This window comes from Candoia aspera, chromosome 2, assembly GCF_035149785.1.
Source record: "Candoia aspera isolate rCanAsp1 chromosome 2, rCanAsp1.hap2, whole genome shotgun sequence".
Classification (NCBI taxonomy): domain Eukaryota; kingdom Metazoa; phylum Chordata; class Lepidosauria; order Squamata; family Boidae; genus Candoia; species Candoia aspera.
The window spans coordinates 106,468,916-106,727,668 of record NC_086154.1 but is presented as its reverse complement, the minus strand read 5'-3'; the positions used below and the strand labels follow the sequence as shown (position 1 = coordinate 106,727,668).

The window sequence follows — 258,753 nt, the reverse complement described above, 5'->3', positions numbered from 1 at the left end:
ATGAGATTAGATACATAGGCAAAGTGTTTGATTTGATATAGCAGCTCATCAGGAGTTTAGTGAGGTACTGTGGTTAGGGTGGAACTGTGAAAGAAAGAAGACAGGACTACAAATTCAGTGATGGTTTTGAAAGAACACAGAGCAGTATTTCGTGAATATCGTTCCTTTCTAGTGTGTTATAAATTGTCCTTGGTTTCCCAGAGCTAATGCTCACCTCCTAGTATCTTCTTCTGGATTGATCAATATTCCTGGGCCCTCTAAATGTTTTATGGCTGAGCTAACAGGTTTTATTATTTCTCAAATCCCTTGGAAGGTAAACACAGAGGGGAGTTTTCCCTTTATTACACTTGTCCTGACCAGCACCATATTTTCTTCTACAAGATCAGATCTTAAGCAATGTTACATTGGCCCAATCTGATAGCACCTGGAATTCTGGGGAAGTATGCTAGTTGACTATTGATAGAATCCTGGTGTATAGCTTCCGATATTTCTGCTTAAATTACCAAGTACGCAAGGTGACTAAAAGCTGAAACAGAAACTCTGTTGTTTACTCCCTAAGCTAAAATGTATACAGTACACATTTTATAATTATCTTAAAGCAATTAGTCATCATTTGAAGCAAGGGGCATTTGGCCGTCAAAGCACAAATCCTTTTTACACATGTGCAATGCACATGACCCACCTTAAAAGGGGGTGGGGCTTTGATCATCCGGTCATGCCTGCCATTTTGATGCTGTTGACCCACCCTACCCCACAGACGCCCTGCAAGTGTAATTCCAGATAGAGGAAGCATATGGGTTCTAGTGAAAAGACACTGTGCAGCTATTCTCTCTGTCCCTCTTTAACCCACTGTCTGTTGGAAGAAGGAGAAGAAGAGGAGATGTTGAAATACAGTAGAAGTGTCAAGGGACCATACTAAGCATTCTTTTCTCCTTGGTGTCTTAAATGCACTTGGAAACTGGAGAGCAAACCTAGTTTCACAGTTTAGCATTCATGTTGCCTAGTAACTAAGGGGAGCCCAAGAAGGCTGCTTTTTGACTTGATCTTTTCTGCAGTGTAAAGTCAACCAGACAGTACATATTGTGCAGAGCACATTGCCTATCTTTTCCAACGCTAAGAGCTCATTTTATTTATTATTTTCTTGCTGTGAAACTGGTGTGATTGCTGAACCAGCAAAAATAGCCAAGTTCTTAACTGACTGAATTCAATCTGCTTATTAAGTTGGTTTTCCTTTTCAAATTTTAGAAAGCTTTTGTGAGCTATAGCTTACTTCATCAAATGCATGGAGTCCTTTTTAATAAAACGTGCTGGTCTGAAAAAGCGCCACCAGACTCCTCCTGCTTTTTGGTGCCATAGACTAGCATGGCTCTCCCCTGCAGTGACTTCTAACAGGGAAACCCAAAGGTTGCAGATGGAAGACAATGGCAGGAGCCCATGAAAATACATGAATGGGACAGGGAGAATGCCTAGTAAAGCTTTGTCTGGAAGCATCTCAAATTTCTTTATTTTAAATTCCACTCTGCAAGGAAATTTGACAAAATCCTCTAGGAAAATAAATTAGAGTTTGATACAAGTATGGGGATATAAGTATATGCAAACCAGGAGTAGTATGCAAGGGTTTTTGTTGTCCTCAGACATTTCTTTGTAGTATGCCCAAATGATGTACCAACAAAGATTTTGACACCTAGCTAGTTTCTAGAAGCCTCATTTTGTTCTTTGACAGTCCTAACTCAGTGGATCCATTTCCCTCCTTGTAATTCTGAATGGAGCCATCCCTTCTGCAAAGGAAGAAGATCACGTTTATCTAAGCACTAGACAACCTTCCCCCGGAAGTGAGGTTGGCCTCCTCTCTTCTGGACTTCAGGAAATGGCTGAAGACCTGGTTTTGTCACCATGCCTGGAGTGGGGAGAGGAAGAGCCACTCTTGGGGTTGGTTGGTTCCCTAGTCCTGCTGGAACCGGTCCGGTCTGGTCCCCTTTGGGTGGAATTAGATCTGCCATCACTTGGATTTTATTATATTTTCTATGTATATTTACTGATATTATTCTGATTTTACTGAATTTTATACTGTTTTATTGTGAACCGCCCAGGGTCCCCCGAGTGGGGGAGATGGGCGGTAATAAAAATATGACAAACAAATAAATAAAAGTTCCTGGGTCCGTGGCACCTTACTTAAATGCTGTACATTGCAGGAAATCATGAGAACAGGCTCAGAGTATCCTGACAACACCTGGCCATCTGAGACCCAAAGCCATTGCTGTCTGGCATCAAGATCCTGGGCAAATGCTGTGGTACAATTGTCCTTGCATTGACTGACTGCAGCCTCGTTCGGTTTTCATGCTAAATTCTCCTGTCTTCCTTAGGGATGCCAGCTGCCAGAAGGTGTCATTCATGGAGCTGGCTGATAAAACCAGGAACGAGTTTTGCTGAAATGATGACAATAACAGTAGCAATCCATGACACAGACAGTTGCTAAAAAAACAAAAAAGATAGATTATGGGCTGAAGTTTCATAGACATCTGATTGCTCCTAATCCAATAAGGGTGACTTAGGGGAAATAACACTACAGAGGGATTTGGCCTTTTGGTTCGCAGCTCTTAGTTACAATCCTTTAATCATTTTAGCTGTTTTCCTACACCAATTAAAATATGCCAAGCATTCTATAGCCTCTGCTTTGTAGTTTCTTCCCGCAGCTTATTCTGGCACTCCATTTATTCAATGTATTCATTTGACAAGTGGGCCTTCTTGTCAACCAGTAGAATAACAGCCAGGAGCACCAGCAGTTGAGTCCACGGGATCTTGCTGCTTTTGTCAGCCCCTTTTGTACTTGTGTTGTGAAGGCACACAACACCAAAAAAGGTCAGTGCCATGACAAGACAATGCAAACCTGCTTCCTTCAATTCAGTGAAAACAGTAAGATTCTGTGAACACCTGGGCATAGAAGGAGACAGAGAAGGAGAAGGAGAAGGAGAAGGAGAAGGAGAAGGAGAAGGAGAAGGAGAAGGAGAAGGAGAAGAAACAACATACAGCATATAGAAGAGAGTACAACTCCCATCATCTTCAAACAATGCCACACTTTCCTGTCTTGCCACCAGAGAGCCATTGTATGTGTCCCAGTGCTTAGAATCTCAGTATAGGTAAAGATCTGGCATGCTCAATTTTAGGAGGGAGAAAGAGAAGCGCTTTTCATTAAAAGAAACCCCATAGTTCATAAGGTACATATTGCTGCATTCATATATCCAATCTCTCCAGAAATTATACAGGTAGTCCTCAGTTAACAACCATTCGTTTAGTGATGGTTCGGACTTTCAAGTGTTGAAGAAAACTACTTACGACTGGTTCTCACACTTATGACCATAGCAGTGTCTCTGCAGTCATGTGATCACAATTTGGGTGCTTGGCAACCAGTTCACATTTATGGCCATCCTGTGGTCACGTGATCACCACTTTTGACCTTCCCAGATGGCTTCTGGCAAGCAAAATCAATTGGGGAACTGAGTGATTCACTTAATGATCTCATGGTTCGCTTAACGCCTACATTGATTCGCTTAATGACTGATACAAAAAAGGTTGTAAAATTGGGTTGGATTTGCTTAATGACTGCTTCACTTAGCAACCAAATATATTGGGCAGCAGTGACACAGGAAAATGTTGGAAACAGGTGACACCTCCCTCCCCCTCCCCCGCACAATTCTTGCTATCTTTACAAATTCCTAATACAGGGGATGTAGCCAATGTTAAGAAAAAATGCAGATGGGTGAAAGGCAAAGACACTTTCCTTTAAATTCCAGAATTGGGCAAAGCATAGCACAGGAATCACTTTCTTTACCTTCCTATATCCCTCCTCTTTATAACACACTGATACAGGTGTTTATACATTTTTTAAACCAAATACGACAATACAAACAAAGGTGAGGAAATCCTAAAAACAATGGCAGAGGAGAATGAGTGGTCACATGGCTGAGCAGTGAAGAATTGTACTTGCCCCAAGGAGGATAGTGCTCAGAACTAGGCACTGAACAAAAATGTTGAGGCATGTGAGCAGGAAGAAGTTTCCACAATGCATGCTCGTAATCAGGCAAAGGTCAGTCTTTAACTGGACTTCCTCTGAAAGACAATCTTTTCAGTGATGGTAGAAAGAAAGATCCAGGGATGCTGAGGATATATTGGAATGACAGTGGAAAAGCAGGGAGGTAAATTCAAGGGTAAAGGAACAAAAAGGAAGCAAATATGGAGATAAGAGTTGTGCTTTTCTGAAACTTACGATGGTCATGAGGAAAACAAAGAAAAATGAGAAGAAACTTTTCATTTTAGAGCTACAATAATGTACAAGTAACAAAATGAACAAAGTTATAGGAATATAAAATTTCCATAACACCAGGAAGAATGCATGCATCATGACATGTATCCCTAATATGATCCAAAGTCACATTAACAGCCCCAAACAAAAGGGCTAGTTAGTATGACTTCAGCTACTTTCCAACTCCGGAGTTCCTTCTCCAGGAACCGGGTGATTGTAACCAATCTGTATTAAACGCTAAACCTCTGAATGCATGCAACAATTTTCATTGTTGTTGTACTAACCTCATTTGAAGGTCATAGGAAACTAATTTCACATTGTTTAATGCAACCCTCCATTGATTTACCAGAATGGGACATTCTAGCTTATTATTTCAAAGAACACACAACAGTATTAATTTTACCAGCTTCCCTCAGTGAAAAAGTATCATTGGCTTAGGAGCTGCAGATAATTCCCTGAGAATCTCTGTCCACCGTGGAACTTCAGAAGCAGCAGTTGCATCCAAACAAACGAAACCAAGTAACAAGTGATTTGTTTACTACCAAGAAACGCTCGAAGGTAAATCAAACTTGTTTTTTTAAAAATTCTGCAAGTTTTAAAAACAGTTTCCTTTTGGTTATATTACAAGACTTTATTTTAAAAAAAGATTTAGAAGCTTTTATTAAACTGAGATTATCCCCCCAAATAAGATTTTCATTTATAAAGGGGTCAAAGTTAAATCTACAGCCTAAAATTTTCATATATGACTTGCAGCATTCAGTGCTGGTATTGAAAGCGATCCCTGCAGATAGTGATCCCAATTCTTGCTAGGATCTCAATAGGATTAGACAAAAATTCTCAAGGTGAGCTCAAAAAAGAACTCAATTTTGGCATTAAAAAAAATTCCAGACAGTTAATGAAAGTAGGATATGAGCCTAGTGATAAATCTCAGTCTGTTAAGTTAAATCTGCCTTTCTTGTATGTATGCAACAGAAACTTCACGAAATACCTTATCAATTTATTTAAAATAATCTAATAGAATGCATGTGAGAGGATCTCTCAAAATATAAATCAACCTCAAGTCATACTCATCTTAATCACATGTAACTTACCCCAAATACCTAAGGGAGTGTATATATTTATATGCATAATTTGTGTCCTGGCTCCTTGAACAGGCTCTGGGCAGCTCCATTTGGGCTATAAACATACAAGAACAATAAATTATATAATGCTCAATCATTAAAGATGATGTAGAAAAGAAAAAAAAAATAAAATTGCCCTGCTCAAATATTAGAACCCCCAATCCTTAGTGGATTAGCCAGGTTTTCATTGATTTCCAAAACACTAAAAGATTGAAGTCATCTGGATCTTGGGAGTAGCATGTTCACAGATGGTCTGTGACCAAGAATCCTGGACTCCCATCTCCTTCACCTCTTGAGGAGAGGATAGTTGAACCATCCCTACTCATGGTGATCAAACATGGTGGGTGAGTTTTATCTGGAGGAGATGGTCCTCTAGGTAGCTTTTGTAGGTCGGAACCAGCAACTTGGTAGCTAATGTCACACCCACAATATGTCTGTTAACACTGTTCAAGCACTCTCACCCACCAGCATGTGGGCTGTTACATTTTATACCAAGAGAAGTTTCTTGGTAGGCTTGAATGGCTAAGACAGCCCTATTTTACACCACCGGTCAAGATTGGTTTTCATCTGATTATCAAAACAGGGATAAGCTCAAATTTACCAATTGAAAAGGACTCCTAGAAATCCTTTTGCCAAATAAAGGAGTCAAAACATAACCTAAACTCCATACTTCTTCAAATCATTACTTTGACCCAGTGCCAAAGCATCAAGCTTAATTTACTCCAGTTTATAGAATAACCAGACAGGATCCCAATCTCAGATATTAATGAAATAACATTAGAAACAGAAGTTTCTAGTCTATTTATAAATCATAAAAGATCACCAACATACAATAAAACATTATCCTTTGGCCCTCTATCAACATTCCACTGATATTTTTAGAATTTCTTATTATACGGCCAAGAGGTTCTAAAGCCATATTTAAAAGAAAAGGAGAAATAGGACATCCTTGATGTGTACCTCGACATAAATTTACCCAAGAAGGCATACCATTAATAATCACTGTGTGATTTAGGAGCAGAATAAATTATTATGCTCAGAGTTGCAATATTTTTCTCAAGCCATGCCATGCTTGATATGCGAACATTAAAAATGAACTTTAAAGACATTTGAGAGTAGCAGATACCTGCATTTGCTTAGCTGCTCTCCATACAATGGCTCTGGCATGGTTGGCTATCTTTATACATATAAATAGAAACCTGCCATCCTGGTTAGTTTCCTATACAGATGGGAAACTAAGGTTGAGCAAGAAGAATAGCAAAATGATGTTGGAAGGAACCACAGTATTGTGTGAATTGCTCACCATCTTGTACTGATGCAATATACTTCTGGCTGTATATTATGAATGGAAAAGCATGGTTAGATGGTTCTCTGGGCTGGGTGATCTGGAATAACTAGATGATAAATCAACGATGCTTAATAACTAAGCATGGAATTGGTGGCATCTCTTTCTACAGCAGGCATTCTGTATCAGTCACTGTGAGAACAAAGATGCTAGATACATGCTACATGGAGTCCTACTTTCCTTCATGCTCACAGGCTCAAGAGTTTGGTAGAAGCATGCCCCAAAGAGGAAAGTAAAAAACAGGAATTATATACTCAGCCCTCTGTTGATACAGCTGTCCAGACACAGAGCCTGTGGGCTAATACAGAACATTGCTGATTACTAAGGCATGATTGTGTCCTAGAAATAAGGTCTCTTGACAGCTCTGCAATCCACTTCTCTCCCAGTTGCTCAGCATCCTGGTGGCCAAGCCAGGGGAGAAATTGCGATAGCACGTCAGTAGCACTTAGTGTAATGGCAGATCTGGCATGGCTGTTCCTAACTTGGAAAATTAGCTCCCAGTCAAACTGCATTAAATAAGCAATGAAAGATAAGGAAGAAGAGAGGAGGAGGAGGAGGCTGCAGTTACAGTCATCTCTGCTTGCTCTCTAGGACCAGGGCAGTCTTTGCAATAAATAAGTAGAACAATCACAAGAGACAAACTGATAAGGGAAGCCAGATCTCTCTCAGGTGAATGATTTTTTCCTTTATTAAAGAAGAGGATAGTTCCAGGGGATAAAGGACAACCCTTTATTCAGAGGCCTGCCAGCCACACAATTTTTTATAGACCAGGAGAGCTTCTAATTTATGGTTTGGCTCTGTTATCAGCTTTGTTGCAGTCTGGTGTCTGGTAATGAGCTCTTGTAGGTTATTCTTTACGTGCCTAATCAACAGAAAACAGAAGAACTCTGAGTGAGAACTCATGCATTACTGCTAAGTGGAGAGCTACAAGAGCTGGATGGTCTCCAAGGGACCAGTGGAAGGACTCCTCAATTGCTTAACTCTTCTGCCAGGGGTTGCCCATTTGAAATGGGCTTTCATTAGGCTTACAACAGTGAGACTGTTCTGATCACCATGGTGGGTGAAGAAAGACATCGTCTTATTCAATCCCTTAAACATCTCAGTGCTTTTCAGTGCTATCAAGCTTCTGGATTGCCTGACAGCGCTGGTTCTTGGCCCATTGTATTCAGAGTTTGTAATTCATTCTGTCCAGAAATTGTTACTGTAACAGTTTATATTAAACATGACAGCCTATGCAGAACCCTATGAGGTTCCATGTTCTCCATTCTGCCTAACTTTTGACCTAAATATTCAGAGCATTAGAGTGAGATGACATGCACAGGAAGAGTTGTGCAGTGCAGCAGCAAATTTCTTTCTCTCTCTTTCTTCTCCCATTCTTCATGTAGCCATTCCTGATGGCCACCACTGGTTCATTGCTGTTCAGCTTGATCTGGTTTCCAAGCCAGGGGTCAGTTAGAGATTTGGGCCATACAGGAGAGAACCTGATTTGAAAGAAGCAGACAATCCAGGTGCTCAAAGCAGAATGGCCCTAGAACAGTGGTCCCCAAACTTTTTGGCACCAGGGACCGGTTTTGTGGAAGACAATTTTTCCACAGACTGGGGGTGGGGGATGGTTTCGGGGTGATTCAAATGCATTACATTTATTGTGCACTTTATTTCTATTATTATTACATTGTAATATATAATGAAATAATTATACAACTCACCATAATGCAGAATCAGTGGGAGCCCTGAGCATGTTTTCCTGCAACTAGATGGTCCCATCTGGGGGTGATGGGAGACAGTGACACCAGAAGTGTGTTGCTTATGTCCAGTCTACTCCGTAATCTCGTTTTGGTTGCTATCACTGCAGAAAACCCTGCTTCACAAAGATGGGATGTTGGAAATGGAAGCAGGCTTTTCAGTGCTTTTGTGGCAATCTCAGGATATTCCACCTTGAGTTTAATCCAGAACGTATGGAGATTTGAAGTTGTCTCAAACATACTTTTAAGGCCACCGTCCTTTGCGATCTCAAGCAGTTGATCCTCTTCTAGCGCAGACAAAGTCGATTCACCTGGCTTATTCACAAATGGGTCGTGGATCCATTCCTTCCCAGTTCGGGGGTCTTTTGTGGTTGGGAAATAATGCTCAAACTCTTTTGAAAGCTGAGATAGGTGATCATGCACCAGCTGGGAGAAAGAAGGCCCTGGTTCATTCTCTTTCAAAATCTCTGCTAATGTTTGAAACATGTCAAAAATCCCAATGTTCACTTGTCACCCCCATAATTCCAGTTTGGTTTTGAATGCAGCCAATTTATCTGCCATCTTGAACACAGTTGTTGTTCTCCCCTGAAGTGACAGATAGAGTTCATTGAGCAGGTTGAATATGTCACACAAGTAAGCAAGTTTTGAGACCCATTCTGTGTCAGTGAATTGTGCTGCCAGTGGGGACTGTTTTTCTAAAAGAAATCTCTGGAGCAGCTCTTGTAACTCAAAAACTCTGGCCAGTGATCTACCTTTAGAAAGCCACCTCACTTCTGTGTATAAGAGAAGACGTGTGTGCTCTGCGTCCATCTCCTCACAGAACTGTGCGAACAGACATGAGTTAAGGGCATGTACTTTAATGTGGTTGATAATTTTAATCACATCCTGCAAAATGTTGTTAAGTCCAGGTGACATTTTTCGGCTAGCCAGCATTTCTCTATGGTAGACTCACATTCAGAAGCGACCTCCTTGACCCAAGTAGTGAAACCAGAAAGCCATCCAGTCATGGCAGCCGCTCTGTCCGTGCATATACCGACACAAAATGACCAATTCAGTTTTCCTGATATGTAATCGTTCAAAGACTTGAATAGTTCTGCAGCTGTGGTGTTGGTTGGCAGCAAAAGTGCACATAACATCCTCATGTACATCCTCCTGAAAAATATATCGCACAAAAACAAGCATTGTTGCCTTGTTGACAACATTGGTAGACTCATCAACCTGGATTGCGTACCACGGTGACTCATTAATCCTCTCTAACAATTGTGCCTCAATATCCTCTGCTATTTCATCAATTCGTCTAGTTATGGTGCTAGCCGAAAGAGGAACACGTGCCACCTTTTGAACTGCAGCCTCTCCTAAAAGTTCACGGCAAATGTCCTTAGCAGCAGGCAAGATCAACTCTTCACCAACAGTAAAGGGCTTCTTAGCTTTAGCAATGCGGTTAGCCACTAAGAATGATGCTCTCAGCGCAGGCACATTTGATGAAGTGGTGGCCTTCAATAATTGCTTCGGTTCTTTGTGTTCACGTTTTTTTCTTTTGAAAAACTCCAAAGGCTTGTCTTTTAATCCAGGGTGCTTGGTCTCCATATGGCGAAGCAGTTCTGAAGGTTTCATGGCTTCGTTGGATAGCCAGTTGCCACATATTATACAAGGTGGGCTTGGAGAATGTGAATCACCTATTGCAATGAACCAGTAATTTAAGTAGGACTGTTGGTATTTTCTTTTAAATGCAGCTTTTCTTTTGTTGGCACTTAGAGTCTTCTGCTGTCTCATCATTGGGTCTTTCCCCCTTTTCAAAGAAGCTCTTCAGCGACGTTTGTTTTTTACTCATTTTGGCTAGGGGTAGCTTGTGGGCTTACCAAAGCTGTGACTGAGACAAGTGTGCAGTGCGGGAAAGAGGCGCGGACGGAAGTGGTAAATAAAATGATGGGCGGGCCACGCGCAGACTAAAGTAAGTGTCGGATTCTGACTTCTCATGAGGAGCACGCAACCTAGATCCCTCACATGTGCAGTTTACAGTCGTGTTCATGCTCCTATGAGAATGTCCTGTTCTGAACTGTGACTCAACACAACACGGAAGGTGAAGTAATAACCTTTAAGTGAGATACAAGCTCAGTGGTTAGTTGCTGGTTGGCACATGGCAGGCTTGGCACAAAACTCAGGATGGTGGTAAGCAGGGTAATGGCTTGGCTTGGCAAGGTCACCCTGGCGAAGGCAAGGCTTGGTAGATTTCACACTGGATCCAAGCAAGGCTTGGCAAGATTCACTTGCCAAAGACAAGACTTGGCAGGATTCGCACTGGGAACTGCAAGGCTTGACACAGAGTACTTGCGTGCTTGCCAGCACGGTTGAAGAGCAGAGTCCTTTCCAGAAAGCCAGCAAAGTCAATGCAGACCCAGCCACAGAATTCCTTGGATTCACAAGGCACACATCAGGCACTAGGACCAGCACGGAAACCAGCAAGTTCAGGCTCCAGCCTGGTAACCCTTGGAGGCTTTGGCAGCAGCGCAGCAGCAATGGAGGCAGCAGTGGAGAATGGAGGAGGCATAGGAAGGTAGGCCTTAGTGGAGGATGGGTCAGCAGGGCAGGGCTGGAAGCGGCTGAGGGCAGGGAAGGCGCAGGCAGGCAGGCTTGTCTGGTGGTCTGGCTGTGCAAGGCTTGGAAGGTCTTCCCAGTTCTGGATCCTAAGAGGTGAGGTCTGGAAGTTGAGCCTGAAGAACGGTTGCCCCCAACAACACGTTCCTCTTTTTCCTGACCTTTTATTCTTTTTTCTTCACACCGTTTGGAGATAACAGCCAATGGGCTTGCTTTCTTTTTGGCGCTCTTTCTAACTGTCAAGCTGGGCTCTGTTGCAACTTTTCTGCCATTGCTGCAGAGCTCAGCACTGTTCCCGCCGTTGCTGCAAAACTCAGACTGCATTCTGACAGAGAATCTAATGCTGCCACTGATCTGACAGGAGGCGGAGCTCAGGCGGAAATGCGAGCGATGGGGAGCAGCTGTAAATACAGATGAAGCTTCACTCGCTCGCCCACCGCTCACCTCCTGCTGTGCGGCCCGGTTCCTAACAGGCCACGGACCAGTACCAGTCCGTGGCCTGGGGGTTGGGGACCCCTGCCCTAGAAGACAGTGCTGAGGGATTGAAGAGGAAGGAGCATACCCATACCACCCTAAAGTGGCCAGGAGCTGTCACCCAATAGGGGTTATTTAACTGCCACACCATCAGATTGTATGCTAGCAAAACCTGTGTTGGGCTGAAGGGGAGATTTTGTAACCAGCACAGCTAAGATCATCTTAAAGCAGGCTCAGATAAGGACTGGGGATCACATGAGGGTAATGAGGCCACATTAGAAAAAAGAAGTTGTTGGGGCCTGTTTGTGTTGCAGTTAGCTGCAAGCGAGAAAGGCTTTTTATCTTCATCTTTGCTGGTGGAATCTCTAGTACTCCCCTCCAGATTGAGTCTTGCTATTCTTGTACATCTGCTGAAAATGGTCTATTTGCAAGGTCTAGCTTTCAAAATACAGTCGGACCAAAGTTATATTAACTAGAAATTATCTGCTTACTTTCTTGTAATGCAGTTTCTGACTTCTCACTGATTTAATTTAATTTAATTTATTCAATTTAGGCACCACCAGACTCCAGAATGACTGTAGGCAGTGTACAATAAAACCAAACAAAATAGAAAATACAATATAATAACAAAGGAATAGGAAAGGGAATAAAGAACAAGAACAGATGCCGAGTTTCTTGAATCATTTAATATCTCTTTGGAATTAAAAATTGGATTGTGCCTTAAACTACTGGGTTAATATGAAAAATCTAAGTTCTGGCTCTCTATTTTCCCACAAATACTGTAATATAGGGTTGGAAGAAATTAAGATCTCTCCCTGCCCACCATATTGTCTCCTCCCAGAACACTGTCTTCCTGCAATATTGCCTTCTCCTTGAGTAAGGTAAAAGGTTACAAAATAGAATGGGTTCATACAAAGAGGATGCCAGAGTTTAAAATATGACTGGAAACCCCAACTGTTTAAGCAAAAGATTCCCTTCAGACTTAATCAGAGACCTTGTAAGACAAAAGGTTGCCCATTCAAGAATTTAGCAGAGCCCATCCAGGCAGGGCCGCAACTAGGGTCTGTGTCACCCGGGGCAAACATGGATTCCATGCCCATTTTGGTGCCCCCCCAGTGCTCATTTTGGCACCCCCCCCAGCGCAGTGCCCGGGGCACATGCCCCACTTGCCCACCCCCCCACCCCAGTTGCAGCCCTGCATCCAGGTGAACATTTTCCCCCAGCCAAACAGATCTCCATAATCCAATCACAAAAGATTCCTTCCAAGGTGGACAGTCCAGGCTAGTAGACGAAGCCACAGCCCCGCAGGGAACCTGGACTATCAGACCAGGAGACACCAACAGCAGGGGGCCTGGCCCCAGAGCACCTCCTCTCTGAACTCCGATAAACTGCACTTTTCTCCGAAGTTCCTAGAGGTCGGGAACACTTTTACATAACAACAGCCAAGCTCTCCTATATAAAGGGCTTGTGGGGGAAATACAAGTGTGGCCACCTCCAACCAGCAGACTCTGTACATGCTCTTGGAAAATAAAGTCATCTCTGTTCAAGCAATTGCCTAAGAACTTTCATTCCTGGCTCGGAGCAGACCTGGTAAGATTTCCTTCCAATGATAGTTCTAAGATCTCATGTGTTTTCTCTATTTTCCCACAAATACTGTAATATAGTTCTAAAATCTCAGCTTCAGGAAAATAATGTACATGGAAATGTATAAATGGATTCATGTAACAATAAGACCAAGAACACTTCTTGTCTCTTGTGCCCTGCAACAGAATGGTCCCTTTTATCACACTTTCTCTGCTTCCCTAGAGGAATAAAAATACAATTGTAAATATGGTATCAGTAACCATTTCTTTCCTTTCATGATATTCAAAGACAGTTTCCAGAAGCAGCCAAAAACATAAGATCCAGAGGGGCATTGCTGGCCCACCATCTACCTTTGAGTGAAACCTGCTGGTCAGAAAAAGTGCTACCGAACTCCTTTTGATCATTGTGACTAGCTGAGACTCTTCCTGAGCCAGTTGGATAACTCAGCAGTTATTCACATCTGGGTTACATCCACTTCAGTTATTCCAATGTGTTCTCTGTGGAGCCAACCTTGAAAAATGTCCAGAAGTTGTGTAAGCTAACATGTAAGCCTCATGGCACTGTATTGAAAAATCTGCCTTGCACCAGTTAGCTCCTGGGACCAATTTAGGATGTTGGCATTAATCCTAAACCTCAAAACAGTTTAGGACCTGACTGTCTAATGGACTGCATCTCCCACAAGAGACCTATCCAGAAGTTAGGGAGAGCCATTTCTGAAGATTGTCCCACTAGCAGAGGTTTGCTCACACATCAGACATACAGATTTTCCTGTGTTGTTCCTAGATTATGGAATTAAGTCCCTCAGAATTTGTTTTGGGCCCCTGCTACCTCAGTGTTTAGAAAATCTGATAAGATGCATTTCTTTCACTAGGCTTTTAACAGTCTATCAAATTTAGTATTGATTTTAATTTCTGTTTTTACATTTTAGATGTTGCTTTTTATTTTGCTTACATTTTTGTCAGCCTCCTTGAGTAAAGCTGGGCATAAATCAAAGGAACAGCTAATGCCAAGAAAAAACCTAATTACTGCCAATAAAATATTTCTCCTTCTCTCCCTGGACCAATGAGCAATATGTTAGGGTGCCCAATTCAAGCAAAGAAAAAAACCCATGCATCTTGTTTATCCTTGATGTGAGATGTGAGAAAAAGAGTAATGTAATAACTGTTTCCTATTTGCATATGCAAAATACAGTATATAGAGAAATAAGATTCTTAACCCACTTTTATTACACTGGGATTTCTGCAGTGAGGGCCATTATAACAATGGACACGCGATAACATTGGCTGCAGCTCTGGGATTTCCTACCTTTCTGAACATGTCTGATTGATTGATTGATTGATTGATTATGTGCCATCAAGTCAGCCTCACTCTTAGCAACCACATACATAGATTTTCTCCATGACAATCTGTCCCTAACCTGGTCTCTCAAGTCTTCCAATGGTGCAGCCATTGCCATGTAACAGAGTCCACCTACCTTGCTACTGGCCATCCTCCTCTTCTCTTTCCTACCACCTTTCCCAGCATTAGAGCCTTCTCCAGAGAGCAAAGTCTTTGTATAATGTCCCTGAAATAGGATAATTTGAGCCTAGTCATTTGTGCCTTGGCCTTGAAACATACAGAGGGATGTATGGAAAGGGTAACTCTTTCCCACTTCTTTCAATGTGATGTCTTTTTCTTTTTCTCTTTCTCTTCCTTTTTTTTTTTTTGTGCTTCAGGTAGACATCCTAACAGTAGCTGGAATGAAGCAATGGAAAGCATCTTCTAAAAATTGCTTATATTTGAAAAAGGTTACCCTGAGGAAACTTATGGAGTTGCATAAGCAAGCCTGTTCCCCCTCCCCAACCCTGCCCCTTGGTATTTCTTTCCTTTAATCTGGATCAGCCCCCTCAATTATACATACACATTGTTCTCTCACTCTCTGGGTTGTGTATTTGTGGAGAATTGCCCATGTTCTCCTCTGTGGTGTGGCAGCTATTTTATGGTACCCTCCCTTGACTATTTTAAAGATTTTGTTAGATTTATAAACCAGCTTTCCTTCAGGTGCTCAGGGCAGCCCCATAGCATTCCCACCTTCCAGTTTTTCCAATGGAGGTTGGGCTGAGGGAGCATGACTACCCAGGGAGCTTTCATGGCTGTGGATTTGAACCTGGGTCTCCCTGACACTACGTCCAGCAGCAAATGCATAAAAGCAGCCTGAAGCCTATGCAGCAACTTTCACTCAGACAAGGTTATGCTCTTCCAGCTCTCATTTTCGGTCCTTGCACTTCCTTTACAGCAAATGTGTGAATTATTTATTTTAAAAAGTCTTCTGGATGGGATGCCCTTTTGGACATGTTTCCCACAAAAATGCTCATATCATACCATTATAAAAGACTATTTTAAATCAAAGCGTTATCTATAAACAGCTCATGATGTAGAAACAGAGGCTGTTTGGAAGAATAATCATAGCTCTTCTAGCATAGTTTCAATAGCAGGATTTCCAGTAACAAGAGCAGAGATATGCCACAGAGATGACCTTTTCTTACAGCTCACTTAGAAACTGTCCACATGAATGATTCATTGAGCTGTTGCATTGCTGGGATGATGCATGGCCTGCTGCAAGAAAGACACCATGGTGATGGTGCTGGAAGTTACAAATTGCTAGTGTGGATAGCCTCTTAATGTCGATTCACACATTACATAGTCTATAAAAAGAGCATACTCTGGCAATATCTATGCCACCATGAGTTCTACAAAATAAAGGCAGGATATTAATCTAATGATATAATAACAACAACAACAACAATTATTATTATTAAACTATATAATACATGGAACGATAATGCAAGTTTTGCCAAATGTGCTCTTGCGAAGGAACTGCTGCCATTAGTGGCATTTCAGCATGATTATGCCTGGGACAAGAGAGACAGGTGTCCACAGAGAAGTGTCAAAGGCCCTGGAACTGAGAAACAGGATGACTATCCTAAATGCTTAGGAGGCCTAGCAAGATGCTCACAGGCTTCCTGCTCTGCATTCACTGTCAGCCCTTCCTCGAGCATGGAAGGAGCAATCGTGGCCTTGAAACATGTGCAGGCAAGTATGGAGAGCATAACTCCTTCCCATTTTGTTCAGTGCAAGCTCTGTTTCTTGGCTTGAGGTGGGCATCTTATGAGAAGGAGTCACTGCATTGAAGTCCTGTTCACTGCGGAGATACAGACTAACTTTCCCTTAAAAGAATGTATTTCTGAGGACCAGCTAACCTATATCCACTACTCTTTTGGAATCTCAGGCAAAGTACAAATGCATTATTATGTTTCACACATTGGTTGTCTTTCCCTCCCTTGCCCAACCTGAGAGGAATCAATTATTCTATTCATTATCTTATTTTATTTTATTTAAAAAAATTGTATGACCATCTATCTTAAACACAACTCTGGGCGGCTCACAACAATAAAACCCAATAACTATAAAATCATAAACCATAAATCCATAAAATCAAAAAACAAAAACCTGGCGCCTCAGTCACCCCTGTAATGGTATGTGGGAAAGACCTTGGGAGACGGGGCGAAGAGATGCTGCAGGGAACAGTCTTATAAGAGAGGGCATAGCCTGCAGCTACATAGTGGGTGGAGAAGAGGCTCAGAAGGGACCCTCCCTACGGTTTCTCAGGCTGTAAAGGAGATGGGGGGAGACTTGCACTTTCAGACTTGCAAGATTCTGTTAATGTAGCCTTACAGCAAAGTAGAATTAGCTCATCTGGTTGTGTTTCCTGTCTGGTCTACCTGGGAAGGCTGACATCCCCTTGGGATGTTCCACAACCAGCTCCAGATATCCTCATTTGGATATCCCCAGTTAGGATGGGGAATGAAAGAAACAAGCGGGTTCTGCTTACTCATACTAGGTTGGCTGAATTTAGGAAATTCATTCCACTGCACTGAAAACTTGGTGATGCTTAATGGGCCCATGAGGGTCAGTTCTGGAAGACTCCATGTGTTTCTGTGTGTTTGTATGCAAGGGTTTTTCTCCCTTCATTGTGGAGGTGGGATAGATGGCCTTGAGATTCCTTCTAACTAAACAATTTTATTATTCAAAATGCAAATTAAGCAACTAGAACAAAGAGAGACTGCTAGAATATTTGAGGCTTCTTTAATTACCCACCCTGAATTTCACAAGGCTCTTCCTATTAGCCAGGCAAGTAGAACATTCTGATATTATTCTTCCTTTAGTTCTGCCCCTCCCCTCAATTCAGTTATAGGTTTTACGGATCCAAAGTACTCAGTGGCTCTGTCTGAAGCATCAGTATGTTTTGTTGTTTGGCCTAAGCTCTTCAATAAGGTACAGTTTTCCAGTTCAAGGGTGGAAAAGACTATTGAATATGCTAGGAGGTGCAGAGGGCACCGTGGTTGTGCTAGCTCAGAAGGGAGGTTAATCTCAGAAGGGAGCAAAATTAAGTCTTGTGCATCCCTGGCAGCTGAGAGGCAGACAAGCCTTTACAATATCCAGCCTCTTCTAGTCTCTCTCTCTCTCTCTTTCTCCCCTCCTCTCCCCCCCCCCCCCCAGTAGGCTGGGATTTGATTTCAGAGACAGCATTCAGCGGATTGGTCCAGACCTTTCTTCTCTCTCCTACATTTTGCCCATCCCTGAACATTCTCTCCAGCACAGATTGGGGGAGGTTGGAGACTTTCTCTCTCTCTCTCTCTCTGTTGTGTCTGTGGCAGGAAGGAGTGTAAATAAAGGGAAAACAAGTGGGGAGACTGTGAACACAGTTGCAGTTCTCCTAGTAACTAGACTAAGTTGGTGAGAAGCGTGGAAGTGACTTGCAAGGCAACAGTGGAAAACAACACTGTTCCCTGGAGCCAGCTTACCTAAAGACCAGGCAGGCTTTGCTTTTGTTTGTGTTTGGGGCTTGAGAGTTTTGCCTCCACCTGCCTGCAAGTTCCAGAGAAGCATGTCTCTGGCAGTGAAGAAGAGCCAAGTGCGCCTGGTGTTTCTGGGGGCAGCGGGGGTCGGCAAGACATCCCTCATCCGGCGATTCCTGCAGAACACATTTGAGCCAAAGCATCGCCGGACAGTAGAGGAGCTGCACAGCAAGGAGTATGAGGTTAGTGGGATTACCTTCAAGGTGGAGATCCTGGACACGAGTGGTAGTTACTCTTTCCCAGCAATGCGCAAGCTCTCCATCCAGAACAGTGATGCTTTTGCATTGGTCTATGCTGTTGATGATGCGGAGTCCTTTGAGCGTGTGAAGACTTTACGTGAGGAGATCCTTGAGCTGAAAGAGGATAAATTCCCACCGATTGTAGTAGTGGGCAATAAGGCTGAAGCTGGTGGGCTTAGACAAGTGTTGCCTGAAGATGTTCTCTCCTTGGTGGAGCTTGACTGGAACAACCGTTTCCTGGAGGCATCTGCTAAGGAAAATGAGAATGTGATGGAAGTTTTCAGGGAGCTGCTTCAGCAAGCCAACCTGCCCAGCCAGCTGAGCCCTGCCGTGCGGAGAAGACGTGAGACTTTCTCCAGCGAAGCCCCACTGAGGCCCCCCATGAACAAAGCTAATAGTTGCACCGTCTGTTGAACTATGTGAGAATGACAGCATCAAGATGATTTTTTTTGTTTTGCAAAACCCAGTCAATACCAGTATCATTGGGACATTTTAATTTCTGCAAACAGTGTCATACCTCTAAATCCAATGTGATCTCCTCACCAAATTAAGGTTGTAATTTGTAAAGTGGAAGAGACACTTCTTTTGTGTCACAGAGTTCTATGACTAGCTAGACTTGGCTAGATTGAATGAGGGAAGATGGGTCAGTTGGCTAATGAAACAATAATGGAGATCAGCGAGGTATATAGCATGAACTGCAAAGGCGAACATCTGAGGAACCTCTTAAGGAACATTTCATTTTGGGGACATCTCCTTATGGTTTGTATTTTATAGTGGCTGAGTAGACTTTGCTTAAAGAGGAGGAAGGGAGACAATTTCATGTTTATTGAACAGCAGATGTGAGTGTGTGTTGCTTCCTAGACTACAGTGTTTTTATTTCTAATATTTGCATGGATGTGTCCTTGCACTGATTATGTTTACACTGAGCTAACCCATTTTGGTGGCACCTCTGCCTCTACACTGTAGAAAGAGAGATGCATCACCCACTGGGTCGGTTGGCCTGAATGTGATGTGGATTTTTTTAAAAGAACTTTTCAAAGCTTGTATCCAATAAAAAAAAAAGTCAAAACCTGCCAGTAACTCTGCCAGACTCAGACTGTACTTGTATTCTTTCCGTAAGAGGGGTAACTAGAAGAGGTACATGTCACCAGTTCTTGCACTTATTTCCACATTTTGCTTTGTGCTTTTCTTCTCATATGTTTGTAGGTCATTCACTCTGCTGAGCTTGTGTATGTTTCTAGGCCCTTAGGATTTCTGGGACAGATGCAAGATTGAGAGGTTGCCTCTTAAGAGACGTCGACTTCAGTATTTCCTTATCTATGCCCTTGTGGGCATGGACTCTGGATTCTCTCATTCTCTCAGCTGGATTTCTGCAGAATGGGTGTGGTAATGAATTCTCTTGCTGCTTAGGAAGATATGAAAGAAATATTGTGCGTTATTCAATACATTACATTTATTTGCCAGAATAAAAGTCCCATTGGCATCAGGGGAGCACCTTTGTGGCTGATGTGCTTAGGATTTCAGTTCACATAAGCTGTTTAATAAGAAGCAGAATTTTACAACAATAGGAACTAGATAAATCTGCTCTGTGTCCTGTCACAGCAGAAAGAAATAGTCCATATATGATGAAGAAATGATATTTCACACCATAAAACGAAGCTAGAAATACAGTAAGCTGATACTAAACACAATTACAGTCAGAAGAAAGGAGAGGGTTGTAGCTGGCAACCATAAGGTGTTTTAGTAATTGCCTCTTCATAAATTAAGCCAGAGTAGTGGACTACCCATTGAACTATGACATTTGTGTTTTTTTAAGCATTTAAAGTCAAAGCAATGTTCCTACTTCTGGCTGCTCTCCCTCTGGTATTTCAATTCCCAATTCTTTTTACTAGCTGCGGGTCTAGCAGATGAGTCTCTTGTTCTCTCACACAGCCAGTCAAGAACGTAAGCATAAACTCTCTTCTGGGTTATTGGTCCACTACTCAATACAGTAGGGAAGCAGTCCAGCTCCTCAACTGTCCACTGAGTTGGCTCAATGTTCCTGTACATTTCTGGCCTTGAGGAAATGAAACATGGTAAGAGACTTCCTTCATGGCTGGCTCCTAGTGAAGGAATAATTATGTTAAAAAGATAAGATAATGGGTGGCTCAAGGTTTCCTCCAACTTCACAGATTAATACCTGTATCCTGATTGGTTGTGGGGAACTGTTGAAGATCATACATGGGAATCAACAGTGCATTCCTCAGGACAGCCTGTCTCGCTACTGGTATGGTTGCAGAGAGAATGTGTTCTGAATCTGTCATGCAGAAGCAGCACAAGGTTCCCCCAGAAGAGGGAGATCTACAGATGGGGTGGGGAGCACAAGAGCATGCGCAATACAGCCTTCCATTAGAATGAACTCTGGAGACTAACTTCCCTTATAGAATGACCAAGGTTGGCCATGTCTTAGGAATGAGAATTCAGATGAGTACAACAGAGCTATGATTGGCCTACCCTGATTGCCCAAAGAGAAGGTCCATCCCAGCAAAAGTAGTGCACATTTACATTTAATTTCCACTAATTTCTCTTCTGTCAAAATCAATGGGAACTAAGTCAGTTTCTCTCTCTCTCTCTCTCTCTCTCTCTCTCTCTTTCACATAAAGGAGAAAGATAAAAAAAGATCGCAATAAAAACCATTACCATTTAGCAAGAATTAATTTTTATATACAATAGTTGGATGGCACTGAAGAGGTCCTCCTACTCCTTTTTTGCACTTTTAAAATATATTACAGGCAGGGGGGTCTGTGGCCCCTAGATGCTTAGCACAACAACTCCCAACGATCTGAGCATAACCAATGATGAGGGGTGGTAGCTTCTGCAGTTCAGCAACTTTGGAACCATAGATTATTTGCCCCTAATGTACATTAGCTCTGCAGAAGGCTTCTAAACAGTCCCTATCTCTACCCAATGCCAGTCTAAAAGAGCTGCTTGATTCTGCTTCACCTACAAGTTGATCCAGCATAACTAGAGCATGATTTAGACATTGCAACTGAGAGGTGCACTTCCTCTGTCATGATTTTGAAAGAGGCACTAGCCATTCATCTTCCTGCATTATTGGAACGGATAGCCATTTCAGGCTATGTACCAAAAAAAAAAAACTTTACTTATGGACACCAAAACCTAGCACATGGAATTAGTAGCAGTGGGTGCATCTGTACAGTCCTGGTTTCACCCTTTAAACCCTTGGAACCATTTTTACCTCACTCTGCAACTGTCCTTGCTAATACCATCCTTGTAACATTCAGTGTGCCCAACAAGCCAATTGGGGTTCTGTCTATCTGACCAATGGGACATGCAAATATTGGCTGCCAACTGGTGCCTCAACTCCTGTCCTTTGATTGCCTTCCCCATCAAAGGTTAACTCTAATGGTTAACAAATTTAAAAAGTGTAGGGAGGTGGTGCCCTGGGACTGCTGGGGCACATTCATGCCATGATTAGGCACCCTAAGAGTTTGTGCACTGTTTTAATGTTTTACACTAAAGCTTCTCAGGTTCCTGTTCAGAAGGCAAGAGAATCTAGAAGGAAAGCAACATATACTGTAGTCCAGGGTTTCTCAACCAGGGTTCTCTGGAACCTGAGGGTTCCGCGAGAGGTCACTAGGGGTTCCCTGGGAGATCACAATTTATATAGAAAATTATTTCAAATTCAGGAAACTTCACATTAAAGAGGTCAGTTTCATTCTTTATTTTTAGTTTAAGAACACTGTTAATACATATATACAGGCCTAGACATGAAAGAAATATAATAATTTTGTAACTTCTGGCCCATATTTGAGCCTGAATGTGCAGGGGTTCCCCGAGGCCTGAAAAATATTTCAAGGGTTCTTTCAGGATCAGAAAGTTGAAAAAGGCTGATATAGTCAATATTTCCAATATAAGTCTACATCACTCTCCCCCCTGCAAAGTTAAAAGGTGAATGTGGATTTGAATTTGTGTGGATCTTTTGTGCAGTCTCATGTAACAGAATGAGAATCTGTATATGAGGGTCATGCCGTGATTTAGCTGTCATCCTCCAAAGGTGCTTTGAAGTATGTAGGAGCAGAATATTTCTGTCTTCTGTTGTTTAACACAGCCATGTCTTTTCCTGTATTGAGCCTAAAGATGCAGCTGCTTTAAGGAATTGCAGGCAGGTGCCTTGTTCCCACCCCATGAATGCCAAAGCCCCTTTTTTAGAATCAAGATGAAGTGCTACAGCCTTACTGTGCATGCACATTTAAGGTACTGATACTTTTCTTGGCATATGGATGGGAATCTTTTGTAAACATACCACTGGTTTCTTCCTCCTGGCCTTCAGAGATTTCTGGGCAACTATAACAGTGTGATTACCATTTCCATTCTTGACCCCCAGATCACAGCAGCCTAGTGGATCCATCATCCACTTTGCTTCTGGCTCAGCGATGGGGAACAAGGAAGTGCAGCAGGAATTGCATCATGAATCATGGCTTTTTTTTTTAATCTGTTCAATCTTGTCCAATTCACAAAGCCAGCTGGGTGACCCTGGGCCAGTCCCTCTCTCTCAGCCCTAGAAAGGAGGCAATGGCAAACCACTTCTGAAAACTGCAGGGACTTGTCCAGGCAGTTGCCAAAAATTGGACATGATTGATGGCTATCTTAGCCACTACAAAACTCGAGCACTCCATAGCTTTTTCCATGGTAATGTAGTTTTATGAAGGGATGCACAGGGAACCTGGGGCAACTAGAAATGTATCTATTAGCCAAAGAATCTTAATTTTGTTGGTATTTAATTCCTCAAGTTTCGCAAGTGCAGTTATACATTAACGACTGCAATAATTTTCACTATGGCTGTAAGTAATCCTGATTGCATCTCCCTTGTAAATTACCAAAGGAAAAGATGTGTGCAAACACACAGAGGCTTAAGTAGGTCAGAAAATGACAACTATGTTCAAAATTGTTGCCTGCACAGTTTTGAACTCAAATCAACTGCTCCCTCTAGTGGCTTTATCTGAAGTTATTGGTCATCATACAACCAATAATGCAAATGTTTGTAAATCGTCTTGCATGCATATTATATCTCCAACTAGTGCAGATCTGTGGACAGTGTGAAACTGATACACATCTCTCCTGTACAATGCTCAGACAATATATCTGTTTGTTAGAATGAAGGGCCAGTTTGCATTTTAGATTTAGGCATGGATACTCTAGAGCAGGGGTGCCCAACCTTTTGGCTTCCCTGGGCCACACTGAGTGAAGAGGAATTGTCTTGGGCCACACATAAAATACATAATATAGTTAATGTATATAAGTAATAAAGCTTCATTTTAAAAAATATTTTTATTATAAAATTTAAAAATAGAGGGCAACATAAAACTAGTGGGATATTTGACCTTGTTTTCATGAAACTAATGCATCAATGTCTGGTTCGATGAAAGTGGTTGCAATTCTCAATGAGTTCTCAAGGTGCTCGTCAGAAATTTTAATTCTAATTTTATTCTTTGCGTGCTTCATCCTTGGGGCCACATTACTAGCTGTTCAGGGCCATACACGGCCCGTAGGCTGTGGGTTGGACACACTTGCTCTAGAGCATACAATATATACATTGTTTGCAAATCTTGAATGTTGCTGACATCTAAAATTTAGGATTTGTCTCTTTAAAAGTAACAACTGTGGAAGGATCAGAACTCTGCTTGCAGCTAAGACTGTTTGATGTCCAGCTGCAAGGCTATTTCCCGACTAGGGACTTATGGCATCTTCTAGGGCATGCTGGCTGGGGAATTCTGGGAGTTGAAGTCCATACATCTTAAAGTTGCCACGGTTGAGAAACACTGGTCTAGGATCACCCAACCACCATTGCACTGCTATTAAATAGGGAGAACATCAGTACCAAAGAATCAGGGCTTTGATTGTGGTAACAACTCCATCATGACTTTTTTTGATCCTCTGCATGTACTTCTGTACTAAGGTTAATTCATCTGGGTGGGTTAAGTCTGTGTTTGTAATATTTGAGAAGGGCTGGAGCAGAGAAAGGAAGACTTGAACTTCCTGCATTTACAAGGACATATTTCTGGTCCTACAGAATCTACTCTTTCAGGCTTCCAGCTTCTGGAAGAGAAACTAAAAATGAACACTGAATCATAGACCCATGGCACTGTTTGTCCCTCATAAGTTGTGATTGGAAAACTTTGGTAATATCATTCACCCTGAGTAGCATCCTAACAGTGATGAAGTTAAACCGCCCTCTGTTGAGGAGTTTTCATATGGATTCTTACACCAAACAGAGGGTGGGATTGATGACCTGAGTGATCTTTCCTAGCTCTATGCTTCCATTATTGTAAAATAGTTTTTGTAAATCTCACTGCCATGGCAGTTATTCCCCATCCTATACATCTGCATTTGAATTCTGTTTCTTAAGTGAAGAATTTTGCACTTTCTCCTTTAAACTTCATTACACCATTTTCTACCATTTTCTTAACCTAGGAAGTTTGTTTTGAATTTTATTTCAAAATTCTAAGAGGTATTAGCTGCCCCACCCAACTTGGTGTCATATGCAGATTTGATAAGCCTTTGCTCTACTGTCTCCTCTAAGCCATTGATACAAATGTTAGAATAGAGGCCCAAGGCCGAGCTCTCTGGCACCACGCTTGATGTCTTCCTTTGGTTTAATGAGGATATTTCGCAACCCCATCTCATTTAAATAAATATTACATAAATACATAAATTAACAATAAATCAATAGACATTATTTAAATAAGCTTAGTGTGCTGGGGCTGAACTAGGCCAGATTCATAAATTGAGGACTTTCTAACTGGATCTTTTATCCTTTCAACATACTTTTGAGACAACAGATAGTATGCAATAAATTATTCTTCTCATTGCTGAAGTCCTATTTTCATAGTCAACCAAGTCGCTTTTAAATGAATATTGGAGAGAAGGGAGAACTAATGATACACCTCTGACATTCTGAGTTTAACCCAGAGTGTCATAATTATTTGGAAGTACCATCTGAGTCATTGAATGACAATTTTCACATTTTTTTCAAAAGGTATACTGCCTTTGATGAAATATTTACCAAATTTGGGGTTTCTATATCACTGTGTATTGTGTTTCAATAATCCTATTGAAGTTGGAGGTCCAAACATTTCCTAAATTCATGGAGAATTTTAAAAAAATGACCTGGAAACTTCAGTCAGTACAAGTGAGTACTGATTAGGTTATAGTCAGCTGAGACTACAACCATATATTTACTTTGGATGAAACAACTAAGGGACTTTTAAAAAGTGTCTAATAGGTTTGTGAGATGGAGGAAACTAGATTTACATAGATATTATAATTGGCCATGATTGCTTAAAGTGTTGAACCCATATTTAAACAATGATAGCTTAGTTTCCTACTTTAAATATGTCTATTTGGTAACTGCAAGTTAAAGGCAATGAACATGAAATATTAAAAAGATTAACTTTTTTTCCAGCAACCCTTTTGTACAGCAACCACATCCAAACTGTTTGATGTCATCTGGTAGTCATCCCGATTTTTCAGCTCAGTTCTGGTAGCCCTAGAGTTTTATTCAGTTATATGTTCTGAGACTTCCCTGTGCTCTCCTCCTCCCTGTACAGTGATTCTTACTTAACCCTTGCTGAACCCCTAGGCCCAATCCTCATCACTGTTAAAAGGGCAGGGGAGTGGGGTGACCTCACAACTGCAGTCCCTGTTGTCCTCTTGCTGGCTGAGAACTTCCTCCAGACCAGCACTGGGGAAAGGAGAAGCAGCTGGGCTAAAGGAGAATCAGGCTCAGCAGCGAACCTCCACTAGTGAGAGATTTCCAGAGGGACAATACGGACCCTGTTGCTACCTGTCTGGTGTCTCAAAATGGAATTGATATGAAGGATTTAGCTATACATGACTTTTATTTAATTTTTATCCCGCCCTTAAAGCCACAAATGGACCCCAATTTTGTAAATTAACAATCTTGGTTAAGCACATGTTTAGAGTCCTAATTATGATACGTATGGTGGTGGTGATGAGTATGCAGTTTGACAATAGCTAATCCTCCTTGTGAGAGTCAGTCACTGCCAGCTCCCTTCCCACAGAAAGGAAGCCAGATAGCAAGGCCAAGTCTTGACTCTTCCCACCTCTTGACCAAAGAGCAGCAGAAACTGGCATGCTGGAGGAAGCCAAGTATCCGAAAGCAGAGCTGTGGGGGCTACCTGGCCTCTGCCTTTGTACCCTCCCTCCAATGTAAAAAAACAGCTGCTTTGAGACTGGAAGGAGATGCTCCTTAATCATCAGAATCATCTGCTGGAGCTTTTGTATGTAAGAGATGGAGAATCATACCTGGCTCATGAGACTTCATTGGAAAATGAAAGCCAAAACAAAAAAACAAAACAACACTACAACATTTGAGAGATGGTAACTCATGCCTTATCTTACAAATTCCTGCAATTTGCTCTCTGGGCACCTGCCCTTGCAGACACCAAAGCTCCAATGGGCACAGAACACAGCTACCTAGCTACTGTCCGATATTAATCGGTTCACAGAGTAACAACCTATTTTGTGGGGATGATACTTCTTGTCAGCAGGCTTCCAGACATAATTCAAGAATGCTGGTAATCCACCTAACTTGTTACCTTTAGGACTGACTGTTCTAGGTGGAATCTGCCTGCCCTCTGCAGTCTAGGTAGGATGGATGATACAGATACCTACTCCCAGGAGATCAAGGAGGCAGCATCCCCCCCCCCTTAACTGTGGAATTCTCTGCCCTCCAAGGTCAGGAAGGCTCCCACCATTTTGTCATTTAAGGTGAAGAGTCCTTTGTCACTGGTCTTTCAAAATGGAGAGTCCTTAGTAGTTGACATCAGTGGAAAATATTTAATTTTTTTTGTGTTTAATATTGTAAGCTGCTAGAGTCTAGGGAGTAGGTGGTATACAAGCTGGTGTAATGCATACATACATTCCAATACGAAAAGTGCAATTTCTTTCCAATCCATCTATTATTAACAGAAAGGAATCAGTGTTGAAAATACATACATCACATCGTAAGAGTAAGGAATATAACCCTGACTGGTTAATTATGTAGTATTCAAGAACATATTATTTGGTGAACTAAAACATGAGAATATCTGCCAGCTTTCCTGAGGTCCAGGAAAGTACTATATCTGGCAGTGTTCCCCAAAAGGCCTTTTGCCACTTGTCCTGGTGGGTGTGATCAATTAAAAAAAAAAGACACATTTCCTAAGTCCTAAGGACTTTCCTAAGGACATTTCATTCTATTTCTTCTAGTCACACAGGACACACATCACCTTTGCCATTTTTTCTGGGATCGTGTACGTGTTTTCAAACAAAGCATGAGGCTGAAGCTATTTCTCTTTTTATTTTCTGAAAAGGCCAATGGAACTCATTTGGAAGCCCAAAGGCAATCTTGTAAATAAAGCTGGTGCTTGAACTTGGTGCTTTGTTTTATGACTGAAAATACATTAAGGAAAACTGAGTCGGGTTGGGCGTGGGTCCTGCTGTGCCAAAGTAAGTGTCCATAGGCTCATTTAAGGTGAACAGTTGTGAAAATCAATACATTAGTATCCAATTTCTTTTTTTAAATGTATGGACCTCTCTCAAAAGTCCAAGCTATTATGATTACTACAGGGAAAATCCTAAAAATGAGATTTTATATGGTCCTGTTGCCCCATCTGAGCGCCCTCCTGGTCAATCTGCTGAGTAGAGCAAAACTGTTTCTGGATTTGTTTTAAAATACTTATCCCAGTATTTATACTAATCCTGTTGTGGAACGTACATACTGAATACAGTACTGTACACATAATGATTTTAAAAAATGGGTACTTCACTATTTCAGGCTAGATAAAAATGTAAGTAGTCTGAGTTAGCTTAAAAAGTAAACATGGCTTTGGAGTTATTGCCCAGCAAACCTGATTTACATGTTGAATTTCTTACTGTGGCCAAGAAAAACCTTAGTGTCTTACAAACCCTTTCCTTTCTGAAAGCTGTATAAAAGAAGTTTATGTTGATGAAACTGAGTGTCACAAGAAAAAAACCAAAGCTCCTATGAAAACTCAAATGTAACGAGAAAAAAAAAAACGTCCAGGAGGCATTGATATACCTAAACCATGAACAATATTTTGTTTGGAAACTTCCCAGTTCTAGATATGGAAACATTAAACTTTGTTCTCAAGAGGTGCTGAAGCAAAAGGAATACTAGCCAGAAGTATGATAATATGTTTGTAAAGTATATACTTCGAATTATGAGCAGTGATAAAAGTTTTTCACAATATGTCAAAGACAAAAAAGAGAAAAAAAGAAAAAAAGGGGGAAACAGCATTTAACAAAAAATACAATTACTTTACAACTTTTTCATATAAAAATCCATTCCTATCTTATATTGTCAACAGATGTGAAATTGAGAAGGCAACTAGCAAACATAAATAACAATACTAAGCAATCACAAGCAGTGAGTCAACAATCTGTAAATTAAAGCATACACACACTGAAGGTGACATTTTAATCACTTCGGATATTTGCTGGTTGAACAATTAACAGGTAATGGATGGGGCAAGCCTTAGAAACGCTAGGAGATTATCTGTTAACAGTCATCTCTGTACACAAGAAAATACACATGCCTTCTTAACAGCCAAGAAAAATTGCAATTTATTAAGTTTCAAAGAATCTTCGTACTCTTGAAAGCAACTTCTGGTGCATGTTTTTAACAATCACATTCTATGAGGAGAAATAACATTAAAAGCCACAAACTTTTAAAAACTTTTCATCTCAGAGTTACAGACATCTTGAATTCAAAATTAAAGGCAAAACATTAAAATAAAATAAAAAATAAAAATTCAACAGGAATTATTTTAAAAATGTCCATCTCCAATTTTAAATGATTGAGAGTTCTTTTTCTACAAGTCATTACTAAACTTTAGCATGGAAAATTGTATTGACCATTTCAATCCGCACATAGGCACATATGTATTTTATATATAAATATAATGTGTGTCTGTGTGTGTTAAAAGAGAGATATATACACAATACATATGTAGAGTGCGTGTAATGAGAATGAGATGCAATCACTCTGAGAAAAGGGTATTCAGCTAAATACACTACGAAAACTTGAGAAAACACAAGTCTGGAACCCAATCTGTGCATAGTTCATGATCCTCTAAAAAACCAGCTTTTGTTGATTTGCAATTTTGCAGGACCCTTTTTAATTCGACAAAACCATTAAAAAGCTAACCTTTAACAAAACAAAACAAAATGTAATGCACGAGTTTCCTGATCTAAGCAGTCAGGGAGCACAATGTTCATATAATTTTTAAAAACATACTCAAAGGGTATGTTATTCCATTGTCTTTCTTCCTTTCAAAACAATCAAAAACATTGATCATTTTTAAACATAAAGCAATTTTTAATATATAAAGCACTCTTCAAACATCTATTTCTTTTGAGTCCATTATTTGGTAAATATGTAACTGCTACACATTAGATTAGGTATTTTTCTTCTTGTCTTTTTTTATTTTTATTTATTTTTTTTAATAATATCTTCAGTGCTAGGAGTTGGGTTTAAAAAATACATGAAATGGTGTGGAGTTGCTCCTCGGGAAACCCGGCTTTCCTGAGACATCTTCCACCATGTGCAAGATAGTGATCACAATATTTTTCGCCACTCTGACGAAGATGAGGAAAAAAAAAAAAAGAGTACACAGCAATGGCCAAAGAAAAGGATCAACAACAACAGTAACAACAACAGTAACAACAACAAACACTGTTCAATCCCAGAGCTCTGAAGTAGCATATCTTCATTCTGAAAATAGGTTTCTTTATGATGGAAGTCTTTTTTTTTCTTTTTTTTAATTCCTTTTTTTATTTTAAAGTTTGAAGGAGGAAAAAAAAAGGGTTTGTAAACAGGTGGGAGCTGAAATCGTAGGCTCCTCCAAAAGCAGTCAAAACCTATGTCCAAGTGCTTGTTTCTGTTCCGGCTTGCAGGGAACCATCCACTCTTTACAAGTATTTATGGCCACAGTTCAACAAGAGTTTTTTTCCTTTTTTTTTTTTTAACTTTATATTCCGAATGGGAAAAAAAATGGTGCAATACTCCGGTAATTATTTTCTTGCATTAGTCCACAATAAAAAGCTGCTAAAGGTAGATATACATATTATTCTCCAGAGATACACACTGTAAGTTTTTAAAATGCGGTAAGAGTCCTTGAGTAAACATTTACACGTGAATTGTCGCCAGCCCCTCCTATCAGTTTTTTTTTTAATTTTTATTTTTTAAAAAAAACAAGTAGGATTAGCTACAAGAAGGGCTGTGGACACTCAGTGCAAAGTTAGAAGCTAATAACAATTAAACATTTGACCAATAAGCAAATTAAAAGCATATACTGAAAAAGAAGAAAAGAAAAAAGGTCACACAATTTGTTAAGTTTTACACCCGGCACACATACACATCCATACATTCACACATCAGTTCAACTTTTCCCCAATGCATACACGTAAGAAAGAACAAAAAAAAAAAAAATCCTAGAGCCTGTTCTTTTGTTTTCTGATGCCAACCTGGAAGTGTAATAATAGAAAGTGTTCACATTTTGTTATTGGCCTGCTAGATTCAAGTATAATTGCGTGCTTGATATGTTAATCTTTCTTTCTTTCTTTCTTTCTTTCTCTTTTTTAAAAAAATCCTTTGAACTATTTGGGGGGAGAATTAAAAAAATGACACAAAAAGTAATGAAACAAGTGTAATGTGCATAGGCAAGACCCACGGGAGTAGTGGACCTGGATATTCCACCCCACCCCTCAATCCAAGTCATCCAGCCAAGGGGGCTAAGATTTGTTCCCCAACATTGCTGACAGGCTGGTCGGATGCCACCCCCACTGATTACTGGATCCGCCTCTGGTAATGTGCATAATTATCACAGGCTCATTTTAAATAGGCTTTCTCACCTCCCCTTTATCCCTCCCCCCCAAACTTCCCCAAGTTGATAAAATAACCCTTTCCAGCCCAAATTCTGAAAAGTGCCCTTCATGATAGAACTAGTCTAAGCAGCTTGTATACGTCTTTAAAAACACCATACAAACATAAAAATAAAATTAAAAAGCTGTTGGAAAAAAACCCACACAAAATCTATCATTAGCACATGACACTGACCAAAGGGAGCCCATACTGTTATGCGAACAGTTCACAAGGACTCCGGCAGAGTTTCATAGTCGAGATTAGACAGAGGTACTAAAAAAGGGGCTGCCAGTCTGATCTATTAAAGCTGGATCCTTCGTGATGCCCTGGACTGGAAAGGGTTACTGTTACTTTTTTTTTTCCTTTAGTGCTGATGATTGTTACTTCCATTTTGTTTTTCTGGTGTCCTAGATGGACTCCCCGCTGAGAAGGTCCCCTGGGAGCAGTGTATTCAAAGGCGTTGGGCTTCCGATAACCCTGCCGTCATCGGTGCTGGGGGGACCCCAAAGGCTGCTTGAATACTGAGGGACCCCACCCCAGAGCAGATCGCTGCTCCCTTTCCCACCAAGGCAGGGGGTATTCCAGTGGCCTGCATCATTGCGCACCATTCCATGAGAACTGCTTGTGGAGCCCAAACGTGTCTGAGTGGTTCCAGTGTTGGACTGCCAACTGGAAGTGGGGGGCAGTGGCTGGCCTTGTGCTAAAAAACGGTTCACTTCCTCTTCTCCAGCAAACTCAGCCAAGATGGTGGTGTTCCCCAAAACGCACCTGAAAACAGAGAAGAAAACTCAGTGGGAAACTGCTGAGGCACACTTTCCAGGACCCACACGTTTATTCTGACTCCAATATATGCATTCCCTTAAATGTCAAATATTATTCAAGAGCTAGATGGTTCATTATGAAATAGTGCAAATATTGCAGTGGCAAACCTGACTAGGCGGCTTTGAATTTAATATGGGAGGTAACCTTGCAGACATCTAAATTGATACCTGAGAATGAGAGAGAAGTCTTAAGTGGAAACAATCTTAGTTTAGTCTTTTTTTATAGGATTCTAAGGGTGACTGGTCACATCATGCCCTGTCCCTCTATACTTCATCCTTCTTTGTTTACTATTCAAACCTCCTTTTCTTCTCTAAGGCAATCCTTAAGTATATCACAAGCCAAGTAAACACCCCATCCTTTAAAAACAGTACCAAATAAAATGACATACATATGCAGAGACTTCTGAGCCTTTGCTGCTTCTTCCTTGGAACTGTATCGGACCACAGCATTCCCTTGAGTCAGGTTTAGGTGGAATGTAATAAGAGGACCATGTTGCAAGCATAGAGTACGCAGTGTAGAGCCATCAATCTAGTTGGGGAAAGCAAAAAAAATATGTGAGGGATTTCTCCCCTCTGCCCAGTGGCATTACTTTGACAAAGGGAGGGTAACTCTTTAGTAAAAGAGTCAAAACTGTATCTTGAAAAACATAAATAAAACACTGTAGATTCCTCTCAGGGATTTGGTGTATTGATGAAACAACCCCTCCATCTTCCTCTCTCCCTGCCTGAACAGGCACAATTGAGCTATTTCTGGAGCTTCCCTTCAGGGACAGGCTACTCTGTTCAAGCTGTGTCTCTTGTAGATTAGAACCCTACCTCTCCTCGTTGGTGAGAGCCTCCAGAGAAGTGATGAATGCATCTTTGAGGGATGGAGTGGTACCACCAGCCTTGAAATAGGCATTGGTGTGCTTCCTGTTCAAGAAGCCACCATTTGACCCAGATAGTTTGGAAATCTATCAACAATTCCCAAAATTCCTTTTATTGTGAAGGTTGTTGAGAAGGCGGTAGGGCTGCAGTTGCAGAGAAGAAACAGATTATCTGGACCTTTTTAGTTGAGTTTCAGGCTAGGGTATTGTCCTGAGAACACACTGATTGCTCTTGTCGATGATCTGTGGAGGACCAGGATTGTGTGACATTCCTCATCCTCTTTGATCTCTCAACTGTGTTCAATACCACTGATCATGGTATTGTTCTGGACCATTTCTGGTAGTTGGGAGTGGGAAGCAAGTGTTACAGTAGATCTCCTCCTTTCCCTGGAGCCAGTTCTAGTTGTTGGTGGTGGAAGGGAAGAGTTCAGGACAGAAGGTGCTACACTGTTGGGACCTGTAGGACTCAACTTTCTTTCCCCTACCCTTTTACAGGTGCATGAAGCCACTGTGAGAGATCATCTATTGACATGGGGTCAGGTAGCACCAGTACACTGATGATATTCATTTGTTTATTAAGGCAGTGGACTGAATAAGAGATTTGGTCAAAGTGCTGTTCCAGGTCCAAGAGTTAGGGTCTGGATGGGGAGGAACATAGTCTCCGTCCACAAGGCAGTCTGACTAGGAGTTCAGAGGCCATCTGAGTCTGGGAATATTCCATTTTTAGTTCTAGACAGAACTGAGCTCCCCATTTTTAACTGGTTCATAAGTTGAGGAACTTTCTATATTCATTGTTCTTGCTCAATAAGCAAGTGGCAGCTGTGGCCAACAGGGCCTTTGCGCAACTCCATCTTGTGTACCAGTTTTTACTGGAAAACAGACTGCATGGGGCTGCCCTTGAAGTGCAGATGGCCCCATGCAGTAGGTGTTTATTTGGGAGAGGGTTTTTGTAGCACGTCAGGATGTTGATTGTTAATATTATTTCTGAAAAACAATATTATAGTTTTGGTACCATAACTGAACTATACATTTGGCTTTGAGCAGTCTAAAATTTGAAACTGACTGATGGATCTCTCCTTTCAAGCTAAAAAACTCAAAAGGTTCACAAAATGTGAACCTTTTATTTATATTTATATTTATGATTGTGTTCCACATGACTTATGATCACATAACTTAAGACATTAATGAGGTTAGGATTGAATAACACAGTACAACTTTTTGCATGCACAGTACTGAGAAACTATGTTGCCTGACTGCCATTCTTGCAATTAAAAAGAAAAAAGACCTGGTTTTGCCAGCAGGCTTGGAATGGAAGGGGGAACAGCTGTACTTGGGGATGGCTAGCGCCCTAGAGTGACTTCTGATGGACCTGTTATACTCACGGTCTGATAAAGAACTCTTGTCCATCTTGATTCCATCACATTCTTACTTTTATTGTATTTATAACTGTTTTGGTTTTTAATTCTATTTTATTGTAAACCGCCCAGAGTCCCTCCTTGGGAGGGAGATGGGCAGTGATAAAATTTGATTGATAGATAGATAGATAGATAAAATGTCAAGTAAGCCAATCCTACAACTTGCTGCTTTAGAAATAAAATGCTGAAAATAGAAAGCTTCAATAGTTAAGCTATCAAAATTTCATAAAACACACCAAGAGCAGCAGGGTCTAAGGATTTACAAGTCCAGTGCTGAGTACTTTTTATGGTTCTTCCCCTAACGTATGGTAAGTTTTATTTACCTGGGGAGTGAGGTTGCGGAGAACTAGCCAGCTACTTGTTCTTCCTGAGCTGTCAGTACTCCAGGCTGAGCCTATAACAGAACAAAGAAAACATTAGGGTACAACTGAAGAAAGAGAGCAGAACATACAAGACACAAACCCGAGGAATACGTTTTCTAGAAGGACTTTTAACAAGAAATTTATTTTGATCAGAAGATTTAGCAAATGTCTGCTAGCCTTCCTTTCTGAGAGATGCAAAAGACTAGGATGACTCTGCACCACTTAAAAATGCAGAACAGATGCATGAGTAAAGGTTCTTGGATTTTATGTTTCAGTTAGTTATGCACAGCTGAAAAGGCTCATAGGGAAAAAAAACGAACATTATTCATTTATCTGGCTACTAAACTTTTCTTTTGTGCTTAATTAACCCACAGATTAAAACTTTAGAAGAAATTCCAGATCAAGTACAAATATTTAAATTGTAGTTAGTGGTTGGGAAACAAAAGGAAGAAAGAGGGAAGATCTTTCATCAGAAAGGCTTTATCTTTTCTTTTGTTATGCCTTTTAAAAAGAATTTGTATGTACTAGTCATTTTTTGCTCTACCTCATTTCTTTTCTTACTTTCTGTTGTATTTTAAATTTTTTACAGTAATATATATTTTAAAAAGAAAAATATAAAAGAAAAAAGAAAAAAACACAGATAAACTGAAAGTTGTACAATGATAGACACAGACAAATCAAAGATTTTAGAACTAAAAGGATGAGGGCAATTTCTTTTTCAGCCTTGGCTTGATTCTGGTAAGGATAAGATACACTGCTTCATTTTTCAACTGCTTCAATTACAAAAAAGGCATTTCTTAAGTAAGGTAGGTTACTATACTTAACCCACAGCTAGAAATCCTGCTATTAATCCAGCAAAGAAAGCTCATTAAAAACCAAATATTTTATTTATTTATTTATTCATTCATTCATTCATTCATTCATTCATTCATAGCATTCAAATATGTTATATTTGAAAATGGGGTGCTTAGGGCTAACAGTTCAGGGTTGTAAAATTGTAGTTGACTACTAGACAGCAGCAAAGAGATCCAGAAAATTCTAGAAGATTTTGCAAGCTAAATTTGGTAACTGTATGAGTATTAGATATCCATTTCTACACGGATACAATAATAAATATTGTAACTGAAATTGTCAGTTCCTCCTCTCCTCTCCCTATGTCTAATTCCTCACCGAGTTCTCCTTTGTCTTTCATGCATCTCTACTGCCTTGACACTGCTGTTTTATGTGCATTTTAATTGGGAATCTCTCTAACTTCCAACTCAGATGTTTTAGTACCAAACTGGTACAGGAAATATTGACACCTCCCACTCCCAGTTGCAAAGTGACCAGAAATGCACCTTGGTTTCTACCATTAAATACAGTAGAGCATTATGAACAGAATAGAATAGAATAGAATCAGTTTGATGGTACATAATCTGATCCTTAAACTGTGTCTAGATACCAGCTTCCACTGTGGAACATAACAAAAAGGAGAAGTGCCAACTATTGTATAAGCTTCATGAAGATGACATCACATCACTTCCTTTCCTTCCCTCTGTACTTTTGCTATTAAGTGTGAGAACTGTAAGATGCCCCAGGGGAAGAACCTGTCCTAACTCTGGAATGTTCTTGTGATGTTTACTACTGTTGCTGCTACCTTTTGTAAGCAATAGTAATCCATGGGCATCTGCCAGGGGAGGGGGGAAGAACCAGGGCAGTTTTACTCCAACACGAACAAGCTGCTAACATTACATTCTGAGGTTTGAAAGGACCTCTCTTAGCTGCCTATGTTAAAATTTAAGAAGTAACAATATTTGAAAAATTATGCTTTATGTTTATGCTTCACAAAGAGAACCAATGCATAACTTAGGTTTTCCCAATATGATGCTCTACAGATATGTTGGATCAAACTCACAGAATTTCCAGTCAGAAATTCTGGGGATTTTAAAATGGTGGATCTGAAGGGTAGCCATGGAAAAACTGATATAAATTTTACTCTCCTACACCAGAGGGATAGAGAGCTGAACGGTAAATCAATATTTGGCTGGAACAATTAACCTTTTGATTAATTTGTAGGGAGTTACCAAATATCCATTTGCATGGTTAGTGTTACAAACTACAACATTTTAGATTTTTCTTGTATATATTGATTGTAAACTTAATCTTATGAGCACCAATATTTGAACAGAAAAAAAAATGGAACTGTTTACACTAATATCCCATGCTTGGACACCTCTGAAGTTTGTAGAAATACACTAAACTGAGGACGGGGGAAACACCCGTTCCAACAGTCCATTGAGAGTGATATAGGCTGATGGATGTGAGGATAACAAGAAATTGAGTAAAAGCAGAACAGAATGTGGAAGAGGGAATGACAGCATGTTTTAACTGGCTGTAACCTACAACAAAAGTACTGCGTTTCAGTATAGATCAAATTTGTTTATATTTCTGATAGTGCAACTCAAGCCATATTAAAAAAAAAAAACCTTGTCACCCCATGGGTGGTATGTGTCTTCCTCAACCTTGGGTCTTCTACCAGAGGCCTGGGAGTCTGAGGGTTCTGCACAGTATCTCAGCTGTTCCTAGCATTGCACTCTTCTGGACAGAGAGCTCTGATGTTGCTCCTGGGATCTGTTGGAGCCACTCTCCCAGCTTAGGAGTCACAGCCCCGAGTGCCTCTACCACCACTGGGCCAATTTGGCCTTCACTTTCCACATCCTCTCTAGTTCCTCCTTCAGGCCCTGGTATTTCTCCAGCTTCTCATACTCCTTCTTCCTGATGTTGCTGTCACTTGGCACCGCTACATCTATCACCACCGCTGTCTTCTGGTCCTTGTCTACTACCACCACGATGTCTGGTTGATTGACCAGTACCTGCCTGTCTGTCTGGATCTGGAAGTCCCACAGGATCTTAGCCCTGTCATTCTCCACAACTTTCTATGGAATCTCCCATCTGGACTTTTGTGGGTCTAGCCCATACGCTGTGCAGATGTTCCTGTACACAATGCCAGCTACTGGGTTGTGCCGTTCAGTGTATGCTGTTCCTGCCTGCATCTTGCATCCTGCCACTGTGTGTTGGACTGTCTCTGAGGCCTCTCTGCACAGTTTGCACCTCAGGTCCTGTCTACTGTGGTAGACCCCTGCTTCTATGGATCTGGTGCTTAGCTCCTGTTTTTGTGCTGCTATGATCAGTGCCCCAGTGCTGTCTTTTAGTCCAGCCCTTTCCAGCTACTGGTGTGTGTGTGTGTATATGTATATTTGTGTGTGTGTGTGTGTAGTAGTGTGAGTGTAGTACAATCTATATAGAATTGTAGAACAAATGAAATAATTCAGAATCTAAACAGAAGGGAGATGCATCTGAACTGAGTGACTGACACTGACAATGTTGCACTGTCAGCCCTTAGAGGCAGACCAAACTTGGGAACCAAAGTTATGAATATTAAAATTACTTTTATTATAGGGTTACAGTAACAGAATCTTGCAAGTCTGAAAGCACCTCCCCCCACCCTGCCTTTATCTACATGAGAACTAGGGAGGGTCAAGTCTGAGATGCTTTCTCAAATTACATTTCTGCTTTGGACTCAAATTTCTTTTATCTGGCCATTGTCTTGGTTGCAGCTCTTCTTCCTGTTCCTCAAGGTATTCTCACAGCCCATTACATGCACTGACTTTTTTAGGTCAAGATTTTCTACATAAAAAAGCCTAAACCCAAAGCAAAGATATATTGTATTTATTTAGCCAATAAAGTTAAAGAGTTGGACTGCCCCAGGTTCTAATTCACGCTTAGCTATGGAGGTTCATTGGGTGTCTTTAGATTAGTTACCACTTTTAGCCCAAACAGGGTTGATGCTGTGGAGCAAAACTGGATCAGAAAGTCTTATATATGTTGCTTAAGCTCTTGAAGGAAAGGCAGATATCATTTATGCAGTTAAGTCAAAAGAAAAAAAAAGAAAGAAGGAAATCAGGAATACCAGAGGAGTAAGAACTGGTCCAACCCAATGGGCTGGCACCCCAGGTAGATGATGGCTTGGTGTTTGTTAAGCCTGGAGGTGGCCTTGTAGGAGCTGTAGTGTTCCTGGGTACCTTCCAGAGTTCATGCGACAAAGAGGCTTGTGTGTGAGATATTGGGCCAGAAGACCATGTTGATTTGATGTCTGACAATTTACCTGTAATAGAGAAATGCAATTTGTTTATTTGTCAGAATGTAGAATTTGGGACAATCTGGGATCCCCAGGTTTCTGCTCTCCCATATATAAACATGGTGAATTTCAAACGAACAGTGATCGATACATTGCTGATCTTTACTAGTTTTTTTTGCTAAAGCTTTTCAGTTTTCTGCTGTATAAGTCTTATTAATCCACCAAAGATTCCCTGAATGGTTTCCAATGAAGATGCTATAAGGTATGAAATTCATCTAGCATCATGACTTCAGAATAAATCCAATTATTTACCAGTTTCAAGCATATAATATCATTTTACTCTCCCAGCCACCAACAGAAAAGGAAAGAAGTTCCTCATTTTCATGAATTATACAGAAGCTATTTTGTGATCCACAAAGATCTTTGGGAAAGATTAGCAAGGGGCTGCAAATTTCAGTTAACAGCAGTGTATGTCTCAGAATCAACAACTGGCTCGATTCCCTTAGCCACTGAAGTGTAGAGGCCTAGAAAAACGAAAGTATATTCTACAAGGCTAATCCCTGAATTATAAGAACTATAATAAGACTAAAGGTATACTGGATGAGAGGTAGATTAGAGCCCCTTCAGCTCCAGATACGATCTGTAGGCAAACTCCCTTTCTCCTCCCACCACGTTTTGTCCCTTTTTTCCCCTTCTCCTGTTTCCAAAGAGGCGGCCCAGGTATAGACATGTGAACCCATTGCTAACAATTACTTCTAGAATAATGCTGGGCAAACTTTTGGTGACTTAATATCGGGGATTGCACTTAGTATTTTGAGTAGCTGTAGACATGTGGAAGCAAAGAGGATTGATCCAGGAGTTTTCCATTTTTTTCTTTGCATTTTTCTGTCTCTATCTTTAATTTTAAAACTACTTTAGTGCTAACATTGTGTTTTTTATTTCCCATCTCAACAAGGCAGAAAACAATGCTACCAGTTTTTGACAACTATGATCAAATGTGGCTTTAGGGATGCCAAAAAAAAAAAAATGTTCAGGGAGCTGCATGAGCTCTATGGTCTGTTTGCCTTCCACTACCTTAGAGGCTCTCTAACTACTTTTAAATGATCTGGAAAATGCATCAGGCCACAGCCTAATAATACTTTAAACTTCTTCTCCCTGTTAAAAGAATGGGAAAGTGAAGATGAAGGATTGCATGCAAAACTGGAGGAAGCTAGATGAGGACTCTTCAACTTGTTTTATTTATTATTTTCATTTATCCATAAACTACCACAGGAAATGAAGAAGAGTGTCCCTCAAAGCTTTCTCACTAGACAGTCCTTATGACACAAAATTTATTCCTGTAATCATGACTTTCTGACTAATTTTTATCATCACTATCACAAATGTGCTAACATTTATGCAATTTTAATTTCTACATCAAATGATAAATCTACAGTGAAACATCTGAAAGATGATTAAGGCAACAAAATAATATATTCAAACATCAATCATATGAATAAACCACACTTGGATGTCAGTAAATAAAAATATAGCAGAACAGATTATCATTGAAATATTCCCAAAGTCTATAAAGGAAGGTGGTTGATACAGCCTAAAACTGCAATCCTAAATACACTTTCTAATAGATATCTACTGAACTGTGCTATAAGCATTAAGTTTAAATAAAAAGAACACTCCCACTGTATGCCACCATCTAAGTATGGCGTCTCCCATTATTTGTCTCAGTTGTTATCCTTTATGTGAAGTATAAAGCTGTAGCTTGTATGAACTAGGTTGCTGCCGAGATGCAGAGTTATTTCTCCATTTCCGGAAATATCAATTCTTTGCATAAAAACAATAAATCTCAAAAAGTCAACCTTAGGATCTGAATCAAGTTCCATGCAGAAGAGAAAAAAAAGCCATACCAAAGGAAAGTGCATACCAGGTAAAATAAATGGCAACTCTTTATTTTGAAATCTTTTGAATTGAACGTTCAGTAGAACTTTCAAATTTTATCTTTTAACTGCCAATTTAATTAAATTAAGAAATCTACTCTAACTGGAATAAAAGATTAAAATGAGTTTTCAGATATTTATGGAAGTGGTTACAGATAATCTCAATCAGTGAGGATAACTGTAAAGGCTCATGTGGTGGAGAGGAGGAAACAGATCTATATGTTGCTGGCTATGGAGAAGGTGTTCCACCTTCTTCTTCTATGATAAGATAAAATCTAATCCTTTTAGGTAATTTAGTCTACAAACCAAAATAAAACAGTATCATGACAACAGATTGCAATTCTGAAGGATTGATGAGACGTTAATTACCTTACTTTTAGCCAGTCAACCAATTAAAAAGGCATACTACATAATTATACTACTGATGGCTTTGGATGGCTCCCAGAAATCATGTTTATTTTAATTCTACTTCTAATCCATTAATTATTCTTACTTTTTAATTCTGGGTTCCATCCTGGAAACTGGGGAAAGCCCATCACCTCAGTGGCAAATTATCTATGACTAGCAGAAGTAGACTGAAAGATAGCTCAGATGCACAAATACAACAAACTCCTCAAGAGTTGCTGCTGAGGAAGAAATAGCCAGCATATTCTTTCAGTGACAGTGTCTGTTTATTTATTTATTTATCAAATTTCTCTGCCACCCATCTTGTACATGACGACTCTGGGCGGCAGAGAAATTTGATGCATAAATAAATAATCTGGGTGTTGGGTCCAATATTATCTGATATGCAATATGCATTGAGGTAGAAGAGGCAGGTACATTTTTTCCACTGAGTAAATAAAACACACACCATTTATACATGTTTTTTCATTTGCTCTTTCCAACCCCACCCGTGGATACCTGTGAGTGCATGATGAGGACCACAGCTGGCATTTTTGCCTTGAATCAGGCAATACATTTGGCAGAAGATGAACAAGATTGTTTGTTAATAAATCAGACTATCTATTGTGTGGCAAGATATTTTATGTGTACTATGGAACATTCTAGTTTTACACAAAAAATATACATTACGATGCCACATGATAAATGTTGGTCTGTATTGTTCTTCCCACAATGTAGGTGAATCATATTTTTCTTACTGTTGGGTATATGATGCTTGTTTTAAGCTGTTTTTAGTCTTTATATGCCACCTAGAGTTCCTTGGTGATTGAGGTGGCTATAAATAAACAAAATGTGATAAAAAGCATGAAGAGCACTATGTTAGAGTTTAGAGATTGACAAAAACGCACACAATAAAGTGTGTTGCTGCTTTCAAGTACATTTCTCCCATGCCCTCCTCCTGAGTCTCTGAATTCCCACTTGCACTAATGGTCTAGGAATAAGACGGCTGCCAGCATCCTGAAAACTGTTAGGTGAGCACAGAAGCTATAGACATTCAGCCTTACACAAATTGATCATGACCACCTTGATTACTTCTACTCTCTTCAAGACATAGTTGAGAAAGGGAGGGAGAAAGGGCATGGAAGGGCAAAAAGCACTGTCCCTTTGGATTAAGTCATTCTCCCAAGATAAGCTGCTCAATGTCAGACAGACTGTGTTCTTTACTGCATAACTTCTGTTGCTAACTGCATGCATACTGGGCGCATGAAGAAAAAATTTGTGTCCTGAAATTAGTTCAACAGAAATTAGCACTATACTGAATATCTGTTTCTCATACTGAGTCAGTGCACATCCTGGTATTGCCAGTCTCATGTATCCCCATTACACATTCACTATTGCTAAATTCCTATGACAGTTATTTGAATAAGGGAGCCCAGTATGCAAAAGAAGCACACCTGTAGTACCATCATTACTGCAAGAACAGAGGCCTTGTCAAAACCTCCTCTCCCAGGGGCCTCTAAGGAGAAAGGCCATTGGTCATACCTGCAATGCTGCTGAAAGAGCTACTGTAGCCGGAGGCACTAAGTGGCCAGGCACTCGATGAAGGCAGCGTGGCATTCTGAGATGATGTTGGGGATGACCCTGCAGAACCAGCAAAGAAGCAACTAAGAAAGATGGGCAGAATGGTGTCTACGATAGCTTATGCAATTCTCACACCATCACATGCAAACAGAAACCATGCAAGGGAAGATGCTAGCCCAGCCCTGCCTTTGAAGTCTAGCCATGAAATGTTATAGAAAGCATGACTGGTGCAGTGAACTCACTCTAAAAGGACAACACAGTGACAAAGATGATGGTGTTCATGCAGAAATATATACCCCTTAACTGTTCTTAACTCTGTCATATTCAAGGTAATGACATTCACTGCCATTGTATCCACAAGTTATGAATTGCATATGAAAAATATGAAAATGCAGCTATGTTAATTATGATGAGTCTGCCTTGCATTCTATGCTAGGCATTTTCAAAAGAAAATGTGCATCTCTGCCCCATTTGCCTTTAAGAATCCCTGCAACAGCCATCATTGATCAATCTCGTCCCTTCAACAGTCCTGCAAGTTTGCTGAAATGTGTGTTCTAGCAAGCTTTGCTACATCAATGGAGATACTCAATATTATACCATACCACAGGATACATTTATCATTGCTGCATTATGCAAGGAGACACTGAAAACCAAATATCAGATTCTATGCAGTAGACTTGAAAACCATCCACCTTTAAGATGATCACACTGCTATAAACCATCTGGAATTCTAAATACGTTGTCATGCTTGTTTAAGAAAGTGACACAAATTATTTCAGAATGCATACATGTGTCTTGGCAGAAGATGTAAACATGATTCTTATACCCATGTCTTCTGCCTAACATGTGCACTTCAAGAAATAAACTTTAGTATAAAATCATTCCAAGTAATCCAATCTAGTAATGCACAATTTTCTTGTAACTTTAGAACAAAAACATCTATTCTAATGAATCAATGAAGGAAATGTAACTCCCGCATTTCAAGAAGTTTGCACATCACAAAATACATTCAAAGATCAGTGCTGAAATGACCGTGTCTGATTTAGAGGGTGTGAAGAAATCCTTTGTTTGAGATACACCGTCTGCTTATGACATATTACTATGAAATTTGTGATTATTGTAGATTACAAGTATATTCAATCTTGAACTCATCCTCAAACTTTGATCATGCATGCAGTGTTTGTTATATGCATTCTAATTAAGTTTTAATGGCTTTTTAACTTTAACACTTGATGTCTTGAGCATTCTGTTATATGGAAAGGTGGAGTATAAATTAATAAAAAAAAATACATTTTTCCAATGAAAACAGATGGCATGATTCAAATACTCTGTGAAAGCAGCATCTATAAGCATAGGATGCTATTACGGTTCAGTAGAAACTTGTTTTATTCCCACTCCCCACTAAAATATTGAAAACTGCACAGACCATGATGGAACATTAAAATGAAACATTTCTGTATTCTTCCAATATTCCCATCCATGCTACCAACTCTAAGCATAAGTAATTTGTACTACGTTGCATAGAGAAAGTGAGCTACAGACATAGCGCCATTCTCCTGATGTATCACGCTTCTTAGAAGGAGGAAGCTGTCTTTTGCATACCAGTGCCATAGAAGATGTAAATGGATAATATTCAAATTATATAAAATCAGAAAATAAAAAGTAAAAACCTAGATTTCATTTCAATTATAACGTAAATAAAATTTATACAATTTTATGTAAAGTTTTTTGTTAACAGAATATCCAGATTTTAGGTATATAATGATGCACAAACAGCCTGAATGAAAAAAAAATGTAAATGTATATTTTGAGTGTCCATTTGACTGAACATGCATTTTGACATAGTAAACACACAGAAACCTGCTTGCAAATCTTGTCCAGAGTATCCCTGACACTCTACTGTGCAAGCTTTCTGCACCAAGAAGTATGGCTTGAAGAGGCCTTCTACAGTACTCCTTTTCACTGGAAAATAAAAGTAACTGTGCAGCTGAGACCATATGAATATCCTCTTTAGGCCTTCCACATCAACAAAACAAGGCTAAAAAAGAAGAAATCAACCCCCCATACTCTAAAAATCTTGAGTATAGGTCCTCTGGTGGCTCCCGTGCTTTTAGGAATCTATAAGGGAAGTAATCAACCTGTTAATATGATCTCTATTTGTGATAGTGAATCTAGCTTTCCATATTTTCCCTGAGAGAAAATTTGGATCGATAAAAAATAACAGAAAGGATAACACAGTTGCTCTTGTTTGCTGAAAGTATTGGAAATAGGATGTCCTCAAACATTAAAAGTGTGTATTACATTTTATACATATTTTTGCACAGTAATAAAAGGACATTAAAGATGAAGCTACTTCAGCTTCCCTCAGTATGCAACTTGGCCTGTTATTAAGAAACCCTTGAACTTTACAACAAAATATGACTTCAGTGATGGTAGGACAGAAAGGCTTTTTCTAAGTGTCTTAAATCCTAGACAAGCTCATAGCAGTCTTTTTAAATTGCCTGGCATCAAATTATATATGCTTTGTAAATCATAGAGCCTAAAATAATGCCCCCTAATATTGATAGATCATTGGTCTATCTGGCATAGTTTTGTTGATACTGGCTGGGAATGGCTTTCCATGATTTAATCTTGTCTTCTGTATGAAAATGTGAGAAAGAAACCAGTGGTTGGCAAAGCTTTTGTAATATCAGTCAAATATCCCTATACAAGACTTTGGTTTTTATTTTGCTTCAGGAAAAAAAATAGCTTTTTCTTTGCAGAATTCATAAGAACAATAAGGTAAAATACTAAAGGATTCCAACAGTCAAGCAAAATGCTGATTTCCTTTTCTTTTTAAATTAAGAGTTTAATAAAAGGCCTTGGGTGAGATAGAAGGTGAGATACAAATCCAAATCAGAATGGAAGAAGTTTAATAGCTTCCTCCCATATCTTCTTCCTGATAAAAATATTTCCCTAGCCTTTATAAGGTTTCTCTGCTCCATTAGCGGAGACAAGCGGAGACAAACGTGAAGACAGCACAGAGGATTAATAGAGATAATCTAAAGCTACACAGTTAATATTTCTTCTATCATTCCATTCAGCAAACCATTAAACAATTTAAAAGGCGGCAGATGCTCTGACTGTGGATCTCAATAGAGACCTATTTGCAGATTTGGACCCCGGTAAGCTACAATTCAATAGACCCCAAACAGCCCATACAACTCGGCAACAGTTCCATCATAGATCTTTGAATTCAGGGTGAGGAAGAACAAAACGTATCTTATTACATATTGCATGTCTAATGTGTAGATCTGCTTCTATACTCACTTCCACATTGGACAGATGGATCAGGAGTGTGTAAACTTGTTCAGGCAAAAGGACAACCTGGTCTTTGAATGGTATGCTAGGGTCATCTTTCAAAAAGTGGTTGGGACTAAGGACAAATTAGGTGAGAATAACAGTTAATATATTCTCACAGGTTTATATTTATTTCCTTTTTCTAGCACATTAAAAATTATGCTTCAGGGCATCTCTGGAGGGACTCTGGGAGCTGTACACAAGGCTTGGGGAAATGTATGTACATTGATTACTTCTGATTTTCCCCTAAAAGGTTGGGAAAGTGCTAAAAATCATGCATTTTTCAAATTCCCTCAATCAGCCAACAGGCAGGCAGAAAAACATAATTTAAGCCCATTGTGCAGGCAGTGTTAGAAGCAAGGAAAAGAAAAGTATCACAGGACATAATGAAAGGAAAAGCATCAGATATTTACAAATACATGCACCTTAATTATTCATCAAGAATCTCAAATCCAACTCCTCTGTATCATGTCCACAAAATTCACACGTATTTCATATAACAAACATTTTAATTTCTAGCTTATTTTCCTTAAAGTGTTGAGCTGGCCAAAGACTTGAAGATTTAACTTCAACAAAAAATTCTTTCTGGCAGCATTCCATCTCACAAATACAATATGATTTTCAACGTATAAAATAAGGCTAGAGCTTCTACTCCCGTTGTGGCCCCTGCAGGTCACCAATGCACATAGATTTTAAGGGCAATCCTGCTCCTCAGTCACTCTTAAATATAGCAACACATTTTACAAGAAGGGAGATGAATAATTCATGTCACAACACAACCGCACACTCCTAGAAGTACTGCAGATTTAAATTAGGCAGCAAAGTTCTCTGCAAAATAAAGCAGCTACCCTTAGCTTTTGTTTCTCCTTGCCCTCCCGCCCACCCCCACTCCCTGGACATTATCACTGACACCCCTCCCAGCCTCTGGCAGTCTTCTTATGTTCAGAAGAAGGAAGGGAATGATATTTAGTTCCTCTTCCTGGGCAGAGGAAGATGATTCCTTCCTTTGCATGAAGGTAGGGAGGGAAGATAATTAATTTCCATCTTCTGAACAAAAGGAGAAATGGGTTCTCTTTCAAAGCCAGCACACATTGGATGCTATCTAACACTGTTCTACAGGATCTAGTTTGAACATACAATATGGCCTAATACTATCATCTTTGAAACTTTCATTTTAAAAGAACATTTTATATAGCCTTTATATTATAATTCTGGGATTGAAGAGTCTATTTTCTCTCAATGAAAATTATCTTGGTTATTGAAGTAACGAGGTAATTGCAGAATATTAGCTTGCATCTGAAAGTATGGTTCTATGGCTATACCATGCAGGAGCAGATAGTGAGATAAATCCTCACTAGGCCCAAGGACAACAGAGCAACTTCTAGAGAAAAGAAGTATAAATGAGTTATATATATATATTTTTACAGGCTGAAATCTCCAGAGAGGAATAAAGAAGCCTGTCAATCAGACCCCTTAAATTTAAAAGAAACAAGGTGTCAGGTATTTCAATATGAGCAAGTCCTAGAAAGTACAGAAATATTCTATCTCAACTTTTAAATGTACAAGATTGAAGATCAAACTAGACATGGCACGAGGCTATAACATCTTTCTCCAATTTCTTCTTTTCAAATAATAATTAAAAAGTACTTCAGCACTAGGAGGCTGTGAAATTAAGCAGAGAAGATGGAGCTTAAGACCTATACCTAAGTGTATCTTCTTTTCTAAAGAAAGAAGCAGTCAGGGAGAATTTTGAGTGTAAAACCTACCCCTTCCAAAAAAACAAAAACAAAACAAAACAACAACAAAAACCAGTTACCGAAGGAAGGCCTTTAATCCCACTATTTCACCGATTAATATTTAGGCATCAAAGCTATTTTGGGGTTTAACCAACTGAAGATGCACACCACTGTATAACTTGGCAATTCTGAGCCTGAACATAGTCTAGCATGTACTGTAAAAACACAGATGTTAGAAGAGAAGCAATAAATGCAATCAGACAAATGACTGTGACGGTACCTCCACTCTTGAGTAAATAGCGATTGACATCCTGTATGGTGGTATTAATTGTAGGACCTGTAGGAACACTTCCAGGGGTAACATCAGGATCATTTTCAGGGTCAATGTTTTGTAATCCTTTCCATGGTACTCCAGGATGAAATTCTGCTTGGCAAAACAAAATGAAATCAACATTTCACTTCTCAAGAGTCACAAAAAATAGAGACCTATGGAAATTCTCATATGTGGAAGTTTTGGTGGGTGGATTTTGCTATATATTTCAGAGCTAGTTCATTGCTGTTCATTGTTATATCACTGGGATTTCTGCCATTCTATATGCTTTGTCCAACAAAATTATCAGATAATAGTTAAAGTGCTTAGATAAAACTACAAACGGACATTTCTCAGTGGATCCTGAATGAGAAAACAATGAGGAAGTCGAACATAGAAAGTAAACCAGTGTATTTTGAATGTTAGGTGAGGTAATGCATATCTTTGCCCTTAAAAACACAGTACATACTACACTGGGTTCTCAACAACAGTGCATTTCAGGACAAAGGACCCGATGATATAAATGAGTTAGGAAAAGTTATACTTAAATTCCCTTCACAGACTCTTTGATCCAAAAGTTGACTGTTTCCAAGAAAACTGGGAAAACGACATGTGGTGTATATATAGCAGGCATGATGCTGGAGAATTCTGGGGGTGGCTGAAATAGGCTGAGCTGGACTAATACGTTATAACTATTGGAGTACTGAAGAGACTGCCCTAGCTCAGGACAATTTCCTTAAGTTACTTCCAAGCCACAATTGTACAATACTTATTGGAGATTACCTGGTGGCCAGTTGATGCTGGAGCCATTGGAGATTTTATCACTATCAGATTTGGCACGTGACCAGCTATGAGGAACAGCTACAGGAGGACTGGCGGGTGATTCACTATTCTGAATCAGATCATACCGGCCATAAGAATCATCAATGGAGGACTTTCCTGGAGGGCCAATACTCAGGCCTCCAGGGATAGCACCTGGAAATGGAAGATGTACAGGCAAGAGACCATAAGCGTATTAACAAAATTAAATTATTTCCTATTGCATCTCACTATCAAAAATAAATGAAGCTACATTTCAGTCACAAAAGTCAGCATGATTCTGAGCACTTAATGGGAAGACAGAAGATTAAACTAGGAAGGGCCAGAAGTTACTACAAAAGGTTCATGCAATTAAAACCAGAAATCTTTCTAGACTTTTCTAGGATACAAATCTGTTAAGGACAATGGGATTTATTTCAAAGTAAGTAAAGGTAAAAAAAATTGCTATTGATAGAAGTGCTATTTAAAATAAAGAAGATCTGAATGAAGATTATAACACACACACACACTATTTTAAGTGAATATCAGTTAAGGGATTTTGCTAATGACTCAACCTATAAATAACACTGGTATTTTTTAAAAAGAGTACAGTAGTAACCAAGTTTCAGAAATGTGACTTTGGAACAAAACAAGAGACCAAATACATATTTCAGTACTTAGGTTGAAATATATGATTCTGAATGTCGTACATTATTTTAAGTATAGTTCTAGACACAGTTGCTGTAATCTGCATTCAATTTACATTAATGTTGGAAGCATGTTTGATAGTTATCTTGTGCTCTCCAGGATATATTTGGGAACTGTTCATTTAAGTGAAAAAAATAAACCTTCTATGAGTATTTCAAAATATTCCTCAGAAATTCTGAGGAAATTAAATTTAATTTTCTAACCATGCTAATCTAGGCATGATTACAAAATCTTACTGAGTTCAATAGGCTTATTCTCAGGAAAAAATATTAGTATCTTAAAAAACTAACAAAATACAGTTATTTATAGGAATACTGTATACATTTTATTTTAATATTCTGTTTTGCTCCATTCCACTTTTTATTCTGCAAAAGTATTCTGCCAAAGAGTATATACAAAAAGAGGTCAGTGACAAATGAGCTCCATGTTATTTATAAAGGATATGCATTACCATGCTTGCTAGGGTTCTGGTCAAGTGGAGAAGCAGCACTGGAAAGATTATCCATTGAATTGGGGTGTGTCCACTGAGGAAGGCGAGATTGGGACTGAGAAGTATCCTTCACTGACAAACCACCAGGAATGTCCATACTGTTTACATTCATGTTTGGGTTCAATCCAGCTAAAAGGAAGTGGATAAACCATCAGGCTTTCTTAATTTTTGGTATTTAATGGCACTTTACATTTCAGGTCGTAAGCTAACATTGTATGTCTACTGATAAGGTGGAGAGGAGAGGAGAGGAAAAAGAGCACTAGGAATAGGAGAGAAAATCAAGTATCTTCTTAGTTAATGAAGGGAACTAAAAATTCTAAAAATTCAGCATATGGAGGTAAAAGGATTCTTTTCTTTTGCTGGGATGGAGTCTACTTTCTATCATTCTGAGATTCTAAATTTTAATTCTACAAGAAAACTCTCTCCAGGTGTTACAGGAACAAGAGAGTAATACTTCTGAAGAGATAGAGCTGTAAGAGTTAGAGGATTTATGGGCTTTGCACATCTACTCCTTCATCAACTTTGCAGATGTTGAAAAAAACAAGTGACAAAATGAAGAACTCCAAAGGTTAATGGCCAGGGTGATTTCCACTTTTTAGAATTATTCCACTACGTAGGATCAAATCACTTGCACAGCAGCATTAGCAAATTCCATGTCAGCCAGAGACTCCAGAGAAATATTAAGTATAGTATCATAGTACGTCAAATGCCACTAAGAGGTCCACTAAATTCACTTCTTCCAAGCTGTTTTAATTCCATAATCAAATCTGAAGCCAGATAGAAAAAGATCCAAATATGGTACAACTAGCAGAGGTCTTTTGAAAATAGATGTACTGAAATATTTGCATGGTGATTTTTACCTGAAAATATGATAATGTTCTCTGTCTTTAAATCATGTAAATCCAGTTGTCATGCAAAACTGGAAATTACCCAATTTAACTTAGATGAAATTGGTGGTTATGAATAATAAGCAAAATGGTTGCAACAATTGCAGACAAGTGATGCATATTTATTTTCTGACAGTAAGGAAGAGAGTATTTACCTGGCAAGCTTTGAATAGTATAGACAAAACTTGGGTGAAAGAATAGTTTTAAATAAGGAATGGTGCTTTTTTTTAAGATGCTAAGTACCACCAAACAATTTTTCATGATGACTTGAGTTGCCACAAAAGAAAATAAATTAAAAATCAATTTTAAAATGGCTGAAATGTCACAAGATCGTGGAATATTGCAAGATTTCAATATTCTTACCCTGAAATCTCATAGGATATTGAGCTAGAAATCTCATGAAATTTGATGATTATGCAAGGTTTGGGCCCTTTTAAAAAAATAAATTGTTTAAGGAGATGGTAACACTTAGCTGACCTTAGCTGTTAACTCACCCTAGTCAGTACTTAGATTGGAAATCAGTAGAGAATTCTGGATCTACTGTATATGCTAGACTGGGAAGTTTAAAAAAAAAAAAAAATCTTCCCCCAAGAAGACAATGTCACTTTCATAATGCTGCCAAGAAAATAGCATGGATGCAATCCCCAGGAGTTGAACTCAACTGCAGCATGTCTTTATTTTTTATTTTTATCATCATAAAAGTGGTTCCCTGTGACAGGAACATCAAGAAGAAGAAACTAAAGGAAGACAGAATCAAAGAATGAAAAAATTCACTTATCCATGAGCAGGCAATCTGATAACTTTTCGATATTCTGGACTGCAATTCTCATAATCTTTTGCCACTGTCTATATGGGCTGGGACTGATGGAGGTCAAAATCCAGAAAAAAATAGAGGGCACCAGGATATCCATTCATAATATTTTCCAAATAGAAAGTTTTGTGCTTGCTGACACCTAGTGTTGTAAATAGGAATTGTCTACATTTTACTCTTCTATTGGCAGGGAAGGAAAAACATAGATGCTACATCTGGTAGTGTAGGATAAGGCGAAAGGGCTTGGGGACCTTTACTAGCAACAATTACAGGGAGAGGAAATTATTAAATGTTTAAATTATCAGCAGTAAGTCCTTTACAAAAACCGTACCTACCAAGGGGATAAGGAGCAAAGGTGTTCGGTGAAGACTGTTGCTCTTTGGTCTGCAGGTCAGATAGGCCAGGAGCCTGGGGATGGGGTGAAAAGTTATCCATGGCTGATTTGCCTGCAGAGGGGTGCAAAGATAGGTGTGGAGGGGGTGGCTGCTGCTTCATAAGCAGGGCCTGGGCCAGCTGGCGCTGGTGCTGCTGAATTTGCTGCTGCATGTTATTGATTGTACGTGCAACCTACAAAATAACAACAATAATAATTTTAAAAATAGCATACAGCCCAAAGGATTATGACTTTTGGACTATGAGCCAAAGAGCTGTCAAGAACTCATTGGTGAAACTTCAGATGTATCATGCATAGACTAGAGAAATGGAAATCTGCCACAATAATTTCTGATTTATTCCTGGATAAAACTATGCAGCACAGAATGTTTACTTTATAAATAATCATTGTTATATAACATACAAGATTCTTTAGTGATAGTACATCTGGAATTGAGTTAAACCTACTTGCTGCTCCTGTTGTCTGATGGGTCCGGAAACATTACGCTGAGCCTGTAACACCTGCTGCTGGATTTGTAAACGTTGGTATGCCTGAAAGATAGAAAGACAGGAATCATATGGTCACTAAACGAAGAGACCCAATGCTTACTATGCATTAATCAGGGTTTGAATAGATTTACTACTTTTGCATTCTGCCATTCCACTGAATGGTGCTCCAAAATTCTTGAAATTGCTAACTGCATTGAGTAGACTCAGAGAAAACATGGCTGCAATCAGTATTTGGCCAGTTAAAACTGAGAATAAGGTATTAAACAGACAATGAGAAAAAGGGTAAGAAAAAAAGTATCATCACCTGAACATGATACTTCAAAAAGTACAAATGAGAAGTGATAGGCCTCTCCATCCAGTTCATAGCTCCCCTCTTGCTTATCTTGATTGCAGAACTATGTTTGGAAAAATCCCCTAGTGATGCCAATATCGGATTTCTAAATGTAAAATTCTCATGGATTTACAGAAGATCACATTTTGATGGGGGAGGGAAGAGTAGCAAAATTATAAAAAAAATATATTTAAAAAAGAAACCCTTCTAGAGATGCTACTGGAGAGGCTTTTAAGACCACCTGCTGTACTGGGGTGGAAGACAATTTGTAGGGGGCAGGCAGCTGAGGAAGGAAGCATGACTTTAGTCCTGTCCATCACTTGAATACAATGCTTGGAAGATTTCCCATGGATCTAAGTTTCCATTCTGTTCTGAAAAGAGCAGTCAAGCTAAAAGGCTTTTGTAACTACTAAGAACAAGAACTTTATCATGGATCACCTGCACTGACAGAATTAAGACACACGTTTTCTCCATTAATTAAAAAAGGATTCATAATATAAACATCCATTGTATGTATAATATCCATGCCAAAGTGATTGCAAGTCTTTAATCTACCTATAAACTAAATGAATGCTTGAACCATTCAAACAATAGTTCTGATGGGAAAAATATGCCTGTCTTGAAGCATTTCCTTTTTTAATTGCTCAAGAAGATCAGAGTAGCAGTGGAATAATTTTATTGGGTATGATGACCCTCTGTTGTCTATAGTGACCTAATTTTGCTTAAACAGACCTAAAGATGATAATATTATTTTAAAACATTTGTTAACCATCTTTAGATTTCAGGAAAAACGTACCATTGTCTTTGTTGTGACATATACTGAAGACAACTTTTAATTTAATTTGATAAATACCCTTGATTCTGGGCACCATTTACCTTTTCCTTTCTCTGTGTTTTTGTCTACTATGGCTTTATTTAGAATTTAGAATACAGATGATTGACTTCAGGTTTGCATGGTTCCCAGGATCATTCCTCATGATTTTTGCCTAATGCAACTTTTATTCTGGTGCTTCATTGCATTTCAGGATAATCTTTCCTTGATCCACTTTGATGACTTATTCACAGAAATCCTTTTGCCTTAAGAAAGTTTTATCATTTAAGAAACTACCTGAGTCCAAAGTCTGGTTCTATAAGTGATCTTGTTTTGAGCCGCAACCTCCCTTAGGACAATTTTTGATGCCTTGTGGGAATTACATCCTCTACGTGGATTTCCGGCTGTGATGGGGGAGTGGATTATAGACGATATGAGAAATTGGCAGTTAAGATCTCAAGACAATTATAGCTAAAGATCCATTTTAAAATCTACTTTTAAACTAAATGGTTGTGGCGCTGGCTTACTCTCTGTCCAGTCTCCATCACCGCCAAAGCCATTTGCTTGACTTTCTCTAGGAATACATATCTGGGGTATTGCTGCATTTCAAAACCTGCATCCAAAATCTAGAAGTGGCAGATGTACAACATAGCTTTTTACTGCTCTATGACAAGACTGAAAACAAAACCTTTCTGTTTTCTCTTTCCCTGGAACAGTTAAAGCATAAGGGTCCCTCTTTGCAAAAGGTCAGGTAATCGCAGACTTTTCGGCTAGTCTTCCTCCCCTTTTTTCAAAATTTATCAGTTGGGTCCTCACATTCAACCATTATTTTTACCCAAGGCTTCCCCACCCCCGGCTCCCTTCATTATCTGGCAATTATTCCCTCCCTTTCCATCTTTTAAATCAGGATTATTAGAATTTCAATGCCAGTCTACCAATCAGGCAACAGGAATTCTTTATTTTTATTTATTTGATTTATATCCCAACTTTGTAATTTAGAAAGTATGAGCTTGACTGAGAACTGAGTTCTATGAACCCACGAAAAAGTATACTAATCTGCATTGTGTATACCACACCTTAAAAAAAAATCCTTGTTCCAATGTGTGTTTGTATCTAAATGGAGGATGCCCAGCAGAATATATGGCGATTAACAACAAGACCCACTGCAAACATAACATTTAGCACTAAACCTGTTTATTTCTTGCTGGGCATCCCTGAAATTAATTGCTGTAATTTCGGTTATGATGTGAAACTAACAATGAAAATGCAGTTAGTTTGTGAACTAAATCCTGTCCCTGAGTTGTTCATGTAAGATACTGGGAAGATTTATTGGTTTCCTGCCTTAGTTATATTTCCTAACTAACTTCAAACCATAGAGTCACATTCTGATTTGTGGCTAAGTATTAACCATACTTTAAATATTTAGATCACAAAGCTCTAAGTGCTCACAAAAGAGATGAACACAATATATTTTATATTCAGAATTGCATGTTTCCCTAAATTAATTCAAGAGCATGGCTTAGATTCAGCTCTTGCAAAAGAGTACATTAAATTCTACACTAATATCTTAACATTTGGACCAATGTGACTTAGGATAACATAGCTTCTGTGCTCTGAATCACATTAAAAAAAATAAAAGACAGGTTGATCATATAAATGATTTAAATAATGCTCAATTATAGTTACTTTGAGAAGAAATCATATATAACTCTTACTAATGATTAACACATAGTAGATAAAATTATAGGAATCAAGTTTTGGTAAAGAGAAAGGCAACAGAAATATGGTGAACATTCTGAGAAACACTAGTGGTACGAGAGGATGGTTTTGTGATGCTTTTATGCATATGACTCCGAAGTTAAAGAGCAGAAAAATCTGGTAATAATCAGCAAAAATATGAGTCTGAAAGTGTCCAAAACAAGAAAGGAAGGCAACTGTCTTTATTAACTGCATATAGTTTCCTTGGGCTTTTCAACTTACCAGCTGCAGCTGATAGAGCTGGTTCAACATCGTCATATGCTGAGGATTAATTGGCGAGGTTAATAGTGCAGGATTGAGACCAATGTTTTTTGCTGCAAACTGCAAAAGCTGTGCTTGAACCTGGAGGCAAAACAAAACAGTTTATTACTATAATTTGCACAACTGCTGTACTCCCTTACCAGAATTTAAGCAAAATGCTCTAAGAAAATGGCTTGTGGCCTGATTTTCTGTGATTCCTTTCTGTTTATTTTTGATAAATAAATAAATAACCAAGGAACTGATGGTGACTGCTATGTATCCTTCATGAGAATTGTACTGTTAGCTTTTCAGAGTCACGCAGCTGAGATAAGCAATCTTAGATATGTATAAAGAAATAAATGGTCATATTATGTAACATGGATACACACAATATAAGCATTCAAGTCACAATTATTTTTCACATAGTATGCAGGGACAGATAAAACTCTATTTTTCTGTGCATTTGGCTATTCATAATGCCTTCCACAGAAATATGTGGCTGATGTGTGGAAATAAATAAATGTTAGTACACTTGCTGTGTATCATAAATTTAGGCTTTTCTTTCTTATGATTTCTACTTAATATGCATTGGGCATGGTATAGAAATAGCCATTGCTAGGAATATAACAAATCTTTGCAAAACTGAAGAACAAGGAAAAGCAAGCTGCATCCTGATTGCTTCAGGGATTATCAGTTGATTTAAGTGCTAGTAGTTAATGCCACCTGGATTTCTATACCCCTGGCTATCAACAGAGAAATTCTGCCAGTTCTCATTCAATTTAAAAAAGAGCTTTCAAAATTTCTTTTGAAGAAGAAAATAATTTTGAAGAAATTTTCCTGAGTGATGCGATGTTTCCAAGGTGGCCAAGAGTTGTGCATGATTGTCTTGCCCTTCACTGTACCACCCTTTCTCCAGTGGTCTGCAGCTCCCATTAAATCCCAAGAGAAGGCATCATGAAGGAAATCTTCTCCTGAGGCCTTTTCAGTAATGGTTCTACTGTCACTGCTAGCAGGGAGTTCTGCCCATTAGAAATCACTGCAGAACTTCTCTTTCCCCTAGTAATCAACCACCCAATTTCTTCTCCACAAATTTAGCAGTGGCTTTTGATCAGCCATTTGCGTCCAGCTCTGCTGCCAATAGTGCTACTGATCTCCATCTAACCTGAGGGGAGAGAAACTGAGGCACTTGAGCACGAAGACTAGGCTGGGATGAGTTAAGAGGTTGCACTGGCGGTTGCTGCGGCTGTTGCATGGTCCTGGCTTGTGCTGCTCCGCTATTGCCAAACACACCCAGATTGCCACTCGGTATCTGCAGAATGACAAAATCAACATCTTTCAGAAGGGCATTTTACTTTGTGACAATTATTTGAACTGCTCTAGGTGTTACTGGACAAGAGACCTCCTGTAAAAATTAGCAGCTATTTCAATCAATGCTTCAGTGAAGTGTTATATTAAACATTGGGTAATGTCAGTAAGTAGGTATCAATACACTTATGTCAGTTCCAATGGATCTCTCTATGAATATGTCGAACTATCCAAAAGATTAAGTATATGAAACTTATATGTAACCAGCCATATGTGGGCACCTCCCTCTCTGGTGAGGTACCTGGAAGGAATGGCTACCTCAAAACTTCTAATTTGCAAATGCTATTAGAAGACAGCAACAACATGGTCACAACAGCCCAACCACATGGGGGAGAACTGCTAATAGAAATTGTTTAAATATACAGTAGAACCTTATATTTAAATCTGCCTTACAAAATCAGAAAATCATAACCAACATGCAGATACTTATGTACGTATATCTATTTCCTTTTGATTCACTATACAGTGTAACATGCACTGTAGTATAGTTTTTTGATTTTACTGTTATTTGATATGCAAGCTTATTCTATTCATTTAGTGTCAACAATATTTAAAAATAGGTTTTCATGTTCTGTGGCTACATCAATGCTTTTCATTTTACCCTAGCTGCTGGCAAGCTATGTGATGTTTAGAACAGTTACTATTTCTGATTTGAAACAGTAATGTGCTGAGTTACAACTTCAGATCTCTCCCAAGCTAAATGATAATCTCTGTATCTTTTGACTGCTTTACTGCCTAATTAGTAAAAAGCAAAGCTTTCCTGTCTAATTTACTGGTCAGTGGTGTCTTCCACTTGATTTATTATGGGTCCAAAATTGAGAAAACAAAAGTCTTCTGCCTCATTTGAGAGAACTGGAAAACAACTTGCTGAGCTGGCAGTAGATAGCTGATAGCCTTGGCTGAATTTAGTCAATTCATTCTAGTGAATATTTCAGGGGGGAGGTGTGTGCTTTGGTTTTTATACTCTTTAATTTTTTAAAATATTTCTATTTCTAGTTTTTTTGGGGGGTACATTTTTCAGAATGTCAGACTTTTTTTTCCTTTGGCATACTGAAATATTAGTGGGCATGTGTGTTTATATATACATATAGAGAGACAGGCTGTATTTCAGTCCAACGTCACGGTTAGTTTCATGAAACATAAAAGGCCTTAGATATCCCTCCAAAAGGAGGTTAGTGTTTCCAAATTGGGAACTTAAAATCTGAAGTTACTTTTTATAAGAAACTCTTTCTCTTCTACAAGAGAAGGGTCTCCTATCAAAGGGATGGGTTGAGAAAACAAAAGTCTTCATTCATTTATTAATGGGTTGGTCATAATCTGCTACCAGGATAATAATGTTGATTAACAAGTAGTTAAAGGTTTTGATGAAACAATAAATAAGTGATCCAGAGATTTTTGTAAATATTAGTGATTGTTTTAATAAAGATACTGTGCTTTTTAATTAACATAGTCCTTTCCAGATATAGATGTTTTTATTATTTTTATACTTGTGATTAAGACAATTATGGCTGGAGATTTTAATTAAGTTTTAATTTAATTAAGTTGTACACAGAGAGTATTACAAATTTAAATTCCATAGTTAAATCTCCTGGATTACTTTCAAATGGTAAGGTATGAAGCACTGTATGGGTGGTAGAAGCAAAGATGGTTTGCAAAGACAGAATGGCACATAAATAATGACACTGGTGTATGCTTCCTTTTCTTTTGTGGTGCCTTTAATTTCTTCAGCTGACTATTTTTTACTACTTTTCTATTGTTCTATGTAACATTGCTTACCTCGAATGGCAATGTCAGATAGGTATGTATGCATGCAAATGTATGTATACAGATCAGCTTGTTGCCAATCAAGTTTTTAAACCATTTGAGTTATTGAGAGAGGAATCTGGATTACCTAAACTGTGAAATGGTATATTGGTTATATACAGTCATTTTCAATTAAAATATTTCTTGATTTCACAATTCGGTTGAGGTATATCAGCAGTGTCTAGAATTATTGAATTACTGTCACTACTGCAATGTATTTTGAATTTTTCTAAATCTACAACATTTTTATAAACGAATAAAAATATTAGTAGGATAGATATTAGATATTTGCAAGAACTCTGGTATATAAAGTTGGAATATCTTGATTAACATATCAGTAGCTAAAGGTGTTAAAGATTATTAAGTTTGTTTCTTACGATCTTAAGTCTAGATTTATTCAGCAACAAAAAATTCTTTCACATTTCTTGTACTCTGCAGAGGATGTTTTAAATTTTTTTTAAAAAAAGGTTTACTTTTCAATGTAGGAAAGACAGTGCCACCTCACGTTTACAATCTTGGATCATCATTATATGTGTGTTTTCTGTTTATAAACAGTTTCTCGGTCAACACAATGGAAAGACAAATCAAAATTATCCTGCGTGCTTAAGCTTTAACAATGTGTTTAAAAACTGGGGTTAACTACTTTTTTGTTTTTGCGGTTTCCTTTTTCTCATTTGTGTTGGTTATTGTGGGTTTTGTTCTTTTTTATTTCTGTTTTGTTTTTTATTTCCTCCTTTTTGTAAATTAAAGCAATACAAGTAAAATAAATAAAAAGAGCAATGTTTCCCACACCCTAGCCCTTATAGGTTTAGACAGACAGATATTTCATTCTGAGAACTTTTGTTTGTTTTTAGTTTTAGTACATGGAAGTGGTACTAAGTTACCACATTTCTTTTATTACTACCCAAAGTTGCTAAGATTTCAGAATGATTTTTAGTATGGTGACAATGATTCTATGATTCTACAGTGGAAATGTTTCAGAATCATTCCTCTTATGATTCTTTTTATCTAAAGATTTCTACCTTACTCTTCTTTCAGAGTACAGAATGTCTAAAAAAGTTAGAACATGAATATATACAATAGACAAATTAAATGGAATGAGAAGTCAGTGCTACATTGCATACTGCAACACAACAGTATAAAAGGACTGATAAAATAAGACAGTCTTCATAACCTCCATGGAAGCTACTATGGATAGAATCAACTAAGTGTTCCTTAGAAGACTATGCCAAAAACTTGGTACCACACCAGAGAAGGCTCTGCCTTTTATACCTGCCTGCCACACTGCTAATGATGAGACAAATCTGCAGGTTCTTCTTTTTCAAGGTATTTTCAAGTTAGTAGTATTCCACTGGATGGCTAAATTCCTTCCTTGCTAACCCTAATTCTGTGCAAAAAGGAGTCAATTACTTGGCCCACACAGAAAGTCAAGGTGAACATACTCCAAGGCATCTTCCTTGTACATACTTTTTTTAATTGTGTCATGTTTAAGACTAGCAAGAGATACCTAAGATAGAGAAGGGAAAACATGTACTATTAGTGGAAACCTCAAACCTCTTAAGGGATCTGCTGCTTTCAAACCTGCTGCTTATTGTTTTAAGCTGTTGTTGGTTTTGCTTGTTTTCTTTCTATGTTACGTTTTACTCTTATCTTTACTATCTCAGTGTTGTGTAAATTGCCTTGTGTACTTGTGGGTACTCGCCTGTAACATCTTGTGTAGGAAGTTAGTTGTTAACAAAAATAAAAACATAAGGGAAGTCCTTAACATGTTTCATTTTCTTAGGAAGGCTTTCTCATACTTTTAGGGTTTTAAATGAGCAGAACTGGTAACTGGGCCTGGAAATAATCCAGCCCAGGACAGTGTATATGAAAATAAAAAGCTATCGCTTTATCACCATCTTTGAGCACTAAGGCAACTTGATGCCTTACATGATGGCTTATTGAGCTACAATCAAACTACATGGAAGGTTCAAAAATTGCCTAATCCTGCTCTAGATATCAGCTCACTATGTGGTTTTTAGTCTGACTCAAATTAATAAATTAGCAATTATTAAATGCACAAGAATCAGTGCACAAACTGGCATAATGCAGTAAGCAAGGGGTTCCCAATGTGGTGCCTATGGGCATCATTGTGCCCGCAGAACCTCACTGGGCATAATGCTGCGGTCTCCATTCCCCCCCCCCCAACAGTCTTAAAATATTTATCAAATTAAACAAAAAGCAAGTAGGGAAACAGGAAAGAGGCATGCTGCAGAGCAAAACGTCAGCCTACCAGGGGCATTCTTAGAAAATAAAAATAATTGGTAGATAACTGGAAAAAAAGTGGTGTGTGGTAGGACTTCACAGAGACTATCCTGCAGGCTTAGAGGTGGTGCAGTAGGAAATGAATGGGGGAAGACGGAGAATGTGTGTGTACACGTGTGCTCATGTATATGTGTGCCTCTTCAAAATCAACAGTCTGCATGCTGAAAAAGTGGCATTTTGTTTTGCAGGGAGATATATGTAATTGACTTTGGGGGTTCAGCTTCCATCTCAGCCTTGCAGAGGAGATCCTGAATGAATTTTTTCTGCTTTTAAGCCTCAAAAACAGGCAAGAAAATAAATTCAAAAGAGTGTTGTTGATGTTTTGGGGTATCAGCCCTCACCTCTGCCCCATTTTCAGTTCTTGGGAAATTTATCCTTTTTTTAGCCTCACCAGATGACCTTTGGAAAATTATATGTTTTGGGATTTACCATATACACCAAGGCAAATTATTTATGAAAGTACTTATAATACCTTCTCAAAATTCCAAATGTGCCCACTTGCCTAACAAAGCTGAAGACCCCTTAAACAATAGTGTTAATGGAAATACTCAATTTCTGCTCTGAGAACTGATTTCACACCCACGATTGGCAGCACAACCAACTCTACTGACTGGATGAACTGAAAATAGAAACTGGTCTAATCCTAACTACTGACCACATACTGTGGTCAAGAAAGTTTGCTTTGGGGGCAGAATAATGTAAAAACCCTAACACAGTAAAACAGTAAATGATAATCAGCTGAAAAGGAGGAAAGAAGAAATCTAAGAGAAGGATTACAGGTTGGGAGAAGTGTGATCAGCATAATGACAGGAAAGAGTAACACTATCCAGATATGCTGTGGTAAAGCAGCAGGGAAGGAAAGAAACAGAAGCAATGGCTGAGAAGTTGTGAGGAGAAGCAGCAGCAGTAAGACAACGGCATACTGTTCTCTAGCTAAAGACCTCTGTTTATCTCCTGTAGTAATGACTGTCCCTTGAAAAAGGCTTAGATGCCAAAATAGATTTTCTACTAAGACATATTTACTTACATTTGAAAAAAGGATATTGAAAATGGAAATAGGAAAAAAAAACATATTCCTTTTACTAAGCAACCGACTTTCACACAGTTGTCACTGAAAAGGTACCTTACCTGTCTAGAAGAATTCAAGTTTTGCATGCCCAGCCCTGAGGCAATCCCACCCAGGGTCTGATTAGGGAGTGCACTGTTTGAAAGGGGGAGCTTCAGGCTTGGTGAAGGCAAAAATGGTGAAGTAGTGGGCTCTTCCACTAGGCCGCCATCCTGATTGAAAAAAGAAAGGGTGAGCTGTGTGCAGTGTCCAGGTAGAGACAGTGCACAAAACAGTTTCCCATGGAAATATAAGTGGAACATGGATGAATAAAAGATCAAAATATTGTTTAAAAAGGCATGAGGAATACATAATGAAAAGTATGGAGTGGAAGGAAGAAGAAAAAGAGAAATAGAATTAAGATACTGTTTGTCATTACTTTTTGCTTTGCATTTTGTAAATGTATACTTGTAAATATATAATCATTCTCAAATATGAAAAGCAACAAACTCTTCTTGAAACACTTTTAAAATGGGAATATTACATGGCAAACACTTATGTGCCTCATTTGGAACAACAGCATGCCCCGCCCCTGCCAAAAAAGAGATTACTACTTCTATTTTCAATTTCTACTTTCATATCAACTTAACTTTCTTTGCTAATAGTTTACAATTTTTTAAAACTACCCCAAAGACATATAGTACTTTTGAAAAATTGAACACTGCATTTTTGGAGCATTATTATTTTGGAACATAGTCACTTTTGTGACATGAAGGAAAACTGCAGATTGCCAAAACTTCAGTGAGCTCTTTTACTTAGCCTCTGGCAATATGCATAAGCATCTGTAGTTTAGGTAAATTCTAAACTGCAAAAAAGCTGTTAGGAAAATACATTCTATTAGTGCTGTATACTTTCTGTTGCTCACTATGTGAATGATTAAGACTTTAAAAAATATCTATTAGCACAGTACTGAAAGCATTGTAAAACAGTACAATTTTTGCTTCTTAAGTCAGTTAGTAGTTTAAAAAATGGGGAAGAAGACAAGGAGATGGTTATGACAATTCATCTCAAAGCAGGGTGCCTTAATCTAAATACCATATTTGAGAGCAATAGGGTTCTTGGATGAATTGTCAATTACAGTCTAAAACATAAACACAATTATACAGATCTTAGTGTTCAGGTGAGAGGACTGAACATAAATATTTAGGCTTAATATTGGTACATAATTCTCCAGGTAACTTTCTCCACAGCAAGCTTGTCTTAACAAAAAACAAGATATAATTGTATTTCCAACAATGACAGATTTCTTAAGAAGCTGAAGCAATTGATACTAAGTTTTAAGAAGATTTATTTCAGTTCCAATGACATAGATAATATTTCTGATCCTTCTAGGAACAACCAAGAATACTTCTATTCCTCTCCTTTCCACTGCTACAGACAAGCCTCTACATTCAAACTGACAACTGCTTTGTGCAGGACCGCAAGGCAGGCTTGATGACTACTGTACAGTATGAAGTTGAAAAGGCCAACTATCCCTCCATAATAGAAGAAGCTGATTTCCATTTGGGTTTGTAGAGAGAGTACAAATCATAGTTTGCTGGTTTGAAGTGTTAAGCTATGATCTGCCTCAAAATTAAGGAAACCATATTCAAGAAGAAGGAGGAGCGATGGAAGGGACTTCGAAAGGAGCTTCTTCTTTCTAGCCAGGTTTGCCTGCAAGATCCCAATTTCTCTTTAGGTATAGTGACTGTAAGTTAGCCTTCCTCATCTTTTTATTCTTCAGATGTACAGGGACTACAATTACTTATCTTTCAAGCAAATATGGCTATTAGACATGCTGGCTACAATTCAGGGAATCACAGTTCCAAAACATTTCAGAGGGCATCACGCTGGGAAGACTGCTATAGGGATTGCACAATATTTGCATCCATCCCAAAAGCAAGTATGCAGCAATTATACCTGGAATATGACATAAATGGAGGCTGAATAAATGTTTGTGTGGTAGGCCTTTGAAAACCTCAGTGCCACTGACTGGGACACAAATGACTCCTATTAGTTTGAACTAGACATGGAAGCAAACAAGGAAACAACGTAGTTATTTTACAATTAGGGGAAAATGGCTCTATCAAAATCAACTAGTTAAAATCCTGGCAGTCACATTTAGAACCAGTAGAATTCTGGTTCTGCTCCCAAGGCCAAAATGTCATATAACAGATTATAGTAGTTCAACATGGAATTTACGAGCACAGATTATTGTGATTTAAAAATAAACATATGAATAAGAGCAAATTTTGGATGAGTGCTCCTTACTCTCCTTTTCTTCTAAAATGTACCAGAGATTATCGATTACTTCCGCATTCTAAAAACTCTGACTACTTTAAATTTCATTCATATACACATGCCAGCATTATAAAGAAAAGACCCTGTCTTATCTCAACTATTTCTGAATATTGCAGGTTCTGATTAGTTCTTCTGGTTTGGTACAATAGAGAAGCTGGTGGGAAACAGAATGCACTAACCCAAAGCTTCTAGCAACTGTTACATGTAAGAAAAACTATGACTTAAGAGTTAAGGCTGAGGATCCATTTATGTAAGTGCTGTGAAGCACCTCATATAAAAAGAAAAAGTACAGGTAGTCCCTGCTTAACAACCATTCATATACCGACTGTTCGAAGTTACAACAGTGCTGAAAAAAGTGACTTACGACCAGTCCTCACACTTACGATAATTGCAGCATCCCTATGGTCACTTGATCGCTATTTGGGAGCTTGGCAACTGTCATGCATTTACAATGGTCGCAGCATCCCATGATCACGATTGCCATTTGTGACCTTCCCAGCCAGCTTCTGACAAGCAAAGTTAATGGGGAAGCTGGCAGGAGGTTGCAAGTTGTGGTCATGTGATGTCTCACTTAACAACCATGGCTGATTCACTTAATGACTGCAACTGGGACTGTCGTTGCTAAGCGAGGTGGTCAACATGATGTTTCGCTTAATGACCACTTCACTTAGTGACAGAGTTGCCAGTCCCAATTAGGGTCGTTAAACAAGGCACCTGTAATGCCTTGAAAGAAGTGGCAATGTATCCCTCCCTCAAGAAACCATCACTCAACCCAGCAATTTTAGACAACTATCAACTGGTCCTCAACCTTGTTGAGAAGGTGGCTAGATTACAGTTACAGTGAGTCCTGAATGAAATGGATTATCTGGACCTTTTTCAGTTAGGATTCAAGCCAAGATGTGAAACCAAAACCATACTGGCCACTATATATTGATGACTTTTGGTGGGACAGGGATGGAGAGAATGTGATATCCTGGTCCTGCTGGACCTCTCAGCAACTTCCAAATTTTTATTGTAAACTGCCCAGAGTCCCTCCTTGGGGGGAGATGGGTGGTGATAAATTTGTTAGATAGATAGACAGACAGACAGACAGACAGACAGACAGACAGAGACAGACAGACAGACAGACATCATATCACTGGCCATGGTATCCTCCTAGATCAACTACAAGGATTGGGAGTGGGGTGTACTGCCCTTTAATGGTTCTCTTTTCTGAGTGACTGTTTTCAATTGGTAGTGATGGGTGGGGAGAGGTTAAGCAAGTGAAACTCTGTTATGGGGGTGCCACAGGCTCCGTCTTCTCTCCTCTATTGTTTAACATCTACATGAAGTCACTGGAAGAGGTAACCCACTAGCCCAGGATGACTATCATCAATATACTGATGATACCCAGCATATCTGGGTACCATGCTGATGATATCCAGGCTATTATGGTCTGGATGAAGACTGAATCCAATCAAGATAAGAGTGACCATGGTGTATGGTTAAGGTGCTGGTCTAGGACTGGGGACAGCCAGGTTCTAGTCTACTCTCAGCTACTCCCATCCAGACTGTCAAGCGCATGCGTAGCACTGAGGAATTGTTCAGCCATTCAAAGAGACACAGATCGGGACCGCCTTAACCCTTGGGGGTTATATGTCTGGGTTTTTCCCACGCTTCTTCAGTTTGTTAGGATTCCTGTTAAGCACTAGTAATAAATATTAGAGACCAGTTCCTTGTCTCAGTGTGTTTCCTGGTTGTTAGGACAGACTACAACTGAATACTGAGTCAAAGCCCTGCTTCTGTGGAGCCACACATTTTTTTCCTGATGTCTAAATATCCTCTTAACCAAGGAAATATTATACAACTTAAAGCCTGAAGCCTGGTAGAAAAAAAATCTTAAACTTGCTCTGCACTTTGCAAACAAAAGCAGCTTCAGGAATACATGTGCTTCATCAACTTACTAAAAACAATGTTTTTACAGCTAACCTGCATTATCTTCTCACTGTTCACTCAGATTATTAACTGTCAGGAAATACCCTATGTTCCTAAAGCAGGGGAAGCAATGTTCTGTGCCAAGCAAATATAAAAGATCTCTGACATTCTAAATAAATCCTGCTAATGGTTCTCTCCTCCACTCTGCCCCCCAGAAGCTCCCAGAAGCCTCAAAATTTCTTTATTATCATCCAAACTGATGTTTAGTTACTGCTGGAAAGCCCTGAGGGAGGACACTAGTCATATCCTCAAGGCCTTTCAGCTCAACATGCTTAACATTCTGCAAGAATATCCATCATGCTCCACAAACTGCAGGTTGCATGACAGTAACAGGTTCAAAGATTTCTTCCCCTCTGCTCATGAGCTCTTTGCAATCCTGTCTTGAGTCTCAAATGAAAATTGTATTCAATGTCCTATATTTTTGCTAATCATGAGTGTTCTACTTTGTAAACCAAAGCTTCTACTTACATCCAACGTATCATGGAATGCTGCTGAGAAAGCTCTAAACTTCAACATACAATCTCTTTGATATATGCCAGTGTAAATATGGGCAGCAAAGTTTTAATTGTACAATATTTACTGAATTCAGAAAATTGGTTAAAAGTGCAAGTCTCAACTGCTCTGGGCACTAAAATTCCCTATTTCCTGGGGAAAAAAATTCTGTAAAAACTGAGTGGTAGACAAAACCCTGAAAGAATTTAGCACATTTGACTTTTTTATTTTGTTTTTATCAACTTCTGATAAGAACTGATGTGAAATACAAACTTGGCCACATACTGGAGAAATTTAATTCAATAATTTGGTTACAGATCTTTCTATGCATATACCTATCAACTACATACCTATTAAAAATCTATACTATTAAAAGGACCCAAAGCCCAACTAGTATCAAAGTAATTTGTTCAAAGCAAGCTAGGGAACACACACATGTGTGCACACACACATACACACACACACCCTATGCAGGAAAGGGGAAAGATTCTTTAACTTAGTAGCCAGATAAACATGACTATATGCATCATCTACAGTAAAAAGACCTTTCATGCAATGTATTTATGTAGTAATTCCAGGGGAAAAGGTATGCTTTTTGCACCATAACAGTTAAATCCTATGTTAATGGGATAAAATTAACATGGAATAAAGACTGAAAGGAAAATCAGTAGCATCAATAATATTACTTGTTGTATTTATCACTCTTAAAGGACAAAGTTGAGTGATATTTCATACTGAATAATAAATGCTCTGCAGAAAATCTGTTCTTTCACAGACCAAGCAGTAAGTACAAACTCTTTCAGAAAGAGGTCATGATTTTTATATTATTTTTATGCCTCAATTACAATTTCCTAAGATTAAAACATTTTTTTCCTGTTTTTAGGAACTGCTATTCCTGGATTTTGGTCTCTCTGAAATAATGTAAGTTACCATGATCAGAGAGAGAATTTTGATGTATTCAATGCAGCAAGACATCCAGATCAATTATTTGGAGAAGCTTAAAAGCAATTTATTTTTTTCTTTATATATTTTATTAATCACATTTATATGGCTGCCCATCTCACAAAAAATGATTCTGGGTGACGTACAACAATCAATAAAACAACAAACACATGCAAATACAAATACATAAAAAATAGTCATTATAAAAATAAAAAGTCATTATGGTAGACTCTCAGTTTAACCAGAACTCAACTCTCAAGCAACCGGCAAAAAAAATTGAATAAATAATACTTTAAATAAAGTTTAATAGTAACTCTCAAGCAACCAGAAACTACATTTATCTGGCATCTACCAATCCCCATGGATGCCAGATAACTGAGAGTCTACTGTATTAAGAATAAAAATATTATCAAAAATTAAAATATACAAACAAATATACAAAGAGTAAAAAGATTAACCATAGGAGGTCTCTGGTTCCCTGGGACCCCCAGGCCTGGTGATATAACCAGGTTTTGAGGGACTTCTGGAACAAGAGCAGGGATAGAAAAGGCCTGTCTCCTGGGACCCGCCAAGTCTGGAGGATGGTACCCACAACATGTCTTCTCTGTCAGATCTAATGGGATAGGCTGATGGAGAACAGCAGTCCCTTAAACAACCTGGCCCCATGCCATGAAGGTCTTTAAAGGTTAAAACTAGCACCTTGAACTGGACCTGGAAGCAAACTGGCAGCCAATGCAGCTTGTGGAGCACACGTACTTGCCTGTGCCACTGCATTCTGCACCAGTTGAAGCTTCTGGATTCTCTTCAAGGGCAGCCTTGAAGGTAGAGCGCATTACAGTAGTCCAATCTGGAGGTGACTAGGGCATGAGTGACTGTGAGCAGAGCCTCCTGATCCAGGAATGGGTGCAACTGGCGTACAACATGAAGCTGTGCAAAAGCCCTCCCAGCCATGACTCTTTGAGCAGGAGTTATGAGTCTAGGAGGACCCCCAGACTGCGTACTGGATTTGTCTGGGGCAGTGCCACCCCATCCAGCACCAAAGATGGCACAGTCCTAGAACCAGCAGGCCCCAAAACCTAAAGCCGCTCACTCTTGCTAGGGTTCAGCTGAAGCCTGTTGTTCCCCATCCAGACCTTCACAAACTCCAGGCACCCACAACATCACTTAATTCCCCAGGAGCAGAGATGTATAGTTGGGTATCATCAGCATACTAATGATATCCCACCCCATGGCGACGGATGAGCTCACCCAGCAGCCTCATGTAGATGTTGAATAGGAGAAGGGAGAGAACCGAACGCTGCAGCAACCCCGCAGACGGCCCCTAGACCTCTCTTCTCTTGTTTCATCATCCTCAACTCCTCTGTAAACCAAACGATCTGATCCACACGTGCCTCAGCCACCCCCTTATTCCAAGCAGCAACCAAGGCATTGGATGGACCATGCAGCAGACCAACAGGAACAACCACAGCTCCCTCTGAAACCCATCCAGGTCTATCAGTTGCCAGGGGCAGACCAATCTAATGCGTCCAGCCTCCCTGCAGTAGATAGTGGCACTAGAGAATCCCATAGAAATCAGGGCGTGATTTGACCATGACAAGGGAGACACCAAGAATTCTCCCAAATTCAGATTACATAGCCACTGCTCCAACAGGAACACCAGATCTGGAGTGTGACCACTGTCCTGTGTCAGGCTCTGAATGACCTGGGTCATCACAGTAGCCATGAACTCCTGAGCCACCTTAGACCCCACTCCCAGAGAAGGCAGATTGAAGTGCCCCAGAACCTGAAGTCTGGGGAACTCTACTGCCAGCCCAGAAATGGAGTCAAGGAACTCCATTTGAGTGGAGTCTTCATGTCACAATACTTGGTGACATGAAGAGGCTTAAACTGGAGATAGACCACCAATATATATATGCAGTGTATAAATAATTATGAACTGAATATATGAACATTCAAAATACATTTATATATATAAATGTATTTTGAATGTTCATATATTCAGTTCACAATTATTTATACACTGCATATGGTACTCCAAAGAGTGACATAAATCCAAAAGACTATTCTCTACTCTAAAGGAGCCTAGAATTTAAAATATAGATAGAGAAGAAAAGATCATCTGATTGTTTTAACTTGCTGAATCATGTATGACCCTCCTAATTAAGGCACTCTGTTGATTCCTGCAATCTTACTACAGCAAGTTAAAGAGTTTGGAGAATGAGATTAACCAACAGGGGATAAGTAAAGAGAACAGAACAACACCGTCTCCCTTTATTTTTTTTCTTCTTGGTTAATGAAACTTTTAACAGTTGTTATCATTTTCCAGTAATGGGTTGTTGTTTTTTTAACCCCAGAATGCTGCACCTACCTTGTCAAGGAAGTTGGGGCGGTCCATGGAAGACTCTTTGGAGATCGGTGGTGGGCGGCAGCCAAGGGGTTTGGTGACCATTCCATTGTAGTCAGCTACTCCCATTCCACGCTTGTCCATTTCCACCTTCTTTTCCAGCAGAGCACCTGTAAATGGTAAAGCAAACATGAAAATGTCACAAGAAAATTAGAAAACTTTACTCAAGTCAAGATAAAATTACTTATACTGCTTTTACTGCACTTTACTTATTAATATGTTTTAAAACTTGAAATTTAAAATAAATGCTCTCTTTTAAAGCACTGAATTAGTATAGATTTATAACCTACCCAATTCTGTCATAAAATTATTTTAAAGTTATGCAGTTTATTTCATTGAAACAAAACAACCCTCATCCATATTTATACCATTTACAGAAATACTTACTCATGGCCTGATCTAGATTCATACTGTTACTCTTTAAGGCTTCTTCTGCTGGCTCTCTCTGCAAAAGTAAGAAAATGTGTTTATTCCTAACTTCCTAAGAACACTTTACAAGCACCTCAAGTATACCTCAAGTATACTCTGCTTCTTATGTTAAGAGGTCATAATAACTGATATTTCAACAGTAAATATTCAGAAAGCACCAAGTTTGCAACTGAATCAAGGGGGAAAAGTGTGGCCTTTGGTCAAGCAGCAACTTAATGTGCTGGAACCAGCAGCTGAAGCTTTTCACAGCATAGAGATCTGTATTAGTGATCACCTGCCAAGATCTGCAGATCAAGTTATGTCTAGATGTGCAAGGTTTGGAGATGATGAAAAACTGGAAAATTTAAAATATCAATTTTAGGTTCAACCACCATTTGGAATAGGAAATGGAACTGGTCCTGGCTTTAAATTTTAGTCTGCTATGGAAAAGATATGTAATATCCAGTAAGTCCCCCAATCCTCTTTCAGTTTCAATCCCCACCTATAAACTGGAAATAATTGTCTAGGCTTGTTGGGCAATCATATCCCACAACTTCTGTCATGGATTCCATATACAGTAGAGTCTCAGTTAACTGGAACTCAAGCAGCTGGCACTCTCAAGCAACCGGCAAAAAAATGAAGAAATAATACATTAAATAAAAATTTAAATAAAATCAATTTTTAGTGGAAAGGTAAGTTTAAACTTGGCCTGCCGTGCCATGCTGATCTGATCCCCTTCCAGCAGAAAGGCAAGCCCAAACCTGCTGCGCCACGCTGACCACCCCCAGCAGAATGGCAAGTTCAAACCAGGCGCTCTGCTCCACACCGCACTGCCCTGAACTCCCCCAGAAGAAAGGCAAGTCCAAACCCAGCACTGCACCATGCTGCACTGCACCAACCCAACCCCCCACCCCAGCAGAAAGGCAAGTTCAAACCCACCTTTTTAAAGGTAAGCCCAAACCCACCCCTCCACTAGAAAGGGACCAGATTGGTGCAGTGCGCCAAGCCCAATCCCACCCCTCTGCCAGAAAGGGATCAGCTGATCCCTCTCTAGCAGAAAGGCAAGTCCAAACTTGGCACGCCTATTTTTAATAGTAACCCTCAAGCAACTGGAAACTACATTTATCCGGCATCTACCAATCCCCATGGGTGCCGGTTAGCCGAGATTCTACTGTAGTAGGAAAGCATCTCAGGTACCTCTGAAGCGGCCAAAGCATCTGGCCCATACCGAGCCACAAAAAAATGCTTAAGTTGAAAATTCTGCCACTTTTCTGAACTAGGAAGACCAATTTCAATTAGTAATTGGGAAAAATCTTTAATATAATCATTATACAATAATTGATTTAAAGTTACTATCCCAGCTTCTGCCCATACTTTCCAATAACATTTTACCTATTTTTAAAGTAGAATTTTTCCAAAGGCTTAAATATTCATAAGTCTCATTATCAAATCCCAACCTGTGCCCCAATATGGCCCAAAGATTTCTCATAACCTACACTCCTGGAAATAACCATATTTTCTAATACATGTTGTTCCAAGAACTTGCCATGACTGCAAGAGGAATAAATAATAACTTGTAATAAAATATAAGCCCAATTATATTTTTCAAATCAGATAAATTAAAGCTACCTTCCTCAAATGGTAATTTCAATTTAGCTAATGGAAACCTTGGTGGACTACTATCCCAAATAAATTTCCTAAGTAGCCTGTCAACCTGAAGAAAGTATTTATTTGGTATTAACATTATGATGCCTCTAAAGACATAAATAAAGCAACAATATTCATTTTAATAATATTAATTTTACCCCACAAGCATAAGTGGATTTTATCTCATCTACTTATATCCAGTTCATTTTTTTCTAAAAGTTTCAACATATTTATTTCCATGTCATGTATCTAGGAACATTTTGAGGAATGTAAAGATATTTAATATAATATATGGAAATCACAAACTCCAACTTTTTATACAACTGTATTGAGATGTTAGAGTCTAAGGGAAGTAAGCAAGATTTACCCTAGTTAATCTTATAGCTAGAGAACTTTCTGAAATACTGTACTACCTTTATAAAATTAGGCAAAAATAGTAGAGTACTTATCCAAATATCATATAAAATTATTTGAACTCAGACCCTGCTAAAATAATACCTTCAATGTCCAAAGATAGCCTTACAATATTAGCTAAAGGTTCAAGAATCAAATTAAATAGCAAGGGTGAAAGTGTGTAGCCTGCTGAGTGCTATATTGGAACTCAAAGGAATCTGAAATAATTTGATTTATTACTCCAGTGCAGGGTTCCAAAAAATTAACTTCAATCCAATCACCAAAATCCCTTGGAAAACCGTATCTAATCATCACTTGTTTTAAAAATGTAATCTAAACCAAATCAAAGGCTTTTTCTGCATCTAAAGATACTAGTATAGCACAGTCAAAAGATTGACATCAGATTCATCAAAAAAATTTATTTAGAGTAAACTGGAACACCTAAAGGATGGACATTAGTTTTTCTTTGTTGAAGATATAAAAAATTTAAGGGTTCATTGAACATATGATACTTTTCTGAAATAGTATTTTAATGTATATAAATAGATATTTGGGGAAACCTTTAAATGTTAAATATGTTAATGTGATGTTGAATTATTCACCAAAGCTTTGAAATCTGACTATAAGGAATTATGACTATACAGTACATGTGGGTTGTCTAAGAATAATAATGAGAAATTGGAAAAGTAACATTTTTCCAGATGTTAGATTGGTTTTTGGAAATGAGTAACTTATCCATTCTGGAAAAGGCAATATTTCCACCAAAGAATGAAGCAATATGCTCTTCTTCAGCATAGATTTTATGATATTTTAAGTAATATTTTGTATCTGATTATACTATAGTATTATATATTTTCAGTAAACCAGTGACTATCTATAACTTTAATATATAGACCTTTTTCATTTGTTTGGTTTTTTATTATTTTTAACTTTAAGGATTGTTTATTTTAATTTTGTTATTACAGAGTTTCTCTGTATTTTGTACTCTTCTAAAATAAACAATGCTAATTAAAAAGACAAAAATCATTTGCAATAAAAACAGTAAAATCTTGCATACAATAGTGGCAAATAAGTAAATAAGGAGCGTTATTCTAATACAAATGGACAGGAGAGTTGCACCATACTTTTAAAAAATTACAGATACACTCATGGTAATTGAGAAAGGGAAAACTTTAATAATAGAAACCTCTTTCTAACAATTAAGCTACACCTTTCCTTAATTTGATAATAGTTTTTTTCTGTAAAGTATTCATTTAATTAACAATAGTCACTAAAGTCGCATTTTAAAGTTAACATTTATTTGAATAATATGGATTGCCACTTATAAAAAATTGCAGTGTTAATTTTCAAGAATTTTGTCATCCCTTATCTCCTACAACCAAATGGAATGGCTTAGGAAAACTTCTGGGGAAGAATTAATTTTTTTTCCTGCACCTTTCCTTTTTCTTTTTCTTCTTTTCTTTTTTAATTTGCATTAGTTTTTATTGTAGTAAATTGTAATCTTTAATAAAATTAGTATTAAAAAAAGAAAATGTGCAACTTAACATTAAAATGCAAAACTGATGAATCCTTTCTGTTTTGTAACCAGTTACTAATCTACATTAAGACTTCCTCAGGCATTCCATAACTATGGTATCAAAAAAATAACCTCAGGAGTCTTTAATCTGGGAGTTTTTTTACAACATCTTTTGAAAGTAAAATACATCTATTGGCTCATCCCATTCCTCTTTGTTGACACCCTGGAAGAATTTGCAGAGGTTGATAAGACTTAGTTTTGTAGAAGGACATTGATTCTTTATTAGCAAGTCACCATCTTCTATATGCTAAATAATTTTACTTTTTAACCAGCTTTCTGCCATTTTCCCAAAACAGAAATTATGGTTAATAGCCTGTAATCCCAGGCACCTGCAAGATTGACTGCTTTCATAAATATGACAAAAGCAGCACTGTGATACAAACTCAGCCTCTTTCATATGTGCAACACTACTTCATATAGAAAAAAGGGGCAGAGCTTGTTTTGATGCTGCTTTTGAAATTATGCCCCTCCCTGCCCACCCACCTCCGGTTGCTATTGCCTGTAACCTCCTAGATCTCCTCTGAATCTTTTTTGAAAATTGAAAAGCTACCTTTCTATCCTCTCACTCAGAGTCTGATCTGGATGACATGTTACATTTTTGCTTAGAAGATAATCAGTTTCACATTTAGAATATGTTGAAATATGAATAAAACTTACTGGGAAGCCCATGTCTGTAAGCTGTTTTATCAGACGATTCATGATCCAGGCCTCATCTTGTTTACTAGATGTCTTCATGCCCTAGGAAAATTAAAAGTAATTAAAAAAACCAAATTCTAAACATACATACTCAGAAAGCTATTGAGTTTAATGGACCTTACTCTAGCACTGATCTATCTAGCCTGCAAATCTGGACAACCATTAGATGGCAGAAAAGAGATACAGAAAACTCTTGAGCTTTTTGCAGCCTCAATGGTAGCCCCACCTTACTCCCTAGGAAACAGATACAGGACTGCAGCCTAAATCTATTTTTCCTTAAATTATCATCAAGTATACATAAAGCCAAGTTTGTATATGGTCATTATGATATAGTATTTTGAATATAGAGTAGTTTGGACATGGCAGTAAACAGAAACTGCAATGAATTTTGGATCTACCACCAAGTTCCTCTCTTCTACTCCTACAGTATATATCAGAAAAGGAGACTAAAGTAGATGCTTTTTACTTAATCTGAGGTCTCTATTATAACCAATCTCTGCCTGATAACAACTTTTGGAGGCTTGTAGGCAGTTGTAAGAACTCTGGGGTCTTGGGTTTAAACTGTAATTAATGAACTAATCATGCAATAAACTATGGTTTGATCCTAATGTTTAAATTAACTAGCATTTAAACTAAAATTCTTCAGCTGGACATATGGAGACAATGTGGTTCCTTTAAAGCTGAAGGCAGAAACTTACTATTGGTAGTTAAATAGAAAAGTAGAGGATGGAATTTGCAAAAGCAAGGCTTGATGCACTTTGTGTGTCTCACATGAAGCTTTGGGCTTTAAATTTTAGTATTTTAAAATTCATTTTATTTATTTAATATATTCAGTTATCCTGAAGCAATGTACAAAACTACAGAATAACGATTAAAGTCCAAAAACACTACAAAGTTATTACAAAAATATTAGAAAGTAGGGGAGTTGGAGGAAGAGGAAAAAAAATGTTTCATGGATTTGGGGAAAAAAAGTGGCATTCTATGTAAATATTTAAATTGTCACTTTGTTATATTCAGAGCTGACTCATTATGGTGGGGCATAATATTATGTATGTAAATATGTGCATAATCTATGATTAACTAAATAAATTACAGTCCCTCCAAAATTTCAATCTTATTTTTGTTTGTTATGCAAAATCAGAGATGCCCAACATCTTAGTAAGACTTTCAGTGTTCACAAGTTATGGACACCTAAATTGTGTCTGTATATATGTTAATTCAAGATCAGAGTACAAAATTATAAATTACTAATATTTCTGGAATAATCTTCACACAGGGTTAATTAATTCCTATTTTATTAGGTTCATGGGCCACGCCAACCACAAACAACTCTCCTACATATACCAAGATGTAATACAACAGTGAGACTTCCCTTTAGAGCTAGATGATAATTTCAGTATTTATGCTCATCCAAACGGGCAAACTATATTCACAACTGATATGACCTGCAATAATGGCAAAAGTGTATTCAAGATAGAAAGCAAAGAGAGTGTCCACCAAGATGCTGGCTATTATCTATAAAGCCCTTAATAGTTTGGAACCACTCAGAGTCCCTCTTTGTGGGGAAGATGGGCTGTAGTACAAATTTGAGAAAGAGAGAGAGGGAGGGGAAGGAAGGAATCCTTGCTAGCTTTGGGACCTTCTGTTCCAGGTAGAATCTGTCCATCAAATAGGCAAGGCCAAAAGGGCATGCTGCAGATCCTCTTCTCCTAAGGTGTGAAGGGGATGGGACTCTGGAGGCAGATCTTTTCTGTTGTAGTCCCCTTACTCTGGAACTCTTGTCCATTGAGGTTAGAATGGAGGGTGAGACCACAGACAACCGTTTCAGTGGTTTGATTCTTTTGTATTGATTATTGTTCTATGGTTTTAATAAAGGTTTATGGTTCTACAAAATATATCTGCTTAGAATCACTTGATGAGGTAGCTTACAAATAACTATATAAATAAAATAATAAACAAATCTCTTTGAAGCAGTAATTATATACACTTCTCATTTTAAAACATCATAAGAGAAACAGCATTTTAGGAAGCAACTGGTGAATTAATGTTACATTTTTCTTTCAGGACATCTCAAACAGACTAGAATGTGCCCTGCAAATATGTCATCAAGAATGATTTTGTTCCAGATACAGAGTACAACACAGACAGTTGTTCCAGGCAGAAGTGGTTTTGTGTGGAGGTGATTTGGGGGGGGAGGGGAGGCAGTGAGTGGGGGAGAGTGGGAAAAAGGGAAGGCTGAAGGATTTCCATGGCAATTTGGTACGTGAAGACACCAGGTGAAGCTGAAGGGAGGCAGGGAACATCAGGCATGAGGGCCAGCAAGACATGCCATGCTAGGACAGAGGTGGCTGAGGAGCAGCAGGGAGGGAGAGTAAAGGAAAGGTCTGGGAAGTTGAGGGGGAGCAGGTTGGTGTACAGGCAGTCCTTGCTTAATGCCTACTCATTCAGCAACTGTTCAAAATTATGATAGCACTGAATGAGTAGTACTTATAACCGGTCCTCAAAGTTCTGGCTATCACAGCATCCCCGCAATCATATAATCACAAACTGAGTGCTCAGTGACTGGCTTGCAATTATGACATTGTGGCGTCCTGTGGCCATGTGATTGCCATTTGCAACCTTCCTTGCTGGCTTCTGACAAGCAAAGTCAGTGGAGAAGCTGGCAGAAGGACGCAAATGGCAACCATGTGACATTGTGCTTAACGATGGTACGGGATTCGCTTAATGATGGCAACTGGATGTGCTGGAACTGCTGTTTCTAAGTGGTGCGCTCACGTGATGTCACACTTTGACTGCATCACTTAGTGACGGAACGCCCAGTCCCAATTACCACTGTTAACTGAAGACTACCTGTATAGAGCCATGAGGAGAAGAAAAAACAATGGGACAATGTGGACAAATCTTGCCATTCTTGCCACATAAAACCACTCTGGAATTCCTCCAAGTTTTGCTTTGGCCCAAACTCAAAACCCACAAAGCAGCTGGGTAGAACTTCTGGAATGCCATGGTTTTGGGTTCAAAACACAATGTATTTTCTGTATCATGCATATGCTTCCTCTGCCCACAAATGGCTATTGTGTGTTCAGATAGTGTTAATTGTCTCTAGTGCCTATTCTTTTTTCCAATTTGTTCATCTAGTGGAGTATCCACCAATAAAGTGGAGGTCATTTAACAGCTACTTTGTAATAGTGAAATCAGCCTCTTATTCCATAAGATTATTGAACCATTGACAAGTGTAGTTACTAAAATCAAAAGCTGAATTCCACAATGGCATGGAGCCTGCATGAATGTCCCCCTCTCCATTTTAAACATACTCACGTTAGGGGACAATACCTGCATTGGGTTTAATACAGAATTAAAGCATAACATTCTCCTTAGAACAACGAGCAGGGACAATATCTAATAGGGAACTCATAGGGCAGGGATGTCTTTGTCTCATCTTGTAGATCTGTTCTTTGCAGTTGGTGTGGGACCCTGGATAAAGATACGTTTGGTTTAAGAGGTTTTTGACAGGTATTACATGCACAGCTACATATGCTCTGAATCACATTTGCCCTTCAAATCTGGATCTCTGCACAGCCTTAATATCTAATTCATCATTTTGTAATCATGATCTGTAATATTTTGGAAAAACTGTGTTGTAAAAATCTGTATTACCTTTGCCATGGCAGCTTTTGCATGGAAAGGAAAATACTTCAATTTAGTCAGGTGTTGTATGTGAGCAGATAATACTTAATGCAAAAACCCAAACCCTATCTCTTCAGTTTTGTTGTGTATTGGTTTTGTTAGGCACATCTGCTTCTGAGTATCAGGCCCATACAATAACAACAACAACAGCAACAACAACAACTGGAAATAATGGCTATTACTCTTCCATAGAATAATAAAGTATGCTGGTCTGTAACAATAACAACAATTGATTTGAGTTATTCAATAAAGAAAGCAGTACCATTGCTTAAATCATTTGACTATCCAAATTACTGGTATTTATAAACCAAACTCTTTCAGTCCTACCTTCTGAAGTCCTTTCTTTGGGGCATTCCCCCAGGAGCTGCAAGAGGAATTGCTCTCTTGTGAAGCAGTATTATTCCACATATCTCCTTCTTCATCTTCCCACTGACTTGTACTGAGATTTACTTCATCTCCACCACTGCCCCAGCCTTCTTGCATAGAAGATTTAGAAGCTATGGAAAAAATTGAGGAATTAAGGAAGCTTTCCTATTCTCTTAAATCTACCTATCTGTAATCATGACAACACTATATTTTATTTACTAGTATAATAAAAGTGGAGAGCTTACAGATGAATCAACAAAAAGGACAGTAATTCTAGATGCTGATAAGTCTTTCATCTTCCACAACATAAAAGAATACCCATTTAAATTGAAAAAGACATACAAAAGCAGGACTATTTTTAATTCCACCTTAGCAAGCCAATCAATGAATTACACATTTTACCTGGTTTGCACAGTGCTGGGGCAGCAGTTGGTGCGCTCACTCTTCCATATGTCCCTGCTGACTCAGCAGCATTATCTCCCCACCCTGTACCACTGCTAGGGGGCTTCCCCCAGGCTGAAGTGCCATTATCAACTGCAGCAGAAGGGGAGGAAGGTTCTCCCCATGAAGCTTCAGGCTTTGCATGGACAGCAGGCATCTCTCCCCAGCCTGCTGAAATCAGAAATTTGAAAAACCACATTGAGAACAAAACACAGAATTGTCAAGGTCACATGTTTAATAATGTTATTTAAAAATTATGGACAACTTGTAAACATGAAGCAAGTTCAGATAACATTTAATTAGTCACGTAAGACAGTGATTTGTTTTGTTTTTCCTGAAAGAAGAATCAAGAATCACTGCACTACAGTAAGAATCTTTTGCTAAATGATCTTTTTCCATCCAAATATTTTCAAAATTTACAAATGCTAGTTATAAAAAATATTAACCTCATGATAAGGAAGCATCTACTCATTCATTTGGATGACTGATATCACAAGCATTCCCCATTCCATTCAAAGTAAAACTCTAAAATTCACCCTGAGAAAACTGTGCTGGCTTCATCCGTAACTACTTTTAAAAGGGCTTTAAAAATATACATGTTCTCTCTGGTTTTTAATTAAAATGTTTTTTAATGCTATGTGCTACACTTAGATATTTAATGTACATTTTAAAGCTGTTAAGTTTAACACACTTTTATGATTTAATACCAAATTTTAATGTTTTAAAGATCACTTTAGAACATCTTCGAAAAATACAGTAAATAACCTTCTTTTTACATATTAGATGAGAGAAGGGTGGTATGCACAAGTCCAAAGTTCATGCAGGTAACATTTAACATAACTGAGATTATGCTTTGTCTGAATCAGGCTGAAATATACTTACTATTTTAGTAAAGCCTGGATAAAGAACATCTACCTCAGTACCAAAGGTTGGAAGTATTGTTCTAGTTTTAACATTCTGCAAAATGAATGTATTATTGCTGCACATGCAGGTAACATTAACCGGTGTGAATGGGTGTGTGCAGGCAGCAGAGAACCTGTAGCTCTCCAGATGCTGTTGAATAAGGAGGCCACCAGATGTGCATTCCTCACATCTGGTGGCCTTTGCCTCGGCAGCAACTCTGCAGTATGGTTACTACTGCTGTCTATGGTTGTATAGGATTATAAAGAATGCTGTCTAAACATTATTCTCGGTTGTTATGCATGGTGGAGCTTTAGAGTTTGAAACAGCCACCATCATATTTTAATTCAAACAGAAAGCAGCTTGTAAGCTAACTAGGTGGTGCAATCTTTATGAGCAACCCTCTTTTCTATTCTTCACACTATGGATGATTTCCATAAGAACTTACCATCATGGGGGCGGTGGGGAATACTACAAAGTCAAATATTATTGCTGCTGTTTACCAATGCCTTGTTATAATGCAGTAGGTCTCTTTGAGGAAAATACATTATATATCATTCTCCTAACTACTGGCCAGTAGCACAGGAAAAAATCATTTTTAACTTTTAACACCTAAGCTGACTATTTTGAATAAGTCAGTTTAACAGTTATTGTGTATTAAGGAAGCAGGTTTAATTTTACTGCTATTTTGGTGGAGCATTTCAAACATCTCATATTCAAACATACAAAAAGGCAAGTTATAGCTGGGCTATCTAAAGAATGAAGTCTCTTAAATAGTGTATATCCCAAAACTAGGGTAGTGGAAGGAGTTTCTTCAAGACCTTTGTCCAAATCCCTGTTTAGCCACCAGTTGGGCACGTTTGGACAAGTCCTTATCCAAGAACAAGGGAGTGACCTCAGAGGCTTACCACAAGGATAATACAGTCTCCATAACACTTCGTAGGTTAAAATTGTTGCTAAGCTGTTGTTGCTAAAACAACAAAAAACCAGAACCTGGTTAACAGTTTATTTGTGGCCATATGGCTATGATGCATCAGGTGGCCTGGTTTCTCTTTTTCTTTTTCCTTTTTTGTACAGAAGCAGAAAGGTTTTGAAAAGTTGAGGGAAAGACCTGAAAAGCAAGGGAACAGGGAACAGCGGGCTTACGGGGAAAAATCCAGAAAAGAACTAATGAGAAAACTGGTAGCAGAATGGATATAGATAGGAGAGTTTCATAAAGTAGGAGCTCAGAAATAAGGAACACTGATATTCACATATGGATTTGAGGTTGCTCCTAACAGGACTTTATGTTAAAAGCCTTCACTAATTTTTGATAATATAATCATACCTTGGTGTAATTATATTACCGTACAGGAAAGTAAGTACAATTAAATATTATGAAGGAAGCTACTATATAGATAGTAAATACTATGTAAATAGACAGACTTTATTGTAGTCACTGACCAGAATTTTGCAAGTTAACAAAATAATTAAAATAATTAGTTTCTATTTCAAATAAAATCAAATTATTCCTATTTCAAAGAAAGTAACATACATTTTTAACTAGGTTGTCATGGTGAACAGCGCATTCTAGTTTTACAGATAGTGTAACAAAATCTAGTCACATTCAAGGCAATAAAATGGCACAAGTCTGATAAAAGGAACTGTACATAAAGTAAATTATAATTGCCAAATATACTTTGCCAAATAGGGAGCTATAAAGTGGGACCTTACAGAAGGAAAAATATGAAAGGCCACAAGCTTTGAATTCAATGGATTCTTTTCCATAAGGGCACAGTCTTAGTTTGTAAGGGATTTTTAAAAAATATTTCCCTTTAAGAACAGCTGCTGGGAAGATATTGAAATATGCTAATATGTATTATTTTAAAAGCTTTCAGCTTCTCCATGTTTAACACCAACCTCAACACTATAATAACATGGGAACATATATTCATCTGTTAAGTAAAAAGATCAGTTTCCGAGGGTTCTCTTTAAATTCAATAATTATTAAAAACAATCAATCTGTAAGCTATAAATCATCACTAAATGCACTGTGTATTGAGCCACATATTATGTAAATTATTATTCACAACAAGGGAGTTCATGCCATGCCAAATTAGTTATAATTATATGACAACAATAACATGCATTAAGACACTCATAGTTTGTAAAGTTCTCCAAAGATCAAACTGAGTGCAAAAAAATGCAATCATAATGATGGTTAGTAAGAAAAATCTTAAATAATAAGTTGGGTGTTACTGAAATTTGATTCCTGGAAAAAAATCCAAATTCTATGGTGTTTTAAGAATAGCTATGCATATTTGCATTATTAACATATGGATACAAAACACTTCAACCAAGCAAAGCATGACATTAGTAAAATTATCTAAACCAACAGAATTAGGCATTCAGGTCTCTTCACAGGCACAATATGGAAAATGACAGCTCTCTACTGGAAAGATTACACACACAAATTATTCAGATAAAGTAAATCAAAGCTGATTTATTTTATCTGGATAATTTTTGTATGTAATCTTTCAAATTAAACTGATTCATATAGCAAGGCATTCCTGCTGGTCCAAAATAAGAACCATTACGTAACAGTGATTTGAATTTGCTTCAAACCTTCAGGTTGACTTAGCTTTAAAAGGTTACACTTGACTGGTTGATGATATGATAGGACAGCATTCTTTATTTAATTGTATTTAAAAAGGTGATTAGTAATTTATTCATGGAGACTAGTTTCCTAAACTAGCTATATATTCTCAAATGAACTAGGACAAGCCAAACAGTGCATTCATACAACAGCAACCTAACAAGAAAATCAGTATTACAGATAGTTGCCTAATATTAATAGAATGCAGGATCTATTAAACATCAATTCCTGCTCTTGGAGCCATATGATTAATATAGTTCATATTTATTTGATCATTCCAGGTATGTATTATATCTGACTTATAAGAGGGTTACTAGACATAGAATAAAGTAAGTAATACCTAGTATTCTTAACAAAGAGAACCCTACCCTACTGGGGTTTAATAGTACTAGTTTGTTTTAGAATTTCAAGGAAAAACTGATCAACTACTTTCTCAAATAAAGGTGAGGAATGTTTTTTTATCCCGCCTTTATTATTTTTTTATAAATAACTCAAGGGAGTGAACTTACCTAATACGCCTTCCTCCTCCTATTTTCCCCACAACAACAACCCTGTGAGGTGAGTTGGACTGAGAGAGTGTGACTGGCCCAAGGTCACCCAGCAGCCTATCATGCCTAAGGCAGGACTAGAACTCACAGTCTCCTGGTTTCTAGCCCAGCACCTTAACCACTAGACCAAACTGGCTCTATCTTCTTTCAAAGACATAATATATATTTAAATACAGTCCCAAGGATTCTCATAATTAAATCCTATCTCCATTACTACAGTTTTTAGTTCTCCATTCAAAATGATACTAAATGATCCTCACTGACTAAACCATCCACCCAGCCTGATGCACACTCTATCAGAAATGTGTTGTAGAAAAGTATAAGCCCTGTCCCTTCACCATGCCAATAATCACCAGTATGACCTATGGCATATCAGTTATTCCTCCTATACAGAGGCCCCCACAATAATCCTTTCCTGAAGACAACTGCACAATTGTCACATGGGACACCTTCTGCACAGTGAAAGAGAGGGAATTTTATATAATGAACTACTGGTGTTTGGTTAATATTTATAAAAATAATAAAGGTGGGATAGAAAATAAGTAAATAAATACATTTAGTGAGACTAATCTGAAATGTTATGTTATCCCAATGATAAATGAACTGGTGTCTGATGATCCTTGAAAATTTCAGCATTCCTTTTTTTAGCACCAAGTACCGCATACAGTCTGAGGAACATTCATTCATCCAACTAGACAATGGACTATGGAAAGTGGTAGAATACTGCTCCTGTTCATCAATGTTGCTTTTGCTGTAGTGGCAAGTAGAGCCCTCATAGGGTTCCTTAATCACTCTAGGAGTCTTTTTTTAGACTAAGACATAGTAAATATAGTGCCCTTAAGTGTATTTATCTGTTGCCACTTTGATGTAACAGTGGCAAATACTGCGTCAGGACTGTTGAACAGATGATGAAGGAAATTCGGAAAGCACTTGAAGGACTGCTGATGCTGTATCAAAAACTGATTCTACAAGTCACTGGAGGGACAGGAGACAGTCTGCATCAAGCACCACAGTGTATTCTGATACCTCTGTAGCTATAAAGAAAAGCCTACAGATACGACTATGGGTGACTATGATGATTTTGGGTTTCTTTTTGCCCTTAGAGAAAAGGGTTATTTCTCTAAGGGCAAAGCAAAGGAAATTACTGTAGCACCCAGTATTCCACAACAGGAAATAATCTAAGAACATTTACTACCTCGGCTTCTACATTGTCTGTCTTTTATATACTACCTTGATCAAGTATTTTATTTTTCCATATTTTTTATCGGAAACACATTTTTGCTTTTTTCCTACACTTTGATGTTGTATTTTGATTCTGTATGTTATTTTATTTGCCTCTGAGCTACCCAACAAATACAAAGCTTTATCAATTCATAGAGGTTCTAATGAGCAAAATATACCAAAAAAAAAAAGAACACCTAACTTTGTAATCCACCAGCCAAAAGGATCTGGCAGAAAAGATCTCCTTCTGTTGTCCTTATAGGCCTGCAAGTACTGTTTGTGGTTGGGGCATATTTGGATAAATGCATGCAGTTGCTCCTAATCTGCTCTCAGCTGCTTAAGCACATATGTAGCTTATTGGCTTAATTCTTATTCCTTTGATTAAACTATTTATTTGCTTATTTAATATTATTTATACCCACTTTTCTGCTGATATTCCATGGACACATTTTTATTTTATTCCAAAATATTAGGTGTTTCATATAATTATAGAAATACAAGCTTAAAATTCTCTAAGCTTGATTCTCTTACTCTAAACAGAATACAATACTGGCAGCTGCCTATACTCCAGTTCTACTTGAGTAAGATAATAGTTATTTAAAACTCAAAAGTTCTAATAAGTGGACAAAATATTTGCTATCACATCTAATCAAAACCTATTCAATCATTCCTAAATATATGGTATCCCATATTTATGAGAAATGGGTAATTCCTATTTGCAGTGGATGAAATGTCCTGGAAAACTGTTTTCTTCAAATATTTGTGCCATTTTCACTGAAGAGAAACAAAGAAAATGACACAAATACACTTAAACTAAAACTAAGTAACAAAGAGTGTTCAGTATGAGTTGCAATCTTCCTGTAGGGGTCAAAAAAGCTAATACTTGGAGAGAAGAAGAAAGGATTTGGAAGTTTTCAGACATTTCATTATGATGTAATAACCTGTATCAATGCTTTTTTTGCTATTGTTTATTTAATGTGAATGCTTTCCAATATTGTCATACAAAAATCTCTTTATTAAAGCTAATGAATAAAAAAAGTTGACTCCAACAACTAAGCAGACTTTAGGTTAGCAACAACTATAGAAATATATCTTTGGCAAAAAACACTCAGATGTAGTACCTGATATCAGATGTAGTATCTGATAATGAAAGTCAAAGACTGGTCAACACACAGGTCATATGAGAAAAGAGAACTGAGAAAAGACTGAAAATATGGCTTAAGTTATGAAGACAGTATTTTAGGATCAGTTATGTGAAGTGCTAATGGACTCACTATTATGTTCACATTGAATGCTAGCCAATTACACTTAATTGTCAATCTATGGTCCCGAACACATTTACTTGGTTATATACATTCTAAAGTTATGGAATCAGTAGCATCTCTACCCAATACGATTTCATAATCTGACCTTTCTTTGCACCTTTTCCACTTTTTCTTTTAGAACAAGGAATTAATAATGCTATTCTTTTAAATGAAAGATGTTCCATAGATTCATTTTATTGCGTATTGTTTCCATTTTTTACCCTCCTGCTGATCACTTAAATCTATGTAATTATGTTGCTTTCCTAATTCAGGTGACAATCCAATACACACTTTCCTGAAATTAAGCCTTACTGAATTTAGAATTTTATTTCGAGCAGCTACGCATAGGACTGTATTATCAGCCTTTCATGCCTGCTTGATTGATGCACTTTAAATTTGGATGGAAAACAAATCAGACATTTTTGTGCAAGCAACAAATTGGAAACCACATTTATACCTTATACTTTCATTTTAAATATGAACATATATTTAAGGGGGAGTACATAAGTTAACAATAACAAGTATTATCAACATTAGCTTCATGCTAAAAAATCAAAATCTGTATCCTACCTGGACCAAGCAGAGGGGACCGGTTTGACTGGGCACTTGTCTGGTGCGGTGGCTGAGGTTCAGCCATGTTTGCGTTGATAGTGGTGGTGGTGGTGGTGGCTGTGGTACTGCTCTGGATTACAGGATTGTTTCTATCCCACATATTTACAGTCTTGTTATTATTGTAATTTGGGTCACCCCAAGCTGAGGTACCATCATCAATCTCCATCTTGCGCCGAATGGAAGGTGGAGAGGGCTCTTCCCACCCGGTTGCTTCACTGCTATCTTTCTGTTTGGCTGGCACTGGTCCACCAACCCATCCTGATCCAGTCTGTTTAACAGAAGCAGCTCCTCCCCAATTACTCACATTGTTGTCCTGGGATTTAGAAGCCCAATTTTGTTGGGGACCGGATTTTAAAGATTCACCCCAGCTTGTACCTGTATTAGCTTTGCTATTTGTGCCATTTCCCCATCCACTGGTCCCAGAACGTGTAGTGTCATTCCAACCAGACCCTGATCTGTTGTCAGCATCCCATCCAGAACCATTCTTTTTCCCATCTCCCAAATGTCCAGGGATAGATGAGGCATCAACCCAATCTCCACCACCTGAAGTCCAGCCTGGATTTGATTTCTGTCCATCTCCCCAGTTTTGAGATTTAGGTTTCTGAGATTCCCCCCAAGTAGGCGACTTGTCCTCCTGATTTGTGGTCCCACTCCAAGTGTGGCCACTTTTGGCAGCAGCAACATTATTGACAGCAGTTGAATTTGTTAGCTCTCCCCATCCCCCAGGGCCATTTGGCCCTTTGTTATTGTTATCACCCCAACCTGTATTAGCTGGAACGGATGCAGGTGGAGAGCTGACCCACCCAGATACTGAAGAGGTATTTGTACTGTTCATGATGGACCCATCATTCTTGCCCCCTGCATTTGAAGGCTGAGTAGCTGCACAACCCCAGGCTTCAGTTCCATTGTCATTCTTTCGTTCAGACCTTGGAGATTCTTCAAATTCCCAGGCAGTGTTTTGTTTTACAGGCGTCTGTCCCCATCCAGTGTTGGAAAGAACCCTTGGGTCAAGGTCACTCCTTGGCAGTTGGACTTGTCCTTGGTCTATCATTCCCTTGTCTCTTCTTCGACACTCTCCAGGGCCTTCTCTTCCAGTACTGCCTTCATTCTGACTTCCATTGCTATCATTACTTCCTTCACTACCTGTGTTGCCAGTTGCCGCAGCTTTGGCCCAAGAGTTTATTTGATCGTTGCCCTGCTGCATGGCAGGATTCTGGCTGGTAACACTTGAACTATCCCACCCTGTTGATCCTTTCCCACTGATGTCATTACTGGAATGCTGGTTTGGGGGTTTGCTCCATTCACCATTAATACCATTACTAGTGCTGCGGTTTGGATGTCCCCAAGCACCAGAATGCATATTACCAACGCTATTGTTGCCATTGCCCCTGCCCCATGCTAAGACTCCAGGACTGGCAGGATCCCATGCATTTGTTCCATTCCCTTCCTTTTGCACAGCACTGCTGGATCCATTTTGCTTAGCACTTAATGCTGAGTTCACAGTGTCTCCATTCCCCTGACTGAACCCAGAATTGCTGTTTCCTGTGGCAGGATTACTTGGGGATATCCCCCACACTGAATTGCCCATTCCTTCACCACTACCCCCACTGACTTGAGAAACTGATGTCCCATTAGCACCAGGAAGGCTTTGCAAATGGGGTGGGATGATGGCCCCCATGCCAACAGCCATGCCCCAGTTTGGCAGTCCATTTGTCTGCATTGCATTGATAGGGTTTGGTGAAGAGTTCATGGGGTTAGTGTTATTTGGTCCATCAGTGTTAAGGTTCTGAGGTTGTACGCTGAAAGACACATTCTGAGAAGTGGACGTTTGTGGTTCTGTGCTCTCTTGTGGCAACAAGTTTCCCCAAGCACCTAAGGTGCCTGCTGGGTTCCCATTCTGGTTGCCCATGTTCTGACCTATGGCACTGACTGGACTGCAAATACTGGAAGGGTTGCCTGCTCCCACAGTTCCTTCATGTCCAAGTACAGGCCAGGCAGCTGGATTGGCATTGGGGTTAAGGTTAAGATTAATGCCAGCATTTGAGTTGGAAGCACCCCAGCAATTCTGACTTCTACCATCTCCAATCATGTTGTCCATCTTTCCATCCCCACCACTGGCAGAGCAGTGAGCTAAGCCAGAGTTGGAATTGGTGGCAACACCCCACACTCTGGTTGAGTTTCCATTACCATTTGCTCCCCCAGCTCCAAGGGCACTCTGGTTAGAAGTGCTTTGGATGAGTGCTCCATTGGTGCCATTATTGCCATTGGGTTTCTTTGTATGTCCAGTGAAGTTGCCTTGGGCACTCCCTGTAGCCATGCTACTATTCTCAGAGCCACAGTTGGAGGCAGAGTCAGTGTCTGTAGTACATTCTGAGGCAGACTCAGTCTCAGTTCCTGTAATGGAAGGCCACGCTTCCTTGTCAGTCCTGTCTATTATCACTTTATCCCAGCCGCAACTGGCTTCACTTCGGAAAGTGGGCTGCTGTCCCCAGTGAGTATTCTCATAGTGGTCTCCCAATCCACTGTGGCCAAGGTCTGAAAAATTAAACATTATGCAAATTAATCTGTTGACAATGACAGAATTCACAAGTATGGCTTATTACAATATTTGCACACATATTTCTATTTCTAAAGCCTGTCATACAGTTGTATATCTGAAAAACAACAAAGCCTATGTGATGGGGTGAAGGATATGCATTAGAAGGGTGAAATATAGATTTTTATATAAATATAGTGTTCTAAGGTATAGTAATGCACTAAAAATTCCAAGCTATGATAAAATAACTCCTCTCTAGGCTAATACATCCAGGTTTTAGATACATTCAGTACTTCTATTTCTCTTATGAGACTGCACTAATAAAACCAAGTTTCTTAAGCTATACTGTGGGGCATACAAGCTCATACATTTTTCTATTAAGCTACAGAAAGTTAAAGGTAAATTAGTTTTATTCAAAACCAACAATAATGCAACGAATTTATGAAGACAACCAATTCATTATAAGACCATATAAGGTAGTTTAATTTTTAGAAAGTTTATTCTTTTATCACAGACATTTAGGTGGAGTCCTTGGTGCTCTCTGAGCTTGGTTGTTTGCTTGCAGATGTTTCATTACCTGACTAGGGAATATCATCAGTGCTCATTTAGGTCTTGAGCTTGAAAATTTACATTTAGGTCTTGAACTTGGAAATAGAAACAAATAGACCCAAAAATTACAATGTTACTTTCAGGGTTTTTTAAATACTAAAATTAAAAAGATAGAAGAATTAATTGTTTCACTGAAAATTAAGTCTTTGATATAATGCTTAGTACTCCTTACATATAAATGACATTCCAATGTGGGCAGTGGGGTCAATATAATCCTGAACCATGAGGGAAAAGAGGGCAAGGGGTCTTCTTACCTATGTCCTAGTCTTGCAAAGCACAGTGCTCGCTTTTGAGATTAGGAAAAGCAAGGGAAATAACACAACTGCTTGCAAGGCGGTTCAGGGTGAGGCTTTTCATGTATGTATACAGGAAATTTTAAATATTAAAAAAATTAGCTATTTGTAATAAAGACCACTAATATTTTGTTCTGCAATGTGAATTACTATTAAAAATAAACTGCATTTTGTGTAGTTGTCACAGATTATTTGGGACTTTAATGAGAAAAATATCAAACCAAGAGAGTAAAATTGATATTTAAGCCTTCTATAAACAACCGGTAATTTTTATTTTTTTTAAAAAATAACTTGAATCTTTAGGATGGAAGTGACAAAATTATTTCTAAATGAGGATTCATCAAAATAAAAATTTAGCAGTAAAATGTTGTTTATATTGAACAGTTAAAGATGCTTTTAACAGTTAAACTCACCATTTGGTTTCTTATTTATTTAAAAGATCAGTTAAAGCATGTTAGAAGGCAACATTCTAAAGCAGAATGAAAACAAAACCTTATAGATAATAATGTGGATATTCAGGATGAAGAAAAAAAAGTTTTTTAAAATACATAAAGGGACTCCTTTAGACTGTCAAAGTCTGTTCATTATTAAGAGGCACCTCCAATTTCTACAGCACTTATAACCTGTGGGTCAAACACTTTTTCAAAGGTGAAGTATTTATCTCTGTGTTCTGAGTTTTTAACTATAAACATTTAAGTGGGAATTGCAAGTTTGTCCAACATGAATGACTGTTTAAATGCTTAAACTCTAAGACTGTGCCAGAAAAACTAATGCAGATATGAAGGAGTTAAGGGAAAAACCCAAAATAAAACAGCTTCATTTACAGACAGAATCCAATACTAAGTCACACAAGTGGAAAAACCTAATTTTCTTTTCTTTTTTTCTTTCTGTCACGGTAGGCAACGAAGTATGCTCCCTCTGAACCTTTAATGCATTCAGAAAAAGAGCTGAGCAGCATAAAAGAGAACATTCTTCATTATTAGATAATGAGTACTCTGTGAAATACTAACACTCCAAAACCAAACAGCAGTAGATAATGACAAATAATAACTTCATTTTTCTGCCCAGCGCAGCATATCTTTAGCGAGCAGCTCTTTCTCTGAGGACGCCATTTTATCAAACCTGAAAGGCAGCCAAAAGCTTAGGACGCTGTGCTGCTGCTGCCTCTAAAACATTATGTAATAAACTGATTTAACAGAAGCAGATGCTATGTGCCCCCCTCCCTTTTTTTCCTCTTGTTGCTCTAAAGGGGCCAACGAGTAATAAAATACCTGAGGAAAGGTGACGCCCAACCATCCTAGGAGACGCTACATTGTGTATAGAGCTGCCTCCCCTTCTGCATCTAGGTTCGCCTGGGCTCTGAGCTTCAATATGTCGGCTGTGTTGAGAGTGAGCCTCATCCTGTAGAGCTGCCAAGAAAACCGCTCAGTGCAAGTGTGCACCCAGACAACCTGCAAGCTTGCTCAGGCCTTAGCTCTGCTAGCTTTGGAAATGCTCCTTCTATGCAGGGAAACTCTTCTACTTTCCCCCCTCCTCCCCTCCCCTCCCCCAGCCTATAGCCCCCTTAACTCTGGGTAAGGCATCAACAGATGAGGACTTTAAAGCTTGATTATCTAATTGTAGCTGACATTAAACCGATCTTGCTTCCTCCTTAAATTCTTTCAACTGTCACAAAACATTTTCAGTTCGAGACCTAGCCACAATTAGCACGGTGGCTGCTTTTCTTCTGGTTTTGAAAGTCAGCCAAAAGAACAGTCGCATATTGCTGATTGGCTACATGCAAACACATTCCTGCCTTCTTTGTATTTCCACCCTCCTCTTCCCCCTGAAAAAAAAAAGTGCTATATACTTGGTATACTAGCACTAGCAACGATTTCCCCCACCCTTCCTAACATTTTTCCCACAGGTGCAGGGTTCGCTTTTTCGGATCAACCTGATGTTGATACTTGACATTGAACCAGGTAATCCCACAAGTGCTTAATTGTTTCGCTGCTTTTATCGAGAATGTAGAAAGCATGCAAGTGCATTAGCAACCACAGCTTTGTCTGTGAACATGAGGAATTGTAACTACATGCCCCAGAATTACAAAACAAGCAGCAGTGCTTTTTCCCTTCGATATTTCCATCTGTTTTACTGTGGAGGTGCAAGTATTTGATTTCTAATTGAGTCTTTTTAATAGTGTTTCTCATCTTTTACTGAGCACTGTGTGGTTTTTATGTGAATGATGGTACCAACAGCTGATCCAAAACAGGACATTTTCAAATTTATAAGATACAGAATAATCATCACCGTTGCGTTATTGACTCGAAAGGAAGGTAGCCCTGAATCCTTCTCCTTAAGAACAGGAAGAAAAAAAAAACCCTTCTATCCCATTCATATCTCAGACCCTCCAATTTTAAAGATAATTTGAAGGAAGAATTGGGTATATATTTATATATTTATTATATTTGTTCTAGTACAGTCCAGGTATTCCAGAAGTAATTCAGGTATAATTACTCTAAAGATAAACTACAAATGAACCCTAAATTTCATTCATTAGCTCCTAAAATGTATAATTAGGATAAAGATATGTATATTGCACTAAGCACATGTAGGTACACATTTAACTTTCTGCAAAACTCAGCTATGACTTTTTCCTTGTTTTTAAAGCAAATTATCACTACCATCAGAAGTTACCAGCAGTGAGACACTACAATTAAAACTACACAAACATTATTGAGAAGAGAGAAGTGCAACTGAACAAGTAGGATTCTAAATATTAACAGTAAATATTATTCTGCATAATATAAGAACAAAAATAAAAATATTCTGAAACTTGCTTGTTAAATACATTTAAGTAACTTTTGTACATATGATGAATAATCTTATGTACAAAAGTTTAAAAAAGAGAGATTATGTATCATGATATCCCTTTGAATATACAGGTTGAAATGCCAGAACTGCCATCGCTAAGCAGCAGTCACATGATGTTGTGCTTTACGATCACATTGCTTAGTGATGCAAATTCTGGTCCCAATTACCGTTGTTAAGCAAGGACTACCTGTATAGCTCTATCATGAATTTCTCAGTAGTTACATCTGTTTTTTCCTGGTACCAAGGATTAATGGATTTAGTTTTAATGTTTTATTCAGACCTCTTTATTACTTCATTTTTCTTATTTCTATATTCTACATTTCATGCATTTGAACCAATAATATATATAGTCCAATATGTTTTCTTCTCTGAGGTAAAATAAACAAACTAGATAAACTTATGTATAACACAGAGAAAAACTCCAATAAAAAAGGAAAAGATAAGCAAATATTAAACAGTATTGAAGTATTTATGTTGTCATTCCCAACAAAGCAAGGGTTGGCAAGGTAAATATCTTATTGTCAAGTCAATTTAATTCTGTGTATTAAACAAACATTTGACTTCCATTACAAAAGTTTCCCATGTTGAGTTTTTGTTGGCAGCAATGCTAGGGGGATGTGAGAATATCTCTCACACCATATTTATACCTGGATTCTCATTTCTAGATTGAATTGTACAGTAGATTGTTGCTGGTGGGATATTTTTTTAAAAATATTTTAAAAGGTATTTTAAATATTAACCATGTTATTTCAATTATTCTAACCAGTAAGGAGAAGAAAGAACAGCTATGGCCTATATCCAGCCACTGTTGGAAGAAACCCAAGCACCTGTATACCATTTTATGAAAATCCCTTTTGGATTTTCTGAATGCTTGCATTACTTTGCCACAGAACATCAGAACTTCATATGGGTCCTACTAATTCATAAAGGGAGTTTGAGAGAAAGTTGATAACTATTTTATTTCATAAAGTCATCAAACATGCTATTTATGTGTGTATTTGTACGATTAATTAACTGCCCCAAAGGATCCCAAAGAATTCTGAGTTGCATACAAAATACTGTATGTATTTATATTTATTCAATTTATATAGCCGCCCATCTCACGTACAGTACATGACTCTGGGCAGCTTACAGAGTTAAAAAAAACAAACAAAAATAACTACAACAACAACAAAAACCATTAAAACATATTAAAACAATAAAAACTATTAAAACCATTAAAAAACCAATAATCTGTGGGTGATAAAGACATGTGATAAAGAGATTTATGGGGGAATGCGTAAGGGGTCTGGTAGCACATCTTCCGACCAACAAACTCCATGAAAAGGCATAAACTTCTGTGAGCTGTAGCTCACGTCATCAGATGCTGCAGGAGGAGAGCTGTATTAGTCTATCATGGCAAGCTCACCAAAGCTTATGCTTTTTCATAAAATATGTCAGCTGGAAAAAAATGCCACCAGAATCTGGATTTTTTTTCATCAGATGCGGTACTTAATAAGGTAATGTCACATAATAATCATAATATTGTAAAACCCAACTATTCTGAAACCAATAACTGTATACAATCAACCTCCAAAGACCTTCTGAAAGAACTTATTCTTCAGAGCACCACAAAAACAGAGGCCACCCTCTCCTTGGGGGACAAACTGTTCTACAGGAGGGAACTCCTCACAGAGAATGCCTACTGTTGAGCCCCTTTCCATCAAGAACTGTGAAGCTAATAAGACCCCAAGTTGCAGGCCTCATCTCTCTGGAGAGCACACTCCTGTTGAGAGTCAAACGTGGTACTGTCCTGAAATCAGCAGACTTCTGAGTTAACTACTGTCCTGCTTGGGTTGATACTGAGCTTGTTACTCTCCTACCAGTCCATGATAGCCTCAAGACTCCAGATAAGGACTTCTACTACATCTATCATTTAACCTGGGGTGGAGATATATAGCTAGGCATCATTAATTTATCTGTGTGAAAAAGTACTCATGCCCTTAGATTCAGTAACTGATTTTATCACCTTTAGCTGCAAAAACACTTCCTGTAATTAGTTATCAGTCCTTCACATTGCTGTGTAGGGACTTCGTCATGTAACGTTTGAGAGTTCTCTAGCATCATGAACTACTCTTTTTCAGGTCTGCCACAATATTTCTATAGAACTTGGCCACTCCAAAACAGTGAAATTCTTTTTTCATCCATTCTCTTGTAGACTTAATATATTTGAGAACTTTATCTTGCTGCATGATATACTTGCACTTCAGCTAATAAGCAGATTTATTATTTATTATATCAATGTATATAGTTGTGCATCTTGCAATTGCAACTCTGAACATAGCATGTTATTACTGTGTAAGCAGATGGCACTAATATTCTCATAACATTTTCTAATACAAAGCAGAATTCATGTTTTGTTCAACAACGGCATGTGGTGTCCTGTTCAGACTATGAGGCGGCCAGACAGGATTATTATCAAAACTACTCTTTATTAAGACAACTATTTACAACAATAAGACCATGTGATAAATGAGATAAGACTGTTTCCGATCAAGACCACCCAGGCAACAACGGAAGAACAGGCAAGATTGCAGGATCACACTGTGGCAGAACCACAGGGCAGGATTCACTGACCGAAGTTGTGGGACTGGATGATTCTAGGAAATGTGGCAAGACGAACTGAAGGTGCGAGTCCGCAATCTGGAACACCAACCAAACTGGGCTGGCATGTGGAGGCTAGGGTAGACCAAACCTGAACCACTGGACAAAGCTTAGCTCTGGAGGCTAGGCTGGGCTGGACTAGAGACTCAAGGCAAGGCTGGAACCCTGAAGCCAGAATTGTCTGGGCTAGAGATTACAAACAAGATGGAGAACTAGAAGTAGGCCTGGACTGGACTAGAAATCCAGGACTAGGCTGAGAGCTTGGAGCATGACTGGACTGGACTGGAGATCCTGGGCTAGGCTGGACGCTTGGTGCCCAACTAGACTGGACTGGAGATCCTGTGCAAGGCTGGAAGCTCAGAGCACAATGAAACTGGACTGGAAATCCTGGGCAAGACTGGAATCTTGGAGCATGATTAGGCTGGACTGGAGATCCTGGATTAGGCTGAGAGCTAGGAACAAGACTGGGAATGCTCTTGGAATGCGCTGAATGGTGGTGGCGAGGTCCGGAACGGGACACGAGGCTGAGACTGCAAGAATCGGCAGGAAGATGATCTTCTATGGCAGCTTGCGCAGCGGGTAGGTCCTCAACAATAGCATGTCTGCCTTTTATGCTGAACCTTCGCGCGCCTGTTCCCATCTCAGCCAATCAGGCTACCTTCTCCTTCACACGCTTTTCTGCATGTTTTTCGCATGCGCTGATTGGAGGATTCAAATCCTCCTCCGAAGACTGGCCAATCAGCTGCTGTAACTTCTCCCGCACTGCTGAGTCACTTCTGGGTTTTACTTTCCTGGTTTCTGCCTGGTAAGTTTCTGTTACCCCTTCTGACTCAGAATGAGTTTCGTTTTCTGAGTCAGAAGCCAGCTGAAACCTCACATGTGGTCTAGGTTCTGAGGCAGCAAAGCATCCCGAAACTATGACATTACCATTTCTATGCTTAATAACTAGTTTCTACCACACCAAATTCTATAGCCTGAAAAGTTCCAATTTTGACTCATCTGTCAATATAACATTCTTCCAGAAGTCTAGACAGTCATTCAAGTGCTTTTTGGCAAATTTGAGATGAACATCACTGTTCTTTTTAGTCAGCTATAGCATTCTCCTTGCTACTGTCTCATGAATCCTATTTTTACCAAGTGCTTCTCTGATTACAGTATCATGAGCACTGACTTTAGTTAAGGCAAGAGAGGTCACTGAATGTTGTTCTGGGGTCCTCTGTGATTACTGCATGATTTTATGCTGTAGTCTTGAAGCAATTGTTTGGAGTGTGGAGTGGGGCTTTGTTTAATAAGACAGAACAACAGAGAAAGAAAAACAATGAAGTAAAAAAAAGAAAAACAATAAAATAACATATCTGTAAGAGCTTCTTATATATGTACACACATACATACATGAATGATTATGCCAGTTGGCTACCTGAATTTTTAAATAAAGGTAGATGGAAATTTTACACACATTAAAAAAGAATGACCCTATTTCATTGTAATTGTTCAGTATGAAGTTATTTTTACAAGATGGCTATCCTTGGGAAGATTTACAATTGTTCCAAATCTTTTTCATTTTAAGGGTATATCTCTGATTTGACCAGTAGAACCCCACACATCCCCACAACACAGAGAGCTTTTTTCATAAAGAAATCAGACAGCTCAACTGCCCCCCTTAAGAACTCCGACTTCTCAACAAAAAGCCTCCCATATATAATAACCCCTTCTTTTCCATAATGTTCCAACAGCAATTCAATTCCACTTATGGCTTGCAATTTGATCTGTCGCTTTAATTTCTTCTACTCGACTATCCAATCTTCATCCAGCATTTCGGCAGAAGCTCCAATCTCACTATTAGAAGAAACATTTCTAAGCTCTGTTAAGCTCTTCAATTTCTTCCACAACATCCCCAACCAGATGACACATTTTAAGCCTCATGTTTTCCACAATGTCCTGAATATCTTTCATAAAAGCTTGGCAGGACTCAGGAAACATCTGTTTAAAGTCTCAGTGAAAGTCGGAAACAGTCTGATTAAAACCCTCCATGTCTCACACAACAGATTATGGTGCCCCCTAGGTAGTTAACCAGCAAAAGTGGGAGATAATAGAAAAATTCTGAAACGTTACATAAGTGAAAGTATGATAACAGACAGTTCCCCAAGGAAAGTAGCAACAGAAAGCTGAAAGTTCAAAACAGCAGATTCAACATGTAGGAAAATGCTAAAATATTCAAATTTAGTACAAAAATAATAGCAGGGAGACCATTACATATTCTCAACCGTCCTTAGTATTTGGATGGGAAGCAAAATCCAAAACTTAAAAAGAATTTTTTTAAAAGAAATTAATCACAGAAATAACAATAGGCACCAAGCGAACGTGTTTCTCCTTGCTGTAGAAAGCCTCTCTTAGGGTACATAAACTTAAAAGAAAAATAAATTGGGTGATTTAGAAATGGGGAGGCTGGTCTTTAAGGCTACAGAGTGGCTTGGAAATGGTGACGCCCCAGACTCCCAGCTGCTCTTACCAGTTGATTGGGAATGCTGTTTGCGATTTTCTGGCTGCAAGCAGCCTTCCTGAGGACAGATGGGGTAATACCGAGTGTTTTCCTCTCTCCAGAAAAACACTCCTGGGCTTCAGGAAAAACCTGCCTGAGCCTGAAAATTGCCGTGCTGTCAGTTCTAATTGTGGAGCCCACGAGCACAGCTGTTCAGGCCGCCATGTTCCCACCGGAAGCCCGTAAGACAATATTCAGTGGCACACATATCCAAAAATCCAGAAAACCCAAAATGGAATGAATATTTTATTACCAATTTTTATACGCCAACTACTCTTCCAGTTCTATATACTATACATATATTTTGATTATGATTTATTCAATTTGTATGGCTGCCTTTTTTATCTAAGTGACTCTGGGAGGCTTACAACAGGTAGAATAAAATAGAATATTCTTTCTGTATTCCAAAGGAAAAAAAAATACAGATGTGCCACTTAAAAATATAGCAAAGCAACTCTAAAATATATTAAGGATTTCAAGTCATGTTTCTAGTTTTGCACCCAAACTCACCATCAAGAATCAGAAGGAAATGGGGACAATGATTAATGTAACAACACTCCTCTTATTCTGAAACTATGACACTACTTCTGCATGTTCGAACATAAAAAGTGTACTGTGATTTATGCCAGGTTTTTCAAACTGCGTTCCATGGAACCCTATGGTTCTGGAAGAAATTGATGGGGGTTCTATGAGAGACTAAGGGAGATAAGATTCACTTAAATGCAGCCAATCTTCTATCACTAGAGCTTTACCTCTTGATCAGAGCTTCTAGGATTATATTAAAAAATGGTTCCAAGGCCTGCAAAAGTTTGAAACCCCCTAATTTATACTGTTACGCTGACATTTTTAAAGGACCTCAACACAGCTTTGCATATAAATGTTTTAGAAAAGACTGTAATGTGATGATAGCCTCCAAATGTGATGGATTATAATGCGTTTGGAAGACACCAGATCAAAGAAGGTGATTATGCCACCAATATGACTGAGATCACACATAATATAAATAAGCATGGCCACTGCTAAGTTCTTCAGACATAGTAAGCCAAGAATCTCCAATATTTCATAAATATTTCTTGTATTATTACAAGTAGCAACGGTAAGAACAGACCATGGAACAACAGACGGGTTTAAGATTGGGAAAGGAGTACGGCAGGGCTGTATACTCTCACCCTACCTATTCAACTTATACGCAGAACACATCATGCGACATGCTGGGCTTGAGGAATCCAAGGCTGGAGTTAAAATCACTGGAGAAAACATTAACAATCTCAGATATGCAGATGATACCACTTTGATGGCTGAAAGCGAAGAGGAACTGAGGAGCCTTATGATGAAGGTGAAAGAAGAAAGTGCAAAAGCTGGCTTGCAGCTAAACCTCAAAAAAACCAAGGTTATGGCAACCAGCTTGATTGATAACTGGCAAATAGAGGGAGAAAATGTAGAAGCAGTGAAAGACTTCGTATTTCTAGGTGTGAAGATTACTGCAGATGCTGACTGCAATCAGGAAATCAGAAGACGTTTAATCCTTGGGAGAAGAGCAATGACAAATCTCGATAAAATAGTCAAGAGCAGAGACATCACACTGACAACAAAGGTCCGCATAGTTAAAGCAATGGTGTTCCCAGTAGTAACATATGGCTGCGAGAGCTGGACCATAAGGAAGGCTGAGAGAAGGAAGATAGATGCTTTTGAACTGTGGGGTTGGAGGAAAATTCTGAGAGTGCCTTGGACTGCAAGAAGATCAAACCAATCCATCCTCCAGGAAATAAAGCCTGCTCACTTGAGGGAATGATATTAAAGGCAAAACTGAAATCCTTTGGCCACATAATGAGAAGACAGGACACCCTGGAGAAGATGCTGTTGCTAGGGACAATGGAAGGCAAAAGGAAGAGGGGCCGACCAAGGGCAAGATGGATAGATGATATTCTAGAGGTGACGGACTTCTCCCTGGGGGAGCTGGGGGTGTTGACGACCGACAGGAAGCTCTGGTGTGGGCTGGTCCATGAAGTCACGAAGAGTCAGAAGTGACTGAACGAATAAACAACAAAAATTATTACACCCTATTGCTCAGGTTTTGAATATACTCTAAAATTGTATTTCTGCTCAGAGAGTAATCTATTTCTCTGGAAATGTCATTTATAATGCTAAACTTGGTTTGCTTTACAGTCATTCCCAACAGGAGACAGCTGTTATATCATATACTTCTTGAAAGAAGATTAAGACTTCAAGTGGACATAAGGAGCAGAAAGAGCAGGTCAACTTCCAACCCTGCTAAAACCGATTAGCTGAGCTATAAATATATAGAAATTCCTTTGTGAGAAGCGAAGACTGCCAATTACGTATCATAGTTTTCATAACCTCTCAAAGCTCAAAAATGCAAAATTTAATCAATTACCCAAAGTGAGTTCTTCTTCCATTACCAATGGAATGCCGTTTCAATGCACTGCAATTATTATATATTAAGGTCACATTTTTCACTTCATTTTTCACTTTTTAACATTCATGAGTTTAATTTTTGAAGCTAGTTTAATTCACTTTTGATTTCATAGTTGTTCATTCTGAGGAATATAGTAATAACTGAATTTTTATCTCAGCAAGAGACTGCAATAACACTTCAAGAACAAAATCAGTTAAGTGAAGTAATAGTATTTTTCATTTGTAGTACAATTGGTGTGTTAGGCAATAACAAAGCATACTTTGAACAATATAATATACACACTTGCATAAGATTTATTCTGTGATGAAAATTAGTTTACACTGAAAATTAGGCTCCTAACTATTAGGGGTAACGTCCTGTAATTGGTATTGCACGTGACAAGATTAAGAGATGTTAATGCATTTATTATAATCAACAGAATTTGGTAAATCAGATACCTGTGGTGTGGTGTGCTCTAGAGAAGCAACTACAACTTCTAGAATCCCTAGCCAAAATGACCAGGAATTCTGGGAGTTAATGTGTAGCATCAATAGAGGCAACCAGGATAAGGATTCTTATTATATTCTTTTTGCCTTCTCAGTGAATTGGCAGCTAAACTGTACTCTAAGGGATATCTCATGTTTTGTGTTTAAATATCTCTGAGACAAAAGACTACTGCAATTACAGATATTATCATCCTGAAGAAGTTGAACTCAGATGAACTTTATAGTCCGGGTTAATTTTTAGACTAGCCTTCCTCAGCTAATGCCCTCAGATATTTTGGGACTGAAACTCCCAGAATTCCTGGGTTTGCAGTTCCAACACATCTGGAGAGCTCCACATTGAGGAAATCTAAATCTAAATATGATATGATTTGGATATTTGACTTTATTTATTCATTTATTCAATAAATTTATTCACCATCCATCTCCCCCTCCCCCTTTTATATCTATACTACATTAGTGCAAGATGAAAAGTAACACTCATAATGTTCTGAATGCAATCACTGAAGCACAGCTGAGCTGCCTAGAAGGATGACCACATGTGAATTGTGTTTAAACTATTCTAAGTACTTTACTGGAAGAATGGAGTATAGTAGCATAATGTTACTATAACATAATCATACATAATGCACATAAATGCACATATTTCATTAAAAATAAATATACATACATGTTTTATGTATTAGTTAACAGGTTTGGGGGCTCCTCCTGGACTTGTGGCTTCTGCTTAAAGAGCAGGTGGCAGCCATGGCCAGGAGGGCCTTTGCACAGCTTCGTGTTCTGCACCACTTGTGTCCATTCCTAAATCAGGGGCCCCTACTCATGGTCACCTCCCAACTTGACTACTGCTCTATATGAGGCTGTCCTTGAAGAGTATTCAGAAGCTTCAGCAAAATGCAGTGACGCAGGCAGTTATGGGTGCCAATCACTCAGCACATGTGATGCCTCTGGTTTGTGAGCTGCACTGGCTACCAGTATGCTTCCAGGTACAATTCAAGGTGCTGATGGTCACCTTTAAAGTCCTTCATAGCTTGGGGCCAGGTTACTTATAGGACCATCTCTCCCCAGTAGCATGTACCCATCCTGTTACATCTGGCAGGAGAGGCATGCTCTGGGTCCCTGTCAGGCCCAGCCCAAGAACGACGAAGAACCAGTCCATTCAAACTCCAGTTCTTTATTTGCTCACACGATATAGACAGAATCTTGCCAGACTAAAGCTACTCTACCTAACCTAAGGGGAAATAACCTGGGAGACTCTACAGGGGGGCTATCCTGAACCTCTCTGTTTCCCCACCATTGCCTCCCGGACTGTGCCTCCTCTTATCTCCTCCACTTCCTTGTAATGTGCTCCCTCCTTCCTAGAACCAGCGGCACTGCCGAAATCCACCACAGTCCCTTCTACAAGAAAGAGTGCCATCTAGTGGGACCCAGGAAGAGAAATTTTTCGGCCATGACACTGGCTCTTTGGAACATCACTCCCTGCAAGATCAGACTTGACCCGACCCTACTGGCCATTTGCAAGGCATTAAAAATTTGGCTCTGCTTTCAAGCCTGGGGCCCTGATAGTGTAGGTGAGACTGTTTCTTGGCTATATATATGTTTCTTGGCTATATGTAGGTGAGCCGGTTTCTTGGCTGATAGTGTAGATGAGCCTGTTTCTTGGTTTTTATATTGTACCTTAATTATTTTATTATTCATGTGGTTTAATGATTTACTGGAAGAATAAAAGGCCACTTCCATTGCCTCTTCTGCTCTATCCTCTTTCATTTAACTGTACATCCCGTACTGGCATTCTTTTTCCTTCTCTACTTACATATTTAAATTTCAGAAGCATCAGCACTTACAAATCTATGCGAGGCTCTCCGCCAACAACTGATTTCATCATAAAGACATGTAACCTCTTTGATACACAACCAAGAGACTAAGATCATTTGGTTTTAAAATTAAGTGGTATCTGCTTTAGAATCCAATTCAGAACTCAGATGGCAGGTTTATTTTTGCATCTAATAAAGTTTTGTTTTGCTGACTGTAAAGTTGCCTACCTTGAATTGTCAGAGTTAAAAGATCTAAATAAAGAAAAATACACAATATATTGTGATAATTGAACTATTATTCTAAACCGACATTAATATAGATGAACCCTAGCTCATGTACAACTCCAGCTGACCCACTCTGTGAGGAAAATCTTATGGTCAGAATAAAGCATATGATATAGGGGGGCAACAACAGTTAAAAACAGCTGTTTGACACAGCTGTTGTAAACAATACATTTGACACTGTCTTGCTAAATACTATATTCCATGCACACTGAAACCAGAATGTACTCTCTATGTCAGAACTGTCAAATTCAAAGGGCAAAAATAAAGAAGTTAATGTTAAGAATATAATAAATGTTTGACATTCCACATACCCAGCAAAGACTATTCTGTCAACCTTAGACTGCCTAGCCAGGAAACAAATGAACAATACCAGGAAAACAAGGAAGTACAGATATAAAATCAAAGAACTTGAAAAATGGCTTAAACATCACTTACAGTACAATAAAGAATGGAATACCATGTGTGATCTCTCTCTCTCTCAGAGACAGAGAGGGGAAGAGGAAGAGGAAGAGGAAGAAGAGGAAGAGGAACAGCAGTAGTAGCAGCAGCTACTTTTCAAACTGACTTTTCTCTTACTGCTTGAAATCTTAAGACACATGAAAATCAGACCCAAGGAACCTGAAAAATATTTTTTTAGAAAAAGTAGAGTTCAGCCTTGGAGCACATGAAATCCATGATTTTCCTCTCACCATTGCAGGACATTGATGCCACCCTTCTTATGCTAGGGAAGCAAATGGGCTTTCAGGACTGGTATGTTTCAGCCATGACGATTTTAAAAATGGGATGGTTTATTAATCAACACCCATCAATAAAACTAAGCATTGATTAAAAAAAACACCCTGTGTATTTCAATTGATTTTTGGATAAAATGTCTGAAAGGATTTCAAGATTCCCTAAGCCTGGATGCATTCTTGAGTGGCTGGATTTCCAAGTTCATTCAGCATTTGATCTCATATTTTATTTTAGATTATTCATTAAAAATGTGAATAAAGCCAAAAAGAGCACATTAAGGAATATTCAATTAGCGTGCCAACAATGTACCATACACATTGCAGTCCCTACAACAGTACTGGCTTGCTGAAGACTTTCCCCTGCCCTAGGAAATACTTGTTTATTAGCAGTTAAGACTTCATCTAAGTGCCTGTGGTAAAATAGCAAGGGAATGCGTTTACACATAAAGCCAGAATTTTTAAAAGCATGCTTTGTTGAATAAGCCACAGTAGCCTTATTTGTACATAATGGCAAACCATAATGAGTAGCCACATATTCTCAGTCATGTATTATATTAAGCCCCAAACCAAACAAACTACAATATGGTTTAGTATTCTTATGAACCAGGACAACATACTGTGTAAGTGTGAGGATTCAGTCCAGTAAAATGATGTTAGACGACAGAACTGTAAGAACCACTTCCAGTTCCCGTTAACCTTTTGCTGTTAGCTGTTTTGAATGCTTTTTTGGCAGAACAGACAACTTCTTAGGCCAAGATGCTGTAACTCATGAATGTAAGAACAGCCCTTTAGATCAGACAAAAGTCTATCAAATCTCTTATAATTTCACACAATGTCCAACCAAATGCTTCTGGAAAGCCTACAAGCAAGCATGAAGGAAATAGCCTTTCCTGACTATTGTCTGCTAGTAACAGGCACTGAAGGATACAACATTATGAACAAGACTATTCTATTAGAAATCAAGATTATTAACCAGTAGCCTGTAATTGTCCTACACTCTAAGATCTTGCCTAAATCCCTTTTAAAGCCTTACAAAGTCCACAGCTTCAACAATTCTGCAGCTGAAAAACTCCATAAATTAATTTTGGAATATATAGCATTCCCCTTCTCCCCAGCAACTCTTGAAGAGGAAATTTAAAACAGCACTTTAACTTTCAACCTAAAAACTAATTTGAAAGCATGGCAATATTACTACTCTCCCTCTATGAGCTGAACCAAGTGGCTGTTATCCTTGTTTGTTCTGAATGTTGTTTCATATGATAGAAGATGGTTTCTCCTTTCACTTACTTACTCCAAATAAGTCTTGCGTTCAACATTGCCTGATCAGCTTCAGTAGACTTTTCAGCTCTTCTTTTCTCAGGCTATTCTTAGGAAGGAATATACTCTGAGATCTACAAGTAATTCCACTCTTCTATGATATAAGCTGGACTAAAGCCCATGAACTCTCACAGGAGCAGTTCATCCTGATACAATATCACATAATGCATTTAGAGTATGCATAGTAGCCAACTCATGGTCTGACATTTCTTAAAGCAACAACTGCTAAAATCCTAGCTTACTTTAAATAGCTAATTTATTTATTTATTTATTTTTCAAATTTCTATCGCCGCCCATCTTCCCCAAAAAGGGGGACTCTGGGCGGTTTACAATAAAATTGACAATTAAAACTATAAAACACAAAAATTACAATACAAACAACCAAATATAAATAGAAAATAAAATAGATATAAAATCCAAGTAACGATAAGATCTCATTCAATGGGGAGGGCTCTACGGCGCCAGCCACCCCAGGAAAAACTATTGCCCTTCCCATCCCAGGTGAGGTGGCAGAACAAGGTCTTTAAATTCTTCCAAAAGGCTGGAGCGAAGGGGCTTGCCTCACTTCTGGAGGCAAAATGTTCCACTGTGGAGAAGGCCTGCCTCCTGGACCATGCCAAGTGGAATTTCCTTACAGATGGGGTCTGTAGCATGCCCTCTCTGCATGACCAGGTGGGATGAGTTGATGTTATGGGGATGAGACGGTCCCTCAGGTAACCTGGCCCCATGCCATGTAGGGCTTTAAAGGTCATAACCAACACCTTGAATTGGACCCAGAAGCAAACTGGCACCCAGTGCAGCTCACGCAGCAGTGGTGTCATATGTGCCGATCTTGGGGTACCAATAACTGCCTGTGCGGCCACTTTCTGGACCAGCTGAAGCTTTCGGATACTCTTCAAGGGTAGCCCCATGTAGAGAGCATTGCAATAGTCTTATGTGGGAGATGACCAGGGCATGAGTGACTGTCTGGAGGGCATCTTGATCCGGGAAAGGGTGTAACTGGCGCACAACATGAAGTTGTGCAAAGGTCCTCCTGGCCACGACTGCCACCTGCTCTTCAAGCAGGAGTTGCGAGTCCAGGAGGACCCCAAGTTACACACCAGGTCTGTCTGGGGCAGTGCAACCCCATCCAGAACTAAAAATGACAGTTTCCCAGATACCGAGGAGCCATTAATCCACAGCCACTCCGTCTTGCCAGGGTTTAGCTGAAGCCTGTTGTTCCCCATTCATACCCCTACAGCCCCCAGGCACCGAGAGAAGGCAGTCTCTTACCTCACCCGGGATGGAGATGTATAGTTGAGTATCATCAGCATACTGATGATACCTCATCCCATTGTGATGGATGATCTCACCCAGTGGTTTCATGTAGATGTTGAAAAGGAGCAGAGAGAGAACCGAGCCCTGTGGCACCCCACAAAGGAGGTGCTGAGGGTCGGATCTCTCACTCCCTATCACCACCAATTGGGACCGGCCCTGGAGGAAGGAGGTGAACTAGCGCAAAACCGCCGCCCACCCCCAACTCCAAGCTGCCCCAAAAGGATACCATGGTCAATGGTATTGAAAGCCACTGAGAGGTCAAGAAGAGCCAGATGGATGCACTGCCACTATCCTGCTCCCGCCAGAGGTCATCCATTAAGTGCGACCAATGCCATTTCCATCCCATAACCGGGCCTGAAACCTGACTGAAAGGGGTCCAGATAATCTGTTTCATCCAGAATCCTCTGGAGTTATAACGCCACCACTTTCTCAACCACCTTCCCCAAAAAGAGAAGGTAGGAGACAGGATGAAAATTGTCCAATACAGTAGGGTCCTAATTACACTCAGATTTTGAGAAGCTAATCTGCAAGCATTAGCAATATTCTCTATAAGTTAACTTTTTTGGTTTTAAACCTCTGGATATAGAATGATTCAGTTTTGAAAAAAATACGTTAAGACACCACTATACAAATTATTCAGCATTAAGTCTATATTCTTCAGCAAAGGATCGTTACCTTGTCGTGGTGCTGGAGCTTGAGCACCTCAATGATGCCATGAGCTAAACCGTGAAGGGCCACCCAAGACGGGAAGGTCATGACAGAGAGGTCAGACTAAATGCGATCCCTGGGGAAGGTAATGGCAACCCACCTCAGTATTCTTGCCGTGAAAACTAAATGGATCAGTACAACCAGAGATATGTCGGTATACCATCGGAAGATGAGACCCCCAGGTCGGAAGATGGTCAAAATGCTACTGGGGAGGAACAGAGGATGAGCTCAACTAGCCCCAGACATGATGACGCAGCTAGCTCAAAGCCGAAAGGACGGCTAGCGGCCGACGGTGCTGGTGGTGAACGGCGAATCCGATGTTCTAAGGATCAACACACCATCGGAACCTGGAATGTAAGATCTATGAGCCAGGGCAAATTGGATGTGGTTATTGGTGAGATGACAAGATTAAAGATAGACATTCTGGGCGTCAGTGAACTGAAATGGATTGGAATGGGCCACTTCACATCAAATGACCACCAGATCTACTACTGCGGACAAGAGGACCACAGAAGAAATGGAGTAGCCTTCATAATTAATAGTAAAGTGGCTAAAGCAGTGCTTGGATACAACCCAAAAAACGACAGAATGATCTCAATTCGAATTCAGGGCAAGCCATCTAACATCACAGTGATCCAAATATACGCCCCAACCACAAATGCTGAAGAAGCTGAAGTAGAGCAGTTCTATGAGGATCTGCAGCACCTACTGGACAACACGCCTAAAAGAGATGTTATTTTCATCACAGGAGACTGGAATGCTAAGGTGGGCAGTCAAATGACACCTGGAATTACAGGTAAGTATGGCCTGGGAGAACAAAACGAAGCAGGACACAGGCTGATAGAATTTTGCCAAGACAATTCACTCTGCATAACAAACACTCTCTTCCAACAACCTAAGAGACGGCTTTATACATGGACTTCACCAGATGGACAACACCGAAATCAGATTGATTACATCCTTTGCAGCCAAAGGTGGCGGACATCTGTACAGTCAGTAAAAACAAGGCCTGGAGCTGACTGTAGTTCAGATCACGAACGTCTTCTTGCACAATTTAGGATCAGACTAAAGAGATTAGGGAAGACCCACAGATCAGCTAGATATGAGCTCACTAATATTCCTAAGGAATATGCAGTGGAGGTGAAGAATAGATTTAAGGGACTGGACTTAGTAGATAGGGTCCCGGAAGAACTCTGGACAGAAGTTGGCAGCATTGTTCAGGAGGCGGCAACAAAATACATCCCAAAGAAAGAGAAAACCAAGAAGGCAAAATGGCTGTCTGCTGAGACACTAGAAGTAGCCCAGGAAAGAAGGAAAGCAAAAGGCAACAGTGATAGGGGGAGATATGCCCAATTAAATGCAAAATTCCAGAGGTTAGCCAGAAGAGATAAGGAATTATTTTTAAACAAGCAATGCGTGGAAGTGGAAGAAGACAATAGAATAGGAAGGACAAGAGACCTCTTCCAGAAAATTAGAAACATTGGAGGTAAATTCCAGGCAAAAATGGATATGATCAAAAACAAAGATGGCAAGGACCTAACAGAAGAAGAAGAGATCAAGAAAAGGTGGCAAGAATATACAGAAAACCTGTATAGGAAGGATAACAATATCGGGGATAGCTTTGACAGTGTGGTCGGTGAGCTAGAGCCAGACATCCTGAAGAGTGAGGTTGAGTGGGCCTTAAGAAGCATTGCTAATAACAAGGCAACAGGAGACGACGGCATCCCAGCTGAACTGTTCAAAATCTTGCAAGATGATGCTGTCAAGGTAATGCATGCTATATGCCAGCAAATTTGGAAAACACAAGAATGGCCATCAGACTGGAAAAAATCAACTTATATCCCCATACCAAAAAAGGGAAACACTAAAGAATGTTCAAACTATCGAACAGTGGCACTCATTTCACATGCCAGTAAGGTAATGCTCAAGATCCTGCAAGGTAGAATTCAGCAGTTCATGGAGCGAGAATTGCCAGATGTACAAGCTGGGTTTAGAAAAGGCAGAGGAACTAGAGACCAAATTGCCAATATCCGCTGGATAATGGAAAAAGCCAGGGAGTTTCAGAAAAACATCTATTTCTGTTTTATTGACTATTCTAAAGCCTTTGACTGTGTGGACCATAACAAATTATGGCAAGTTCTTAGTGGAATGGGGATACCAAGTCATCTCGTATGCCTCCTGAAGAATCTGTATAACGACCAAGTAGCAACAGTAAGAACAGACCACGGAACAACAGACTGGTTTAAGATTGGGAAAGGAGTACGGCAGGGCTGTATACTCTCACCCTACCTATTCAACTTGTATGCAGAACACATCATGCGACAAGCTGGCCTTGAGGAATCCAAGGCTGGAGTTAAAATCTCTGGAAGAAACATTAACAATCTCAGATATGCAGATGATACCACTTTGATGGCTGAAAGTGAAGAGGAACTGAGGAGCCTTATGATGAAGGTGAAAGAAGAAAGTGCAAAAGCTGGTTTGCAGCTAAACCTCAAAAAAACCAAGATTATGGCAACCAGCTTGATTGATAACTGGCAAATAGAGGGAGAAAATGTAGAAGCAGTGAAAGACTTTGTATTCCTAGGTGCAAAGATTACTGCAGATGCTGACTGCAGTCAGGAAATCAGAAGACGCTTAATCCTGGGGAGAAGAGCAATGACAAATCTCGATAAAATAGTTAAGAGCAGAGACATCACACTGACAACAAAGGCCCGCATAGTTAAAGCAATGGTGTTCCCAGTAGTAACATATGGCTGCGAGAGCTGGACCATAAGGAAGGCTGAGCGAAGGAAGATCGATGCTTTTGAACTGTGGTGTTGGAGGAAAATTCTGAGAGTGCCTTGGACTGCAAGAAGATCCAACCAGTCCATCCTCCAGGAAATAAAGTCAGACTGCTCACTTGAGGGAATGATATTAAAGGCAAAACTGAAATACTTTGGCCACATAATGAGAAGACAGGACACCCTGGAGAAGATATTGATGCTAGGGAGAGTGGAAGGCAAAAGGAAGAGGGGCCGACCAAGGGCAAGATGGATGGATGATATTCTAGAGGTGACGGACTCGTCCCTGGGGGAGCTGGGGGTGTTGACGACCGACAGGAAGCTCTGGCGTGGGCTGGTCCATGAAGTCACGAAGAGTCGGAAGCGACTAAACGAATAAACAACAACAAAGTCTATATTCCTCATATTCCTCTCTCCCTTTGTTTGTTTGTGTGTGTGTGTTTGTATAAATGGATGGATGGATATATAATTTATGAAGTCTGCATAAGCTGCAGCAGCATTTCTCAAGCAGTATATCGTGGATACACACACACACACACAATTTGTATCATAAAAATTGATACAAATTGATACATACGTATTTCACTGTGAACAGTCACATTTTGATTTCAAGCTCAGAACAAAACTCTATGAACATGGGAGGTTTGCTTTGATTTCAAAACACTCGAAACAAAGTTTTTAGAGTCTACTTTGATAACATACTTGTTAAAATGTATCCTTTTGTACTGTGATGTCTGTAACAGGTTTCAACTTTGGTTTTGTTTCTGTCTCTTCCACAGAGCTTAACTCAAAGAATTACACAAAAAAAGTCTTCTAATAGATTATGGCAACAAGAGGCCCATTGCTGAAAACCTGACGAAGGATTCCAACAAATCTCCTGTTTATTAAGCTACCAACATTACATTACTTTTATTCAGGTCTTGTCTCTATACTGTTCACCTATACTTTCCAGGTGAAACTGTTTCTGTACCAGAGAACAATGTGTCTTCCTTTCTATGTGGCCACTGTGTTTAAATCAGAAAACCCCCATTCTGAGTTAAATATCAACTATTTAGCTGAGCACCTGAACAAATGTCCTGCCTACAACACATTTCTTTCCACCTGTATCACTCACCTGTTGGGATCTGAGTCTTACTGGGGTGGTGATGTCCACCTACTCCTGGCTGTGGAGGAGGACTTGTTCCTACTTGTCCGGTGCCTTGCGCTGGGCTCGTGCTGATCAGAGTTCCAGCAGGCAGAGGCTGGCCTCTTTTTAAGAGCTGCTTCTGTTCTTGTTGGCGGAAGCGTGGAGGCACCTCACGAGGCAGGTATCGGGATGCAGCTGGCTGCTGCCCATTGGCAGATGCACGCTTGCCATTATTATTGTTGGTGATAGTGCTGGTGGAAGTACTGGTACTGGTACCGGCAGGTTGGGGCTGGCTTAAACTGGTCTTAATAGGTTCTGGCACTAGGAAAATAAAAAGTGAAGAAAATATTAAGAGGAAGAATTAAATATAATTCTTCTTAAATGCACCACACTTGAAGTTAAAATTCATCAACGTGCTCTTTGCTGGAATAAGCAAGTGAAGTAATCAAGCATGTAACACTTATGGAGCAAGGTTTATGCTACATAAACATTGTATGTTTTAGACATGGTAATCTTATATTGACTGAAAATTTAAAAAAAAAAAACATTTCTGGACATCTCAGTGATTTCTAAAACTTTGTACTATCGATTAAAATTGTTTTTCCCCATGTCTTCAGGTATATGCTACAATAAGATGATCTTTTTCTGTCTTCTGGTATCAAAAGCATAAGTGTCTTCTGGTATCAAAAGCATCAAAACCTTGGTAATGTTTCAACAGCAATACCCCCCTACTTTGGGTAGTTATCAGTTCAGTCTCAGATTTGAACAAGGTATCATAAAGCACTGTGAAGTTTCAAGGGCATAGGAAGAAGTTGCCAGTGAGACTATAGCTGCTGAGGTAAGAAACAGAGAAATGTGTCAGTTTTTCCACTCTTTATTTCTTTTTGCTCCATTTTTAAGGAAGCAATTTTCCATAATAATCATATAATGAATAAGTTTAAAAAAGTGTGAATGTCAAAGTGCAGTTGCATTTTGGTTTATATATTCCCCTGGTAGGTCCACATTAGGTAAATTCACATCGAAATGTGAAATGAACAATTTTCTTCCCTATTCTTATTTACTGTATGTCCTTAAAATAAAAGAGCCCGCTAACTTTAGTTAGCTCCAAAATTACAAAAAATCAATGAAGTTTTTTCACTATTGCTATTATATGCTTCATCTTGTTAAAATCACATTTTACTACATAAAATTACATGATACATTTATTCACAAAAGTTTTAATACCTTCTTTACAGTTCAGCAATTTAGAAAGGAATTTTAGAGCAATATAAATCAGTTATTAAAATGTACTAAGTAAGAGAGAAGTAAGTAAAAGTAAGTCATCTCAAAAGAAAAACTCTACCTGAATACCCAATATTTACTTGCCCTCAAAGCTTTCATATGAGTAACCCTGTTTTCACTGTGCATTCTTAAGGCAAGCAGCAACTGAACCCGCTTTCCATAGTCAGGACACCAAAACAACAAATACTATTTTATATACCCACCAACCTCATTTCTGTAGGTAAAGAACAGCAGAACAGGCCTTTAAACGTTGACCAGAGGAAAAGGCCATGCACATGTGAAACCAGACAGTCCTTAAGATATCCCAGCCTTGCATTGTTTAGAGCTCTTAAAGGTCAAGCTAGTACTCTGATTCGGAACTGGAAACATATCAGTAATTAACATAACGGCATCATGCCAGGGTTATATGCTCAGTGCACTGAGATGTAGTTACAAGTCTTGCTTTGAGACTGTCAGACAACTGATGTTTCTGATCACTTTTAAAGGCAGAGCCATGTGGAGGACACTAAATACTCCAAATGTTACCAGGCATAATGAAAGATAACACAGTACAGCAGTAAAAAATATCTTTAAAATCAGCAAATTATGACCCTAGTACACACAACGCTAAGTCAAAACCGTAACCAAGACTACCGGCAAATTCATATAATCCTACTATTTTCTTAACAAATTACAATGAAGATTTAATTTTGCCTTTCAGAAATACCTCAATCTCTCATTGTGGAAATCAGCCACTTATACTTAGGTGGAAGCAGAGATGCCAATCTTCTTTTCCCTGCTACTCTGAACTACTGCAGAATAAAAATTAGCTCAAATATTCTACAAAATTCACACCAACCCTTGCGCTTTACATTCTTTTCAACTTCATTTGTAAAACTCAAATCACTGTGAATTACATATGCAGTATATTTAATACAAACCAGGAATGCATATGCTAGGAATACTGATGAAACACTGATTTTGTTTAAATCTCTGCAGCTGCTCAAAACTAGAAACCTTTCCTGAATTTTTAACTGGAATAAAACGAGAGCCTGATCCCCACTGAGGTAACATGATCCAAGAACAATGCACTATCAAACAGAACAAAGATTCTATTAATACATTTGGTTTCTTTACCATAACCTGCTAAGTCAAAATATATAAAAATAGATGAAATCACACAGAAATTAATGGGGCAGTACAACATCATTCGCTATACCCACAACTGTGAAATTGAACAACTGATGCAGAACATTTTGCTGCAAGACTTAAACTTCTGAAAAGTTTTTAAAACATTCTTATTAAAGCTGTAGAAACATAGACTGTAAGGGTGAGAAGGAACCTTAGAGATCATCTTGTCAACCCCATGTCCAATGCAGGAATCCACTACAACAGCATGCTAGACAGACGGCGATCTGTCTAAACACTTTTAGCAAAATAGATTCTATCGCCTTCTAAGGCAATAGAAGAATAAAAGCAGAATATGGGTATTTTCTAAAAGCAGTTGAAGATGGGGAGAGTGTTCATGGAGATTACTTATTTATTACACTTCCAAAGAAAACCATTTGGTCTCATTTAAATAGAAAGGTTTAGGACATCTTCATATGATTGTTATCTGATTAATCTACTCACATCTGAGGCGTATTTTTACCTGGGTTGAAGTTTCTTTATAAATTGGTCAGTCAGACACTGAGGGAGCTGCCCTTCCATCTGCATTTACTTGCAAACCAAGTTAATTTTATAAAGTATTTTTCCTTCAACATATTCTATATTCTGATAGAATTTAAATTTTGAAATAGGAATTTTTTTTCAGGGTTTCAGCTATTTCCACATGATGAGCATATCCAACTGTTGTATGGCAATTATGCATTAAAGCAAAACATGATTAACATTAAAAGCTCCTGAGCCTTTCATTCCAAACAAAACAAATTATTACCGTATACAATCCTCAGATTACAATCTTCTCTTCTGTGAAAGTCAGTTGTTCACCGGAGACAGCACTGCTTTAGGTTTTCAAATGTAAGATACTGCAGGTACTCATTTTACCTAAAGTAAAACATTACAAAGCTATCTAGGTGGTGTTTTGGGACAGGAAATCAAAATTATAGCAGAATTAATTCTGAAGCGAAATTTGTGTCATCATGCTTCAGACCTATTTTCTTATTTATATCAGCCATGCGTGCACATCCTAGTCCACACACAAACACACACACAGGAGTGGCTAGATAGCATAGTAGTTAGAGTGCAGCCCTTTGAAATGGGAGACTGGAGTTCGAATCCTGGCTGGTACCTATATTACCAGTAGGGGTCCTTGGGCAAAGACCCCCTAATGCTTCACCTGCCTACCTCATATATGAGAGTGACACATACTAAGAGAGTCATGCCAGCTCGGACGTCACCTGGATTAATGACGTCCATGTCAGATGTTGGGGAACCAGGACAATCTGACGATAAGTGGGCTACTGGAACAAACCATACATGGACGAGACAAGAGAACCTGGAACTGATGGAATGCTACTACAACAGCAGACCTAATGAGAGGGGATGTATGAAACGCACGAGGGAACTATGGATGGACAGAAGACCTGCATCCACACTAACTGAGAAACAGCCACTGTAGTTACCCAACGCTTCAACAAAGTGAAGAGGGAGCTGCTCTCACAACTTGAGATAGACCAACTATGCATTATATCCTGGACTCAAGAAACCCGGAAGAACAACTGGAGGTGCAGCAAACTCCTGAAGCTGGAATGTCACTGCCACCCCCTCCATTACAGAGCACAACAGCTGGTATGAGGCAAAAGATCATGGATAAACTAGCTACAGTCAACTCTCAAGACTAATTACCAAGGCTCAGTGGAGAAATACCATCAGACAGTATGCTAGAAGTTGCCACCAGGGCCCTCATGACAATTCCTACTACCACCATAACTCAAACCAATGAACTGGTATACGCTACAGCTGCTCTAATCCTGGAGATGCTTGGCTACACAATCAAGAACAACAACACCTCCCCCCACCCCAGAAAATGAGGTTGGAGGCCAAAATCAAGGCAACTTGGAGAGAAGTTAGTTAGCTGGTGGAACTACAGAAAGGTATGGAGATTAACGATAAGACTCAGCTATTAAAAAAATACAAGGACCTCATTCCATCTGAAGCCCTGGAGACTGCTAAACAAAGGCTCACGGTACTGACTACCAGGCTAAGGAGATACACTAGAGAAGCAGAGGCCTCAAAGGTAAATGCCCTGTTCTCCAAAGGACCAGCCAAGGTGTACTCCCAATTGCAGTGCAACAGTGCAGTAACAGCAGAAACTGAACAGTACTGGAAGAACATATGGGAGAAAGAGAAGACATATAACACCAGTGCAAAGTGGCTGCAGGACCTGAGACCAGACCACAGAAATCTCCCAGAGCAGGAACCAGTCACCATCACAGTAGCAGACATCCAACAGCGGGTCAAGAACATGAAGAGCTGGACAGCACCTGGCCTAGACATGATCCACACCTACTGGCTACAGTGACGAACAGCAGTGCATGAACGCCTAGCAGCACAGATGAACCAGCTGCTAGCAGCAGGCTCCCACCCAGACTAGCTAAAGTAAGGAAAGAAAGACCCTCACAAGGAACAGCACCGTCCAGCTACTGGCCAATAGCCTGCCTCCCCACACATGGAAAATCCTATCAGGCATCATAGCCACCAAGCTGTAGGACCATATGGGCCAGTCCATGAGTACACCTCAGAAGGGCATTGAGAACAACACCAAAGGGTCAAAAAACCAGTTGCTCATAGATAGAGGAGTCACCTGAGACTCAAGGTCTAGACCAGGGTTTCTCAACCAGGGTTCTGTGGAACCCTAGGGTACTGTGAGAGGTCACTAGGGGTTCCCTGGGAGATCATGATTTCTTTAAAAAATTATTTCAAATTCAGGCAACTTCACATTAAAGAGGTCAGTTTCATTCTTTATTTTTATTTAAGAACACTGTTAATGCATATATACCAGCCTACACATGAAACAAATATAGTAATTTTGTTACTTCTGGCCTATATTTGAGCCTGAATGTACAGGGTTTCCCCTAGGCCTGAAAAATATTTCAAGGTTTCCTACAGGGTCAAAAGGCTGAGAAAGGCTGGTCTAGAAAGACCAATCTGAGCACAGCCAGGACAGACCACAGGAAAGCCTATGACTCAATGCCACACACATGGATCTGTGAATGCCTGGCGCTATACAAAGTTAACAGGACACTAAGGACTTTCCTCAAAACTCAATGGGACTGTGGAAGACAACACTGAAAGTCAACTCAAGACAGCTCTCACAAGTGGCCATCAAGTGTGGCATATACCAAAGTGATGCACTGTCCCCGCTGTTCTGCATAGGCTTGAACCTGCTCAGCAAGATAATCACAAGGACTGGATAAGGATACAAGTTCAAGAGTGGAACTACCATCAACCACCTCCTCTACAGGGATGACATCAGGCTGTATGCTAAGAGCGAACAAGACATCGACTCGCTGATCCACCTGACACGGATCTACAGTGAGGACACTGGGATGTCATTCGGACTGGAGAAGTGTGGCTGGATGGTAGTAAAGAGAGGGAAGGTAGTTAAGACTGATGGGGTGGAACTACCAGCAGGCCACATAGACCAGCTACAAGTACCTTGGTATCCCACAGTCACTTGGGAACCACGATGAGGAGGCAAGGAAGACAGCGACATCCAAGTGCCACCAAAGGATAAGACAAGTCTTGGAAAGCCAGCTCAATGGGAAGAACAAGATCCACGCCATCAACATGTATGCTCTGCCAGTCATCAGATACCCTGACAGTATAGTGAGCTGGCCAAAGGAGGACATGGAGGCTGCAGATGTGAAGACTCAGAAGCTCCTCACAATGTATGGAGGTTTTCACCCCAAGTTCAACACCCAGAGACTGTACACCAGCTGGAAAGAGAATGGGTGGGGTCTGGTGAGTGTCAAAGCCCCTGTCCTGGACAAAACCCAGAGCATCCAGGAGTACTTCAGTAAGATGGCACCCAAAGATGAGCTGCTCAGGGAATGCCTGAGACAGCAGAAGACACAGGAGGAAGATCAAAAAGAGGAAGTGCCGTAGCAAGACAAGACCCTGCATGGGATGTACCATCAACAGATAACTGAGGTGGCTGACACTGGGAAATCCTACCAGTGGCTGGAAAAGGCTGGACTAAAAGACAGCACTGAGGCACTGATCATAGCAGCACAAGAACAGGAGCTAAGCACCAGATCCATAGAAGCAGGAGTCTACCACACTAGTCAGGACCTGAGGTGCAGACTGTGCAGAGAGGCCTCGGAGACAGTCCAACACACAGTGGCAGGATGTAAGATGCAGGCAGGAACAGCATACACTGAACTGCACAACTGCTGTGTACAGGAGCATCTGCATAGTGTATGGGCTAGACCCTACCAAGTCCAGATGGGAGATTCCACAGAAGGTCATGGAGAATAACAGGGCTACGATCTTGTGGGACTTCCAGATTCAGATGGACAGGCAGGTACTGGCCAATCAACCAGGTATCGTGGTAGTAGACAAGGGTCAGAAGATAGTAGTGGTGATAGATGTAGCGGTGCAAGTGACAGCAGCATCAGGAAGGGTGGGTGACTTTGGGCCAGTCACTCTCTCTCAGCCCAACTCACCTCACAGGGTTGTTGTTGTGGGGAAAATAGGAGGAGGAAGGAGCATTAGGTTCCCCGCCTTGAGTTATTTATAAAAATAATAAAGGAGGGATAAAAAAAGAAAAGAAGAAGGAATATGAGAAGCAGAGAAGTATCACGGCCTGAAAGAGGAACTAGAGAGGATGTGGAAAGTGAAGCCCAAAGTAGTCCCAGTGGTGGTAGGAGCACTTGGGGTTGTGACTCCTAAGCTGGGAGAGTGGCTCCAACAGATGCCAGGAGCAACATCAGAGCTATCTGTCCAGAAGAGTGCAATGCTAGGAACAGCTAAGATACTGCACAGGACTCTCAAGGTCTCAGGCCTCTGGATGAGGCCCCGAGGTTGAGAAAGGCATAAGAAGGGAAATACAAATAACTAAATCCTGCCCTCAAGATGTCTATCAAATATGTCATACATACTAATCTTACTGGAAGTAATAAGGCCAAACTCACATGGGTTTGCACCAGCTTCTACCACAGAGCAACTGAAGGTCTAGAAGGGAAGAAGTGCTATGCGAACAATACCACCAACCGCTCCAATGCTTCTGGCAGTTATCAGAATGGCTTAAAAGGCAGGAGTTTTTCTCAAAGAAAAAGCATGAGGATTCTTGCTAGGAAATTTCAAATACTGGCCAAAGATAGACACTGTAGTTGTTGCCACTTGAGAGCCCTGAAAGAGAAGGTATCAAAATCTCTCTACTACTTAAATAGAAAAGCATACCAACAATAGAAAAAGAAAACATGACTGGTTCAAGAAATAACTCAGATGTGGCAAAGGGCCAATTGCAATTATTTTAAAAATGTGTTTTGTATAGGGGCAATCTGGAAAAGCTAAATATCAGATGAACAACAGAACTGAAGATTAGATGGCAAAAAAATTATAGGGCCAATATCAAAAGCATAAAGTTCCTTCAGTAGGTAAACAGAAATTTTGCCAAAATAAATGCTTGTCATTTTTCTAGAAATAATTGCCATCTGTTTTTATGATATAAGTAATAAAAGAAACAGCCTTAAAAATTATTATACTATCAGAGTAGACAAAACTGTCTTTTACCTCATCTGCTCAAACAGCATTTAAAAGCCAGCTGGTTTCAAAGGGTCAATTCTGACATTATGCTAAAGTATGTTTAGTGTTACATGAATGAGCCTACACAAGCTTCAGACTCACACTTCCCTGGTATCCTCTTTCTTCTCTGATGCATCTGCAAAAGATCAGAAGCATCTATTTTTTGTTTTCATTGGACTCATCAAAGCTTTCCATCAAGCTCTCAAGCAACTAGTGAACCATACACCAATGTTCAATTAAAAAAAATAGGTCAAATGTAATTTAAATCAAGCTGACTTCCTCTAAACATATACATAACTTGTTCTTGCTGCTGCAGCATCAAAAACAAAGCGCTATGTGCAAGTCAAAGGCTTGTTCATACAACAATAAACTGCAGCTTTACATTTAAAGGAGAACAAAATCTCCCTTTCAAAGTGTTTCAACTAAACATGCCACCATTTTCAAATGTAGCTTGAGCTATATTCAGTGCTTAAATAGAAATCCTTTGCAGAAGGAACAGATGGGAACCACAGCTAAGCAACTGCTCTTTCCAATGCCTTTTCACAATTTTTATCTGGCCAGTGGTTTTTGCCCCCCCCCCCCCCGTTTTATTTCTCTTTGTTTTTCTTTCTGCTGACTCCAATGGGATTGAAATGAACTAAATATGCTTGTAAATCATTCAGCATAGACCATATTTATTCCTTTGTTCCATTACTATCTCAGGGAAATGGGAAAGTTTTGATCCACAGCCTCTTTAGAAATAGCCATGGAAAGTCGCAACCAAGTCAGAAGAGACCCGTGACACCAGTGGTTTTCTCCCAATGGAGACTTCTCTCTTTGGCCCAGGGAAGGGAAATCCAAAATTACAAGGATTACAGTCATATCTGAATGAAGCAGTAGAAGTCTGCTTTTTCAAATCCGATATATTGTTATTAAGTACATCTTGCTGCCCATGATGGACTGATACTCGAGCTGACCTTTAAGAAGTTTATAATGTCCACTATGATTTAAATTAACTGCAGTCTCTTGAGAAATGAATTTCAAGATAGCTTTTTACTGGAATATTGTGGTTAGGGAAGAAAGAGCTTTGATTCATTAACAGATTCTGCAGAGCAGTTTTTCTTATTTCCATCAGCCATTTTGTTTTCTGGTGCTACTTACCTCTAAAGATCAGAATCATGCAAGCAATAGTATTCCCTGGGACACTCTATGGAAGCAAAAGTTGGACTTTGAAGAAGCAAGATAGGAAGAACATTGATGCTTTTCAACTTTGGTGTTGGAGAAGACTCCTGAAAATACCGTGGACACACAAGAAAACAAAAAATGGATCACTGAACAAATCAACCCAGAGTTCTCAGCACAAATGACCAAGCTTAAATTATCTGACATGTTATGCAAAAATCTCTGGCTTAATTGGTTGGATGAACGATTTGTTTGTTTTTTGGCTGTCCAGAGTTTTCTTAGGAGTATTCTCCAACACCAAAGTTCAGAAGCGTCAATGCTCTTTTTATCCTTCTTCTTCAAAATCCAACTTTCGCTTCCCTAAAGTATCAGAGGGAATACCGCTGCTGGTGCTATTCTGATCTTTGTAGGTATGGACAAACCACAGCATTTGAATATCTTTTCCAAGGCCTTCATGGCTGCTTTATCAAGTGCTAATCTGAGGCATATTTCTTGACCACTTGTTCCTTTACTATTGATGGTTGATAGCAGAAGCTATCTACCACTTAATTGACAATTCTAATGCTGGTTATTGTAGTTGTCGTTAGTTTGCTCTTGTTTACATTTAATTTTAAATCCCATTTTTTTCACTGTGCTCCTTGGTTTTTATTGCTAGAACTTGCAGATCCTTTACATTTTCAGCTATCAGAGTAGCGTCATCAGCACAGTGCAGGTTATTGATGTTTCTTCCTCCAGTTTTAAAACCATGCTCATCTTCTTCCAATCCAGCTTCCCTTAATATAAGTTCAGCATATACATTGCTAAAAGGAAATACTTCTCCATGAAGCATTTATGTAAACTGAGGGACCTGCTAATAGAAGATACAGTACAATTATTGTCAATAACTTGGACAACTTTTGGAGGTTATAGTTATCAATGACTGTTATTTAGAATGGATATATCCAGCAACTTGCTTCTGATTGCCAGGTGCTAAAGTATATAAATGGGTGGCTGCCATTGCTCTGACATCTGCTTGTCTGTTTCCCAAAGGGATTTGTGGAACCCTGCAGGAACAGAAGGGAATTTTTTTGTCCAGGTCTTTGGTCTGATCCAATATGGCTGATAGCAATCAAGCTAAAGTACCTTTCCCTCTTAAACAATAGGAAGCCCAAGCTGACATTCAGCTAAAGTAGTTACCAACACATATTTTAAACCCATATCTTATGAATATAGATAACTGAACTTCTCTGCTTTTGTACTATTTTTGTCTCTTGTACAATATTGTACCAGGCTGTGTCTGACTAAAGAAAAGATTCCACACCCTTATTAATACTGATATATCACAAATTAAACCTACATTTCAATCTCAAGACAAAAACAGCCTATCTTCTTATCAACCTTATAAAGGTACAACGATTAGCATATTAAAATATGGAAATTTATTTAAATGTAATCAATCAGTTAAGAGCCGTAAAATAATTAAAAAACTAATCAGTTGACAGCAATGGTTAAGAATAAAGAGGTAATCAGTTACCAACTTAAAATTAATGACCTTAAAAATTGTTTTGTACAGCTAATATTTTTCAACTATTTATAAAGGAGTTTTGAATGTATTCTAAAAACACAGGCTTCTTTCATATTCATTAAGAGACAGGAAACTACTAAATAATAAAAAGAAGTGCCCCTTCCAAAACTAAAGTTTACCTGATTATGGACTTTGGAAGAGAGGCATTCAACTACACAAGATAATTAAAACCTTACAGATCACAAATGACTTGGAGCCATATTTCCCTGTGCTTTAGATATCAAGCATTATAATGATTTGCAAAAGGTATTTTAAAGCAACAAAGCTTCAAGTTCTAACACATACTAAGATAAAATCCTTTACAATTATGCAATTTCATAATAGCGCACACACACACACACACTGCTGACTAAACAACAGTGGAGATTTCCTACATCTTTGTGGGAAATTGCCTGTAGATTTGAATGGACGTATTAACTTTGCTAACATTTTATGGTAGCAGACCCAACAAATGTCTTCTAAATGGTAGATGGTTTGAAGGCACCTTTCTTGATCAAAATTGTACTTTTTGAAAGTGATAGCTCTCTTCTGAATATATCAACACATTCTCTCACAGAGATCTAACGAACAGGCAGAGGTTGCAGTCAGTGGAGACTGACTAGACCGCTAAAATCTCGCATGCCACACATTTAATCAGACCCAAGGGCCAATCTGCCAATCTACAAAAAGACCATGCCAGTTGCACAAGACACTGCCTCTCGACCCTTTTACCTGATGCTAATATATTTCCATGGATGTTGCATTTAAGCAGCTGCTTGTGATACAAAAAAATGAAATCTAGTCTGATGTCATCATGATGGAGTTAAGAGCAATATAACAGTAAATACTCCACTGTGAACACTAAATGTTCTTTTAATTTTTAATAAAAAGAACATTCCAAAACTACAGACTGTTTCTTTTTTAAATTAAGTAGGTCAGGAACCAATTGTGACACAAAGCAAGAGTACCATGGAAACCACATTGCTTTGGATGTTTCTAATAAATATTTCCCACATTCCCACAAAGCCCCCCACAATCTAAACTAATTGCTTGCTACTGCTAATAATCCCATATTTAATAGTGTCTAAATTACATTATCCAATGTGGAAGAAACAAATTATAAGACTTTCGGAGAAATCCCAATTCTATGCAAAAGCATTAAGGAATTCCATATAGATGTTATTAATGTAATGAATGGGATCAATCACTCAGATCTTAATTATTTAGCTTTTAAATACATTTCCGCACAGATTAACACAGAAGTCATAAAAACCCCATAAGCCTCACAATATTGTCTTCTTAAGTCTTTTGGATCCCCAATTTCCTCACATCTAATATTGTACAATGTATGCTTCCTTTTGCTCCCAAGCTGTCCCCACCTCACCTGACCCCACCCCTACCCACCCCCAAAAATATAAGTTGTTCACTAAGAAGGGAAAGAAGCGGAATACTGCAAGAAGTATTCTGGACATGGAACAGTTAAACCCAGCAATGCATTCTTAGCCACTGCTGTGACAGGATTTATTTACAGCTTCCATTAAATACAGCAGCTCCATTACAAAGTGCTCTATGTGAGAAGAATTTTTGATTATACAATGCAAGTGCTTCACTGCATTAAACACAGCATGCCAGTGTATTCCCCCCAGCCCACCCCCTGTAATTGGTTTGGGTCATTGTTTGATGGGTTTATGAATTCATTACAGGAAACAGATGGATCACATAAATCAGAGCTATTCATCCAGCCAATCAAATGGCCAATTTTTCTCTTCTCATCTCCTTCCCCCTTCTCTTCAACCTTAATGAAGCCACTTCCTTCATGCACAAAACTGTGTATAGAGTAGGTACAGAAATAAGTTGTTAAAGCAACCTTGAAACAGGAAATGGAAACAGGAAACACCTTTTAAAGAGAACTAAGCTTTCTATGCTCATACAGAGGTATCCCCTATCTAAGCCAGATACAAAGAAAAACTTACCCAGGATCTCCTGAAACACTGGAACTCAAGCAGAAAAAGCAAAATATTTAAGAATAGACCAAGTTCTGTTTTTAATGACAATGAAAGAGTTTCATATTGGAAAGCCTTACTTTAACCCCTCCATTCCCATTTTCAAATGGAGAGTTTTTTTTCAGAAAATTACTTCCTTTGTCTTTTAAACTCTCAAGTTTGACAACAGTGACATCTGCTGGTAAAAGTGAAAGCATCACAAAGGTTATATAAGCAGTAATATTTTTAATATAAGCAAACTCTCCTTTGTCATCCACTGTGCAGAAAAAAAATCTAAATAACCTGTGTTTTATATTGGATAAAGAAATAATCTGCCTTGTAGGAAATTTAATTTTAGGAGGTATCTTAAGGGGGAAAGGAACACTTTTTGTAGAAATAATCTTTATATGGCTACTTTCAAGATTTTTGCTGTAATTCTCAAGTCCCTTTTACAAATAGGGCTACTGAAGTCCAGGAAGCTCTTCAGACTCAAGTGTGAAACTCACTCATAAACACACTGCCCTCATTCTCAGAGGGATCTATTTATGTATAAGAGTGGTTGGGAAATTAGAGAGCATGATCGCCAGGCACATGGTCTTCATACAGATTAACATCACTTGGGAACAACAGTCTGGGTTTTACTACAGCAGCTTCCTAAAGTACTATATTCTTCCAGGATAAATTCTTCTTTGAACATTTTTAGTAGAGTTGTGGGCTTATAAGGTAGGAGTGGGAGTAGTTTGCCTATCAGACAATCCCCCACTCCCTTTCCCATGCTCAAGCTGCCTGAAAACAGCAATGTCAGGTATTGGGATGGGGGGGGAGGGCTTGAGCCTGGGAATGAGAGTGGGAAACCTCTGAGGGACAAACTGCTTTAATCTCCACCTTAACAGCAGCATGCAAAGCTGCAAATGAGATGCCAGGATGGGAACCTACAGGAGGGGGAAAAACTCTCCCAATTAGACTTTAGCCTTTAAAATCATGTACTTCTACATTTTAAATACTTCCAAACAAGGTTTTACTAACTTGGTATTGGCAAAGTATTTTTTTAAAGGCACTTTAATGTATATATTTATTCATTCATGATGAAAATTCCAGACAGTACATTTAGGCATCATGCTAAACTGAGACTTTTCTGTTTTGTGTAGCAAAACATTTTCAATAGATTAATTCAATTATTCAATTTTACATTCACATATTCATCTCAAGAAGAGTCACCGTTGCCATGGCCCCAAAAGATCCAAGTAATAAACTGACCCAGCAAAGTAAAAGAACTATTATGCTGTCAACATACATTTTGAAAATTTTAGAAAAAGATGACTCTTGAAAAAATTCCAAAAATTGAACATTTATTAGGACCAGTCAGAATGTCACAAAAATATATATATACCATCTTTCTTTCTTTGCAATTTTTAATTTTAAAAAATGAACTGCTTTTGAAGTTGTTAGTGCTTGCTCTCTGCTGAGCTTCACATTACAGGTAATTTAAATCAATCAATTAAAAATAGAAGTTTGGATATTCCTCAACTCTTCACTGGAAGGCCTTTAGAAAACTTATGAAAATAATGTCTTCTACTTCAGCTTATCAAACTAACAGTCCAGTTTAAAGAGTGGCATAGCTTTCAGTATATCCTAATCCTGGCCCAACCCTGCCAACAGTGTACATAAGAAAAGAGTAAGTACCAGACAATGCAAATCAAGGTTTGGCATATATATTTAAAACTGTATAAACCTGTGAGTATATATGCATCCTAAGGACCATAACAAATCTAGGAAGTATTTTCTCTTTTCTTCCATGTGAATTTATGTGTGCAATGTCATTCTACTTTTAATTCCACATACACAACCTATTCTATCATTGGCCTTAAATCAGAAGAACAACACATCAGTTTAACCTACTCACATCTGAGTACCTTTTAATGAGCCTCAAGGTGTGAAATGTAATTTATACTAAAACTGCACACCAAGACATACAACCATCAAATGAAGTTAGCAGATAACTATCCACCTTAAATGGCTATTATAAAACAATGACATTTATTTGCCATGTATTCAGTAGTTTTTCATTCAGACAAATTAATTTCTAATTCTTGTGCCAGAGAAGCTGCTTTCTGAAAATATGTCATCCAGAAAGAATTTAAAGCTGTCAGTGGGATGCCAAAGTTTTATGAGAGGGCATGTTAACTTACAGTCTCCAACAATGAATGAGTCACAAATCACATTTTTCAGCAAGCTTTCCCTATCACTCTGTACAAATCACACAAATCACTTGGATCTGTTTCTTATTGTCCCTCAAATGTATGACTATACTAAAAAGAGCATTTCATTTCTTGCACTTTAATTTTGAGAGCTTTAAACATTGTTTTTATATATACTTTTCTATGTTAACAGCCGCTTTCAAAAATCAATTACGTCTACATCTCTTCAGAATCCCTGGAGATTTACTGTCTTACTATCTATATTGAATCTTAGTAGAACATATGGAACAAGGGTTGCTGTCTTGGCTTAAAATGTACTCATTCCCTTCTTTGTTAGCTAGTTTAGCTTTCTTGATAGCACATTTCCTATTGCCTCATCAATAACTGTCCTCATGGAAAAGGGATACCTCTATTTGACCCAATCCTGAAAATGTTGGTCTATGGGGACAGATCTGATATGAAATAGAATACTACGATATACAATTCTTGTATCAGTATCTGTAGAATCTTTAGGACAGCAGTGTTTCTACAAATATCTACATAACAATTGCACTACCAGACTACATCCAATAAACAGGGTGGAGCTTTAGGTAATACTTGTGTATGGATGAAAAAAGTATTTGTTTTTCAGAGTGAAAGAACATACTAACAATTATGAAGTGATCTGAGGATTCCCTTCCCTGCCTCTATTCCTCTTGTAAACTTTAAAACTGGCTCCAGAATGTCACTGTGTGATTATATAGGGTCATTTCCATGAATACTATAAGAAGAAAAATTATGATTGTCCTCACCAAATTTCATTCCATTTTCTCTCATTCTACATATAATCCAAATTTTACCTGGAAAGCTATAGGAATCCACAAACAATTCTGGTGGATCTTATGACAGGTACCTCAAAGTCCATCCCATCTGAAAGTTTACAGCATCAAAGTGCGTTATAATGCTATGATTCTAAGCAGGAAGAAAAAGATGTAACTACAGTTGTGTTGCTGAAGCGTCTCTAAGAACTGCTCTAATTCAATAATCTTGGAACAAGCAAATGCCTAACAGCAACAAAAACAATACATTTATGTTACCTGGTTATATAAATTTTACACTCTCTAGAACGATCATCCATAAATTTAATTTTAATATATCATTTTTAACTGAACAAGAGCTATAGGGCCAGCAAGACTGGTTATCTTGAAATGATTAGCTAACATCTATATTGAGTTGAGTTTCACTCCTCTCACAGCAGTGAGTTTGGCAAAGGCCTCCTAGGAGTGGCAGACATTTGCTTCCATTTATATGGGCCTTGAGATGTACACATACTATTCAGGGGCTAGAGAGACTAAGACAAGTTATCTTGGAGAATCGTTATTTCCAGCATCATGAGGAAGGTAGAATAGCTATTTAGCTGTCTCTCAAAATGGAAGAACAATGTGAAACATCCAGAAAAGTCTCAAGTTATTTGGGAAACTTCAACTGCATCTTAATAAAATCTGCACCTTTGGAATTAAGACCTCTGCTGAGGACTCAATTGTCCCCCATCAATCTACAGGTTAGCAAGAGCTGCTGTTCTATAATAGATGAAATCAAGTAGTTGTTCAGCTTGAATGAGAATTAAGGAGTATTTTGTACCTTTGTGGAGTTATAACTCTTAGGGGTTTTTTAAACAGTGTTGTTCTGCTGCTAAGTCAGAAAATGTCTTTTTTCTGTTAGTAAGGAAAATGAATGTTTCCTCCAAATTATTTAGCATTAGCTATTATAATATTTTTGAATTGTTTTTAAAGAATGTCATTTTGGATAATATATTGCTATAACACAGTTATATTTAATTATGATTATATTTTTGTTTATTATGTACCACACTGGGTACAGCATACACTTAACGCTTGTATAAATACGATGTGACTGATTGAGTGATCTGCCAAAGGACTCTAAAGACTCGTTATATTATCAGAGTGTCTGAAGTCTCCCTGTTTTGTGACATATTTCATGATAGAGTATTTCACTATGTTTGGGCCAAATTGTAAACCAAGGGGGAAAAAGCTGTCTTCTGAATTAATGACTATACTTATAGTGTTTGGCCTTCAGACTAGTAATATGAGAACCAGCACTTACAACTTAGTCCAGAGGATTAGACTTCATTTCAGGGAGCTTTACCTTTTAGCTAACCCCAGTATGATACCACATGAAGCTCCAGTTTAGATCTTACAAAGCAAAGCAAAAATAATGATTCCCCCCATTACAACCTTAACAGCAATTCTCATAATTAGTTTCATTTTTGCTTGCTCCTTGCAGACCATTCCTAGTTTATATACATAATATGGAAGACTGGTTAGATTACTTAATTAAAACTTAGCTCTTTGCATTCCTACACATTCCTACATTTTTTACTCAAAAGAAACATGCAGAGAAAAAAAACCTCATGAATAATAATTTTGTCTGAACATATTGATATTTAGAGAGCCAGTTTGGTGTAGTGGTTAGGGCACCAGGCTAGAAACTGGAAGACTGTGAGTTCTAGTCCCACTGTAGTCACTAAGCCAGCTGGGTGACCTTGGGCCAGTCACTTTCTCTCAGCCCTAGGAAGAAGGCAATGGCAATCCACTTATGAAAAACCTTGCCAAGAAAACTGCAGGGACTTGTCCAGGCAGTCTCCAAGAATTGGACACGACTGAACAGATTAAAAAAAGTAGTATTTAAGTACAATCAAGTCTTGCAATGTGTACATATACTCTATAATAACAAGAATTCCCACTTTCCCCTCATTCCATGTGCACAGCAAAATGTGGAAGGAATTTAGTTTTGATTCAGCATTCATTTGTCTGTGATCTTTCAAAGGCTTAGTTTTCCTGCTTTTGTAACAGAACATCTTTGCACTAAAATAGTTTGCATTCTTGATTATCTACATTCAGTTATTTGCTGCAGTCAGATTCTATAAGAATAAAGACTACATTACCCATGAAAATCTGGTGATAAAAAATAGTGTTAGATTTCAGAAGTATTAAGTAAGATTCTGGGTCATCCTATAGGTAACAATTGGAAGAGGATGAACACCCACAAAAACTGGTTCCCTTTCAGGAACTCTTAAATAAAAATCAAAGCAACTATTGAACCTTATTTACACCTGTCAGATTTTGCAATCAGTTTGTCAGATCTTGAGACCCATTTTACAGGCTATTTTAAGATCTAGTAGGATAATGCATAAAATCCTCTGCTAATCCTCAAAAAATTTCGATGAAGGCCATAAGTTTAAGTATTGTTTTCAGATCTGAAACAAAGAAACAAACAAGAGTAGGATGGAGTTCTCCAAATCATCATGAGCACGAAACTTCATAGAATAAAGTACTTCACTTTTTTTTGCCCCACCATGCAGCAGTAGAGTTGATGCTTTAACAAAGGCTGGAGAACTGCTTTTCCAAGGACAGATGGCAGATGATCTTCCTAATAGGAGATGCTACTACTCTACAGGCAATCAAGATCCTAGTTTCATACTGTGGCCCAGTACTGTGTATAGGTCTAATTCATACAACTAACTGACTGTACCCCATAAGTTCCCCCATTACACAATTGAATTACAAATGACCATTATCCAATTTAAGACCACTCCAATACACTACATTCAATGCTAAGACAAGCTGAGCAGCAGCCAAATCTTCCATTCTCTAACCTGAGCTATATTATGTACACTAGGAGACTGTGCTATTACAGCAACTCAAAGGATTCTTAAGTGCAGCAGTGTTCCTACTGAGGTCAGCAATCTGCTTATTTGAAAGTTCAGCAATATGATCAATACAGCAGCTATCTATATCCATGTTAAGCCAGGGATCTCAGCCTTCAAAGGGTAATGCCACTACCATCAATAATTTCAGCTTGACCAGCACATATACTGTAACCACTTAGACAGAATCAAAACCTGATACAGCAGTAGTCAAATCACAAGCTAATTCCAGATACATGCTGAAATTATGCATATAATAAGTCTTGGCATAATCAATACTACCTCACAATCAATTCAGCCCAATTAGAGGAGGCATTTGGTTTCTTTGGATGTACAATGGTACTATGTGTATGTTTCAACATTTAAGAAAAATAAGGACAGATATGACTGCGTTTGGAGATCTGACTGAGTGAAAACATTTCAGAGGGAAATTAGTTTTGAAATATGACAGCATTGCTTATATTAAACTAATGGCTGGGTATGTATGGATGTACTTATACATATATACATACATACATACACACATACATACATACATAAACATTTATATGGCTGCCCAACTTGTAAAGAGAGATTCTGAGGAGCTAATATAGAATTAAAAAACCAAAATCAGATAAATAAACCACAACAACACAAAATAAAACAGCACAAATTGAGGTCCAAAATACAACATGCTGAAAATCTATTTTCCAGATGGGCTCACCCAACTTTCTAACCTAGTGCTGTTCCAAAGAGCTGGTGTCACAACAGAAAAGGCACACCTCCTGATGGAACTTTTTCATGGAGGGGACCCAAAGCATGCATACTCTATATTCATGGTCAGCATCATTCTGTACAGGCCAATCAGGAACTAGTTCTCTTGGAATTGTCCAAAATGGACCAATCAGAGGTCTACCTATGCAAAGAACCAATCAGCAGCCTAGTTCAAGGAAAGGCCAATCAGGAACTGGTTCTCCTGGAATTTCTTCAAAATAGACCAATCGGAAGTCTACCTAGATGTCAGAACCAAGCTTGCCTCTGACTCGGAAAGTGAAACTATTTCTGAGTCAGAGGAGGAATTGGAAACTTACTGGGCTGGAATCAGAGAAATGAAACTCCAGCCTGACTCAGCAGAGTGGGAAGAATCTACAACACTGATTGGGCGAGATCCAGAGGAGGATTTGAATATGCCAATCAGCATGTGCCAGAGATGGGCTGAAAAAGCTCACAAAGGAGAAGGCAGCCCGATTGGCTACAGGAGACTCCAAGTGTACCAAAGATCAGGATAAAAGGCAGCCGCGCAGAGAACGAGCTGCCAGAGACAACCAATCCTCTAAGCCTGCAGCTTCGAGAAAAGAGTCCTTACCAGTGTCAGAGTCAGCATCTGTGGCCGAAGAGGAACCAGCGTTCAAGCTCCACTCCAAAGATGAATTGAATCCTGCATCTGCTGCCAGCAAGGAATCAGCGTCAGCCGTGCCCAGCAGCCTTTCCCTTGCTTCCAGCCATGAAACTCCTCAATCTCCTCAGCAGAGTAGGCAAGCCTTGATGTTCCAGTGCCACCATTTGTCTTCAGTCCTGTGCACCCACACTTCGTACGCTCTGTTGTGTTCAGGAATTTCATACCTATCGTGTTCAGGATCTGGTTGCCAGCTTAATCTGGGGCTTCCAGCCGAGACCAGCCTCGTTCCAAATTCCACACCTTGCTCCAAGTCTCATGTCCAGAGAATCCAGCCTAGTCGGGGGCTTCCAGCCAAGTCCAGCCTTGCTCCAGTTTCAAGCCTTGTCTTCAAGTCTTCAGTTCAGAGTACTCAACCTAGTCTAGAACCCCCAGCCGAGTCTAACCTTGCTCTGAGTTCAAGTCCTGCTCCAAGTCTTCAGTTCATCCCTGTCTGTTGTTCGTAGTCCTGATCCCAGATCCAGTGAGTCAGAGATTCAGTGGCAGTGTTGTTCCAGTACTGTTCCAGTTCAAGAACTGTTGCCTCCAGCCTTCATGTTCCAGTCGGATCCAGCTGGCCCAGTTGGGCATGCTTAACCCAGTCTTGCATACATTGTAAATATTTATTTAATAAAGAATATTCTTTGAGAACCTGTCTGGTGCTTAGTCTGAACAGGACACTAGATGAGGAACAAATCTGGAACCAGCTTGCTTGGACTCCTGTGACATCGACCAATCAGATACCAGCTTGCCACATTCAAACACAGAGCCCAGTCAGTCCCTGTTCAGTTGCCTATGAGCTGCCAAGAACTACAGCACAAAACAGTTCAGTCTGGCTCTGAAGTTGTCAACCACAGGTGCTGGCAGAACGTCAGGGCACCAGAAAACTAGACCATGGCCATACAGCCTGAAAGCTCATCACTGCTTCATGCATACTCTATTGGATCTTGCGGGACAGGTAGACGTAACTGGAGACAGCCAATCACACAGATAACTTGACACAATTCCATGAAGAGCAGTAAAAGTGATAATCAGCACCTGAAAGCCAACAGGAAGCCAGTGCAGTTTGTGAAGTACTGGTGTTACACAGATGTACCATGGTACACCCATAACTAACCATGCTATTGCATCCTGCACCAACTATAGCTTTGGTAGACTGTGTTGCAATAGTCCAGCTGGGAAGTGACCATCAGCAGTGTCTCCTGGTTCAGGAATGGGAGCAACTGGCACAAAATATGGAGTTCTGTAAAGGCCCTCTTGGCCATGACTGTCACCTGCTCTTCAAGCAGGAGCTGAACACCAGTTCTGTCTGGGGGAGTAAACCCCATCCAGAATTAAAAGACAGTATGTCTCCAAATCCAGGGGGCTCTAAAACTCACAACTACTCTGTCTTGCTGGGGTTGAGCCAAATCCTATTCCCCATCCCAGCCCTCCACAGCCTCCAAGTATTGGGAAAGAGCTTTTGATGGCAACACTTGGTTAATCCAGTGTACAGATATAAAGCTGCTGGGAGATTGAGGGCCATCCCAATCTTGGTCCTGCCACAGGTCATCCAAGAGTGTGATCAATGTCACCTCTGTTCTATATCCCAATCTGAAACCTGACTTAAAGGGTCTAGATAATCAGTTTCCTCCAGACACCTCTGGAGCTGCAAACTGACCATCTTCTCAATAATCTTCCCTAAAAAGGGAAGGTTGGGATGCAAAACAAACACTGTCCAGAACAGTTGGATCCAGGGATGGTTTCTTCAGAAGGAGGTGGAACCTCTTTAAGATCCAGTGGAACCACTCCATTCCTCATGGATTCATTCAACATCACCTGGATTTAACCACATGTTGTCTCCAACAGTAGAGGGGCTGTGGATGTGTATAGAAGTCCTGCCTAGCTATTTTTACACAGCTTCACATGTTTAACATGAAAATATACAAAAGGGTTTATATGCATTTTGACTGAACAAGCTTCCTATGATCAGAAACCATTTCTGAACGTAAGGAACTCTGGAAACATGTTCCGTTGAACACACCTGTCAATATCTACAACTTCTTTGTAGTTTATTCTAAGCACAACTGGACACATTGGGACATTATATGTGACTTCCTTACGTGCATCCCCATGTTGCCCACTAATCCCCCACATTTAACTTTTCATACATTGCAGGCAAAAAACTGAATATAGTTAACATTTGCAGTCTATATGTTGAGGCTGCTGTTTGATTCTGATCACTTCAATCTAGTACTGCTGCAGGAAAATCTTTGAAGTTCTATTTTTTTAGCCTTTCTGCCTTTAAATATAAAAGCTTTCAAAAGAATATATTCTAAGCAGGGGCACTTCTCAACTGATATAAGACTAATAATTATCACTTCTACTATTTAAAATATGGGTTAAGATGACAAAGAATTTCCTTTCTCAGATGGCTAATATGTTTTTTAAAGCAGACACCTTCCAGTGTCTAAAAGTGAAAAACTGGAATGATACAGTATGAGGAAGAGTCTTCATTAATTCAGCTGAACCTTAACAGAATGTTATGTCTGTAGGGCTATCATATATTAATGACATATATGGGGAGCAGCATTTAAATTATTCAGGAAGACTGGGAACGCAGATCCAGCAGTTTTTGTAATTCTCAACTGCTGTACAAAAGAAAGGAAGAAAGCACCCTCTCTTTCATCTTCTCTCTCTCTCTCTTTCTCCCACACATACATATATACAGTCACACAAAGCTGGGCAGAATCAGTTCTACAATCACTGAGCTGATGAAAACTAGCAACACTTCCAGTTTGTTGCACACATAACAATGAACCCTTCTGTGCTTCCTTGCAGATACATCCCCTCTTTTACATGATCAGACAAGCCTGATATATATGCTAAGTCTTCCAGGGCAGTTTTAGCAATTATAAACACATAAACAAGTGGCTTCCTCTAAAAACACTAAAGAGTCCAAAATCAGGCATAGAGCAAACAGAATCCATACGTCTGTGTTTACAGACTAACAAAAATGGTGCCAATGTGCAGAGCTGGCTTATTTTATTTATTGTTTTAGTTGACAGCTCTTGCTTGAGCACCCATCACCATGGCAACAGTGAGCACAACTCACAAAGCACCCAAACGAACTCAGAGCTAAATTAACTTATTGCATGTCACCAATGAGAAATGACTGTTCAGAGGTAATTTTCTGTACTAATATGTAATAGAGTTAACTCTCTAAATTGAATTAATTAAATGCCACTCCCAGTAAATCAGTTTCTATTACATCAATGTTAAAATGAATTAAATGTTTTATTAAAACCACTAATAATATTATGCTATTACTTCATTCATTCAAAATTCTGTGCAGTTTAGTTTAAGACACATGCTTTGTAGTAAGCAGCAATATAACTAACAAATGATCAGCATTTGTTACAGCTTTGCTTATATCAAGTTATGACAGGAATGAAAAGCTTGGTTTCAGGGAAACCATCCATTTTACACTATTATTTTATTTCAGCTTAAGTACTGTCCCCAAATACAAAACAGTAAGATCAGTTTCCAGAAGTATTACTATTTGTCATTGGACCAAACAAAATAAAAATTCTAATTTATGAAGCAGAATCCAAAATAAGAATACAAATAAAGCAGGTATTAACAGTACCATTTCTAGATAAAGTTATGCCTGAGAGAAACTATGATACATACAGAAAAGTATTAGCCACTAAAATGTTTGACTTCAAGTTACATAGTAGCACTCTATAAAAACATTGTGGAGGCTGAGCTCAAGAATCACTGGCATTTGGTTCAAAGCACAACTGCTATCAAAAAAGACATCCCAGATGTTAAGAAGTATTCAGAAGCAACTGAAGGAGCATGTACAGTCGTGACTGTCCCAGAAACACAGAAAGGATGCAAGATCTGGAAAAGATACGGAGGAGGAAAAACAACATCGCCCTAACACAGCTTGTCATCCTGACAATAAAAAGAAAAAATGCTGCATAAAAGGGAGCCCTCTTTATGAATAATCAAAAATAGGAATGCTTTGCAAACAGCAGAGGGAGCACTCAATATTCTTATTCTGATCACTGATTCTATGGATATTGGTATTGCTCAAAGGGGAAAATGCAGTGATCCTTTTATTAAATGTACAGAACAGTAGATTCTAATCTAGGGTTCTCTCTAAAAACTTCATTTTCCCCAAGTTTGTTTAAGGTTTTTTAATCCTTTAATTTTTACCACCTAAATATTATTGTACTTCTGTAAACCTGGAGATTTCCCCCAAGTATATGGATACCTTCCCCTTATTTTTCAATAGTTTTGTTTTGGCTATAATTCTGCTGGTAACACTGAATTTGTTATCAGCAGGAATGATGAGAGGAAAGTTCAGTTACTATGTTTTTAATGCTTGCATTTCAACAGAACAAAACTGTTCTAAAACAAAAGTACTAAAACAGCTGGAAGATTAACCTACTGAGCATGAGATAGGCTTCTGTGGACTAGACTCATGCTACTCTAGTTTTATCCTCATCAGATGCATAAAATACATCAAATGTACAAATTACAACACCCCCCCGCCATGCCTGTCTTTAAAATATGTCTTGTTCTAATTACACCTGGGCATTGCAAATGAAAATGATTTACAATATTTATAAATTATAAAATTTATAATACCTCAATGTATGTAACGATTTGTATTCTGGTATTTATAACTATGTACAAAATAGCTAATGAGAAGGTATCCTAAGAATTAGAACAGAGGCCTAAAACATGTTAACATTGAGAGTATACATTAAATCACTCTTAGATATGGAACTACACATTTGCAAATACAAGGTCTTCAGTAATCTTTTTCACTCCACAGATTATAAAAAGCTTATGCTTTTTAGAATTATGACAAATAATATATTAAACTGAAAAATGTAAAGCATGCCTTGAATTATTTCTCTTACACATTAGAAGTTCCTTTCCTTAAATATTGCAATTCAAGTGAGTTATTAAAGTTACCAGAAATCACCTTTGTGTAGATAATAATTCCTCTGAGTACACAAAGTCTCTCAAGTTACCCTTACCCATGCTAAGTAAAATACATTTTCCCAAACAATTGTAATTTCCAAAATTTCAGTGGTCTGGGCACATCCCAGCTGATATTACTTAATAAAGTGCACTAAGCAAAGCACATTAAGACCAATATACATAGTGCTATTCTGAGAGATTGATTTTAATGAATGACCTTTTGGTCTGATACAAAACCAGCAAGCCCACTCTGCAAATCATTGAAGTTCAATGCTACTTTCCTGTAGAAAATTAAAATAAGTCAGGCACAGAATTTTAGTTAATTGAATTCCCAAGTGAAATACAGGAGATGTGGTAAAGGGCATGGATGTAATCTGCACTATAATCATGATATAACTTGTAAAAGCAAACTTATTAAAACCTGCATTCCTATTACAAATTGAAGTTAATCTGAAGTAAATTTTTCTTTAACCAAGGGGTGTGTGTTGGGGGAGGATGATTCCAAAATGTGGGTTCCTTTTGAACAAAACTCTGACTAAATTATGAAATAACCTGCCAACTCCTACTAGGGAGATGGGGGAGGGGGGGAAATCACAGGATGAACAGAAGGTATAGTAATATCTGTTAATATACCTCTGAATGATATGTAGTAGAATGTCATATATTTCTGACTCTCAACCATTTAGCATTAATGGTCGTAGTAGCAATAACGTCAACAACAACAATAATCACCATACTTCACCACTGAAATGCAGTATATCACAGTGCAGGTCAGCTAGGATACTGGTGCTGCTAGCAAAAATTGTTGCAATCAGGACCACTACTTTTAAAAAAGGGGAGAGAAAAACTTGCATCTATATTGATTCAAAGAGTTTTGGTATTGACTGGATAACCACTAAGAACTCCCGATTCCTCCTTGGAATTTATTGTTAAGGAGACCATCATATGATTACTTTTTAGGTAAATGTTTAAGCACTGGATTAGAAAGTATCAATTTTCCACATGAATTTCAAGAACTGAGTGCTTTTAAGTAACAAAGTATCAATAAAAATATTTAAATGAAGAAAAATATTCCAAATTGCATTCAAAGAGGGGCACAGAAAATTATCCAGCTTGCAATGACAGAATAAAATTTTGCAGGAAAAAAGTGGGCAACAGTGGCCTCACTCTGGACTTGGTTTTCTTGTTGGAGCAGTGGCAATGTGATCTGAGGGGAGAGGTAGATCTGTTCCCATTGTCATGGTCAGACCACGCCCTGGTGGCCCTGTGATTCTCTTGTGCTGCCCCCCTCCGCAGGGAGGCAGGACCCATTCAACTGGTCTGCCCCCGGCGACTGATGGACCCAGTGAGGTTTCAGAAGGAGCTGGGGGTTATACCCGGGGATCTACTGCACGGTCCAGCGGAAGCCCTGGCCGCAACCTGGAATAGAGAAGCGCCCGGGGCCTTGGACAGGATCGCGCCTGCGCGGCCTCTCTTGCCCACTCAAACCCAGCACTCCCCGTGGTTTACGGAGGAACTGCGGGTTTTGAAGAGGGTGAAGAGATGCCTAGAGCACCGCTGGAGGAAGACAAAGACTGAATCTGACCAAACACAAGCTAGAGCCGTTATTAAGGCCTACCTTGTGGCGGTAAGAGCAGCAAAACGTCAATATTTCTCCACTCTTATTGCATCTGCAGAATGCTGCCCAACGGCCCTGTTTAAAATTATGCGATCATTATTAGGTAGGGGGGGCTCTGTCTCCCACCTACAGGGCTGTGCAGAGGAATTTGCTGAGCATTTGGAGGGTAAAATCGCTCAGATTCAGTCTAAGTTGGATTCTAAGCGTGGGGCAGAGTCTGGGGAGATGCTGAGGGAACGTACTTACCCGGTTATCTGGGAACAGTTTGATCCTGTTGGGCCTGAGGAAGTGGACAGGATCATCCGGATTATAAACGCCACCACGTGTCATCTAGACCCATGCCCTTCCTGGCTTGTGAAAGCAGCCCAGGAGGTGACATGTGGTTGGGTCAATATCAATCTCTTACTCCAATTCATATAATTTTTTATTTTATTTTATTTTTCAAATTTTATCACCGTCCTGGGAGGTTTACAATAAAATTAACAAATAAAACCATAAACATATAAAAATACAATACAAAACAGCCAAATATAAATAGAAGATAAAAATGGGTATAAAATCCAAGTTGTGCTAAGATCTAATTCAGTGGGGAGGGTTCTACGGTGCCAGCCACCCCCGGGAAGAACTATTCCCCTTCCCACCCCAGGTGAGGTGGCAGAGCCAGGTCTTCAAATTCTTCCGGAAGGCCAGGAGCGAAGGGGCCTGCCTCACTTCTGGGGGCAGAATGTTCCAGAGGGAGCCACTGCGGAGAAAGCCCGCCTCCTGGACCCTGCCAAGTGGAATACCCTTACAGATGGGGTCTGTAGCATGCCCTCTCTGCATGACCTGGATGGGATGGGTCGATGTCATGGGGATGAGACGGTCCCTCAGGTACCCTGGCCCCATGCCACGTAGGGCTTTAAAGGTCATAACCAATGCCTTGAATTGGACCTGGAAGCAAACTGGCACCCAGTGCAGCTTGTGCAGAAGTGGTATCACATGTGCCGATTTTGAAGCACCAATAACTGCCCACACAGCTGCATTCTGGAGCAGCTGAAGCTTCCGGATACTCTTCAAGGGTAGCCCCATGTAGAGTGCATTGCAATAGACTATGTGGGAAATGACGAGGGCGTGAATGATTGTTCAGAGGGCCTCTCAATCCAGAAAAGGGCGTAACTGGCGTACAACACGAAGTTATTATATAGATATTAGACTAAACATTTCTATAAAGCATTTAAAGTCTCAGTATTACATTCCCTTCTAAAACAAAATTACCCTCCCAATTAAAGAAAAACATGTAAAACCCTTCAAACATAATTTGGAACCTAATATAGTAGGAAACACTTCTTCACTATAATTTGCTCCTATCTGCCAACTAAACTAACAATAACAAAAACATAAAAGTTATCCAAACAGCATAAACATTTATCTAAACCCTTAAAAAACCATCCTGATAATCACATTTAAACAATAATCTAGGCATTTACCAAAAATGAAAGAATTTTCAAAACAGTATAACCATTTATCCAAACCTTTAAGAAACCATCCTGATAAACACATTTAAACAATTATCCCACTTCAAAGTAAATCCAGGCATTTACATGTCTCAGTATTATGTACAGAGCTTTCTTCTTGTCAATTTCAAATTCTACAACTTGCTTTAAAAAGCCCAAATATTTGTCCAAAATTTTCCAGCCTCTACAGTTTAATTCTCTTTCTTGATTATGGTGTGGTGGCAACACTGTCTTATCTTCAACTTTCAACAACTCAATTTTCCTTTGCCTATTTAAACATAAGTCACCAATTCTCATCTTTTTCTTTGGAGAAACCACTTTAATTTGAAGGTAGTTTTTAGCCTTATCAGTTTCTCTCAATTCTTGTGACAAGTTGGACTCCGCAAATTCTGAGAAATGCTCCAAGACTTGAATAACAGCATTGTAGAGATCTTTAAATATCAAATTAATTTCCTCCATATTTCTTAACAGTAAGATAGATTAGGACGCCCTCCAATGCCTCAGGAAGGTAAAGTCATTAACGCTGTAACTGAACACTCTCTCCACTTTTTATCTCTGGTGTGGCCAATCAGGAAAATAAAAAGTAGTAACAAACAGCATTCCCATGGGAAGTGAAAGCAAATAGATCAGAACTCCAATTTGCAGATTCGACGAAGAAGATAAAGTTTTATATCCCTCAAAAATCACTTTACTAAAAAAAGCAATAAAGAAAAACAAAATTCTTTAAATCTTTAAATTATAAATAAATGTATAAAAATTTTTTATACATATATAAAAAGCCAAATTACCAAGTTAGTAATTTTCAAAAATAATGAGAATCACCAAGAGATTCTGCATTTCTTTGTTGTAGAAAGCCTCTCTTTGGTAAAATTCAAACAAAAAAAACTTGGTGCTGTAGAAATGGAGTGGGCAGCTTGAAGGTCCATTTTGGCTTCAAAGCAGCTTGGGAAGAAGATGATGGCCCTGCCTCCCAGCTGATCGCTTACTAGTCAATCGCAAAACAGAGTTTTGCAGTCTTCTGGCTGTGACCAGCCGTCTAGAGAACACATGGGCTGATTCCCTGGGTTCTCCTTAATCTGGAGAATGCTTCTGGGCTCCAAGGAAGCCTGTCTGAGCCCAAGAAAAAAATGCCACTCTGATAGGTCAGTCCGCAGACAGCTCAAAAAACCAGCTCAAGCCACCACTGTCCCCACCGGAAGGCCTAGTGATTGAAATTAATAGTATCAAACATGCAGTCACTGGTATTAAGACTGTCCTAGAAAACAGTGAAGAAAATGATACATACTAAAGGATAGGGCCATCTTATCATTCCTGATGAAGACAGTATTCCACAGAATGTGCAATGCAAGTGTATAATCTATCTAGAAATAGTTCTGATATGATGACAATCAGTAGATCACTGTTGAGAATAGCTTGAAACCATTAGTGACCAAAGATATGATAGCCATACCTCAGACAAGGATTTCTTATTGTCTTGATATAGTCATTTAGAAGTTAAAATCTGTAACAAAAATGATAAATAGGACAGAAAAAGAAAGATGGAGAGAGAAAAAGAAACAGGAAGCAGAAGGACCTGGAGCTTTTGATGGAGAAACAAATGACAGTCTTTGTAGTATGATCATGCCTTCAATAGGTAAAATATATTTATGCCTCGGATTCAGAAAGATAATAAATTAAAGGAGCCAGAAGCCTTTACTATATTTTCTCAGCCAGAGTTATGCTTTGATGAAAAGCATGAGTTTTATGCTAAGTGGAGGAAAAAGGAGGCTGGGAGGTAAATGATGCAGCAGAATCGTCTTCAAAAATGGAGGACTACTACCGGATCCAGCTTACCACTGGGCAAAGAAAAGGCATTTTTGCTTAAGCTTAATGGGCCTATGCTTTTGAACAATTCCTACCACCTACTGAAGCCCTGTGCATCATATCTGCACTGTTACTGACACAGTCCAAACTGAAAAAAGAAGTGGGACAAAATTCAGGATCTGAAGTCCGAGCAATAGCTGACCAGATTTACCAGCTAATACAACCTGAACAGGTATCAAAGCAAAAATATGTGTTTTGAATTCATTCTGGATGATACGTGGATTAAAACCACTGCAGTCTGATGTGGAAAATGGCACAAGAGAGGCATTTTAGTTTATCTACATAACATTTATTTCTTGGCTTGTCTCTAGATTATCAATTTGTGCTGAGGACTTGGCAGTTAAATTACAAGCCATGTCCTTGGAAGCAGTCATGTCCTTTGGATTTCAAAGCTACTGGTGGCTCAAAGCCTGAAACATGAGAAATGATTCCAAAAGTAGGATAAGTATTGGAGACACTGAGATTAAGCACTGAAGTAAGTGATACATACAAAAGTTATCAGAGGCACACAGAAAGTCTATTTTGTATGTTTTGGGCTACAGGAACAAGAATCAATCAGATAAGGAAGCAAGAAAGTGGAGAGTTTGCTACCTCACTCAAAGCAAGAAGAGATACCTGTGTCACAATAATTAAAATTAAAGGACACATACATCACATAATGAAATAAAAACAGGTATCAGTAACATGAGATAAAAGAAAAAGCGCGGGAAAGATAAAGGAATGTACTTAAAATGTTGGATATTTTCCAAAACGCTACTGATGTGATTGTACTTACAAGAGACTGAATAGAGTTCAGACAACCAATGGAGATATGCCCCCCCCCCCCACAAAAAGTGGGTAGGTAGGTAGATGAGAGCCAGTTTGGTGTAGCGGCTAAGGTGCCAGGCTAGAAACCAGAAGACTGTGAGTTCTACTCCCACCTTAGGCACAAAGCCAGCTGGGTAACCTTGGGCCAGTCCTTCTCTCTCAGCCCTAGGAAGGAGGCAACATCAAACCACTTCCAAAAAACCTTGCCAAGAAAACTGCTGGGATTAGTCCAGGCAGTCGCCAGGAGTCAACACTGACTCGAAGGCACACACACACAAAAAAGGGGTGGGTGGGTGGGTAGGTAGATATGGTGCAACTGTTTTCAGTTGATCAATGGACTGGGAACAATAGATCTGCATGACTCAAATCAAACCTTTATTACAGCCTTTGGGCCAGAAAGCACAACAATAAAATACATAGACCTGTAATTATTAATAAAACTTTTAAAAAATGCAATAAAATTACATAAAATACATTATTCTAGTAACTGTAATACAAATAGCAGTGGCAATCACAAAATTTTGTGCTAAACTTCAACTGTGGGTAGGATGGATACAACAAATAATAGCACAAAATTGGGCAACCTGGAAAGATATGTCAGGGTCCTGATCAGATAGAAGCAGTGACAGATAGACACTGTGCTCTGCGTGACTGAATGTGCCACAAACTGCAGAATGTTTCAATCAATAAAGAAATTATAAGAACTAGTAATTTAAAAAGACATACTTAGTTATTTTGAGTTGTTTGTACATGCAGCAGGATATAACTAGGCCTTTAATTCAATGATTGAATTTATTACTTTATTTATTTGATTTACCTAGCCGTCCATCTAACATACATGACTCTGGGCAGCTCACATCATTAAATAACAACAACAGCAACAAAAAAAACCCAAAACCAAAACAATAAACAGTTACAGGTAAACAATTAAAATAAAATAAAAACTAATTAAAACTATTTAAAACCACAAAACCATCTGTGGAAGAGTACAATCCATACAATTACTAGCAATATAAACAGCTCACAGGCTTCATACTACCACCAGATCCCCTGGCACAATGACAAAACCATGTCTTAAGAGCCTTCCAAAAGGCCAGCAGGGCCAGGACCAGTCTAACCTTGGGGGAATGATGTTCCAAAGGGCAGGTGCTGTGGCAGAAACGATTCTGCTTCTGGGTTCCATCAGATGACATTCCTTAGCAGACGGGACCTGTAACATGTCTCGTCTGCCAGACCCAATTGGAGAGGTAGATGGAACCAGGGAGATGTGGCCTGTCAGATAACCTGGCCCCATGCCATGTAGTGCTTTATAGGTCATTACAGATAGTCCTCGAGTTACAACCATTCATTCAGCAACCATTCAAAGTTACAACGGCGCTGAATGAGTGGTACTTATGACCAGTCCTTGAAGTTCTGGCCATTGCAGCACCCTGATGGTCAAGTGATCATGATTTGTGCACTTGGGAACTGGCCTGCACTTAGGACAGTTGCAATGTCCCACAGTCACGTGATCGCAATTTGTGACCTTCCCTGCTGGCTTCCCACAAGCAGAGTCAATGGGGAAGCCACCAGGGAAGGTCGCAAGTTGCTCCTGTAAGTCGCTCCTACTCTTTCTCCTGAGGAGCCCCACTACAAAGTACCCCCCCACCCGCACTCCATAGCATGCACCCACCTGCAGCACCCCTCCGCCAGCCTGCAGCCCCCACCAGTGCTCCCTAGCACCCACCTGGGCTCCCTAGTGCCCACCCGCAGCACCCACTCATCCCCTTGCAGCACCCATACACCGCTCCATGCTCCTTGCCTGGGATTCCCACCTCTTCCTGCTTAATGACCCACATGATCCTGGGGTTATGACAGCAACTGGAACTGCTGGGATTGCTGTTGCTAAGTGATGTGGTCACGTGACATTGCACTTTACAACCACATCGCTTAGCAATGACAATCCTGGTCCCAATTGCCATTGTAACCCAAGGACTATGTACCAGCACCTTGCATTGAATCCAGAAGCAAACTGGCAACCAATGCAGCTTGCAGAGCAGAGGTGTAACATGCACTGATCAAGGAGTGCACATAATTGCCTGCACTGCTGCATTTTGCACTAGCTGTAGCTTCCGGATGCTCTTCAAGGGCAGTCCCAGGTAGAGCACATTACAGTAATCCATTCTGGAGGTGACCAGGGCATGAGTGATTGAGAGTAGAGCCTCCCAGGCCAGGAATGGGCACAACAGCACACAACCCAAAGTTATGGAAAGGCCCTCCTAGCAACAATTGCTACATGCTCATCAAGCAGGAGTTGTGAATCCAGAAGGACCCCCAGACTGCACACAGGGTCTGTTATGCCTCTGAGCTACAACAGGGCTAGAGACACTCTTAGGCAACATATGTAGGACAAAGGACAACAAAATGATTTAGGCAGAGTATCTGAAAATTTCAAAACCTAGAGACTTAAATAGCAATAATTATTATTCCTGAATAACAGGAACCAGACTATTACCTTGCTATTTTAATTGTGCCCATACACTAGAAAAAATTTCCCTGAGTACGCTTAAGTGCCCTGCCATCTGCTTTTTTAGATGCAGATTTAATACTGTAGTGGCCTTTTTAATGAACGCAGTTTCCTCCTGTGGTTCTAGAACTAGTGAAATGATTGAGCATATTATCCTGTATTATTTTTAAGAGATATATGAAATGACTTGATTTTGCATTTTTGTCTGTTTTTGCACATGAAAATTATTGTTATGGTTTTTTTCCCTTTATCAGGTAAGTAAGGTAGTAAATAGCTCATAAAATCAACAAAAGATTATTGCAATTTGGCTATCATCTGGAAGTTGGCTATGTATTCTTTGCCCACACTTCATGCAGTTTAAGTATTTGTATTTTTGTCGCTGGTCTGGGATTGCAATAAAGTTACCAACTTGCTTATGAACTCAATTAAAACCAATACCAGGGTTGATTTACAACGACTTTATAATCCAAAAATTGAGTAATACTATGAAACATGTTCTTGCTATATCATTGAAACTATTTAAATCAATATAATCATTGAAACTATTTAAATTAATATAAGAATTCTATAAGAAATAATATATTCATTTACCTTTGGTTTTTTGTTCAGCAGCCTGAAAGACAAAAACAACAAAATGATCAGTCAGTGGCCCGATTTTTATTGAAGACAACTGTGAAAAACAAAACAAAACTTGCAGCCCCAACAATCAGTCACAGCATACATAAAACATGATCACCACGTATATATGGTCTGTCCAATTTTTGATTTGATGGTTCGTGTGATTTTACAGAAAGAAAGATCAGAATAACAGTAGAACACTTGAATTTTTTGTTTATGTCAGCCTACATGTTAATATTATATGTAAATTTCAGGCCTAATTACTTTTACTATATTCTGTTTTAGTGTTTTAATAGTGTTTTAATTATATTTCAACTGTGGCTTTAATTTTATTTTTACTATTAGTGGCTTCTGAACCATTGTAGTTTTCTGGAGGAATGGGACTTCTCCACTGGTTATGCAAATATGGAAGTGCTTCCAGAACCAATTTAGTGTCATGAGGACAAGCAAGAATGAACGTTGCCTCCTGAGTCTCTAGTTGGTGGTATGCAAGCTTGGGTCTTTCAGAAATCTTTGACTGTAAACTTCACAAACCCAAGAATTAAACAGTTGGAAAATACCAGGTTGCTCACCTCTCTTCTAGCATGTCACATTTTATACATAACCTCATTCAAAAAGCATAGGCTCAAAATATTTTTATTACAAATAATGGAAGAAACACAGTAAACACACAGGTAATTTATACTGGCTCTAGTTTACAGTGATCAAAATAAACTGTAGCTTTGCCATCAGAAAATATTTGAATGTACAATACATATGCTAAAATGATATATTATGAAATAAGTCACTTCAGTATATTTCTACAGAACTCTTCATATTAATTACACATGCATTTAAATAATTATAAAAATTAAGCTATAAAAAGTATCTAGAATGTCAACGATTTAATTAATTTGGGTAATGAAATATGTACATTAGTGGGTACGCTTGTGTTCATGTGTATATATGCGCATACCACACACAAAGTATAATTCACAAAGTATAATTTACAACCATTCTAGTGTGACACAGAAAGAATTTAACTATTTAAGTATCTCATTAATATTTGAATGAACAACTGATATTAAACATATTAAATACTGTAACTTATAACAGGCATGGTTCAGACATATATTTTAGATACATGAAGGACTTGAACATATTCAAAGGAGTTTTGAATTCCCTCTGCTGCTTTAAACATTTCAACACCGTATTACTCTGAATAGAATATAGATAAATAGAATATAGCATAAGTCTTCTAAGAGAAGTCTGTTCCCTTCTCTCTACCTACCTTGAACAATTTTATTTAAGAAGGCTGTTTTAGATGTCTGATTTTATCATGCGTTCTGCTGATAGTTTAAATCGCTACATTTTTATTTTAGTTTATTGTGTTGTTATGTTTATTTTATATTATATCATTATTTTTGTAAGTTACCATGTGTATGCCAATAAAAAGAAAGGAAATTACAGTAAATAATTATAGTAAATAGTTTTATTATAATTACCTCCATTACCAGCATCACCATACCAGCAGCAGCTGCTTTAATTTCAATAAGTTTGCATAGGAGCTGATATGTGACAAGCTCAAGCTCAAAGTTTTAGTATATGGAACTATATATATGCAACTATTTTGCACAGTTCATTGTAGTCATCTAGCAGAGCACAGCAGAGTTGGGGCTGGGGAGGATGTGAAAGTATGGGTCCTAACACTTCCACTGCAAGCATCACCACTGTTCTGGAGGATTCTCCAACACTTTGTAGTAGATTGCCAGCAAGGACAGAAGGCAGTGATGAAGATCACCTATTCTTCCATTCAGCCAGCAAAAATATTCCACTGGATTAACCGGATATATACTGAAACAGCCTGTCATTTCAAGGTGAGCAAGAACATCCCTAGATCCATCCCCATTAAAAAAAGAAAAAGATGATTGGGGTTATAAAATAAGTAATGGAATAGCACATATTAGGCTTTTGTTTTCTACTTCTCTATAGTTGGAAAACCATTCTATAAGATGATTAGAGCAAGGTATCAAAAGGACATCTGGATCTTTTAATGGTTACACAGAAGGAGAATTTTATCTTCCATCTAGTTCTAATATCCAATAGTACTGTGATGGAAGGAATACTCTTGGCAAAATCTGTGGAACATGTTAAGTAATGGAATAAAGTATGTTATTATAAAGAGCAATATATTTTTAAAAGAGTAAGAAACTATTAACCCTGACATCAATTAGTATTTCCAGAAAAACAGTCATTGTAAAGTGTTAAGTCATTGCCATGGTCGCCTCAGACAAATCCTCTTCCTTAGAAAGGGCAGGGGAGAGGGAGGGGAGAGGGAGGGACGGAGGAAGCACGCAAGCATGCAAGCAGGAACTGGGAAAAATGCCTCTCAAGTCTAATCAAGTAGTGTCAATAACCAGCTCTGAGATTCAGATGAAACCATTCCCAAGTGCTCTTGGCAACTCAAACTTAAACTCTGACCCCAGCATAGACACACAACCTTCAAGCCTCCAAGAATGTCTGTGTCACTGTATCAAACCCCAAATGGCAGTTAAGGGAAGGAGTGCAGGGGTGCTTGGTAAAGCACATTAGGAGTAATGGTCAACTTGGCAGTTAGGATCTACTCAGTAATAGGTTATCAGTTCTAAGCAGCCCAGTTTCTTTCAACTAGCTTTGATCAGCATTACTTAAATCTGAATGAAGTTCAAGTTCTTCCAGTATTTAAGCTTCTGCCTGAGACCAGTCAAATACTAAAATAGTGTTAATGACAGTTTAATTTTCAGTCTTGGCTTGAAGTCTTGTACAACTTTCTGAAAAACCTCATCTCTGACTGGACCTGACAGTTTTATTATTAACATTTCATCTTGTTGACTTAAATTCTGGTCTAGACAGGAACTGGGCTATTGTCTGTAGTAAGTGCTATCTGACTCTTGATTGTTTGACTCCACTTCTTACCCCTGTTGTGTGAACTTGAAGATGGGATTGTCATTTTTAAAATTCTGATATACTAGACATTTCTACAGAAAATTATTATTTCCTGACCCCAAATCAGAGTAGTGCCTTTATCTAAATATTACAGAACCTGGAAGTTATAAAAGCTGAATTTCTAAGATAGGAGAGCAAACTCATCTGTGCTCAGTATATTTTTCAGAAAAACTTTTATTACCTGGAAAGGAATATTTGTTAATAAATAAAATCTACCAGTTACAGCATTTTATGAAATATTACAAGCAACATAACCTGTAAGTGTTCAGGCTCTTTTTATGTTGCTGAAATATGTAATTTACCTGGGAATTACTTCAGGTGGTAATATTTAGCTACCATTCATGGACTGCTTAAACTGTGCTTTAATAAAAGTATTTGATCAAGCCAGGAGGAGATCTGCATATAATAGAATATAATGAAGAAGTGAAAATAAGATCAAATTTATGCATGTTTGGTAATTTTTACAAATGTCAGTAACACCTAATTAGACTACTTATATTTATCAACAAAAAGTTTTTCCAAGTCATACTAATGAAATTGGCTAACAGTGTTAAAATTATATAATTGGGATATTGACAAACCTTTTTCTGAGCACCTTCCTTCTTTTTCTTTTCTTCCTGCTTTTTCTTTTTCTTTTCTTCCATCAAATGTTCCTCTTCTTGTGTTTGTTCTTTTTCCCTATTTATAAAAGAGAATTTAACTTATTTTAGAGAGTGATCTAAATAAGGGAAGCCTGAATTACAGTATACGCCAAAATTATATGTCACCACACAAATTTGAATTTCTTCCACCAACAGAATTTAGATTAATGTAAATTATCATATATGAGACACTTCTGACATGTTACACGTGCTGTCATTTGTTTTACCTGCAGCTTACTAACTGAACACTAACAGAAACATTATAAAACCAGGAGCAACTGCAACAATGTATCTATTAAAAATATATACATAAAGCAGGACTGGGTATCACATTTAGTTTCAGTGCTTTCTAAATCAAACCAGGGCACTTCAAACTGCTTCTGTGGCTCTCAAAATTAATGTAGCTCTAAATGTATCTCCAATGTACCTCTAAAACAACTAGAAGAAATCAAAAGGGCTATGAACAATTAAGTAGTTCTGAGGGCTGCAAAAAGACTGACACTATGTCTAACCTCGCTTTCCAATATTATATTTAACTTTCATTTCTATATAAAACCTCTGGGCAGGGAGGAAGAGACTAATGGGACTGATTGACTGACAAATTAACTAACGATCAGCTTCCTTTATAGTGAACAAGAGGTCAGGAGTTTTCTGATCACACTGTTTTGAGAAGTTGAAACAAATATTCTTTGCCTGTAAACACTATTTTCCCCCAATTTAAAAAAACAAACAAAAACCAACAATTGTAATTTTTAGAGGCTTCTTGCCAATGGGAACCCATTACATATTCTGCAATTTTCATATACCTTGTCTACCAAACAGAAAAAATGGATTAACAAACTTCTCTCCCTATTTACTTAAGATTTCCCTTTGCACAAAACATCAACTTACACATTCGCTTGAAACTGAAGCAGCTTGATCATAAAATTATATCAAAAACTTTGTTGTTTATTCGTTTAGTCGCTTCCGACTCTTCGTGACTTCATGGACCAGCCCACGCCAGAGCTTCCTGTCACAATTACTCAAAAATTCCTACCATTATTTTTCTGAAACTGAACAGATTCCATCTTCTTAAAGGTATCTACTTTACTTGCATAAATTATTCTATTTTGTTAAAAGGGGACAGCCACTTGAGGGAGTAATCCATGATAGGCATGAGTAACATGAAAGTTCCCTTCCTTTTTCTTTTTTCTATTTGTTCCCTAAGATGCATCCAATAGTGTAATTTAATTTGCACAAAATTAGAGGTTATGTTCCAGTTTACTGTTTAGGCCTGATTCTTGTGTTGAATATAAAGGTCTAATTTAAAAACACATGAAACAAAAACAGTCAGAAATCTTGGCAGAAATCATAGCCAATTCCAGTATGATGGAAATGTAAATCTTATTCTAAGTGTAAGTGAAATAAAAATCAGAATATCTTCACTGTAATTAGAAAAAGCTAATTGCAAAATTACAAAAAAATGTGGCTGCAGGAAGGAAGATAGATTGGAAAATAATTTTTGTTGTTTATTCGTTTAGTCGCTTCCGACTCTTCGTGACTTCATGGACCAGCCCACGCCAGAGCTTCCTGTCAGTCATCAACACCCCCAGCTCCCCCAGGGATGAGTCCATCACCTCTAGAATATCATCCATCCACCTTGCCCTTGGTCGGCCCCTCTTCCTTTTGCCCTCCACTCTCCCTAGCATCAGCATCTTCTCCAGGGTGTCCTGTCTTCTCATTATGTGGCCAAAGGATTTCAGTTTTGCCTTTAATATCATTCCCTCAAGTGAGCAGTCTGGCTTTATTTCCTGGAGGATGGACTGGTTTGATCTTCTTGCAGTCCAAGGCACTCTCAGAATTTTCCTCCAACACCACAGTTCAAAAGCATCGATCTTCCTTCTCTCAGCCTTCCTTATGTTCCAGCTCTCGCAGCCATACGTTACTACTGGGAACACCATTGCTTTAACTATGCGGGCCTTTGTTGTCAGTGTGATGTCTCTGCTCTTAACTATTTTATTGAGATTTGTCATTGCTCTTCTCCCAAGGATTAAGCGTCTTCTGTTTTCCTGACTGCAGTCAGCATCTGCAGTAATCTTTGCACCTAGAAATACAAAGTCTTTCACTGCTTCTACATTTTCTCCCTCTATTTGCCAGTTATCAATCAAGCTGGTTGCCATAATCTTGGTTTTTTTGAGGTTTAGCTGCAAGCCAGCTTTTGCACTTTCTTCTTTCACCTTCATCATAAGGCTCCTCGGTTCCTCTTTGCTTTCAGCCATCAAAGTGGTATCATCTGCATATCTGAGATTGTTAATGTTTCTTCCAGCGATTTTAACTGCAGCCTTGGATTCCTCAAGCCCAGCATTTTAAGAATAATTTTAAGAACAAGCAAACAATCATGTTTTTGTAAGCTCAATACAGTACTACCATTCCTTTTGACAAAACATCATCTGCCAGAGGATTGGATTCTTTGTTTCCCTCCTCCCTCACTTCCCAAACCTACTTTGTGAAGTATTCTTATGCAAAGTCCACTGCACAAGCAGAGTCCAGTTGCATAATGAGGCATACAGTCTCTTATTTTTAAACTTTGAAAAACCATTTTGATTCTGTATTATAACACAGAATGTTAAAGCTATACTTGTTTGAAAATAAGCAAACATTTTATTACCAAAAGACAAGTTATAAATTAATGTTGGCAGAAAGACATTTCCTAACAGAAATGATCCCCCAGTCTATACTACAAGATGGGGGAAACGCCAGAGCAGATTTCAGGGAGAGCATGGGACCTTTATAGGAAATAAATAAATCTGTATTTTCAGATTGGATTTAGAAATGATATATACTGACAACTTAATTCACGACTTACAATCTAGTTTAAATAAAACAATTTTTACTTAAGAGTTGTCTTTGGATTAAGCTAAATCTGCCGTGACTTCTAGACCTGCCTTAGGCATGAAGCCAGCTGGGTGAGTTTGGGCCGGTCATTCTCTCTCAGCCCTAGGAAGAAGGCAATGGCAAACCACTTCTGAAAAACCTTGCCAAGAAAACTGCAGGGTCTAGTCCAAGCAGTCTCTGAGAATCGGACATGATTGAATGGATTAAAAAAAAAAATCTGCGAAGTATGCTAAATTTAAAAATTTCTGCACAATATATTCCCATGCTATTTTTCAATAGGCACAGTTACGGTTCATTTCCCAACTCTTCCCTGGCTGGTAACAAAACTGTCTCTCTCATGGGTGCTGTGCTAGAGTTTGTACATTGGAAAAATGGAGAAAATAGGCAGGCAGTCTATCATTCTTCTGCCAATTCCACTCAGTGTCAAATATCCAGGGTACAAAATCCTGACCTGTTGTGATAACAGACAAAACTTTTGACCCTGTACCACAGCTCTGAACAACCAAGATCAATAAACTGTGAATTATGCTGTTATACTGGCAGCAGCCATGAACTTTAATATAAATAGGGATTTTTAAAAAAATGTTCAAAACTCCATTATCTCTCACTATTCAATTACAGCTTGATATGAATCCTTTTCAAAGGGGAACATGAACAGTATACAAGGAAAGAGAGGCCCAGCACAGGCTGCATGCAAGTGCAGGAAGGCTAGGGGTGGACGGTGCAGCAGGGCACGAATGCAGTAAGGCTGGGGGGACTTCCCTGCTCGCTTCCCAATTGATTTTGCTTGTGCAAAGCTGGTAGGGAAGGTTGCAAATGGCAATCCCATGACTGCAGGACGCTGCAACCAGCATAAGTGTGAATTGCAAATCACATGTTTGCAGGGATGCTGCGATGGCCAGAACTTTGAGGACGATCATAAGTACTACTTGTTCAGCTCCATCACAACTTAGGTCCCTGAAGGAATGGTCGGTAAGCAAGGACTACCTGTAAAACGCTATTACCTATGGCATAAATGGGTCCAGAAAAACAATCAGGATAAGTGACTTCTGACTCAAGTTGGAAAGCAGAGGTAACCATAGACTCAAAAGATTTGGATGTGGAATGGTAAGAATCAATTATTGGTTCCAATCAACTAGAATATATTGGTTGATCAACACTATGAAAAAATGTTTAAATATAATAGATATGGGGAAATGGGGGCATTGTCAAATGAAGCACAGAATGCTAAAATCACTGACAGAAAAACCTTTAAATAAAAGACAAACCTTGCTCTTTACAGGAAATAAAGGATGCTAGAATGTACTCTAAGTAGATATGAGAGAGTTAGTAAAAAAAAAAATTCTGCAAATATAATAAAATCTCTATATATAAGTGTGTGTGTGTGCGTGTGTCTGTCTGTCTTTGTGACTTGACTGTTAGGTGGATGGCTTCCTGGATGCTAACAAAATCAACAGTACTCTGAACAACCACACCAAGACATGGAAAGAGATATGACTCAAGTGCTCATTGCAGCACTATACAGCCTTGGATTGTCTGTCTGTCTAATATCCCACCGTTATTTGTAGAAGTCAAGGTAATGTACACAATACTCCCACCTCCTATTTTTCGCACAACTATCCTTGGATGGTTGGCAGAGAGAGTATGATTGTCCCAAGAGCATTGGGAGCTAAAGAGAAGTTAGTTTTGAAAGGGATAGGCCAAGACTAGCAGCCTCCATAAGCTATAATAATGTAGTTAAGTGAACTGAACCTTTTCGATATGATTCTCTTGCATAGGGGGTTGATAAGAAGAGTCCCATGGAAAAGGGAACGCATCCCCAAGGAACACGCAATCCACTTTTCTCTGCTGCAGAAAATGTGTGTCTGATACAAAGAGGTAATTCAACCTGCCTTAAATGACCTGAAGAGTCCCTCCTTGGACCTAGTCGTTTTTCACAACTTTTGCTCAGTTTCCAATCTTCAGTTCCTGCAAAAGTGGCTGAGGAGGGAATTAGCATACCAAACCCTGCAATTAGAGAAGCAACTGTGGGAGAAGGGAGGAGGCGAAAGCTTTGTGCCTTTGAAATTTAAGGAACTTTTTCACAGAGGCTTGAATATATATAGGATGTTTTCTAACATTATTCTTATCCTTAGATATTTACACACACACTCACAGAATAGGAACAAGACACTGTATATAAACACAAACTGCACCAGTTCTTTGCTATAATCCTTTGTAAGCTGCAATACATTTCACTTTAATTAACATCTCAGCTGTGTGTTTGTCTGGTTTGGTTCCTATCCTTAGTCATCCTCTGACAATTTCCATTATTTATATTATTTTAATGGGGTTTTCTTTTGGGGGCATTTTGTTGTACTCCACCCAGATGGGGGTAGGCGATAAATATTGTAATATAAATAAGTATGTCTACTTTTGGAGTGCCATTTTAGAGAAAAATCATTCCTAGGATACTCAGTTTCCAGGCCCATTCATGGCAGGACCTGAAGTAGTGATTCAAGGTTTGTGGTTCCTGGTTATTTTTGCCAGTCAAGTGAATTATTTTATTTATTTTATTTATTATTAAAATTTATATCACTGCCCATCTCCCCCCAAAAGGGGGACTCTTTTGCATTAGATTATCCATTAATAATAACAATTACAAAAGGGACAGGAAAAGACCTAGGGGAGGAAATGGTTTCTTCATCCCTGTTTAGTCACGTACTATTCCATGGTTGAGTTGTCATAATCTAGGCAACTTTTTTCTAATAGAGGGATTCAAAGAACTCCATCAACTTGAGTACAGTAAAGGAGCTCTAGTTCATTGATGTGAAGGCTCCTCTCACATGCAACAAGAGTCCTTTGGCCAAATGGGCAGTAGGCTCCCCATCACAGCATGGAAGCCTCTGTTCTTTCCACAATTGAAAATGTTGTCAGAGGAAAGAGAACCCAAAAGAAAACGGTCCACAAGACAGTAAGCTGAAAGGTTATTACTGCCACTGAATTTCAAGTAGATTTACGAGAACTCTGCATATGGAGGACCCACATATGCATTTTAGCAAAATCATCCCTACAGAATACAATGTGCCCCAACAGAATGCGTACAGGATGGGTATTGAAAATATGAGCAAAAACCGTATTAATACTTTTACTCTGCTAATGGGCAGGGAGGCAATCCCTCGTGACTCATCCAATTCCAGATAAAGGGAAGTATTAAAAGGCAGACAGGTAAATGCCACTGGAGTTCCACCTTCCCCTGTGCTGCTAAAGCCAGTAAACTAGATGGGGCAAGAGTGGGTAGACTACAAACCACATATAGCCTCACACACCCCAAGATTTTGCCACCAAAATCTAGTAGTAAAATATCTGATTTTAGGTAGTTAGTATACTCTTTTGTTTTTTCCCCTCTCCAAGATAAAAAGAATGGAAACAGGAGGACCAGCAAGGCAAACAGGGCTGAAAACTATCCTAAGAAAGAGCTAAAAACTGGTTCCATGTCACTGCATCATCAGAAAGCCTCCAGTAGATCAGGAGATTGAATTGCGGTTCCCAGCCACACAAAGGGAAGACAAAACCTTGGTTTCTACTAGTACATAATGTGACATACGGTATATGAAAATAAGCATCTGTTATATCAATAGAGGACACAAATGGCCCTTGGGCAACGGAGACAAATGCCAAAGTGACCATACAGATTTTGGTCAGTGCCAAGTATAACTCACTATTCTTCAGATCCATGTTTCGTTTAAAGTTTCCCCTTTCTACGGTGTTGAAAATACAAGGAATAAAATCTCTATCTATCTAGGAGAAGAAGTCAATGGAGTTTTTTAGATCCATGTTCTTTTTCAAGGCATACATATGGGACTTTGAGAAACAGAGGAGATGGCTAGCATGTAGAGAGTGCTGGTTTGGAGTAATATCCTGAAATTCTAAGTGATGCCTGCTAGATATTATCAGAAAGATTCCTTGTTAAGTTCATAGTCCAGGTGCTGGAGAAGTGGGCAAGGTATTCCCCAAACGTGAAGTTCCAGAAATTCCACAACACCACTGGGACTGCTACAATGGTCTTCCAGACAAGTGAGTTGCAGCTTGAACTTGACAGAGACATTTTTGCTTCCACTGCTGTTAAGTCCAAAACTAACACACAAATAGTGTGATATATATGTGAACAGTACCAAGAGCAACAGTGAAGCACTAAATGGGACACCATTTGAAAGCCAAGTCCTTTAGCAGTAGTTTCCAGTTTATGCAAGTAGTTGGTGGTATAATCTATCTTGGTACTGAACAGGCTATCATTCTCAAAAGTAAGTCCTGGAGTGTGCTTCCAGGGTTAATGGCCAAGCATGAAGAGACAGTACAATCGCTAGAGATACAATGTTTGAACCAGAATTGTTGCTATGATGGGACATGTTAATTTGCTGTTTTGCCATGTGGGGAGGCTTCAGCATGGAAGACTTGAATAGTTTCTATTTGTCATCTGAGAGAGTGGGGGGGAAAAGAATGATTTTGTTCCGAAGTTTTGATATTCGTGCCATATGAGCCTGATAATTGGTGATCCAAAGGCATAATAAAGCACTTGAAGCATAGTTCTTCAATCCCATGGGGTCCACCTTCTGGCTCTCTTTAACAGTAGGCACAGAACATTGCTTCAATTAAAATCTTGAATGGGAGGCCTCCACCATAACTGAATTTAGCAAAGGCTGCTGGAATAGACATGTGTAATTATGCAACTGGACCAGTGGTGTGGAGCCAACTCATACCAGTTGGCAAGAGCTTATTGTTAACTTTTCAGGAATTTTGTTTTGCCAGCTGACAGCAGAACTGAGCTACATCACCTAGTGTGCTGATCAGCTGTTCTGTGGCTAGCAGTACACCACTGGACTGGACTCTATACACGTTCTCAATATAGTAGGGTAATATAGACAAAAGCCTCTCCCAGAAGTCCTTGGAAACCTTCAAACAGATGGGCAGCATGGTGGTCACAATCAGCAATCAAGATCTATTCACAACCAGTGTGAATGCTGGATTTTCACCAGGCTGATCTGCTTGCTTTAATTCTAAATCTTAGGGAGTGTAACTTTGGGGCTATTGCTGCCACTTCCATATCTAGGAGAAAAGTCACTAGGTCTTCTGGATCTGACAGCATGGACTAGGTCTCCGAAGTTTCAGTTCTAGATTCAGTGCTGCAGTCCCTTCCTTGATACTGCGAATCTGATGAAGTCTCTCTTCCTAAGGCCAAAGCTCCATTCTGAATAGGCCCTGGGCATGCCAGCACTTAACTATACAGCGAGTCCAGTCCATTTATTACCAATGTCTGACAGCTGTGGCCTTGCCATGTTCCAAATAAACTTATCAGCTGCCAAATGATGTGAGCAAATGGGCCAAATGTCAGCCCCTTAGTGTTTTCAACACTAGGTCAGAATATAGCTTTCCTCTCAGTTCCTTTCCATCCTCCATAGTGTAAGCACCTTGGGTAGTTGTCCAGTTCTTTTTTTCTACTCATAAATCAATGGATTGTAATATAGACATGAAAGGTATATTCAAGCATCCTTATGTGGTCTAAAAGTATTGTAGTTGAATACCAAGCCAATGTGGCCAGCAATGAAGGATGCTGGAAATTCTAGTTCTGCAATATTTGGAGACTCACAAGCTCCCTCTGTCTGGTCTAAATACTGGTGTGGCATTCTGTGGGGCTTGACAATAAAGGTAAGCCAATATTGTTGGTACAAAGGAAGCCAGGCAGAAAGGAGTACATGAAACATTTAAAAATATGTTCTTACCAGCTCCAGAAAGACAGCAAGTCTGCTTCCTTATTGCCTACTATTCAAATAACCATTCTTGATCATTACCCCCATCTCTAATTTACCCTTTCTGGGAAAGATTATCAAGACTTAGTCACTGGATGTCTACGGAGAACCTTAGAGGGTTGTTCCAGTCAGTAGTGAGGTGATAGTAGAGAGATCAGCTGGGCAGTTGCCCACTGTGGGGTACTACAGCAGTTGCCCACTGTGGGGTACTACAAAGTTTGGTGCTCTCCCCCTGCTTTTTAACATCAACAAAAGCTAGTGGAAAAGGTAATCTACCAGTTCAGGGTGCAGCATCAACAGTATGCTAGGCATAAGATGCTATCAGTATCTTATCTCAGTATCTGGAGGTTGTTAGGGCCTGGATGGGATAAAACAGGCGGAGGTTGAAACCCACCAAAAAGGGTTTGGTATTCATTCCTCACGGGCCTTTCACTATTCCAGCGTTGTCTCTTGATGCGGCATTGCCTCTGAAACAGCAGGCCTGTCGCTTGGTGTATCTTGTGATTCACTGCCTTGTATCATGGGGCAGGTGGAGGCTGTGACCAGCAGGCCTTTACCCAACTTCAGTTGGTGCATCAGCTGCATCTCTACCTTGAGTTACGCACTTGGACTACTGCAATGTGATCTACCTGGGGCTACCTCAGATAACCTGCTTCATGGTAACGAAGATCACACCAAGATACATTTCACCAATACATATATCAATTCTCCTATTTCTTCATTGAGAGAGTAGTGTATCTAATGGCTCTATTCTGGACCTCTGTACATTTTCAATAGACAAACCCTTAAAATCATGATGCTAAGCCCCCAGTGCTTCCTAAAACTTTAGAAACATAATAGAATTACATACAATGGAAAAAGAGCCATGCTAGATCAAACCAATGGCTTTTGGAAATAATTTGGAAAGTTGCTTCAGGGTGCAAATACAGCATCTGTTTACAACTGTTTAAAGCAGCTACATTTTCTCCTGAAATTGCACTGCTGCCACGTGATCCTAGGGAAAAATTAGGCTGCTTAAAGAGTTGCAAAGAGATGTTATATACACTCTAAAGCACCTTTCTGAAACTGAACCTGAAGCATTGCAGTCCTGCTAGTTAGTAAACCCCTATATTCCTACTGTTTCCAGCCAGATGCTTTTGGGAAGCATACAAGTGGGATGTGAGTACAATAGCATTCTCCCTGTTCTTTAACAGATGGTATTGAGAGGAATCTTATCTCTGATAGTGGAGGAAACTTAGTCATGAGGACTAAGCCACTTACATTATTCCCTCTATCTGAATTTATTCTTAAATAACATTTATATTAAGAATAAATTCAGATAGAGGGAATAAACAAGAAAAAGCCAATGGGGCTGGCTCCAAAAGGGAATTTCTCTAATCCTCTTTTGAAGCTAGCTACATTGGCTTTTTCTTGTTGTTTAAGAATACATTCAGTTCACTGAAGTGAGTATCTGTTGAACAGGATTTCTGCTGAAAATTTCAGATATCTATTGGGGTTTCACTAGATTATAGAAGAGGTGATTTCATTTTTATTTATTTATTATTTTCTATTCCGCCTTTATTATTATTTTTTATAAATAACTCAAGACAGCTAACATACCTAATACTCCTTTCTCCTATTTTCCCCACAACAACAACCCTGTGAGGTGGGTTGGGCTGAGAGAGAGGGACTGGCCCAAGGTCACCCAGCCTAAGACGGGACTAGAACTCAGTCTTCTGGTTTCTAGCCTGTTGCCTTAACCACTAGACCAAACTTTTTGCCAGTATTTCAAACATCCCAGAGTAAAGAAGTGTTGATACAGTTACCTCCTCTGTCATTCAACAGATCTCCATAGATTTGAATGTAGAACAGACCACAGAACAACAGACTGGTTTAAGATTGGGAAAGGAGTACGGCAGGGTTGTATACTCTCACCCTACCTATTCAACTTGTACGCAGAACACAACATGTGACATGCTGGGCTTGAGGAATCCAAGGGTGGAGTTAAAATTGCTGGAAGAAACATTAACAATCTCAGATATGCAGATGATGCCACTTTGATGGCTGAAAGCGAGGAGGAACTGAGAAGCCTTATGCCGAAGGTGAAAGAAGTGCAAAAGCTGGCTTGCAGTTAAACCTGAAAAAAACCAAGATTATGGCAACCAGCTTGATTGATAACTGGCAAATAGAGGGAGAAAATGTAGAGGCAGTGACAGACTTTGTATTTCTAGGTGCAAAGATTACTGCAGACGCTGACTGCAGTCAGGAAAGCAGAAGATGTTTAATTCTTGGGAGGAGAGCAATGACAAATCTCAGTAAAATAGTTAAGAGCAGGGACATCACACTGACAACAAAGGTCTACATAGTTAAAGCAATGGTGTTCCCTGTAGTAACATATGGCTGAGAGAGCTGGACCATAGGGAAGGCTGAGTGAAGGAAGATAGATGCTTTTGAACTGTGGAGTTGGAGGAAAATTGAGAATGCCTTGGACTGCAAGAAGATCAAACTAGTCCACACTCCAGGTAATAAAACCAGACTGATCACTTGAGGGAATGATATTAAAGGCAAAACTGAAGTACTTTGGCCACATACTGAGAAGACAGGACACCCTGGAGAAGATGCTGATGCTAGGGAAAGTGGAAGGCAAAAGGAAGAGGGACCAAGGGCAAGATGGATGGATGATATTCTAGAGGTGACAGACTCGACCTTGGGGGAGCAGAGGGTGGTGACAACTGACAGGAAGCTCTGGCGTGGGCTGGTCCATGAAGTCACGAAGAGTCGGAAGCGACTGAATGAATAAACAACAAGAAGTTCATAATAAATTGGGCTTTAAGTCCAACAGCTAAAACATGATATTCATAGACAGACACCCTCAAAACCTATTAAGTATTGAATATTACATTTTTACTGTCTCTAAAATGAAACTACATGATCAACTGATGGGCAAATAAACCAATCAAAGAACCCATCAAACACAAAATCTGTGTTTTCTTTATTACCTGTAACACCGAATCCACAAAGCACAGAACATGTACATTTCATAAGACTATTAAGATGTTTACAGGTAAGAAATATGTACCCCATAAGAACTCCAAATACATCTTAGCCTCACTGATGTTGCCCAAATGATGTCAGTTTCTTCAGAATACACGCAAATGTTCCATGGGTATTTGCAGAGGAAAACTTTATTCTGCCTTTTTTTTCCATTGAGACAGAGTTCTAGTCCTGCCTCAGGCATGAAAGCCGGCTGGGTGACCTTGGGCCAGTCACTCTCTCTCAGCCCAACTCACCTCACAGGGTAGCTGTTGTGGGAAAAAGAGGAGGACAAAGGAGTATTAGGTATGTTCCCCGCCTTGAGTTGTTTATAAAAACAATAAAGGTGGGATAAAAATTAAATCAATCAATCAATCAATCAATCAAATACATTCTTTGTTTCTGTGCAAGCAACAACTACTAATGTAGTCTTTGTTCATGTGGAAATCAAAATATATACAATTGTATATGCAAAATCTTTCATTCTGCAGACCTCCACATTGTATTTGTAAATGTTTTGAGGAAGGTGACATCATTTGAGCAGTGGGATAGAGCTTACCAGGAGTCCTTGTCCTGAATGATTACAGGACTGAACTTCCTAAGACGTAACACAGATAATAATAAATAAAGTAACATGATATAGGAACAGTTTAACTTTTCTATGCCAAAAATAGAACAGTAGTCACATGCATTTGCTAATGCATGGTCTTCCAAGGAAAGTCCAAAATGCAGCTATTTGGGCTCCCAATTTTTGGATCTCATCTTATTTGAAGAAAGCTACTATGATGTAGCACAATAATTATGTTTGTAAGTATCAGTTCTGAGATCATTCAAAGACAAAAACTTGTTGTTGTTTTTTGCTAAACTGGCAACGTAGTGTTGTAGACAGCTTTGTAGATAATAATTTTATATTCTCTCTGGCATCATTTGACTTGATGCAAGGGTGGATATAACTCATGCCAAAGCTTATTTTTCAGCAAGGAACTTGCCCATGAACATACAATGTAATAACTAATTAATGGAATGTTTTTGTACTCAGAGTCCGTATACACACCTTGCATAACCATCAAGATCTGCAACACTGAGATTCAGGGCAAATTATTTCATTAGGCAATTAGAACAAATTCGAACAATCAATCAGAGTTTCCTTCACCAAGGATAAATACAAGGAGCTGAAAGCTGCTACCAATCTGCAAACTCTGAGTCTCTATCTCAGTTTCCCAAAAACTTGACATAAACAATAAGAGTTATTTACAAAACAGACAGGTTGATGAAGAAGTACTGGCTTGATTACTGATGAAATGCAAGATATATAGTAGTGAACAGGTGAATTCATTTTTATTTCAACGGTATGATTCATGAGCAAGAAGCAAAACAATCTGGTTGTCTCAGTTGCCAAGCCACAACTTCATATGATTACACTGACGTGATTCCTGTCTAAATCAGCAGACAGAGAAGTTGGTATTATTAAGGGATAACAAACTCAGATACTCAGGAAACAAAACCAAAATGTATTTCAAAAAAGCAACACAATGCAGCATTCAAACATTTAACTTTTAAATCTGTTGATTTGCAAAAAATATTTTTGTAACAAATGTTAATCAACAGCCACATCTACATGATCAAATATCAGTTTTTTAAATTAATACATTCATATGTACTGACACACAACAACATGTTATATATGGGGAAGTAAGAGAGGAAAGTCACAGTTAATCAAAGCTTCTTGTTATACTGAAGCTAGAAATTATGAGAAATGGCTTCCTGACAAGCTAGAATACAGTTAAGTTTAAATCATTATTCTATAATCTAGCTCAGCCTTTCTCAACCTTTTGACCCTAGAGGAATCCTTGAAAGATTTTTCAGGCCTCGGGGAACCCCTGCACATCCAGGCTCAAATATAGGCCAGAAGTTATTGTATTTGTTTCATGTGTAGGCCTGTATATATACATTAACAGTGTTCTTAAACTAAAAATAGAGAATGAAACTGACCTCTTTAATGTGAAGTTGCCCAAATTTGAAATATTTTTTTAAATAAATTGTGATCTCCCAGGCAACCCCTGGGACCTCTCATGGAACCCTGGGGTTCCATGGAACCCTGGTTGAGAAACCCTGGTCTAGCTTATATGGGAACCATTAATGGTAGTTCTCTTTTTAAATATAGTTTCTTTGCTTTTTCCTCCTCCTCCAATGGCATAAAGGGAAGGGAAAGTATTCAGAGGAAAGCTCATTCTTATCTTGGCTTTTAAAGCCAAATTTCATTACCTCAACACAAATACTGTACACATTTTTAAAAACTTTAAAAAAAACTTAGAGGTTTTTCAAAACCATCTTCTTACACTTATTTTTGATATTAAATAAGGAATAACTAGATATTCAGCCTTTACTGGACAAGGTTTCACACCCAACCACCCTCCAAAAGAGTATTCCTAAAGTCAGAGGGAATTAGGTAGCAAATACAGTCAGAAACTATGTACCAATAGCATACATTTAGAAGAAGATGATCATTCTTAACTATGCTTTGATTATATCTAAATTAGATTTCTATAACATGCTTTATACCAAGATGCTGTTGAAAAATGTTACAAAATATTTGTGCGAAGTACAGAGGCCATTCTTACTTTCAGAACTAGTTTTTCAGACTGTACAACACTAAGTATTATCTTCACAAGCCCCTAATTAAGAAAACTAAACCAGCTACTATCCTTTAAAACTTGAAGTCTGGGGTCAGCATTCTAGAAGAAATGTGCTCCCTTCCCCAAATATGAAAGAATCTACACCTTGAGATCCCTCTGTAAAGTAATGCTTCAAATTCCATGACAAAGAGATTTTATAGACTTGTATGCAAAAAGGCCTGATACCGGGCCAGATGATGGGCCCCTCAGGTTGGATGGCACTCAACATGCTACTAAGAGCTGAGGATCCTTTGGAGTACAAATGGTGTTTATGACATAGCTAGATTAAAGGCTTTAGAGCAGGGTTTCTCAGCCAGGGTTCCGTGGAACCCTAGGGTTCCAGGAGAGGTCACTAGGGGTTCCCTGGGAGATCACAATTTATTTAAAAAAATATTTCAAATTTGGGCAACTTCACATTAAAGAGGTCAGTTTCATTCTTTATTTTTAGTTTAAGAACACTGTTAATGCATATATACAGGCCTACACATGAAACAAATATAATTTTGTAACTTCTGGCCTATGTTTGAGCCTGAATGTGCAGGAGTTTCCCAAGGCCTGAAAAATATTTCAAGGATTCCTCCAGGGTCAAAAGGTTGAGAAAGGCTGAGTGTCTAGTTGCTGATGCTGCCATACAAAACAAGAAAATCTGAACTGCAAAGACAGACTTACGGTGGGAACATTGAACGTAAAAAGCATGAACAGAGGAAAGCTCAACAAAGTGAAAAATGAAATGACTACAAATTGACATCTTAGGCATCAGCAAATTGAGAAGGACTGTGATTGGACATTTTAAGTCAGAAAGGCACATGTTTATTACTCAGGACATGAAAAACTAAAAAGGAACAGTATTGCTTTTATAGTTAGGAATGATATAGCAAGAACAATGCTCGGCTATAATGCAATCAATGACTACGTATTATCAAATAGACTTTGTGGACAACCCTTTAATCTGATGATCATCCAAGTTTATGCTCCAACTGCCGATGCAGAATAGGAGGTTTATGATCAAATTCAATTTGAAATCAACAGAAGATGCAAGCAAGCTGTGCTGCTTGTGACTGGAGCTTGGAATGCCAAAGTTGGAAATATTAAAGAGGAAGATGTAGTTGGATTGTATGGCTTAGGAAGCTGAAATGAAGCAAGAAACCAACTTATCAATTTCTGTCACTCCAATGATTACTTCATAGCTAACAACCAAAACAATACCTCTATACATGGACATCACCAGATGAAGTGCTCAGAAATCAAATTGACTATATTATCGCTAAAAGGAGGTGGAGGAGCTCAACTATAGCATCAAAGACATGGCCAGGTGCTGACTGTGGAACAGATCACGAACTGCTCATATACAAGTTCCAAGTTAAGCTAAAGAAGAAGAAAGCCAGGGAGTTTCTACAATATTATCTTGAACATATTTTCAAGGAGAACATCAGGAATTGAAGTCCTGAATCTCAGTGATAGAGAACCTGAGGAATTATGGAAGGAACTTAAAGAAGTCATTAAGGACAAATGTGAAAAAAGACTGCCAAAGATGAAGAAATAGAAAAAAGCAAACTGGATGTCAGAACAAACTGTGGAATTTGCAAAGAAGTGAAGGGAAAGACAAGGAAGACAAGCATCTCAGGAAGGAGCTTAACAAAGAATTTCAGAGAACTGTTAGAAGAGACAAGCAGCAGCATTACAACAACATATGTAAAGACACTGAAGATGTAAACACACATGGAAAAACAAGGAAAGTCTTCCAAAAAACCTCTGAACTCAGAAGGAAGTTCCAACCTGCTAAAGGATGCCAATGGACAGATTCAAAGAAGATTAAAAAAAAATGGAAGCAGTATACCAAAATACTGTACAGTAGAGATGTCAACATCCAAGATACCTTATAAGAAATTCCCTGCTTATAAGAGGCTCTCGTACTAGAAGATGAAGTTAGATCAGCACTCTGGCCATTAGAAGGCTACAGGAACTGATGGAATACCCACTGAAATATGGCAAGCCACAGAAGATGAATCAGTCAAGATTCTAACCAAGCTATACCAGCAAATCTGAAGAACAACACAGTGGCCAATAGATTGGAAGAGATCAACCTACATTACAACACCAAAAAAAGGAGACTTGACAGAGTATACAAACTATTGTACAATATCCTTAATTTCACATGCTAACAAAATAATGCTTAGAATTATCCAAAGCAGATTAGAGCCCTCCATGGAAAAAGAGATGGCAGATGTTCAAGCTGTCTTTAGAAAAGGCAAAGGAATGCAAGACATTATTTCTGATGCCTGCAGGATAATTGAGAAAGCCAAAGAATACCAAAAAGAAGTCACTATGTGCTTCATTGATTATAGAAAGGCCTTTGATTGTGTCAATCACGTCAAGGTGTAGAGTGTGCTTAGAAAAATGAGAATCCCAGAACATCTCATTGTCCTCATGAGAAACTTATATACAGGTCAGGAAGCCACAGTATGGACAGAACATGGTGAAACAGACTGGCTCCAGATTGGCAAAGGAGTGTGACAAGGCTGTATACTCTCCCCTTGTTTATTCATCCTATATGCTGAATATATATTAAGGGAAGCTGGATTGGAAGAAGATGAGCGGGGTTTTAAAATTGGAGGAAGAAATGTAAATAACCTGCCCTATGCTGATATTACTACCCTGATAGCTGAAAATACAAAGGATCTGTGATCTCTAGTAATAAAAGTTAAAGAACAAAGTGAAAAAAGGGAACTAAAATTAAATATAAAGAAGACCAAACTAATGACAACAAATATAACAACCAGCCTTAGAATTGGCAATGAAGATACCGAAGTGGTGGATAGATTCTGCTTTTTAGGATCAACCATCAGCAGTAAAAGAAAAATCAGTCAAGAAATACGTGGCAGAACAGCACTTGGTAAAGCAGCCGTGAAGGCCTTGGAAAAGATATTCAAATGCTGCGATTCTCTATACCTACAAAGATCAGAATTGTGCAAACAACTATTTTCTCTGTGACACTCTATGGAAGTGAAACTTGGAGTCTGAAGAAGCACGATAGGAAGGTATCCTTTCTAAATAATGCAGTTTTCAGTCAAAAATTCTGATATCAATTATACAGCCAAAAATATCACATGACTAATAAACAACAATAAAAAAGAAAAATACAAAAATAATCCATAAAATGCTACTAAAATTAAATTTATAAATCAGCAACCAACAAAAGAACATATATACACAATCACAAACATCTGTAGTCTCCCAAAGGAGACTCCAGGTGTAAAACGTACGGGTTATAACAAGTGTTAAATGTTGACACTTTAGATAATTATTTTCTCCCCTCACCTTTTTGTGTATTTCCTCTCTTACCGATATTAAAATAACTTCACCTACAAATTTATCTTTTAGTTAAGACAGCATTTAAATCAACTTCTAAGCTTATATGGATAGATAAAGTTGCCTTGGAGTCAAGCTTAATTCCAGGTAAATTCATGGAGACATCTATATAGTATTTTGGGTAGCAATCTTCTTCCCAGATACAGGTAGTCCTTGCTTAATGATGTTCAGTGCGTTCAGTGACCATTTGAAGTTACAGCAGCACTGAACAAATGATAGTTATGACTGATACTTGAAGTTCAGGCTATTGCAGCACTCCTGCAATCATGCGATCAAAATTCGGGCACTTGGCAGCCCACCCGCACTTATGACTGCAGGAGCATTTCAACTCCCCACCCCGCCTATCTCCTCCCCTATCTCTACCCTTTTGGCCTCCCTGCACACTGCCACCTACCCTGCTGCCCCCCCCCCGCTGCCCCCAGCTGATCTACATCATCCCCTCTCTCCTGCTGCTGGCCCAAGATCCAGGAGCTAGGCAAGGGTGCAGCCCTGGGAAATGCATGGCAAGTGCAGTAGAGCGGTGGAGCCTCGTCTGCTGAAGGGAGCTTGCTGACCCTTGCTGGGGAAGAGGCAGAGCGAAAGGATGGCAGGGCACAGCACTCTCCATCTCCAGGCAAGGCAGGAGAGGCAGCAGCAGCTTCCCGGGTGAAGGTCCCTTCAGCAAACAAGGCTTTGCCGCCCTGCCATGCTTGCCCCTTGCTGTGCACATCCCAGGGCTGCACCCTCACCCAGCACCTGGATCCTGGGCCAGGAGGAGGAGGAGGAAGACAGTAAAGATCAGCTGGAAGTGGCGGGGGGCAGCAGGGAGAGGCAGCAGAATGCAGTGTAGCCAAAAGGGCAGAGATGGGGGGTGGATGGGAGATGAGTATGGCAGGGAAGGAGAAGCTTGAAGTCCTGGCCTAACAACAGCGCAGTCCCAGTCTAACAACAGCAACTGGGACTACTGAAGCTACTGGACTGGACTACTGGAACTGCCATCGCAAAGTGGTGCAGTTGTGTGATGAATTTCAGTCCCAATTAGGGTTGTTAAGCAAGGACTACCTGTAATTTTTTTTCCTTCCCTGTTTAGTCTGTAGGCCTGGTATTTTCTGGTGGCTTTCATCCAATGCAAACCAGATCCAGCCTGACCCCGCTTAGTTTTTTGGAGTCAATCAAAATAATCTAGCTGCTACTTAGCTGGACATACTCATATAGCCTTATTTAATATCTATCACATATAATCACAGAGCCACAAACTTTTTTTTATCACTTAAAACAACAATTAAATTGATGTGTCAATCATAAGCATAACAGTAATCACTGTCACAGTAAAATTTCTGTTTGGTAGAGTGGGAGATAAAAGTACACATGTATATGAGTTAAACAGTACTGTACAAACCCATAGGACTGAATGGGACTTACTCGCAGGTAAGTATCTCTATGACTTCAGCCTAAGATAATACAGATTAATTTAGAAAACAACATTATCTTTTAATATATTGAGACATTCCTGAATCCATATAATTTAAATATTCATAAAATAACCGAATCTCTAGCTCAGGCCTGCACAACTTGTAGAGGGGAAAAGGCCAGACTGATACCTTAAAAAGAACTGCAGGCCACAAAGGAATAGCTGGCATGCCAATCAGCTGTTCAGCAGCAAATAGCAATGGAACTGGTGATGAAGCCTGGAAGCATTGGCAGTGTGTCTTTTGGGACAGAGGTGGCTGCAGGAACCTAGGCATTGGTGGCTGCAACATTTGGCGGCAGTGGATTTGTTAAGTTTTCAAAAAGCACCAGTGGGCTGCACAAGGATGTTTAGTGGGCCACAAGTTGTACAGGCCTGCTCTGTTACTTGTTAACAGAAGGCAAACAAAGGTTTACCTGAATCCTATGACTTTGTCCAAACAATACACTATGCCAGATTAACCATGGTTTTAATAAACTACAATGGTTGGGTTCAACAACATGAGAAGGTACAAACTTGTTCCAGCTTCATCACCAGACTTGATAGCAAGTCACCCATCTCCAAACACTTAACCTGTAATTCAACTTTTGGCTAGACTTGCAGAGGATTCCAAGACACAACTTAGTTGAATTGGAATATTTATTGTTGACAAGAAGCAAATCTCAAACACAAGAGTTGATTGCCCACCTCACTGCAAAGAAGTCAGAAACTTATATATTCATGTTTTAGCATTTAAATTCTAGACTTCTTCCTCTGCCCTTCTGAATTAACAGACACTTGGCAAGTTGCTTGGCTCTGAGAAGTGCTTGAAATGCATTTACATAATAGCCTGGGAATCACTAATTCATGTTTCACCAAGTTCAGCTGACATTATGTGATATCCCAGCATATGACTGTCCTGTTTTCTGTAAGCATCTTCTACTCAAGAAATCAGCAACATCCAAAGGAAGAGGTCCTGTCTTACGTCACTGACTGTATAACTTTTTATTTAGTTTCCTTTCAACATATCTCTCTGAACTATTTCTGTTCCCCTTCCTTGATTATGATTATCCTTTAGTCCCTTACCCTCCATGTAGCACCATATATTATTTAAAATTAAGAAGCTGGTCATGTCAGTTGTTTGCAAAAGCAAGTAAAAATAGAGTATATGTCTATCCAAACAACAGAGCATGCTTACTAAGGGGACTGTCACACTGATCTGTAAAAAACAACAATATAGTTGAAAGCAGTAAGCAAGTACACTTCAAGTTGTCACAAGGAATTCTGTTTTTCATTTTGTGTTTCTCCAAAAGATAGAAGCATTCAAAGAGCTCATTTTACCCATCTTGTTGAAATGGCTGAACCATAACCCTGAAACTTTACAGTACATGTTCAGCCTGAGGCAAAAAGCTTTTCACAGAACTTTCTCTGCCTGAATGGTTTAAGTTTGCCGAATTAAATTGAAAAGAGGGTTTTATAGGAGATACAAGACCTATAATGAGGAACTTGTTAACATATATGAAAGTCTTACAGCATTTAAGGTAACTCTTAATTAGGTTATCTGTTCATATTTACATCACTTTATTACAGTTATGGACACTGAAGCTTCTTCAAAAGCATCCTAACAGCAGGGCTGTGTGTATGCTGCAATTCTGAAGCAGCAAAGAAATAACGCAGTTTTAAGTGGATGCACATCTACTTCCTGAGAATCAGTGTCCTTTCAAGTGTGTGTGTGTGAGTGGGTGTTTATCTAAAGGGTGGAAAAGCTCTGTTTGAAAGAGTTGCAAGAATAGTTGTCAATGTCCACTGAAATCCTAGAAGCCAGAATGATGACCAAATAATACTATTACTAATAAGTAATTGGAGCAGGATTATCAGCACCCTTGCCTCTGTAACAGAACCTCAAATAATACAAAATAAGTTATGCATAGCTTACTTATATAAATAAAACAGGTCACAGAACTTCTTTTGGTCAATAGGTATCAGGTTGCAAAAGATCACACAGCCATGGCTACAGTGATGAGGCTTGAGAATCCTTTCTAAATATAAGTAATCCTGAAGTACTGTGACCTACTGTATGGTGCGATCAGAGCTTCATTTAAGCCCTATTAATAGATAATAAACAGATACTGACTGAACAAACAGCACCAAAACAACATACTGTGTCACATTTTTAATGATATCACTAGGCCAAAATTCAAGGTCTTTGTTGGAAACATACGTGAAGCTCTAGTATAATCAGCTCTCTGAAGACGAAGGTTGAATCAGATGTTTCAATAAATGAGATGACTATCAGGTATATTTGCAGGGCCCTTACCTATGGAAAAAAACACATACACAATGGATGCTACCACTGCAATCTCCTCTATGTATTATGAACTTCATGCTCCAACCAATAAGATGTGTGCAGAACTCAGTAAAAAGCATAAGTAAGCACAAGATTAGAAACCATTGCCAAAGACTATGACCCTATCAGTCCATGGTCAGGCAGATAGTGTAAAGAAAATGCAACATCACCATTACTCTTCTCAGGAGTAGTTGTAAAAAAAAATCATACAAAGAGCAAGGTCTATAATACTCTGGGAATCTCAAAAAAAAAAAAAAAATCCAGGGTAAGACCAGGTCACTCTTGCATTATCTGATGTCATTATTTATGAGTCCATCATAAGGGAAACAATGAACATGAGTGGTATGCATAGGAGTATTAAAAAAGAAACTATCACTTTTTGGGAAGCACATAGCCTCTTAGCTCGTTTGCCAGAAATCACCCGGATGATCCAGCAAGCTACTGAAACAATGTTCAATGAACAGATGAAATGAAAATATAACTTTTTGTCAATGAAGAGAAATGTGATGCTTGGAGAAAATGAAACACTGCATTAAAATGTTACCCCAACTATGAAGCACAACAGTTTGCAGCCTCATGACCTAGATGGTTCACAATTATTGTAGGAGCAATGGATCCTGGAAAGTATGAGCAAATTCTGGGTCTGGGTCCATCTGAGTCATGGTCATGGTCATGTAGAACAACAATAATCTTAAGGGAAAAACTGATGAAGAATATGTGGAGGCACTGTGTTTGCTTAGTCTGGAGAAGAGAAAGCTGTAAGGAAGCATGACAAGTGTCTTCAACTATCTGAATCTCTTATCATGTAGAAGATGAGACACAATTGTTCAGAATAATTCCAAAAGGACGGACAAGATGCAATAGGTTCAAATGATAACAAATTACCATTAGAAGACTCTGCCAGGGACCTAAATTGGTCAATGGAGTTGGAAAGGTTCTTTAAGATTCTTTCCAACCTTTACATTCTATGCTTCTAAAATAAATCTATCACATTTTTAATTATTAAAATGTTCTTTGTTTTTGCTCAACAGACTTAATGTATATACTTGTGAATAAACTAAGAATTTTAGGTGCCAAAATGCACCCCAAAAATTGGGTTCAGGTTATTCGTGGATAGGCTTTGTTTTCATTTTTTTTTATAGCCTTCTCCAAGTCTCTTTGGTAGTCAACTAAGTATTGCTTAACTGGTATTTTAAATACATATTAAGTTGAAATTCTGCTGTTAAATGTAACACAACTGATTTAGAGTTTGAGATAATATAAATAAAATCAGCTTTAAAAACAACCATGTCTCTATTTCCAGATAGAGTTTTTGTGCCAAATAAACTGAAAAATCAAGCTTATTTAGGTACCAGAACCTAGCCGACCTTGATTGATCTTGAAAAGCTATGTAGGCTGAGCACAGTTCATATATGGATGGGTGACCAGCAGGAAATAGGGTAGTGTAGGCTAGACCGGGGAGTCAAAAAGTATCCTGGAAAAAGGTAATGGCCACTTCCATATTGCTGCCAAGAAAATTACATAAACATGTCTCTGTAATTCACTAGAAGTGAAGCTTAATCTAAAGAAAACTGTACTTGTAGAAACCGTAAAACAGAATATCACATTCTATGATACTCTCACACATCTGAAAACTTTTAAACAAAATGTGTACTTAAACCACTGAAGTACAAGATGTTCACTCAAGTAAGTAAAAACCAAGATAAAACACTTTATCAACCTTAAGGTTGGTTTGGTTTGGTTGAGCTTACCAAACCTTCAAATTTAAGTGACTACCCTAGATGAGTAACTTCTGAAAGTCAAGAAATAGTTCAGTTATGGACTTCCGGTGGGGACATGGAGGACTGAACAGCTGTGCCTGTGAGCTCAGCGGGCAGAACTGACAATGCAGCAGTTTTTTCAAGCTCAGCCGGGTTTTTCCTGAAGCCCAGGAATGTTTTTCCCGAATAAAGAAAACACCTGGAATCACCCCAGCTGTCCTCAGATGGCTGCTTGCAGCCAGAAGATCGCAAACAGCATTCGCGCTCAACTGGTAAGAGCAGCCGGGAGGCTGGGACATCACCATTTCCAAGCCACGCTGTAGTCTTAAGGGACACTCAGACCGGCCACCCCATTTCTAAATCACTCAATTTATATTTCTTTTAAGTACACGTACCCTATGAGAGGCTTTCTACAATAAGGAGAAGCGGGTTCTCTTGGTGTTGTTATTTTTGAGATCAATTTTTTTGAAATTCTTTTTAAGTTTTGGACTTCATTTTCCATCCAAATATTAAGGAGGATTGAGAGTAAATAATTGTCACCCTGTTATTATTTTTGTACTAAATTTGAAGATATTCGCACTTTCCTACACATTGGATTGGCCGTTTTGAACTTTCAGTTTTCTGCTTCTACTTTCCCTGGGAAACTGTCTGCATATCTCACTTTCGCTTATGTAAACACATTCTGGAATTCTTTCATATCTTCGACTTTTGCTGGTTAAGCTCTTAGGGGGTGCCATAATCTACTGCTTGAGACATGGAGGATTTTAAACAGACTTTCTCTGACTTTCACCAGGATGTTTAACAGATTCTTTCTGATTCCTGCCAAGTTTTTATGCAAGGCATTCAGGACATTGTGGAAAATATGAGGTCTAAAATGTGTCATCTGGTGCGGGATGTCATGGATGAAACTGAAGAATTTAACAGAGACAGAAATGTCTCTTCTAAGAGTGAGATCGGGACTTCTGTTGAAATGCTGGATGAAGTTTGGATAGTTGGATGAAGTTTGGATAGTCGAGTTGAAGAAATTAAAGGGAGAGATTGAGTTGCAAGCCATAAGTGAAATTGATTTTCTGATGGAACGCCATGGAAAAGAAGGGATTATTATGTATGGGAGGTCTTCTGAAGAGAAGTCGGAGTTTTTGAGGGGGGCAGTTAGGCTATTCGATTTTTTAAAGAAAAAAGCTCTGTGTGTATTGTGGGGATGCTCTGGTTTATTTTGAAGTGGGATTTCTGGTTTAAATGCTCTGGTTTATTTTTGAAGTGGGATAAGGGTTTAAGAATATTTATCTGGATTGCTTTTAGGGTTTGGCTGATTTATCTTTAATGATTTGGATTATGATTATTACAGTATAATAAAAAATGTTTTGGTTTGGTTTTAATATGATTAAGATCATTAAAATTGTTGTGTTATCAAGTACAATGGCAGATAATTTATGTTTTTTTAGTTTGATCTTTATTATAGTAGACAGGAATGTATAGAATAGTAGTAGGAAGGAAATAATTAAGTAACTTGGGGGGAGTTGATTAGGAGAGGTGTCTGTGTGTGTATATATAGATATAAATATATATTCTTTTAAAGTAAGTGGAGGGAGCAACTGTATTTAGTGATTTTTATAATGTGCCAATGGAACGATTTATAGAAATAATGTGATTATGGTTTAATATAGAGTAAGGGATTGATTATGAAAAATTGTTGTACATCCTTGCTGTTAAAAGTCAGAAGTCACCTTTTTTTAATTTTGAAAATTTTCTCTTGTGTTTCTACACTTCGTTAATTTTTTCTTTGTAGTTTTTTGTTTTTCTGTAGCTTTTATCTTTGCTTAAACTTAATCAAATTCTTATATAAAAAAGACATAGTTTAGTTATGCTTGCTATGTTTGAAAGAAAGAGGAATGAGGAAGAGGAACTAATGAAAAAAATATCCAAGCAGCCACTGCAATGAGGTATTTGATGCATAACCAAGAAAGGATAAAATGTAAATTATATATGTGAAATCCAAGTTTCAACAGTATTTCACTGTATGTCCCAACATTTTACAAAATATTTATTAACAAAACAATCTCTGCATTATATCCGAGACTCCCAAGCTTTCTCGGTTCACGGTGCCCTTAGTGTCTCAGTAATTTTTTCACGGCAAGCCTAGCAGTTCCCAAACTGTGTGTCGTGGTACCCCGGGGACAGTTAGCACAAGTCCATTTATTAGTAAAATACCCTGGGGTGCCCCTGTGAGTTCACTGTGGCGCCCTGGGGCACAGTAGTGCACAGTTTGGGAACCACGGCACTATATTCAAAGGCAAACATATAAACAGAAATGTTCTCAACAGCCATCATGCTACGCAAAATTAATGGAAACCTGCCTGATAGCATCATTTTAAAAGCAATACGTCTGGCTTTAAGGGAGGTCCGTCAGCTGGTTTTAGCATTTCTTAATTTTTTTAGATTTCCTATTATAACTTTTAAAGTGCATGAGATTTGATGCATACTCTCTAGGACAGGATGAGGTAACCTATTGCCCTTGAGATAATTTGATCTGCAAAACCTGCTTCCTAGATTGCCATTTCCTAAATTTGTGTTTTAGGCACCTCATTAATATATTTATCCATAGCTTACTATATTTACTCAGTTTGCTTAGCTCACCCAATACTAAGGGCAGCAATCTAACCAATTATGTTTCAGCCTAGCCAGGCATAACTTTCACACAGAAACAATCACGGGCTAGTATATTGTACAGGAGGGTCGCGGTGGCTGGAGTTGGGGAGCCACATCTGAAGGAGACAAGGTGCCGCCACCGCCGGGTTGAGAAGCTGACTCCGGCACCTGCTTTCCTCCTTCCCTTCCCCCGCCCTGAGCAAGCGGACCGGAGCCCAGCAGGGAGAGATGAGCAGCGCCAGCAACAAGCGGGCCCCAACCACGGCCACCCAGCAACCTAAACAGGACTACCTGCTCATCAAAAAAGACCCAGTCCATTTTATTTGTGCTGAGCCCTTGCCATCCAATATCCTTGAGTGGCATTATGTTGTACGAGGACCTGAAATGACACCATATAAAGGTGGCTATTACCACAGAAGTTAGTTTTCTCCAGAAAATTTCCTTTTAAACCTCCTAGTATTTATATAACACCAAATGGAAGATTTAAATGCAATACAAGTATATTGTACAAATAAAGCCTATGTGGGAAGTTCTTCCCCTTTCACCTCCTACTTTATTATTTCTATTTATATGTTTGTGTGCATGTGTATTTTGCAGTGAATGTTTTTGATTCGTATTAATTTTAAAATACAGTGATTTTATATAAAGCCAGTATGGTGTAGCAATATTATGTTCACTCTCAGACATAGTTTATTGAATGATTTGGGGCTGCCTCTATCTCTGAGACCAACCTACCACGCATAATTAGTATTGTGATGAAATTGGAAGACAGAATGCAGTGTTTACCATCTTGAACTTGTTAAGGAAAATATAAATTCAACAAACAATAATTTCCATAAATCCTAACTATTGGTCAAAGTAGCTGGGTTCATTCAGCCATGTTGTTGAGTTGGGCAGCCATAAAAATGATAAATTTATGAGATTTGACCCAAACCATATGGAGGACATGTAAAATTGATCAGAATAAGCATATTTCTCTACAAGAATCCCATGATATATATGAAGATAAAAAATACAGATGGGATGGATTCAAAATTAACAGTGGGACAGGAATGTGATGCCCATTTTCTCTCACAATAATGTATAAACCATTTCCAGAAGAAATATGGACCAGCTCTTTTGTTGTTGTTGTTTATTCGTTTAGTCACTTCCGACTCTTCGTGCCTTCATGGACCAGCCCACGCCAGAACTTCCTGTCGGTCAACACCCCCAGCTCCCCCAGGGACAAGCCCGTCACCTCTAGAATATCATCCATCCACCTTGCCCTTGGTCGGCCCCTCTTCCTTTTGCCCTCCACTCTCCCTAGCATCAGCATCTTCTCCAGGGTGTCCTGTCTTCTCATTATGTGGCCAAAGGATTTCAGTTTTGCCTTTAATATCATTCCCTCAAGTGAGCAGTCTGGCTTTATTTCCTGGAGGATGGACTGGTTGGATCTTCTTGCAGTCCAAGGTACTCTCAGAATTTTCCTCCAACACCACAGTTCAAAAGCATCGATCTTCCTTCTCTCAGCCTTCCGTATGGTCCAGCTCTTGCAGCCATATGTTACTACGGGGAACACCATTGCTTTAACTATGCGGACCTTTGTTGTCAGTGTGATGTCTCTGCTCTTAACTATTTTATCGAGATTTGTCATTGCTCTTCTCCCAAGGATTAAGCATCTTCTGATTTCCTGACTGCAGTCAGCATCTGCAGTAATCTTTGCACCTAGGAATACAAAATCTTTCACTGCTTCTACATTTTCTCCCTCTATTTGCCAGTTATCAATCAAGCTGGTTGCCATAATCTTGGTTTTTTTGAGGTTTAGCTGCAAGCCAGCTTTTGCACTTTCTTCTTTCACCTTCATCATAAGGCTCCTCAGTTCCTCTACGCTTTCAGCCATCAAAGTGGTATCATCTGCATATCTGAGATTGTTAATGTTTCTTCCAGCAATTTTAACTCCAGCCTTGGATTCCTCAAGCCCAGCATGTCGCATGATGTGTTCTGCGTACAAGTTGAATAGGTAGGGTGAGAGGATACAGCCCTGCCGTACTCCTTTCCCAATCTTAAACCAGTCCGTTGTTCCGTGGTCTGTTCTTACTGTTGCTACTTGGTCGTTATACAGATTCTTCAGGAGGCAGACAAGATGACTTGGTATCCCCATACCGCTAAGAACTTGCCACAATTGGTTATGGTCCACACAGTCAAAGGCTTTAGAATAGTCAATGAAACAAATAGATGTTTTTCTGAAACTCCCTGGCTTTTTCCATTATCCAGCGGATATTGGCAATTTGGTCTCTAGTTCCTCTGCCTTTTCTAAACCCAGCTTGTACATCTGGCAATTCTCCCTCCATGAATTGCTGAATTCTACCTTGCAGGATCTTGAGCATTACCTTACTGGCATGTGAAATGAGTGCCACAGTTCAATAGTTTGAACATTCTTTAGTGTTTCCCTTTTTTGGCATGGGGATATAAGTTGATTTTTTCCAATCTGATGGCCATTCTTGTGTTTTCCAAATTTGCTGGCATATAGCATGCATTACCTTGACAGCATCATCTTGCAAGATTTTGAACAGTTCAGCTGGGATGCCATCGTCTCCTGCTGCCTTGTTATTAGCAATGCTTCTTAAGGCCCATTCAACCTCACTCTTCAGGATGTCTGGCTCTAGCTCACTGACCACACCGTCAAAGCTATCCCCGATATTGTTATCCTTCCTATACAGGTCTTCTGTATATTCTTGCCACCTTTTCTTGATCTCTTCTTCTTCTGTTAGGTCCTTGCCATCTTTGTTTTTGATCATACCCATTTTGGCCTGGAATTTACCTCCAATGTTTCTAATTTTCTGGAAGAGGTCTCTTGTCCTTCCTATTCTATTGTCTTCTTCCACTTCCACACATTGCTTGTTTAAAAATAATTCCTTATCTCTTCTGGCTAACCTCTGGAATTTTGCATTTAATTGGGCATATCTCCCCCTATCACTGTTGCCTTTTGCTTTCCTTCTTTCTTGGGCTACTTCTAGTGTCTCAGCAGACAGCCATTTTGCCTTCTTGGTTTTCTCTTCCTTTGGGATGTATTTTGTTGCCGCCTCCTGAACAATGTTGCGAACTTCTGTCCAGAGTTCTTCCGGGACCCTGTCTACTAAGTCCAGTCCCTTAAATCGATTCTTCACCTCCACTGCATATTCCTTAGGAATATTAGTGAGCTCATATCTAGCTGATCTGTGGGTCTTCCCTAATCTCTTTAGTCTGATCCTAAATTGTGCAAGAAGAAGTTCGTGATCGGAACTACAGTCAGCTCCAGGTCTTGTTTTTACCGACTGTATAGATGTCCACCACCTTTGGCTGCAAAGGATGTAGTCAATCTGATTTCGGTGTTGTCCATCTGGTGAAGTCCATGTATAAAGCCGTCTCTTAGGTTGTTGGAAGAGAGTGTTTGTTATGCAGAGTGAGTTGTCTTGGCAAAATTCTATCAGCCTATGTCCTGCTTCGTTTTGTTCTCCTAGGCCATGCTTACCTGTAATTCCAGGTGTCATTTGACTGCCCACCTTAGCATTCCAGTCTCCTGTGATGAAAATAACATCTCTTTTAGGCGTGTTGTCCAGTAGGTGCTTCAGATCCTCATAGAACTGCTCTACTTCAGCTTCTTCAGCATCTGTGGTTGGGGCGTATATTTGGATCATTGTGATGTTAGATGGCTTGCCCTGAATTCAAATTGAGATCATTCTATCGTTTTTTGGATTGTATCCAAGCACTGCTTTAGCCACTTTACGATTAATTATGAAGGCTACTCCATTTCTTCTGTGGTCCTCTTGTCCACAGTAGAAGATCTGGTGGTCATTTGATGTGAAGTGGCCCATTCCAGTCCATTTCAGTTCACTGACGCCCAAAATGTCTATCTTTAATCTTGACATCTCACCAATAACCACATCCAATTTGCCCTGGCTCATAGATCTTACATTCCAGGTTCCAGTGGTGTGTTGATCCTTAGAACATCGGATTCGCCGTTCACCACCAGCACCGTCGGCCGCTAGCCGTCCTTTCGGCTTTGAGCTAGCTGCGTCATCACGTCTGGGGCTAGTTGAACTCATCCTCTGTTCCTCCCCAGTAGCATTTTGACCATCTTCCGACCTGGGGTCTCATCTTCCGATGGTATACCGACATATCTCTGGTTGTACTGATTCATTTAGTTTTCACGGCAAGAATACTGGGGTGGGTTGCCATTACCTTCCCCAGGGATCGCATTTAGTCTGACCTCTCTGTCATGACCTTCCCATCTTGGGTGGCCCTTCATGGTTTAGCTCATGGCATCATTGAGGTGCTCAAGCTCCAGCACCACGACAAGGTAACGATCCTTTGCTGAAGGGACCAGCTCTAGGGTCCCAGAAATTCAGTTAAGCAATACAAGATGTCTCTCTTTGCAGAGATGTAAATCACTGTTATTCTCCAAAATATATAAGATAAGCAATCAATCTTTGAAAATGATGGGAGGGGGCTGGATAAACAAAAAAAAAGAATGACACTCTTTGGAACTTCTTACACATGAGAGCTCTTTGTTATGTTATAGTGTGATTGGTTTGGGCTTCGAATGTTGTGTGAACCTAGACACCGTGGTTTATAACTTTTGATTAATAGCTTAGCATAGCTCATGAAGCTAACCAATTGTGGTTGACTCAATAAAACATGATTAACTAAGTCATAGTTAGAATGATGTATAAATCCAATCAATAGATTGATTGATCTCAGAACTCTGGAATACATTTTATTTCAGAAAAATAATGTGGTAGCTGAAACAATATGGATAGGTACATCTGAAGAGAAAGTCTTTTCCCTTCACTATGATTTGAAATGAATACAGGAAAATACACACACACACCATTTTACCTGTTTTAACATTCTTAAGAAAACCATTTTGCTCCAGGGATTGATCAATGGCCTTAAAACAGTAGACATTCATAACTAACAAGAATAAACAAATACACTACAAGTCAGAACATCTCGTAATTTCTGATTTCTGTATCTCTAACAGCTAGATTTTTTTCTTTCCATAGTCATACATGTTTTAAAGCAAACTGCCTATTTATAAATGATTAAATTCGAAGTATTCTCTAAAACACCATGGAATTTGTGCTATTTTAATCTTCTGTTCTTTTCTCTGAATAGCCATAGTCACATATAGTTTTATAAAGATCAAGGGTGGACTAATAGCCAATTTTTTCCAAGTTAGGAGGACAGCTTTTTTTTTTAAACCAAGAGTATTTGTTAAATAATTTAGTATAATCTGTCCTGCCTGTTCTATACAAACTCAGAGGGGAAAAAACTTAACTTGAAATTTCTCTCTCTTCTGATCTCTAACACAGAGATTGGAGACTAGAGTGGCTTACAAAATAATGGAGGTGCTCCTCCTTTAATCCTGTTAATCACTCCCTCAGGCATGCAGGGGAAGATGAAATAGTTGATGGGAGAGACTAAGCACTCCCTCATTCCATCAACAGAGCCGCTGACCTTGCTCAAGCCACTTTTTAAAATCATTACTTCCAACAGTATGGAAAAACAAACAAACAAGAGCTGGAGATTGCTCCTAATTTAACTGGGCTGTTCTTGCTTTCTTCAGTTGCCTGCTTGCATGGAACTAGGTTAATTATACGAGGGAAGTGCTAGTGAGGACAAAGATGCATTGTGCAAACATAACCAATGTCAAAGAATAAACCTTCAAGGTGAGGACAAGGAGGCCTGATATTCCAGATTTTCTGAATGCTACTTTCTCTTTCTTTCATGATGGCAATGTGAAGCTAAGATATCACTTTCTCTCACCTGGTGGCAATGCCCTAAAATCCACTCATCTAGACCTGAGATTTTGTCCTAACAGTCAGGAACCACACTGAGACAGGGAATAGTCTCTAGTGTTTTATTACTGCTATGTTAGACAGAAAATCCTAACAAACTGAAGAAGCGTGGGAAAACCCAGATAAACCCCAAAGTCAAGGCGGGTCTGATCTGTGTCTCTTTGAATGGCTGCTTAACTCCTCAGTACTACGCATGCGTTTTCCCCCCTGGATAGGGGCCCCCTCCTGCTCACCATCAGTACTCATGACAGATTTTGTCCATTATGAAACCCATTATTGACAGTATTATACCCTATGCCCTCTGGTGGTACTACTCGATAATTTTCTCCTGCTAATTTATCTGCTTGGTGCACCTGCTCAGAAAAGCAATTTTTTAAAAATCATTCTGCAAGGAAGAACATTAAAACTCCTTTTACAGGATTATGGTTCAGTGCAGTGAGGAAGTTACAACAATGTACCTTCAGAAATGTGGTTATTTTTCATTAGCCTTATTAAAACTAAACCAGAACCAATATTTATTTTTATTTATTTATTTATTTTCTATCCCACCTTTATTATTTTTATAAATAACTCAAGACGGGGAACATACCTAATACTCCATCCTCCTCCTATTCTCCCCACAACAGCAACCCTGTGAGGTGAGTTGGGCTGAGAAAGAGTGACTGGCCCAAGGTCACCCAGCCAGCTTTCATGCCTCAGGCGAGACTAGAACTCTCAGTCTCCCAGTTTCTAGCCTGGAGCCTTAACCACTAGACCAAACTGGCTATCATTTGGCTGCGATGGCATGTTCAATCTTGTATTGCAGTGATTGTGAATCTGACTTTGTTAACATTACTCTCCCTGAACTGTATTTTTTAGTATGTTATCTGCATACATTAGATTACTAATATATGCAGGGATATGAAAAAATAGTGCCCCAGTGTGTTTGAGGTCTATAAGTACAATAAGCCTAGATCACTGGCTACAGTGATCATATTTACGATAGTTATCATCCAAAATATTTTGAGAGCACCAGTCTGCTTTATATTTACTTTCAGTGAAATCTCCTTATATTTTTGCTCTTTATTCTTATATTTTATTCTATTAAAAACAGAAGGGAAAGAAGTTTTTAAAATAAACCAAGCATAGCATATTTACTGCAAAACACACACACACACAGAAAAATCTAACCCACTGCTGTCCTCTATTGGTCATTTGTATTTTTTGCAGTACTGATATGGTACCCCTTATTTAGATTTTATGCTTTAATTGGATATCTGTTTTCTGTAAGCCTTCAGGAATATACAGCCCAAATAACAGGACACTAAAAATATATTGCAGTTTAAATGATATATGATTAAGTATTACAACAACAAACTTTAAAAAAAAGTTTTATATTGAGACTGGCTTTACACTTCACTTGGACTATATTGTCAAATACTTTGACTTCATTAAGCTTGATACTATGCCTTTAGTAAGTTCGATATTGCGGCTATAATAAATTGAATGAAATAATAACAGTAACAAGAACAACTACTACTGCTACTCAATCATCACTCCAACAAGGAATTCCATATGTATGGAATTCAGTTCTGGCAAATGAACAAGCTAATGAGAGGGCCAAAATGTTCTATGCCTGCTTCAACTCACCACTCTTTCCTCCACACCAATATAGAAAGGCAAGAGACTACATAGTGAAAGAAAGACAGAGCATCTTGCTGCTGCTGCTGCTGCTGCTGGGTTGTTTTATACAAATAAAAGAAGCCCCACCCTTTAAATAAAAAGCATGCAGTTAAAGTCTTGGAAAGATAGAAACTATAAAAGTCTCAGTAACAAGGAGAATTAAAGAAATACTTCCATTAATCTAGCTCCTCAAATATTTTAGTTCATAACATGCTCATTGTTCAAAACAATGAACGATAATGTGGCACCTGCTCTGAAACCATATTCTTTAATTTTATATTTGAATATGCACCTGCAGTGTACAGGCATACAGTATATCCAAAAACAAAAGATGTTTTCTGTTCTTACAAACTGGAATCATTTCTAAATTGGTATCATTCCAAGGTCAGGAAACTCTTCATCTCTTTATTTCTCACAAATACATTTCAGTATAAAGCATGTATCATCGGTGCAGTGGATTACTTCTTCTAGTTCCATGGACTTACACTCATGTGCTAGCTGAGGATTCTGGAAATTGTCACTCAAACATAACTGGATAGGATCAGGGAGAAAAAGGCTACGGGCATAATTTAACCAGGCTGATGTGAGATCATGTTCACTGAATCAGGCTGCTTTCCTCTGAGAAGGCTCAAGAAATACTCATTTCAAAATATTAGGATATTCACTTTCATGAAGCAGTCCTACTTATCAAACCCTCAAAGCCCTGATCAAATACAAGTGCCTTTGGGGGAAAGAGTAAGGAATCTCTTTCAAGTGGCCTAATTCCAGCTAGCATGATCTCCATATATGCATTTGGAAAAGGACAATGAAAATTACATTGCAGGCAGTTGCAGGCATTAAATGGAGATTCTAATATATAATATAGTTCATAAATGTAAAAGAAAATTAAAAGAATGAGATTTTGTAGTAACAGCTATACTTTTAAAAAGGAATAAGGAAAAAAAACAAAAACTGTTAAGAAAAAGTAACTCAAAGTATTCTACACACACACACACAGAGGCATTATTTTCTAGTTACATTGAAATCTTAATTCCAAAGGTAGCACTATTTTGGAAATGTACAAATGCAAAATATAGACATTTATCATCTTACAGGCATAAATATTATTCAATGAATTTCTTTTTCATTGAACACTACTATCTTTACAATTGCAATGTGAATACAGAAATGTGTCCACCATTTCTTTTTCAGTGGATAAACTAAATACTTCAAGACAGTAAAAGAAATCTTTAATTTTGGCAGTTGGAAATCAATTTCTGAATAGCATATGAACTAATCCTGAGTTTTTATGAAGTATTATCATTTAAAATATTTCAACCAATGCAGTTACAAAAATATTTTACAGCAACGGAAGTACATCTGTATATACTACTGCTTCTTTGCTTGCTTTGATCAAACCAGTCGGTTAACAAGTTACAATATTTAAGGACTCATCTTCTGATGAGGAGGAGGAAGTAGAGCTCTACTTCCTTCTCCTCCTCATCAGTAGACCAGGGCCAGAACAATTAATTCTACAGTCCAGCAAAAAAATAAAAATAAAACAGGTTTTTAAGGATGCAATAATGGCAATACATCCTAGTTTTGCTATGAAGCTTTGATGTACAAAATCTACCTTAGTTGGTTCCAAATTACTACTTCGAAAAAATGAGCAAAACAATCATAGTTAAGAGGTCAATCAAACAGATTAACTAAATTGAAATAAAACTGGGTTAACTATGTTGTTTTCACATTTCATACTATCCTTATAAGTAGTTTCAACAGAGAAACTGTGCCTTGATTAGTTGTTTTGAATAGTTGTTTTAAATTGATTTTCTACCTCTAAAAATCAGTCACAAGAGCCAGTTTGGTGTAGTGGTTAAGGCACCGGGCTAGAAACCAGGAGACCTGGATTTCTAGTCCCACCTTAGGCACAAAGCCAGCTGGGTGACCTTGGGCCACCTCTCAGCCCTAGAAGAAGGCAATAGCAAACCACTTCTGAAATCATGCCAAGAAAATTGCAGGGACTAGTCCAGGCAGTCACTGGGAGTCAAGACTGACTTGAAGGTGCATGCACACACACACAGAGAAACACAAAAATAGTAACAAAAAATCAGACACTAGTAAATGATAAGAACAGGGAATATTAACTATGGAGGACAGCCAAAATACAGTAATAGACATTATATTTTATACTTCTGTAACTGCACTCTAAGATGAACTAACAGCAATTTATATTATCCATGACTTTCAAAGTAAGCAGGTATTTTTAACAAGATGGAAAAGGTTATTAGTTCTTTCAGCTCTTCCTTAAGTGTACACCTATAAACTATTTGTTCCTTCAACTCCACAGGTGGCAGATATTATTTCCATATGACTTACAATTAGGTGGAGCTGGGAGGGGCAGTAAAGCAGATCCGCTACTATGCTGAGCCTTTCACTTTCCTGGGATCCCTCATACAGTACATTCATAGAACAAATAGTTATTTCCCCTAGAATTTCAAAACATATATCTTAAGTGTCAGAGAGAGAGAGAGAGAGAGAGAAATGGAATCCAAGATTAAATACCTGTCTTTGCTATCTATTAATTATACTTCAAACTGGGTTTTTTTTAACCAAAAGTTTCTGAAGATCCTCTCAAAGATGAAACAAAACAGAATCTGAAGTTATTAAAAAAAAACTCATGGTAACTTAGGATAAAGGACCAAGATCAAGCAAAGGGAAAGAGAGATTAATAAGCTTTTACCAACAAAAGATTACTGATACTGCTATAGAAAAGCATGTAAATGATCCTCCTTGTCTGTAATATGCCACAACAGTGAGAGACTTTGAGAAGAAGGGGTTTAATATCTTTAATTATCTTTGTATGTCAAGTAAGTAGCAGGAATGGCATTACATTTATGGTTACTCAAAGGAAATCAAACTATTTTGAAAAAAGCTAAAATTATTTTTAGGATCACTCATTCTTGAAATATGTTTTCAACCTGAATAATGAGCAGAAGCAATGTAGACATGTAAAAAAAACAAACCCTTAACCTAGAATTTGTTAGTTGTGCTTTATGATTTTGTACAATTTTAAAAAGAAATCAGATGATAAAAGCATCATTTCAAAAGAAAAAAGTAATTATGCAGAGATAAAGTGTTTATTAAGAATACATTTCACCTCTCTAGCCCTCCAAAGACAAACCACAGAGCTGTGTACAAAGCTAGACAATCTGGGCAGCCAGCCATAAAACATTACTTCTATAGCAGATTCTGCTTTCACTCTTAAGCCCTCCACAGCTGTAAAATATAACAAGAGAAGCTCTGGTATCCAGCCTGTATGCCTCAGATTATTTATGATTCATGGGCTAAAGTTTGTATCCTTCACTTTGAATCCTTTTTTTAGATACAAAGCCACACCCGACTGGCCATTCAGGGTTGACTTCTAGAATTGCAGAGAAAATAAAAATATAAAAACTACTTGTTACATAGTAACATCTGATGACCTTCATAATAGCTTTTAGTGAGAAAACAAAAATAGGTAACACTCACACAAATATACTGTTTACAGTATGACTACAGAACAGAAACTTAAACACGTTTCTATTTGGAAGTTCAAAGCTGAAAATATTGTTTTAATTCAAAATACTGATCAAAGAACAATACAAAACAATGACAAACAGCCAAGAGTGTTTTTTAATTTCTCTGTCATCTGATCCCCCAACACAAACAAAAGTCAAAGACCCCTCCAGATAAGCACAGCTGGAGGAATGAAGAGATGTGAAAACCTGCTATCTCCCTGTGTGTCAGTGAAAATGTTTTGTGGCTTTCTAAACCCCAGCTCTTAGCACACATACTTTAAAGCAAGTTCCACTGAATTCAATGGAACTGTCCAATTTAGAATGTTTTCACATGGTGACTCATCTTTCTCTACAACATGACAGCTATATTTATCCGTAAATACAAAAGTCATGCATAACAGAAAACTAATTTGGTAAATCAGTTTGTTATATCTAGAGCATATTACAATTCAGCAGAATATCTTGAGTCTTTCAATTCTGACCTGGCTAATATCTTTATGAAGCTGCTGCAAATCTCAAGACATTACCACCAAAAGGCATCAGCTGATACTAAAAGGGCTAGACTGCAGCATCAGGCACTTAAGAGGTTTCTTATCGTTCATCTAGAGTACCAAAATAGACTGATCAGTTCCTTCCTATAGCTTCAAGACCAGAGGGGAAAAGGTTTCAAGTATGACATTATCTTGTAATCTGGATTTTATTTTTTAACAACAGTGATTATGATGGTGCATCACAAGCTAACAACCTGCAAAGCAAGGAATGCAAATCCTAAGTAGTATACAAAACAATAATTTTATAGTTCATAGTGTATTTCGGGCTTCACCAAAATGTATTATATTTAACACTGAAATTGCTTTATATGAGTTAATGATATTAACTAGTGACAGATTTGAACAGGCAAGGAAATTAGCATTGATTCTTTGGATGAATAGAAATGGAGTGGAAGCTAAGCATTAAGTCTGTAGTGTTCTCACAGAGACTTTCTTAGCAATTCTTTCCATCTGAAAGCCGCCTTTGCTGAAGGAGAAGGCTGCCCCACCCCTGACCTCCTCCTCCTCCAGCTTGGGTTGGAAAGGAGCCAGATGAGAGTATTGGGAAAAGTGCATATTTATCTCAACAAGACCAGCTGCAGAAAACAACTAAATGCAATTGTAGGTATTATTCATTTTTCCTTGCCAATGGCCTTGGGTTTTTTTATTCCATTAAGATGCTGAGTTCCAAACTGTATCTACACTGATGCTTTAGCAACTATATTTCTACAGCTTACTATCATTAAGGCAACAACTACCCTTGTAAATAAAAGTGAATTCTCCATTGATGGAAATTTGTTTGCATCTTTAACTAGGACAGGGAAAAATATATATGTGTGCATTTCTTTTTGCCCTTTCTTCATACCTGGCTAAAATATTGAATATCTGACACACATTCAAACACACCACACCCAAAAACCTGTTGTTAGACATATGATACGCCAATGCTTACCATATGATCCTTGAATTTATGATATACTGAATACTGATGGAATATTTAAAACAGTAAAAATAGCTGAAATATTTAACTAATATCCTAATATTTGTCTGCCCAGCAGGATTCATCATTGTTGCTAAATGGGTACATTAGCTCCAACTTCAGGAAAAAAAAAAATTAAAAGCTACTGCTTTCTTACAATCAGGGAAAATAATTAGTGATTTTTGTTGTGTGAGAGGATCTCTTTCACACAATAAAAAATATTGAAGGTTTACAAGAAATGGAATTTCAAAATATAGGATATTTCTGTTATTACTACACATTAAAAAAAAACAGCGTGAGGCTCAAAGCAGAACTTCTCACCAAAAGCTAGATCCATAGGTAAGTGCATTATCTAATTTTTCTTTCATCACCCTACCTATTCAAGAATTGTGATGAATTTCACAAAGGCATGACAGACAATCCAATCCCAAAAGGAATACAGTATATTGCTTTAGAGCTTATAATTTAAGGGTACAAATACCCTTCAGGAGTTTGTGCCTGCTTAGCTGATAAAGAGGCTAGCATTGACATAGTATTTAAAAATATCAGTACCGGATGTCCAACAGTCACATTGTGAGGAAGAACAAACATACGTACATTTGGGGTATTATAATAAATTGTTTTTAAAGTGTTTCACAGACTGCTTGTTGACCCAAGAATCCAACTGAATCAAACCATAGGCCTATTTAATCCAACATTTATTTCTATAATGGCCAACTAAATGACTATGGAAACCCCACAAGCAAGAAAGGAAGGCAACAGCTTCCTCTGCTGCTGTGCCCCAGCAACTGATATTCTACAGCATGCTATCTCTGATTCTGAAGGTAGCATATAGCCTCATTTCCTAGGAGCAGTTTCTTCTGCATGACTATATATCATCTCTTTTAAAATGATCGAAGTTGATGGCTATAGCTGTTATGTCGTGATACCAAATTCCAGAGTCTATAAGGAGCATTTCCACCACTGAATCTTCCACCACTCAGCATCATTTGACCACCTTTGATTCTTGTATTATGAAAGAGAAAGACTTCTCCATCAATTTCTTTTTATACCACGTACAGTTTATATACCTCTATTTTGCCCTTAGTTACTTTGCATTTTTTTCTCAGCTAAAAAGCACTAAATGATAATTTACATCTGAAAATTGATGGAACTGTCTAATAATTATGGTTGCCATTTTCTGCACTGTTTTCAGCTGTGTAATATGCTTTTTAGGATACAGTTATTAGATGTATATACAGCATTTCAAATATGGTCACACTATACATTCGCATAAGAGCATTACAGTGCAATATTATTTGCGACTCCTTTGTAATGATCTCCAGCATGGAATTCACATTATTTTCACAGCTGCTGCACACTGCATAGACTTGTTCACTGAGCTATATCTATTAGAAACCCACTATTCCTTCACTCTGGTCAGTCACTCTCAGGTTTGACTTCAGAAAATACGAAAATAAGTCAGTAATGGAAAACATCAATGCATTTCTGTGTTCTATATCGCGCTAAAAGGGCTATATTTGAACCCTATTGTTCATTATGTCCATTTAATTCTTGATCAGTGGAAACATTCTCATTAAAATTAAGAATGCAACAAAATTATTGTAAAACTAGAAAACTTACATCTTGTTCATAACCTACATAACATATCAGTGAAAAATGGAAAGCATATCATGTTGTTACAAATATGCTAAAAAAGATAACCAAAATATATCAATAACTATAACTATCTTGGAATTACAGCACAAAATACTTTTATGATTTTTTAAAAGGTAATAGCCTTCTTTTTCTCAAAAGTTATGAGAAAAATTTTTAAACTTAAGGGTTACTAATATACTTGCATAGAAAAGAAAATTTAATCAGATTTAAAAAAATAGGAATAAACCATGTTTGTATCTATGAAAGATATGTTAAATATTTCTGAGGCATTTATTGAGAATACAAGTTGAGAATACATAGTTGAAACAGAACCTAAAGGAAAGGGACCCTCAACATTGATGATAATCAGAAATTCCTGTAACAAGTTATATTAAGCCCTGAGTGTATCCTGTGAAAAAATCGTTCAATTATTTCCTTCTGTAATTTTTGATGGAACTGATATAACTATAGTATATGAACAAAACTAACAGATACACGAAACAGAAAAAAAAGCCCAAATATGCAGAAATCATAATGAAACATAGGATAGGCTTTTAAAAACATTTCTGCAATTATTAAATGTAGATGCTTTATTTCCCATGTAGGTTTTTCTCACAACCTAGACTTCTGTTATGATTCTACTGACATGAAAACATTTGTCTAGAGTACTACAGAGATGTTATTGACTTTGCTGCTCCACATGCAGACCTTTAAGTAATCAAACCATCCTTTAGCATAGTGTTCATAAAATGACAAAAATATTTAGTAGTCTTAGTCACCACCTTTTTAATAAATCAAGACAATTTTTATTCGGTCATAAACCAGCAGATAAAACAGAAGATTCACATCTACCTTTTTAACATTCTTTTAAAAGCATAATACCATTCTATGCATGAATTATGTTGTTAGAGAACTTAATCTACTAAATAACCTAAGGATTTTTGGGTACACCTTCAGCAAAGTTCCCTAGGTAAAATTACATGCAAATTGTAATTCTACCTCTATGTTTATTATTAATTCATGGCTTGTTACATTTAATCAAAATATATTATAAAAAGGGAAGAAATCTAGCCTTATTAAAAATACTCCAGCAAAGAAATGGAGACATCAGAAAAACTACATTGGGAGAAAAAAGGCTGCAGTCCTGTGTGCTTACCAATTTGTAAGTCCTACTAAACACATTGGAATTTAATTCAAATAAGGCTATACAGAATTGCACTGTCCATTTTTTAAATGCCCAACTTTATCATAGATGAAGTTCAAGTTTTGACCACTTGGTTACATTCAATCAGCTTCTCGGTTCTAGCAACACTTAAACCAAAATTGCTAAGACTAATTATCACTATTTTCCAAACAGCACATCACATGATAGTAAGAGTTACTAACAACAGCATGCAAACCCTAATAATTCAGAAGAAATCATTTCTCATTATTTCCTATTTCTTCCATACGTTTTCGTAAATGAGGCATTTGGACTTTTTAGTAGTGGCAAGTAATATGAGAAATACTAAAGTTTTTAAAGTATCTGAAGCTGTCAATTGGGGATATTTTAGCATGTGAATACATTAGCTTGATAGGGGAAAGTAGTTTGTTAATTTTATCATTTTAATAATTACATAATGATTGAAAAAATAGATTACGATTAGATAGTCCTGATCAAGACCTCCTGCATAGGAAACTGCAAGCACTGAACTTCCTAAGAGGTCTTTTCCATTTGTAACTTTTTCTGCTTCCATATTAAGAACGTGCATGATCCTTCTCTTACCTTGCTTCGTTTCCTTCTGGGGCTCTTTGGCAGCTTCCGACTGTCTCCTTGAAAAAGAACAAGTGAATATTTTGTCTGGCGTCTGGGAGTTTCACTACCGTGCTCCTTTCTTTTAATGCTTTTTCTTACAAAAAATACCCGTATTTTTCACGTTGAATATGAAAAAAATCTCTCACGGCCAATAAAGTCAGGTTTTCTTTTAAATATCTATGCCCGTTCCAAATTAAAAAAAAACCCACCAAAGATATCCTGCCACAAAAGAGAAGGAAGGGGGTTGAGAGAATCAGACAAAAAACCAACAGTAGAAGTAGAAGAGCTATATGCTCCAGTTTTATTTCCAGCCCAGAAGATAAGTGCAGCAGAAGCAGGTCCAATCCCAAAACAAGATTTTTTTTTCTACAATGAAGCAAAACTCACAATTATGAGTTCTCGGCTAGAATTCTGCACAGAGAATTTTGTTTTTAAAATTAAACATAGATGGTTGCAGCAAAAATATACTGTCAGGACGAGCGTGAAATCTGTATGCTTTGTAGTTGTTCAGGGTACAGCTTTTAAAAATGTGTTGGTAGATTCTCAGTTTATATGGAGGAGCATTTGAATATTTTGTTTCCAAAAGTGCAAATTAAAATGGATAATATTGAACCCATTCGAAAGTTTAAAGGAAATTAGCTCAGGAAAAACAAAAACGAGCCAGAAGAGTCTGCGACAGAGATCCAAGTACCCAGTAGAGTCTATTTAAAAAAGGAAAGCGAGACGTGGAACACAAGCAGAAGGATCTAGCAGTTTCTTTCAGGAAGATCCAAGGGGGAGAAGAATCCAGGCAAGGATCCACAAATGCCAGGGAAATCCACCAGCACTGCCTTTCATATGTGGATCCAAGGAAGGGAGCTCCAGCAGTCTCTCTCATGTACAGGGATCCTAAAAGGATCCAGAAAATAGGCTTCGTGGTGAGGAGGGAGCCCCCCACTCTCTTTCATGCGGATCCACCCAGACAAGCCAAACATAGGTGGATCCAGAGAAGAAGGCAAAATCCAGTCTCTTTCTCACAAAGACGGGATCCGCAGAACCCGAGGCGATCCCGCAGCTGAGTTTCTCACAAGGAGGTCCGTCAGTCGTTTGCTCTCCCCGCGGGATCCACCCAGTTAAGAGCAGAATCCACAGCAGCAGCAGCCGCTCGCTCTCCTGTCCCTCCCCAGCGACTGACGAGAGATTCTCTGGGGGAACCAGGGGGATTTATGGAGGCAGCGGCAGCAGGGACGGCTCCTCGGACCGAGCTTTCGCTTGTAGGGGAAAGGGGGTGGGCCGCTGGCGGGACAAACAACGCCGCTGGGTTCAGTGATGCCGCCGACCCGGCCCTCCACTCCTCCTTGCAGTAGCAGCAGTAGCAGCAGCAGCCGCCGCCGCCGTCGCCTCCGCCGCCTGTGCCCTCCGCCTCAAGAGCAGAGCTGCTGCCACCGCAGCCATTTTGTTACTAACTGACAAGAGCCCCGCCAGGCAGCCAGCGCGAGACCACAACGGGGCGAGGGGGAGGGAGCAAAAGAGAAGGAGAAAAGAGAGGCGAGAATCCCTCCCCCCTCCCTTCCCTGACCTCAAACAGGAAGTCCCGACCACCTCTCTGATCACGTGGCAAAGCCGACTGCATAAAAGAAGGCTCCGAGAAATGCAAAGAAGATAAAAAGGCGAGCCAATGGGAGCAGTTAGTGAGCTCCGCCTTTCTCGCAGCCTTGTCTTGTCGCGTGAGAGCTGGCGCAGAAGCTTTTCCATGGCGAGGCGAAGCAAGTGCGCGGTGGCTCGAAAGGCTTGCCTGCTCCGTCCATCTTGTGTTTTACCTAAATCTCCATAGAGGGAGTACGTATCGCATGGCGTTCCGGCCGCTTTGCACAGAGAAAAGCAAAACAAAACCCAGGCTGGGAATGAGAAGGCGCAGGCATTCATTATGGTAACTTTTCGAGGGAAAACGCAGCAGCCGCGGCAGGATTGTTGCGATAAGACCATTTGGAAAATAAATAGGCTGTTGATCTGCCTGTTTATGTAATTGTATCCTTGGTTGATGTACGCTGAAATCATTATTTTAATAGCCTGCCTCTGTCTTGCAACACAGGCGTCCAGTAGTATGGCTGAAAAGAGAACCAAAATAAAAGAACTAAAAGATGCAATGCCGCTGCTATTATTTTATAATTTTATTACCCGCTAAAATAAAGCTCTAGCCCATTTCTTCCGAGTTAGTCGGAAACAGTGGATTTTTGTGCAGTCGCCTTGCACTGCTGTCGAAGGATCAGGATACTTGGCAAATTTTATTTCGACCCACTCCCGTTAGAGACCTCGGTTTAGGATAATAAAATAAACCTGCTTGCCAGGATGACATGCACAAGGTAGGCTACACCTGTTGGTCCACTGGCTAGCCTCGGTGGGTAAGCCTTGGGATTCACCCAGCTGCTGAGCTGAAGACGTGCCAAGCTGAGGAAGTGGCTTGATGCTTGTTTAATATACTGTCTATAGTGAGCTGGAGAGGAGGTGAATCAATAATGGCATAATCCTCGCTTTGGTGGTCCTTACTCTCAATTAAATGTGCACAGAATCGCAGCCAAAGATAGTTAACCTCTCTGACCTGAAGGGAGCACGAAGTTAAATTGAGTGTCTCCAATGTAATGCCTGCAGACTGCAAAGGGTTGGGGTGAAGTAAATAGATTTAATCTCTTAAATTCCATGGCTTAGTTGGGTACTGTCTGCCAAAGGTTGGTCAGGCTGTTTTTCAGAGAATAACCAGCAATATTACAGGGCTGAAAATGGGGTAGTATTTTTTACAATAAATGTTTGTTTCATTGTCCAAAAAGTTAGCAAAATGAGAAAGATACACTCCTCTAGAAGAAAGCCTTATTTTGGTTTTATTCAGCCCATTGAAAACACTATGTCTACAAATGTAGCCTGTATTCATTTTGAACAAAGTGCAGGCTTGGAAGTGCTACATCTCCAAAGAAGCTATCTTCACTGAGTGTTCTCATATTTACTCTCTGTAAGTTTACATACTATACTAACCCCTAATGTGGTTACTGTGATTTTAGCTTAGCACAATGTGTAAAACCAATTTTTGGGATTTATAAGCTACCTTATATGGATTAACATTTCAGTATGAGTGAACAGGGCCTCTAGGGCTAAGTAAAAAAAATGGTTAAAACAAAACATGGCTTGGTGCATTGTGGGAACCTAGCCATATGTAGAGCCAGCTTTGGTATAAATTGATAACTGGAGGATGTATTTCCTAAGTAGCAAAAAGAGGCAATGTTAACTACAAGTATTGAATTCAATGGTATGAACTGCAGAAAGAAGCATATATAAAATCACATTGGATTTCCCTATTTCATTTAGAGGCATAATTATGAAGATATTTAAAGTATATTCCATAGATGTATCATTTTGATTGAACTGGCAATTTTCATCCAATAGTAAAGCTTAGACCGTTTAAAATCATGCAATCACAACTCTAAGAATAAACTCTTCCAGAAATCATAGAATTACATTTGATCCTATTGCTCAGCGCACAGACACAAGACAACTTTCATTAATAGTTAATGTGTACCTTTGGAAGTGGCAACACCTTGCTGACCCTGGTTAATCTCAGAAGCTAAGCAGGTTTGACTCTGATTAGTATTTGGGTAGAAGAATCACTTGGGGATTCCAGGGCTGTTGGCTAGACTGGGAAATTGAAAAAAAAACCCACTAATTGCAAACCACTGCCAAGAAAACGGGGGATGCAGTCATTAAGAGTCTCAAGCACATCTTTATCTTTTAGGTAGAAACAAAAAAGCTTGAACACTTTGCAACAAACTTTGGGCCAATTGAAATTTACATCTTAGACTCAACAAGTTGACATAAGATTTTGAGAGTTCAAAGCATAACAGTTGGTATACTTCTCAGCCCCTTATTCTTTTTCTACACAGATGGAATATTATTGGCATTTGAGCACCATGCCTCATTGTGTCTTGCACTCAAAATTATGGCTAAAAGCAATTGTATGCTAAAGAATTAAGAAAGTGACTCAACCTTAACAGGTATTGATCCTGATGGTAATAAAAGGTTTAAAAGATCAGCATGAGAAGAATTAGAAGCTTTTTATGGATATTGTGCTGATTATAAATGAGATCTAGTAGATGTTTGAATGTTTAAATATCTGAAAAACTAAATTAGACACAAAGCCAGGACTATTTCCTCTTATAGGCAGGGATACTACAATGTTGCTATTATTTTTTTAGCCGTTTCCAGCAAAAACAGAAAAAAATGTTTTTTTCATGAAGCTGGGCACTGCAACTTTTAGATTGTTATGATAGTCATTAGTATCTCAAATTAAAAACCCACCTTATTCTCAAGTTCAGATTCATTTTTATCTAACTACAGTTCAAGGAACATTTATTCTGAATAAATCAATTATTTTTAAATGTTTAACAGGCAGTTGTGAGAGTTTTTCAACAAGCCAGTTTTTTAAGCATCAAAAACTTCATGAGATATTTGACCAGATATTTGATCACATTTGCCTGGATTCCCTATGTTGCCATAATACTAACAGACATAGTTAGTATCCATGAGTTCTCTGTTTTGACATAATTTGTGTGTGTTGTTTGAAATGAATGATTTTTTGTCCAGATGGCTCTTAGTTTTTACTGTTTACTTAGAATAACATATTCCTCCATATCTTAGAGTTTCTATTGAGTCTTGATCAGAGTTCTTGCAAACAACTGCTAGAATGTTGATTCTTTGTTTTGAACGACATTTGCCCTGGCATAGAAGAAAAAAATCTTAGAACTCTGTATGATGGATATATAACAGATACCAGTGAAGATGGATTGACAAGTATGAAGCATTGGGCTTCCCATTCCCCATGGGTCTACAATGGGTCTATTTTTAGCAGTTGAGGATAAGTCTGATACTGTCTTTGATTTACAGATTGAAATTTAATTAGAACCATTTTTTGCCACTGGAGGGAGACCACATTGCTCAAGAAAGCAATAGGAAGAGAAGTCCAGAACAAAGCTAAAGAAAAAAAAATACTAGTGGTGTATATTTCGTCTAAAAAGCTTTGTAGGCTAGACAACATTGTCATTATGCACAAAGTGTTTTAGCAGCCAAATTTGAAGTAATCTTTTGCCTTTTACAGAAAAAAAAGTACTAGCAATACAAAATAAGCATTTTCAGGCTCTGGCAATTTTCAGCAGATCTGATTATACTTATATTGAAATGGCTCAGTTTAGGAGGGGAACCAATCAACCTTGACTTTACTGATGATGGATGGGGGCATGATTTTGTTTGCTACACATCTAAATCTAGATGGGAGACAAGTTGAAAGGGAGTAACTGAACAACAAAAATAGCAAATGGAATTCCACTTTGTACTGCTTATAAATGTAGGTCAGCAACTGCGGTGCCTGTCTCCTAGGTGGCAGCCCAAAAGGAGCAGTGGAAAATTATCATCTTATACTTTCTGAAAGGATTTGATTTTGACATAAGTCAAAAGTCTGAAGCAAACTGAACAAGCACAACCATGTGACATCATTGCTGCTCTGTTACAATCTAATTACCAGGCTTGAATATGATTTTAGTATCACAAATTAAATAATATAGATTGCTGTTGCCTGATGAAAGTGGTTTGTTTTGCTGTATTATAAGGAAACGTGCCAATTGAAATTTGCTTCCACTTCAAGGTATTATAAAAGATCATTGCCAAGATCTTAAACTGGAATAGTTATTTTTAATTATTTTTATTGTTACATTTAAAAATCCCAAATATTGTGGCTGTATTCTAATTGTGTGTGATTCATCACTTAGAACTGATAGAAAAGGAAACTACTATGCTATCCCAGTCTTCTGAAAACTTCTCTTAAGTTCATAGTACTTACTGGTATTGAATCAAATTTGGATGTCTGTTTCAGCTGAAATGAAGGACTACAGCAACTTCTCTTAGCTTCTTCCAAATTAATGAACATCTGTTAAACCTGATTTAGCACAATTTCACTCACTGCTTTCCACAATACTGGAAAGCCATTCTTTTTTCCAAGCTTTTGGAGCCATTGATGTTGCCATGCAGTTGGGTTGTTACTTGTTGGGAGTGGGCTATAAAAACTGTAAATTAACAGTCAAGACTGGGTGGGTTACAACAGAGTAAAAATATAAATCAATTCAAAACAGCATATGACCCTCCCATCCCCCAATGGATGGTGTTAGCAGTCAACCTGGGTTAAAAAAGCTCTGTGCGAGAGGGCTGTTTGAGATGCTTTTTGAAGTGTCATGAGGGAGGTGGTTGCACAGACCTCTAGGGAAGAGAGTTCCAGAGGGTAGGGGCCACATCAGAAATATCTGCCACCTTGTCCCCACCTCTGATGGATGGGGGGAACTTTTAGCAAGCCTTCATAACACGTCCCTACCAGATGGGCAGATTCATTGCCAATAAGGCAGCATAGGATTGCAGGGCTAGCCTGTACAGTATAATGATGTGGAGGTGATGGCCAGCACTTTGAACTGAGCCCAATAGCGTGCAGGTAAGCAATGCAACAATTTTAGCATTGCAATTGGAATCTTGCAATTGTGTAAACCAGTGTTTCTCAACCTTGGCAGCTTAAAGATGTGTGGACTTCAACTCCCAGAATTCCCCAGTCAGAAACACTGTTGTAAACTGACTCACTAGGACCCCTGCCACCACATTCTGAACCAGCTGCAGCTTCTGGATCATCTGCAAAGGCTGCCTCATGTAATGTGCTCTGTTACACTAATCAAACCAGATGGTGCTGAAGGGATGGCTTGCCATCTCTATAGCCTCCAGGCCCAGGTCAGGTTGCAACTAGCATACAAGATTAAGGCAGGCAAAGCCCACCATCACCGCCTCTACCTGTTGTTGGAGCAATAGTCATGAGCCCAAAAGGCCTCCCAGCTCTTGAACCAGTTCATTTGGGATGCACACAACCCCATCCAGAGTGATTATCAATATTCCTGGATACTTAACATATAGCAACTCAGCCTTGGATGGATTTAATATGAGGTTATTATGCCCCATTCAGACCCTGACAGCATCCAGATGTTTGTTCAAACTTTTCATTGCATTTCAGCTTGAGTTGGTAATGTAATGTACAGCTGAGTATTAGCCTAATGATAGTACCTCACTGCAAATCAGAAGACCTCACCTAACAACTTTATATAGAAGATAGGGAGAGCAACAAGCACTGTGGAGCAGCCTCAGCCTCAAATACCTCATGGTAACAGAGTGGAATCACTCACCCAGGTAGGAGCAGAATCACTGAAGATCAGTACCTCCAAACTCTGCAGGCATCCTAGCAGCATACCATGACTGATATTATCAAAAGCTACTGACAGCATCTAAAAGAACCAGGAGGTGGTAGTTTCCCCCATCATGATCCCAACAAAGGTAATCTGCCAAGGTAACTAATGATTTCATCCCATGACCATGTCTGAATCCAGACCACCTGTTTCTTCTAGGCTTCTGTGAAGCTGATGACTTCAGGTTTTTCCCTAAATGTTTGTTTTTTCTTTCATAAACCAAAATGTTGCTTGATTTTTTTTTAATTTCCTGATACATTTTTGGAGAAGCTTAACAGGACAAGAATGTGTATATAATCCACATTAATAAAACAAAGTTTTGTTGATTCTTTAATCTTAAAATCCTTTATAGTTTTCCCTGCTCAAATCTGTATTGGCTATGAGTTAATCTTCATGTGACTAAATACAGGTTTTTTTCACACACAGCTATTCCTACTCTGCTGAGTTTCTGGTTTATACATATGATCATCTAGCAAGGAGATGGAGAGGCACCTATTAGCTTAACTGAAAGTATTGGAAAGAAGATCTTCCAACAGGAGAATACTTTTGCATATCTCTTATGCTTATGTAAGACCATCATCAATGTATCTGCAGGGAATCTAGCTAGTTTTAACTTTTAGATGAAACTGTAATAGCATTTTGAACAGAAGAACATGGGCCTAGTAACAAAGACTTCTTTGCTGTTCATTCATGATTGGATGGATATCATTTCTCCAGGATTGTTTGTTAGTAACAATTTTGTTGAGTTCTTGTAAAGTTATGCTTGTGCCAACAGTAATATTTTCTAACCATCTTGTCATCTTTGGTCTTTTCTTTCTCAGTTGTCTCTGAGACAATCTGAGGTTTGTTTGTTTTTTAAAAAAAAAATATTGAGCAGCAAACCAGCTTTTTCCCTCTCTTCTTTTTATCTTCAAGACTTCCTCAGTTCTTCCTCTCTTCCAGTCATCCAGGTATCATCAGCATTATATTTGATTTATATCCTGCCTTTTGTATAGAAACTCAAGGTGGCATATGTACTGCCCCCTCCTCTTTTTCCCCACAACAACAACCCTGTGAAGTAGATTGGGCTAAGAGACAGTGACTGGCACAAAGTCCACCAGAGAGCTTCCATGGCTGAGGGCAGACTAGAACCTAGGTTTAGTTCTCATTTTGTCATATTGTTGAACTCATATAAATGCAATTGTTTGAGTATTGTTTAGCATTACCTTGGGGGGGGGGGCGGTTGGAATAGAAATTAATATTTTCCAGTCCTTTGACCACTGCTATCTTCTGTATCTGCTTCCAACCTGCAAGTAGTACTTTTAACAGCATCATCTCAAACAGTTCTATTGAAACTTCATCAACTCCTGCAGCTTTCATGTTAGCAATATTTTCTAGGGCCCATTTAACATTAACTTCCAGAATATCTGCTTTAGTTCAGTAATCAAATCTTTGCTCATATCTTTGATGTTGGGATCTTTTTTGTTCAGTTCTTCTGTATATATATGCCAAAATAATTCAACTTCAGCATAAGATTATTCCTTTTTCCACTCCACCAGATATGGTAGAAGAAGATAGGTTTTAGGTTATTTCTGTTTTTGGGGTGCTATTAATCTTCTCCATTAATTAACATCCCCCTTGAGATAAAATACAGAAGTTGTTTGTTTGATTTCTTTACATAATACGTTACAAAGGCAATTTTGTTTTAGCAAAAATTAGAATCTCTGAAAATGGTCTTAATACATTTAGCACCACTGCCTTGTTGCTTTATGCTGATTAACTAAGTTCATGTCTGTGGTTTATGGTAGCCTAAGCAACCTGGTAAATTGTGTTGGAACTACAGTTCCCAAATTTCCTATACAAGAATGGCCACAGATAGAAATTCTGAATGTTGTAGTCTCAGTGAATCAGAAGGGCAGTAGGTTGGATTAAATATATCTGTAGGAAGTGGGAGAATTGAGAACGGACCAATGCTAATTTTGCATAGCAAAATCATTTCAAGGTTGGTTACAGACTGATCATGAGGGGGTTTGTTTGTTTGTTTCTGTGTTTATAATAAAATCTTTGGTGTTGGAGGAAAATTCTGAGAGTGCCTTGGACTGCAAGAAGATCAAGATCAAACCAGACCATACTCCAGGAAATAAAGCCAGACTGCTCACTTGAGGGAATGGTATTAAAGGCAAAAATGAAATACTTTGGCCACATTATTAGAAGACAGGACACCCTGGAGAAAATGCTGATGCTAGGGAGAGTGGAAGGCAAAAGGAAGAGGGGCCGACCAAGGGCAAGGTGGATGGATGATATTCTAGAGGTGACGGACTCGTCCCTGGGGGAGCTGGGGGTGTTGACGACCGACAGGAAGCTCTGGCGTGGGCTGGCCCATGAAGTCACAAAGAGTCGGAAGCGACTAAACGAATAAACAAAAAACAAAATCTTGCAATGTTTTCTTGATGATTTGTAGGTATTTTAGGACACTTCCTCCATGGCTGGATGTTTAGGGGGAATGCAGAATTGTGAGAGAGAGTTTCCCAATCATGTGAATGAGCATTTGCATGTGTGCTAGGGGGACAGAATAGGTCATATTGTCTTTTCATATTTACTTTGTTGTACTTTAACTGGTGGCATAGACACTGATACAACACAATTGTTACATTTTGGTTTTTACTAATATTCCAAGAAATGTGTTGACCCCTCCATCTTGAAAAAAAAAATCTGGAGAAGTAAATTACCCCAAATCTGGCTTCATTCCTAAAATAAATGAATTTGTGGAAAGTTTTCCCACACTTCATTGCACAGTGTTCAGGATGGCTCCTGGATGGTCTAGAAAGGCGTTTGTGGGACACATTTGTAAAGCTGGAGTGGAAAAGTTTCCTTTCCACAATTTATTCTGATAGTTGTATTAAAGTACAAAACATTTAATCACTTGATTTAGCATTAAGATGAAGGTGCCCTGGTGTTGAGCTCATCTCCTTTGGACTTCATGAATGTATCCATGCAGTTTTCTTGGCAACAGATAGAAGTAGTCCATCACTACCTTCTTTTGGGATTTTAAAAAAGACTTCTAGTCCAGCCTTATATCCTTGGTATTCTTCAGTGGGTTTTCATCCAAATAGTAGCCAGGACCAATTCTATTTAGCTTCTGAGCCTAGAAAAGCTGGCCATAATCTCCACCAGAGCCTGCAATGTGATTCTGGAATGTTGGGGTACTATGAATGGGAGTAACTCCTTTTTGCAGTACTTATCCCCTGTATATTCAAGTGCCAGATACTAGGAGACAGGAACTAGAGATTCCTGCCTTCAGCCTATCTCTCTCTCAGTGAGCAATCCAAATTAGAAGACAGATTAGTGATTATAACATCTTGTTGATGAAATTAAATTGCTGGTCACTACTACAAAAATGGTTTCTAACGGGAACTGGACTGTTTTAAGATTAAGTATAGGCATAAGTGCTAATCTAGCAATGGGGTTGGATACAAATCCAAGTGTTAGCTATGATCATAAAACTCTGCCAAAGAGATCTTGATGGCTAATGTGCTGGGACAATCGCTCATTATACCATGCTGAAAGTATTGAGTGAAATTCAAAAGCTTGAATTTTCTATTTGGTAACAGCACAAGAGGGGAGGTCATTCCTTTTTTTTTTTTTTTTTTGTCTTTTCTAAGTTAAAGATCCAAGTGTTGAAATCCTTTAGAGGTATGTAAAATTTCCTTGACTCTAATTGGATTATACACTGTGAATGTCATCACTGAACGCTCCAAAAATGCAGTTTACTTTTTTTCAAGAATTCTAACCTGATTCACTATTTTTGCAGTTTTGCAAAATTTCAGTGTTGTTTGGGCATTATAGTGGAGGAAGGAAAGCAGTGGGCACCATAAACCAAAACCAAAGATGGTAAAGTTGGTTTACTTCATTGCATATAAGCAATGCAAATTACGATGAAATACCCCAAAAGCTTTCCCATATTTCATAAGGAAACATCCTAATTGCTGAGTTTGAGCTGTAACCAAAGGTACCACAGATCCACTTACCAAACACAGAAGGTAAGTGATACTCCCGTGTGATCACAGTAGCCCAGTGATGGAAATATTCTATATATTTAGCTGACAACATTTGTACAATTTGTAAGTGAAGAGTTAAAATGGAACTGAGAGGTAGACATTTTTCTGACAAGGACCATATTCCCTTAGGATAATTAAGGACTGCATATTAATAAGGAATATGGTGCCTCTTGGTTAAGGAATAGATTTCTTCACATGGGCTAAGGGTACTACATAGCTTGGGATGTCAGATCTGATGATAGTGAGCTGTGCAGGTGCAGAATTGTCACAAAAACTCATCGTTTATCACAATTCGAATTATAAATGGGATTTTAGAGCAAGGTAGCATAAGCATAAGTCACAACGAGAATTTACACACAAGGGGAAACATGTTTTGAATGTTTTATAGTCTAACTTCAGCAGCAGTACGAAAACTAATCAGGTCTTGGTTTTCTTTTGCTTCCCAGGTCTGTGTTTATATCAGAGTTTGCTAGAAACTTTCTGCTTTCATTGCGAGGTTCATTCTGCTATCTCAAGTTCACATTCCAAGTTAATTCCTTTTGTCCCCTTTTGCACATCCTTTTGCAATTGAAGTAGTATTTTATTTATTTATTAAATTGATATAGCCACCCATCTCACATATGTGAGTCACATATGTGTTTAGTTATCTTGTACTCTGACCTGCCTTAATTCTGCATGGCCCCTGTTTACAAGTGCTCAACAGAACCATCTGGATAATGGGGGCGGGGGGGGGGTATCCGTGAAGGTAAGCCTTCATTGCAGCCATTTCCCACTCTCCAAGATGAATCTACTCCATCTCAGATTAGTTTTCGTATCTTGTTCTGTCACAACTGTGCTCCATAAAGAAGCTCTTAATTTTGCTGGCTCGTCAGCTCCACTGAGTGATGACCACATGGGTGACAAGCTTGACAGCAGAAGCCTATTCTAGTGTCACTTGTTACTATTAGTGTCATCTGTGAGAAATATGTGCCTGCCGCATGTGTTAAATTGCCTAGGCAATAAGAAACACAGGATCTCCATGCAGCCCTGCTGGTGTTACAGCAAGCCATTTGGTCCAGCATTCTTTCTTACAGGACATCTAGGTGAGGTTGCTTCAGTGAGAGCCAAAATAGAGCAGCAGCAAATACAGTGTTTTGGTTTCTGGACAGCAGATCAGATGATTTAATGTTTGCTTATATTTAAGACAAGCAAACTAACTCTTGTGCACATTAACATTATTAGCTTGAGGCATCTTCCTTGACATGCTAGTTTGATATATGGAGGGAGGGAAGTCATCTGTCTTGGGAAGGATCCAAAGGTTTTCTCTCCTACCTTCAATTGAAAAAAGCTTTCAAAAATCTGGCATTCTCCGAGGGTTTTTGGACAACAACTCCCAGGAATCCTAGCCAGCATGGGGAGTTGTCATGCAGAAGGGTCATCTCAACACTCTTGAAGAAAGCTGCGTAGTGGGAGACTCAGAAACATGTACACCAACTAGCGCTGCTAATTGTGTAGCTTTATTTCTCAGTTTCAAGTTTAATCAAGGCCAGTTCAGTTCTGAAATGGACTTAGGGAAGAAGCAAATTTACAGGCAGCATAGGACCATCTCTTATGCTCTCACTTTGTATGCAGTTCATTGTTGGAAAGTGTCTGGAAATTGCAGTTGGTGCTAAGTGTATGCTGCTATGCGGTATAAAGTATAGGGATCATATGGTGCCTATACTGAAAGATCTCCACTGGCTTCCAGTTGCCCATTGGGCATAATTTAAGATGTTTGTGTTGACCATTAAAGCCCTAAATGGTTTAGGGTCTGATTATGTGCAGAATCATCCTCTCCTAGTATAAACCCACCCAGCAGGAGATGCCCTCACTGTCAGACTATTAGGTATGGTACCCACCCTCTGGTATATCACCCCGTTGGAGATCAGATTGACCCTGACCTTACTGGCCTTTGATAAGGACTTGAAGACCTGGTTCTGTGCTTGAGCCTGGGGTCCTGGGTGTGTGACAGAGCCCATTTCCTGGTTGTTTTAATTGATGGTTTTGTGATTTCTCCCAGTGCTGTGTGTTTTAATTTTTGTACATGTATGTGTATGTGTTTTTACCTATTTTTAACATCGTTAGCTGCCAAGAGCCATCTATTTGAGATGGGTGGCCATAAAAATCAAATAAATAAGAAAGATGGTGTTCTATGTGGCTTCCAGGGTATGGAATGTGCTCCTTAAGAGATGCATTTAGCTCTCGCTCTCCCGATATTTAGGAAGATGGTAAAAACACATTTATTCTATCAACTTTTTTGGCCATTTTTATATGACTTGCAATTATTCATTCCGTTGTCCCCGTTAAACACAACTACCTTGGTCTTTGATACATTAAGTTTCAGGTCCATGTTTACTGCATCATACAATCTATTTAATATTCACTACAAGTCACTTGAGTTCTCAGCTAACACCATGGCAACCCTAACCAATGCACCACTATTTCACTACAGCATTTCTTATATAGTTATTCATAAATACATTAAACAGCTAAGGGGCTATCGCACATCACTGTCTTACTGCCTGCTGCATATTGAACCATTTGCTAAGCATTTAATTTATTCTCATGCAGGTGCTACTTCTTTCATTTACTGCTCTAATTGCATTCAGCAACCAATCTTCAACTCCATGCTTGCACAATACATTCCATAAGATAAGCCTATTCACTTTATCATATGCTTTCTCTAAATTGAAAAGCGTACAGTTAACTGCCTTTCTCACACACATACGTGTCTCAGCAAAGTCTTTTGCAGCCCCCAAAACCTAAAGTGAGGCCTTTGGAGTTCTCCAAAAGTTGCTACTACTGCATAGTAATGTTTAAATGTATGACAGGAAATTACTCATATTAACTACATTTATTTTCATTCATTCATTTATTTATTAGTCAAATTTATAAGCCTCTCATCTCACAGGAAGTGACTTTGGGCAGCATACAATAATCAAAAACAATACATTTGTAGAAACAAGGATTTAAAAATATAAAAATCAACATTAAAATCAATTAAAAACAGAAATATATACTTTATATTAACTTCACATGAATTCACATTTAGTTTTTGCCTCGAACCTTCTCACTATATTTTGGAGTGCACTCTCCCGGATAAACAATTCAATGGCTAAGTGTAAAACTAAGTCTGAAAAAAGTAGGTCACCTTTGGCTTATGGTGTTTCTGTAGTAATTGGAAATATCTCTAAAAATACAAATTAATCAGAGAATCTGAAATCATGGAATTTGTAGAATAACTCCCCTTGCATCAGTTCTTCTTTAGTTATTTGGCAGTGTGTTCCAGTAATTCCATGTAAGCAAGCTTGAGCACTGTATTAGCAGTGACAGAAGAGGCTATCCTATTGTACTCGGTGTAAGGACCACGAAAATGTCAGTGGTAAAGCTAGAAAACTATTAAGCCTAGCGAAATCCATTTGGAAAGTATAGTGCCTTTTTTCAACTACTTTTAAAACAAGTGGTCCTAAAGCAAGGAAATGAAATTCCACTCTTTTAAGACCACCACATTTGGTATAGTCTGATAGCAAAAGCAATTTTGGCAGCTATCACAGAGGTTGAAAAATTCTTGAGAGTTTGGTGGGTAGCAAGGAAGGTACCCTGCTGTTCTCTACTTCTGGCATTGCTCGTTCTCATTGCCTATCTAATAACTACAAACTTGACTTGCTCCTGATCCTTCTAATTCATTCCTGAATTGTCTGGGCGGGGGGGGGGGGACTTTAATTTTCTAGAAATCGTTGACCCACATGCACCAAGCTTGAAATTTTATAGCAATATAGATCATTAGAGATTTGTTTCAGAGGTATTAAGATAATGAAGGTGAATATTGAGGCAATCCGGCTTCTCTAATCATGATAGACTGCTCTAAGAGAAAGGTATAATTCAGTCAGTTTAGTGAGAGTAACCAATTAGTCACAATCTAAGGCTTAGGGGAATGGTGGTATGGTCTAAAGAGAATTTTCAGAAGAAAGCCACATACTCTCTTATTCACTGCTTAGACTGTATTTCTTCAGGGATTAGGATGACCTAGCATAACACTATTCAGAATGTAAAGACAAATAGCCGTTGCTAACCTGCTACCTTCTGTTTGGTGGGTCACAGATTTTGGATATTTGATGTATGCCAAGGATTTCCTCCAGGAGGCTAATTAATTCTCTTTACAATTTCTTTGAGAGGACTGGGCAGTTGTTATATCCATTGTATATTCATTAAATTCATTGGTCATAATTTGGGAGTGTACTGTCCATGCTGATATAATTCTGCTAGTTACTGCTATGTCACTTTTTTGACAGCTTAGTTCAGACTGTCAAACCTGGTGAGCTCCAGATTTGTTGGGACCATGTTGACTGGGAATACTTCAGTTTTAAATAATTACCAGCTTTCTTCTTCAAAAGCTCTGGAAAAATAAACACGTGCACTTTCAGTAGTTCATATGAAATAAATCAACACACCATCAATCAACAGAAGCTGGCAGATAAATTAATACAATTTAGCATTTGCATTTTTAAAACATGGCTGCTAAATTTGGATTATTACTACTAGTGATGCTTAGAATAAAATAGAATGTGTGAATGAATTTGAAGATATATAAAATGCTTGGATAATAAACGTTTAGGTACTGGGGAGATTAAATAATTCAGTTTTGAATTAATGGATTTCTCTGTTTATGTGTGTATATGTGTGCAAGGCAGATTACATACACACAATATGTATGTATAGTGCATGCTTCGTATGAGTTGAATTTTCATCTGCTTTCATTATACTTGCAAATCCAGAAATGGTGAAGCAAAAGTAGAACTCTAACACAACTCCCTGCTCCATTCCTACTCTGCGCTGCATGTTGCAGCCAAAGAAGCATTCTTTTCTAATCACATCACCTTTCTGGATTTATCACTTTAATGTTCTCTGGGCCATTGAGCCCTACAGCTGTAAATTAATTTTTTGAAGTAATACAGGTTTTAAAACTTCAATTTGTTTTAATGAGCTTGGGGGACTCACCTTACTTGTATACATATAAAAAAAGCAATTATTTATGCATTCTTGCATTCCAATGCTCTCAAAAATTCCACCTGTGGGACACTACTGGTCCTCTATAAAGTGACTTGGTATAGTTGTGTGGTCATAGTGTGGTGCACTACCTGCAGGCAATGTACTTTCTGTGCTGAGGATAGCCAGAGAGCCAGAGAGGAGCTTTCAGGCAAACATTAGCAAGTCTCTTGATGATTTCCTTCATCACCTTTCTATTACTCTAGCAGTGCAAAGTAGAATTATGAGATTGCTAATGATCTGCATCAATTTGGGCTGCCTGATGGAACTAGATTAGTTGTCCCCGCTCCCCAACATTCTATGACTGGTTTATAATATCTGCTATACTTTTTAAAATAGCAAGTAGCCTAATAAACCATATTTTCATTGCACAGATGTAGATTAGTCACTTCAGATACTATAAAGCAGAGATTATTGCACAGTCATACATGAAGGATCAGGGGATCCCAAATAAAGTAAGTCCTCCAACTACTGCTATGGCATAGTGTTTTTGATTTTTGCTTAGGCATGCTCCTTAGCCATTTGGTAGCACCACAGTTTTAATCTCTTTTAGAAATAAAACAATATACTGAAGGCTGAACAGGAAATTAGTTGAGCCAATTCAGACAGTTTTAGAGTTTTAAGTTGCCTGCAGTCAATCTGACAAGAGTACTTGAACGATACATTTTTGCAGAGATATACTTGTTATTTTAAGTGTATATTGAAAGTATCCTGGGTATAAAATAATTCTCTCCCCAATGTCCTGTAATGGGTTGGATCCTACTGAAATGCTATTGAAATCAGTAGGACTTAAATCATAACTAATTTCTCCCACTGACTTCAATAGGATCTAAGCTCCACTAATTTAGTCTGGATCCAACCCAAATATGTGAAGTGGCTGTCTGTGCCAATTTTGGGTTTATTAATACCTAAATGCCATATGGGAGTCTGCATATGTAATAAATATTGATCGCTGTCACTTGCATGAACATATTTGATTTGAATACAGAGTACAGAATTCTGGTCAAATTTGCATTGAAGGTAGGACACAAATAGTGAGGAACATCATACAAATTATGTGAGAAAGCAAAAAGAAATTAATGAGGCTATGCTAAGTATTAGAAGCAACATAATAAGAATGACTAAGTAGAGTGAATAGAGGCCCACAAAATTGAACAGAATGGAAACAGCCCATCATTTATTGTTAGAAACATTGACTTCATTGACTGGACATTGACTGCAATAAAAGAAAATGTACAAAAACAAATAAACACATTAAGTTCATGATTCTAGTTACTGCCATGAACATCCATTCCATACTGTTGAAATCTTTGCAGGTCATCCCCTCTCCCTTGAGGCTTTCCTAGGGTTCATGGGATTCTACTGATAACAACAAATTATGTACACAGCAACTGCAAACATAAATCATAGATCTGATCCTATTCATGCATATACATCTGAAGCATCAAATAAACCTTGTCTGGGCAGGCGAGATTAATGCTTCAACACAGGTAAATGTGATGTCTAAGTGGGTGTGCAGCCACTGGGTCATTATATTATGAAGTTCATTGCCACTAGATGTAGCACTAGATATTGTGATAGTCATTAATTTAATGTGAAATAACTTCTTGTGGCTTCATGGACACATACATGAAATTGAGTTGGCAACAATATGGAAGTGGTTTGCCATTGCCTTCTGACAGTGTCTCTAACTTAACAGAGCTTTAAAAAGGGATTAGACCAATGAATTACTAACAGCTCTCTGCCATGATGACTACAGAGAACATGCATCCTCAAAGGCACTACAACACTGAACTTCAGTGGGTTCACTGTAGAAGGTTATTCTCTGTGTGTTCAGCTTTTAGTATCTCACAATTTGGCTTGTGTAAGAACTAGATGAGAGATTAGATGGATCCTTAATTTAATCTTGCAATGATCCCATGAAGTAACCAGTATTATGGAAGACAAGGGGAATGTATGTACACAAACAACATCCATTTGAAATGATTTCCAAGCATTCATCTGGAGTTTATCACAGCTTGAATTATCTGAGGGCCACAAAAGCATGACTGTGTGGTAATTACTGGTGTTTAAGACTGAATAATGTCCCCAAGGTCTGCTGAAAAAAAAAAACAGCTTTTCATAACCTTTTTGAAACCCAGTAATACGGGGGCTATATGGATCTCATGGGAAATGCTTTTCTAAGTAGGGGGCAGCAATTGAAAAAGACCCGCTATGAGATTCCTGGAAGTCCTCAAGATAAGGACCGAAGCCATGCAAAATCATGACATGCCCATTACTACCCAAGCCCCTGCTTTCTGGACCAGCTGCAGCTTCCCAGTGCTCTTCAAAGGTGGCCCAACGTAGACTACATTGCAAGAGTCCAAACGAGAGATGGCCAAGGAAAGGCAGGATATAAATATAGTAACCAAACAAACAGATTGGGACCACTGTATCTGCTATCCCACCACAACCACTTCTACCAACAAGGTAATGATTTACATTGAGCCCACTGCAACTGTCATTCATTCATTCATTCATTCATTCATCATAATAATTTGGTTCTGGAGGGCTGTTACACAACACTATTCATTGTAGCTAAACATATTGCTTACATTTGTATCACATGTTTCCTTCAAGTTGCTCAGGGTAGTTGTTCCTAAAGTCATTCCATTTTATCCAAACAGTCATATGAAATAGCTTGGCTTGGGCAGAAATCTGACCCAAAGACTCTTGGGATACAATCCAGCTTGCATCACTGTATCGTATCTTTGTTGACATGTCAGATTCTGAGAGATGGTCAAGGTGAAGGAGAAGGTTCACACAGCTTCCAGAATCATCCTTAGGGCAAAATATGACTCCCTGTTTTGATATTTTGATCTGTCAGTTTGTCCCATGTAGAATGGCCACCTTGTATATTACTAAAATCTCCTTGTATGTATGAATGGAAAGATGATGGCATGGCATTAAGTAACTTGCAAAATGATTTTTTAAAAGAATATTATTTTCTAACCATTATGTGTACTTTTTATACTTGAAATACAGGAGTGGAATAGGGTGGGGAGGAAACCTTATACCAAGTTTTTTTTCCCCTTGGTATAAGAAGATGCTGCCATACCACAAAGAAAATGGTGAGGGGGATAAAAACAACAACAACAAAAACCAATCTTTGATCCAATAAAAATATTTGCTTCAGAATGAAATTACAGTGATAAAGCCTATTAAAACATTCCTGGATAATTAATTGGACAAATTTAAATGTATGAAACTCCTGTAGTTCTCATTACGAGAGATGCATTATTATGCATAGCAAAATCCCTAAAGCAGAAACAAATATGTTCATTTGCAACATCGGTACCTCAGGAGATATCAGCAGTCAGGCATTTATGGCAGGGCTGAATCCTGTAAGCTGGGTGAGTTCACACCTGCCTGAGTGATTTGGCCAGGCAGTAAGCAAGCCAAGCAAGCACTCTCCCCCCACCACCCAGTTTGTGTTGACTCCCCCCTTCCAATCACAGTTATGGCCCAATGGATTGGCAATTGTAATCAGAGGGCTGTATCCCTGCCATCTTCCTGCATCTCTGCAAATACTACACACAGACATTTTACACAAACCCTCTAGTTCTGCCAAATTTTCCCAAAGTGCAGTCACCTTCCATAATTTTGGAAAAGTGGCTTAAGGAACTACTGTTTACGTACCTTCCTTCAGGACTTCCCAGGGGCATCTGATGGGCCACTGTAAAAAGAAGCATATTGAACTACGTAAGTCTTTCTCAGACTGGTGCTCTGCAAATATGTTGGGCTACATATACCATTATCCCCATATATCTCCAAGTGCCATATTAAGTATAATGGGAATTGTAGTCCAGGTTGTAGGGAAGACTAACTGGATAAACTTCCCACACCAGTGTTTTCTAACGGTGGTGGTCAGTAGCTCCCATAATTCTCACAATTGCTTTGAAAAGTTGAGCACTGTAGTCCAACACATCTGTAAGGCACCAGGTTAGATAAGACTGATCCTGAACTCTGGCTTTAAATAGCAAGAACCTCCCTCCCTTCCTTCCTTCAATAGCTATGTACTTACTACCAAGTCACAGCCTAAAACACACATCTACCTATTTTATGTAAGGCTTTTACAACAAATTCCTTCAAGTGATGTTGCTGGAGGAAGTCCAGAAGAATCTTTGGCAGTATGGTCCTCTTGGAAGGATACATTGGAAGAAAGAAGAATGGAGGCCTTTCTACTCTTAAGTTGTGTCAGCAAAACATATAAAACCAGGTGTTCTCAAACGGTAAGTCATGCCCCGCCAAGAGGGGCTGCAAGTAGCTTAGAGAGGGGGTCACAAGACTGTAAACCATTTTGTTTTAGGCATGGTAATTAAGTTCAGACTTTTGAGTATTATTAAGCAGTTTTCTATCAGCTTTCTTTTCTTAGCAGAGAGAGAAGAATTATGTGAACTGACAAACATTTGTATTTTTTATTGTTTGTTACAGAAGTGTTACGAACTTTTAATACTAAAATAATAAAATCTATTCATTTTACAAAATGTTTAAATATACCCAGGGCCGCAACTAGGGTCTGTGTCACCCGGGGCAAACATAGATTCTGCACCCATTTTGGTGCCCCCCCCCACGCTCATTTTGGTGCCCCCCCCAGCGCGGCACCCGGGGCACATGCCCTGGCTGCCCCCCCCCCAGTTGTGGCCCTGACTATACCCATTTAAATCTATTGTTATATCAACATGTTGACATAGGTTTTGTAACTTCCTTTGATTAAAGCATAATGTATTTTGTAAACTTTTTTAAAGGCAACCAAAATGGACATTTCTGCAGAGTATAGCAACTGACACTTACTGATCATGTAAAAAAATATCATGTAAAAAAATATTATTAGGTACATGCACTGATCATCAATATGCTTCTCTTGGAAATATTTAAATCTCTCCAATATCTCCCTTGGTGTTGTGAGTAATAGCATATCTATAGCCTTTGCAGCATCTATAGAACTTACTAGTAAAGTTCAGTATTTTTATCTGCTTTATTTTAAAATCTTGTAAAGTTCTATCATTGTTTTATCTGAGATATGGATTAAAACTGAGTTATTAAACATAACTGCTATATTTATTCTTTTGCCCAACTGAAATCACAAGTATCAGTTATGAGATGGGAGCCACACACACATATTTATCATTTTAGGAGGTCATGGCATCAAAACTTGCTTCCTTAACCATGGTTTATGCACACAATGAGCCAAAAACTACACACCTACTCTGATTTCACAAAAGTAGGGCTACCATATCTGGGCTGCAAAGATCTGGATGACCACTAGGTGGCAGTTTTCTGTATCTCTTTGCTGCAAGTTGCTGAGGTGAGTAACTTAATTCCCATTCAGTATCTCTGAACTGAATTTCAGACTTTGGCAAAGACCGAAGTCTACTGTGGAGGTGAAGTAACCTCAACTGTACAATTCTGGTGTTCTTGGTGTTTCGTCTGTTTTAGTTATTCTCTCTGTGTTAATGTTGAGTGTATTGCTAAGGTTGAGCCCCTGCATGATCATGTTTGCAGCTCACATACTGTAGGCAGATTTAAAACACAGCACTTAAACTCTTCACAAAATGCACCTCTGTTAGTCTCTTTACCTGATTTGGGGCCTTTCCTGTTACACCTAACCATGGCATAAACAGGTCCTGCAAAGATTCTCTTTGTCTTTTATCTCATCCCCAACCTGTATCTGAGGCAGGTTAATCATCCGTAGCCGTTCTGGTGTCAAAGTAGCATTTTCCCCTTTAATTAGGCAAAGAGCTGAAGGAAGTATTCCAGAATGCCACCAAACCTATGACCTGAAGGACCCCAACTATCAGCAGATGTCAGGCCCCTTTGAATGCACCTCCACAAAATGCTTGTACCAAATCAGAGCAAGTTTTGATAAATGGTCTAACATTCCCCAGCCTTGTCCCACATTCAAGAGAGTGCTTAGTGGATTTCTTTTTCCCACTAGTCAATGACATCTGGTAGGAGGAGAGAGGAAAAAATCAGGAACCTACCAATTCCTGTCTTTAGCATGCCCTGTATCTGTAAGAAATTAAGCTAAAATTGATAAAGGAAGAGAAACAATTCTGAACACAAACCATCAATGGATGGGAGGCCCTGTTACAGCATCCGTAGGGGCTCTTTGTAGATCATGCAAACATTCTGTGAAGAAAAGCTTCAAAGAGCCCCCGGTTTAATGAACTCACCAACGGAGGGTGGGAGGGTTCCTATCTCAGTCCTTAACATTTTGTACTCTAACTCCTGATTCTCAGCATTAAAACTAATTAAAGAAAGACTGTGGGAATCTTGCTTCCTTGATCACACACTGCAGTTAAGGGGCTTGACGGTACCACTTGTTGGAATTGTGCCAACAACAGGGTAGTGTTCATCAGGTGGACAGCGAGTGCTATGCCGGTATAGTTTTCTGCTTGCTCAAGGACTGGTGGGTAGCCATGGGGAAGAGCCCTTTTTGTCCCCAAGTTAATGCACAAGTTTCCACACCCTTACAGAAGACCTGAGAGAAGCAGTCATTTCTTACATCTAAATTAACTGGGAGAATCATAAAGCTCCACCGTCAACACAAGCCCCTCAGATTATCATCATGCTCACATGTAACCCAAATTATTCCCAGAAATAAAATAATAAGATAAACCCCACACCCATCCAGTCCATCTCGGGATCCCCATGTGACCCTTGCGCAGTTGCGTCTCCATTGGAAGTGTTGCCGGCCCTGGCATTGTTTCCGAGTGTCCGAATGGGCCCCCTTGGAGATCTCAAAAACTAGAGCCCCAGATCCGCATGCTAAATTGCCTGTGGAAAAAGAGAGCAGGCTCTCTCATTCCTGCGCCTGCAGGTTCACTACATTATAAAGTGCTCCTGCTTTGCCTTTTTCTTTTCTCTTGACCAGGGAATTTACTCCAATAGAAAATTAAGTTTGTTCCTCTGCTAGCAAGTTCTTGGCATGAGGGTGAAGTGCATTCCTGCCTTTGCTCCTCCCCTGTTCTGCAGGCAATCTGCAAAGAATCTAAGAGCTGCAGGCTGCTTATTCATGGCATGAGAAGGTTAAACAAAGGCCTCATTCATCCCTGCTCTCTTTCTGCCAGTTTCTTTCAGCCGGCCTTGCATTTCTCTCTCCAGTATTCTCTTTTGCGAGCTCTGCTACTTAATTCCATTGACAATATCATTCACGTTGGGTCGGAGTGGGAGAAATCTCTCATCCCATTCAGAAAAGACCACTTGGGTTTCTTTCTTTCTTTCTTTCTTTCTTTCTTTCTTTCTTTCTTTCTTTCTTTCTTTCTTTCCTTTCTTTCCCCAGCTCCCCCTCCATCTTTGAGTATCAGCATCCACAGATTTGAAAGCCAGCCAGGAGCAGAGGAATGCAGGAACTGCAGTCAACGTAGCTCCAGAACGTGGCCTAAGGAGAACATATGTCTGCCTGTATGTGTTCCATGTCTGCTAAGAAGGTTTAGCAGACAATTGCACTGCTAAACCTAATGCACAATTAGCTCAGTGCATCTTATAATTAAACTGACTTCTAAAATGCATTATAGATATAAAGAAACAGAGAGGCTTGTTCAGTTTTTATACATGCTGCATTCCACAGACCACTTTCCTCCAAATCTCACAAACTACCTATGAAATAAGTGGTTTAGGGATGGCAGCCCATCTCTGACTGAGTAGCTGGCTTGTTGCATTCACCACAGAAGCAAAAGGTCTGTGGTGTCTGAAAATCTGGTTTCTTGTAATGCACACTGGTTTTCCTTCATGCTGAGGATTGCTTGAATGTGTAAATGGAGGAGCCACATGTTCATCTGGTTTGTCTCACTCTCCCAGTGAGACAATTCCTCCAAGTCAACTTGAAAGACTTAAGATATTTCTCATCTGTCTGTCATTTCTTTTGTGCAGATATCTCTACAATGTATGTAATATTTCATATACTGTATGTCAGCCCCACTAGACCTGACCAAGAAATCAATTCCATAGGAAGGCTAAAACTACTTTTAGTGGCTATAGTAACAGAATCTTACAAGTCTGATTGCACTGTACCTCCTCCTTATAGTTCAGTGAATTAGGGAGGCATCTGAGCCACTCCCAAATGTTATCTGGTGGTTTTGGATTTAAACAATGTTTCATCCCCTTTTGCCTAGGCAAAAGCTCCTGTATATCTCCATCAAGGTCATCTTTACTCTCTACAATGTAATTGTACATAATCCTTCATCCAAATTTCACCAAAATGCATAGGGGGAAAGGTAAGTTGTGATTCTAGACATGGTGTGCTAATTCTTAATGTAGGTTCTTGGGTTTGGGCTCTGGGTCTTCTATGAACCTAGTTACTGAACTTTGTAAAGCCCAGTTTATCATTTAGCATGATGTGTGAATCAAGCCAATTGTGGAGCTCTTTCAAGAACCCACTGAATCAAGGTTTGCTGTGCTGTTTGCAGAAATGCTGTCTGAGAAAGAAACACTGAGCTGTAGGAGTTCCTTCCCTTACTATAAATGTATTGCAGAAGCAGTGAATTTTGGAATACCTTTCAGGATATCTCCTGCTGTACAGCTTAATGAGCATATTCCTCAAATATGTAAAATGCCAGTAAGACTGTAGCTGGCAAGAGGAATTATGGCCTTCTAGATATTGTTGAACAACAACTTTCATCAGTCCAAGTCAGAATGATTACTGGTGACAGATACTGGGAGATGAAGATCAGCAACGTTTGGAGGCCCATAGATGGTGCATCCCTGATCTACAGTAACCTCATTCCAAAAAAAGCTAATTTTCAGAGGAAACCTCTCATTGCTCAGAGGACTGGGATGAATGCAACCATGTGTTAAGCTAAAATGAAACTGTACTCAAAGAACCAAGCAAAACAGTAGTTATTGCTGAAGTGGCAGTTATATATCATTTTTTAAACTTTTTTTAAAAATTAGTAAATTGTGTTTGTTCTGGTATTCCTGCCAGGAGACAATGCTTGTAAGGAGGTCTGGGTTTTCCATTTTGCAACACATGTGATTTTTCTGCCTGAGCGTGGCTATGCAACAACCGTGTAGCTTCTTTAGTTTCTACTCCACTCAAGGACAAGAGACAAGTTGCATCAGCTGAATTTGTTTAGCCAAGTGTAATGGCATTGCCATAAGCACATGCCCAATAGTCAAAGACTGGGCTTTTTGGCCTGCTTTGCTTCCTAGAATGGAGCAACAGAAATAACTTCTGTTTTTTGTACACACCAAGCACAGAGCCTCCCTGCTTCTCATGTTTTGGTGGAGCAATAAACACCAGGCTTAGTTAATACAGGGGTGAGTCTGGATAGAAATGTCAACAACTTTGGTACCTTTCTTCAGCCAGATTTTTCATGTCTTCAGAAAGCTGCATGTTTGAGATACTGAAGTGGCAGGGTAGTCCATTATAGACTTTAGAAAGTTCTAATCACAAAGAATATTTTGTCTACCCACAATATAATACAAGATCCTTGTAATTAGGAAGGCACATGCTGCATTTTACATAAAATGTACCTTCCCATAATTTAAGGAAAATGGTCTCATTACTGAAATAGATGCAGGAAGTGGGAAACAAGTTCCCTGAAGCATCTCCTTTTCTGACTGACTGATGAATATCAGACTAATATACCCAATATTAATATTAATGGCATTGTTTATTCATAGTCTCATTCAGATAGTTTATTTGGACCACCAATGTGCCTGGCTCTTTACGGATTATAAGAGGACCAGTGTCTGCCTTGAGGAGCTTACAGTCTCAACTTTGATATGGAGGAAACTATTTTAAGAACTTTTTGTCCTAGAAATGTGGTACATAAATATGTCAAAAAGATGGGCAGCAACTGGAGATTCTTTTAATGACTTAGTGCCCTATTAGTCACACTTGGGTTTCTGTCTACACTCCACACATCAATAGAGTAGATCAGAAGTCAGCAACACAGCACCTGCAGGCAATAAGGGCATCTGCTGGCACTTCAAGGTGCCAAAGGTTCTCCCAAATAAAACAGAAATCCTAATAATGCTTTGAAAGTCCAACAAAATCTTAAAAGATTTTGTAAGAGTTTGCAAAATTTCATGCAAGAACATCCAGATTTCAGCATTCTTGAGGTTTGGGCATGGAGACGTGGCATTTCTGCACAAGATGTTCAAGGCTCTGAGGGAGGCAGCAGCAGTCATTGTACATAGAAACATAGGAAGATTTTGTTCTGAATTAAGACCATTTAGCTCAGGATTGTTGACGCTGGCTGGCTTCACACATCATGTTAAGCCATGGCTTGATTGACCACTGTGTATTTAAATGACCATAATTGGCCGTTTGAGTGAATGTTATAGCCATAAACCATCATTTACAAACCATTGTGGTAGATTCAAATAACACCCTAGACAGCAAACAAGGAAGCATGATTTGAACCCTGACACTGATTGGCAACATCCCTCTAGAATTTCAGGATGGAATTTTTCTAGCTCTGTGTGAAGTTGCTAGGGTTGATGTCATGCAATTGCTGCCTGCAAAACTGGGGCTCTTTCCCTAGTCCTCCTATACATGCTTGCTCACTTTAATTCTGCTCTATAGTATACTGTGGGTTGGGGGAGGGACCACAGTTGCAGAGGAATAGACAGCAATTGCATTCCACATTTTGGAAAAGCTGAAGATAAGGAAGACTAAATCCCCAGACAGCAAGGACTGACCACCCTTTAACAACAAATTATATTAGGAATAGAGGTCTCCCTGTAGGGCATAATCATACAAAAAGGGGAGGGGGAGGGGGAGGGGGAGGAGGAGGAGGAGATTCTTCCCAAGGCTACAGCTTTACCTCAAGCCTGCCATTCTAAGGCACAGAAAGTCTCCAAAGCTTGTCATGTGCCAGCATATCTTGCACTTCTAGAAAAGGTCAAGCGTTGCTCCAGTTTCAGTCAGAAGGCAGACGGTTGTCAAGCAAGCATTAATAATTATTTAGCATGCCTATTCACCTAACTAAGGATCCCTATGCTGCAAACATGTCTATGAATTAACAAGGCATCTGGCCTCTTTTATACAATATGGACAGCTTGGATCATCAAGTGTCTGTAGCAAATAAAAAGTGCCTTCCATCTGTCTCTCCAAAGCAGAGCTCGGCAGCACCAAAGCAAACAAATCACTCTTTCCAACATACCCTCCCTTCCACCTGCAGCCCCCCCCCCCAAAAAAAAAATTCCATGTGATACTAGAAGTATTTCAAAAGGAGCATTCATGCTTCTGGAATTTCTTGGAGGAATGATATCAGTTGACTGCGGAAAGAAAAGCAGCATGGCTTATCAAGATTAGGGTACAGTGGCAAAAGAAGTCTGAAGGGTGATGTTGCAAAGGAAAGAAGTTAAAATTGTCACTGAGGGTATTTAACCCACATTCTAGCATACTTCAAGCAGGTGGTAGTGGCACCAGATGAGAACCACTAAAGGTGACCTCTATCTGTACAGACAGGTTGGTTTGGATTTAGATGCACCTTTAAGTAACTGGGTCCCAAACTGTATAGGAAATGAAAGCCACACTGTGCTTAGAAATGGACCCATTTCTGGGAGGAAGTTGCAATGCTGGGTCCCAATGATCCGCCCAGAAACTTTGTCTTGAATCACAGTTTCTGAACTGCTTTCTAATCAATCTTGCATATAAAATTTGCTCTAGTCTAACTTGGAGTTTATAATTATATTTATGGAATGCTCTCCATTTTAAGACAGTCATAATGGACATGATGAAGTAATGTAAAAACCATGTAAGAATCTTCAATTGAACATTCTTAACATGCTTAATCATGTGTGTTATGTCCATGTGGAATTATCTGCAACTTTTAATGATACATCAGAACCAGTCCTATTAGTCCTGCACTTCTCCTAAAGAATATCATGTCTTCTGCTTCAGAGGCTCACCACCACCTAGAAGAGGACTCAGGGCTCATTCTCACCTTCCACATGCTGCACCGTAAGATCCCTTGCTAGCTGTTTTTGAGGGACATGTTCTCTTGGCATCCCCTCTTTCCCAGCCTTAGCCTAGGATGCTACCTAGACTTGTCTTTAGTTAGTCAGGAGTGAGAGTGTTTTATTTTCTTCTTCTCACTCAAAACCTGCTGCAGGGACAATCTAGAGTGCCTTGGTAATGAGCCGGGGAACGATGCAGACAGGGGACAGTGACCCCTTCAGCTTCAATTGGCCACTTAAGTGGGCATAACTCCTTTCTCAACTGGTTGCTGGCCATTCAGCTCTACTGCCATTTCATCTCAGCTGTGAGAGAGGACACCTGGCTCATGCAGACTTTTCTCTGGTTGTTGCTGTTGTTGTTGCTTTAATGGGAATCTCACCCTTTTGGTGGAACAGCCACTCACAACAGACCCATGAAACCCCAGGCTAACGATTTTATACCACTAATAATTTCTCTCTCTTTTTCCTTTGAAGCATAAGTATGTTAACCTCTTGGTACTTCATCATATCTTAAATGTAAATGGATTGCCAGTTTTTCAAAACAACAAAACCAAACATCCTAATAAGAAAAAACAATCAGTTCTCTATCTCCAGTTTCTAGGGAAATTTTTTTTTTTTTAATCTGTTCAATCATGTCCATTTCTTGGAGACTGCCTGGACAAGTCCCTGCAGTTTTTTTGGCAGGTTTTTCAGAAGCAGTTTGCCCTTGCCTCCTTCCTAGGGCTGAGGGAGAGTGACTGGCCCAAGGTCCCCCAGCTGGCTTTGTGCCTAAGGCAGGACTAGAACTCAGGGTCTCCCGGTTTCTAACCTGGTGCCTTAATCCCTAACTGGCTCTCATGGTGAACTTATTGGTCACCAATTCTTCAAATACCACTTTTCCTTGCAACTCTCAGATTTTGAATGAAATCCAGACATCTTTCAAACAAACTGGATGCCTTTTATTTGTGGGAAGAAACACATGAATTACTCTCACCCCCCACCCCTGATTCACTTCCATCTGAGAACTCTGACTGATATCATATAGTCATTTTTTTTCTAATTTCTGGAAAACTGACCAAAGCTATAACTAAGAAAGGGGACAAAAATTATTAAAGCCATTCTGTACAAAGTCAAATATTTTTAAGCAGATATGAAAAAGTGGATATGGTTCTCACAATGAAAGTAAAGCTGATTCAATTTCATCACATACTCTGAAAATGGGTCTAAAAGCTAATCCCTCAGGATTAGTTATATCACATAATGTGGAGAAAATCGTGTCCTTAATTTACTTTTGGAATTACATCATTTTTGTTCATCTCAAAGTGCAGCCAGCAACAGAATATGTGCCTACATTGATACAATGAAGAGAGATTGCTTGTCCAAAATAACCTCCATGCCCCTCTCCAATGATCAGCCACCTCCTCATTCCACCTCATCCAAGTCTGCATTCTAGAACTTCACGAGCCACATTTAGCCCTTGGGGAGCTGGGCTTGGGGAAATCTGGTTTTTGACCCTCGTCCTGCACCCACAGCAATCAATGCCAGCTTTGTCATTGGCTTGAGTAGAAGCAGAATTGGGCTCTGTATGCACAGGAAAAACCTTTCAAGCATGAAAGCTAATTTAAAAGGAGTTGTCCTCCCTGCATTCAGAGAGGAGGGGGGGGGGGGGAGAGAGAGCAAGAAAACACACACACAGTTGAATTTCAGTGTATTTTAACTGGGTTATTGTCTGCTGGGGATTGAGCTAAGACCACAAACATTATTTCACTTTCCGGCAAGCCTTCCGTGATGAATTTGAGTTACAAAGCAGAAAGAAGGGAGCTTTCTGCTTTTAATAATAAGTGACTCTGGTTGTAAACACCTTAGTGCTACAGCATGTGATTTTTCAAAGATTCTTTTTTGTAATAAACAGCTAAAATTTGTTCCAGCCTTATGGAAGACAGCACCAAATGCAGCCAGAAATTTCCACTAGAGCTGTGCTAAGAATATTCTGTTTAATTGATTTTCTAAAAAATCTATTACATTGCTCCAGGCCTGGCTATTGATCGATAGTGCTGTGGAGGTAATGAAGAAGCCTTGAAATCAATAAGGCAAAAGTATATCTCAAACTGTATCTGCTTCACCAGCACATCAAGGATGCAGCCAGTCAAATTCCCTCGATAAAGCTGGTAGTACAAGCCACCTCCCTGCTGACTGCTGAGATTTATTTCTATTGGCATAAACATAACTAATGAAACCCCTATGACTCTTGGTTCTATGGACCCCAAATAAAATACGGCATTGCTAGTGACAAAATGAGCAAGGGCACAAGCTTCAAATGTAAAGTAAATAAAATGTATTAAATCCTTGGGCACTTGTGAGCAGACAGGTTCATTTGTATGTTAGTGCAGCCAGCATTCAGCTCCTCCCCAGCCCTGATCCAGCTATTTACCTTATTTAGATTCTGTGTTGGCTGTTATCACAGCATTTTCAATTCGAAGAGTGGCTGCTTTGCCTTCCCCCTCCTTTCCATCACCACAATGCAGGCAACAGCAATCAACAACTGATAAACATGTTTGGAGCCAAGCGTTTTATCCTATCGAGTTTGCAGTGCTGTTGCCCTAGATAAGCCACCTGGATTAGCCAAATACAGCCACTCAAGGAATTAACCTCATTAAAGTTCAGAAGACTATGGACTCTCATGAAAACAGCTGAACTGCTATAAAAATAATAATCTACGTGATTTCCGTGCTTTTTTATTCCATGTTTCATATCTCAATGTTCAGGACAGCTGAAAATGCAAAAGTTATGAAAGATGTGCCTTTAAGAAAGAATTGAGGAATAGATTTTTTCTTGCAAAACATCATTGACCCATAGGGAAAAGGCAGTTGAAGATCACATACTACACTGAGTGGGGCTACTACATTGATAAAGAAGGCTGTAGAAGAGATATAATCAGTACAACTAGAATACCAAAGGAAATATTACAGCAATGTAGAAAACTTGTTTTCTGATAGATGGTAACAGGAAGTGTTGGGTCCTAGATGTGTATCTGAGATAGATACAGATATCCACACCCGCTTTTCCTTTGCTTCTAAGTTCTTTATTCTGCAGCCTCTTTATGAAGGGTTGCACTTCTTAGGGGGTTAGGGGGGCATCCATTCCCATCACAACAGTCCAACTGCACAATAAAGACTCTAGATCCACAATGGACTCTTTCAAATCCAGCCAATCTTGGGACAGGCATGGCATGCAGTACATAGAGGAGGGAATCAGCTTTCTAGGCATGCTGAAGAAAGTGCCTGCTAACAGAGTTCAATATGCAACTTGCCTTGATGTCATAGTATTATTATTCCAGATTCTAGGTGGCTTTCACATAGGCAGTTTACAGATTACTGGAATAAATCAGTGGCCACCCTTTCATTCTAATACTCAGTTGGAGAAGATCAAGCTGCAGTCAAGTGTGCCTCATAGTTGAGCAAGCCAGGTGCACTGTCCTCACAGCTAATCAAGACAGTGATGACTGATACCCATGGAGCCAGTGGGGCAGGGAGCAGGTAAGCTAATCAGCAGAGCCATGTTGTTCATAGTTATAAGAGGCACTAGAAAGGGGCTAGACTGAAGACCTAAAGCCATCTGTTCTGATCCACTTCTATCCAATACCCACATGGCGAGGCAATTTGGTGGTCACAGCACCACAGATAGTTCCCAGCAAGCAATTTGTCTGGAGCCAAGCCAAGAATTTCCAAGCTTTGTTCCCTTATTCAAAGAGATTATATTCTTAAAATGCCAAAGAAATGTATACTACTTCTGTGCTTGGTAATACTTTGTCCGATACACTATCTACAAGACTCGACAGATAATAGTGGTGCAGGAGAAATGTAACATCTCAGGGGAAAGAAGCTTTGAAATCAACTTTGTACAATCTGGCTTGATGGACTCTAATTCAGATCAAAAAGTATAATTGTATATTCAAAATTACCATTCCTAGTGTTGAATGTAGTTAAGTATTTGTGTCCCTCTTTCATCGTTATTAAATTGTAAGCACTTCTTAAGTCCGGCTTTGTAAAAATGTATGCAATTTATAGGCAATAAAAGGCAATAGGTAGTGATCCCTAATGGTGACCTAGTAAAGAGGTCTGTAGTCATGAACAGTACAGACTAAACGATCTCCATTAGGGATGAATATTGTGAGTACAGATGCTGGAGATTTGGAAGGGTGAATAAATCCTTTTTTAACATTATCCTCCAGAAATCCCTTCAACGTAGCCAACTCCTAAGCAGAGATGGGATACTGCCTCTTAGCAGGAATCTGGGGGCCTGGTTTCAATTTGATGGTACAGTTGCATGTCTGATGGGGAGGCAATTCAGCTGTCTTCTCCTCCCCAAATACATCTGCAAAGTCTGAGTATTTCTCTGGCAAGGTAGCAGAGTCAACGTGCTGGGGTGGCTTGTGAGGAGGGGAAGAGTAAAAGTCTTACAGCCGGTATTGTTGACATTTTGGGGATGAGAAAGAAATAGTTCCTTGTTCCCAGCCCATATCTCGACTATGTAATTGTATCCAATCAATTCCCAAGACAATGGTACCTGCAAGGAAGCAGTCACACAGAAGGGCGAAAGTTCTGTATGATCTTGTATTGTCAGCTGCAATGGGTCAGTGCATCAATCCATCAATCCCACTCGTAGTGTCTATTATCTCCACCACCACTGGCCTTTTGAGTCTCTGAGTGGATAAATTCAACTCTTGTACAATAGTGTCATTTATGAAATTAGTGGGCACCCCCTGTCTGCTACAGTTGTAGTAGATGTACTTTATGGCCTGAATCTAAACAAAGAGTAAAAAGAACAATAAAGTGTGCTTGCTTGCTATGGGTCTTCTTAGTTCTCCTTAATTGTCAGAGGGTCCCCCCTTCAGAGCTATTGGGAGAGGGCGTGACACTGCATCCTTGAAGGGCCTGACACTGCATCCAAGAAGTCAAGCGCTTCTTGCCACGTGGCCTATAGATCCACAGGTGCAGTATTTCATAGCTGAGTCAGAGGCATGAATTTTAGCTGTACAGGATCTGTCTACTGTATATGCCCAAGAGTTCTTCCATAAAAGCATAAACCCAGCTCTCTCCTTTTCTGTTACTTTCCTGGTGCCAGAGGTCATTTGACTTGTCCAATTTTCATGCATTCTCTGGCACTGGGTTCCGAGGGAGCCATTGGGAGAGGGGCCATGGGAGAAAAGAGTGTCAGGTCCCCCCGATCAAAGGATTCACAGAACCCCTTATCGGGGCATCTGCCATTGTTTTCTTCTCAATGGGTGTATACTCAGTGTCGCCAGATGGGACAGGGTATGAGGTTGGAGTGTGAAGTGGATTATTATGGCTATGGGAGACATCAAGGACGATGGCTTGAGATATACCAGAAACACCACCTGTATGGGACATACTTTCGTGGGAAAGGGAACCAGTTAAGGAAATGTAGTTTTAAATCTAGGTTTAAGTGGGAACTCTCCACTCACAGCTTTACCTCTGTACGATTCATTTCACCTCATTAAAACAGTTAAAGGAACACAGCATCCCGACTGTTATTGTGTGAATGCTTGAATGAACAGGTGTTGACAAGAGGCTGTTAAACCTCTTCCCTTTGCCATTTTTTCCCTTGCCTTGGCTTTTCCAGTTGGTCATCTATTATCACACAATTTTGGAGCAGCTCTTCCAAATTACCTTGGGCACCTTGTCTCACCAATTCATCTCTCAGCTTGTCAGCAAGCCCTTCTCTAAATTGGTTGGTCAAAGCCAAATCATTTCATTCCTCATCTCTCACAAATAACTTAAAATCCAAAATGTATGCCCTGTTTGGCAGAGTGCTAGAAAGCCTTTGGCCCAGGAGAGATCAGAAAAGTCACACACCACGCATTTCTATAAAAAAAAAATTATTTACAGAAAACAAACATATTTAAAGGCTGTTTGCTGAGAGGAGAGATCTCTCTCAGCTGCATATTCTCTGCAAGCCTACACGGAAGGGAAACTGAAAACTAAAACAAGTCCAGGCAAGTTCCTCCCTTAGGTAATGCAACCATTAACACGTGAAAAGGGGACAATTAAATTCAACCTCTTCACCCGGCCAAAATGATTAGTTACCATAGTAACCTTAATCTGTAGTAGAAAACATATTAACACTCCCCTTTTTATACTACAGAATAAGATGCAAACCAATTTGCTTTGTGAACTCTTTGTGTCTTGGTACAGCAAGAGGTTTTGTTAAAATATCAGCAATCATGTCTTTTGATTCACAATATTTCAACATTATTTCTCCTTTGCTTATCATAAGTATAGGTAAAGGTTTCCCTTGACATTAAGTCCAGTCATGTCCGACTCTAGGGGGTGGTGCTCATCTCCGTTTCAAGCCAAAGAGCCGGCGTTTGTCCTTCCGTGGTCATGTGGCCGGCATGACTAAACGGAACACCGTTACTTGCCCGCTGAAGCGGTACCTATTAATCTACTCACATTTGCATGTTTTCGAACTGCTAGGTTGACAGGAGCTGGGACTAGCAACGGGAGCTCACCCTGTCACACGGATTTGAACCGCCGACCTTCCAATCAGCAAGCTCAGCAGCTCAGCGGTTTAACCCTCAGCGCCACCGTGTCCAACTTTTGCTTATCATATCTTTGATATATTGATATCTAATATCGATATGTTTTGTCCTATTTTTGCAGGCTTCAGATTTGGCCATAGCAATGCAAGCTTGATTATCCTCATAAACAGTTATAGGCTGGTTCACTTCCATGCCTATGTCTTTTAACAAATGTTTAAACCATATAACCTCATTACAGGTTTGTGTTAGAGAATAAAACTCTGCTTCTGCAGTGGAAAGAGCAACAAATGTTTGCTTTCTAGAATGCCAGCCTAAGCTAGACCCAGCAAATTGAATTAAAATCCCAGAAGTGGATTTCCTGTCACTGACATCTGCTCCCCGGTCAGAATCGGCAAAAGCCTGCAATTTCTCTGTTCCAGAGGCATTTAGCTTCAGGCAATAATTCTTGGTTCCTTGCAAATACCTCATTAACCTCTTCAATGCTGCTTTTCCAGTAGATGTAGGCTTCTCTACCTGTCTACTTAAAATGGCCACAGAATTTGAGATATCTCGGCGAGAGTGATTTGCAATGTACAGTAAGCTTCCAATTGCAGATCTATATTTCTCTGCCTCAGTTAATTGAGTTTCTCCTATATCTTTCTGAAAATCTGTTATCATCGGAGTAGAGACTGGTTTACAGTCTTGCATATTAAAATCCTCTAGGAGCTTTTGAATTTTACTATGTTGGTTGAACAGAAAGCTACCATCCTTCTCCCTGTGTATTTCCAAACCTAGGTAATGTGTTACAGTTCCAAGGCTTTTTAATGTGAAATGGCTTTTCATGCAGGCTTCAAAATCAAGCCTTTGTTTTTCTGTTGGTGTGAACAGCAGCAAATCATCAACATAAATGCATGGATACATACAGCCTTGTTTGTCTTTTTTTCACATGGATCTGCTTTTCCTTTTTCAAAACCAAAATTCTGCAGTTTTTCATCTAATTTTTGGTTCCAGGATCTAGCAGCTTGTTTTAACCCATAGATTGACTTCTGCAGTTCACAGACCAGATTCTCCCCTTTTTCATAGCCAGGGGGTTGCTGCATATATAATTTGTGGTCTAAATCACCATAGAGAAATGCAGTTGGAATGTCATAGTGGTGAACAACTCTGTTGTTTTGGAATATGAACCCAAGCAGTGCTACCAAACACTCTAAGATGGTTTACCTTTGGTTTCACACCATAAAACAAATGGAATGGAGTGTCCTGAATCACAGAGTTATACAATCTGTTTTGTACCTAACAGGCAGTAGATATGGCCTCTCCCCAATACTTGAAAGATAAATGTGAATCTTTAAGCATGCATTCCATTGCATTTTGCAAGGTTCTGCCCTTTCTTTCAGCAACACCATTTTGCTGAGGGCTGTAAGGGTTAGAAAGAATTTGTTCTATCCCCTTTTCCACTAGGAACCTTTTGAATTTATGAGAAAAGTACTCTCCTCCTCTATCACATTGGAGTGCAGATACAGGCCTAGGGAATTTTCCATTTGCCCATGTCACAAAAACTTTAAATTTCTCAAATGCCTCATCTTTGTGTTTTAAGATGGAGATAAATGTGTATCTTGAGTGGTCATTGCATACCTCGCTTGTCCAAGACTTGGAGCAAAAGGACCGTAATGTCAGAGTGTACAATTTCCAAAGGTCTAGTTGTAACTCTGTCACTGTGCTTACTCACAGGAGCTTTTAGTGTTTTGCATTCTTTGCAAACTACACAATCTAAGTATTTGTCACAGTGTTTTATCTTTAGGTCAGCACACAGCTGTGGCATTTGTGCTATATACTTGAAATTAGCATGACCAAATCTCCTGTGCATCAGGTGTACACATTGATCATGATATGGAGTGTTGCCAACTGCAGCCTTGCAGCTTGGCTTCCTTGCATTTTGCACAATGTACAAGGAGTCTTTTAACATACCAGCAGCACACAATTTTCCATGTTTATGTATCTCACAACCATTTTTCTTAAATGTTATGACATACCCTGTTGCAGCCAATTGTGCCACAGATAAAAGGTTTGATTGTAAATTTGGCACATACAACACACCTTTTACAGTTTCTCCCAAGCAGGATAAATACAAGTCACCTTGTCCCATAATTTTGGTCACAGACCCATCAGCCAAAGATACACTTTGTCTTTCAGTTTTAGACAGTGACACAAAAGAGCTTTTACAATTACATAAATGACAATTGGCCCCAGAATCTAACACCCATACATCAGAATTACCCTTCTCAGCAACCTGTGCAATTTGGGTTGTCTGAAGAGCCTTCTTCTGTGTTGCCCTTGTGTTCTTCTTCTCTGTCTTTCTACTCTTGGGTCTCAAGGCACAGTCTTTCTGCAAATGTCCAGCTGAACCACAAGTGAAGCATCGCTGGCTGGCTAGCGCTGTGGCCTCAGCTTCCTTTCCCTTCTTTTCCCTTGTTTTCTGGTACTGCAGCTTTCCAGAAGAGATGGGGGGGGGGATCTTTCCTCTCTCTTCTCAAATTCAGCGAGTAAGCGCTATGTAACATACGATGGGGTGAGGTGTGCTTCAGGCATAGCCTCCAGGGTAGAAATCAGCATGTCCCACGTTTCATTCAGTGAGGACAGGAGGATATAGGATTTTGTGAGAGGTGTAAATTCCATTCCTCTCTCCTGCAACTCAACAAACAGCTGCTGAATATAATGCAGGTGCTCAGGAAGGCTATCTCCTTCTGCAAGGTAGGCTTTGTACAGTTTTTTTGTCAGGGTAACTTTACTCCCTGCTGTTGCCTTTACATACAAGTCTCTCAAAGCATCCCAAAGTTCCTTTGCAGACTGCATACCTTGCACGTGGACTAGCTGATTGTCCTCAACTCCCAGGATAATGGTGGCTCTAGCCCGCTCATCCTGTCTAAGCCATTCAGCACTGGGATTTTGGGGGGTTTGCTCACCAATTGGCAGCCAAAGGTTCTCTCTGTGAAGATACATCTCCATCTTCAGGGCCCAATTCAAATGGCTGGTCTCTGATAGGCGCTCCAGAGGCATCGCTGAGGGCTGGGAGGTAGCCATGGCTTCTTCCTTCTTTTGCAAGTCACCTCAGCTGGCTTCTTTGTCCTGTAGACCGGCAGTTGCTGGAAAATCTCCAGGCGGCTCCAAAGAAAATCTTCACAGGTCTTTGCTACCTGCCTTTAAATTGTGCATGAGGTGTGGAGCTGATCTCTCTATTCTCTCTGGGTTTTACTGGGCTTACTGGGTTTACTGGGCTGCTTACTGGGCCTATAACCTGTTGGCAGAGTGCTAGAAAGCCTTTGGCCCAGGAGAGATCAGAAAAGTCACACACCAGGCATTTCTATAAAAATAATTTTATTTACAGAAAACAAACATATTTAAAGGCTGTTTGCTGAGAGGAGAGATCTCTCTCAGCTGCATATTCTCTGCAAGCCTACACGGAAGGGAAACTGAAAACTAAAACAAGTCCAGGCAAGTTCCTCCCTTAGGCAATGCAACCATTAACACGTGAAAAGGGGACAATTAAATTCAACCTCTTCACCCGGCCAAAATGATTAGTTACCATAGTAACCTTAATCTGTAGTAGAAAACATATTAACATGCCCACACTCTATGTTGATCTTGTTTCAGTCTGTGAATTTCATGGTTGGCGAATCACTGAATCATCAAAGGAAATGCTAAGTCTTTGCATATTTTTTTGATAATTATCTAGCACCAAATCATTGCCCTCACTGAGTATGGCCTATTTGGCTGCCCCTTCTTTCAGCAAACTCACCACAAAAGTCACTTTGGTGCAATCTTTGGGAAACTCCACTGGCTGACATACTGAGTCATGAAGGTCAGAACTGGTCTTGGTCTGCTTCAAACGCCTCTGGCAAACTGCCATGAGAACACAGAAATGCGGGCTGTGCTGCAGGCTACTGTGCTGCTGCTGGTTGAGGTAAATTCTGTCTGAATTGCTGTCTTAGTTATATCATGGAATTTTGCAGGTTAGTTATTCATAAATCCACCGGTTGTTGGTGTTGCAACAAACCTGCAGCAGGGTCCTCTGCAGACAATGGAGTGCCTTGAGGATTGGAAGCCATCTACCCTAATAAAGGTAAGATCTTCGGCTTCTCTTGAAAGAGAGTTGAAGTTCTGTTAGATTGATGTTAGCCCACTAGGTAAACCAGATGAAAAAAGCAACTCCACATGGAAGCCAGAACTATACTTTATTGAGATAGGCTATAATAACAGAGTCTTGCAAGCCTGATTGTGCTTTACCTCCCCTTTTTCTTATACTCCAGTGAACTAGGGAGTAGTCTGCCTGAATCACTTGTAATGCATCCTTGTAATGCTTAACCCTCTTTGCTTATGGAATGGTTCCTGCATATCAAAGTCAAGGTCATCTCCTTTATTCATTACAGCTCTGTTGAAAGTTACTTCTGCATAGGAATTCCACTGTGTGTCATGTTTGCTCCAATGGGTTAACCCCATTATACAGTATAATAAATGTGCCCTATGGGTAGAACTATTATAAATTATGTAATCTTAAACTAGCTTCTGGGTTGAGTGTAGAAAACCAGAGAGATTACCTTGGAGGAGATATGGAGAGACTGTTAGCAAAACATGAATTAAGCCCAGAAAGGGGAGACGGCATTAGAAAAAAACTTAAAGTGACCCCACCTTGACTCTCTTTGGTATAAGAAGGATAGAAGGAAAAACTATCACTGTCAGGCTTTCAAGATTCTGTTACTATAGCCTATATCAATAAAGTAGAGTTCCAGTATTTCTTGTCAAGTCTGTTTCCTGACCTGGCCTACCTTGAAGAGCTGACACTGAGCGAAGTCCAATAGAAGCAATAGTTGAAACATTGAATTGGAAGAAGTCATTTAAACCACTGAGTCCAACTCCCTGTTCAGTGTAGGAGTTTAGACTAAAGTATCCTGAAAAATGGCTGTCTACTGAAAACATGCAGTAAAGAAGATGCTACCATCTTCTCTGTACTTGGTTTCATTGTCAAATATGCTCTTATGGTTAGGAAGCTTTTTCTAACATAGACTCCACCGTCCTGTAACTTAAATCCTTTATTCTGTGTCTTGACAAAGGATAACAGCTCTTGACTTCTTTGTAACATTCTTTTGGGTATTCAAGATTGTTATCATATCCAAAAAATCTCCAAGAAATGTAAGCCTTTCTAAACTAACCAAATTGTTGCCAGAAAGAGTAGAGTATCCCACTTATTCTAGATAGGACTCAATTTCTCCTAAAATGGGGTGAGCTACCCACAGCCTCACATTCATATGCAATCCCTATAAACATCCCTTGGGTGGGCCAAAGAATTTCATTGGTGTGATTGCCAGAAATTGGTGACACAGTTTTGTGCCATTCAGAGATAAGAGACTCACATAAAATGGTAGCATTGTCCACTAAAATAGACATGACACCCTTTTTAAGAAATCTTCCTCCTCCTTCTAAAGCTGGAAAAATATGAGCCATCTGCTTGTATGTGACCCAGGGGTGCCCATTTTGCATTACTGCTCTGCCTACTGTGACCCTCCTCCCAACAAGTTGTCTACCTCTACGCTAAAAAATTAGAATGAATGTCTTTGGGGTCCCCATTTCCAATTTTGTCTGTAGCCTTCTGGCATGGGCATTGTCTCTTGTCTTCTGGCCTGGAGCAACTTTAACCAGTTGTGACTGCTAGACAATTCTTCAGGTAGTTCAGAATACAGATGCCAGTATACTTGAGGATGCATTATTCCAGTGCTTAAAGATCTGCACTGGTTGCTGGATTATTTCTGTCACAATGCATGAGATTTTTAAAACTCTGCATCTGGGGTATACAACCTGGAAACCCCAAAAGTTGCCATTAAGTTATAGTTAGGAACTTAATAAAGTATATTTGTTTCTTAAAAGAGAACGATTGACTTTGTGCTCCATTGTGGAAGGCAAGAGCACATTCTGAACATGCAAACCTATCTGTACATACTATTACCATGTATTCCACATTGCTTCTCTTCCTTCCCTCTTTAAACCAATATACCCAGGCAGAAGATGATAGATGCTTGCTTTTAGCATGCATACCAAGTTAAGTTGCAATGCAGTGCAATTTAGTTTAATTGCAATATCTCCATTTTCAAGGAAAGAGAGCACATTTTAACGTAATTTGCATTTTCTTCCTACTGCTTCTAAAAGAGTCACAGAGCCTATGCCATTCTTAATAACCCCACCCCCCCAAAAAAAGTTCTCTGAACATATGTACTGAATTTCATTCTAATATTTCCATGTTCAAAAAGAAATATTCTCAATGACTGGGCACTTCTGGTCCACAGAGACTGCAAGTGCCTTAGAGAAGTCCTGGCCCCACTCAGGAAGGAAGGAGAATGCCAGAGAAGCAAACCACTCTGTCCATCCTAAAACTGCAGGCCTCTGCAGTGTCAATCTACACGTGTTTGTGACTAACTTCATTGGATGCCAGGCACTGATGAACTCAGAGGGGCTGTCCGCAGTTGGTGTCCCCACCCCCACCCAAAATACATTAATTTTTAGTTGATCTTTTTTTCTCTCTCACACGAAGTTTGTGCCCCACTTAGCTTGGTGCCCTTGGGGACCACCTTGTTCACCTATATGACTGTGATGTGTCAGGTTTATGTCACCTTCTGCCAGCCTGTGTGTTAAGAACCACAATGTCTTAGCAGCATCTGGAAAGCTGTTTCAACGGAGAGTCTCTTCATGGCCCAGGTGACCAATGTCATCCCTATCAATCAGGGCAAGTGCAAAAGAGGAGAGTCTCCAGTTTAAAGAAAGCCCAGAGATTTCCAGCTAGAAAGTGAATCTGGTTATTTTGGAAATGTCTAAAGCTAATCTGTATCTCCAAAGTTTTTTTAAAAAAATATATGGTAATGCAATTAGTAGCATTGGCTGTCTAATGAAAACCACTTAAACCCTGCAAAAATACCATTAAAAGAGAAAGCTGAAGAGGCTCTTCAAACTTTCAAAAAATGTAAAGTATGTTATGTCAATCTTGTCTTTTTCCTTCTAGGTTCAGTATTAATTAGGCTCTTGTTTAGTGCATGAAGGAGGAAACAAATGAACTCTTGCATCACATACTACTGCAAACAGTTTTTCAATCTTTATTTCTTCCCCCTCCCCCCTTTTTTTTACAATTACATTTATATCATGAAACTCTTCATTAGACTTTCTGTCATGAGCCTCTATTAAGTCAGTAACTATAACAGCTCCTTGCTGTTCTCCCAGACACAAAATTAGGAATTTCTTCATAAATAAAGGCAGATAGTGGATTTAAGGGAATAACAATGCTCATTAAAATATTGAGATTTTTTTGAATGCGTGCCCATATTTACACTGCTACTTTTCTAAAGGCAAGCAGGTTTTTATTTCATAATCAGGAGACCACCAACATGGAATACGGACATTGCAGGATTGTGCTACTTAAATTCTCTGAAACCTAAACACAGGGCAAATTGCACTGCAACCTGTGAGAATTTCTGCCACAAGAAATTGTTTTTCTTGTGGCAGAAAGATTGTTTTATTGTGTAACAATATTCAAGTTATAGAAGATAGAAATGTGAATGGTTCTGACACATGAAGCTTTAGGAAGCTTAGAATAAGCAACAGACTTGTAAATAAAGTGCTACACCATCATTTTGTGAAGTGGTATGTTTTTTCCCCCTTGTAATGTTTAAGACTTGGCTACTTTAAATGCATTAGCATTCCCTCATTTAATGCTGGGAAAGGAAAAAAAAGGCAATGGTAATGAAGTGAAATGGTGTAAAGACAGGGAGTGATGTGGGATGGAAGCGAATATATTAAAATCTGATTCATTTTTCTAATGGTTTGGACAGGACATTGTTATGTAGTTCTTTTTGTTCATTAATGTGCATCTATGTATGTGCACACTACTTGACCTTGAGCCTAGGTTGGTTCACTGTTCTTGTACTGCAAAGTTTGGAAACATCTGCTTGTTTAAAAGTTGGAATACAACAAAGGGGAGGTTAGAAACTAATATTTATCTGAAATGTTTTTAGTAGTTTTTCTTCTTTTTAAAATTTTTTAAAATAATAGTGGAGATTTTGGCCCTCAGCTCAGACATTCAAATCCCTTCTCATAGTGTATTATTTAATACATCATGTATTAAAGGTAGTCTGTTCTTGGAAAATAAATAATTAAATTAAACTAAATTAAACTAAATTAAATTTTAAATTAAAATAATGGTGGCTCTGGAGAAAAGTCCACTTCTAGCCATGGGGTGTATCTGTTCAGTCGTCAGCCTTAAGCTTCCAATTGGCAGCTTCAGCCAACAGTAGAGAACCTGCAGTCTGGTTTTAAATGGCTGTTTTTTAAAAATGGACGCAGTATCTCCCATGGCCGATTCAACAACTTCTGTCAGGTCCATTCCGACAGAGACCTTTTCCTTGTTACTTTAAAAGTTTGTTTAGTTCAGCCTATTTTATTGTTTCCTTTTTAAGGGCCACAGCAGATGCCTGGCCTCTTAATTACCATGCAGTGTTAGTTGCTGTGTTCCTGGAAGATGAGTGGGCTTCAGTTACTAACTGCCTGTTGTGATTTTTTTCTTACCATGTTCATTCAAATAGCATTATTTTACCACATAGAAATGAAAAGCATAATTATTGAAAATCAGTTTTTGTTCCTACAAGCAGGGGGAGATTTTCATTATTGTCAATAAGAAGCAATTAACAGAATCTTTTCACCAGCCATCCTGCTGCTGTGCTCAACTAGGAGCAGTGAGTGACCTCTTTGTGCAAGCAAGAAGCTTTAATTAAAGGTACAGGAATTAGGAGAAACTTTAATCATATGTTTTCTGTCCATACTAGACAACCTCATGCTGCAGCTATAGCATCATCACTAGAAGTCAGATCTAAAAAGCATGAGAGGGCAATATCAGGAACATGGGAATGCAGCCATTTAGCAATGCTACTGTCTGGATGATCTTCAGAATTGGAGAGATCAGAAAGTGGGAATTTCAGAGAAAAACGCAGCATGGAAACAATTGTGGATCCTACTTCTCACAAGCAATGAAACGTTGTTTAAGAGAAGTGTTACTTTGTCAATGAGTATATCTATGCTATAAAAAGCAGTTCTATTTATGCTTTCAGTTTTCATGAACTTGACTGTTCAAATTTCTGTATGGGTGTACAATTGGCTTTTACAGATTATTCCTCAGATTTTCTCAAACAAATTTGGAGGAAAAGTTTTCTAATGAGCAACAAGTAGTGAATATGAAAACTCATTTCTTACTTTTTATATTTGTGAAGGGAGCAAGACGGGCAATGGAGCGCACATAACAGCAACTGACAGATCTACTTTCCCTTTTCCATTAGTATCAATGCATGATTACAAATCCTATACCAAACTAAGCTGATAACATTTTCTCTAAGTGGAATGACAAAGGTATAATTTTCATAACTGATTCCTTCAATCCTGTTTTATGTCCACTGAGCAATTGCACATCAGATTTATTTTCTCCTAGATTTATTTGCATAGGATTTTTTTAAAAAAGCGCTAAGGTAATTCTAAGCCATGTTTCGTAACTTCATTTCTACTGAGCTAAGCTAAAAAAGGGGACGTGGTGGCGCTGCGGGTTAAACCGCTGAGCTGTCGATCGGAAGGTCGGCGGTTCGAAACCGCGCGGCGGGGTGAGCTCCCGTTGTTAATCCCAGCTCCTGCACACCAAGCAGTTCGAAAACATGCAAATGTGAGTAGATTAATTGGTACCGCTTCGGCGGGAAGGTAACGGCGTTCCGTGAGTCATGCTGGCCACATGACCCGGAAGTGTCCTATGGACAACGCCGGCTCCAAGGCTTAGAAACGGAGATGAGCACCGCCCCCTAGAGTCGGACTCGACTGGACTTTACGTCAAGGGAAACCTTTACCTTTACTAAGCTAAAAATACAGTATTGCACACTGGAATACCATTAAAAGTGGGTGACAAAGCTTTAACCTGTCTCTAATGAATATAAAGAGGCTTTTCATCAACAAAACTGTACCTGAAATGGGGTTGTCCATAGTTTTGGCCTAGGAAGTATTGCAATATTCACAGTGTCTTAAGACATCAGCTTCCACTCAGCCTAATTGTTAAAGATCTCTGAGACTACCATTTTACACATGCTTGTTGAACAGTAAGTTCCAGGAAACTCATTTAGCTATGTGAAAGGAAACAGTAAACAAGTAAGAAATAAGTATATAATTTATGACAGAGCCAGTTTGGTGTAGTGGTTAAAGATATCAGGCTGGAGACTGGGAGTTCCAGTCCTGCCTTAGGCACAAATCCAGTCACTCTCACTCTGCCCTAGGAAGCAGGCAATGGCAAACCACTTCTGAAATCTTGCCAAGAAAACCACAGGAACTTGTCCAGGCAGTTGCCAGGAGTCAACATTGACTTGAAAGCACCAAAAAAAAAAAAAAAAGGACTTTGACAAGAAAATCCCTACTAAAATATTGAACAAATGAAAATACACTTTCTGTGGATATTCCACTAGCATTTTCAAATATTCTACAGGATGGTTTTATCAGAGATAAACCATGTAAAGCTTAGAGGCAGAACCTGATTTATCATTTATGCTTGTTCCCTCCTGCGATGGCTGGATAGGAGAGACCTTGGAATGTCATGTCGAACAGGGTTTGAGCCTATTCCAGCACTCACCTCTGGTACCTTTTACAGCATCTAAGTATTACCCTAGAAGAACAAGGACATTTCATTAAAAAATACCTGGTTACTTTTACAGATGCACAGGGAATTAGCTACCTACTGGTTTCCTATAAAGGTGATGTTCACCTTTTCTTTTAATAATGTCAGCCCTATTATTGGATAAATGAAATGGTTGACTAGGGAGCTAACTCCAAAAAGATCATTCAGCTGCTCAATTTCTAGGGGGCCGCTACTAATGAACATTTTGGAATGTAAAAAATGTGTTAGTTTTCGAGGAATTTCAGGGCTTTCTGTGTTGCTGCCATTTGTTCCATCTGTCTTCTTTGGTTACTCACTTTCACCCTGGTGATTAATTTTGAACAAGATTAGTGCTGGGAACAAAGCCATCCTGTATGCTATGATTTATAGACTGGAAACACTGTCTTGATCCAAGAATAGTAGGGCAGGGGATAGTTACTACAAAAGAAGGAAATATATTTTGCCCAATGACAAGAGTGCTCTTTTCACATGCTCTGGAGTTTTGCCCTGGCACTGAATATAGAGTGTAGCATCAAAAAAAGAGAAAGATTTGGCTTAAACAGAATCTTCCTTTAGCTCTTCTAGCCTAACCCAGATTCCGAATTCTGTTTGATGTTGCTTCCTTCCTTCCATTTTGAAGATCAAATCTTCAGCTTAACTCTGAATGCTGTCTCTGGCCCTAAAGATCTACTATGGGCTAAACTTTTTGGATATGCTCTATAAATTTGGGTTTACACATTGTACTAAATCATAAAATGAGAGTTTACATGATCCTTCTGGGCAACAGGACAATGATCTGTGAGTAGAAGTTCCCTAGAGCATGAGGGTGGGCTCAGAGGCATAAATGACCCCTTCTATCTTGAGAATTCTGTGATATGAACTCAATCTAACAAAAACCCCATAGGTTTCCCAGGTGATAAGGAACATACTGCAAAATGGTAAACAAGGGTCTTTGATGTTTGGCATGGCTGGTTTATAAAACATTATACAGATCAAATTGTACCTACTATATCCTTCCTGAATGGGCCACCACATTTTGAGCAGAGAGAGATGACAACAGCAGCATTTAGCTGTATAACAATACCATTCAGCTATATAGTCCTAAGGACATGTTGGCTATGCCAATATATGAAAACAAGAATTTGCATTTTCAACTCTTGCCTTTTTTATTAATTTGAGCTGCCAGAACTGGAAGTAGTTAACACTTATTAGGAAAGAGTGTGTTTTCTAGTTATGAGCACAGAAGGCATTTCATATAAGGTTTCAAGACATGAGCAGAATGGCCACCTTGTTCTCCTTTTGGCATTTCTCTTGTCTTCAGATAGAAGATGCAGACATTCAAGAGCTTTTAAGATTATTCACTATAATTTTACATATTATTCAGGTTTCATTCCTTATACTATCTAAAACATGTGGAGGGTTAAGCAAGATGATTCTTCTTGACTCTGTCTCCTCTCTAGTATTTTATAGCTCATTTCCATGCACTGGAGAATGACTTCTGCAGTTGGCAATCTGCTGCACTCCCAAAGGGTCTCTTTGCAATTTAATCCCTTGTCTGTGGAGAGCTTTAAATGGCAGGGAGCCCTGCTTCCATTTCAGATATCTGCCCTGCAAACACAAAGGATTGAGCAAAGGCTGTATAATAGAAGAGTTGGCCTCAAGTGTGGTTCCCCATGCATTGGGGCAAATGCCGGGGTATACACTCTGGAATTTTCTGTAGTCCCCCTTTCCCATTCATAAATTACAAGATTAACTCTTCTATAGGTTTCAGGGTTAAAAGCATCAGTGTTCTTTACTGTCTTCTCATGCTCCTTGATTAAAATTTAAAGTTTTAAAAAAGCGAGGGGGCTTTCCTCTTTCATTCTTTCCAGCAAAATATAATAGACCAATAAAATAAAATAAAATAAAATAAAAGGAGCATGATGGCAAATCTCTGTTCTATTCATAGGGCATATCTATTGCTCCTTAAATAAAGCAGATGAAGGTAAATGGAATGGAAATAAATGGGATCCAGGTATATTTAACTGGGTCTTCAGGGACTATAGTAAGGGCAGGTACAGACAATAATTTTCTTCTGACTTGGGTTATGGTTGCCCTGTCAACCACACAGGGAAAAGTGACTGCTTTGAAAGTGGGCTTCTTTCTGAAGAAGAAATTGGAGAAATGTAAACTAGGTTACTATGGTATCCAGTTTTCCCTAACCCCTCTCTTCTGTTGGTTTCCTGTCTGCCTATGATGAAGATGGAGAAGCTATTCTGTACAAACCAAGGAGATGCACAAATAAAAATGTGTGGGAGCAGCTTTAAGCCAAGAAGGTCATTTCAGGACAAAGAAGATCACCATTAGGAAGCCAGAGAAGTATAAATCTGTCGCCTTTGAGCCTGCAGACAAAGAGGTCCGGGACTGATCCCTACAGGTTACTTGATTGTTCCATTGAGAGAATGGTCAGTGGAAGCATGTCAGATTTTGTCAGACAACAAGCAACTGCTTTCTACCAAAGAAGAAACTGTAGTGATAAAAGTGCACTAAAGTACAATCTCTTATTGAAGCCTAATTGATGAATCCAGGTAGGAATCATAGGACTACCTGATCAGGATGAAAAGAAGCATGCCCTTCCCTTAGGTTTTCTTCTGTCTTTATTCCCTAAACATTCACCTTTGATTCTGATCTGTGAAAAGGACCTCGAATGAGAATTGGGTAAGCCTGGCTTTGCTGAGGTGCTAAAAATCACTGGAAAATAGTCACAAGAAAAAGATCCCCAAACTGGATCTTTCAGGAGAAAGCCAGTACCATATTGGTAGCAAGGCAGGTGAACCATAATTATTTTATCTGTCCTTGAATTCTCCTCAGAGGTGTTTTTCCCCCTTATGTCTTCACACTCCTCCCCCCCCCCCCCCACTTTGTCTAGTGGACAGCACAGCCCTGTCAGTTTGATAAACGAGGATCAATGGAGAAGATCCCCAAGTCATTTTGAGAGTTTCTCCTGATGGGCTTGAGTTGAGAAATGGCCACTAGGGAATCTCTCTCTTGGGTGAGGGTCTTTTGCATTGCCTTTGGTCCTCACTTAAACTTTCTTTTTAAAGGTTAAGTGTATTTATATACCACCTACAAAAGGTTATTCTGCTTGACCAGGTCCCCAGAAAGAATGATTAATGATTATCCCTGCCAGCCCTCTGTGTTTTGGGTGTGTTGGAGCTGTAGAGAAAATCTAGCTGGTTTAAAGCTTCTGTTCTATTAGCTTGTCATGTTCTCCAGTTCCCAATGACTCTCCAGAATGATACTCATTTTATTGTATGTGGCAGTCTGCATGTAGGACTGTCATTATCATATGGTGAAGTGCTCACATGAATGAGACCTGGGTGGGTGGGGGGTATAACACTCTGAAGTCGTTGCATTAAAGACAGTTGTGAGAATGAATGTTTACCCAAACAGCATTTGTAATTTCATATAATTGTCTAATTTGGTTGTGCTCATTCAAATCTTTGTTTCTTTCTTGCTAATATAATGATAATTAATTATGGGGATTAAATTCTAACTGATCCTCCAGCATTAAATAACTGGCTCTTTTTCTTAAATAGCTTTGGTGGTTTGTAGTGCTTTTTTAAGAACAAAAAAACCTCTCAAGGCTGAAGAACTTTTGAGCATCAAACCAGAATTCTCTCTCTCTCCACATCACAGTTATTTTCAAACATAAAAAACATTTTCTATCTTTCTTCCACCTCATGTTAAATTTTAATGCTTTGCAAAAGTGCCCCTTTCGTGCTAACTCGGAATGAAAGAAATGGGGCTACATTTACTGTATTCTTCATTTCTTTCCCTTTGAGAAAGATAATAAAGATGGAATGGTAATTTAGTCCTCAAAAATTGGCTTGAAATAGTCTTTAGATGGGTCATCAAGTCCAGCAAAACCAAACACATAAATGAAGAAAGAGCAAATGGGTCAAGAGGAAGGAGAAGACTGAGAAAGTTTTTGCTGGCTGGAGTTGATGACTTCCTCAAAAGAAAAAGATGAAAAGTTTAAAGACTAGAAGGCAACATATAAATCAATTAATAGACATGGTAGAAACAAGGATGGTTTGCAAGGACAGAAAGATATAGAGAAGTATAGCGAATGGTTGTGGTATAAACTAGATTTAGTTTTCTTTTCTTATGCTTTTACTTTCTTTGGCTTAATACTTCCTACTATTCTTCTGCACACTGCGTAACTCTGTTTACTCTGAAACGGAATACCATGAAGGGGAAGTAGGTAAGTATCAAGTCCAGCTTAGGTCATCTTGATGCTTAAGCTGAAAAAGAACTAAATGGTATTTCTCCTTTGCTTCTCATTAACATACAGTCAAAGAGGAAATATTTGCCCCAAGTTCGTTCATGGCCTTTTCTGCCACCTTGAACAATATCAAAAATCTATAGGTGGTTGCCTGTTTTCCTTTGCCTTAAGAGAGCATGATGTGACAATATTGTTCTTTAAATTACGTTGAGATAATATGAATGTCCCATTACATCAGGGCTTCCTGCTTTCCCCCACTAGTTTTATAGAGTAACAGCAATAGATTTTAGTTCCTTTTCATGAGACTCATATCTCAGTTAGCAAATCAGATTTAAATATAACCAAAGACACCTGTCTGCACAGAACATTGAGCTGAGAAAGAATAATGATACAGACAGCATTCACATTACTAAGTTGTACTTTACAGACAAATTATTTATTTGCTGTATCTATTTTTTCCTGACTCATGATCTGTACAGTTAGGAATATACTTTGGGGACATTTTTGTTCTGCTTGTTTTTCAAGAGGTTGTGAACAATTATTTCCAAACTCAGATTCCTTAATCAGCATTATTGTTTGCCACCACCATATTGGCCATATTGGTTCATGAAATAATAGGAAAGTAGAAAAAGAGAGACATGTGACCACTCCTTCCCCTGGGAGAAATAAGATCAGTTGCAGAGCTTAGGTGCTTTCTCTCAATTATTTAGTACAAGTATTGCTCAAAGGAATGCACATTTGGTATATTTTGAATTTTATGATTTTTAAAAATTGGATCGATCAATCAATCAATCTCTACTTCAAGATAGCATGCATAGCATCTTTTCTTTCAATTTTTCCCCTATAACAACAACCCTGTGAGTTAGGTTGGACTGAGAAAGTGTGACTGACACAAAATCATCCAATGAACTTCATAGTTGATGTTGGACTTTAACTGGGTTCTAGTCTAACCTCTTAACCACTACACCATACTGGTTTGATATTTCTTATGCAAGTGGAAACTCCAGAAGATTGCTGATGCTATAACCATCAGTGTTTCAGATATTCGTGTATAAGAGAAAAGTATCTGCATACAGTCTTCTGCCACAAATAAGGCTTATTGCCATAAATTTCTTCACACATAGACCAATACCAGACCTTGCTTCTGAAGCATGTGTAGGCTAATGTTAAGGGCTGTATACTTGAAGAGCACTTTCTGATTACTTGAGACCTTAAGTCAAATGGTACTGATAGGCCTGACTGATTTTGCTCAAAGCATTGAACAGAACCTGAAGAATGTTCATACTCACTCTCTATTGGTGATTACATTTATCATAAGATCATAGAGTTGGAAGGAATCATTTTGGCTATCAGGTTCAGCTCAGTACTTGAATCCTAATTAAACCTTCCCTGCAAATGGCTGTCCAGCGTCTACCTGAACACATCAAGGGAAGGAGGGAAACTCTCCTCTACCCTGGTAAGGGATTCCGCTATTGAACTACCATCTATTGTCCCATCACTGAGAAGTAAAATCGGGTATCGTGGGAAAAGATATAGACATGAAAAGTCCTAAAAAGTAGATTATCTGGAGGGGCATGTTAGAAATTTGAAAAAAAAAAAACCCTCTGCCTAGTGTGCAGAAAATTGAAATATTTTATCCTCTTTATTTTCAGATATTAGAATTTGTGGGCACCCACTGAAATTAATTTAGCAAAGTTGCACAAGTTGAGTGTATGCCAATTCCATATTTTATACTAGCTAGAAATTAGGTGGCTTTGTATATTTGGAAGCCATCAGGTTGGGGGAAGGATGCATAGGCAAAAGAGACTATATTTTCATATAGCTACTCTATCTTGTAGAATTCATTGCAGCAGTAATGACAACTGAAGCCTGCACCTTCTCTGCTACCTTGGAAGAATATAATGGTAGGGGGGGAAAGTCCATCTATCACCAGGAGGAAGAGCTATAGAAGGAAGCTTACTTTCTCACATTGTAAAGATGTTCTGTTCCAACTACTAGCTGTCCTAGAATTGCAGGGGTAAAGCTCTTCTGTTATAAGTAGCTTCCAACTTTTTCCTTTATACGGAACACTACATTGTCCCTAAAAGTTATTTGCAGCCTATCATGTAAACCAGGAGTTAATAACACTGTATTCGTGGTCAGCATAGCACGCAAGATTTTCTCGACAGAAGTCCAAAATTAAATATAATCATTAAAAATTAACAATATGTAGTTGAAAACTTACGAGGCTGCAAATTCTCACAAGATTTCGGTGTTGTTCTTAGAACACTCAGGAGATTTTAGGTGAGAACACCAACACCTCAGGAGATTTTGTGATCTCACAACACTTCATCTATTTAAAAGAAAACATTTCTAGGTTTATTTTGGTGCCTGTATACAGACCACCTGGGGTACATTTACAGATCACCAAAGATCCATGGCTCACTTCAATAATTTGCTGTAGGAGATTCACAGATAATGGAAGGGTGCATCCCCTGCCTTCCAGGAGCAATCTAATGCCGGGGAGACATCAGGGTGGCCCATTTTTCAGGCAATGAAAGTGTAGTACACCAGTACTTGAATTATTCTTTCTTCCCAAGGCATTTCAGTGTTCAGACGATGTGCTGTGGCTTATGAAGCCCGGAGGAGGAGGAGGAGGAGGAGGAGGAGGAGGACAACTTGTGGTGGAGCTTGTAGATGACTTGTAGTGGAGCCAGGATGGAGGTGGTGCATCTGTTCCTGCACTCCTTGATCTTTAAGTGTTTTTCAATACCATCAGCCATGGTATCCTTCTGAGCCAGCTCCATGGGCTGGGGATTGGGGACACCATTTGATAGTGGTTCTCTTCCTTTCTCTGGGTCTCATTCCAGTTGGTGTTGGTTGGAAGGGAGAGATCTATCCCTGGCCCCTTGTTTTTGGGGTGCTGCAGAGTTCTATTCTCTCTCTCCTCCTTTCCAACATCTACATGAAACTGTTGGGTGAGGTCGTCAACCAGTCTGGGGTTCGGTATCATTGGTACACTGACAGTAAGTAAGGCTGTCAAGGTTCTGTCCCAGAGCCTGGAGGCTGTGTGGGTTTGGATAAGGAGGAACTGTCTCTGACTCGATCCTACCAAGACCAAGTGTCTGAGAGTATTTGGGCCACCCAGGTTCCATCTCTGATCTTGGACAGGTTTGCACTTCCCCATTCAAGAGTAGTGCACAATCTGGTTTTTTTCCTGGATTCAGAGCTCCTGTTCAATGAGCAGGTGGCAGCTGTGGCCAGGAAGGCCTTTGCATAGCTTCATCTGGTGCATTGGTTGTGCCATTTCCTAGATTGGGAGGCCCTTCAGACAGTCACTCATGCCTTGCTCATCTCACTACTTCACTACTGCAGCATGTTCTACAAGCGGCTGCCCTTGAAGACCACCCAGAAGCCTAAATTAATCCAGAATGCAGCAGTGCAGGTAGTGAGGGGCATGCCTTGACATGCCCATGTAACACCACTGCTTCGCAAGCTGCACTGGTTGCCAATTTGGTCTAGTGGTTAAGGCACCAAGCTAGAAACCAGGAGACTGAGAGTTCTAGTCCAGCCTTAGGCCTGAAAGCTGGCTGGGTGACCTTGGGCCAGTTGCTCTCTCTCAGCCCAACTCACCTCACAGGGTTGTTGTTGTGGGGAAAATAGGAGGAGGAAGGAGTATGAGGTTTGTTCACCACCTTGAGTTATTTATAAAAATAGTAAAATGGAGTAGAAAATAAATAAACAAATAAATAAAGCCCTATACAGGACCCAGTTATTTGAGGGACTGCCTGTCTCCCAGCCTATTTGATCTGGTAGGGTTGGTGCATTTCAGGTTCCTTCAGTTAAACAATGCATCTATCAGGATCCTGGAAGTCCACATTCTCTGTAGAAATACCTGCCCTCTGGGATGAGGCTCTCCCAGAGATCTGGACAGCCCCCACCTGGCTAGTGTTTTGAAGGGGCTTGGAGACCTGGGTCTTCACCCAAGCATTTGACAAACATGAGTGAAGCCCCCTTTGGGTCATCTGAATGCATTTCTTTTCTATTCCTGTCCAGTTTTTGTCATCTTTGCCATCTTTTATTCTGATTATTCTGATTAATTTTTCTTTGTTTTTAATGATTTTTACTTGTGAACTGTCCAGAGTCATTGGGACACATACAAATTTAATAATAATAATAATAATAATAATAATAATAATAATAATAATAATAATAATAGATAGAGGAGGAGGAGGAAAGAGGGGGTGGAATAGAGTGGTGCGACTGGAATGCTAAAGAGGAAGCAGAGCCCACAATGCAATGCTTTGTTCCAAGTCCCACTTGTAGCCGTTGTAGTAGAGATGAATGATTTAGTATAGACGTTGGGCTCCTCCTTGGCAACCTTCAGGTTGAGCTACCTCCAGGATGAAGCATCTCTGCTCTCCTGGCTGTTGCCTCCCCCAGCAGTCAATCCAATAACAGTTCTGGCCTGATCCCTGTACAATGTGGGGGCGTGCTGATTTATATGGACAGATACTGGGCACACGGGTAGGAGGTGTGGGTGTAATAAGGAAATCCACAGTAAGAAGCCACATTGTTTTCCTTTATCTCTGCAGATGCTTCTGCCTCTCTTATCCTTCCCTCTCCCACCTTTCCCCCACCCTCCATTCCATGATATACACCGCTGGGCACACTGCCAGCTCAGTTCTACTATTAATAACCCAGCAACAATGAGAGGAAACAGATTTCAGTGCCAGCCTTCCAAAGGGAGCTCATTAAAAATAAGTGTCAGCAGAATAAAAAAGAGAGATTTTGAAAAATAACAGGATAGCGCCCTTTTAGGCAAAGATAAAAAAAATCTCCCCTGTATATGGGCTCCTTTTTGCCCTGTGCACTGTATCTTAGGAGAAAAATAGGACAATTAAAATTTCACGTGGGCCAGCATGTTAATAAATCAAAGCGGACACCAGCACAGCTGGGAGAGCAAAACGACCGTGTTGCAAAGCACCCAGGGTTGGGCTTCTCTGCAGGCCACATTCAGCAAATGAGAGCGTCAGGCTAATGTTTCGCCACTCCCTACAGTTTTATGCAGCGGGAAACTGACAGCCCCATCTTCTGCAGGAGAGGCACATTGAAGCCCTCTGAATTCAAAGCCAATCTCCACACAGAACAAGGCTGCAGGTCTGTTTCTCCTCTTGTGTCCTTCCATTTAACAGTGGAGAATAGTCCATTGTGAAAATTGCCCATTTATTGTTTTGCTTTTGCATACCTTCTAAGATGCCAGTCCCCAAACTGGGTCAGAAGTGCAGCACCTAAAGGCACTGTGACATCCCCAAATATCAGTTGGACCCCTCAAATTTTATTTACACATACACACATACACACAAATCGCATGAGGTTCCAGGGTTTTCCCCTGAACTCTTATGAAAGTTGGGGCCTGAATACTGAAAGCATAAGGATTTGAGGTAACAATGCAGAAATCTTATGAGGTTTGGCAATATGGTAGGATATTGCCTATTTAAAAATGACTTTTATACTTACTTTTTTTTTTGAACCAACACTGTCACATAAGGTTCTAAGGCTGTACTAGAATATTAGAAAATGGCATGAAATTGTTTTTTAAAATTTCATAAAATATTCCTTATTTTGAAGGAAGATAATATATGCCATCCCAGAGTCAAAAGGATCTATCCATGACTATAAGATCTTTAAAGTATTTCTAACGTTGTGAATTTTGATCCAGGATTAATTATTCAGGTTAGCATCCATTTCTCTGGAATCTCTTATAGGTTGAGGCATTAAATATTCCTCTAGTCTTCCTTCATCTAAAAGAATGAATCATTTTTCAAATGGTCCAGCTGTAAGATTCTTCTTGCAAGGAACTGTATACCGGTGGTCCTCAGTTAACAACCACTCTATCAGTGACTGTTTGAACTTACAATGGCACTGAACGAGTGGTACTTATGACTGGCCCTCGAAGTTCCAACCGTTGCAGCCCCCTGTGGTCATGTGATCGCAGTCTGGGTGCTCGGCAACTGGCCCGGATTTCCGATCATTGCAGGATCCTATGGTCATGTGATTTTGATTTGAAACCAAGCAAAGTCAATGGGGAAGCAGGCAGGAAGTTGGAAGTTGCAGTCACATGAGGTCCTCACTTAACCTACAGTGATTCATTTAACGATGGTAACCAGGGACTGCTGAAACTGCAGTTGCTAAGTGGCATGGTCACGTTATGCTTTACGACCACATCACTTAGCAGTGGAAATTCCAATCCAGTTAATTCCAGTTAGGCAAGGACAACCTGTATTAGACTGTATATTAGAGAATATGGGCAAAGTTTAAAGTTCCACTGAAATCAAAACTAAATCAAAACACTTCTCATTATGCAGAGAATTCTTTAGTATATAATTTAAAAGTCTTTGAAAGTATAAAGGCCAGGGGAAGCTTAGGAATCAAAATAAAATTTATGTATAAATGGGAGCAGGAGAGAAATTGGTCTGTAGAAGAAGGCTCAGGCTCATTTCCAGCAGGGAGGGTTGCACTATGAAGAGGCAGAGAGCCAATCCTCTGTCTCCCACTACAGTGTTCAGCTCTCCACTGTCCCACCCCACCACTGGTCATTTGATCTGATCCAGGCTGATCCATGTCTCTGAGGTGGGCATCATCTTGGAGACTTGATGGGTATGGAGGGAGAGCCCAGGCTGAATGACCTGGACTGTTCTACTGCCCAAAACAGAATGGTTCTGGAGAACAGTGCTGAGGGACTGGAGGACCTAAAGTGGCCAGTGGGTGGAAGGCTGATGCCCAACCCCACTCCTCAAGAATCACTTGAGAGAGCCAGCAACAAAATAGGTGGTGAAGCTTGTCAGATTATATCCATAGTAAAACCAGTATAGCTTGTGGGTTGCTTAAACAAGCACTATAGAACATCTCAAGACAGCTTTAAACTGTCTCTAGTACAAGTCTAAGACAAGATATAGGCACTGTCATGGTGACCCCTCCCCCCAAAATGAGAGGTTTGTGCAGCATGTCTGTGTTGTGGTTAAGTGCAAGTGGGTATAGGCTCTCTGGGTGAATACAGAGGACAAACTTACAATGTACTAATTATAGAAACTGTGGATCTTTTGATCTGAATTGGTACCCTGATGGCTACATGGACACATCTATACAGCTTTATTGGCAACAGTATTAAAGTAGGTTCCATTCACCTGGGAACTTCCCCATCAAGCATATACAGTAGCTCTGAAATTCACTGCTAGTCTCCTATCCAGCTCAGTGTGGGCTAAAAGTTTATCAGTGCAAGTGACTATGGGCTTATCCGCATTGTTTGGGTAAGTGCAGATCAAACTGGCATCTGCTCCTGTAGGGCAGAAATGGATGATTCACCCTTTATTAATCCTCCACTCATGTTTGAAGTGACCTCATGGTGCATTTCGTTGCCTACTTCTGAGGTACAATTAGACTTCAGATAGAATCATGGAACCCCATCATCTCACAACACAGAAATCACCACCATATTCATCATCCCTTCCATAGGTTTGCTCAAAAAACCAGGAGAAACTCTTGAATTGCAAGCACACAAACATTCAAAATCTGTAAACAATCTGATATCTGAGTTTAACATCCCAAAACTAGATGGAAAATACAGAGAAGCTTTTCCTTAAAACCTTTCTTTAACCATGTGATTCTGTATCTCAGGAGAATACCTCTGCCCTAGATTATTAATGCAGGTGACTAATTTATCAAATATTGCACACGAGAAAACCAAACCAGTCGAAACACCACACACCATGTTTATTCTACCCCATGTGCTAAGCAGGTTGTCTGTATCCAACCTAAAATATATCTGGTTGTGATCATCACACTCCCGTTATTTATCTTTCTCCTTTAGTCATTCGCATAGATCCTGAGAAAACCTTGTTGACTCTGCTTTCTTGTTCAGCCTTTGAGAACAGCTCTATGCAAGGATAGTCTTTTAGTAATATACACATTCACACAAGAGAGAGAACCCTCTGCGCACATGATTAAGACAGAGCAGGAAATAAGCAGCAGAGTTCATCAATCCTCTGCCAGTATTTCAGTTCCCAGGACAGCTCATTAGCCACACTCTGTCACAAAAGATATTGTCTCCCGTGGGAGAAGAGTGAGGCCACACGCACAGCTGTGAAGATGGATGCTAGGGAGGGGGCCATACAAAACACGCAACACATCAAAGGGGCCTCACTAGTGATAATGCAGGGAATCAGACAAGGTTCGAAGAATGGGGGCTCCAGAAGCAGTGGGGAGTTCTCAGAGCTTTTCTTTACATGAAAACACAGAGATTCAAGCAACACCACTTTGCATTCTTTCTCCATAAAGTAGGCTAGGAACTGGTCTAACTTTTTCATACGCCCAACCAACCCTGCTCTACTTATGGTCACATATTGGGATTACTAAATCATGAGCATTTTGAAGGCCTGTTTGACTGTCTGGCAGGATGTAGAACCTGCCTCTTAAGTGTTTTTGCAATTGTCGTTTCAGTGCATGTGTGCCTGTTTCAATCTTCCTTTGTGAAATCCCGGATGATTACAACAAATGCTTTTACATTTTCAAATTAAAAATTACAAATTAAACCATTAGTGCATTACTGAACCAGAGAAATGCTGAAAACGATTGTTACTTTTCTATTATAACAGAAAAATAACAACTGCACAAAACATGCTCTGAAAAATCTGCCACTTCTCCCTTTGTCTAGTACAACAGTTATCATTAGAGATGGGGGAGAAATTGTTCATTTCATACTTTAATGAAGCTTATCTAATTTTGAACAAATATGTGAATTTTCCTTTGACATTTACGCTTCCCTAAATTTGAAAGTGAAGGCAACAGCACCTTACAATGCTCACGTTAGTGAAAGAAAGCCTGTCACCTCTCTGGGCACTGATTCTACTGCCAAGCAATTCTTACTGTTCCAAAGAGTTCCTTATATTCAACCACAAGCTGGCTTCCTGTAATTTAAGACTGTTATTTTGTACCCTGCATCCTGAACGATAGGGAACACGACTTGACCTTCTATGTGACACCCCTTCAGATAATTTAAGGATATTATATTCTTCATAAATATACTTTTTTTCAAGTCTAAAACCACCCGTTTCCCTCAAGGTCTCGTCTGACTTTATTCCAGTTCCCTAATAATTTTTCTTGCTGTTTGTTGCACCTGCTCTAAGTTATCTACATTCACCTTAAACTGTAGTGCCCCAAACTGGACACACTGCTCAAAGTTCTGATCAGTACAAAAAAGAACAAGTATTTACTTCCCTTGATTTGGAAACTAAATTCTATTGATGAAGCCTAACAGTGCATTCTTCTTTTTGCTAGCCTTAGAATACTACTAACTCATAATCAGCTTGTGATCAACTATAATTCCATAATTCTTTTCACATCTGTTATTCTTAAACCAAAGATTTCCCATCCTATGTCTATGCATTTGATCACTTTTTCCTAAATTTAATTTTATACTTTATTTTCAGTTTATTTTTCAAACTGTCAAAATCAATGCGAGTTTTGTTTCTCTCTTCTAAAGTATTAGCTATCCTGCCTCATGTTCTGCATCCATGTATACAGACATGCACATCATGCTATTCTCTTTTGGGGTAAGCAATGTTATGCATACTGCAGAAAAGAGGTAAGAAGTAACCAGCAAAAGGCATTAGAGGCAGGAGATTTTAAAAAAGGAAAGGGAAGCTAACTAAATGTACAACAGCATCAACAGCATTCACCATACCTCTTTATGCTATAAAGAGTGAACAATATAGCATTCACTGTACCTTCTTTCTGCAAAACATCAGTCTACCATGCCCTTGTGTCAGTTGATCCATTGCCTTTTTGTTCTTTAAATTTCTCACCTCTTTCTTTTTTAGGATCTCATGACTTCTTTCTCTCAACCCATACACTCTTCCTTCATGTATTTGTTTTGTGATTAATTCCTGATTAATTATTTCTATACGATCAAACTTCCTCAGTGTACTTCCTTTGTACCGATCACTCACTTCTGTATTCAATCCACATTCAGTTATCACCCATTCATTTGCTATGCACAGTTTGTAAGTAACTTATTTCTACCACATTCAGCTTATTTTAATGTTTCTCTTGACATATCCAATGCTCACTTCCAAAGAGGGCAGACATCTGTCATTTCTTCTGACAAATATTTCATCCATTGCAACAGATTACAAACCACCCACTACATTTCTACCAGCATTTATGCATCTTAAATTTTGCATGTCTTTCTCCTCGATCAATGTTGCTAAGCATTTCATTCATTCTCACATGCTTTACTACCATACCTTAGCATCCTTACCACATTTAGTAATCAATATTTAACTCCATATTTGCAGAAAAGTTTCCATAATTCAAGCCTATTAACTTAAAAATATGCTATCTCTAAATCAGCAAACTTATAATGGAACAGTATCAGCATTCTTCCAATCATCAGGCATAGGGGAGCACACTCAATAAACAAGTCACATAGCCACTGCATAAAGAAACCCTGTCTGTATTTTAACATTTCTCCAGTAACACCACCTACACCAGCAGCCTTATTAATTTTGACATTCTTTGAACATTTATTAATTCTTTTTATTCATTTTTTTCCTTGGACAGTAACATTTATAGCATTCATTTCCATTTTATTTTTGACTACTACTCTTATATGTGTCTCTAAATAATTTCTTCCAGCATGCTCACACAAATTTTGTCCACAATCTTTTAAAAAGATTTATTCTTAATTCCATTCACTTTGTTGGAGGCTCCTTGTTTAGCCCTTTTCATCCACTTTTAAAACATTTTTATTTCCTTAGCTCTGCATTCTCTCTACTCCTTTTAATTTTAACCATTTCTTCTTTTCTTCGACTACATTCTTTGCAAAAATCTTTTATATAATTGTATACACGTTATAAAATATATTTCTTTTTTTCTTATTTTTTCAGCATTCTGTTATGTGCATTTTTCCCTCTTCCATAGCACCTTTCATGTCATTATTCCATCAACCACGCTTTTTTATACTTTCCATTAGCATAATTCCACATTCTTCTGTGGATTTTTTTTCACTCTGTCCCAAACAGCTTCCATATTATTTTTCCTAATGTCCATTTTCCTTTCATTCTTTTGGGAGATCTGTCTTCTAATGCTTTTTTCATATAGGACTTGTACATTCTCTCCTTGCAGCTGTTATACTTTTATTCTAGTTTCTTTTACTTCTTTCCTTTTTTCCATATCTACTTTTACCCAAGATCTATTCTTGATACTACAAAAAAAGACTTGGTTCCTCATTCACAATGCCTCATCACTCAATTCAGTAATTTTCTGTCTTTCTTCATCAACAATCAAATCAATCACGCTTTTAGATCCATTGCTTGGCCATTCATATGTATGAATACTTAAACCACATATTTGAAACAACACTTTTTCTAAGTAAATATTAATCACACAGTTACCACTCTCATTCGTTCTTGGATCTGGAAGTGGGATACTCATCTTTTCTGTACTCCCTCATCCCATACTCAAACATTGATTAATCTGACATAATAGAATAACTTTTTATGCCAGGCCTCATTCATTCAGAATAGTGCTTAATCATTCCCGGTTCTTTCATTATTGCATTCACTGAGACATGCAACTATCACAGCCTGGATCCCTACTTTCATACACTCCAGCTCATATTTTGTCATACCTTTAGCTATGCACCTTTTCCTGGGCTCATAGCCATGCAGACTTAGGGGGAAAAAAGTCTTTGACTTCAGGAGGTATTAAGAAGTGGCAACAGGACAATGACATGTGACTGTATCCTGTTGTTGCCTTGTGAATTCAAGCAAGTATCTTCCTGAGGTTGCATGGCTACCATGCAAACTCAGAAAAAGGTGCATCTCCTTTAAGGAATTGCCAGCAGATACAGTAAGGGTGCCCACACTGGATCCTTTCTATTATATTTCCTTTATATACCACTTTAATTTATAATTAAACATACACCTTCCCTTCCATGCATGTATTTATCAACTTCACAAGGTCAGACCACTTTCTTCATTACCTTTCAGTTAGTTTCACAAACATATGACATATCTATTTTTCTCTCTTTTCTATCATTTGTTAATTTGTGTTCTTTACCATGTCATCCTCTTACTTTCCAAGTCACAAGCTTCTGTTTGCAATGGTTGTCAAGAGATGGGTCCATGATATTGACTTCTGCCTTGCATCATGTCTTTGATCAAGTGAGGCTTTCATATAATGCATCATCATCATCATCATCATCATAATTCCTTGGGAAGGACTCAATAGTTGGACAAAAATATCAAATCTAGTCTAAACATCTGGCTGACGGTATGATCAACCATAATATAGGCTGTCATCAGAATTTCCCGCCAAAAATACTGGTCAATTTGGACACATCATGGGCAGTATGCCATTAGCACCACAAAAGTCCTGTTGTACTATTCTGTGTAAGTCAGGGTCTCTAATCTAGAAACTACCTGGCAAAGCAATATAACTGTTGCCCACATCCCACCAACTATGAGCTCCATACAAGTCCTAAGACTCTCAAAATGTCCCAGCTGCAAATTTGAAAAGTTTTTCTCTACTTCTTATTACAAGTAATTAATAACAACCTTGAAGCATACTGGTCCTGGAACTGAACCCAGGGGCACCCCACTTATTTCCAAAACTCCATTTTGATGAGGAACTGTTGATGAATGCTCTTTGAGTTTGGCATTCAAGCCAGACAGTTTCATCTAACAGAGATATCACCCAGCCTGTGCTAATACCATCTAGTTTGTTAATCATAACAGCATGGATACTTCATCAACTGATTTACTGAAAACACAGTATATTGTGTCCATGGCATTCCTACAATCTCTTCATAAAATTAACCAATAAAAATAAATAAATACAATTAATCTGATAAGATTTGTTCTTGAGATATTCATGCTGCATTCTATTATCAATTCTTTTCCCCAAGTGACAAACTACATTCAAATCACCAGATTTGTCTTTCTTTCCTTTTCTGCAAGGGACAGGCAAGAGGGTTTGAAGGTTGGGTTTTGTTTTTTGTTTTTTTTAGCTGCAGGAAGTGCAGCAGCTTGTGACAGAGAACACCTTGTTCTTAGGGCTGTGAGGTTGGTGGCAAGGAAAAGAATCAAAGATCATGTTCCAACATCTACTGAAGTTCTCATGTAACATAAATTAACAATTGATATTTTAAAGAACAGTATGCCAGTCTATGGACAAAACATGTAGCTATACCCGTAGAAACTAAGCAAGTATGCCATGTGTACAATATTCAAACCTAGAGTATTGTAGTAGTTCTGTTAACAATCCTAATCTAAAATATAAGGAAGTATATGTCTGTATCTAACTACATCAGGGCTGCAAGACCTAGGCCACAAGGATCTGCTCAACAAAATACAGAAAACTCTCACTCTTTGCTTCCATCTAATGATTTTTTCAGCTCAAATCTGGTGACCTTATCTCCACCACATGGCTTTTAGAGCAAAGGAACTCAGCGAAAAACATACAAGTCAGGTCCAAAGGGAGGGATGAGTGAGCTGGGGCACATTTGGATTGTTAAAAGTGTGTGGTGGGTGGACTGTTAAAATAGCTGTCATAGAAGACTTTTCTTTCATAAAATGGCTGCCACAGTGAGCCCGGTCAATCACCCCCCCCCAAAAAATCCAGAAGATCTAGCCCTTCAGGAAGTTCAATACTACTTCAGTGAGATCTTTGTGGGTTACAGTAACAGTGCTGCAAATAAGTACATTGCTAGAGGCTTTTACAAAATGCCCAAATCCTGCTTATTTTTAAAACAACTGTCAGGTGGGAGAAAGAACAGGGTGCTCTTTGGAAGTATTATGTCACCAACAGGGCCGCAACTAGGGTCTGTGTCACCCTGGGCAAACATGGATTCCCCACCCATTTTGGCGCCCCCCCCCCGAGTGGCTCCCGGGGCACATGCCCTGCTTGCCCCCCCCCCCCCCAGTTGCGGCCCTGGTCGCCAATGCTGTCATAGAATTTTACTCTAACCCTCATGAGACGAAAGGTCTTGCCATAATCTACATCCTGGAGAAGGAACAGCAGTTTTGAATCATGTGGCATGCTAAGTAGGGACATCCAGATTCCATGTTGTATTCTGTCATTATGACTTCTCAGATCATGACTACAAATGGCTTTGTGATACACAACATACTTTAAACACATACTTAGGGAGGGGAGATTACACAACATAAATACTCTTCACTTCTCCCTTACAAAGCCATTTGTAGTCCTCATGTTTAAGGAGAACGGTAGTTTTTTGTAAAGATGTTGACAAAAATATAGAATGTGATAAGCAAAGGCAGAGCCTGAAAAAGCTGCTGATCCCTCAACTTTATCACTTCTTACAGGTGTCTTTCTGATTAATAATCCAATTCATTTACAGGAAGTGGTAAACACAACAGATGTGGCCACCTCCTGGCGATTAGCAACTGCTGAAATCTGTAAATTTACTTCCAGATACCTTTTCTCCACATCCTGGGAAAAGCTCCTTCTTCGAAACACCAGTTTGTCTCATTGTGGCTACGAACGGGGATTTGAATGCTTGGATTTTTGGTGAATTATGTCCATAATACAAGAAGAAAATTCACACCATGTGCAGTTACAGAGTAACATTAGCGAACAAAAGCAACAGATAAGGTTGCCTCCAGCTTTGTACCCACTTCCCTGGGAGTCAGCTTCGCTGAGTAATCTGAACTTGTTAATGAATGAACTTGGGCACAATTGCTTGATAGGATTTGTTCTTCTTTGCTTGTTATTTTTATCTGTGGTGCTTCTGCTGCTAAACTTGTTTGATATGATTTGGAAATGGAGTTGCTAGAAAACATGTTTCTGCCTGAAAAAATGCCCAACCATCCTCTCCTGTTTTGTGTGTTCTTTATAGTTTTAATGATTGTTTTATATGTATTTATTGGTTCTTTTTTTTCTTTATTTTCTATCCCACCTTTATTATTTTTATAAATAACTCAAGGCAGGGAACATACCTCATACTCCTTCCTCCTCCTATTTTCCCCACAACAGCAACCACCCTGTGAGGTGGGTTGGGCTGAGAGAGAGGGACTGGCCCAAGGCCACCCAGCCGGCTTTCAGGCCTAAAGCGGGACTAGAACTCCCAGTCTCCTGGTTTCTAGCCCAGCGCCTTAACCGCGAGACCAAACTGGCTCTCAGTATTTATTGGTTCTTTTAACTGAGTATTGCACGCCACCCAGAGTTGCTTTCTTGTGAGATGGGTGACTACACAAATATGGTCAATATATATGATCAATAATCTGCTACAGCTAACAGATAAAAATATATATCTACATTATTCAGGTAACAGTTGTTTTCTTAATATTGTATGTATTGTTTCTCACTGCATCTTACTTTTGAAGCGGCTCAGATTCGTCTTAACTGAAGCAGCATAAAGCCATTTATAAATAAAAACACTGTCATGTTCGCCGTTTCAGTGTCTTTGATACATCGTAACGTTTCGCATGTCATTAGCTGGATGCGTGTTTCCTCTTTCTCGGGAGGATGGGAGTATTTATCTTTTGGCTTTGCTCTGGAATGTATTTGCATTATCTACTGTGTTCAAGGTTACTTTCCCAGGCTAGCAACTCTGACGATTGCTAGCACCTGTGACGGGTGGGGCTGTTACGAGGGAGGCAGGATACGTTTGCACCAAGGGTTTAAGTTTGTATTTGGCGCGCTTTTGCTCATTCTCAGCTTTCTCTGTATTTGTCCTAAGTTCCTTAATAAATCAGATTTCATATAGCAGCCTCTTGTGAGTCTGAGTATTTGGGCTGGGGCAATCATTACATAAAGCTGAGAATCTAAGATCCCAACTCCGCTGGCCCCTGTCCAGGAAAAGGCAAGTTGTCTAACCCTGTGAGGGAGAGCGCCAGCGATGACCGAACCCGACATCGTGATGATGGAAGAAGGGGAGCCGGACTCGACCGTGAGGCAACCCGACCGACCGTCCCAAGTGGGGGAGCTGTCAGCCATCCTAGAAGAGGCGAGCTCCGAGTCGGACGGTGAAGCCGGGGGCATGAAAACTGCCCCGGAGACTACCGTAACCACCCCGGGTGAGCTGGTCACCTGGGATGAGACCCAAGGGGATGTCTCGGTGGCGGGGGGCCCATCCTGGAGGCAGAGGTACCCATTATCCCCCACAGTGGTTCAGGTGCAGCCCAAAGAAGGCTCCCCCACCCCGGATCGTATCCGGGTGCTGGAGTCAAAAATGGACTCGTTGGAAACCATACTGAAGCAGCTGAGTCTAGACGTGACCTCGTTGAGAGAAACCCGGGAAGGCTCAAGCCAACGGCATTCGACCCCTTCGTCCCATGGGCAGTCCCCGGAGCGGAGATGGACGGCGCGGACGCGCGAGGGGGACCAGACGGTCCAGATGGAAATAGCATCATCGCCTGTGCGGCCGCCCCCGGGCCCCGCGCCGCCACTAGCCCGGGAAGCGCAAACCCCTGTAGTCCCGGTGGCAGGGCGCAGCCCAGCGGGGGGCGGGATGAGAGACTTCCCTGTCAAGTTTGATGGGGATCCGACCAAACTCTCATTTTTCCTGACGAATGCTAAAGCCTACATGGAGGAATGGGGGTCGCTTTTTCAATCGGAAAAGGCAAAGATCATCACCATTGCCACCAAACTGAAAGGGAGGGCGGCAGACTGGTATGTCCAGATGTGCCAGTCGGAAGCGCCTGAACTGGAGAAATTCAACGAGTTCCTCTGGGCATTGAGGCAACACTTTGAGGATCCCCTGGCAAAAGAGAGGGCAAAGCGAGCTCTGAAAGAACTTAAGCAGGGGTCAAGATCCGTGGCTGATTACGCGCTAGAGTTCAAAGTGCTTGCTGGGAAGGTGGATGACTGGTCCCAAGCCACCATCATCGAGTTATTCAAGGATGGCCTGAACACAGAGGTGCTGCGCTGGTCCTTGGGGAGAGACGACCCATATACGCTGTACGAGTGGATCCAGCTGGCGGGAAGGGCTGAGCATGCCCATGAGATCTTCGCCCATCGAAGGACTGCCAAATCGGGGTGGGAGGCGAAGCCCAGTCACCCACTGAGCACCGGGGGGCGACCCGGGCAACGACCCTGGGACGAGGAGCGAGAGAAGCAGTATGCAAAAGGCCAGTGTCTGCGATGTGGTAAGGAGGGGCATCGAGTGGCGGCGTTCCGAAGGCAAAGGGAGAGGAACGGCTCGGCAAGCCGCCGACGAAGTCCCCTTCCCTGCCAAGGAAGCAGAAAGCAGCGGTGGCTGAAAGCGAGGGAGACGATGTGATGTTCTACAAGGATGAGGGTGAGCCCGAACTACTGCAGCCGGCGGGAAACGCCAGCCACCTGCTTTAAAGGGCGCCGCAGGGCAGGTGGTGGAAGAAGGGCGCGAGCCTTCATCGGTGAGTGGCAGTTACCGCATTCTCACGGTGAAGTTGAAGTTGGGCTCCCGATCCAAGACTGTAGAAGTATGGGCCATGATCGATTCGGGGTGTTCCAGGTGTCTAATGCACCCCGATGTGGTAGCGGCTCTGGAGCTACCCACTTTCCCTTTACAGCAACCCATCGCCTTTACACAGCTGGATGGGTCCATGGCAGGGGGCAAACCGGTCACCCATTTCACAGGGCGGGTAGCTTGCAGCTGGGCAGCCACCGGGAAGGTTTGTCTTTTGTCGTGGCTCCGGTAGGGGGTCCCCTGGTGGTGTTGGGGGTGCCCTGGTTGGTTCAGCAAAATCCCCAAATAAACTGGGTCTACCGGACTATCACGTTTAGGGATGGGTTTTACCAAGCGACAGAAGGGAAGGGTACCCCAGAGGAGATGGTGGGGGTTGCGGCAGCTGCGACTCCGCATTGCCCGGCCCCTCCTCTGGAAGGCTTGCCGCCGGAGTACCGGATGTTTGCTGATGTGTTTGGCGAAAAGGAAGCGGATCAATTGCCCCCTCATCGTAAAACGGATTGTGCCATTGAGCTGGTGCCCAACACCCAATTGCCCAAGCCAAAGATTTATTCCATGACGCAAAAGGAACTAACTCTGTTGAGAGACTTTGTGGACAAAAATTTGGCGCGCGGATTCATTGAGCCAGCGAATTCACCGGTGGGGGCGCCGGTCCTCTTCCGCCCAAAAAAGGATGGGACATTGAGACTTTGTACC

General features: G+C 39.3%; 2 protein-coding genes across 6 annotated transcripts; one reads left to right on the top strand and one right to left on the bottom strand.

Moving 5' to 3' along the window:
* Window positions 1-17,813: 17,813 nt before the first annotated feature.
* LOC134492337 (GTP-binding protein Rhes-like) lies at window positions 17,814-18,748 on the top strand. The gene has a single exon (XM_063296513.1). The coding sequence runs from the start codon at window positions 18,089-18,091 to the stop codon at window positions 18,710-18,712; it is 624 nt and encodes a 207-aa protein (XP_063152583.1). The 5' UTR covers window positions 17,814-18,088; the 3' UTR covers window positions 18,713-18,748.
* A 12,222-nt stretch (window positions 18,749-30,970) lies between these two features.
* Window positions 30,971-192,287, bottom strand: TNRC6C (trinucleotide repeat containing adaptor 6C). Of its 5 annotated transcripts, none has more exons than XM_063292874.1 (23): window positions 190,736-192,286; window positions 148,846-148,942; window positions 145,274-145,295; window positions 111,390-111,722; window positions 86,890-89,466; window positions 79,673-79,882; window positions 79,232-79,401; window positions 75,179-75,259; window positions 70,885-70,942; window positions 70,462-70,607; window positions 62,429-62,578; window positions 56,991-57,137; window positions 55,811-55,930; window positions 52,647-52,730; window positions 52,142-52,373; window positions 50,070-50,237; window positions 48,896-49,087; window positions 48,083-48,226; window positions 42,689-42,787; window positions 38,661-38,855; window positions 34,673-34,743; window positions 32,458-32,597; window positions 30,971-32,015 (listed from the first exon to the last, which is right to left on the bottom strand). In XM_063292874.1, the coding sequence occupies exons 2-23, from the start codon at window positions 148,906-148,908 to the stop codon at window positions 31,655-31,657; spliced, it is 5,763 nt and encodes a 1,920-aa protein (XP_063148944.1). In that variant the 5' UTR covers window positions 148,909-148,942; window positions 190,736-192,286; the 3' UTR covers window positions 30,971-31,654. The 5 variants fall into 5 exon arrangements, with proteins under 5 accessions (XP_063148944.1, XP_063148945.1, XP_063148947.1 ...); XM_063292875.1 differs by having other exon boundaries at window positions 79,673-79,879; XM_063292877.1 differs by lacking the exon at window positions 62,429-62,578 and having other exon boundaries at window positions 190,736-192,287.
* Window positions 192,288-258,753: the final 66,466 nt, after the last annotated feature.

Coding starts and splice junctions, on each gene's coding strand:
- LOC134492337 (XM_063296513.1), top strand. CDS start 18,089: ATGTCTCTGGCAGTGAAGAAGAGCCAAGTGCGCCTGGTGTTTCTGGGG.
- TNRC6C (XM_063292874.1), bottom strand. CDS start 148,908: ATGGAAGAAAAGAAAAAGAAAAAGCAGGAAGAAAAGAAAAAGAAGGAA. Junction 62,579..70,461: donor GCCCCAACTTCCTTGACAAG/GTAGGTGCAGCA, acceptor TTTTTCAATCAG/GATGGCGGCCTAGTGGAAGA. Junction 34,744..38,660: donor GACCAGTTCTTACTCCTCTG/GTATTCCTGATT, acceptor GTTCTGTTATAG/GCTCAGCCTGGAGTACTGAC.